The sequence below is a fragment of the Ursus arctos genome, unplaced genomic scaffold (genome assembly GCF_023065955.2).
Source record: "Ursus arctos isolate Adak ecotype North America unplaced genomic scaffold, UrsArc2.0 scaffold_24, whole genome shotgun sequence".
NCBI classification, from domain to species: Eukaryota; Metazoa; Chordata; class Mammalia; order Carnivora; family Ursidae; genus Ursus; species Ursus arctos.
In genome coordinates this window covers 4,380,544-4,659,579 of record NW_026622919.1, presented here as the reverse complement: position 1 = coordinate 4,659,579, position 279,036 = coordinate 4,380,544, and the positions used below count along the sequence as shown (strand labels likewise).

The following is a 279,036-nucleotide window of genomic DNA, read 5'->3' as shown; positions in this document are numbered from 1 at the left end:
GAAAACCGTTAGAGTTAGTACCGGGGAGCAGTGGCTTCCAAAAATCTGGAAACAGTTGACTTGATAAATATCGATTGATGCTTTGGCCATGCACCGTGCTGAATGTTAGTGGGTACAGAGATGGACAAAGACAGCCCAGGCCCTTGTTCTCAGGGAGCTACAGCCCCGCTGGGGAGATGAGATCAAATGCTTGTACTAAAGGAGATGTAATTCCTTTGGCTGAGGCCAAAACTCTGAAGGAGAGTATAATCCTATTAGGAGCTGCATCATTAGGAGTGTGATGGAGGCTTTCCTGAAGATGGGATCCTTGAGCTGGACTCTGAAGGATGAGTGGGAGTTCTCTGGAAAGCCAGGGGGCTGCATGTGCAAAGGCCCAGCGACCTGGCAAACGTGGCCAGTGGAGGAACTGGAAGAAGACCATTGTAACCCAGAAAGCAAGGGGAATGGTTTGGGGTGAAGCTGAAAAGGTGGGGAAGGGCCTGACCACACAGGGCCTGTGGCTCACGTGCACATTTTGCTCTTTCCTCAGAATGCAGGGGTCATTCTGGGTTTTAAACAAGAGGATGATGTGCTAAAATCTGTAATTTCAAGAGAACATTATGTAGAGAACAGTGCCGTCCAGTGGAGCTTCCTGCCATGTTGGAAATGGTCTATATCTGCACTGTCCGGTAGAGCAGCCACAAGCCACGTGTGGCTGTTGAGCACTTGGCAGTGTGGCTGGTGCTGCTGAGGAACTAGATTTTTCATTTTAATTTAAACGTAAATAACGACGGGTGGCCAGTGGCCACCTTGTTGGAGAGCACAGGTCTAGCGTATGTTGGAGGCATGGGAGCACCTTTATTGGTATCACGCCACACAGAGACCCTTACATCTCCTGCACCTCATCCCCTCCTGGGTAGAAGCCAAGAGGGAGTCTGCTTTTTGAGAACCCTGCCACCTACTGAGGAGCTCACACGTAGCAGTGCCTTTGTGCTGTTGGCTGGAGGGCAGGCAGCCTGCTCCTGGTGAAGTGGCTCCCTCCCTTTGCCTGGTTCATCATCCGCACTCAGATGGAAGAGTGCCTGCAGTGGTCAGAGCATGTTGTCTGAGCTGGGGAGGGGAGGGGAGGGGAGAGAGCGGAGGAAAAGCGGTGGCTTGTGTTAAGGGGGTGGCTTAGATCTAGAGAGGTGGCCATCGTAAGTGCTGTGGTGCCACAGGAAGGGACATATTCAGTAGGACCTAATGGAATGTGACCCCGTGAGGACCTAAAGGCTGTTTCCAGCTGATGACACTTGGCAAAGGGCAGGAGGGGTGGACATGCCTGAGGATGTGGGCAGCTCGTGAGTTGGGGCCAAACTGGGGAACCATGTGGCTGGAAGCAGAGAAGAAGATGGAGGAATGCGTAGGCTGGTGTGGGGTTTAGGGGCTTCTGTGCAGGCAGGTTTCTGAGGAAGGCCCAGGCGATGTGCAGATGACAGCCCGGAGAGGGACGGGGTAGGCGATCACTGTGGTGCCAGCCTGCGATGGAGCCCGCAGACCCCGAAGGAGGAGGGGCTGATGGAGGCAGGATCACTGCAGGGCACCCTCCTCGTTGTGTTCTGGGTGGTGGTTATAGATCTGGAGGGTAGCTTCCGCTGCTAACAGGCGTGCTGAGGTAGTGGGAACGCTGATGAAGTGTACTTTCTTTGCAGGTGAGTCCGCTGGAAGATGCGTGTGCGGGATCAGTGCGTGCTTCCGTGTACCTGCCGTGTAATTGTTGGGGGCTTGGAACTTTGCCCGTGCCTTTGGTTTCATTTCCTCAGCTGTGTAACTCTGAATGCTAACCTGCTTAAGGCCCTGTTGTGTATGGATATAAATAAAAGGGGCCTGTCCCCAAGGAGACTTTTCATGCCCTTTATGGTCTTTGTCCCCAGTGACCTTATGTGTGATGTGTCGCCTCTGCCGCCGAGATGCATAGTTGGCACAGAAGAGTGACCGAGCCACTCAGGGTTCTCTGTAGGAAGTGTGAGTGCTGGGGGCACTGCTCAGCCCAGAGGAGCATGAGCTGTCCAGGAGTGGGGGCACCTGGAGGGAGGTGACCATTGTCTCCGTGATCTAAGAGGAAGGGGGTGGCTAGTGTAATTCAGGGTGGCGGTCACCTCGTGTAGACCTCACTCTGACTAGAATTTCCCCAGAAGTGACTGCTGGCCTCAGACCTGGTCGCCGGTGGCTGCCGGGCACTGCCCACCTCTGCTTCCTCACCTGCGTCTCTGGCCCCTTGCGGGGGCCGTCCTCCGTGAAAAATTCTCCCAGCCTTCCTGTCTTTTGACTGTTCGGCACGTCTTGATGTGAGAAAAGGAAGAACCACGGCAGTGGTGGTTCCCCTATGTCGTGCTGCCTTCACGTTCCATGTTAGGGTGACACGTGTGTTTTCACGTGGCCTGGAAAGGTCATCCTGACCTTCAGACCTAGGCGTGCCACACCCAGGGTTCCTGCCGGTCCTTGCTTGTGTCTGTGTGTTCGATGTACTCTCTGACTCTCTTGACTTAACATCCTCTGGCCCAGCACTCCTCTTGTCCAGCTCAACTCCTGGGAGGGTCTGGCCTGCGAGTGCCCAGAGCCAAGAGTGTCACTTCAGACCTTGCCAGGGAAGCCGTCAGTGGGCCTCGTCACAGACCCATAGTCCGAGCAACCGCCGCCGTGGAGGGAGGCACGGCCGCCCCGGGAGACGGCAGCTCGCGTGTTGCACTGAAGGGCAGAAGTACCCATGTTCTCCGCGGCCCGAGGAGTTCGTGGGGGGCTTTCACGTCCCAGCTCCGCCCCTGGCCTGCTGTGTGACCTCAGGCCACTTCCCTGTTTCTTAGTAAGACGGGGACCGTGATGACGGTGACTCCCAAAGGCGGGCGCTTGTGAGGAGTCGGCAGATCACGGGAAGTGCTCAGGAGCGCTTCAGACCCGTGAAGCTGCCCGTTCTCGGATTTTTCAGGACATCTCTCGGCGCGTCCAGCGGCGAGCTTCCAGAGCGCTGCCGTGCGGGCGGGTGCTGGCATGCGGGGTGCTGCCTGCCCCAGGAGCGGCCTGCCTGCTACCGGGCCTGGGAGCTGGGGCGGGTTACAGGCTCTTGGCTTTTTCAGGCCGTTTGTGTTCACTTTTGGGCCACTCACGAGAGCGCGTAACTCTCAATGTGGGTACCTGCCCTCTGCTACGTGCTCATCGTTAGAGAAAGTGTGATAAATGCCCAAATGAACATACCGTGTCAGGTATGCGTACTGGGGGAAATGTACGTATTGGTATTTCTGGAAGCAACGGTTTGGAGTCCGCTCACTGCTTTGTTCGCTGTGGTGTGTCTCATGAGTGTAAACACCCGCTCGGGCACAGCGGCTGTGGGCAGGGCCTCGTCTGGCCTCGGTGTGTGTCGCGGAGCAGCGGTGGGGCTCTGCGGCTGCCGACTCGCTCAGAGAGTTGTTTCAGCCTTTGCTTCGACAGGTTAATCAGAAGCTTTAGCTCCTGGGCCCCCCGAGCAGGAACAGCGCGTTGCCAGCACGGAAAGTGATGACGTGACGTGCTTCGTACTGATAGAGTCACGTGTGATATGCAGGTCCCTCCTTCGCGTTCTCATTTGGCATTGGCGTCGACGGAGGAGGGTGCTTGGGTGTCCCCGGTGTGTGCGCGCAGCTCGGTCTGAAACCTCTCGGGGCGGGAGAGCCTGCCGAGTGCAGGGGAAAGACGGATGGGGAGAGAGCTGCTGGGATACAGCGCGGCGTGGGCGGAGATCCTGCAGGCTTCCGTGGCAGCCCCTCACCCCTCCAGCTGCTCCCCAGTGCGGGTGCTTCACATTGAGCCTCTGCCCGTTTCCTCTGTGGCCGCACCCCGAGACGACAGCCTCTGTCTGTCCTGCACCCCGGTGCGGTGTGCTGGGTGCTGCTGGTGACGGGAGGGAAGCCCGGAACCCCCAGGGGGGACGCTCGGGAGGATGTTGCGTGTGGCCGAGGCCATACCTGAGAATATTCCCCAGCTGTCTCCCGCTCGGTCACTCGGTTCCAGCTGGCCTGGGCGTGGCCGTGGTGTACTTGCTTCCCCCAGAGAGCACGTATCTAAAATAGGCCGCAGTATGATGAGGATGGCTGCAGCAGTTCTGGGTTTTGTTCCTCTGGATTATGTAAGAGGGTTGAGGTAGGCAGGAGTCCAGTCGCTTCAAAGCACCGGGCCTTTTAATAATAGCAGTGGATAATGAAATGCGCAGTCTGTAAGAAGTAATTTTTTTTAACGTTAAAAATGGCCGTGGGACGCAAAAGGCCTGTGGCAGAAAACAGTGAACATCGAACTAAAAAACGGCTACAGCACAGCAGGGTTTTGAACTTCCCTCTTTGTCCACTAGAGGACGCCATCCTGAGGAGCCACCAGTTCTCGTTTGTAACTCGGTCCACTTTTAGCTTTTTAATTTAGCCAAGCCCTTATTTCACCAGAAAGTGCTGCAGAAGGTTGATCGGCAGGGTTGGGCTCCTTGTTAAGGCTCTGCCAGGAGGTCCCCGTTGCACACAGTTCCTGGGAAGTGCCCATCGTGTCATGGATGAGCTGAACCCCACCCGGGCACGGGACACAGCGCTTGGGGAGAAGAGCGCGTTCTAATGCAACTTCCTGTCCAGAATCACTCCCAGGGACGGCAAGTGGTTCTAGGTGGCGTGAGAGATTTTCTTTCGTAAGGACTCCCGTGCAGCACATACCAGTACCTGAGGTCCCAGACGGTCTGTTAGGGTTTAGAAGCGTCTCTTGGGGGACCGTTGCTCATACTTGCAGTAGAAAGGCGCACACTGACACGGAACAGGATCTGTACAGCGCTGGTGTGGTTTGGACTGCTGATCGTTGTCCATTCAAAAGGTGTTGTTGAATTGGGAAAAAAGTACGATCTCCAAGTGTCATGTTGGGTAGGGTACTAAATGTTCCCTGGTTTGTGAACCTCGTTGACCGCTCTCTGATGAATTAAACGTGCTGAATTGAGCACTGACTGCGCTAGGCTGGGCTGGGGAGCCAGGCACGGGCAACTCCCTGCCCTCGGAGAGCTTCCATCCTAGAAGTCACAGGAGAAGTGGAGAAGCGTGGGGTGTGCTCTGGAGGAAAGGAAAACAGGGCCGGGATGGAGTGGGGTGTGGAGTCACAGTTTCAGATAGGGTGCTCAGGAAAGGGCCCACATCCTAAGGGAAGAGAGGAAGTCACTCGAAAGTCTGGAAGCGCATGCGAGGCAGGGGAGGGGCGAAGGTGAGTGAACAAGGCGGCTTTCTGGGGAGGGTTGGAGGCGCCTGGGCGTCGGGTCTTGCAGAACCTCATAGGAACGTCTGACTTTGACTCCCAAGTAGGAGTCGGTAGCTCACATTTTTATCTCCTCTTTTCGGGACCATTTCCCCCTGCCGACAGTATTGGCTTGGAAGTATTTCCTGTTCTTGCGCTAACAGATTTGCCTGTTGAGAGGATCCCTGATCTATGCAGAGGGAGTGTGTCCCTTCCCTTGGCGACTGTGGGAGGCTCCCTCTCGGCTCTGTTGAACCGTAACCGTGGTGTTCCCCAGGGAACCGACCTGGGAACAGATAGTTGGATATAAGTTCCTGGGACAGCCTGGTGCCTTTCACCTTGTGGGTGAAGCCGGAGACTGCCCAGACGTCCTGTCTGAGCGTGGCAAAGACCTTGGCCCCAGGCCTGCGGGCACGCCTCCGTCGTGGAAGTCACCCACGGTCCGTTTTCTAGCCTGGTGCCACCTCATAGGAGCTGTGTATTTCTTGTTTTTGCAACAAAGAGTAGATCTGTGTCACTTAAATTACCACCAAGAAGACAACAAAAGTACATTCTCCTCTTAACTTTCACAGGGTAGAGGCCTGCTTGGTTTTAGGTGGTTACACATCATGACTGTTGAAAATGGTTCTTCGTTCCGATATTTTTTTCAGATCAATTATGCAACTGCAGCAGAAAGCTAGTTCTTTTCTTGCAAGTGTCATTAAAAATGGAGCCGAGTGAGTCAGGGGAAGGTCACGTGTCTCGGGCCTGGCAGCTGTGCGGTTGTGTCCCGGTTACGCAACACTGCTTTCGACCTGCGCCCCCGTCAGCAAAATCTTCAGATTATCCTATGGAATTAAAATAAGACTTTTACTTTCTTTGAACAAGACGTTCTTTGTTAAAACCACACTTAGCGGGGCGCCTGGGTGGCACAGCTGTTAAGCGTCTGCCTTCGGCTCAGGGCGTGATCCCTGCGTTATGGGATCGAGCCCCACATCAGGCTCCTCCGCTATGAGCCTGCTTCTTCCTCTCCCACTCCCCCTGCTTGTGTTCCCTCTCTCGCTGGCTGTCTCTCTCTGTGTCAAATAAATAAATAAAGTCTTAAAAACACACACACACACACACACACACACACACACACACACTTGGGCTTTTCACACTGACTTCCACTAGAGGCTCCGTAAGCCATATTCTGTCTGTGCGGCTGTCCCCATGGAACACATTTTTTAAAGTCAGACTCCCGACTGTCATGCCCCTTTGGAACTTGGACGCGGTTATCATCCGTCACGGAGACTTAACGGGCAAAGCTCCTGTAAACCCCCTTCACTTCTGCGCCGTCTCTGTTCCAAATCGCTGCACCCCTTTGAAAGTTAATGGAGGAGGTAGAAAATATTAAGTCTAAGTGAAATAAAGGGGTTACGTCCTCCAGTCACTTTACATATGTGTAAGCACTGCCTGGTGTTTATTTTCATTTTTAATTTTTTTCCTAGAGTAACAATGCACAAGTTTTTTGTTTGTTTTTAGAGGGGGGGAGGGGCAGAGAGAGACTCTAAGCAGGCTCCATGCCCAGCATGGAGCCCAGTGCGGGGCCCCATCTCACAACCCTGAGGTCATGACCTGAGCTGAAATCAAGAGTCAGATGTTTAACCGACTGCGCCACCGAGGCGCCCCAATAATGCACAAGTTTTAGGGCTCAGAGGATTAAAAGGCTGGCACCAAACAGCAGCTCCCTGCGCCCCTCTTGCCAGGGGCCAGCCCTCGACAACCATTTCACGGTGCTCTGTCTTCAGGTACGCTCGTCTCCCCACTTCCGACTGTCGTGTATGTGCTGCTCCTTTTGACTCACCATCTTAAGCCTTGCCTGTCGACTTCCTTTCTGGTGGATTCAGACTGGGCACTCCTGGACCCCCTGCGCTTCTCCTTCCCCGTCCTCCAGTACAATCACCCTGTGTGATTTCCGTTTGGATCGGCATTCCGTGTTGTCCTGCAGCTAACAATGCTTACCTGCACCCCCCGCCCCGCCTTGCAAGACCCTTGTCGTGTCCTTTTCTCCCCTAGTTTCTGCTGTTTCTTTGGCTGAGTTTTGGTTGCTAACTCTTGTTCCCACCTTCTCCGTAGCTTCTCAGCCTGACTTTACACACGGTCAACCACATTACCTCTAACTTTACACGGGGCCAGCCACATGACGTCATGTATCCATCCTGCTTGTTTCTTAGACGTGTGAAAGGAGACCTCAGACAATGCAGTTAGGAGAACGCTGTTATGGTTTTGTTACAATCACGTGCGAGGGGAGAGGCCCCAGTAGGCCAATTCAGAAGTTCAGTTTTAGTTAGGAATTTTATATTTTACGGGAAAATATGAAGGTTGGATTATTGTCAGGACAAATACAAAAAGAATCCTGGCTGAAGGTCTGACAGTCAGCTGGGTGGGTAGGTCACTGGTTTCCCAGGAAATTCCTTACAAATTATGTCAAGGGATGCCAATTTTCCCAGAAGGAGGCTATGAATTTTAATCAGACAGAAAAAGGCTCTGTACCAAGCCAGGTTTAGACTTTTTTTTTTTTAGATTTGATATTTCAGTAATCTCTACATCCAACGTAGGGCTCAAATTCAGAACCCCAAGGTCAAGAGTCGCACACTCCACCAACCGAGCCAGCCAGGTGCCCCTAGATCAGTTTTTTATACCCTGTCTTTGACCTAAACATCATATCTGACTTGCTTAAGAATGCCTCTTGTTGCACTTTGGCTCTAAGAACATAAACGAAGTATTGCCTAGGTCAGTACTTCCCAAACACCTGCGCACAAATCCCTGGGGGATTTGTCAGATGTGGATTCTGGTGCACTGGGGCTGAGGTGGGGCCTGGGACTGCGTTTCTTACCTGTTCCCTGGTGCTGCTGGTCCGGGGGCCGTATTTTGAAGAGTAAGGGAGGGTGTTTTTGGTTGCTTGGTACATCTCCCATTGATGGTAGACTTGGGTGTAGGTTTAATTTGTCGGACACATGCCCAATTGTGATAACTAGCAGTATCTATAAATATTCATGAGCCGGTTTCCTGTATTAGGGAAGAATTTCCTGACACAGCATGTAGTGGTAATGATTTCTTATAGTCTGTGCACTGAGGCCTCTCTAGTATGTAAGCTGGGTTCAGTGAGGCCTGTTCCATAGATAGGTACAGCAAGAGGCAATGATAAACATCTCCTTACTGTTTGTCCAATAAAACTGAAGTCACATGAAAGATAATTTAAAAACCTCCCAGCTGGATTAAAGTGGTAAAAACAGATTTTATTCAGAACTATTGCAATAAAGGAAAAGAGACCTCAGCATAGAATGGGGTTCAGTTCCAAATGTAGCAGGGACAGGGAGCAAGAGCAGGGCAGCAGATGGAAAATCACTAAGAGGAAACGTCGTGGGTAAGGGGGCTTCTGGCTAAACTGACCTAGCAGGATTCTGGCTGAAGGCAGGCCGGGGTGTCAGGCATCACCCGGGGGCCAGCGGAGGATGAGGAACCTGGTCAGACATCCAGGAAGCCCGGGGGTGGGGGGAAAGTCTGATGAAACTGACTTAGCAGGGTTCTTGCTAAAACTGGATTTTATAAGGAAGTGCACAGACAGGCCTAGGAGACGGTCCAGGAGTCTGACAAAGAATCTTTGTCCTAACCTAACCTTCCTTAGTCCTTTGGAGGTTAATTTGAACATTCTCTAAAATTTGAGAGAAAAGGAAATATTATATAATTGAGAGAAAAAAGTAAGCAGAATTTTATGACCGGTCCAGTAAGTGTCAAGTAATTTGCAAATGTTATACCTCCTTGAACCTCTCCTTTTACATGGGGGGAGTGGGCTCATTGAGGGTCGGTGACTGCCCAGGGTCACAGGCTAGTGTCTACTTTCTCATTCACAAATGTGGGTCACACACTTGGGCACCGCGCTAGGCACTGGGGATGCAGGGGGAACAAGACCCTCACCACATCCCTGGAGCAGGCTTTCTAGTTGAGGGAAGACCCCTCCCCCAAAAAACAAAACAAACCATCACATAGAACACACAAAGAGGCCTTCGGGGGAAGGACCCTGCTGTGAGTGCTGTTGGGGCTCCTACTTTGGCTTGGAGGAGCGGGAAGGCCTCACTGGTGGTATCTGCACTGAAAGCTGAGTCACAAGAAGCAGTGGGCCAGGAACGAGGAGGGAAGGGCATTCCAGGTGGCAGGAACAGCAAGCACAAAGGCCACATGGCAGGATGCAACTAGCGGTGGGCCAGGGACCTGACCTGGTGCTGCCTGACTCCGAAGTCAATGGTCTCCCCACTGAGGCCTCTGCCATTTTGCTGCCCAGTGTCAAATACAAAACAAATCCAGACTAGGAAACAGACCATCTTACTAAGGATGCTTGTAGGGGTGGGGGCCACTCCACCAGGGAGGATACTCTGACCAGGGACCTGCCCTGGAAGAGTTTGGCAAAATGGAAACTTCTTTCACGGGAGGAGTGGTGTGGGGGAAGCGGCAGAAGGGTGGCTGCATGAGGGAGTTGGCCAGAGAAGGTGTTAGCTGAGGTCACCCTGTGGGGCTGTGGGGGCGGAAGAGGTTTCCTTCTGCCCTTTGCGGTTCTTCTCTTACGGCTGGGCTGATAATTAAATTGACATGAGACAGATTAATGGGAGAAAAACAGAAGTTTAATAACATGCATGCCTCCTATATACATTGCAGGAAAAACAGAGTTACTCCCCAAAATGGCCAAAAGCTATCACCTTAAATACCACCTCAGCTAAAGACATAGGAGATGTTGGGGTGGGGGTGGGGGGTCAGTTGTAGGAGGTGATCAGGAAAACACCGAGAACAAGGAGGGTGTTGTGAGGGTTTAAGTCCACACCTCCGCTGATGAGTTTCCAGAGACCTCTGGAGACACCCGCACACATGGAGACTTCCCTCAGAATGAAATGTCTTTACTAAAGGGTAAGAGCTGTGACTGCAATTTCTTAAAAATAACCGGTTTAAAATAATATGCCAGGGGCGCCTGGGTAGCACAGCGGTTAAGCATCTGCCTTCGGCTCAGGGCGTGATCCTGGCGTTATGGGATCGAGCCCCACATCAGGCTCCTCCGCTGTGGGCCTGCTTCTTCCTCTCCCACTCCCCCTGCTTGTGTTCCCTCTCTCGCTGGCTGTCTCTATCTCTGTCGAATAAATAAATAAAATATTTTAAAAAATAAAAATAAAAAAATAAAAAATAAAATAAAATAATATGCAAAGAGGCATATCTGGGGGTCCGATCTCCCCTTCGTAGCCATTTTGACTCGCGTCAACACATGTTCTCAGAGCAGAGGCTGGGCCCACAGTCCACGTGAGGCAGACACGTGCCTGTGGACTGGCGCTTCCTTCCAGTGGAAACGCTTCAAGTTGCGGCTCAGGGAGCGAACACAGCCGAGTGCTTTCACGAGCGCCCCACGCCTTTTGGTGAGCACCACTCGTGTTTGGTTTTATTTAGCTCTCGGTAACAGCAGGAGGCAGACGGGAAGCCCAGCAGTGGATGCCAGGATTCAGCAACTTGTTCAAGGTCTCCCACCTGGTTCTGGAGCAAAAACCAAGATTTGGCCTTCATATATAAGTTGGCAGAGTCCATCACAATTTGCAAAAAATTTGACGTAGCTAGGTAGGCCTTGTCCACAGCCGCCTCCTGGTAGCGATCAACAGCGCCGTGATGCCTCGCAAGGTCCCCCTCCGCCCTTCCCGGCTAAGGAACCAGGGGTGTCGTCGGTGAATTGTCCTCCTTCCTTCCAGGATATGATTAGATATGTCTAATCCAGAGCCGATGCCAGAAGTGTCACATTTGGGAACTCGACTTCCCACGGGAAAAGCGTGAGCCCCGAGCGCCAGCTGTACAGGTAGTTCTGTCACTTCCGGCAGGCCAGGCGCACCAGCGAGGTCTGGGAATCTCAGGCCTAGAGGGGCGGCCGCACACCCAGCTGCTGTCAGTGGTCCTCATTCCCTGGTCTCAGAGAGCATGGGTGATTAAAAGCAGCTGGACAAAAAAGAATTCTAGGACATTCCTGGTGTTCCGGAGTCTGGCTTCAGGAATCCTGTACTGCGTGAAAGGGCAAATACAAACGGAAAGTTGGAGGTCTCGTTCTCCCCGTTGGGTACCAGGGAAGAGTGACGGGTGTGGTGATCATTTCGCAATATATACAAATATTGAATCATGGCGCTGGACACCTGAAACTCATATAATGTTATATGCCAATTATATCTCAATTAAAAAAAAAAAGGATCTGAGACCCTGAAAAAATAAGCCATTGTTTAAAAGTACAGAAGCAAGGAAAGAGCCTCCCCCGCCACCTCCCGCTTTGCTCTCAGCCTTTCTTCCTCTGCCCTCCTCACAGGTATGCTAATCTGTTTCATGACTAAATTAGTCTCTGGGCCGTGGCACAACTCAGGAATGTCTTTCCTAGGACCAGAGAGCCTCCTCTTTGAAATGTGAGGAGGATAATGCTCTCAGTGTCCTGGGAGGGGACAGCCCTGCTCTGCTGTCACCTAACTAATTGCAGACCTACACAGGGACCCATTGTCTTGCTGCAGCAGCTTAGCTCTATCACAGATCGTGTTTTCTGTGTTCTGGTTCCTTCGGTGGGTTGCCTGGGGCGCTCCTCACGTTGCTCTCTTCTGCCTTTATGGGGAGCTTTGTTATCCAGGGCTGTTGAGTAAACCTCAGGCTCCTGGACCGTCTCCTAGGCCTGTCCGTGCACTTCCTTCTAAAATCCAGTTTTAGCAAGAACCCTGCTAAGTCACTTTCACCAGACACCCCCCCCCCCCCGCCGCCGCCTTTCCAGATGTCTGACCAAGTTCCTCATCCTCCACCGGCCCCCGGGTGATGCCTGACACCCCGGCCTGCCTTCAGCCAGAATCCTGCTAGGTCAGTTTAGTCAGAAGCCCCCTTACCCACGATGTTTCCTCTTAGTGATTTTCCATCTGCTGCCCTGCTCCTGCTCCCTGGCTATAACTCCCCGTCTGTCCCCGCTGCACTTGGAGTCGAACCCTATCTCTCTCCCCCACTGTAAATCCCAGCGCATGGACCCTACGCCCCTCAGCCCGTTAAGAGGGTCCTGGATGGAGCTGCCTCACCATCCTTAACAAGTGTCCTTGCACGTTTTTTCTTTACCAGTAATAAAGAGGTGTGAAGTCCTCTACCCTCTTAGGTGCTTTGCTTGGAGGCCTGCAAATTAAACTGACAAAGTTTAACAAGAAAAAGGCAGATTTGTAGTGGAGTTCACAGAAACGTGCCTGGAGGAGGCTTAGAATTGAGGGCTCGTCTGCCATCCCAAGAAGGGGAGGGAAGGGGAGAAGGACACTTGTGAGAAAGCAAGACTTTTAGGAAAGGTGAGTGAGCCTTTAGAATAGGGGGCAGATGTGAGAGTTCTGTGCCAAGGCTGATTCCTCATCTGGGTGTGGACTGCTCTCTGCTGATAGGAGTTGGCCTTCTTGGGTTGTGATCCCAGCCTGGGAAGGGCGTTTATGACACTTGAATTCTTTTTTTTTTTTTTTTTAAAGATTTTATTTATTTATTCGACAGAGACAGCCAGCGAGAGAGGGTACACAAGCAGGGGGAGTGGGAGAGGAAGAAGCAGGCTCATAGCGGAGGAGCCTGATGTGGGGCTCGATCCCATAATGCCGGGATCACGCCCTGAGCCGAAGGCAGACGCTTAACCGCTGTGCCACCCAGGTGCCCCTACACTTGAATTCTTTTTTAAAAGATGCTGTTTATTTATTTGAGAGCGGGAGAGAGAGAATGAGCGGTGGGGAGGGGCAGAGGGAGAAAGAGAGAGAGAAGCAGGCTCCCCGCTGAGCAGGGAGCCCCATGCGGGACTCAGTTCCAGGACCCTGAGATCATGACCTGAGCTGAAGACTGATGCTTGTCCCATTGAGCCACCCAGGCGCCCTGACACTTAAATTCTTTCGGGAGGCTCTGTGTTTAGGCAGATAAGGGAGTTCAGAAAATCAAACAGTACCAAAAAAAAAAAAAAAAAAAAAAAACCCCTCTTATTCTGGGCCTGTTCACTGGCTTTCTTCTTATCTAATTTTGCTGGGAGTCAAGGAAATCCTCCACTTCCCTCCTCCCAAGTAAGGGGAAGTTGAAATGACTCAGGTCCGCTCTAGAGTCAGGCAAGAAGCCGGCCCGGCCTCCAGCCCCCCAGCTTCCCCCTGGCGTGTCCTCACCTCGCCCCGCAGCTAACTTCCCATGAGCACCTGCGCCTGCCCACCGGTCCCTGGCGCTCCGGGAGCAGGCATTTGCCTGTCACCTATGGGCATTCATTTATGCCCCTGGGCTGTGATTTACCAGGAAGGCGTCACTTCTGTCCTGGAGAAAACCAGCTGTTCACGGAGCCTCCATGCCTTCAGACTCTGGGGCAGTGACGAGGAGCCTTATTCACTGGGCCCGCCACCCCGTAGACCCCAGGGGAGAGAACAGGCAGAAAGTAGCTTCCAGCTCAGGACCCCTTACCCCCCAGGGGGCCGGGCCTAGTGCTGCACCTTCATCTTATTTGCTACACCTTCGAACAACAGGTTTCTGAGGCCGAAAGGTTCTTTTCTCCACCTTCTAGATAGGGGGATGGGGGACAGAGGGAGAGAATCAGCAGCAGACCCCTCACTGAGGACAGCCCAACCCGGGGCTCGATCCCATGACCCTGAGACCATGACCTGGGCTGAAACCAAGAGTCAGACGCTCAGTTGACTGAGCCCCCAGGTGCCCCAAGGTTCTAGAAGTTCTAAAGGTTCTACATGAGCGAATGGTCGAGTGGTTTTGGAATTTGACTATATTGGAACATTCGAGCTCTGTCAGTAACCTCTGAACGTCCCTGTGACAAAAGGTCTTTGTCAATGGGTTCCATTCCACAGTGTCTGAAGGGGACAATTTGTGGTTGAGATTTTCAGCCCCTTGCCCCACGCCCTTCCACACGTCCTCCCACTTCTGCAGTTTTCTTCTAGCCCGTCGAGTAAGCATGCAGTGGGATCGGGGGGTGACGTGGCCCGGCACAACCCAGCTGTCCCAGCACCCCCAGCCCGAGTCCCCAGCTGCCCAGTCGAGGCGTCAGCACAGCCCGAGGCCTGCAGCCAGGTCACATGTGCATCTCGGGGACAGGCAGGGAGGGTGGCCTGGTGCCAGGCGGCTCTCACCCTTCCCCATGGGATAGGACGCGGGGCCAGAGGGAGGGGACCCCGATTTTATAGATTATCGTGTGCACACGTGGCATCTCCTACCCCAAATGAGTTTCCATCTCAGTTCTGTTAGGGAAAAAGAAAAAAAATTCTGTGACACAGTAGCAAAGGGTGTGTGATCAGAGTCTTTAACTCCTTCCGTCTGAAGGAGAAAGAACTAAAACTCACTCTTCAAAGCTATATTTGCCTTGACTTTCCGTGGCGTTTATATCCCATGTCCGGCCCTGGAAGTGTATGCAGCTCCACAAACTCTCCAAGGCTCGAAATAATCTGCAAATATTCTGCCACTAGCCGCTTCCAGCGCTCAGTGTCCCCACCGGCTAGCTGATATTATCCGCTACATTCACCGAAAGCATAAAAGGCTAATCTCCGAACAAGCACATTTTTTGAAAGTGGCGTCATACTCCATCGTGACTTGTCGGCTCGCAAACATTTTCCTTGGAGTACGCTGGGCTCCCCTGTGCTTCCCAAGTCCGTACTTTCTGTGCAAACACAATAGTTGGAACCGCCTACAGGCAAACCGCTTCGGTTTTAACTTTTGTCCCATTACCCAGAAGAGAGGTGTGGACTTGTTTACTTGGTTTGTGTTCAGGAACATTCTTTGTCTTCCGAAGCACAAAGGAGAAAAGTCCCCGTCTTAGAACACGAAGCTCTGAACGGAGGTTTACCCGCTGGAGTACTTAGGATGGGCTGACCGAGCTCCGGGAGGAAATGCCCCCTCGGTTGCCCGGCTGCAGGGACAGGCAGTGGCCTGTATCGTGGGGACCGTGAGAAAACAATTGTTTCAGCGGCGGACAGTCTCCTCCCCATCAGTTCCGGGAGTGGAAGTGGCTGGAACGGCCGCTTGCCCGGGGGTGACAACCAAGCGTGAGGACCGGCCCGTGAGTGTGTGTGGATTTTGACCACTGGCGACGCAGGGCAGCCTGATGTCTCTCAGATACTTTGTTCTCAAAATGAACCACAACTTGGAAGCAACCAGAGACAGAAAGGGGCGATCGAGTAAACAGATTGTGGGAGGGCAGTACAGGGGAAAGGGGCTCCTGGTATCGTGGTGAGCGAGGAGGAAGGTTTCTGCGAACTGCGTGATTCCGTTTACGTGTCCCAAATCAGACAAAAGTCACTCCGTGGTGACAGAGTTCAGAAAACCAGTTATTCTGCGGGGGGGGGGGGGGGGGGGGGCGGAGGCGCTTGCGGGACCCGGTCCTTATCCTTACCTTCTCAGGGCGGCAAATCAGTGTGTGCAAATGTGCAAACACGCCTAGGGTTGGTTCCTCGCTGTGTGTGAGTGACAGGTCCGTAAAAGAGGAGCGCGCGCTGCGTGCAGACGGTGCGATTCCATCTGTGAAGGTCGCGGACGGCAACACCAGGCTGCGGTGCAGAAGAAGACGTTCGCTCTGGGATGTGGGTGATGGGAGGAGGGTGAGGGGCTTCTGGCGGGCGGCCATGGCAGAGCTCTTGGCCGGGGCTGTGGTCACCCATGTGCATCTCTTCGTGGTATCCATCCACCTGTTTGCTGAGGGTCTGTGATTCTGCTTGAATGCTACACTTCGATAAAAGATTACTTAAAAGTATTATGTACAGGGCCGCCTGGGGGGCTCAGTCGTTAAGCGTCTGCCTTCGGCTCAGGTCATGATCCCAGGGTCCTGGGATCGAGCCCCGCATCAGGCTCCCTGCTTGTCGGGAAGCCTGCTTCTCCCTCTCACACTCCCCTTGCTTGTGTTCCCTCTCTCACGATCTCTATCAAATAAATAAATTAAAAAGAAAAAAAATATTATGTACAGTATGGTCCTGTCTCCTCAGTTGAAGATACGTGTGCAGGGGCTCCTGGGTAGCTTAGTTGGTTAAGCGTCAGACTTTTGGTTTCGGCTCAGGTCCCGATCTCAGGGTCGTGGCATTGAGCCCTGTGTTGAGCACCTGGTGGGGTACGTTCAAAAAGATGAATTAAAAGCGCTAAAGGGGCATCTGGGTGGCTCAGTTGGTTGGGTTTCTGCCTTCTGCTCGGGTCATGGTCTAGGAGTCCTGGGATCCAGCCCCAGGTCGGGCTCTCTGCTTAGTGGGGAGTCTGCTTCTCCCTCCGTCCCTCCCCCTACTCATGCGCTCTCTCTCTCTTTCTCTCAAATCTTTAAAAAAAAAAAAAAAAAAGCACTTAAGCCTTGAGCAGACCACCACCTGTTGTCCCTCCCCTTGGAAACTCACGTGCTCCTTCCAGGCATGCAGAACAATCTTCTTTTTATCCAGGAAAACAGATTTTTCTGCTTAAAATTTTGATCCAACCGTATTTTTTTTTTAAGATTTTATTTATTTATTTGACAGAGAGAGAGCACAAGCAGGGGGAGCAGCAGGCAGAGGGAGAAGCAGGCTCCCCGTTGAGCTGGGAGCCCGACACGGGGCTCGATCCCAGGATCCTGGGATCATGACCTGAACTGAAGGCAGACGCCCAACCAACTGAGCCACCCAGGCGCCCCAGATGGGACCTTTTTTACAATACCGTGTGGCCCACCTGGATATCTGTGATAAATGGCATTATCGTGGAGGTTGTGGGAGCCGCTCCCTCCACCCCACCTCGGGATTCAGGAGTCAGGCACAAACTTCAAACCAGTGAGTCCCAGCGGGCTCCCAGTTTCTGGAGGCTCATATCCATCAACCGCTGCAGCAAAGCTCTTCTCGGCTCCTAACTTCAGAGCTGTTTTCTTGTTTTGTCTGTAATCATTCACTCCGGAAAACGGTCCCCTTCCGGCTCTTTCCTGGGTCTGACGTCCACCAGCAGCTACCACTAAACTGCTAGACGCGAATGTGGGCTCTTCGCACGGGGAATGTCAGCCGGAGCGTCTCCTCAAGGACCCCACCCGTTTCAGACCCTTTTGGGAACCAGACCCTCGTTCTCGGCTCTGTGTACAGCGTGTGGGTGGGAGTGGCTCTCGGGGCCCTCACCCTCAGTGGCTACAGCCCCTCTGGGATGCTGCCCACCTCCCCAGGAGAGGGACGTTGTGAGCTCGGACTACCCTGGGAGTTGTCACCAAAGCAGCGTGTTCTCTCGCTTTTCAAAACCCAGAAAGCAAGTCACTGTTTCCCAAATGAAAAGGAACAAACTTAGCACTGGGAGAGGTCGTGGGAGATGTTTTCCAAGTATCTGAGAGTGCTTGGCAGAACAAAGCAGGAGCACTTACATGTAAAATCCTCTCCATCAAGGCCTGTTTTGAAGTCGGTTCATTGTGCAGGAAAGAAAACTAAAAGGAAGAAATGAAAGAGTTTGACTCTTACGTCTTTATAAACCCTACAAAAACCCACATAGCTGTAAAGATGCCAAAGAGCCCATGGGGGGGGGTGGTTCTTGCTGCTGGAGGGCCTGAGAGATCACCGCCTGAGGCAGAAGCTTGTGAGAGCTTGAATAACAGTATGAGCAAAACCCGACCCAGAATCCGGAGGAAGGGGGATTAATTCTGACCTTTGCATCTAGGTGTTTCGTGGGGGAACTGAGCCGTGAGGGACGGGGTGGGATTTCATAGAGTAGCTCCTAGGACAAAAGCCCTTCCAGGTGGGAGAGGCTCAAAGTTCTAGAGGGGGTGAGAGGGAAAGAGACACAGGACGGCGCGTCCTCCAGCAGCAGCATGATGGACTCGGCTCTTGGGGCAGAGTTAAACCGAAATCAGGTATTTTTATTGCTGTTTTTGGATCGTGCTTTACAAGTCTGAGAACTAACACGAACATAAATTTGCTACAAGCTTAGGGTTTTTTTGTTTGAAATTCAAAGACATTTTTATCAGCGACAGCACATTCGAACAACCGTGGAACGCCACAGACTTTTCCACGACCTCCCCTCCCGTTCCTCCAAGGAGCTACCAGGCAGGATACTCGGTCTTCCACTGTAGAATTCACCCCTCTTCGTGGACAGTGTGGTTGTGAGAAGGGTTGAGGCTGCGGGTAGGGGGAGTTTTGGGACTGTGATTTCAGGCCAACACCCCGTCTTTACAAAATTAAATACTCAGCATCCTTTTTATGCCATAATTGGTGATCTCGGGGTCTGTTAAGCACCACCTACCCCACTGTTTCCAGCCTCTCTCTCTTCTTTGCAGTAAATGCTGGTGAACTAATCTGTGTGCAAAGACACTTTGTGGGTGTGTGCAGAAGCCCAACCAACATCTTTGCAAGATTGATATTTTTAAAAGCCCTAATAAGCTCTTCTCATCGGCTGAATGAATGTTTTGACAGCCTAATGGCGATCGATGTTTTCTACAGCTTTCAGACAGAGCTGCTGAATTATAGAGTAACTTCACGGATCAAGCCCTAGATGAGAATTTTCTCCATAGAGTTGGCCCGTCCCCAGTGATTGCTCAGGAAAACCCATCCCCCTGTTGGCCCTGGCCATCTCCTGCGGGAAGAAACATCGTAGGGCTGAGGGGTTAGACAGGCCTTCAGTACCATGGAGCTGGAGGCAAAGGGTTAAGTTTGGGGGTGTCAGATCTCTGAGACTCCCTAAGACCCCTGCTCGGCCCCTCCCTCTTATTCCCAACTCTTGAGAATCTACATAGAATGGTGGAATGGGCCTCGCTAGGACCAGAAGACCAGCCGTTGTACCAGCCTGGCGCTGACGTTCTCTGGAACCTACGACCAGAAGGCCTGAGGTTTGGAGGCCAAGGAGCAAGACCAGTCTTCATCTTGGTCAGCCGCAGGGTCAACTGGATGGCAGGGATAATGCGATGTTTCCAATCTGGGCATACTGAGAAGGCCCACAGGTCCACCTGGCGTAGGTAGGGCTCCCCGGTGCCTCGGGAGCTGGGGGTACGTGGCTGCTCAGAGCCATAAAGAGTGGGTGCGGCAGACAGCACTTTGGGAGGGTCTGTAAAGGCTGCTTCTTTCTTCGACCTAATGCCTCTGACCCAGGCATGCTCTCAAGGGGTCCATCCCTACGGAGAGGCCTTGTCTCCCTCTCTCTCCTCAATAATTACAAATTGATTATCTTAAAATTTACCATCCAACCAGGTCACTTCTGCGAGTGACAGGGGGGCATTATGAATAATGACCTTGAGTCAACAGGCGTCCACGGACATCGTCTCCAACCGGGCCGTCTGTCACCCTAATTAGAAGGGAAGAAGAAGGGGCGCCTGGGTGGCACAGCGGTTAAGCGTCTGCCTTTGGCTCAGGGCGTGATCCCGGCGTTATGGGATCGAGCCCCACATCAGGCTCCTCTGCTATGAGCCTGCTTCTTCCTCTCCCACTCCCCCTGCTTGTGTTCCCTCTCTCGTTGGCTGTCTCTATCTCTGTCGAATGAATAAATAAATAAAATCTTAAAAAAAAAAAAAAAGAAGGGAAGAAGAGGGAAGGAATGTGAATGAGGCCCATTCATCTGTACCCATGTCGGGCTGTCCTTTGAGCCCCACACGTTCCAAGTGACAATGGACACTTCTCTGTTATGGAGGACGATCCCCGGCGCCACTGAGTCCAATGGTAACAAAGGACAGGCATTTCCAGCTGCTGTTCCAGAAATGGCATTTACCCAAGGAGAGCCCTGGCCCCAGCCAGAGCAGGTCATCTTTCCTACGTCAAGGTTATGATTGCACAGCCATGCGAACTTCTTCCACCTCATTGTTCTAACGTGCATGTGGGCGGTGTGCCTAGAAGCTGTGGTCCCTGATTCCTGCCATCCGCATCGCCTCTGTCCCAGCACACAAGGAGCACAGGCTTTGATGGACAAGGTAATCCCAGGGGGTTTAGAACAGGAAAGAAATAACTAGTACCTTCCAGTAACCATCCCATCCCCTTCAACAAGAGGAAGCCTGCGCTGGCGGTGCTGTCTTCCCACGCAGATCCCGAGAGCCAGATTAACATCCCGGAGAACGAGCCTGTGCGTGCAGTGATGGCAGAAGGAAAAGAGAGTGTACGAGATCACGTGGCCACCTCTCCTTAGGGGTTCTGGGTGAATTGCAGGCTTCTGTCCCACCCTGAGACAAACAGCTTCCCTTCTTTTTTTTAAGATTATTTATTTATTTGTCAAGAGACAGAGAGAGAGGGAGAGAGAGTGCAAGAGTTGGGGAGGGGCAGAGGGAGAGAGAATCTCAAGCAGACTCTAGCTGAGTGCGGAACCCGACACCCCAAGCTCATGGCCTGAGCCAAAATCAAGAGTCGGTTGCTTAACCGACTGAGCCACGCAGACGCCCCAAACAGCTGCTGCTTTCAGGAGTTGAAATGATGAGGCTCGCATCAGTGCATTAGCTGGAGAAAAAGCTCGCGACGGAGCCTGTACCCTGTGGGAGAGCAGATAGGGCTGTTGCATGGCATGCCAGCTCTCCGGCCGGACCCAAAGCAGGCTTTCTTGCATCCACCTGCAGCATGAAGGGGTATTTGGTGAAATCATTCATGCTGACTGATTGCAAAATAGCATCTACAAGAGCAGGTAATTAACAACCTCGTCTGTAAGGAGAGGGCCAGTCTGGCTTGTGCTGAAGGGCCCTTCCACGGTAACGGTTCGTACTGGACATCAGCCAACTGTGCTCACACCTGCTGGGCCCCCTCGCTCCGCTGCAAAGGCAGGATTATTAGACAGATTCGAGCCCGTGCAGACACGTTCTGATCCCAAGCCAGCGAGGAGGCGACAGCTTTGAAAAACAGGAACAGTGTCAAGAACGTGACTGTGGAGACTTTTCCCAGGCCTCACTGACCCTCGGGCTACATTTGCCCCTTACTGACAATATTTCCTTTTATTGCACCGAAAACAATTTCGGCTCATTTGTTACACTTTCCGAGAGTTCATCAACTGAAGATTAGAGTGGACAAGCACAGGGAGGAGGAAGTTTTTCTGGACTCCCTTAGGGTCCCCGGCTAGGTCTGAAAATGAAACTGACAAAGACAGTCACAGGAGAAAACATACATGATTATTTAATAGCAGTTTTATGGGACATGGGAGCTGTCATAAGGGAGTGAAGACTTGAAGAAGCAGTTAAATCTGAGTTGCTGTTTTTAAGATTTGATTTTTAAGTAATCTCTACCCCCAACGTGGGGCTCGATCTCACAACCCTGAGATCAAGAGTTGCACGTTCCACCCACCTAGCCAGCTGGGCGCCCCAAACCTGAGCATTTTTGTGCGGGCTTTGATGCTAAGTGGATGGTCGTGGAGGAATGTGATAGGTCAAAGAATCTGAGGTAAGGGGCGGTAAACTGGGGTAGGCTCAGCAAGGCCTGTTGGCTGGGATTCCTCCCCGCATCCCCCCGTCATCGGAGGTAAGGAGGCTCCTTTGCCCTGGGTGTATGGAGGGCAGCTCTCATGGCAGGATTTTATGACCTGTGTCAGGGGAGAAGTGGGGAAAGGTCGGAATGAACGTCCTGTTCTGTGTTCTCGAATCCCTTCCGCGTGCAATATTTAATGTGGTAAGGTGCTATATTTGGGGGCAGTATGTCCTGAACCCCATCCTGAGCATACTCTTAAAAGTGTGAATGTGCAGGACCCATCAAAACATGTGCCTCTAGGAATGGCCTGATCGATCTCCTGGCTTTGCCTCAAGCATCTGAGCTCAGCTAGGGTCTAACTGGGTCATGTTGCGATGCCATTTCCGGTGGACCAGGACACAGAGGCATGACTTCCAAGCGTGTATCTTTGATCTACTCCCCACTGTACTCTGAGGCTGCCCCAGGGGTTTTGAACCTTCTCTCCACACTCTGCTTGTACTCAGATTTCCAGATTGTAGGTATCCCCTTTCCAGTGTAGACACGTAAAACCCGCTGGGGCTCCGAGGTGTGATTTAGAGTCAACTAATTGCGTGCTCCTGTAGGAGGCTTTGATTCGGAACTGACTTATGTGGAGGCAGGGGACAGGGCATCGTGTTGTTGGCATGGGTTGTTGGCAGAGCCAGCCCACTTCTGGAGGCGGGAGCCAAGGCAGCAACATCCTGACTTGGCAGCTTCCTAACCCCGGGGAGGTGCAGCCGGGAGCTGGTCCTTCAGTGTGACTCGGGGGTTGGTTGTTCCTGGAAGCCCGCCCAGTGCCTGCCTCTCTGGCGGTCTCGACAGTTCTGCGAGCTCCCTGCCCCTTCAGAAGTCCCTTTGGCTTGAACACCTGAAGCAGATTCTATTGTCGAACCCCCGGCTGATACAAAAGGAGCAAGGACAGCAGAGGGCAGGGAAAACGATGTTCAGCATATGGTAGAAGAGTCAAGAAAGAGGTTTAGGAAATTGACAAATACTTTGAATAATGGTCATACCCCGCGCACCACCTCCAACCCTTATAAAAACTCTGTTAGGTATTACTATTCCTGTTTTACAGACGAGCAATAGTCTCAGAATGGTTAAGGGACCTGCCCCAGGCCACACAGCCTTCAACCTTGACTCAGGAATTTGAACCCAGATCCTTTTGCTCAAAACCCAGGATCTCTCACTCTGTTCTGCCCCGGCCAGCCCTGCGTGCAGAAGGGAGTGGAAACTCCCGTCCCGTTGTTTCCTCCTCTCGACTTCCCCTTCTCCCACCCCCGTCTGAGGCACACGACAGTTCATGTGTGCATGGGCTCCACAGGCTTGCGGGCCTTCATCAGTCAGGAGCAGAACATGCTTCAGAAAACACCGCAAAGGGTCCGCCACTGTGGGGGAGGCGGGGGAGGGGGGAGGCGGGGCGGGGCGGGGAAGGGGGTTCCCAGCAGCTTTTTCCTTTCTGCATAAGGCAGTTGCACTGTTGGAATTTTTTACAGGAAGCAAGTGTATCACTTATGTAATCAGACATCAAAATTAGCACTGCCGAAGAGTGATGGAAAAGCACCAAGACATAAATTGTGCTTCTTATGGCGTGGTGGGATTATAGGTGATTTTTATTTTCTTCTTTATGTATTTCTGCATTTAAACATGTTTCAAAAATGAGGATGTGCTCAGGTTGCTTTTAGCCACAAGGAACAGAAAACCCATCATCAAACCGGATTGCCCAATGAGGACGCGGATGGGTCGCAGGACTCAATGTCTAGCAGACCGAGGAGGGCCCCCGCACGTGACCAGGGCATGTCACCGAAGACTCCCTCTGCTTCTTCCTCCTCTCGTCTCTGTGGCCCCAGCATCCTCCCCAGCAAACGCTGGCTCCCCTCGTGCACACAGCACCCCTGGAGCCATCCCAGGAATGAGAGCAGGCACAACGGTGTCCACACACAGAAATAGGGGACTTCTGTTTAGGTGTCTCCTTTGTCCAAGTGCAGGGACTCTTCCGGAACCCCCCGGCAGACTCCGCTGCAGGTCTCACCGGTCAGAAACGGCTGACGCGCTCACTCCTGAACCAGCCCCTGGCGGAAGGGTTGCTTTAGCCTCGCCTGCTGTACCTGGCTGGAGCTGGGGCAGCACCCCGCTTTCCCGGGAGCCCCGGAATGCGGACGAGGGCAAATGCCTGAATAAAGGCGGGCTTTAGGAGCCAAGACATGGGGACGCGGATGCCGTGTGGAGAGTCTCCTATGGCAGATATTGTTTTATTATTTAAAACACTACACTAATTTTTAAAAATTTAAAATTACCCTTGTGTGGTTGGACCCGCGTTGAGGGCGTTGGTGGGAACTGTGTGGCTGGGTCTACTCTGTTTATGTAACCTGTTGCTCCTAAGAGAAGGTAATCATGGCCTTAGCAGCAACAAAAGCCCTGTGCTGCTTCTGCTCCAGGATATTGTATTCTCTCTGGGGACATCAGGAACTGAACGGGACCCACCTGGCAGTCGTGGGGCCCGCAATTCTGTAGGTCCATCTGTCACTTGGGTCACGTGAGCCAGACCACCAACGGGGGGTCCCCAGGCTCAGCTAAGAAGGTCTCTGACTCAGGGTGTCAAGGCTCAAAATTACGTTTTGTCCTTGGCCATGAAGAGTGCTAAGCTTTGCCGGACATTACTTGCTGCAGCCTTCTTCAGTGTTAAAGGCTTGGCCAAGATGAATGAGGGGTCTTGGATGTGCTCCAGGTCCCAGCGTTGCAAATCTGAGAGTCGAGGTAGCAGAAGCCACTTGGAGGCCCCTTGGGTTTTCCTGAGTCCATAAACTTCCTCAAGGTTGTTTTTTTGTTTTTGTTTTTTTCAACTGAGTCTCAACCAGCTGCCGGGAAATCATTGTTTCCTTTCTACTCGCAGAGTTGCTCAACTGTTTAAGGCAAGAGATGCAGAAGTTAAGACAGTGGGTTCAAAGTCTTCCGTCAGCCAGGAAGCTGTACTCCGCACGGAGATTCGAATTGTCCTCAGTCTTGGCTGCTAGGACATAAGAATAAGTGGGTTTATTTTTTTATTTTTCTGTAAGTTAGAAAAATTTTTTTTAAAGTAATCTCTACACCCAACATGGGGCTGGAACTTACAACCCCGAGATCAAGAGTTGCACGCTCTCCCGACTGAGCCAGCTGGGCACCCCACTTTTCTTTTTCTTTAAATCCACGTATTCTTGGGGTGCCCGGCTGACTCAGTCGGGAGAGCACGCGACTCGATCTCGGGGTTGTGAGTTCGAGCCCCACGCTGGGTAGAGATTACTTAAAAAAAAAAAAAAAAGAATGAAAGGAAAAGAAAGAAAGTTTCCTATTATTTTTGCCAAGTTAAGGGTACCTTTAATTTCACTCAGTATTCTAACGACTGAGCCACCCAGGCGCCCCTCACTCAGCATTTTAAAACTTGAACGTAATCCCTCGCTTGCAAATTGTGAAGTTTTTTCCCTCCATTATGTCACGTGCTAGGCACCCGAGGATCCCCATGATTATAAATCTCAGAACGACAGATGGTTGGAAGAATAGACGGAACCTGAAAAAGTCATACAGGATCCTGCCAGTTGTTATTTGAAGAATTTATAAGTCAAGACCATTCGAACTGCTACTCAGGGCCCATGTGGAAAGGCTTGAAGGCCAGAGATGTTCCTGGTTCGCTCGCTCGGCAGAATGTCCGAGGATGTCCGGGCGCCCACAGCCACCAGGGGTTCGCGCACAGCCAGGTGGACACCACCTGCTGTCTCACACGCCTTATGTGCTTATGGCTGATGGGCTTTTCACCATGACACCTGGGCATACAAATCTCGAAGCTGGGGAACTGGAAGAAAGAACAAAGTGCAAAGAAACTGAGTGAAGCAGAGAGAAGTGAATGCAACGGAAATACCCCTGTGAGCACTGGAGTCAGTGTTGGGTTCAGATTCTCTGCCCTGGAAATTACTTACCCTGGGTGTACCTCGGTGTCCCCATCTGTAAAATGGGCTCTCCTGAGGATCGGTGATGAGGCGTGTTAAGCGCTTAGCACTGGCCCAATATAGTTGGTCGGTGGCAGAGGAGCTGTTTTTGTTGTCCCCCAGAGCTCTTCATTTAACTAAATTAAATAGGGCACCGTATTTAGATGTCATTTGGGGGGAGAGGCACGGTCAGCTGGCTCCAAAGTTCTGAACTCTCTGGAGGGATTCAACAACCTGGCCTCCTTGTGCCTTGATTTCCCTGAGTATGGAATAAACTCAGGTTGCCAGTGTCACGAGGGTTCCCGGAAGACTCTCCGGAGCTGCCAGGAGGCTGGTCCCCAGAGAAGTCCTTGGTGTGACTGCCTGTGACAGGTGCATGTGCCAAACCTCTGAATAAGGCCAGCCCGGATGCAGAGGCCAGCCTTGGTCACCAAGGACAGTGATGTCTTTGTCCTCAGGCTGCGGGGGCTTCCTGAGCCTGGTGGTAAAAAGTCCCCTCTCCCTGCTGTGTAAAGTTCAAAGGTATACCTTGTGTCCCTGGGGGTGTGGAGGAAAGATGCACGGGTCTTGGTTTTGCGTCAGCGTGCTTTCTGGGAAACAGTAGAACACCCCCCCCCCTGCACCCCGCCAATGTCCTGGAGGCAGCTACAGGCCATGCCTTGGCAAGAGCACCGAGGCAGGCCTGGGAGGCACGGTCCCTTTTAGGGATGGTTATGCATTCACACGTTAGCATTTTAGAGTCAAGTGGGCTCTCCGAACTTGGAGGGTGGCAGGGGCTCTCGTGCCCAGCTAAGGAAGACAACTGTCTCTGCGTGCGCTCCCTGACACCTTCAAGTCCTCTGTGGCTTATACTTATGGAAGGTGGTTTACTAAGAAAGAGGTGAGGTCTGTGCTCACAGCCGTTCACGTGAGGACTGGTCTTTTGATCGGCACTCTTCGTATTATTTTTCTGTTTGGGGGAAATTTCAGACGGGGAAGGACTTAGGTAAATAAATAGAGGATGATACTAGTAACCAACCAAAGGGGTAGGCAGGGCGATAATAATCTATGGTTACAGAATGTTTCGGAGGCAGAGATGTGAGATGCCTGGCTATGAAGCGTTTACATGGAGCCTAACCATTTACAGCGATTTCACGAACATTTTCTTATCTAAGCTTTACAACCCAGTGAGATACATTTTCTGACACCAAATTGCATCAACATCCAATTAAAAAAATTTTTTTTTTTTCCTTTGGAGGAGAAAGATCTTAAAAGCAGCTCTGGGCTACAGAGATGGTTCCGTCAGGCACTGCCAAGGTGGAAAGGGCTGAGAAATGGAATTTTCAGCGAGGTGTGAAATGAGCGGATGTGTGGTTCTCAGCGGGAGGTCACAGAACATTCTGGAGGCAGAGCTGTGGGATGCCTGGCTGTGGGTTGCACTCCAAATGAGGAATTGAACAGAAACACCCCGCCCCCCCCCCACACACACCAAAAGCCAAAAGCCTTGGGGGGACAGGAGATTTCGGGGTCTGAGGTGACCCTCTCTTTCACCCATGTCAAAGAGAAAGTGGGAGAGGTCTGGGCCCTCTCTGTCTCTTCTCTGGGAGGTCCTCTCTGCCCACAGGACTGAAAGTGGAGCAAGCTGTTCTCTTCCCTGTGTGGCCTTGGGGAAAATGGACCATTGCTCCAACTTAGGGTGCTCTGCTTCTTATCCTTCACTCGGTGTCGTCTCGTTGTGTGACCTCTGGTCTGTCCTTTGTTGGCATTCTGTTGCTCCCGCCAGGCCAACTCCTCCTCCATCTTGTGTGACCAGCAGAGGAGCTGCCCGGGGAGCATTTGCTGACCTGCTAAGTCCTGATCTAGCCTACCAGAGAAGCGCCACACAGCTGCATCGGGGTCGCAGAAGCGAGGACTCTATTTTGTGAAACAAACAAACCCAAAAGAAGTATAATGGGGTTGGCTATTTTTAGGTCTCTGAGCTGCAAGCCGGAAGGCCTCGGGTCATCCTTTGTTGTCCTAAATCTCATCGGATGAGTGCTGTGCTTCCTTTCACGCTGGGCTGCTTCCCTAGGCTCGGGGTCCTAGCTTGGTGACACAGAGGGCAGAATAGTGTGGGGAGAGTGGGGCGCCTGGGTGGCGCAGTCATTAAACGTCTGCCTTCAGCTCAGGGCGTGATCCCAGGGCTCTGGGATCGAGCCCCACATCAGGCTCCTCCGCTGGGAGCCTGCTTCTTCCTCTCCCACTCCCCCCTGCTGTGTTCCCTCTCTCGCTGGCTGTCTCTCTGTCAAATAAATAAATAAAATCTTAAAAAAAAAAAAAAAAGAATAGTGTGGGGAGAGCACCACCCCCAAGGATGCTTCCGCTCAGTCCACGGGATGGAGGGATGTGTTTAATGCACTCAGAATAAAGATCTCATGTCCGGGTCATGACTTCCACCCATCCGATATTTAATAGGGTTCTGGAAAATGGCGGGTGCCGTGACAAGGAGAAGAAAATGAGTAGATATGGTCCTAGGACCCAAGCAACCTACAATTTGATGACACACAGACCGATTCTTCTGCAATCCCATTGAAGGCAGTAGGCCTTAAACGGAAGTGCCAAGTTCGTAGGCATATAGAAAAAGAAGAGGTGACAGGAAAGGCTTTAGGGAGGGCGACTGAACTTCCAGCTACGTCTTCACTGTTTCCACGTCTTCCTGTGCAGCAGGCTGAGCCCCTGGAAGGCATATCTGCTTCTGTATAGTGTATCTTCCCGCACTCCCGTGCTTGGTGTGGCGTCTGAATACGTTAAGGAGATGAAAAAATGTTTGCCGAGTTAACAAAGGGACGAATAAATGAACAGAGTGGAGGTGGAAAAAAAAATCATTCTGGACAAAGGAAAGCTGGGGGCAAGATTTATAGAAGATCTCAGATGGTAGGCTCTGAGGCTTCAATTTATTTCTGTCGTCAATGTAGTTTTTGAGCCAAGGTGTGAGTCTGTGTTTGTGTTTTTTGGGAAGAGAATTCTGCCAGCGGCATTAAGAGGGCCCGGGCAGAAGGAAGACTTTTTGGCAGCAAAACCAATTAAGGAAAGGGGAGCTTCGCCTCTCCAGATTGAAATGAGGTATTTTAGAAATGTGTAAGGTCAGATGGTAACTTTTGCAGAACTGCCTTCCTGGCCTGAAGTTTTCCCAGGTTGGGAATGAGGCAAGGGTGTGAGCTCAGGCCACTGCATGACCGCCAGAGCTCAATTAGGAAGTGGCCCTGGGAGTAAGCTACATTTTCCATACTTTTCCGGGCTGGAAACTTTGCCAGACGGCCCGTGTCAGGGGAAACTGTCATGTTTTGCAAGGCTGTCTTGCACCATCAAATGAGAAGGTAATCTCTTCCAGGCGTGGAAGAGAGCGGACATGTCCCTGGGACTGACCGACGTGCAAGGGGCAAATGCCGGGGTGGTTCGGGCCACCAGAGAATAAGATTAAGTACCACTGTGCCTCTCACACAGCCTAGATGCTTAATTGACGCTCTTAGTTACATTCGAAGGGATCATTCAGACCTTATTTCCTGTTTCTTTGGTGGTGGGGAAGAGGTTGGGCTCTGCAGGCTGAAGTTTGAGCTAAGACTGTCACTTGCCTCCCAGGGTCTCTCCTGCAGTGACCCTCCCCTGAATCTATACCCACAATCTTCTCGGTGTCACCAACTTCCCATGCTTCCCTTGGGATGACTCCTGAGAGCGCTAAGAGCAATGGAGAAGATGTGGCCGAAGGGACAAGGACGGTGTCCCCAGCTCCGGTTAATCCTGTTGAGGAAGATGTAACCGCCACAGCGTCGGCGGCCAGGCAGGCGTGAGCAGGCCATTGATACCATGTCCTGACCACATCAGCCCGCGGTGGCCCCGTGGAATGGCAGCTTCAGCTGCCAGCTCCTAGTGGTGACTCAGCTGAGCAGCCCAAAGGAGCCAGAGGGTGTCTCCGTGGATGCCAGAACCTGGGAATCTTCGGTCTCCATCCCAGGGCACCCGTCAAGGCTTCCAGCCACCAAAGGAGAGGTGACAACAGATAGGTGAGGAGTTTACGAAGAAAAATGCTCATCGAGCTGGGGCCTCACTCAGGGTGTCTTAGGATACTCTCACAGTACGACTTTCAAGAGAGTCTTGGGGCGCCTGGGTGGCACAGTGGTTAAGCGTCGCCTTCGGCTCAGGGCGTGATCCTGGCATTCTGGGATCGAGCCCCACATCAGGCTCTTCCGCTGTGGGCCTGCTTCTTCCTCTCCCACTCCCCCTGCTTGTGTTCCCTCTCTCGCTGGCTGTCTCTCTCTGTCAAATAAATAAATAAAATCTTTAAAAAAAAAAAGAGAGAGAGTCTGAGGAAGAGAGCAGGGATGCTGTCGCAGACGAGGGAGGCCACATCGTGTCATCCCCACCAGTGTTTCGAGGACCCCAGTCCCGCCCTTTGCTCTGCTTGTTATGCACACACACATCGCATCGACCAAGTGTCGTTCAGGGAGGGGTGTTTGATCCTCTTTGCCCTCTCCTCCTACCTGCTGGCTGGGGGTCGAGCTGACGTTGAGATAAGGGCGTAGCAGCAAGACAGAAGGAACCCATGGCCCTGATGATGAGAAATGAGACGACCTGAATCCTCATAGCTTTACTGTCAGGACTCCCGTGTCAACATGACTGACTATTTATCTAGAGAATTCTTGCCCGGGGACGATAAGACTATAAACCAATAAAAACCTTCACTGTTTGCTTCAGGATACTCATGAAAAATAATGTCTTCTAACAAAAGATGGCTCATCTTGGCAAACAACCCCCTCTCAGGAGGACAGATTGCTCACCTGGCCAAACAGCTTGTTTATCAGACAACTGTTTACTTATCAAGACTAGAATCTTCAAGAACTTCTGCTTGTTGTGTCCACCAGGCCTCAACAACTACAACACAAATTGGCCTGGTCCTTTTTGGGCCTCAGCTTTGAGAGACCTGCCTTGAACACTTAAGCTGAGACCTGTACACCCTGAAATGTCTCCCTGACCTCGCCCAGCTGACGCACCAAGAGTGTCTCCAGGCTGACTCTGGTCCAGGTGGAGCTCTCCCCTGCTGTTGTTGCTTCGACCACCTTAGCCTTGGTTCATCAGCACATTATTCTGATGGTCCTTTGGGGAAGCTGGCAATTGATATTGGTGATGGAGGTGCCATACCAGCCGTCAACCTTGTTCACGGGTGAGGGACATACACTTCAGTTTTGTCATGACACTTTGACTTTGGGGTTCTGGTCACTGGCCGCCAAACCTGATCCCCTTTCTTCTCTGCTTTCCCCTCTACACCGTACTCATCTTTATGCCTCACGCGGGGTCTGCCATATAGTCAGAGCTCCGCATGCGTGTGCTCACAGGACGGAGACTGCTTCTTTTTATTTAACTCTGTAGTATGTCGCTCAGTGGAGTTTCTTGTAGGTGTTGGACACTTGTGCAATAAAACTGATTTAAAACCAATCAAACAGTACCATAATTTATACATCTAAACAAGTGTTGTTTCCTTCAAGTTAGATTCCTTGGGAGTCTGTTCTTGTATCTCAATGATACTACTATTGCTTGAGACGTTTTCAAATACCTCTTTTGTAAGTATGTCTTGATCTGACAGCCTCAGTGGTGACAGACCATCTTTTTTTCTCTGAAAAATGTTTTATTATTGGTAATTACAAACATAGACAAAAGTGGACACAATCATACAATGAACAATTATCAACTTAGGACCAGTCTTATTTCATCTAAGTCCTTACTCCCTCTTCTCCCCACCTGGCTTATTTTGAAGGTAATCCTAGACAGCACAGCATTTCACTCCAAAATATTTCAGTGTGTCCCTAAAAGACAGGGCTTCTTTCAAAAATGTTAGCCATAATACCATATCCCGCTTAAAGAATTAGTAACTTTTTAGTATTATTGTATGTTGAAAGTGTTTAAGCTCCCTGGTTTCATAACACTTTATTTTATTTGCGAAAATCAGGATGGGATAAGTTCGTATACTGCAATTGGTCGATGTCTCAGGTCTGTTTTTCCCGAAAAGTTTCAATTGAAGTGTGCTATATACAGACAAAAGTTCAGGAGTCCTCAGTGTATGGCTCAGTGATTTCCCAACTTCTTTTAGGCCTTCCCCCCTTTTTTTCCTTTGGAATTTATCTGATAAAGAATGTGTTTGTCATGCAGGGTTTCCCACAGCTGATGCTTGGGCAATTGTTTCCCCATGGTATCATTTGCCATGTTCCTCTGTTCTCTGTCCCCTGTAAATGGGTGGTTACACCTACAGGCTTATCAGATCAGGTCAGTTTTCACCAAGACCGTTTCATAGGTGCTGCTGTTTACACCTACCAGGAGGCTCATCATTCCTGGGATGTCTCTTTTTGAAAGCATCTTTCGAAGGTGGGTGTGATTTTTACAAACAGGCAAAAGCCAGTCGGAGCTGAGAGTAGTGAGCAGTGTGGGTGCTCAAGCTGGAAAATGATGGTTTGCGAAGAACAAGGTGTGATCAAGTTATCAATGATGTTCTTGTGTGGCTGCTGAACTGGCCCTGAAGGAAATTCCAAAGCAGTTCCGGAAATGGGCTGTGCGATGGCAGAGCATCCAATGTGCATCCACCCAGGTGACTAATGCAAAGGGCACAGCAGTGACACCGCCGGAGAAATTGCGTGTGGGCTGTAAAGCCAGCCTCGCTGTGTGGGTGGACGTGCGCGATGGCCTTCTCCAGTCCTTCACCCCCCTTAAAGACCCGCGTCTCAGCGTGCATCACACTCGTGCTTCAGAGCTGGCGCTGGAACCGCGCTGTCCCGCTGGAACGCAGCCCTCCTGGTCTCAAGGGGCTGACCTGGCCCCACGTCAGTTGCACCGCGGGGTCCGGACGTGTTGACAAGATGATGCTCAGTTCCACCCAGCCCCTCCCAAGCCCTGGCACTCGCCTCAGCTGCATTACTCGGCGAGAATGTGGTCAGGGCACTGCAGGGGGAGGCCTACCGCTCCTGAGCAGTGCGCAAAAAATGAGGAGGCACTGGACCTCCGGCGCCGGTCAGACCTCGGGGCAGCGCCCTGGCTCCGGCCCCGGGCAGCCACAAAACCAGAAGGCCGGGCCGGGACCCGCCAGCTCCAACTCAGCGAAACTCTCCGCCAGACTCGCGGCGCTCTTTGGCGTCTCGCTCCGCCCCCCACCCTAGCCCCGCCCCGTGACGCAACAGGGCGGAGCCAGCGGCCTCCGTGAGACCAGCCCGTGCGTCAGGGCCGGCGCCAGCGCCGAGCTCCTCCCACGCCTGCCGGCCCCCGAGATGGCGCCTGCGCAGCGCGGCTCCGCCCGGGTTGTGTCCCCCTCCCCCTCCCCTAGCAACGGTCGTCGCGCCCGCCTCCGTCCTTCGGCCGCGCTCGCGCACGCGCGCTCCTTCCGGCCGCCGGGCCCCGCCCTCCCCGTCACCCGTAACAACCACTCGAGCCTTGCCGCGCCCCTCCCGCTCCCGCCCCCCCACCCCGTCCACTCCCCGGAACCGGCGGCGGAGCTGCGGCCGCCGGCAGTGGAACGGCGACGGCACCACGGAGCCGCCGGGATGAGCGCCCCCCCCCGCCCCGCGTCCCGGGCCCGGCCTTTCTGACAAGAGGTAGGCGCGCGTTGTCGCGGCGGGCTCCGAGCGCGCCCCCGGCCCGGCCCCTCCCAGCGCCGCGGGGCTCTTCGCGGCCCCTCGGCTTCCTTGGCCCCGGCGGGAGCGAGCCCCGCCGCCCCTGCCGCCGTCGCTGTCCCGGTAGCCCCCGTAGACCCCTCTTTCGCACTCCGGGAGCCCTCCCTGCGGGTAGTAGAGTTTGGGGTCCAAGCCCGCCCTCGGTTCCCCACCTCCGGGCCGGCCGGGGCGGGGGGCCCGCGGGGGCCGCCGCGCTGGACCCCCCACCCCCGCCGACCGGCCCGAGGGCCCGGCCGCCCCTCCGCCTGCGCGCGGTGGACTCTCTAGGTCTGGCCATTGGCTAATTTTTAAGCACCAATTGTCATGCAATAGAGGCTGCCCTGGTCCAGGATGCCACTTGGCCGTTGTTAACTCCGGATTCCCACTTAGGACGTTTCTCTGGACCTGAGCATCCGAAGCTGGGCAGTGGCAGGAGTTCAGAAGCTCGTGAATTAGCAGGTTCCCAGAGTAGTCACTCTGGGTTCTTCCGGGCAGTGGAATCCTGAATGGGTGTTAGAGTATCTTCACCGAGCATTCTGCTTTTTAAGTCTCCCCCAACCCCCGCATCCCTTTTTATACCCTGTAACCAGCCTCTCCGTCTCTGGGAGATGCTCTAAAGTTAATTTCCCAGTTTTAAAATTGTGCACCAGCATTGTCAGGTTTGCAGAACGAAATAGAACGCGGTCCCCGCGCATCAGGACCTGCCGGTCCCAGAATCAATATTAATGCCGGCTTCCAGGGCAGTGAGGTAGGAGGACTCCGGAGTTTGGCTCTGAGTGTCATGATTTCAGAGTTGGAAGTCCTTCGAGATTATCTCACCCAAAACCTCATTTCACAGAGGTGAAACTGAGTCCGAGGGAAGTCAAATGACTGGTTTGAGGTCACGGGGAGTAATTCTGTAGCAGCTTTCAGACTGCCAGTGCTGTTGTCCAACGTAACCTGTTCTTACAGAGAGATATGCTAAACAAACACACCAGAGAGAGTTCCAGACCTGGTTAAATGTAATAATATAGATAGGAATCTTCTGAAATAAAATATATCTCCATATATATTTTTTTAAATTACAGCTAGACTTTGGGCTCCTTGAGGATATTCCATTTTGTACATTTGGACATCCTCTGACCATATTCAGCATGAAGTAACATTCTTAATGATTATTCTCAGCAGGACAGGTAGGCTCTTTGGATTTATTTTTCTTCCTCACTTTTAAATAGGGAAGTACAGTCAGGCAGAGGACTCCAAAAAAAAAAAATGTGTTTTTCAGAAAAATGCGTGTAGGTTGGCACCGGAGTGGGAGTAGGTACCTTGCAGGAGGATTCCTTCCTCTGGGAAGTAGGGTCCAGCATTTAGTGGATTATTGACAGATATCACAGCTGTTTGAGGCTGGAGGTTCCACCCCGCCAGAGTGTGTGGTGTTGCTGCCATTCGGAAACAGGTCTCTGCAATTGTAGTCTACGCAGTTAGAAAACTAGGATTGACAAGTTTACTTTGAAGCTAGCTTTTGAGGAGTATTCCATAATTTGAGATACAATAGTATTTTTTTTTTCCGTTGTAATTTTTGTGTGTCTCCAGACTTAGGTGCCATCATTTTTATTTGGCTTCTTGTAGAAGTTGTGGAAGAGAAAGTGATTCAAGAACTAATAATTGGATCATAACATTTCAGCGCTGGGAAGAACTGGGATCCTGTACCCAGCCCAGCCCCTGGAGAGGCCCCAGGAGGCAGAGCAGAGCTGTTTCCCTCATGACACTTGGACTTCCTTCACCTTTTCTTACTGTCTTATTTCCTTCTCTTTCATTGTATAGTCCAAATGTCATCTTTGGGTTTTTGTGTGTAGAGAATTACGTGACCTATTGAGGTCCCTTTCTACAGTTAGACTGTGGTATGATGAGTAAATGCAGACTTAATTTTTTCCAGGCTTAATCATGGGTTTTTTCTTTTAATCATATATATTTGTGTTTTGCAGGTGTGAGAGGGTTGCTATTGTGTTACAATCATGGTGCAGAAATACCAGTCACCAGTGAGGGTGTATAAACACCCCTTTGAATTAATTATGGCTGTAAGTACTTTCCATTTTAATTTAGTCTTTGGCTTCTTTTTTTTTTAAGTATTCAAATTTGATGATCTGTAAACGGATGTTTATTTTATAATTTTGTCTCCGTTGCTCCGCTTTTACTTATTCTGTTTTTATGCTTATGATCTGGATCTAGAGTTCGTGAAATGTTTTTAAACCGTAAATCTCTCAAAATCAAAAGGTGCATGTTTGTTTTTTAAAAATGCACCTCAGGTTAATATGTGAGTTTGAGTTAATTCTCTCTTTGAAAACACAGAAGTGGGATTCTGACTAAATACTTCTGGATTTTGCTCTTTTTGTTTGGTGAAGTCGAAAAGGGACGTGGAGAGTGGTTTTCCCCTCTGCTGCTGCTTTGGAAGCGCAGTCCGGTAGCCCGTGGATTCCCTTGCACAGCAGTGAGCACTACGGAATGGAGTTTGATTTAGATTATTCTAAGGCCTCTGCCGAATGAGTTTTTTCCCCCTGACATCAAGTTCATGAGGCATAGTAGAATTCCACAAATGGGGTAACCAAAGTCTTCATTTTCTTTGTTATTTATCTGAAGAGTTTGGCTGAAAATAAGCGTTTCATTAGATTGTAAAACAAATCTTTCCTAATCACTTTCAGAATATTCTTGGGTATTCCTTCTTTTCCTTTCTTTTCTGTGTTACTGTTAAGGTATAATATAAGCTATGTACAGGAAATGCTTTTGCGTGGACATAACGATGAAAATGCCAAACTGGACCAAGGTCAAGATCCAGAACATACCAGCCCAGCCAGAAATCCCACTTGCCCCCTCCCTCCCAGCTCAGAGTTGGCCGCTGCTCTGACTTCGAACACTATTGACGAGTGTTGGCTGTTTCTGTTCTATATTTAACTAGAAACTCAGGTGTTTTTGCATCTGGCTGCTTCTGTGCAGCCTTGTTTGTGAGATTTATCCAGAGCAATATAGTTTTGAAAAATAACCCCCAAAATGCAAGTCCTCTCGAGAAAACGATTTAGATTTAGGGAGATTTTAAAAATTGGGCTCTAATTTACACACAGTGAGCTGGTCCCGTTAGGTGTGCAGTTGGATCAGTGTGGATGACAGAGTTACCCGGATCGCTGTCAGGACGCAGGACCTTTCCACCCAGTACCTCAGGAAGTCCCCTGTGCCTCTTCTCGGTCAGTGTGAGGTGTTGCGGGTTTTCCTTTTGGCATGGGGGTGGTGTTTTTAGTTCTGTGTTTCCCTTTTCTTTTTTTTTTTTTGGAAGATTTTAAGTATTCTGTACACCCTGTGCGGGGCTCGAACTTACAACCCCTAGATCGAGAGTCGCGTGTTTGACCGATGGAGCCAGCCAGGCACCGCCGCGTTTCCCTTAAATACTAAGACTGTTTGTTAATGGTTTATCAGAAAGGCTTGTTTCCTGTTTGCATGTTATGCGCGCTGCCTTGGCTTTTGGTCTCTGCAGCAGAGAGCCACTCCAGAGGGCTTGAGAGGGGGTATTGTCCGCGGGAGCACGTGTGGTGTGCTGGGGCGATGTGCATCGCACAGAAACGCAGGAATGCGAGCTGCCTGGGCTGAGCTCCAAGAACCTGGCATTGGAAGGTGGTTCCCGGCAGCTCTGGGGAACCTCGGCTGCCGTGTCCCTGGAACTTCACCCCGTGGGACTCTGCCTCACTCCGGAGGGGGGAGCCTCTCTTCCCCTTCTCCTGCTGGTCCGCCGCTTTGCTCCCTCCTGGTTTTCCCTCCCCTGTGGCTTCAGCTCTTGTGCGGTTTTAGCTATTCAAAGCCCCTCCAGCCCTAGTTCAACTTTGTGGCGTTTCTTGTTGAATTCTTTCAGTTTCTAAGTGACCGAGTCTTGTCATGTTTCCCGGGTCAGATTCTAGAGAGACTCCATCTGGGCATCTCTCCCCTGGAGTGAGGATGTAGGTTATTGGCCTCTGTGGATTATTTGCCCAGGGTTGGTGGCCCAACCCTTTCAGTTGGCAGAGGCTGGTGGGGTTGGGGGAGAGGTGTGGGGAGCAGTGGCCCCCTGTGAGGCTGAGAAGTGCCCCAGGGGCTGGGCCAGGCTGGGTCGGCTCGGCTCGGGAGCACAGGAGCCGGGAGAGGTGCGTTCTGTTTTCTAAAACATTAAGTTCGATCTTAAAAGCTCAGTGCAACCCTGATTGTGTGAGGCAAAGGTTTTTTGGTCTCTTCTGCGGACACTAGATTAATAAAGAGGAGTTTTAATTGTCTAATGATCAGCTTCCTTATTTTTCTTACTTGACTGTTTTCAAAATGGTGAAGTTTGTCCTGCCCATTTTATGTGTGGATTTCCAGGAGAATTTGAGATTCAAGTTCTGAACACACACACCCCCCCCCCAGGCTTTTAAAATTAACTGTTTTAAATTGCTTTTGTTTTGAGGCAAGTAGTCATTTTCTTTTGGGTTGTGGAAAATATTTTTTAATCTGAAAATGAAATATGTTCTCCTTCCAGAATTAGATAGAAGCTAGAATGTTTTAAGTCCTTAGTGATTTTTGTGTGGTGTCATTGGCCACTTTTCAGACTGAAATTGTACATCATGAAATTCTCTTTATTTACCTTGCTTTATTATTATTTTTTTCATTGAGGAGAAACAGTAGTATAATAGACTTAGGCTGGAAATATTCTTTGCAGTTCTTCAGAGTGAGGAGAGACAGTTAAAGCAGGAACAGAACTATAGCTTCAAGGGTTTTTTTTTTTTTTTAAGATTTTATTTTTAAGTGAGCTCCACACTCAGTTTGGGGCTCAAACCCACATGGATCCAAGAGTCCCATGCCCTATGGACTGAGCCAGCCAGGTGCCCCTCAAGGGCAAGGGTTTTGAGAGAGCACCACAGTGAGGGCTGGGTAGTGGTGGGAGTGCTGGGTGGGTGGTCGGCCTGGGGAATGGGTATGAGGCTCCAAGTCCTGCTTCACGGGAGTCGGGGGGGGGGGTCCTAGGGGGAGGAGACTGTTGGGGGAAATGCCACTCAGTGAACACATGCCCTTGTCTGTCAGCCAGGCGTGTGACTGAGTTTAGTATGGCCAGAAAATGGCTTAGGTGGAGAATGCCTAGTGTAAATAGTGACATCACAGTGGGCATCAAATTTGTTCATTGCACTTGATCGATTTAGTGAAAATTTATCATTTGTTTTGGGATCCGTATACCCGTAGCATGAAGAAATCACGTCGATGTTCTCATTGACTCATTTGAGTTAAATGGCACACGAGCAAGATGGAGGTGGAGTTTTCCAGCAGGCCCTTGTGGCATTTTAAGGGCTTGCTTTTGTGAGACGTTTGCCCAGAAACAGCATGTTGGAGCTTCGGTGAAGTGGAGAAACGGCCTGAAAGCCCCTCTCTCCTCTTGGAGGGTGAGGAGCCCGAGGCACACTTAGTGGCAGAGGTCTGCTTCCCCAGTCCTTCCTCACGCCCTGCAGGGGCTTCCGAAGGTTCTTGTTCCCCAGGATGCCTCTGCCTTGTCCAGTCTCTGCACGTTGGGAGGGGTAGTGAATCCCTGCAGGACACTTAAAAGATCTGGGGTCTTGCCTGGGCGGAGCAAGGGGAATCCCACAAAGCAGGAGCTTGGCATGGGAGGGAGGACTCTGTCGTGCTTGTGGGAGTGTTTCATGTTGACATTTCTGGGAGAAAACACAGTTTTAAAAGACGAAACATTTTTTTTTTTTAAAGATTTTATTTATTTATTCGACAGAGATAGAGACAGCCAGCAAGAGAGGGAACACAAGTAGGGGGAGTGGGAGAGGAAGAAGCAGGCTCATAGCAGAAGAGCCTGATGTGGGGCTCGATCCCAGAACGCCGGGATCACGCCCTGAGCTGAAGGCAGACGCTTAACGGCTGTGCCACCCAGGCGCCCCAAGACGAAGCATTTTTAAGCACAGCTTTCCCCCTTCTGACCTCACAGGCCTCTTAGTACCAGCCCGAGGAGGGGCGAAGGAGCTAGTGAGCGGGTGGTAGAGATGTGCAGCAGGGCGCCCGGGAGAGGGTCTGGTCTGGTACCTCCGGGTGCGGGGAGGGGGCCGCCCGCCGTGCTCTGTGGCCCGGAGAGCTCGGCGCCAGCGCGTACAAGTGGGGCGAGGACTGGCCTCTCCTCCCTTTCGGCCCCAGGACAGCTGTCGTTTTGACCCGCTGGAGCGCGTGATGGGAGAGGCCCTGCCGCGTGCCCTGCTGCCCCCCAGCCGCCCCCCGCGCTAGCACCGTGCGCCTGGGCTCTGCTCTCAGGAGCACCGGCCTCCTTCCAGGGCTCCCGCCTCCCCCGCCATCTGCGGCCCAGCAGGCAGAGATTGTGCCCTCGGGTCCGCATTTCTGATCCTTTCTGTCCTGGCACTCCCCGAGTGAGTTTTCTTGTTTGGTCTTTTACGCCTTCGGGTCATCCCGCGTTCTGCTGCCAGACGCTCTGTCCACTTGGCAGTCCTGTTTGAGTGACCTCTATATCGGTGTCACCCGCTGTGCTCTTCCTCGAGGCTCTTCCTGTCCTCCCCTCTCTGTTTAACCTTACTTCACAAACATGAATTTTTAAATCTATTCCGTGCTGTTCTGCCACGCAGTGTTTTTCCGGCCCTTCTACCCTTTCGACACTTCCTTCCTCACCGTGCCTGCTTGCTTTTCCCCGTCTGTTTCTTTGAGTCTCGGTCCTGCTGACCTAGCCCGCTTCCCCAGGCCTCTGCGGGGCCGCTCGCCTCTCTTTCCCTTGCCTCCGACTCCTTTCCATCAGGGTCGTCAGGGTTAGCTACTTCCGCTGCTGACCGCAGTTCCTTGTATTCTCAGGGCTCCAGACAGTATGGCCAATGTTCCCCGGGGCGGTGACTTTGCGGATTCTTTCCCGTTCCCTCAAGTGTTGCTGCCGAGCGTGGAGTAGCCTCTCGGATTGCACTTGGTCCGCTGACGTCTGTGCGCAGGAGCTTTGCGTGTGAGGACTTGGGAAGTGGGTCTGATGGGAACTCCGATCTAAAATGTAACTCTGTGGTCTGTTTTCAGACAAGAGATTTACGTTTTCTCCATGAAAAAGAAGTAACGCACTGTGATCCTTCAATTAACCAATACTTCCCTTAGGAGCAGAGCCCTTTCGTGATGAATTTGACTTTTTTTTTTTTTTACATCTTCCTAAATCACACGAAGGTCTGTTGACAGGCACCTGCCTGGCGGTTGAGGCAGTGTGCTTTCGGAGGTTGACCAAACGCAGAAGCTACTGGCCACTGCACAGTCGTCGGTTAAATGGCCCACCGCCATGAAATTTGCTTTTGCTCTCCTCTCTCTCTTACTTTTGTTTGTTTCATTCTTTGTGTTTTTAGCCCCTTTTCCCCTTCCTCAGGTGTCTCCCGGCTTCCCGCTAAGACCAGATGATGAAGGCAGGAGGGAGGGATTTGCTGTGAGTTGGGTACACATCTAGTCCCTGCCACAAACTGCTGGGTGACCCAGTGACTAGGCCAGTCACCTAGGAGTAAGGCCGTGGTGAGGAGGTGCTGGAATTAGCCCGCAGATAGGGAAGTAGGGAGGACAGGGCCTAGCGATGTCCGCGCCCTCCCCTCTTCCTTCTTTACCTCCAGCCCTTTGCCTACCTCCAAATACTAGGTGAAATGAATCAGTAAGTAAATGACTTCTCTGCATATGTGTATTTCTTTTATTTTTAAGATTTCTTTTAGGTTAAACAGGCATTTGTACTTCTATTAGGCTTTAGTCCATCCATTCAAATTTCCTCTATCAAAACAGGAGGGGACACCTTTGGGGACCCCAGGTAGACTTGTGTGTATGACTGCAGTGTGAGAAGAGCCCCACGTTGAGTTGAACCGAGCCTGGTCTTTCTGGGGTGAGAGCGAGGTGTGCAGAAATCCGAGAAATAGAGTGCTTTCTGAGGAGGAGGCCTGGCACACAAGCCACCCCACTTCCAGATTTTTCCTCGGGTTGGTTGGGGCGGAAGAGCATAAGTCCTGCTGGAACCCGGACTTGCTTTGTCCTTGTTCACTCTTTCTGGCAACTGGCTGCCTCCTCCCAAAGAAATTTTGAGCCCCTGTCCCACTTTCACCGTTCCCCTCTGACCCAAGTCGCGTGCACGTCCCCCGTCCCACTTTCACCGTTCCCCTCTGACCCAAGTCGCGTGCACGTCCCCCGTCCCACTTTCACTGTCCCCCTCTGACCCAGGTCGCGTGCACGTTGAGTTTTGAGCAGCGTTTTAGTTTGAAGTGTTGTCATCCTGTCTCTCATTGTTCTTCTCGAAGCACGTCTTCTTCCTCTCATCCTAGATTCGTCCCTGGGCCTTTTGGCGTCCCCGACTCTGGTTTCTTTTTTTTTTTTTTTTTAAGATTTTATTTATTTATTCAACAGAGATAGAGACAGCCAGCGAGAGAGGGAACACAAGCAGGGGGAGTGGGAGAGGAAGAAGCAGGCTCATAGCGGAGGAGCCTGACGTGGGGCTCGATCCCATAACACCGGGATCACACCCTGAGCCGAAGGCAGACGCTTAACCGCTGTGCCACCCAGGCGCCCCCCGACTCTGGTTTCTTAGTTTCTCGTGGTGATATTGAAATACATCCTCTTGTTGATCGAGGCGGCATTAGATCTTCAGGCAGCCTAGTAGGCAGTAAGATTTGTTTTTACTCAGAGGGGAATAAGCAGTGTTCCTGTGTTTAAACAATTTATTCAAGTCTAGGAAAGGAGGGAAATGATCCAGTTTCTCTGATGGGGTCTTAAATCCTGGTCAATTTTCAGTGGGGTGACGTTGTAGTCTTCTTCTTTATGGGGTGTTTGACTGCCATAGTGTGAGTCCTATTGCATTTCATACAAGCTGGGGTGTGATTAGTCAGGCTTACTTGGTTTTGGAAATGGACAATTATAGTACACTTTCATTACATGCTGCTTTGTATAGAACTAGGCATTTTCCCTTCTTTTACACCCACTTGCCAACACATTATGCATTCTGAATTATTTTTAATGTGCTAGGGTGAAGACAGTTGTGGTGCAGTAGGAAATATTCAAAGGAGAAATAAAGCAGGATCTGACTCAGCTCCTTGCCTTTTTGATTTACCTGTTTTTGTGTAAACAGAAAATACCAGACAAAAACCCCAAAACCTTGTATTATGGACATTTTCAAGCGTAGAGAGGGTGCAGTGTCCAGTCAATGCCACGGGCCTATCACCCTACTCCGGCAGGAACAGCGCTTACCACTAACTGTTGTGTCATCTGTCACACACACACACACACACTTTTTTCTTTTCCTGCTGTATTTAGAACAGCTTTCAGGCATCTTGTGAACTCATCCATAACCCCTTCAGCACGTCTTTCTAACCAGTAGACACGATTGCCATGTCATCATCACATTTCACGAAAACACTGTGTTCAGACTTCTCTCGACTGTCTAGAACGATGTCTTTTCAGAAGTTGTTTGGTTCCCGCTCTTGGTTTTTGTGTCTTTAGTCTCCACACTTCTCCCGTATTCTGCCTTCCCTTTGTTTCCTTTCATGCCCTCGCTTTGTTAGAGAAACTGGGTCATCGTCCAGTCCCGTCCCCTTAACCTTTGGCTGACTTAATTGTTCACGGTAGCAGATAGGAGCAGGTGCAGCCTCGAATCCGTTCAGCGACTCGGAGCAGCTCTGTTGAAATGCTTGGTGATGGAGACGGGCTTTATTTGTTTAGTGGTGAAAACCTGCTGCTTCTCTCCGGTCCCAGTGACCCTCTTCAAGAATGTTGAATTGCAAATAAGATGCAGAATATTCTTTCCCAAATTAAACTGGGTCTATTTACAGTTACTTTTTAACCCACTTCATTGGTCCTAATGTTTTACACAGAAAGCAGGTGAAAGGAGTTCACGTTTTGGCAGGTCTGATCGAGAGGTTTTGGGTACAGCGCAAGCAGCAGTGCTGCTGGAGGCCGGGCTGGGGGTTAGTGGGGGGGCAGTGGTCTGGGGGGTCTGGCTCTTGGTGCTTCATCCTTTTGAGCCCTGGGTAGGGATATCAGGCTGGTTGGAGAAGCGTCCACAGAAAAGTTCACTGAAGAGAGGACTTGGCTTGCCTGGTGTCGTAACTGATTCTTCTTTCTTGATTTTAACCTATACAAGAGGGAAACAGTTTTGTGTATTTCTAGGGAGTGATTTTACATGAGATCATATACTGCGTTCAAATTTTTTTGCAAGGTACAATTTGATGTTAGAAGAGCTAGCTTTTTTTTTTTTTTGGAGAAGTTTATGTATATATGGTTATCACTCTGTATAAGGTAACCGCTTTGTGTGTCTTGCTGTGTACTGAATCCTTTTTCCATTCAGAAATCTTGCCAACTGTGTCCTGGCTCCCCTGCACATTTTCACACTAGAGTATTGGGAGCGCACTTGGCGTTATTGATAAGCGTCCAGTGTGTGAGTGTCTTGCATATTTGATTAGAGATTAGAGGCTGCATGTGGAACTCTCCAGCCTGCCCTTCTGACCGACCTTGTCTCTCTCTCCCCACTTCCATGCCTTCGGGGGCAGATGGACTCCTCTTTCTCCTCTAACGATACTCGTTTTGCTATTTTGGGACCGCCGGTTGTATACGCTGTGTTTTCTGGTCTCATAAACATCATGGTGTTTTAAGTGGTAGTTAATGCTAGTTTAGAACTATCCAGTTCTCTCTCACCTGACATCTTTTCCTGGGCAGCCTCATTTAAACCCATGGCTTCAACTGTTACTTTATAAACAGAAGATCTCAAAGTTTATCTTCAGCCTAGACCCCCACTCAGGAGCTTCCAGATTCCTAGCCAGCTGCCTGCCAGGACATCTCCACTTGACTACGTACAAATTTAGCATCACTGAAACAGAATCCGCTCCCTCCTCCTGTCCGCGCCAAGAACACAGCCTAACAGAAAACAAATACACAAAAAACAAACCAAAAAAACCCCAATTAAGTGCTGCTCTGAAGCTCTGCCTTTTCCTGTGATCTGCTGCTTCTGACAAGTGCCACCGCCATGTGGCCTGCCCTGCCCTCAGACCAGAGCCCTTGGCGTCCCTGGCTGCCTTCCCTGCTCACCCCTTAGGCTCAGTGATGACCAGACCCTCCCCTGTCCAGAATGTCCCCCGAACCATTCCGTTTTCCTCCCTCCTTTCTTTCTTTCTTTCTTTCTTTCTTTCTTTCTTTCTTTCTTTCTTTCTTTCTTTCTTTCTTTCTTCTTCTTTTTTTAAAGTATTATGTATTTAAGTCATCTCTACACCCCATGCGGGGCTTGAACTCACAACCCTGAGGTCAAGAGTCTCGTACATGCTCCTCCGACCGAGCCAGCCAGGCGCCCCACTCGAGCTGTTTCTGAATCTCCGATTGTGTTGGCTTCTCTCCGATGACAGGTCCTGGCATCCTGTTCCAGGCCTCTGGACTCGGACTCCTGACCCCATCTCACCACCTAGTCTTCTCTGGGCTGCTGCCAGGGGCTCTGATTGTAAATCGGAACGCGTACCGTGTTGGAGTTCTTAGGTGTCTGTCCCGCACCTTCAAAGTGAGGCTCGAGTTGGTACCCAGCTTGGTACCCGGGGCCCTTCCCCATCTCCTCCTGCCTCTCTCCCCAGCCTCGTCTCCCCATGAGCCCCCCAGGTTTGCTGCGCATCCAGTTATATTGGACCAGTTGGAGTTTCATCAGTCTGCTGTTATTTCCCATGGCCTCTGTGCCTTTCTGCAGACTGCCTGGAATGCCTCCCTCCCTCCTTCCCACCTGGCTGACTCTAACTGGTCAGACTCACTTCTTCTAGGTGGGGTTCTCGCTCTGTGCTTCCATGGCCCACTGTCATCTCACTGGTCTCTCCACCTTCAGCTTGTAACCTGAGCGTAGAGTAAGCTCTCAGAAATAGATTTGTCTAAAGAATAAGTCAGTCTTGGAATACATGCTTGTGTTCCTGCGATACTCCTGCTTCTGGTAATGAAAATTTTGACAAAAGGTCACATGGGATCATATTCGGAGGTATTTACTTGGAGGTATTTACTACTTATACTTGAATCTTATTTTGAAGGGATCTGACTCAAATCATCTTTTGTGGTTAAAACAGAGTCCATATTCAGTGAACTGAAGTTTATAATCACTATAGTTGACTAAAAAATGTGTTCTGGTTTATGTGTCATTTGGTGTTTTGGGTGGCTTTTCTCCCATAGTGATGAATACCAGGTATAAAAGAATTTCATTTCCGTGGTTCCCCTATAGAGCATAAAATTCACTTAAAAATTATTGACTCTGATAATATGGCATTCTAATTTTTTTTTTTGAGATATCTTCAGGTTTAAACCTGAAAGGTCAATTATTATATGACTCTTTTTTTTTTCCTTAATGAGTAAGTTATTCTGTAACATTGGGTTGTCCTCATCATAAATGTGTGTTCTCTTTCTTTTTCCTAACTTAATCCCCATATATGTCTTAAAAACCAGGCCCAGAACTAAGAGCTGTAAGGCACAGATTTTAAGAAGTAAATTCATTGACGAGATCATTGGTCGTGTTGCAGGATTTATGCTATTAATATTTAGAACTCTTCCACAAACACCTGTTACCTTCGTTTTACTTTTAACACCAAGTTGGTTTAGAATGCAAATTCTAGCAATTCTAAGTTGTGATTCTCTCCCGACTGGGGCTGTTCTGCGAGTGGGCTCCGCGGCGTGGCGTCACAGCCCTGCAGGTGCTTCTGGTACGGCTCAGGCTTGAGGACCACCGGTGTAGCTCTGCTTCAGTAGCATTTATAGCCAAGGGATGGGAGGAAGGGAGGTTGATTTCAGTTATAACTTTGAAATGTTTTGAAAGGACTAGCTGCTTGAGCAGGCTGTGTCGTAGAGACTCTTACTACATGGTGTGCTCTCTCGAAGGCTCTAGCGTGCCGATGGGGAGACCATCGATTGGCTCTATAGGCTTCTTCAGACCGTGCTGCAGTTTATTTAGTGGTAGCGAAGTTACGAGCGTGTGTTTCTTTGAATGTACCTTAATTTAATTATTTGTATGACTTTGCTCATTTTCAGGTAGAGTTGATTTGTACTATATTTTATTGTGGTGAAATATACAATAATATCGGATCTACCGTTTTAACCCTTTCCAAGTGGACAATTCAGTGTGCTAAGTTGTTCGTGTCGTGGTGCGACCCATCACTGCCGTCCCTTCCCAGAACTTTTTTACCTTCCCACACAGGAACTTTGTACCTATTAAACACCAGCTCCCCATCCCCCATCCCCTGGCAAACACCCTGCCCCTTTTTACTTTCTGTTTCCGACTAGAGCTATGACTGTTCCTTACGTGAGTGGAATCCTACGACATTTGTCCTTTTGTGATTTGTTTATTTTCCTCAGCATCGTGTCTTCACGGGTCGTGCATGTTGCAGCAGGTGTCAGAATTCCTTTCCTTTTTAAGGCGGAATAATCTGTTGGACGTACATACCGCGTTTTGTCTCTCTGTTGATCCAGCAGTGAGCACTCGGGTTGCTTCCACTTTTTGGCTATTGTGTTTACTGTACACTCTGAAGATCTAGTTTTTGACTCTAATATCAACCAAAAAAATGCATATCTCTCTAGGTTTCTTTTTTTGTCCTTTATATTGTTAGATTCTAGATCCAAAAGACAACTTCCTTGAAGAATTCTACCACTGAATTTGGCTCCGTCTGTTCGAAGTGTATCTGTAATTTACATCTCACGGTTGCTGTTGCTGTTGGTTTCTGAGGAAGAACAGCATCTAACAGCAGGTGTAGAGCCACTGAAATACAACGGTGGGCTCCTGCCGTACGGGCAGAGAAGCAGCAGAGAGAATAGGGGAGCAGGCACTGGAAGGTCTAGGAGGTGCGACTTGTAGCACAGACCTCTGATAAATAGTGCACGACAGTTGTGTTCCTGACGGACTGAAACAGCTCCTCCTTTCAGCCTACTGATGATGGAGTTTTTATTCTGGTTCATGAAACCGGATAATATTTCCATAGCTCATTACATTCTTTTATGTGGGCAAACACATGGCATCTTTCAAAGCTGACAGCTGCATTTCCCTGGAACACCAGATGCTTTTCTGAAGTCCACGGATTTATTTTTTACACTCTGGAAAGTAAAACAGTACTCTGCCAAATCCAACTTGATTTGAACAGGAATATGCAAAACTGCTATTTTTGTTGCCACCTATACTCTGTTTGCTGTTTATTAGACCAAACAGTTTATGGATTAGGAATGGTTTTGGTAAGTCATGGTGTGTCCTGGATGCCATTGGATCACGCATGGATCCGTCATGTGATTGCACATGAAAACCTGAGAGAAGAGAAACCTTCATAGCACTCCAGACACTCTTGTTTGCCTGGGGCTTGAGTAATTGCGGCCTGTGAAACATTTGACCTTCAAGATTTATTGACAGAGGTATCTTAAGTATAATACAAAATCTACTTAAAAGATGTGTATACCTCTGTTTTTTCTAACCACAATTGACCCTTGAACACAGGGGTTAGGGGCACAGACCCCCCCCCCCACGATGCAGTTAAAAAGCTGCATATAACTTTTGATTGTCCAAAAACTGAACTACTAATAGCCCACTGCTGACTGAAGCCTTACTGACCACATAAGCAGTTGATTAATGCAGCTTTTGTGTATGTATCATATACCATATTCCTACAATCAAATAAGGTAAAGAAAAAATGTTAAGAAAGTCATAAGAAAAATACATTTACCATACTGTACTGTATTTATTGAAAAAAATCTGTGTACATATGGACCTGCGCAGTTCCAACTTGTGTTCAAGGGTCAACTGTAGTGTCCTTTAATTCTCTAATAGGGATTGGTTAATGTTGTGCTTTTTATTTTGACAGTCAAAAAAAAAATTAAAAAACCACACTGAGATCATCTCGATGCCTGACATAGCTAAGTGCTATCGAACAGAACAGGGTTTGCTTTTACGTTTATTTGGGGGTGCCAGATAATACTGTTTTAATGGTTGAAAGCAAATAGAAACAGAATTGAGATGGAATTAATATGTAGAAGATGTCTTTGAGCCAAGTATAGGCAAAGGTACCTTGCAGACGGGGCCGTACAGATACAGGTTTGACTAAAGAAAGCGGTGGGCCTGGTGGGTCACCTGCAGCCTCTCCCAGCGGGCCTTCAGGTCTGAGAGCGCTGTGCCCTGGCCACCGGTTTGTGTCTTCGCTGAAGGAGAAATGGGCTCCAACAAGTTGTCACCCTTCCTGGTAAACGTATGTCATGGGTTTTATAATTGTATGAGCTTTTACCTAGTTTGTACGTATTTAAGTAACATAATCTGTTACTTAATATACATATAATATATATATGGTATATGTAAATACTATACTAATATATATTATGTGTATGTAGTATTTTAGTGTACATTATATATATACTTAAATATATACTTATATTATAATATATTTAATACGTAACTGGTCAACACCAAAGGTCCAAAGAAACTTCTCTCTCTTATTAAAAGGGGTTTGTACATTATTCAAGCTCTGTACGCAGTTACTAGGAGTTAGATTTTGCTCTACTTGCATGGACCTGTGTCAGCCAAGTCCTTAAGGGGGGTTTTGTTGGAAACCCAAACTGAGGTTGAAAACAACTAGAGGTTGTGGGGAAGGGGTGCTTCACTTGATGGCTCATTGGCCCAATTGTTTTATTTTTTTATTGTTATTTTTTAAAGATTTTATTTATTTATTTGACAGAGAGAGCCAGCCAGGGAGAGAGGGAACACAGGCAGGGGGAGTGGGAGAGGGAGAAGCAGGCTCCCAGCGGAGAAGCCCGATGTGGGGCTCAATATCCCAGAACGCCGGGATCACGCCCTGAGCCAAAGGCAGACGCTTAAGGACTGAGCCACCCAGGCACCCCTGGCCCAATTGTTTTAAATGACAGTTGGCAACCCGTCTACACAATGAACCCATAGTGGTAATTTGTTTGACTGTCCTTTGACTTCTGATTGGTGAGACTGAGAATGGAAAAGATGGACGGTGCTGCTCTCCACTGCTGGGTCTGACTTAGAGCTGTGGAAATTCACACAGTGTACGCATTTTGATTGTGTCACCTTAAGTGGGAAGTGTGTGTGTGTGGATCCTTTTATATTTATGATTCTTAAAATCATGTTTCTTTTTCATGAAAGGAATTTCTGAGTGTTTTGTAAACGGTCCTCAAATACAACTGTATCGTATTTTTAACTTTAAAAGTTTAAAACTTTGGGCCATCTGACCGGCTCAGTTGGAAGGGCATGTGACTCTTGATCTTGGGGTTGTAAGTTCAAGCCCCACAGTGGGTATAGAGATTACTTAAAAATAAAATCTTAAAAAATAATGTATACACTGTGTTAATTTCCACGGATGTAAGTTAAACCCAGAAGAAGTTGAGGATGCTGCCAGTATCTCATATTGCTTACACTTACTTTGTGGGTAGGGCCCCCACCAGCTTTGTTTGGATATAATTGACATTTAACATTTTTTCTTGTGATAATTTTTAAGATGTACTCTTAGTAGCTTTCAAATATGCAGTACAGTATTATTAATTATAATCACTGTGCTGGATATTACATCCCCAGGACTTATCTGTTTTTTTTCTTTTTAAAGATTTATTTATTTATTTGAGAGAGAACGCACGTGCCCTTGAGCAGGGGGTAGGGCAGAGGGGGAGACAGAGAGAGAGAATCCCCAGGCAGACTCCCCACTGAGCAAGGAGCCAGCTTGGGGCTTGATCTCATGACCCTGAGATCCTGACCTGGACACTTAACTGACTGACTGACTGAGCCACCAAGGGGCCCTCCCCCCTTTAAGTAAACTCTATATCCTACGTGGGACTTTAACTCATGGCCCTGAGGTCAGGGGTCACACGTTCCACCAACTGACACCTGAAGTGTGTACTTTTTGGAGTAGGTCTTCTCTTATTCCACTGTACAAATGAGAAAACAGAGGTGGAGATTGCTAGTCCAGTGGTGGTCCTTGACCTGGCCGTCTCGCCCAGTGACCTTGGTGCCGCCTGTAGTTCAGAGCTGGCCAGCAGGCAGCCGGCTCACCTCCAGACGAACCCGGATCTTACCGGCCAGCCGCTGACCCTCGGCCCTTGCCTCTCCTGATTCTGGACAGGGCCGGTTTGTGGTCTTTGCTTTAAAATTCCTCTCCCTTCCTCCTCCTGGTCCTCCCTCTGATCCGTCTGTGTCTGACCCGGTTTCCTGCGGGGCAATAAAACTTCGCCCTCCAGTGCCCTATCTCCCAGTCTTTTCTCTTTTCTTTAACAGAAGCCTCTTGCTCTCATAGGTGGGCGCCGCTGGCTTTCAGATCAAGGCCTGTTGACTCCAGAGCCAAAGCTCCGCATAGGGTCTGTGGTGTGCCTGCCTGGTTTGTGTCTTAGTCGTGAGGGGACAGTGCTGCAAGAGTGGAGGGCAGGGACACCGTGGGGTAGCCGAGTCGAATACCTGGTAGTTGGCGGGGTCGGGTCTCGGGGTGGATCGAAAGTTGCTAGCACTCTGCATTTAAAATAGTCCATTTGAAAAATAAATGTGAATAAAATAAAACCGTCCATCTGAGGCCGTAAGTGCTGGTGTAGCATCGTGTGTTCGGTCAACGGTCGTGCGCGATGAGCCGGGGCAGGCTCTGGCGCCCGGTGGACGGTTCTCGGCTCTCGGAGCCGGAGACGGTGGGAGCAGCAGATTCATGTTTACGTTTCCTCAGGTCACAGTGGGAGCTGAGCGATTCGTTTCCCGACGTGAGTTCTTTCCCTTCCAGGTATATTGTATTTCCTCATTCTGTGGAAAACGTTAATGCCGTTAACATCAGGCCTGATTCAGGGCTGCCAGTAACCGAAACCTTTTCAGAGAACACCTTGTTCCCCGGCACCTCCCCGCCAGCCCCCCGTGCATTTCATGAAAGTTCTCTTCCCAGCTCCGGTTCTGTTTATCTTCAGGGCCATATTTTCTGCTCCCAGTAACTGAGTATTGTATATATAGCTAATAATCAGTTATTTCACCAGCTAAATCCATTGATTTCTTGTATTTATTTCATATTACAGAGGGAATATTTTATCTGCAATGCCTAAAGTGAAGTAAAGATGATTTCTATCTTTATCTTCTGTTTGCCTTTTCTTTTCCTTATAGAAAGAGGGAGACCTGTATGGTAGTATTTACACCAAGTTTTTTGTTTTAATTGACTATTTATAAACTTAACATAGTTTGTTTGTTTTTTAAAGATTTTATTTATTTATTTGAGAGAGATCGCGCGTGCACACAATTGGGGGGATGGGCAAGAGGCAGAGGGAGAAGCAGACTCCCCACTGAGCTGGGAGCCCGCCGTGGGGCTCCATCCCCGGGATCATGACCTGAGCCGAAGGCGGCCGCCCAGCCGACTGAGCTGCCCAGGCGTCCTTGCATTTTTTAATGGTGAATGGTGTCGCATCTTTGCGGAGCCGGGTTTTCGCTGGTAGCTACGCTAAAAAGCCATTGCCACATGAGAATCCGTGAGCCACAGGAAACCAGAGTAGGGGTGTCCACTGTGATTCCAAGCCTCCGTAGTACCCAAGTACACGCTCACAAGTAATCCTGGGTATTTAGGAGGGAAACGAAAACATGTTTTCCCTCAACTTAGATGTGTTATTGTTTCGGATGGTTACCAAGTTATTAGGACACAAATGCTTTTTAGGTTGTTTGGACCTAATAATAAATGGTATTTCTTTTGGCTTTGGGGCACCGTGGAAAAGTTACTGAGTATCAAGGGTGCTGTGAAGGGAAATTTGGAAAAACCTCTCACGTAGGGCCCCCTGTGACCATGCCTAAGGACGAATAGTCAGAAATGTCATCAGTGATTATCTTTAAACAGTAAACAAACTGAAATCATCCCCAGGCTATTGCATGAGATGTCAGTCTTGAGCTCCTTTCAGAAATCGGACGCAGTTGAACCAGTGCAGGCCCTAGCTTTCTAGTCTAGGCGAAAAAGCAGAGGGTGCAGTTAGTCAAGCACGCTAGATCTACTTGGAACTTTATCTGAAAGCTCAAGAGCTCTGTATCAGTCTCTTAAATTGTGTTAACAAAAGTGTCCAGGTAGTCTTTTTTTTTTTTTTTTAAGATTTTATTTATTTATTTGACAGAGAGAGACAGCCAGCGAAAGGGGGAACACAAGCAGGGGGAGTGGGAGAGGAAGAAGCAGGCTCCTAGCAGAGAAGCCTGATGTGGGGCTCGATCTCAGAACACTGGGATCACGCCCCGAGCCGAAGGCAGACGCTTAACGACTGAGCCACCAGGCGCCCCAGAAGTTTCCAGGTAGTCTTGACCGGAAATTCTTAAAAGGAATACGTTACAAGTACTGTAAGAGTATTCTAGAAGACCTTACTAAATCAAGGCTTTAGCTGGCCAGTTGGCTGCATACCTCAAGGAGAGAAGGAAATGGTTTGATGTTTGTCTTTAACCAGGAACAACTGAAACAATCCTGCTGTTCTGAGTTGGTAGCCTTGCACCAGCCAAGTGTAAACATGCTGGGTTTTTTTTTTTAAGATTTTATTTATTTCTTTGAGAGAGAGAGCACGTGCACAAGCTGGGGGAGGGGCAGAGGGACGGGAAAAGCGGACTTCCCACTGAGCAGGTGCCTGCCTGCTTGATCCCAGGACTCCAGGATCATGACCTGAGCCGAAAGCAGTCACTTCACCGACTGAGCCACCCAGAAGCCCCTCTATTTTTTTTTTTTTTTTAATTACGTAAGCTCTACATTGAACGTGGAGCTTAACTCATGACCCTGAGATCAGGAGTCACACGCTCTACCGACTGAGCCAGCCAGGCGCCCCACACAGGCTAAGTTTTTATAGAGTTAGATGATTATTTTTCTTCTAGGGACAGTTCTTTGTTTTCCTGCATATTCTGTTCTTACAGCAATGGTTCAGATACTGAGAAGTCCAGGGACTCTGCTGCCTGTTGTGTAATAGTGACTTACAGTCACTCCTCTGCTGTGAACCAGGAACGGTTTGGTAGGGGGACCGTACTGCCGGATGCGCAGGATAAAATCCAGCCTCGGGCCCGCGGGCCTTTGTGGGGAGGGGGCAGGGCGGGGGCACTTTGGGGGGGTGCCCGGCTCTTTTGCTGGGGTTTGCCTGCTGCTCCTTGTTCCTGCTCCTTGCTCCTTTGCTTTTTTTTTTTTTTTTTTTTTGGTCACGTACTAGAGTTTATTTCTAGGACCCAGAGTGTTAGGAAAATTTGTGGTGGGGAATCTTGAAGCGGGCAGAGCTTCATGTAGCGCTAACTCGTGTCGCGCTTCGGGAGAGACCTTCGCCAGGCACGTGGGCGGAGGGCCCTCCCATCCCCCCTTGCGTTCAGGTCGTGAGAACACTGCCTTTTGGAGCGGAGTCAAGCACAGTTTGGGTCTCACTGGCCCCAATTATTTTAAGACGACAGAAAATACCGTACTATTAGGTGTTTTTTTGGGGACACTATTTAAAATTATCATAGTATGGGTAAATAAGATTAACGATTTCTCTGGAACGAAAACTTCTTACATGTGAAGTCTTTTAATAATGTGGGTAATTCTTACCTGGCCGTGTAGAATTGTGCTGCTGTTGCTGGCTGCTAGTCGTCGGAAGGCCAGTGAAAGGCCAGGCGGCAGAGGAGTCCGGTGTGGGCTGAGGGTAGGGGACACAGATGGCCACTGCGTGCAGTGACCCTGCTGTGATGGAGGCCCGGCACACCAGTGGCCCCAGATCCTGCGTCCGTGTGCTGTTTTCTAACTGCACATATGTGGATTTTAGAAGAAATTCTGAAGGTTTTCTGTCCTTTCACAAGACTGTTCCTGTTGAGAACTCTTGGAGCGCAGGAGTGGACATGTGAGTGAGGGCAGCAGGGACACTCACGTGCACGCCCTCCCAGTATTTGTGCACTCCCTCTCCGAGTGGCGCCTACGTTATCACAGCAAATGTGGCCCATTTCCGTCCCGGTGTGGTGGCTGAGAGGGCGGCTGTTGGAGAGAGGCATGGCACAAAGAAGGTGCTCCTGGTGCACGCTGCCCTCCAGTGTTTGCAGATGGCAGCGTGTCGCCGTGTGGCGTGTGAGCGGGGCGTCCGCCATCCGCTCTTCCACAGCGCGCGCACTCCTACCCCAACGGGGAGGCCCTAGGAGAGACCCCGAGCCCTTTCCCTGGATTACCGTGGCGTCCAGCACCCTGCCCTCCTTGTCCTTAGAGCTCACAGCACCGGAGGCTGAAGTCACACCTTCTCCACACTAGATGGTACCTGGAAAGAGTGTGTGGTCAGAACCAGGGGTTTGAGGTTTTCCAAGATGAAATTCATAATTGAAACTTCAAATGTGTTTGATCTCAGAGGGAGATGGCTTGGGATCGATCAGGTTTTTACAGATTTCTTTTTAGCTTTAGTAGAGCCATTGTATGTTCTTGTTTGAACTTCCCAGTCGGTGTTCCCGTCTGCTGTGGCTTGACACGTGGGTCTCACTGAGGACACTGATGGAGGACGAGGACTTGGCTGTGAACGCAGCACTTCCCTCGCGTGGTGGTGCGCGCCGTGCTCCCCCTGCGCCTTTGCTCATGCTCATGCGCTCCTTTGAAAATCGCTCATCTGATCGGGTTGTCATGAAGTATTTGGATGAAGGAAGTATAACGGAACTAACTGCATTATGACTTGTCTTTAAAAGGGCTCACATTTTCAAGAATTTAAGTTTATAAATATCTTGTTAAGTATGAACGCGTGCATTCCCAAGTAGCCTGTAACTCGGAACCCCTTACCAGTGCACGAAACAGAAGGCACAGCGGAGGTAGGATTCATGTTCTTAACATGAGGCCTTCTCTGGTAGGCCCTCCATATGTCCCTGTCACTTTGATAGTCTGTGAATTATGGAATCCTAACTCGGAGGGACTTTGGTCAGTTTGCCCTATTGTCTTGATCGATTTTATGTTTGCTTCCTGGAGCACTGGCGACTTCTGAGACACACGTAAGCCATGTTTAGTTTTTTCACTGATGGATTCCTTCTGGGGTAAAACCAGATCTGTGTCTAAGTGAGTTTGATGGTCACGTCCAGTGTCACAGAATATCCAAGGCGTTATGCGGAAAGCAGCTGGCCTAGTTCGTTGGCTAAATTGTGTATGAACATAGTTCAATTTAAAGGTAGATTCTTTAAATGGAATTTCTTTTCAATGGTTTTTCCTGGCAGAATGCACTGTTAAGCTCATTAATTCTCAAGTTGAAATATCTTCACTAAAATACGGTTTTCCTTAGCGCAGTACGAGTTTCTGACGTCTCAAAATTGCACTCAAAGGTTGGTTAAAAACTGGAAGTACTGTTGCCAGGCTCCCGAATTGCAGGCTCAGAAATCCCTTTTGAAAGAGGAAGAGTGGGAGTAGGAAGGTAGGAGGAAGCTAAGTTACCCAGAAGGCAGCTTTCTTCCCGGGGCAAATGGATCAGGCCCTGGTTTTGTTTTTATTATTGAAACAATTGCTATGTTAAACAAAAAGAGTGAGCAAATGATTATAATAGTTATTTTTCTTGCGAAAGCAACTTTTCCTTTTAAGAGACATTGAACATTTCTCTCTCTCTGGAGAAGTTCCTCTGGAAGAGTTAATTTTATTCAGCCTTTCTTGATTATTTAACACGGACAGAATGATATTATTTAATGTGTGATGCATGGTCACATTTCCTGAAATATTCTGTATAGCTATTTTTATTCTAATCAAAGTGCCAGTGCATTCGATGGTCCTGTCTCTTTAATTGGCTTTATTCTAGATCGTTCTCTGCTTTTTCTGTTCATTTTTCAAAAGGCACTAGCGTTTTTCATTTATTTTTAAGAGGCCAGGCTGCTAGTTTGGTACAGTGCTCTGTAACTTGGGCCTGTTTCCTCGCCGTGAGCTTCAGGCTCACATTTTCTTGGGAGGATTGTGTGGGTTGTGTTGCTTCCATAGTGTCCCACGAGCTTGTCAGGCTGTCCCGTTGTTGGTCGTGATTGAATCGTTTGGTCCGGGTGATGTCTACTAGATCTTTCCATCGTAAAGGCACCGTTGTCCCCTTGTAACTGGATGATAGCGTGAGACCGTGATGCCTCACCCGACAGCCCCCCCAGCAGTGTCCTTTGGTGGAACCTGTCCGAACCCGTGACAGGATTGCTGCTGGCACGACTGGGATTCTCTAATTGTGTTGGTCGCTCTTGTGGTTATTACGTGACATTTTCCTGTAAGATTTCCTCCCCTGTCCATTTTTCTTGAATATCACTCTATGGCTTACAAAACTTTACCGTCTTTTCTCTTTCTAGTGCTCAAATGACCCCAGAGTTGGGGAGGGGAACCCCTTTGGGCTGGTTTCTGTGTCCTTTTGACATGTCCCCATCAGTCACTGAGCACATCCTTGATTTCTGATAAGTACTTCAAATTCACCTTGACCTTTCCTTCCTCCAGACCTGTCATCAGCCACTTCCTCACGGTGCGTGCATTCCTTTGTGGTAGGGAGTGGTATTTAGAAACCAAGATCTAGACACCAAGTTTCTTGTGACTGCTGAGATGTCATTACTTCTAGGCCCTTCCTGTGGATAAACTAGAACATGTATTAATGTTTTTAATTAAATTGGAATGCCTGAAAGGCTGTAGCAACTTTATAGATTGTCGTTTGTGCTGAAAACCTGGCATCTGGTATCTGTGAGCAATTTCAGAGACTAAGGCTTTCTGCAGTCTTCCTTTTCCACAACCCTCTAGAAAGTTAGGATTTTCTGTGCCAACAGTATGCAGAATTCATTAACCTTACATATCTCTGAAAGATTGGCCCAGGTAAGTGAGCACAGAAACAAAAAGCTGGATTCGTTGGTTTATTTAGTAAGGCTTTATTCCATAATGCAAAAAGTGTTTATCGAACAGTGACATTGTTTTGGGCAATGCAGAAGAAATGGGACTTGGTGTCTGCGCTGTGGCCGGGTAACACGTGTGGGGCAGGGTGACGGATGCGGACCAGTGTGTGGAGGGAGGAAGGTAGATGCTTCCCAGCCTGGGTACCTGAAGTGCCGCCTGGCTGCGGTACGAGTGGATGTCTGTGCACAGGCGTCTGCACAGCTGGATGACTTCACGGGGAGTGGAAAGTTTGTACTGGGTTTTGAATTAAAGGCTAGGCTGTGTGGGAAATGCCCGATGCTGACCATTCTATTTCCAAAGTTTAAAAGATGATGTGGGTATTTTCAAAATGATCTAATAGGTCCTTTGATAGGAGAGGCCCTAGCTTACGTTGTTTCTTGGTGAGTGCTTACTTTACTCTTTATGTAACCTAAAAAGAATTGTTTTGTTTGAAGCCCTAGTGTTCTCAGTTTTTTTGTACGTCATAGTGCTGGAATGTACAAGTTTTGTTTTTTTGGTTTTTTGGTTTTTTTTAATGTATTACAATTTAAAAGTCAGTTTAGATGGTTTTCAGTTTGGAACAAATGATAGCAAATTTTTCCTAGAATTGTTCGTGTGTGTAGTGCTTAATACAAATTTTAGGGCCTCCTTGAGACTTATCTGTGGTATTGTCTGAGCAGTTGGATAAACTTCTTAAGTGTTTATTTAAAACGCATTAAGAGAGAAATATTGTGTGATTTATCAAGATAGTAGCAGTAATGGGATTCAGAATATATTTGAATGGAGGAGGGGAGTAGATAAATATGAAGAATATGTTTTCGATTCCCAAAGTAAAAACATTTAAAAAAGCAAATATAACTGGTGGCCACATAAATTTTGCCTCCTTTCCAGACTGCCCCGTGCAAGACTGTCATTAATTTCTTTTTTTTTTAAAGACTATATTTATTTATTCGACAGAGATAGAGACAGCCAGCGAGAGAGGGAACACAAGCAGGGGGAGTGGGAGAGGAAGAAGCAGGCTCATAGCGGAGGAGCCTGATGTGGGGCTCGATCCCAGAACGCTGGGATCACGCCCTGAGCCGAAGGCAGACGCTTAACCGCTGTGCCACCCAGGCGCCCCAAGACTGTCATTAATTTCTGAAAAGGCAACTCTGGTCACACGGTAGAGTTCCCTCCTTCTCCATCCCCTGTGGAGGAGGTCAGCCCTAGGGCGGCCTGCACCGCGCCCCCAGGGCCTGGTCATGTGGTCAGTGCTCAGTAGAGACCTGCCTTGTCATAGTGCCACTGCAGCCCACCGTTCCCTCCTCTGCCAGCTTTGGGTGCCTGTTTGCACCCTAACGTTCCCTTGAGGCTGCGCTGCTGGGTTCTCTTCCTGGAAATCTCTCCCCTCCTTGCAGACCATAAACAGACCTTCCCACACATTGAGGCCCAGTGTCAGTGCTTCCTCTTCCATGAAGCCTTCCCAAACCACCAACTCTCCAAAGCTGAGGGTGTTCTCTTTCTCCTCAAGCCTTTATATACTTGCTTATTCTTAGGACATGCTTTTATATTCCTGACTCCCTTTCCTGAACTGTCTACTTCGTTTTCCCCTCCCTCCCATTGCCTAGCATGGGATCTTGTAAATATGTAGACGGCAGGGGCACAGCCCGAGGTTTTCCGATCGGCATGACCGGGCGATGTTATGGAGAGGAGGTGAGATGTGTGCGGAGAGTGGGGGATCACTTGGAGTGGGATTGGTGAAAACCAGGTGGAGAGGTTAATAGGTGGCTCTGGTGCTTTAGGGGTTTTCAGTGCAGCTCTTGTGATCTGAGTATTACTTCTGTTCAGACTTCACGCCTGTTCACAGGGAACATCAGGAAACTTCTCCGCGAAAGGCGGCGTTTTTAGTATGGTGGTGCCCCAGAACCCCTAGCACCCTGCCAGAGGTAAAATCAGAGCAGTCTGCACTGCTTTCAGATCTCCGTTAATCTTTTTAACACCATACATTTCTTTTTAAATCTGTGCTTGGTTGTGATTAAGGCAGGAAGTCAGCCCCCCCCCCCCCGTTTTTAGGACAACCTGACAGAGGAATGATGTCCCTCACTTTATTAGGGGCATCAGCCCAGCCCTGGGCTTCTTTTTACCGCCTCCTTACAGCCCAGGACTTGTCATCCCGAGTCCCGTGGTTTCCTGCTCCCGCACCCCTGTGAGCTGCCGGGTAGCTTAGGGTTGTAGTGTGAACGTAGCAAGATCTTCGGCGAAGCTGTCTTCACAGATCACCACACACGACACAGCAGACTCCGTCGGGCGCCTGAGTGCAGTTCTAAAAGTTTGGATGAATTATATAGCAAGTGAAACTTTCTTTTTTTAATTAAGTGTTTTATTTTGAGGTAATTGAAGATTCATGATATATTAGTAAGACATATTCACAAGGAATAATATGGAGAGATGCCATGTGTTCTTTAACCATTTTCCCCCAGTGGTAGCATTTTGGGAAACCGTAGTACGTCATCTGAACCAGGGTATGGGTGTTGATGCGGTAAAGATACAGCACGTTTTCCAGGGATCTTTCTGTGTTACCCTGTTACAGTCACACCCACCTCCCCCTCCCCTACCCCACAGCAGCCGCTCATCTGTCCTGCCTTTCTATAGTGGGGTCCTTTCTTTCTTTCTTTCTTTTTCTTTTTATTTTTTTTATTTTTATTTTTTTTTTTAAAGATTTTATTTATTTATTCGACAGAGATAGAGACAGCCAGCGAGAGAGGGAACACAAGCAGGGGGAGTGGGAGAGGAAGAAGCAGGCTCCTAGCCGAGGAGCCCGATGTGGGACTCGATCCCGGAACGCCGGGATCACGCCCTGAGCCGAAGGCAGACGCTTAACCGCTGTGCCACCCAGGCGCCCCTCTTTCTTTTTAATTAAGAGTTTATTCATTGATTTTAGAGGGGGGAGAAGCAGAGGGGGAGAGAGAAAGAGAATCTCAAGCAGAACCACTGCTGAGCATGGAACCCAACACGGGGCTCAGTCGCATGACCCTGAGATCATGACCTGAGCTGAGACCAAGAGCTGGACGCTCAACCAGCTGAGCCCCCCAGGCGCCCCTATAGTGGTGTCCTTTCAGGAAGGTTACAGAAATGGTTAAGTCCTTGATCCCTGTTAATTTTTATATAAGGCATGTGGTTCAGGTCGAGGTCCTTTTTTTTTTTTTTCCTGTTGGCGTGCAACTTCTCCAGTAATATTTATTGGAAAAAAAGGCTATACTTCTTCCATTGAATTGCTTTTGCACCTTTGTCGAAAATCAGTTGGGCATATATGTGTGGGTCAGTTTACGGCTCTCTACTCTGTCCATTGATCTCTGTGTCTATCCCTCTGCCAGTACCAATAGCCTGGATCACTGTAGCTGTGTAGTCAGCGCTAATACCATACCGTGTAGAGTGATGCCTCCCAATTTAGTCTTCTTTCTCATAATTGTAGCTATTTGAGTTCTTCTGCCTTTCCATATCAATTTTAAACCAATCTTGTCTGTAGCTTAAAAAAAATAAACCTTGCTGGGATTTTGTAGGAGTTATGTTAAACCTCTATATCCATATGGGGAGAGTTGACATCATTACTTCGTTGAGTCTTCCAATCCATGAACATAGGATGTCTTTTTCTTTTTATTGAAAGCTTATGATGTAAAGAGAAAGATGACTGTGATGTAACATGTTGACATGTATTAAGAGATGCTTTTTTCCCAGGGACACTATCAATGACAAACTGTCAGATCGCATCTTTGTTCAATTTCTTTTTTAAAAAATTTTTTGTAGGCCTATGAAAGGAGGTTTCCTACATGTCCTTTGATTCCAATGTTTGTGGACAGTGACACTGTGAGTGAGTTCAAGAGTGAAGACGGGGCTATTCACGTTATAGAAAGGCGCTGTAAGCTGGACATAGACGCCCCGAGGCTGCTGAAAAAGGTACCTGCGGGGACACCTTAGAAAGGCCGTCCCCAAACTAGATGAACGTATGGTCACAGCTTCTGTTGCATTCGGTGTTATTAATAAGCCCTTTTTCTCTTTATTTTGTTTTCTAAAGATTGCAGGAGTTGATTATGTTTATTTTGTCCAGAAAAACTCACTGAATTCTCGGGAACGTACTTTGCACATTGAGGCCCACAATGAAACCTTTTCTAATCGGGTCATCATCAATGAGCACTGCTGCTACACCGTGAGTAACCAGCATTTGGGGGAAGACGCGAGTGGGGGCGCCGTGTTGCGTTGGGGAGTTGCTTGGCCACCGCTTTACGCAGTCCACTGCCTTGTCTCAGAGGGCAGCCCTTCAGAGGTCACTCATTTCTCATTGGTGGGATCGGCACGGTGGCAGGTGTGGTTTACTGCAGAATGGATTACATTGTTGTAGCAGTTAAGGGAGCCTAGTGATGCCTTGATTTGTCTTTAAATGTTACCTTAATATGTCCCTTCCTCTCTGGTGCCACTCTAACACTTTAGAAGTATATATGGAGGGACCCGAGTTACAGTTTTCCTCTGCTATCTGCAAGTAGAGCGTTCCGTGAACTCTTTCGTATGCTGAAATGGGGCAAAGCAAAACAGCAAATTAGTATGAATTTATATGGAAAATTTTTTTAGTGTTCCTAGACTCAAAAAATAACCTCTTTCGGCTTTTCTGAGACCTTAGGACACATCTTGCTAACAGATGCACAGTATAAATGCAGACAAAGCCCAGATGCTCACAGACACAGTTCTAGGCTCCGGAGTCCTGACCCTGAGATGTTGAGTGTGGCTCTCTGGGAGGGGGCTTGGTGCCATTGTCACGGCTTGGGCTTGGGGTACGAGCTGCCTCTGTAATGGCTTTTCCAAAACAAGTGGTGAATGCTGTTTTCCCTTTTTGCCCTTTTTCCTAAAAGCGGAAATCCTCTCTGGATTTCTTTTGGTTATCAAAACCAGGTACAAATGTAGCTCTTTCATGAAAGCAAAGTGGTGGAACGTGGACTTTGGGAAAGGGGGGGATACATGTAACGCATCCCTTTAAGACCAGGCTGAGTGCTTTTATCTGCTGCACAATCTTCAGTAACTTCTGTTACCAGATTCTTAGAAGAATCTAATAGGGTCTGTCTTCTTCTCCCTTACCTTCCTACAACACATCCTCAGTGCTGAATCCGAAATGATCCTTTTAAAGTCTATCAGATTGTGTCATACTTTGCACAGTGTTCCTGCATTTCACTCAGAGGAGGTGCCCAGAGGCCTTCCAGTGGCTTACAAGGCTCTGCATTTTCTCTTAATCACACATCTGCTGTCCTGCCTTCCTTGCGCACAAACCTACGCACCTTCTTGCTGTTCCTGATCACGTAGGCGTGCTTCCCCTTAAGGACCTTTGCTCCAAGCGCGCCCTCTACCGGGAACACTCTGCCCCCATCTCTGCTTGACTCCCGCCCTCACCTCCTTCAGTCTGTGCTCACATCTGCCCTTCGGGATGAAGCCGGTCTGAACACCCTGTTTAATTCTGCTGCCTGCCCCCTCCCCAACACACAGACACACACACACACACACACACACACACACACACTGGTCCTTTTAACCTGCTTCACCATTCCTTTCTCCTTTGGCACTTGTCTTCCAACAACGACAGAATTTCTTACCTCTTATGTTTGTGGCTAATTGCCATTCTCCCCCTCCAGACTGTATGCTCCATGAGGCAGGGGTCTTCCTTTTGTTTATGATGGAGAACACTGCTCAGTAAATATGGCGAATGAATGAACCAAGAATGAAAATGAAGCTCTCCTTTTAACAGTCCTTTTTAGAATTTTTTTTTGGAGTATTTTAGAAATAATATTTAGGTCTTTTCATGATTCTGAACCCCTCTGTGTAATTTCTCCATCTGGTGCTTTCATGATGATAACATTATTACTCAAATAAAACGTTTCCTTTCGGTGATCAGTCGGTCGAGGAGCAGACAAGTGACCTTGTCCGTTGTCAGCATAGTTAATGGAACGATTTCTCATTTATCTGCAGGTTCACCCTGAAAATGAAGATTGGACTTGTTTTGAACAGTCTGCAAGTTTAGATATTAAATCTTTCTTTGGTTTCGAAAGCACAGTGGAAAAAATTGCAATGAAACAATATACCAGCAACATTAAAAAAGTGAGTCCAGCTTGGGAGTTTATGGAAGAGGGGAGGCAGGAGCCTCCGAGCTGCTCCGAGCCGGCGGTGTTTTCAGAAGGCTGGAAATGGCTAGTCAGGGATCCCAGCCATTTCAAGACAAGGCCGTACTTCGGCTTTCCCCAAGCCTTGTGTTCCGGGTGGCATAGGGTTGGATGGGGTTCAGGTGGCCCTGGTGGCCGGTGGAGGGAGGGAGGGGCGCGTAGCCACCGGCCATGGCACCCTCCACTTGAATCACTGGGAGATTGGGGTGGGGGCTGAGGCGGGAGCAGCTGGCTTACAGCACCCCCGCTGCCACCTCAGGGTCTGTGGGCAGGAGATGCTGCATGAGGAGACACTTGCTGGCAGTCTCTCAGGCGTCCCCAGGCTTTGGATTATTAGGTTCATCTTCCGTGGAGAAGCTTTCCTTCTCATTTTTTTTTTTAATTTATTTATTGAGAGGGATGGAGGCGGGGAGAGAGAGAGCAAGCATGGTGGGAAGATGCAGAGGGAGAAGGAGAGAGACTCTTAAGCAGATTCCCTGCTGAGTGTGAAGCCTAATGTGGGGCTCGATCTCACAACGCTGAGATCGTGACTTGAGCTAAAATCAAGAGTCAGACGCTTAACCGACTGAGCCACCCAGGCGTCCCCCCTTTTCCTTCCAATTTTTATGCAGCTGCTCAGTGTTGGTGTAGAATATGGTTGTGAAGTGTATCCGTGCGGGGTTCCGAGTGCTTTCCGAAGGCTTGTTTTCTATTCAGGGTGTTAGAAAGAATTCGGATTGAGGCACAAAGCATATATCGAGTACAAGTGTGGTAAATCGGTGCTTGTAATTAGTCATAAAAAGAAAAATCCGTCTCTTTAGATATTATTTCCTAGACCTTTGGAGAAGAGGAAGTAAAATAATTATGAAAAACAAAAACACAAAGGCATTTCACTTTTGTTTTTACAGATTTATTCTGTAGCAATTCAGGTTTTATTGGTGTTTTAAAAACCTGAGGGAGATGAATCATTTGAATGATGAATATATTCTAACCTTAAAATTGGTTTTGTTTTAAAGGGAAAAGAAATAATTGAATACTATCTTCATCAGCTGGAAGAAGAAGGCATAACGTTCGTGCCCCGCTGGACTCCACCTTCCATCGCTTCCTCCTCAGAGACCTCCTCATCGTGCAAGAAACAGGCCATGTCCTTGGCTGTCGTGGTTCCAGACGCTGCCCAGGCAGAGGGGCTGGGCAGTGAGGCCCTCAGCAGCCCCAGCGGGCCACCCGAGCCCGTGGCGGGGACCCCTGACGGTGGGTCGGAAAGAGGGTTGTCCCGCCAACAAGGCTAGGGGGCTCCGTGGTGTCCTTTCCCTCCGCTTCCTCCATCCATTCTTTTTTCCGGGGACATGTGGAGATAATATTGTTACTGTCCCTTTTCCACATTTTTTTTCTTAGAATGAAGAAACATTTAATTTTTTTAATGGGCAGGAAGGGTTATATCAAGTTATTCTTTTCTGGAAACCAGGAAATGTGTTTCATTTATTTTGATTGAAGGCCTCTTTAGTGAATGAAAGGTAGCAGCTCACCCTTTTTAACCCAGTTGTGTCACCATCAGACCCGTTGTGCTCACTCTGTGCTAGGCCCTGTTACGAGCACTTGATGAATATTTACTCACGTAACAGGGGTTCCTTTTTGGTACGAAGTGCTTGTTACCTGCCCTTTATGTATGAGTGAATTGAGGCCAGAGGAGCTGAGTAACTTGCGTGGAGTCACACAGCCGGCCCGTGGCGGTGCTGGGACTGAGCAGGGGTGGCTGGTTCCAGGGTCTGCAGATGACCGCTATGCTGTGCTGCCTTGCACGTGTGTTAAACACACATGTGCGCACACGTGCACACACACACACACACGCACCTCTTTTTTATTTCTCCGAGTGATGCCCATTGTAAAACCATGCAAGAAAATTCTACCACTTGTAAGTTTTGTTCAAGTATTGCCGTTTCTCTTCCCATGCTTGCTTCTCTGCAGCTAACCTGTGCCATTTGTTTGCCATTCAGTAGGTAGCAGGTGGCAGACACTTTAATTGGTTTGGGGACACGTTTGGTTTTTCCACCTCTTGAGTGTTGGCTGTATTCATGGTCCCCGATCATGGAGACTTCTTGTATTCCTGAGTACAGCGGCTCTGTTCAGAATAGGGTTAAGTCCACGTACTTGTTTCAATTCACTGTTTTATGGCATGTGGGTCCTCTTTATATAAAGTTTGAATTAAAAGAGTCACTCAGTGTCTAACTGTTACAGATTTTCTTCTGTCGTAAATACTATTGAGATTTTGCAAATAGAGCTGACCACAGGGTGATCAGGGAATATCATTGAATCAGTAGCCTGACCTGGGGCTTGGTCAGTGATTTCATCTTACAGACTGTCGCTGAGGGTCTCGAGGGGGCCGGCTTAGCTCTGCTGTCCCTGGGCCGTCTTTGAGTTCTACGACTCGGGGAGCACACTTAACTGAGCAGGATGACTTTGGAAACCGTCATGTTCCAGTGTTCTTTGTGTAAATATTGTCCTGTAACTTCTGTTCCAGACAAACTAGATGCGGACTACATCAAGAGATACCTGGGTGACTTGACCCCGCTGCAGGAGAGCTGCCTGATCCGGCTTCGCCAGTGGCTCCAGGAAACCCACAAGGGCAAAGTGAGAACCCGCGCCCCCTGTCAGTGGTGCTGTCTGTGGCCTCTGAGCCCGGTCCTGCTCGTAGTTACTCAGAGCAGATGTTCCCGATTGCCATAGCTGGGGGTCTCCCTGTCGGTCCCAGCGTCCTTGGATCTGTGTTTCTGGGTGTGGCATCGGAGTCCCTCATGGCGAGTCGTGATCCCCGTCTACGGATGATCAGCTGTGCTTTTCTAGGTTTCCCAGAGGAGGGTCCCTTAAAAACAACTACAGGTCAAGTTACAAAGCAATATTCTATTCCAAGAATTCAGACTTTTTTTTTTTTAAGATATTTTTTTTTAGAGAGCAGGGGGAGGGGTAGAGGGAGAAGAAGAGGGAGAGAATATCCAGCAGACTCCCGCTGAGCGAGGAGCCTGACATGGGGCTCGAACTCATGACCCCAAGATCACAATCTGAGCCAACTGAGCCATCCAGGCGCCCCTAAGTATTCAGACATTTTAATTTTCAGAAGCTTTGGAAAGAGTTCACAGGTTATTCCGAGACCAGAAGTGTTTGAGCTTTCATTTTGAGGTTTTTGGTAGAATTTTAGCCTTGTTAAGGAGTCAGGTTTTTCCGATAAGCCTCATACTAATGGGGGGCTGGTAGTGAGCACAGGCAGCGTCCAGCTGGTTGCTGGCGTCACCTCGTAGAAGGAAGCTGGGATTGTATGGAGTCGGCCCGCTCTCGAATTCCGTCAGCCGGGTTACTGCGACCACATCCTGAGGGCTGTTGCGTGTCCCTTGTCGAGAGCACGACCCCTGTAGTAACGCTGTCGTTTGTTGTGCTCTCACCGCGTACCGGACGCTCTTAGGAGCTTTCTGAGGTCCTCCCAGCGGCCCTCTGAGGTGGTGATGTTTTTATCCTATGAGGAAACTGAGGCACAGAGCAGTGAAGTCACTTGCCTGAGGCCTTCCAGCGAGCGAGCGCTGGGCTGAGGGTTTGAAGCCAGGTTTTGGTTCCAGCACCCACATCCTTTCTCAGCGGCAGCAACGCCATCTCAGTGCCTTGAGTTGCTCTCCCAGCAGGGGGGTCGTTGGCAGGCTCCCCTCCCGCCGCCCTCCTGCCCCCTGTGGACCAGCAGCGCGCATCGGCGAGCGCGTGGCCGCAGATGAAGACGACCGGGCCAGATGAGACTCAGATGTGGTTTTGGTCTTTTTCACTCAGAGAAGTTGACTTACCCTTTTAGAGGAAGTGTGTGTTAGGAACACCACCACCCCTACCCAAGCCAACAAGACTCTGTATTCTAACTTTTGTTCTGGTGTGGTGTAAATACAGAGCAGTGCGCCCAGACCACAGTCCTAAATCAGCCCAGTGAGCTGGAGCAACTGATGTTTAACAGATTAGTTATGCCTTTGCTCTCCTTGGCTGGAGCTGAAATGGAATACTATAAAGGTTATTCAGACTAATGATACCAATTTTCTAAAGCATTGAGGAAGGTTTTTTTTTAGTAATGGCTAATTTTAAATAGTGCAATAATGCAGCTCCCTCTGGATGAGAAGTGCCGGTTTTAGAGCTCTGTTCCCTTAGAACTTTCAACATTGCTTAGAAACATCTTTTTCTCTTAATAGATCCCAAAAGATGAGCATATTCTTCGGTTCTTACGTGCCCGGGACTTCAATATCGACAAAGCCAGAGAGATCATGTGTCAGTCTTTGACTTGGCGAAAGCAGCACCAGGTGGACTACCTTCTTGAGACCTGGAGTCCTCCCCAGGTCCTTCAGGACTACTACGCGGGAGGCTGGCACCATCATGACAAAGGTGGGCTGGGCATCCTGGACGTGCTTCGAGGCCACATTGCTCAGAGTCGAAGGGGGCCGTGAATGCCTGAGCCCTCCTTCTCCCGGCCTGAGCAAAGTGGTGCCCCTTCATCATGGCCAGCCCCGCACCACTCCACCCGCTCAGAAGCCCTCTGATAGCCCCCGTAGAGCAGCAGGGGCGGGCTGTCTGCTCCTTCCCTCGGCTTATGGCCCTTTGGCCGCCAAATTTCTTCACCTCTCTTAGTCACAGAGACTTTGTTTCAAAAAACCCACAAGTTTGAGGGCAGTGTTTTCAGGAGCACAATGCTAGTAAAGGAACTTTTAATAACTTAAATCCCTCCAAGATCTATAAAAATATACAGCCAGGTTTTCTACATCAAAACAGTGAAGAACTTCAGCTCTGTTTTGGGCAGGAAGCAAAACATAAGCCAAGGAAGTGGTACCCCTACAATGAAGGGTGAGTCAGGTGAGCACAGTTCTCTTGGACCGCTTTCCATAGCACGCCTTGCAGGAAAGCCGGCATTGCCAGAGGCGTGCTCACCGTTTCCTGATTCGGAGTTGGACAGTGGACAGAACGGAATCGCAGACGTGGAGCGGCACAGGGATGGCCCTGCAACTCCCTCCCCCTCTAAGCAGATTCCTCCAGAACGGAACAGCTCGGATTTGTCCGTTTTCCAGACTTCATCTTTCGTACTTTTCCAGATTAATTGTAGCTCTGTTCTTTTTTACTAGCAATATACATTTGTTCTGCTTTCCCACCCTTGAAATATTAGAGTTTAGTAGTGAAACATTAACCAATGTATGTTATACATGTTGGGAGACACTTCTTATAAATCTTCTTTCAATAAGATTTGGGAGTACAAAGACCTTTTTGTTTTAAGTAGAACAGATCTAGATCCAGACCGGCTGAGAAGTACAAGGAAAATTGGGACGTCTGTCAAGATGACAGTGCTGACCCTGCATTAACAAAAGCCAAGTCTTAGTTGCTGGTCAGCAGCAGGTCCGTTCCTGTCCTTTCTGCTGCTCCCGTGTGGCACCAGGTGTCAGGAGTCCAGAATCTAGAGAACCTGCTGACTCAAGGGGACACTGTGGCCACCGAGCTCTTTTTCCCCCTATGTAGCTGGCCCGTGACGACAGCATTCGTATAGTGAGTGAGGTTCCTCTCGGGTTCCATCCTTCAGAACTTTGGGCTGTAAACGAGAGCCAGCATGTGCTGGATGGTACGGAAACTTCCTGAAAGTCCTCATTTATCCTGATCTTTGGATGGGAATCAAGGGAAGCTGGCTTTTAAAAAAATCTAGGTATTCACTTTTTAATAACTCATGAAATGAAAGAAAATGTTTTCCCTAAGAAAGAAAATTTTAAAATACTCCGTATTCACGGAAAAAAGTGTCTCTGGATCTTCTGAGGTACCCCCCCCCCCCCGCCCCCGGCTATTGAAAGTCAGTTCTGCTAACCCCCTGGTGGTTTAAGGGAGGGGCCGAGCCTAGCGATGGCCCCGGTCAGTACCCATGGTTGGAGCCAGATGAGAGGTTGAGTGGTGCCTGGGGCCTCTCCTCCTGGGCCAAGGGGCAGCGGCTGGGGGTGTCCTGCAACACACGGCCAGCTGCGGCTTCTAAGTGGGAAAGCACGCTCCTTGTTAAGGTTCCTAGAATTGTACTGTCAGCTGCTCATCAGGGACGGTGCTGACCATACCTTTCCTTCCCCTCCTGCAGACGGGCGGCCGCTGTACGTGCTCAGGCTGGGACAGATGGACACCAAGGGCTTGGTGAGAGCCCTCGGGGAGGAGGCTCTGCTGCGATACGTAAGTGCGTCCTTTGCTAGCAGGAGGTGGCCTTACAGCTGGTACAGCAAGCAGGGAGTGCTTTTGTCATTAGGAAGGCCACTCTAGTAATATATATTTAAAATTTCAAAAGAGGGCACGGAAGTTATAAAAATGTCTTTCACAGGGAAGTGTCAATAAAAAATCTGTATAGCCACTCAAATGACTTCGTGGGGACTGGTTTTGGGTCGTCTTGTTCCATTGGCTTGGTCCCAGCCCCCCTCTCCCTTTGAGCCACGTCTAGGATCAGACCTCTTCCTAGTGTTCTTTGCCCAACACTTGCTTACCTGCAGGTCCTCACAGCTCTTACCTGGACAGTTATAAATGCTCCCTTCCTGCCCCCCGGACTCCAGGCTCCCCATCCACTTCAGCCTCCACAGTGTGGACAGTTAGGAAGAGAAGAGTGTGCATAAATTATAAACCAAACAGGCGTCTGGGGGGCTCAGTCGGTGAAGCATCTGCCTTTGGCTCAGGTCGTGGTCCCGGGGTCCTGGGATCAAGTCCCGCATCAGACTCCCTGCTCAGAGGGCTGTATCATTGTCACTTTGGTTCATAGCTTGACACAGTGGTGTTACTTAGACTAATCATGGGCTTTTTATGGCCATTTTACACATAGGTTCTCTCCATAAACGAAGAAGGGCTGAGACGGTGTGAAGAAAATACAAAAGTCTTCGGTCGACCTATCAGGTAGATGTTGATTTTGTTTTTCCTTCCAGCTTATTGAGAATGTGAGGTAAATATTTCTAGTTGACTTTTAGGACCAAAATCTGGTTTGATTTTTAGGCTTTGAGATTTCGAGAACCAGATCTAAATCTCTTCCCATTTTCTGCAGTGTTCCGGAAGGTGGAAGATAGATAACCGTGTAATTCGGTCAGAAGATAGATAGCCGTGTAATTCGGTCAGTTGGGAGGGATAGGTGCTGGATTTTGGTATTTCTAACCCCGAGTGAGACATTGCTGTCACCTCAGTCTTAGTGGGTCGGCCCGTCTGGTTAGTCCGCATGGTCCTTGGGAGCCCAGGGTCGCAGGTTGGTGTGGTTGGTTTGTTTTAGTTGCAGGGGCACAAGGAAATTGTTCTGTATTTCTCAGCCATACTTGTAGTTATGGTAAACTATTTGGAAAATGTGCTGTGGTTCGGAGGTGGGCACTAGAAAGGCACAGCAGGTTAACGGGGACGGAAGTTCCTCCATGACAGGAAGGGGTTGCGAGGCTTTTCCGTCCCTGCTGTATTGTCGGCTCCTGAGACACTGCTGGCTTCAGTAGGTATTTGTGGAAGAAGAGCTGCTCGCAGTCGGTCACACCGTGCGTTAAAAAGCCAGATTCGTGCCCTGCCGGGTCACAAATGTGTCCAAATGAGGTTGTTATTAATTGTCAATTAGCCATTGAGGTTTTGCTATTTCAGGTATTGGTCCCACCACACTGATCCCGTATGTGTCATACAAGTAGATAGAAATATGGTTCATAACACTTTAATTTTTAGAAACTGGTCTATTTTTGGAAACGGATATAAATGACTGTTTCGTAATATCAAGAAGAAGATAGCTTAGGACCTGGTTTGCACGCATGCCGTCTCTAGTGAGTAGCTCACCCGTCTGCACCCCTGCAGTTCGTGGACCTGCCTGGTGGACCTGGAGGGACTGAACATGCGCCACCTATGGAGACCCGGCGTCAAGGCCCTGCTGCGCATCATAGAGGTGGTGGAGGCCAACTACCCCGAGACGCTCGGCCGCCTCCTCATCCTCCGCGCTCCCCGCGTGTTCCCTGTCCTCTGGACACTGGTGGGTTCGGGGTTCGTGCTGTAGAGACAGTCATGAAGAAGGCAGATATGCGTGCATTCGTATCCCTGTGTCTGTCTTAACTAATCGGGAAATCACAAATGTGGAAAGATACATACTTTCTCAAATTGTTTAAAGGAAGAAAGAATTCGTGAGAATCCTTTTGTCACGAAAATAGACTTTATGGAAAAAGTGTATCAGACTCCCTGCCTCTACCCGCCCCCGCCCACTCATACTGTCACACTGTATTTTAATCTTTGGAAGTCAGACAGCAAAGCAAAATGACTACAGGGTCTTTTCTCATTACTTACAGGTTAGTCCATTCATTGATGACAACACCAGAAGGAAATTCCTGATTTATGCAGGAAATGACTACCAGGGTCCTGGAGGCCTGCTGGACTACATTGATAAAGAGATTATCCCAGATTTCCTGAGCGGGGAGTGCATGGTATGTATTTAGGCAGGCAGCGGTACGCTTGGCTGCTTTACAGGGGTGGCTAGGAAAGGTGGGTGTTGGTTGGTACAAATGATTTTCAGAACTTTTAGTTTGGATTATTGTGTTTTTTAGTTTTTCTTTATTTGGCTGACATCTCTGACCCAGGGTTAAATTACAGAGAACCGTTTAGGTAATTGTTGACAATATGCACATTTCTTCATTGTTAGATACTAATGAGAATTTGTTTCAAGCCTAATATAATTGTAGCTTGCTTTATTCTCTCAGCTTTGTGCAGATCAGATTTCTTATAACTGTTTTGAGGAGCTGTGCATTTTATAGAAATACTTTATTTTTTATTTTTTTTTAAAGATTTTATTTATTTATTTGACAGAGACAGCCAGCGAGAGAGGGAACACAAGCAGGGGGAGTGGGAGGGGAAGAAGCAGGCTCCTAGCGGAGGAGCCTGATGAGGGGCTCGATCCCACAACGCTGGGATCACGCCCTGAGCCGAAGGCAGACGCTTAACCGCTGCGCCACCCAGGCGCCCCTCTAGAAGTACTTTAAAACTCAAAATGATTCTGCAAGATCTCCCCCTTGACAATAAGTAAGGGTGACATTTTGACGGGGACACATTAAGGGAACTACTTCTGCAGTCTGGGGTTTTGGGTACATGGCATTGCTAGGTTATCAGGCAGCCACATCCACTTCTGTGCCCTGAACTGTGATGAGGGGTCCTTGAGGACGTTACAGCCCCTGGGGTGCGCCCGGCTGACGAGCGTGAGGGAGACCGAAGGCTGCAGAGGCCCAGGTGGCTTCCTGAAGTAACAGCTGAAGCCAGAGGGGAGTCTGGTTCTCTTCAGAGAGGATCTGTGTCATCTCACAGAAAGTAAAGTCCCTTCGAGATGTGTACACGCTGGACTTGATGCACGTATTTAGCCAACGAGCTGGGTTTTCAGGGGAGTCGTTGGGGTTGGTTAGAGGAGTTGAACAGCACCCAGATTCAGCTTTCAGGGCCTCGGTCCTACTGTCAGGAATTGCAGGCGTCAGTGCGGTGCGGGGGGCAGGGTGTCCCAGGACCCTCCCTTACCGAGGGCCGTGAGATTAAACTGGGGGGGTGGCCGTGTAGCGGCCCACAGACCACTCATGTCACGAATGGTCCCGAGTGGCTGGTTCTTCTGATGGTGAGCTGGGGCAGAGGGAGACCTGACCCACGGCACACCGGACCGACCACGATACGTCCCCCACGGTGAGAGTCCTCCTTCGTCCACGGGTCCAGGCTCTGGCGCCGAGGCTGTCGTCTCTCCTGCGCTCCCTGCTTCCCTGCGCCGGGTCCGTCGGAGGTCTCCTGACCTGCTGCGCGTGCTCCGGGGTCATCGCTTCCCAGGGCCGCTAGTGCAGGACGTGCTGGGACTCCGTGAGCTTCAGTGTTGGGTCACTAGGTCAAGGTCAACTAGGAAATGCGTGAGGTATATGGATTCTGATTCAACCTCGCCTGTTTCAGGCGGATTCAGAAGGGGCTCTCCTTAATTACTTTTTGTCTGGTGGTGTGGACTGATCTGACTCGGGTTAGATAACGCAGCTTTCATCATTGGTTATTTATATATTAACTGTCACAGCTTATAATAAAACCTGCCTGTAGTTGCTGAGAATAAAACTTTTCTGAACATCGTGTTTTCTCTTTACAGTGCAGCGTAACTGCTTATAATTCTTCCACGAACCGGTGTTAGTCATGGAGTCCGGTACCTCATACGTAGTAGTGTAAATTCTGTGGTAAATTAGCTTCAGCGTGTTCTCATTTAGTTAACAGTAAGACATGTATATTTAGGAGGTTTTAACAATTTACGTTACTAAGTCCTGCAGGAGGTGTTTCGACGTTGCCAGTGTGTTCCATTCCCAGGCGGCCGGGGGCATCGCGCCAGCCGGGGCCTGGCCCTTGACGGAGTCTTGGTTTTCAGAGGGTCCCTTGCGTGGGCACAGCTTTTACTGCCGTGTTTGTGTTTCCAGTGTGAGGTGCCCGAGGGCGGACTGGTCCCCAAGTCCCTGTACAGGACTGCGGAGGAGCTGGAGAACGAAGACCTCCGGCTCTGGACCGAGACCATCTACCAGTCTGCAAGCGTCTTCAAAGGAGCCCCGCACGAGGTGCGCCGTCCGCGCCCAGGGCCCGGGGTGGCGGGGCCCCTTCTCCCCGCAGAGCCCTTCTTCGGCGGGTCTTCCCAATAAGATTTACTTTAGAAGAATCAGATCCTTTTTTTGGTCTTTGTCTTTAGATTTTTTTTTTTAAACCTTTAGTTGAAGTAGAAAGTCTGCGTTGAAGGACAGGCATCTCTCAGGGGTCCGCGCCCGGAAGGAGGTTAGGCCCCCCGACCTCTGCTTTACCAGAGACCCCTGAGCACAGGGAGGAGTGGCATGTGGAAGGGCTTTCCCGTGGGACATTGTTGACTCTCAAGTTTAGTTTATCCAACAATTCTGTAGGGCTGGTTTCATTTTCTGTTTTTTTGTGACCGGGCCTCGGTTATTTATATTTGTTAAGGAATTTGCCCATTTTTGTAAGTCAAGTGGAGTGAGGAGAAAGCAGCACATCTCCGTTTTCCTTTCTCGCCGTCGCATTCGGTGTGGAGGCAAGGGCATTCCTGCGTTTTGCAAACACTGCGCGTCCTGTGACGTGGTGAGCGGCCTGAGCTGTGAGGGCTCACGACCAAGTCACCTTTCCTGGGCTCGCGCAGCTTTGTGCCTCGGGGTGGTTGCTGAGGACGGCGGCACCGGGCACCGAGCCGGCGTTCAGTGCGCGGTCCCCGCCGGCGTGTGTGCTAGCGTGGCCGGCCCGCCGCGTGCGGGGCAGGTGCGGGCTGTCGCCGTGTGAACGCGTAGAGGCGGGCTTGGTCTGCCCCGTTCGGAGATTCCGTAGGGAAGTCAGATTGTCAACGACGGGGCCTTGAGGATTATTTATGTTAATTCCTTATTTGGAGACCAGGCGCGAGGAGGTGGAGTTCCCGTTTCTCATGGGGAGCGCGCTCTTGGCTGTGGTAGAGGATTCCGTGGCATAGGACGTTTCTCGTGCTCCCAGGGTGTCTGTGAAACGTGGGTTTCCTACATCAGGACGCTGACCTCGCTTGGGGGTTCAGTAAAACACAAATCAAGGACATGAGACCCTTGAAATAAAGGCTGAATTCAGTGTCCCCACGGTGAGTGCGGGAAGGAGGGTGCTTGTCAGCGCAGGGGCTGCGTCTCTGCAGAGCTCTGCCCCTGGGGAGCCACTTTGCTGCAGAAGGACTGTCGCCGTTCCCAGACAGGACTCTTGTGCTCTGTGGGATCTGCTCTTTAGGGAGATCCCGAGGCGGTATTTGTGTGGTGAGAAGCCGCAGTGGTGGACCCTGACGACGGGCGCAGCGCTGAAGAGCAAGCAGACGGGTGTCGCAGGGAGGAGGGGGCACGGCTGGCCTCGGCTGACCTCGCACAGCTGGGTTCCATTCTCACATCCCTCCCCCAGTAATGTTTGAAACCCTACAACTTTGATTGTTCCCTGCTGGGAACCTTTCTAGGGCGCCGCTTGGAAGTTGGGGTTTTAGGTTGGCACTCAGTCCCCGCGGTCCCTTCCCCTGCCCCATGCCACGTAGCTCTTTTCTCCCCACCCTGCCCCAGCTGCCTCTGTTCCTTGGGAGTCTCTGTCCCCTCCCCCTGCCTGGATCGCTTCCTTCTGTTCCTCCTTGTGCCCTTTATGTAGCTCCCACCTTCTCTGGGACTGTCCTTGTGCTCACCAGCCTAGAACAATCCATGGAACCACTTCGGTACCATCTTGAGTCACTTCTGCTCTCTGTCGTTAAGGCATTTTTACGGCTAGGAGTCTGTGTGTCAGAGTGCTAAGGCTCGTGCAGTGGGAAATCTGGGCTGCAGGGGTAGCTAAGGGAGAGCCTGGAGCTTGGCACGTGACACGGAGCAGGAAGGTTGGGAGGTGGGAGAGCAGGAAAAGCTGGGTGCGGGTGAAGCGATGGCTGACAGGACATGTCTCCCTCCCTCGCACAACACGCACGGCTGGGCCCAGAAGCTCGCCCAGGGACGAAGCTGCCACGCTGTCAGCACAGGCCCCGGGGGCTCGTGCTTACCTTGGTTGCTTAATGCAGTCTCTTTCTCCAGATCCTCATTCAGATTGTGGACGCCTCTTCAGTGATCACTTGGGATTTTGACGTGTGCAAAGGGGACATCGTCTTCAACATCTACCACTCCAAAAGGTCACCCCAGCCTCCCAAAAAGGACTCCCTGGGGGCACACAGCATCACCTCCCCAGGAGGGAACAACGTGCAGCTAATAGACAGAGTGTGGCAGCTGGGCCGTGACTACAGCATGGTGGAGTCACCGCTGATCTGCAGGGAAGGGGAGAGCGTGCAGGTACAGCCGTCTGTGCCTCGCCACAGCTTGGGTATTTTGTCTTCCAAAGGAAGGTCTTTTGCTTCGTTGCCGTCCTGCGTGGCTGGCACCGTCTGTCTGCGGGGGAGCCCGCAGGCGTGTCCCATGTTAGTTACGGGTCAGACCCACGAAGCCCGTGAGACTCCAAAGAGAAGGAACTCAGACCTGAGCAGGGGTTTTGGAATGAATCCATGACTTTTATCTAAAGTGCGTGAGTTTTCTTCAGAAGTTAGTTCCACAAAAGTGACGTGGAAGGAAGGGAAGGGCATTCTGGGCACGTGGACAGCTGGGATCCAGACTTCCACCGAGAGGACAGTCACCCTGAGTAGCAGGGAGCCAAGCATGTGCTGGGGAACTATTAACCGTCATTACTGAGCATTCTCACTCATTGAAAGATGCTCTGTCAGTTCGTTTTTAAAATTTTGGCCGGTTATTTTGAGTGCTTGTACTCAGAACGGTGGTTCTTGGGTGCTCCTGGCCTGCATAATAGATGCATAATTTTGCTGTCTTTACAGTTTTCAGGGGAGAGTCTGTCAGTGTTTGATGGTCGGAGAAGTAGAATAAACGAGAGTGTTTTATTTAATTTTAAAAGTAATGAATGACTTAAGCTCCAGAATAAATGAAGAAGGTAATTGTCACAGGTTGACATTCTACTTTAGGTTGCCACCCCTTTGACCAGAATGCTCTAGTAGGATCGCTGGAAGCAGGTCCAAGAGGGTACTGCCTGCTCAGATGATCATTTTTGGCCCCCTTAAGGCTGAATGAAGGGCCCCCTGAGCTCTCTCACCCCCCGCCCCACCAGGAGCCTGCTTCTATTGTGGCCTTTCTTCCCCCAAGGCCTGCGCAGCACCTGGGAGGGGCCGTGCTGCGGGGCCGGCGGGCCGGGGAGGCGGCGTGGGCCTGGCCCCGGAGCAGGGAGTCGACTGGTCCTGCAGCCACTGAGATGGCCGGCCGTCGCTGCTGGATCCGAGTGGGCTTGGGGAAGGTGCGGGCGGTGTCCGCCGGGGCCGGGGAAGGGCAGGCACTTGGAAGTCCGTCCTCATCGGCGGTGCCTGACTCGTTCCAGGGCTCCCACGTGACGAGGTGGCCGGGCTTCTACATCCTGCAGTGGCGGTTCCACAGCATGCCTGCGTGCGCCGCCACCAACCTGCCCCGCGTGGACGACGTGCTGGCCTCCCTGCAGGTGTCGTCCCACAAGTGCAAAGTGATGTACTACACCGAAGTGATCGGCTCCGAGGATTTCCGGTACGGGCTCCCTGCCCCCCGGCCCGCAGCACCACGGGCGGTTGGGGGGGGGGCTCTGCAAGTCCACGGGGCTCAGGGGCCGGTGGAACGGCCTCTGGGCCTTTCGTTGTGGCCGGTTGATGACGTCATCCGCGGGCCGGGCCAGCAGGGAGCCGCGGTTCTGGGGGAGCCTGCTTTGTGGGTGTGGTGGGGGCTGAGTGGGCCCTCGGTGGGGTCCTCACGCCTCGCCCCTCCCTGTGCTGTTTGCAGAGGCTCTATGACCAGCCTGGAGTCCAGCCACAGCGGGTTCTCCCAGCTGAGCGCCGCCACCACCTCGTCCAGCCAGTCTCAGTCCAGCTCCATGATTTCCAGGTAGTGCCGCAGCGCCCGTGCCCAGGGCGCGGAGGGGACAGCGCGCCTTCTCGGACAGCCCGCCGCGCTCCGCCGCCCGCCCGGCGGCCACACTGTGCAGACTCCTCACCCTCTAGGTAGCAGATAGCTGTCCAGATGGCAGATGTAGTCCTTGATCCCAGACTATCTCGACAGGTAGTTCTAACTCTAACTCCGTAGCCATAGATTTTGTATACAGCGTGCACAGAATCAACCCAGAGCACAAGGGCTCTCGTGAAAGAAAAGCAGTTTATATACAGTTAAGAGGTTGACTTCGTCTCAGATGTTGATGCAAAAAATGTTTCCAGCAACCTCCACACCCTGTCCATTAGCGGATGAATTCCTCCACCGTCCTTCAGAGGTGACCCACCTTCCTACACGGAGCAGGAACTGCCAGCTCGTCCCCACACCACGTCACAGTGTCACCCTCTGCTGTTAGCCGGCACGGCCCACGGATTGAGGGGCTGCCCTCTAGGCACCTGTCCTCCGGGCAGTGCTGCTTCCGTGGGGAGCATCCCGCTCGGGCCCCCCGGGCAGGTGACCCGCTATCCTGCAGTGGGTGCGATTAGGCCCAGGGGCTCTCGGGGTCCCCCCACGGCAGCAGGAGAGCACCGCCACCATTAAACACAGCTTCTCTTTCCTCCTTTCCACATCTTTTTGGTACTTTCAGAGCAGGGTTTTTCTGTATGTGAACTCGTGCGGAAGGGATTCTTTCCCTTTTCCTTCCGGTGTGGTGTTCTTACCTGCAAATGCTAGTTTTGAACTCACTCTAGACTTACGTCCCCTGTGCCTCCTCTTAGCTTGATAGTGTCAGAGCCCACGTGGTCTTTCCAGTCACTAGAAGGCTATTGTGAAGACTCCGTCACGTTTGCCGTTCTGAAGTTGTGCGCTGCTCCTTTGTGCTGATGAGTGTTCTTGCCGTGTGTCCGCTCCAGGAGCGCGTGTGGCTTACAGGGGCCCCGCTGCTTCATAGCAGGAAATTGCGGATGTGTGGGGCTGTGTTTGCGTGTGCAGACATGCGGGGTGGGTGAGGCAGTGGTGGGGGTGCGCGTGTGAGTGTGGCAGTGGGTTTGTGTGTGTGTGAGTGTGGCAATGTGTGTGGGGTGTGTGCGCGCGAGTGTGGCAGTGGGGTGCACATCTGTGGGGGGTGTGCTTGTGCATGTGAGTGTAGCCGTGGGGGCACATGCATGTGAGCGAGGCAGTGCACGGGGTGGGTGTTTGGAATGGGTGGCGATGTGGGGGGGGGGCACACGTGGGTGGGTGTGGCAATGTGTGTGGGGCGTGTGAGTGTGGCAATGGGCACATGCGCAGAGTGCGGCAGTGTGGGGTACACGTGTGAATGTGGCAGTGCGTGGGGGGCACACGTGGGTGAGTGTGGCAGTGTATGGGGGTGGGGGTGTTGTGGGGTGGGCGTCAGTGTGGCGTTGGTGAGAAACGAGGCAAGTAGAAAGTGACATCAAGTCACAAGGGATTCTTCCTAGAAGCAAATCAGAGTATGAGCTTGGTTTGCCTTTTGTGTTTTGTTTTTGATTCCCGATTACAAAGCGTGGCGTTCTTGTGTTGGCCCATGTTTTTTTCCGCTTTTTATGGGAAAAGCAGATCATTTGCGAATCTGTCTGGATGTTGCACTGGGTTAGCGTTTGTGATAAGGATGTGATGTGTGGTGTCGTGTGTTGGAAGAGGCTGTGTTTTTAAGATTTGTGCCAAAACCCACGTGGCCGTGAGGGGCACGGAAGCCCTGGGCCGCGTTGCTTCCCGTCTGCTCTCGAGGCCCGAGGTGGGTGGCCGCGGAGTGGGCAAGCGTGTGGAGGGCGTGTGTGCTCCGCGGGCGAGCCCTAGCGGACTTGGGGGAACGCCTGGTCAGTGAGGGCCCCGCTTCTCCGCGGTTGCCGGCCTTCCCGGAGTGCGTTCCCTTTGAAGAGATACGTTCACCGTTGGCACCTAAAGCCTTGTTTCCAGAAAGCACCGTAGGGTTAGTTAGTGCACCTGTGCTGCTCTGATCAGTGCTTCCTGCTTCTAAATTATAAGGACCTGAAGGTGGTCCCTTCCTTCTCTTTCTTTCTCTCTTTCTTTGTGTCTCAGATGGCGATTTTGCTGACAGCTGCCAAGAAAACGCTTCCCTCCACAGTCCACCTCAGCCCAGGGATGTTTGTAGAACTGTTTGAGTTGCAGCCATCCCCCCCTCCCCCAGTCCGAAGACGTGTTCCTTTTAAGTTGACTCAGAAGTGGCACTGTCTTGTCCCCAGAGAGCTGAACGGGTCTCTGAGTTCAAAGCACATCACTGCGCAGGCGCCTGCAGGGTTGCTCACGAGCGACACGCGCCTGCTTCTCCCTGGAGGGGCCGCGGGCACGCAGACCGGACTGCGCGCCTGCTTCCAGTGCCCTCACTTTTCACACTCCACCTTTTTCTGTACTAAGGGTTCTTTTGGTTTCCCCTCTATTACTAGTGTCTTAACTCACTTTTTTTCTTAAATTCATTATTTGCATATCAAATTCTGTAAATGTTTTGTAAACATATTACCTCACTCTTGGTAATACAATACTGATAGTCTTTAAAAGATTTTTTTACTGTTACCAATAATAAATGTGAACTGTTTAAAGAAGAGAATGTCTCTTTCTTCCTGTGAGATGTGAAGCGGCAGCCTCCCTTGGAGAGGGTGACATTCTTAGGAGATTTTAGAGGTTGCGGACGGAATCTGAAGCCAGGGCTCTGGGATTCTAGAAGTCCCAGCGCAGAGCGTCTCTTGTGTGGGACCGTTTTGCAGGAGCGCGGGCGATCCTGCAGGCAGATCGCAGCTCTGAGCGGCTGACCCACAGAGGACACCCAGCGCTCACAGTTCGCTCGCTGCCGCAGGAAGTGTTCCTTGGACTCCATGAGGCCAAACACGGCTCGTGGCATATGCTGCCTGAGACACTTTCTTCAGGAATAAAACGGATCCTTGAATCACGTGGCTTCAGAAAAAAAGAAAATGGGCAGGTGTAGACCTTCAGAAACTCGGGCCACCTTGTCGCCGGCTGCCTGCCAGTGGTGTGCAGGGCTGGCAGGGCCCAGGAGGGCAGAGCAGGCCAGGACAGACTCACCGCCTGCGTGCCTCCGGCCAGGAGCTGTTTGCTTTCCTGGTCAGGGTCTGTGGGAGCTGCCTGAGGGGACGGACCAGGATGTGGGGTGGCGGGAAGGTGCGTGAATGTCCGCACTTCCGTAGCCCCGTCTGAGTTTTGAGCTTGTCAGCAGTCAAGGGAGGTAACGCGTCATTCCCACCTCAGCACCAGCTGCGTGCCTTCCTGACGCCTTAGCGTGTTGCTGGAGGAAGGGCAGGGCTTATGCCAGTTCCCTTCCTGCTCTGAGTTCTCTGCCAGCCCTCGAGTCAGGCCTGCTTTTACCAAGCTGTTGGTTTAGCATCAGCTTCTCACCGTGACAACGGGAGAAACAGGCGAGCAGCTGTTGCCCGCAGTCCCTCAGTCGTCTCAGAGCGTGGCAACAACGTGGGATGTCCCAAACCACAGTCACACCGTTCTGTTGGCCCACCAGACCTTGACTGTGTATTTCTCCTTAAACATGTCACTTCATTTCATACCTGAACACAAGCGTAGGGCACCTGTCAGTTCTCTGGTCCAGGCAGAGGTGTTCTCATAAAATGTCATGACAAACCAATGAATCAGTTTTTGTTTTTTAAGATTTTATTTGAGAGACAGCAAGTGAGAGAGCACAAGCAGGGGCAGCAGCAGAGGGAGAGGGAGAAGCAGACCCCCAGCTCAGCAGGGAGCCCGACATGGGACACTATTCCAGGACCCCGGGATCCTGACCTGAGCCGAAGGCAGACGCCCAACTGACTGAGCCACCCAGGCGCCCCCCAGTGAATCAGTTTTGTTTGAAAGGGCTTTGGAAAGCAGGTTAGCAGCATCCTGTGTAAAAATAGCAGCTAGACTGCAGAGCCTTAAACCTGTGGCCATCTGAATTGTGGGCTTGAAAAGAGTTAAAATGGCAACGTTTGTTACTTATTTTCTACCACGATGAAAACCCGCACGGACCACATTCGCAGCCAAACTAGGTGATGCGGTTCTGCACAAAGCCCGAACAGAGGCCCAGACCCGCAACAGTCATAAGCCGCAGGGTCCAACAGTGGTCAGCCTCATGGACAGGAGCAGGGCCCCAGGGAAGCCCTCCTGATGGCCGTGAGGGGTCTGTGGGGCGGTCGGGTCGGCCCTTGGAGCCGCCAGCACGGCCTGACGGGGCTCCCTGCTAGGAGGGGTCCCACGCTGAGGGAAGCCTCCAGGAGTGGAATGAAAGCTAAGCAAGACGGGGCCTGCGGGAAGGAGAGAAGGCTGAGGCAGGGCAGGGGCCGGAAAAGCTCTGGAAGCAAAAGGACGCATTTGTTAAACTTCCCAAAAACAGAAGAGGGAGCTCTGTAGAATTAGAAATGCTTTCTTGAAGCCCCTTTCATCTGAACGTTTTGGACAGCCTTTCACATAAAAATAAGCATCAGAAAAGCACCCAAGTCAAGTCCATATGAAGCTGAGAACGAGGAGAGCATCCTACAGACGAGGAAAGGCAGAAAGATGCGCCTTCAAAGCCGGCAATGTAAACGGTTTCTTTTTTTAATTGAAGTGTCGTGAACGCACAGTGTTGTATTCGTTTCGGGGCACGGCTACGGATTCAATGGTTCTGTGCGTGGCTCCGTGCTCGCCACGACCAGTGTGGCTGCCGCCTGTCGCGGTGCAACGCTGCCATGGTGTCGTTGACATCCCTGCGCCCAGCCTCTCATCTCCGTGGCCGACCGGCTTTATGACTGGAAGCTTGTGCCTCGTCCTCCCCGGCCCCTCGTGACCACCAGCCCTCTGGGGGTGAGAGTCTGTGTTTTGGGTTTTTTCAAGAGAGTAGACATGACATGAACGCATGAGAAAAGTTCAGAAACGAAGTGACAAGAATTAGAAATGAATGAAATCACTTCAGAAATTGCGATGGAGTTAGAAGGACCCAAAGTGAAAAATGCCACAGTTAAGTATCTAAGAGAAGAGCCCGAAAGGGGAAAATCGTACAAATCAGGAAGGACAGGTGAAGAGAAGGGGACACGGCCTGAAGGCGAGCAAAGTGGGAAGCCCAGTACCGAGAAGTACTTTGGTGAGACAGGCATCCGGGGGGAGATCAGGTTTTCCAGAAACTGAGCTTTATGGGGGAAGAAATGGAATCATCGAGATTTTCAAGGAAAGAAAGAGGGAGCCCGGGAATTTCTATCCAGCAACACTGCATGCGGTGTCCACGCAGCACGTCGAGGTCAGGTGGCCGCACGCCCTCCTGCCAAGTCCGGGGAGGCTGAGCCTCAGGGTGCAGGGGGACGCCGAGGACGGGGGGCTTTCGGGCTGTGTCGTCTGTAGGCCCGAGGCCAGCAAGGCCGCAGACGGGGAGAGGCTGGTGCGTTGGCTACTGCTCTGTGTCTGTATCAGGTGACTTTTTAAACATGAGGCAGGGAACAGGGGCAGCGAACGCAAAAGGCTCTGGGTTCTGTAATCGCATGAGTGGCAGCGATCGCCTGGTGAATCTGAGAGGCTTGGTCTGTGATACGGACGCGTCTGTGCGGGACCAGCCCCGTGGTGGTCTTGACATGCCGTCGTCACGAGAAGCCCCGTGGGTGTGGGGGACTGCGGCAGCTCCGAGCGTGAGTCACTGTTTGGACTCGTGCGCTTTTCTGGATCCGTGTTTTATTTTATGACACGCAGGTCTGTGGGGGGTGGTGTCTTTAGTTAGGGCTTCAGACACGTAGTTTGCCTGTGTCACACGACTCTCTTGCTGGGACCTGGCCTGCGCTCCGACCTTGCCTATGGGTTTAGGAACCCAGTCTCCGGGACCCGTGTTGACACGTGTTGACCCACGGAGAGACAGTCACGAGCCCTCGGATATGCAAATACTGAGCCCGTGTGCCCCAGCCCCGCTGCCCTGCGTCCTGTGACCCAGGAAGGAGAGAGCCTTCTGCTGCCTGCCCTCTGGGCTATTTCTGGGAACCAGCGAGGGCCAAGCGGCCGGCCGCAGGGAGGAGGACGCTCCCAGCATCCTCTGTAGAGCAGTGTGGGTGTCGGTGGAGTTGAACCGAGTCCACACCCACAGTCCGACAGTCCTGGCGCTCCAGCCAGAGTGAAACCCAGGCTCAGCCCCCGGGGGAGCCTTGCCGTCCAGCTGAAGCGGAAGGTAGTCTCGGCTCTGGCCCGGGAAGGCCCTCCCCTGGCGCCACCTTGTGGCCACACGGGAGACAAGCATCCCCCGTCCCCAGCTGGGGTGGTGATGCCGTCCTTTCTCCAGCTCCGCCCTGCAAGTCAGAGCCCCGGGTGGACATTCTCCAGCCCCCGTGTCTCCCGAAATCTCTCAGAAGGGGTGCCCTAGTTAATGTGTCCGTTTGGCCGGGCCTCACGGTCCCCAGAGACTTGGTCAAACATTGTCCTGGGTGTTTCTGTGGAGGGGCTTTTTTGGATGAGATGAACAGTCAGATGGGTAGCCTGAGTGAAGCAGATCGGTCTCCCTAATGCAGGTGGGCCTTATCCAATCAGTTGAAGGCCTGAATAGACCAAAAGGCTGCCCTCCCCAAAGGAAGAGAGGAGTCCTCCTGCCTAATGGTCTTCAAACTGGGATACCAGCTTTTTCTTGCCTTTGGACTACAAAGTCGTCTCCTTGTGGGTCTCAAACCTGCTGGCCTTTGGACCAGAAAATACCCTCAAGCCTTCCAGAGTCTGCAGCTTGCCAGCTGCAGATCTTGGGACCTGTCAGCCTCCATAATCCTGCGAGCCTATTCCCTGCATCAGCTCTCCTTCTGTATATGTGTTCCCTTGATTCCAGCTCTCTGGAGAACCCTGACTAATACATAATTCAGAAGTGTGCTCCAGGACCCCGGAATTGCAAAGCCTTTGACTTTTACCAAAAAACCTGGTTAATCTGGAATCATCTTTCTCTGGTTTCTGTGTATGTGTTTTGGTTTGGGTTTTTTTTCCATCAATAGGTTTATTTTTCTGAATGTAGAATAATATTATGGACTGTCAAAGCCGAGTTGGGAAAGTCTAGAATGGTCTAGTTACGGCTCTTATGGCTTGAGGATGGTCAAGCCCGGAGGGGGGAGGGGGCTGTACATGAGCAGGTGGCTGCGAGTCCAGCAGGCTGGGGACGTTGGGCCAGCCACTTCGCCTCCCCGAGCCCTGCTTCTCCCTGTGAAGGCCAAGTCGGGAGACCTCCAAAGTCCCTTCCATCTTGTTGCTGTCGCTGATCATGAAATGGGACGAGGCAGGTCATCTCGTTGGGGTCATTGTCAGGATACAACCCGCAAATGATGATTAGCCAGTGTTCACTTCCAAGTGCTCTGCAAACGTGAGGCATTCCGTGCAGTTGTGGTCTTGCCTAGGCCATGGGAGCAGAGTGCTGTGCCCGGGCCGAGGACACACCAGTGCCTGCCGTGCCTACAGGGCCCCTCTGGGAAGAGAGCACGCTGGACATCGGACGGAGGACACGCCACTAAAGGAGAGGCCAGAAAGAACAGCTCGAAGTTAGAAGCAAAACAAGGAAGCTTAATGGCACACGCTTCTCCCTCTTCCTGAGAGGGAGTGAGATGGCCACAGGGCTGCAGGGGGTCGTGGGGGTAACATGGCACCCGACTGCCCCTCCGCCCCAGTGCCCGCGGAATGGGACAGATAGCTTGTTGGATTGGACACCTGTTGGAGCTGGGGGCCGTGGAGGGGGCCAGCGGGCCCTGGAGAGCTGTACCCAGTCTTTCTGGCACTTTTTCTCTTCCCCACGCATCACCCTCTGGGGGGGGGGGCTTGACCAGCCAGAAGACAAGGGGGGCACAGCTCCGCGGGGTCATGAGGTGGGGTGTTTGCTGTGCTCATGCCTCTGTCCCCATCAGGGCCTCGGACAGTGCCTGACACGGGGCACACCCCCCAGAGCATCTGTGGAGTGAACGTGGGATGAGTTCTTGTAGGTTCTGGTCTTGCGGACACCAGCCCCACAGGCCCTTGCACCTTTGCCCCATTTCACTAAAAAATGTTGACGAGTATACTTCACAAGCGGGTTGGTATAAAGATGGGTGTCATCCAGCCTGAATCCATTATATACTGAGCATTAAGATACTCATTTTTTTCTTTTTGTTTTATTATTATTTTTAAAGACTTTATTTATTTATTATTTGACAGAAAGAGATAGAGAGAGCACAAGCAGGGAGAACAGCAGACAGAAGGAGTGGGAGAAACAGATTCCCCACTAAGCAGGGAGCCTGACACGGGGCTTGATCCCAGGACCCCCGGGTCATGACCAGAGCCAAAGGCAGACGCTTCACCCACTGAGCCACCAGGCGCCCCGGGGGTCACTGTTTCTAAATCATACGCTGTGTGTCCGTAGGAGTGTCTCCATTCTCACGGAAGGATTTCTGCAGGACGATATCACCCCTCGCAAACTACAGACACCGGGTATGTTCAGGGGGCAAGTGGCCCGGCTGGAGACGGGACTTAAAGCCTGGACACGAGAAGGACGCTTGAAGTGACTGAACCTGACGGCCCTGCGGAGGACAGCCTCTGCGATGACAGAGCTGCCTCCAGATAGCCCGTCCTCTGCAGTGGGCCTGGAGAGACACCGGACGACAGCCAGCGGGGTGAGCGCCGCAGGGTTCTCGGCCCATGGAGTCGAAGAACAAAACCTGGGGACACAGGAGGGTGGAGTGATAGTTTATGAAGTGAAGGCAAGAACAGATAGAAAGCTCTAGAGTGAGAGGGGGCCCGAATGGGTTGCCCTTTCTCTTCTTATTTTAAAAGAAACTAAAGCATTTTTATGGACCCCTCAAAGAATCGTGGCCCTGGGCCCTGCTCCCAGAGGCTGGAACGCCTCTGAGAACCCGCCCTGCCCCACTGCGCTAATCCTTGAGCCCTGCCAGGGGCGCCCTGGGAGCCGTGCCCACGAGCTCTTCCTGCAGGGATGTCACTGCCCTCTTGTGCCCCCGGCGTTGGTGTTGGTGTTGGCGTCCGCATGGCGGTGTGCTGGGTCTGTGCTGACCCTCTGCGCACCAGGACAGGTGTAAAGCTCAGCACCCTTCGGTGGTTTGTGGAAGGGATGTCCCTGTCGGGACTCCCTGCTTCATGCCGGGAGCTGCTGCTTCCTTGGGCCTGGGGGCTCTGGCCAGTCTGCGGGGTGCTTGCCCCTCAGATTACACTCGCTGTCTGAGGTGCCAGCCCTCAGCTCAGCCCGAGCTTCAGAGGAGCATGGTACGCTCTGCTTCTAGAAGCCTGCATGGCTATGTGGGGAGAGGCCCCTGGAGGTCTTTAGTGAGTCAGAGTCTGTTCCCAACGCTTCAACGTGCCTGCCTTGGCTTAACTTGCTGAGGCTAGGAGCTGGGGGGTGTCAGGCATTGTGACAGCCCCTGCTTGACCGGCCCACACCCTCTGCCCCGGGGAAGCATCTGGCAGAGGGGTCCCTGTGCTGATGCGAGGGAGGTGCCCAGGGATTGTGCTCAGGCCATACTGTTCCTGAGCTGCCCCGTTGTCCTTTGGGGGGGGGGGTCTTCCTCTCCATACCCTTCTACCTCCAGTGAATCTCTCCTAACCTTACCTTTCTGCCTAAGTAACACTCACCACGTGCCACAGAGTCTCTGGCTTAGCCCTCCCTGTGGCCCCCAGCCTGAGGAGGGCTTGGAGGGAGCGCCTAGAGGCTGGGCGAAAAGACCAGGCTGGCCCAGGGAAAGCAGGCTCATGATGGCGGCAGCCTCCCCACCTGGTCCTGGGGGTGCAGAGGGCAGACCTACGGGCCAGACCCTCACTTGTTCCCTTTACTCATGGCCTCCGACTGGGCCCAGGCGTGTGAGTGTTCTCTGATGGAGTGGATGGATAAATTAATTTATTCTTTGTTGACTCTGAAAGTCAAGTCTAAAGCTCCCCAGCGGAATCCATGCGAATCCCTTTTCCCGGAGGCGTGTTGTTTGTCAAAGGAGCTGAGCTGAGCCTCGACTGGCAGTGGACTTGGGCCTCCTTGGCCCCACACGGCTCCATTCTCCTTCCTGGGCCCCACACTTGCCTGGGCCCCAGGCCTTTGTCCCTGCTGTTCCCGGCACCTGGAACCCTGACTCCCCCAGAAAGGAGACCCCAGAAAGCTCTTCGTGCTCCTATGAACCCTGGACGGACTCTGTGCAACCCCAAGACCTTCGTGGAACTGACTTGTTGCCCTGTTCTAGACTAGAAGCTTCTTCATGGGGTCAGGGTGGGGGTGGCTTGGTGGTGTGACCCTCAGACTGCACCCCCCCCAAGCCCCGCGGCTGCTCATGTGTCCCACTCTGTAGCCCCAGCTTGCAGAAACCCCACTGCTGCCGGCTGAGTGCCTTTCTTCTTCTAAACCTGAGTAGCCCGCTTCCTATATTAAATCCTTTTGTTTGGAACAGCTAAGATGATCTCCGTTCTCCTGACTGTTGTCCCACGTGGTGACGTGCGCCCAGAGGAAAGTAAGTGTGGCGAGGGACAGGGTAATGGGGTGGACATGGGGGGTCGCAGTCTTCAACCGGGTGAGCAGGAAAGGCCTCACTTGAAGGAGGTGAGGGAGCCAGCCTTGTGGATTTCCAGGAGAACATTCTAGAAGGAGGGAGGCACTAACGGAGCGGCCATGGGACAGGCATCTGTTCAGCAGGAGGGCTGTGGTAGAGAAACCAGTTCACCAGGCACCGGGACCGCCTGTACCTCCCAGGGGCCCATGTGCTCTGCTCCGGCCAATGGGTGATGTCACCTCTGGGGGTGCGGGAAGCACTTCCCCAGGGCGGCCTGGGTCGGTGTCACCGCGTGGTGTGGCTGCTGCCTTGGAGAGCTGCATGACCCTCAGGGACCTTGTGCGAGTGGGAAGTAAATGCCTCTGTGACATCAGGGTTTGCTGTCACCTCTGTGGAAAGGAGCTTATCCTGACAGAGGCGTGGAGGCCAGCGGTGGGGGGCGGGGCGGCCAGGCCCCAAAAGGCCTTGTGGCTCCTGCAAGGCCACCAGCTTGCGGCTCCAACTCTGAATGAGATGAGAGCAGCGGTCTTCTCTGTCATGTGGCTTGGGCTCTTTGTTTTTGAGTAGAAAATTTTAATCTTATGACATCAAATTTCTTTTCCTTTCCTTCAGAGCGTCTGGGTTTTACATGTTATTCAGAAGGGACTTCACCATGTGAAATTCTCCTGTTTTCTTCAGGTGCTTTCGTGGTTTTATTTTTTACATGTACGTCTCTGATGCATCTGATGTTGGTGTTTGTGTAAAGAGTGACGTAATGACGTAATGAACCTAAATGGTTCTCCAGGTTTGGTGGCTGTAGGACAAAACCCACTTCCAGCTCTTCAGAACCCTCTTGGGGGCGCCGGGCGGGCTCAGTCAGCGGAACACGTGACTCTTGATCTTGGGGTTGTGGGTTCGAGCCCCCTGTTGGGTGTGGAGATGACTTAAAAATAAGATCTTAAAGCACAAAAACCCGCTTGAGAAATGCGTAGGGACCAGCCGGTCAGGGCAGGAGGGCCGGGGTGGACGGCCGCAGGTAGCCAGGAGAGGCAGGGCCAGCTGGGCAGCCATCTGTGGACAACGAGACAGTTGTAAGTGTTGAACTCGTGCAGGAATAGATTGTAGCGTGAATGCCCGCGAGCCCCGGCCTCCTCCCTGGACACCTTCCACGATGGCCGAGGGCGCCCTCGTGGGGACCGCGTCCGGGGCCGCCTGCCGTCTGTGCATGTGGCGTGCAGCCCTGGGCCTGCCGCCCGCGGTCCCGGTCAGCATTCACTCAGCAGAAACGCGCAGCCTAGGACCCAACAGGCTGTCTTCCGAGAACACTGATTTATTTTATTGCCTCAGTTTTAAACACTTGAGCGTGTCTCCCAAGAAGCTGTTTGGTTCTGTTTGGAGGAGACACAAACTGCAAGCGGGGCCACTTCTCTGCACTTGTCTGGACGCCAGCCTGCTCGGCTGGGGATGGGCGTCGGGACGTCAGGACGTGGCCATCCTTCGCCGGCTCTGGCTCCCAGTACACGTGTGAACGAGGCACCGGGTTGTCGTTAGAGGAAGACGGGTCTCTCTGCCTCTGGGAATACGAAGTGAACACGGATCGCTGTCAAGGGCGTTGCGGTCGTCGCCTGCAGGGGCCCCGTCCTGTCAGGTAGCCTGGCCGGTCGCCACTGTTAAGGAAATGAACAGAGGCAGGATGGACTGGGCCGCGGTCGCCGACACTCTGAGGATCTCCAAATGGGACATGCTGCCCTCTTGGCCGTCAGCCCTCACCTGTTCTCTGCTCTTCCCAGAGCGCAGGAAGCTCCTGAGAGAGGTCACCAGGCTCTCTGGAAGGCCTCAAGGACCGTGGAGGAAGGGCAGCGAACCTTCTCCACTTTCCCAGTTTGCATCCTGCCCAGGAAGGCATGTCCTGTCCCATCGTCCCAAGAGCCCGGTCTTGACTTGGAATGGGCGGGGGTTTGTCTACTCCAGGGCCTCTCGGCCTCAGCACTGTTGACACTGTGGGCTGATAATCCTTTGCTGTGCGAGCTGTCTAGTTCACTGTAGGATGTCCAGTGGTATCCCTGGCCTCTCCCCTCTAGATGCCAGAGGCATCCCCTACTTGTGACACATGTCTCCAGACATTGCTCACTGCCCCCTGGGGGGTAAGCCATCCCTGGTGAGAATCACGGTTCTAATCCAACACTCTTAGGCCTGGGAGGAAGAAACTGAGGCCCAGAGAAGTTAAGGCATTTGCTCAAAGTAACACAGTGAGTCCATGGTGGTGGAACTGGGGCTTGACCTCTTGCCCTGGCTCCCAGATTGGTGCTCGGTCCATTGCACGCGCAGCAGCAGATGTGACGAGCATGATTTTAACAAAAGGTGTAACGACTTCATCTAGGGTCCAGTTCTCCCCTGGAAATCACAGAGATCATGAAAGCGTAGGCAGGACAGAAAGCTAACCTCGTGGGGGTGCAGAAAGCCGAGAGCGTTTGAACGCCAGGCCCCGACCCGGACCCTCTCCCGCCTGCTCCTGCACAGAGAACACAGCCTTCCAGTCGGGGAGCCTGGACATTTGGACGACATCGTGAATAGCTCCCCTCCCAGCGATGCCAGCGTTCATACTGGCTGTTTTGTTTCAGCTTCACGGTGGTGCCTTCGTCATCATTGTCATCGAGAAATACAGCAAACTCCAGGTGCATGACGAGCCCCTCTTGTGACCCCAGTGGCCCACAGTCTGCTCAGTGAGCACCTTCCCAGGATATCGGAGAGTGTGTTCAGCTGCGTTCGGGGAAAGGCTGTTGAAAGGAACCCCCAGTAAGAATCCTTTCGTGATGCCAGATTGTCCTGATTTTGGGTTTAATAAATGAAATTCAGCACGGTGTGGAATTTTCTTAAAGCACCAACACGTTTATCTGGAGGTGGGGATAGAAGCGGGGTGTGTGTGTGTGTGTATGTGGGTGGGTGGGTGGGTGTGTGTGGTGTTTGGCAGGGGGAGGGCCAGCACACCCTAAGGACTGAGTTTGTCTGTATTAGAACAGGACACATAGATTCACTCACGCATTTGATTTTCCAGGCCTCGAGTTAGCGGCGCTGGCCCACGACGTGCGAGTCGGAGGGACGTTACCCTCAAAGGAGCAAACTGGTTCTATTTTCAGCCTGGTTTCCTGCCTCCCCTGGATGCCATCTGGCAGAGCCACGTGGGCGGGGGGTGGTCTTGAATCTGTCCCAGCTCCTCCGGGAGCCCCGGGCTCTGCGGTGTGGGACCCGCCTCCTGACCGCAGGCTGACCGCACGCCGGGCTGCACATCTGGCGACCGAGATGCAGGCGGCCCCGGTGCGGCTGATTTTCCTGCCAGGAGCCAGCGAGCGCCCGGGGTCTCCAGTCCTCAGCTCTGGGGGGGCTCTCAGACCTAAAGCTAAGTCTCAGGAGGGTTATTCTCTGGGTGAATCAAGCTCGCATGCGTCGGGCCTGGCACGTCCATGGAAGAGTTCTAGCACCGTCCGCCGCGGTGAGGACACAGAGCGCGACAGTGATGCCAGGCTGGCTGGGGGCCTTGCAGGCACACCCTCGGAGCTGATCACAGCTGGCTGGAAACTCCAGCGCGCTCGCTGCGGCTGGGACCCCGCGGCCGCTGCCCTGGCCCAGCCCCAGCCCCGCTGGGCACGCTCGCGGGCTCTCTGCAGGGCCGTGCTGCCCGCCAGCATCCTTTCACATCCAGTGGAGACGGGTTTGGTGTCAGGGGAAGACAGAGAGGTGGGGGAGCAAACCCCGGCCTGCCCATGCACCCAGTGAGAGCCGGCGGCCGGGGCTCCTCCCGACAAGGGGCTCAGGCTGCCTCGAGGGTCACCGGATATTTGAGAGACCAGCTAATGAACACAGGCACCGTGGAGAGGTCGGCCCTCCACGATGTCTATCGCTGAATTACGTTAGATCGGTACAAATCAGTGACCCTGGCCCCGTAGACCGGCACTCCCTCCTGAGACACAGCCCTTGACTGGGGATTTCGCGTTATGCCCTGGCCAGCGCCAGGCGTGCTCACTCCCCAGCACCTTTGGGCCTCCAGGTAGATGCACGGCCCCCGTGTTGAGCTTGGGCTAACAGTTGCACCCACGATCCTCCGTCCTTACGTCTGGTTTCAGGGATGGCTGTCACGGGGACAGCTCACTGTGCCTCCTTTTGTGGACAAGGACGCCGTGGTGGCCGAGGAGCACCCACAGACCGAGCAGGCCGCTACGCTGGTCACTGTCACTGGGAACCTCCCAATCCAGTGACTTCTGTCAGAGGCAACAGCTTATCAACACTTCCTGGCAAGGCTCCCACACCTCCAGACCTTTGGGAACCGACTGAGAGGCTCTGCGACAGAAATGGCTCAGGGGGGAGCCCACACTGCATGGCGCTGTGCCCCAGAAGACTCTGCCAGCCTTAAATGACAGCTTCCTTCCAGAAACAGAGAAAATCCTCCCCAGGAGACTGGAGGTGAGTCAGGGCCCAGGCCCGGTCTGCAGGGGCATGTGATTGAAGGAACGCCTTGAACTTGGCCGGAAGCCTCAGCAGGTGGATGGCAGCCTGGCCTTCCAGCAGGTGCAGTAAAGGGACGAAGACAGCTGAGGTCCTGGGGTGGGGCGCTCTTGCCCAGGGACAGTGTCCCCCGGAATCCTCTGGGCCGGTCCAGGGCCTGGGCCCTGTCTGTGTCATCCCAGGTCACCCCAGGAAGGTTCTGCGGTGGGACGCGTGCATCTGAGAAGGTGCCCCCCAGGGTCCTCAAGGGCTCTGTCCTCTGACGAGCACCCACGTGGAATTTCTAAGCCAGCCACTCCCCTTCCCCCTGGGGGAGAGCCACAAATTGCTTTTTATTGTTGCTGTTGTGCATTTATTCTGGGCCCCACGTCCTCTGCGTGATCTGTACTTGGTTTTCATTAAGTTTGAAAGCTATTATGTGAAATTTCAAACACAAGGAAAGGTACAGAGTAACATTATGAATGCCTCCATATTCATCACCTGTTTTTAACAGTCACTAACACTCTGACATACTTGCTTCATTCTGGAAAAATCTAAATCATTTTAAAGTAAATTACTGTCTTTGTGACATTTCCACCTAAAGTATATCTTCAAAACAGGGATGTTTTTCTACTTCATGTAAGGCCATTATCACAACCAACAAAACTGACCATAATTCCCGGATGTCATTTAATGCCCAGTCCATATTCGGGTCCGTCAGTTACCCCCAAATGTCTCTTACAGCTGGCTGTTCAAACCAGGACCTGATGAAGGACAGGGCCTTGCCCTTGATCAAGTGTCTCATGTCACTTGTCGTCTAGAGCAAGAACACCCCCCTTTGGTTTTTATGACATGGACCTTCGAAGAGACTGGGCCGGGTGACTTGGGGAGTGTCCCCCTTTGAGATTTGTCTGATCCTTTCTGCTTGCTGTCCCTTGCTTTGTCACTGTGTGTTGCCAGGAATAGGACGTTAGATCTGAACGAGGTGTGAGTAGACCTTTGGCGGGAGGGTCTGACGGCTGATGCGTCGCACGTTGGGAGGATTCCAGACCTCAGGCCAACCTGTTTACGATGTCCTATCAACTTGGTTCTTTAGGAACCCACTTCAGGCGTTTGTGTCCCTGGGGGTTTGACCTAATCAGAACAGTGAGACTGGACGGTGGCAGGGCAGGGAACCCAGCCAGACCATCAAGATCCAGCGTGGAGTGCTGGGGGCAAGGGGAGAGGCGGCGCCCAGGAGGGACTGTGGAGGGCCCAAGGCCAGAGGGATCTGTGCAAGGGAGGGACGGGCGGCTAAGCTCTGCAGAGTTCAGGGCAGGTGGGGAGGTGGGGGCTGAGACAGCACATCACAGGGAGGAGAACAGGTTTTCCAGTCAGCCCATCCCAGGTCATGATTTTCTAGCTGTGAGGTCTCAGGGAGACAAATTTCTCGGAAGCTCATGCCCCTTCTCTGCAAAATGGAGAGAACAGTACTCCCGGCCCAGCGCTGAGGTGGGAGATCACCCCTGCCAATGCCCAGTCTCTTGTACAGAGCGGGCTTGTGACCACCTACACACACCTGCCCATCGGTTTAATCTCCTTGAACGCCGTCTCTCCTGCCCCCCCCAGAGCAAGTCAGGCTGGTCCCTGCCCCAGGGCCTTTGCACCTGCCACCTCCCCATCTGCGGTATTCTCTCCCAGGTCTTGGCGTTGCTGTCCCTTCTCTGACTACCTGATCTAAATGGCACTGCCCATCCAGGCACTTTGGCGCTCTCCTCCTAAGTGACCCAGGTGTCTGTCCCCACCAAACTCACGCCGCATGAGAGCAGGAGCCTTAGGTGCTGTGTTCAGTGCTATGGCTCCAGAGTCCAGAAGAACGTCCGACAGGTGGGAGCAGCTAAATGAGGGAACGGCTACAGGTAGATGGTCGAGGTCCTTAGGTGCGTGAGAAGGCTGTGGGGGCAGGGGGCTGGGTCTTCAGGCCTTCCGGGGGTCTTGGGGCTGCAGACCGTGTGGTCCAGAGGGCTGGCTTGGGTAGGTGAGGTCAGAGTCCCAGCCCGCCGCCCGGCCGTGGGCCCCGAGTGAGCCTCTCGCGGGCCCGTGAAGCCCTGCAGTGCAGGGCGTCTTGCTCTGAAGGTGAAGCCCGGAAGACACTTCAGCCGCAGGGGTGCACGCAGAGGACAAGGCACGGCAGCCTCTGTGTCCCCGCCCGACCTGCCGCGCGCCAGGATACTGACCGATGCAGCATGTTCCCCATGGTGTTGACGTGCCAGCTCCTGCAATGAGCGGGGGTGCAGATCTGCTTCTGTCTCTGGGACCCCTGACAGAGGGCCGTGCCGGCCACGAGGAGAAGAGGCTTGGGGACCCCCAATCGGCTGGCTGCTCACGCCGGGCCTGGGCCCCGGACCCCCCCACCCCCGCGCTTCTGTCGCCAGCGCTTGGCAAGGCAGGGCGGGAAGGACGTTTGGTGGGGGCAACGGCCAGTCGGGGCTGGGAGGTGACTCACCATGTGACACTGGAGCCTGTAGGACGGGTGGCTGCAGGATGTAGAAACGAAAAGCCCAGAAACAGCATATCTGGGTGGTGTCTGGAGAAAGGATACTTCTTCGAGGCCAGCATCTGGAGTGTGAGGGCTTCCAGCTAAGCCCTGCACACCCTGACCCCCAGGATGGCACGAGACGGTGTGTATGGAAGGGACACACGTGGAACCTCCAGGGGCCGCAGCTTCTCTGCGCCCATTCGAGCCATGAAGTGTAGACTGCGGGCCGCCGGCGCCGGTGGAGCCCTGGTGTGAGGAGCCGGCCTGGTGGCCCCTGGGGGCTAGGCCTCTCCTGGCACCTACTGCGTTTGGGGGCGGCTAAGGATGAATGAATGCCTCTCAGGGTCCAGTGAGATCCTGCAGGCAATGCTGCCCCTTAGGCGTCATCGTCAGGGCTGGGACGCAGGGGGAGGCAGTGGTGAGAGCACCTGTGGTCCCAGGAGCCCCTAGACCGCACTGCCCTGGGCTGGGCAGGGCTGAGAGCCTCCCGACCGCCAGCAAGGCTCTGGTCGGCAGGGCGCAGCGGCTGGCCCACGACCCAGGCAGGACTGGAGGGTGGCAGGGGCAACTCACCTGTGGCTCCCTGTCTGCAGAGGCCAAGATTGCAGCCCCCAAGCCGAACCGGGGTGGAAGGGACCCCCAGGGCGTCTGACTCCGTCCCAAGTTCCCCTCTCCAGCCCTGGTCTCAAGCTGCTCTCAGACGTAGGTACAGCACTCTCCTCCCCGTGTGCACGGCACAGGAGCCAGCCAGCGTGCACTTGCACGCCCAGAGCCCTCGCTTCTCCTCCCCGGCCTTCCCTGCCTCCACCACCAGCCTTCAGGCTGGGGCGCATGTATCTGTACGTGTGCACATGTATGCACGCGTGTGTGCATGTGTCTGTGCATGTGCGTGCATGCATGCGTCTATACGTGTGTGCACATGTGCACGTGTCTGCATGTGTGTGCGTGCATGTGTGTCTCCACCCCGTCCCAGCCGCCTGAGTGTTCCAGCACCACCACCCCCCCCCCCAGCTGCCCGGCCAAGTTCCCATGGACCACAGCGCCACCTGGTGGAATGCAGGCAGTGGGCCGTCCAGACCTGGCCTGACGGAGGGCGAGGGGCAACACCCGGTCCTTCCCCCTGGGCTTGTGACATCCCAGGAATCCCCGAAGGAGGGACTGAGGCCGGGAGACGGGGCAGCATGGGTAGGGGTCTAACACCTGGAGCTGGGCTTGGGATGTTCAGTGGACGCTCCCTCCAGGACCGGTCCTTACTGAGCCTCATTCCATCAGGTGGAGGGTTGCTGCCCTGCAGCCCTCACACAGTCAGGCAGTCAGGGCTGTTCCTTCTCTGGCTTAAAGATGGGAAACAGGCCCAAAGAGTTGCAGCCGGTAGGTGGAGGGCCTGGCATTCTGGCCCAGGCTGGTTGTCTCCAGTCACCTGTGGCTCTCTCTGCTTTAGCTAACCTGAGGAACTTCACTTAGACACCACCTCCTCCAGGAAGCCTTCCCTGACCCCTCCACATTAGGGTGGGTGCTCCTGCTCCGTGCTCAGCTAGCAACCTGTATTCCTCATTTTAGTTCTTGCCAGGTTGGTTACCTGGCTTGGGTTCACCTCCCCCTTCCCCAGTCCGTGAGCTCCTTAAGGGGTCATTTGTGCCTTGTTCACCTGCCTTGTGTAATGACCTAAACCTTTACCTGCACAACTTTTAGTTAGTTATGACGGTCAGAGAAGAAGGGGCGAGGTCAGAGGGTGCACCAAAAGCCCATCTTGGCTCCGCCAGCCTGGATTCGATGCCACCTGTGCTCTCCCGGGACCCTGTCGCCACCCCCGACGTAAGCCCCAAACCGCGCTGTCGTCTTTGTGTCCCTGTTTCTGGGCCCATCCGGGCTGGATGGGGCAGGGAGGCCGTCACCATGGTCACCTCTGCGCCCCGCGCCGTGTCCGCCCGCGTCTCTGCTTGACGTGAGGCCTCCTCCTCCACGTTCGCGGGCGGTGGCGCGCGGTTCCCTCTGGACGCCCCACGCTTCAGCGCGCCGTACATTTATTTTCACTCGGCTCCATGCTTATTCCGTCAAGCCTCCCTCTTTGACCCCAGATTATCTACAAGTGTGTTGTTTAATTTCCGAGTGTTTAGAGATTTCCTCGTCTCTATGTTGGTGATTTTCAGTTCGATACTGTTATGGTCAGAGAACGCGTTCTGCGTGATTTCAGTGGTAAGAAGCGTGTCGAGGTTTATTTGGGCGCCCAGGACAGGTGGATCTTGGTGAGTGTTCCTTGGGCACTTGATAAAAATGTGTCTTGGCTCCGCCGGTGAAGCGTCTGCCTTTGGCTCAGGTCACGATCTCCGGGTCCTGAGATCGAGCCCCGCCTGGGGCTCCCTGCTCAGTGGGGAGCCTGCTTCTCCCTCTCCCTCTGCTCGTGCTCTCTCTGTCTGTCAAATAGACAAATAAAATCTTTAGGGAAAAAATGTGTCTTCTCCTGTCGGTTGGAATCTTCTGGATCTGCAGGTGGGATCCCCAGGGGGATTGGGCCGTCAGACCCAACACAGCCTTGCCGATTTTCGGTCGGGTCCCTCCATCAGTTGCTGGCGGGTGTGTGTTGAGGTCCCCAGATGGACCCGTGGGTCCGTTTCTCCTCTCAGCTCTGCTGTTTTCTGCCTCGTGAATCTTGAGGCCATGCTGCGCGGTGCGCACGCGGACTTGGGATTACCGTGTCCCTGGTGAATTCATCTTTTTATCATCATGTAACGTCCCTCTTGGTGTCTGGTAATTCGCTCTGCTCTGAAGCCGACTTTATTTCATATGAATGTAGCCACTCATGCTTTAAAAAAAATCGTTGGCATGCATGTCTTTTTTCCATTCTTCTTACTTTCAGTCCTCCGGTGTCACTGGGTTTGAGGTGAGGGTTGTAAGCAGCGTCGGGCTGGGTCCAGTTTTTTTCCGCCCTGACAGTCCCTGCCTTTCGCGAGCGGCCCGGGACCGCGCACTTGCAGGTAAGGCTTACGGCGCCGTCTTAGTACGTGAGGGGTTTTTGGTGTCTCAGCCTCTCTTCCTCTGCTTCTCTTTCCTTGTGCACCGGTGGCAATATTTTCGGACCCGCGTCGATGGTTTATGGTGTGTCTGAGAGTTTTGCGTGCGTTCCCGTGCAAACCCGGGGATGGCCACATGCGCCACGTGTCACCAGTGCCCTAGCGTTTCAGGGGGGAACTTACGCACCTCCATCCATGGGGTCCCGCTCCCCTCTCCCCTGTCAAGTGTCCAGAGCGTCAGACCCTATAACTTTGGTGCCACCACACCCGATTCAGAAAACCCACGAGGAGGGAAGTCTGTTGTTCGTAGCGCGTTTCTGCTCTTTGCCTTGTTCCTGATTCCTTCCTGAGGCTCGAGATTCCTTCTTTTATTATTTCCCTTCTGTTTGAAGAACTTCCTCTCACCGTTCTTTAAGGCTATGTCTACTCGCAAACATTCCTTTCGTTTTCCTCCATCAGAGGATGTCTTGGTTTCCCCGTCGTTCCTGACGGTGCTTCCGCCAGGTTGAAGGCTCCGGGTTCGCAGCTCTGTTTCCTTCAGCACCCTTGCGGGCCGCGCTCCCAGGCCCGGGCTGATCCAGAGCCAGGCGTCAGGCCAGGCGCTGCTGAGGGCACCGAAGGCCCGGGTGCCTGGTGCCGCTCGGTGGGAGGGGACCTCTGGCTCGCGGGGCCAGAGAGCACCCCCTGGGCCCATGCGTCCGGTGGGGGGGCCTTCCCTTGGCCCTGGGTGTCTCTGGGTGAGTAAGGGAGCCCTTGCCTGGTCACTTCTTGTCGGGGGACCCCCAGTCCATCCTCCAGCTGGTTCTGCCTGGCAGGCCTGGTGTTTTGTGAGCCTCTTGTTCAGACAAGAAGAGAATGAGCCTATTTGGCGTCCTTCCGTTGCTGGGTCAAGGCTTGGGAAGTGCGTGCCCGGGTCTGGGGGTGCGGGGAGGGGGGAAGGGGGCTCCCACAATGCCTTGCGGCTAATTGTTCCTGACTCGGTCTTGGGGTCCCAACCACCTCACTTTCTCTCTGCTCTTCAGGATCCCCTTTGGGTTACCTCTTGCATCATCCCCAGGGCGTGGAGCTGCTCTTAGCAGAGAGGGGTGGGAAGAGACGCTTCGACACCATCTTTTCCAGACCTGAAGTCCCCGATTATGTGACTGAGTGACTGTCTGTTTGAAGGAAAGCAGTGAACACAGGGCCCTGCGAAAAGCAGGGTAAGTGCCTCACTCTGGAGCCGTGAGGTCCGGGCTGGACGACAGGGCCAGCCAGCTCCCATGACAGCCCCTCAGCCCGACAGCCCCACAGCCAGGGTGGTCAGGAGCGCGGTTGGGAGCGGCTGCCCCGGCCACCCCCCTTCCCACGGCGTCCGGAGGGCCCACCGTGCATCTACCCTCCACTGAAAGGCGTGGGCCGGGGGCCGACAGCCAACCGCTGCCCAGCTACGGGACGCCGTGAGACGGGGAGAGGGGAGAAGCCCCAGCGGAGGCGCCTAGAAAACAGACCCCGCGGGGGGACCGCTGCCACCCCCGCTGCCGGTCACGCCTGGGACTGGAGGGGTTTGTAGGGGTGGACGTGCCAGCCCTTCGGAGTGGCCTCCTGAGACAAAAGGTCCTTCTTCTCTGCCCCAGACAGCCATTCCCTGCTGCCCCGGGGCCGAGCCTGGTGACTTGGCAGCAAACGGGGGCGGGGGCCGCACACCTCCAGAGGGCTCTGTGGGCATCCTGGGCCGCTGTCTTCCGGGCCGTAGGCTGGAGGCCTAGGAAATTCGGAGCTCTGCGTGCTTCTCTGTTCCAGAGGAGAGGGCTGCTATCTTTCCGAATCCGTCAGGCCCCCCTTCCTTCTCTCCCCACCACTGATCCGTGTGTAAGCCCTTCTGTGGGGGCAGCCAGGGAGGCTCGCAGGACAACTTTTGGGGGATGAGGGCAAGACGAAAGGGAGACTGCAAGAGGCCCATTCTTTTCCTTTCTATTCCACCTATTTCCATAGAAAGCGCCTTTCTGCAGTGGCTCTGTGCTTCCAGTAAGGTGGGAGTGGGATGGGGGGCGCACAGGGGAGTCGGACCCGCTCAGCCCTGGAAGAGCTCCCCCGGCCCGGGGCAAGGTGGGCCTGGCTTCCGGTCCTGCCCCAGGCGGCGGCTGTAGGAGGCTGGAAGGTTTCAGACACCGCCCGGGTCTCAGCACAGGGCCAGCCTCTCTCTCTCAGTCGGCACCTGCCCAGGCCAGGAGGGCTGGCCCACCCCCAGGCCTGTCGGCTGCCCCCTCCAGCGTCTTTCCTGCTGGGGCCTGTCTGTGGCTCCCCAGGCAGAGGCCGTGTTCCTGCCCCAGGCCTCTGGCATCGTCGGAGGCTCTGCTCTGCTCCCCTTCTTCAGCATGGGCAGCCTTCCCCGCCAGGCACCCACCGTTCCACGGAAGCCTGTAATTTCCGAGGGCTGAGTCACCGCTGGCTGGCTAGACGGGTCAGCATGCCGCCGGCCCAGGGCACTGAAGTGAGCTACCCGGGCCTGTGCCCTGAGGTTAGGTGCCCAGGGACCGATTTCCAGGAAGCCTTGCCTGTGAATAAGTCTTAAAATGCAAAGGGCAAGGCGGAGAATAACCACACCTTGATTCCCTCACCCCACCTGTGTCAGGAGCCTCTGGGCTCCCTCTGACTAGGTTCCAGCATGTCCAACGGGCTCTCCCTGATGGTCTGGGGTTTTGGAGGAAGCCTACACATTTCAGAGAGGGTGCTGGACGTACCCATGCAGAACAGTGCAGCAGAGGGCTACAAGAGAGCCAGAGAGAGGTGTGCTGCCTGGCATGGAGTTTAGGCTAACCCACTGATCGGCTGTGTGACCTTGAACAGGTGGCTTCACCTCTCTGTGCTTACACGCCTCATCTGTGGATGGGACTGTGATGGGGCTTCAGTGAGTCAGTGCAGGGAAAGCACATGGGGCAGGCTGGAGAGGATGCTAGAATCTGGAAGTGGGGTTGGCGGGGGGCAAGGTTTCAGACCAGAGGTGGGGAGCGGGATGGGGAAGAGTGTGGACGGGAGCTTTGAATGGGGTGTGACACTGAAGTTTTGGTTTAGGTCAGTCCGGTTATTTTATTTTATTTTATTTTTTAAAGATTTTATTTATTTATTTGACAGAGAGAGAGAGCCAGCGAGAGAGGGAACACAAGCAGGGGGAGTGGGAGAGGAAGAAGCAGGCTCCCAGCGGAGGAGCCTGACGTGGGGCTCGATCCCAGGACTCCAGGATCATGCCCTGAGCCGAAGGCAGACACTTAACGACTGAGCCACCCAGGTGCCCCTAGTCTGGTTATTTTAATATGTGACAGTGAGAGCAGACGAGCAAAGATGAGGTGGTTCTCAGGGCTGAGGATGAATGAAGCTGGTGAAGCGCCTGACTTGTTAACGAGGGTGGGGGGGGTGCCAGAGGGGGACAAAAATGACCCACTGAGCTTGGCCCTTGCAGGGAGCTGGTTACACTCCCCATGGCATGAACTCCAGCCTACAGAGGAGGCCGCCATCCCTCCGGTACCCTCCCTCTCCCACTTCCCCATCCCCATCTCCCCACCCCATCCCCTCCTGCCCCCATCCCCTCCCCATCCCACCACCTCCATCCCCTCCCCTCCACCTCCATCCCCTCCGTCCCCTCCCCTCCTCTGTCTCTACCTCCACATCCTGTACCACCGCTGCCCAGTTTCATTTCCTGCAGCAGCCTCCGTTCACCACCCCAGCTGTTTCCTGACCTTGCCGTGCTGCTGCCTGAAAGGCTCCCGTCCCAACCATCTCCTCACTGGAAAAGTCAGAGCAGCCCCAGTGCCTGCCCCGGCCACACCCGCATCCCGGAAAAGGGCCCTCAGCTCCTCTTTGCCCCGCTGGGGGCTCCTGACCCGAGGTGGGGGGTGCGCTGTTGACGAGCAACTGGTTGCGATGCCAGGCGGGAGGGTGTCCCCCAGAAGGCCCACCTTTCCCTGGGAGCCAGGCCCAGTGCTGGGTCCTTTCTCAGTTCTCGAGGCCGCCTTGCTGGGCAGGATTGCCATCCCATTGGACGGATGAAGCTCGGAGACGCAGAGACGTCAGCAGCCCCTCTGAGCTCCGGGGTCCCCTGTGCAGAGGCCCGGACGGGGGCTGTCCTTCACTGGCACTCAGCCTCTGTCCCCGAGCAACCACAGCCCACCAAGCGATCGGCACCCCCGAAGCCGGCGGCCGAGCCACGGGAAGAAGTTGGCCATCCCGGGTCTGGGGCGGTATTGCGCTAACCTGTGCATCGCGTCTGAGTGCTGGGAGCTGAACCTCAGCCCACGCACGCGGGAGGCCCAGAGCAAGCCCACCGCCTCAGGGTCTTCAGAGCTGTCCCCAAGCCCCCAACTTGCTTTCGCCGGAAATCGTCTGTCATTTGGGATTCCTGCCTTTCCCCCGCCCTCCCCTTGCTGCACCGCCACGGTGGGTTGGGCCGAGGTCCCAGGCCTCCCACCTAGGCCCCTGGTCATGGCTGTGCCTTGGTCCCGCCAAGATGCCCACTATGGCAACCTCGGGGTCCTTTCTGACTCTTGGCTCTGCATCTGAGCCTCACTGGGGCACGGGGATCCCCAAGGACCCCAGGACACCTTCCCAGGGTACCCTACAGCTGTTCCCTCCAGGTGCGTCAGGCCAGCCCCTGCTGACCTCCCACCGACCTCCATCCTCTTGGGTGTCCTGTTTCTCTCTCACTCTCTCTCAAGGCACCCCTCCCTCCTGCACTCCCGCCCCCCACCACGCAGCCAGCAGAACTCTTCTTGACGGGCAGGAGGGAGCACCGTCTTCCATCAGCATCTGTTTGACGCCCTGCCCCCAATCCCTGACACCTTAGAATTGGGGTTTGGGGAACTACAGGGAGAAGGTGTGTAAATTAAGGTCTTAGACTATCTTCCCCACGCAGGGGCCCTTCAGCAGCCCTGGTGGTCTCTGGGGGCTGTTGGAATGTTCCCTCTTGGGGGATGGTAAAGCGATTTAGTCCAGTTACAGGATTGCCCAGATTGGTCTGTCTGGGGCCCTTCAGCCTCTGGTGCGTTCGGTATTTGCCCGGGTGCTGGAAGGGGCCGCCCGGGGCTGGGAGGGGAGGCGCGGGGTAGACTTGGGAGTGGAGGGAAAGCAGATCTCAGCTTGTTTACCGTTAAATGGGCGTTTATGGAAACGAACTGCCACCGAGAGGACAGCCTGCATGAGCATCTCTTTTCTTTTTCTTTCTTTTTTTAAAAAAAGATTTTATTTATTTATTTGACAGAGAGAGAGACAGCCAGCGAGAGAGGGAACACAAGCAGGGGGAGTGGGAGAGGAAGAAGCAGGCTCCCAGCAGAGGAGCCTGGAGGAGCCTGATGCAGGACTCCATCCCAGAACGCCGGGATCACGCCCTGAGCCGAAGGCAGACGCTTAACGACTGAGCCCCCCAGGTGCCCCACGAGCATCTCTTTCTATCCAGAAGGAGCATCCCGCCCCGTGCTTGGTCCTGACCCACCATCGGCGAGTTTGCAGGACATCCTGGGAGCCGCGGAAGCTGGTGCGAGATGAGGATGGGGCTACCAGCTCCGAGTGCTCACCGGGTGGATGGTGAATCGGGGTCCTTTTTTTTATTGTGGCAAAATACACATAACACAAAATTTACCGCCTTAACCCCTTCCCAGCGTCCTGTTCCGGGGCAGCGACACTGTGGTGTAGCCCTCACCACCGTCCGTCTCCAGAGCCCTTCCATCTTGCAAAACTGCGACTGTCCCGAAGGAAATCCTCACCCCCCAGCCCCTGGCCCCCACCGCCCCACTGTCTCAAGGAATCCGACTGCTCTAGGGACTTCAGTCTTGCGGGGTCTGTCCTTGTGGTCCTTTTAAAGGTGGGCTTCCTGTGTGTGGTTCCCAAATCCATCTTCCCGACTCTTCACTCACCTGCTCAGAGCCAGGAAGGACTCTGGCTCCTGGGCCCCAGACCAGAGCCTGGCAGGATCACTGAATTGCACAGGTAGGACTTGGGAAGAGGGTGTATTTCGGGGCCCCTGAATGTACACAGGAAGGATGATTTACTTTGGGGCACCTGGGGGGCTCAGTTGGTGAAGCGTCTGACTCTTGATTTCAGCTCAGGTCCTGATCTCAGGGTCATGGGATCGAGCCCTGCATGGGTCTCAGCGCTCAGTGGGGAGCCTGCTTGAGATTCTCTCCCTCTGCCCCTCCCCCTGCGCGCTCTCTCTCTAAAATAAATAAATAAATCTTAAAAACAGATGAAATATTTCAAGCATCAGAAAAATGGAGAGCCGTACAACAAACACCTGTCTACACTGCCCGGCGCTAGCAAAGGTGAGCATCCCGCCGCATGTGATTCCGACCCCCCTTCCCTCTCTCCCAATAGACGCTAACAACACAATGTTACACATAAAATTGAAAGCCCCTCTGTACCCCCGGGACCCCATTCTCCCTCCTTCCCCAGAGCTAACTGCTGTCCTAATGTCTTTGTATTTATAATTTTATACTTTCTTTTTTACTTGTATAAATATCTGTAAGCAACACCTAGAATTGCGTGCGCTAACCTTCCTGTTCACATCATTCTATGTAACTGGCTTTATTTGGACTTTCCTCTGCCATTCGATTTTATGGTTTTATTTACCACGTCTCTCTGTCTCCTCTTCCTCTCTCCTGTTGGACTGAGAAGGGTTTCCGCATCTTTTTCTTTTTTTTTTTTAAGATTTTCTTTAAAAAAAAAAAAGATCTTATTTATTCATTTGACAGAGAGCACAAGCAGGGGGAGCAGCAGGCAGAGGGAGAGGGAGAAGCAGGCTCCCCAGGGATCCCAGGACCTGAGCCGAAGGCAGACGCTTCACTGACTGAGCCACCCAGGCGCCCCTGCCTTCACCCTGGTTTCTTGCAGCCTCTCTTCCCTCCTGGCCTGACTTTCCTTTTTGCTAAAGTTCACCCTGTGGTACATTTTCAGGGATGGTTTGTGGGAAGGGAGCTCTTTCTTAGACTTTGCGTGTTGGGAATGTGCTTTGTTCTCCTGTTGAGCAAGAACTCAGCTGGCTCTAGGATGGTAGGATGGCAGCTGGTTCCCTCAGCCCTTGGACGGGTTGCTCCAGACTACGAGAGACCTGCTCAATTCTCCTTTCTCTGTGGATGATCTTTTTGTCTCTGATAGCATTTCACGCTCGACTCCGTGTCCGCGGCTATGCCACAGCTGTGCCGTGAAGTCTCTGATTGCGAATGGGTGTTTATCTCTCATGGCGCGTCTCGTTTTAGTCTTTGAGAGTTCACAGCGGTTAGGTCTTAGGATATTATTTTTTGTATCATTGCTTCTCTTCTCTTCTTCTGAAGCCCCCGTGAGATACATCCTGGAACTCCTTGATCCGCACTCTGTGTTTCTTACCCGTAACCTCTTGTTCTCATCTGCTTCATTTGTTTATTTCTGGGCCACATCCTCGGTGATATCTGCCACTACCTTGTTCCTCAGCGTGTCCAACAACATATATTCTGTCTGTCGAGCTTCAGTTTCAGTAACCATCCTTCTCACTTCCGGGGTCACCAGCTGATTCCTTATCATGACCGCGTGGCTTTGTTTCATTTAAGCTGGTTTTGCTTTCATAATTTTTTATTTTCTTTGATGTTTCTTTGATGTTCCTAAACTCTTTTATTGGAAAATCATTTTCAGGGGCATCTGGGTGGCTCAGTTGGTTAAGCATCTGACTCTTGCTTTCGGCTCAGGTCATGATTTCGGGGCCTCAGCGTGGAGCCTGCTTGGGATTCTCTCTCTCCCTCTCCCTGTGCCGCCCCCCGCCACATGTGCTCACTATCAATCAATCAATCAATCAATAAGATGTTTGAAGATCATTTTCAGACTCCGCTATTATTTCCACTTCACCGGGAGTGATTTCACATCTACTTGGTTGACCTTCCTGACTGCCTTTATCAGCATTAGCTTTGCCCGTGTTTTGGGGATCAGTTTGCAGGTTCGGTGTTTGTCTCTCTCTGTTGAGTCGATGTTTCTGTCTCTCCAGTCTCTTCCCCTGTGCAGAACGATGAAGCCGTTTGTTGTTGGCTCGGAGTGGCCATCTCCTGGAGGGGTGTTGGGGACCCAGCTGCTGCGTCCCTGGGTGTCATGGCTCAGAAACTACAGTTGCTCCCTTGCACTTCTCCAGGCACATGGCTGGGAGCCCTGCCCCAGGCCCCGCACGGCACAGCCCCAGCCCCCGTCTCCTTTCAGTGTCTGTTACATGGACATGGGGATCTTAGGTTTTCTTCCAGCTGTGACTTTTATGTTTCTCTTTTTATAGTTTGTCTGCCTTTGCTATATGAGATGACTTGGAAAATGAACTTAAAGTGCCATCTATTTTTTTAAGCTTTAAATATTTCCTTTTATTGTAAATCCATTAAAAATAGAAAACCAGTGTAAATTTTCAGTTTCCTGGAATGTAATGGGATTGAAGGTTAACCCCTCATCAAGCTGACCCAACTGTGAGCTCAGCCACACAGTTTTTCCTCCGTAGCGGCGGGCTCCGCCAGCTTTGTGCAGGCCACGGGTAATAAACTGGTGTGCCCCTGTCAAAGCTGGAGGCAGTAATATCGCCTTGCAAGATAAATGGGATAAGCGTCTCTCTATTGGAAGCCTCTTTGCTAATTGAACTTAATTTTTTTAGAAACTATTTTATTGAACTACAGCATGACACGGCAAAGGGCACACATCCTAAGTGAGCCACGTGACGAGTGTCTGCACGTGGATGGACCAGGGTGGCCACCATCCAATCCTGAGCAAGCCTGTGGCCTTGGGGAGGTCATGCTCTCCATTCCATGGGTAAGGAAATGAAAGAGCAGAGAGGGTACGTGCTTTTTCCAAGGTTCCCAGCTAGGAAGAGACAGAACAGGGAGGGCACAGCCAGGCCTCAGGGTCCCACATTCGGGGACAGCTCTGAGAGGCCAACGCCACCGCGCCAGTGACGGGGTTGGGGGCGGGGAGCATTTGCACAGGAAAGGAAAATTTCAGAAGGAAGACCAGTCCTTTGAACATCTTAGACTTTTACAAAAGAGAAAAAAGCGAACAAAAACAAGAAACCCACCTCTTTGCATTCTTCTCATTTGTCTCATTTTTCTTCTGAGTGGAGGCCTGGTATCTGGGCACCCCGACTTGGAGGGGGGCGTCAAAGCTCCTCTCCAGGACTGCCCGCCTGGGTCCGGGGGCTGAGGCCAGAGTTTCCAGATTTAGCAAGTAAAAATATAGGATGCACAGTTACATGCTAATTTCAGATAAACAATAATTTTTTTAAAGTATACCTTCATGTCTTAAATACTACGTGGGACATCGTCATACTACAAAAATTATTTGCTGCTTACCTGGAAGTTCAAGTCTCACCAGGCATTCTGTGTTCGGGCCTGCAACTTTGCCAAGGGACGTTTGCAGAGCATGAGGCTGAGCGGAGTGTGGCCAGAGCGCCAAAGGGTGCCCCCGCCACCTGCTCGGTGACCCGCGGCACCTGCAGCCGCAGCCCCTGGCAGGCCCTGTATTTATTTATGCTTTTGATGAAAGCAAATCCAGACTCACTGACTCTGGAGAACTGTAACATGATGGCTCTTGTGAGAAGTGGACACACCTGGCTTTTCCCAGCCCGCCGGCCCCGCGGGCCGCTTCGCACGCCGCTGTCGGATGTTCATGGAGCCCCCCTCTGCACACGGCACCGAGGGAGGGAAGGCCGCCCCTGCCCCCACTCACTCACCGTCCACCCGGGGGTGTGGGAGCGCCACTGTTCTACCCCAGCCCCACAACAGCCCAGGGGAGGTGCTGTTCTCGCCATGGGACAGGTGAGGAAACTGAGGCATGGAGATTTAGGATCGTGCAGAAGCTCATGAGGCTGATACGTAGCAGCGCTGGGATGGCCACCTGGGGTTTCCCTCCACCAGACGGGTGGTTTGAGCCCAGGGGGCACTTTAGAAAGCTCCACCGCCAGGCCTCCTGAGCGAACAGGACTGGTGCGGGGCCCAGTGGGAGCTCTGAAAACTGCCCGTGGGCAGAGGCGATCTGGCTTCTCCCTGCAGCAAAAGTCAGGGGAAACCACCGCACCCCCACCCCCTGCACAGGAGCAGGAGGGGGAGGGGGAGGGGGGAGAAGGAGGAGGAACAACTTGGGGTCCACAGGCCGCAGGGCGTGCTGGGGGCATGGGGGGGCATGAGCAGAAGTGCAGAGGTGGGATGTGCTCCTGGGTCAATAGAGGGCTGAGCTCCAAATGGGGGCTTGCCTCGGGCTTTCCTATCCACGCTGCTGGGGATACCCCTTCCCCTGAGCCAAAAGCACGGGCGCGATGTCCACGAGGATGCCAGTCCCTTTCCCTCCTCAGCCCGGGGCCTGGCGGTTTTCCCATCAGAAAGCTCCTCCTGGCTCCTCCTCCTGGAGGGCAGTGGAGGGAAGAGAGGAGCGGGCAAGGCCAGCAGGAAGCAACAAGGGCAAAGGGGAGCAGGCCAGGGTCGAGGAGCCTTCATTTGCGGCTGACCTTGGAGCCTGGCGGACTTGCCTTGCTGTTGGATGGGCGCCCCTCCCCGCCCCCACCGAGCTACAAGCATCCTTTCCCAGAGAATGTCTCACGGAACCGCAAGGCACTTGTCACCAAAGAGTCCTGGTTTTCTAAGTTGGGGAAAGTGCTGTGTACTCTAACTCTTGTGGGAGCCTCCCAGCATCTACGAGCACGTTAAAGGCTCTGAGAAGTCCCACAGCAAAATGCTCCCCAGTTAGTTTTGTCTGATGTAAGTGTGGTCGCTTTGTGACCTCAGAGCCCTTCTCCGTATAACGAGGAACCCTGAGATCATCGTGGAACGTGTCCTGGAGACAGACAGTGGCTGCAGAGGGATCGTGGCTGCTCCCTGGTGTCCCGAGAATGTTTCCCGAGAGAGGTGTGGGGAGTGGAAGTGTCACTGGGATCCTCGGTGCTCAGGCTAATCTTCCAGAAGGGCCCCCTCCCTCAGAGCGCCTTCTCTGAGGAAGCGCTCGGCCTGAGTCCAGGACGGATCTCTCCCTCGCCGACGCTCATCCCCTGTTTGAGGCCCGACCTGGAAGAACAGCAGATTCGGACTCAGGATTTTGTGGCCTCGGGAGCAGCTGGGCTTCGTGGGGAGGAAGATCCTAGCGTGCGGGCACTGGGTGACCTCGGACTCCGTGTCCCGTAGTCTGTAGAATGGGCTCACGGGAAAACCACCCACTGAAGCGAAGGTTAAAGTCACTCTGAAAGTCGGCAGTCCGGACTGCCCAACGGGAGAGAAAACCTTGCTCGAGGTCCTGATAACGATGAGTTTGATCGTACAAGAACCGAACACCGGACAAAGAACCTGGGAAACCATACCAGCATCGGCCGCAAAGACAGGTGTCTACGCATGGAGATGAGACTGACCATTGACGCGAGCCCGTCCGAGGAGAGCAACGTACGTTTATCAAGGAAAACACAGAAAAATACAAAGAAGAAACCAACTCACCCATAATCCCATGACAGGTGGGCACTGCTGTTAGCTTCCGGAATAGCATTTCCTATATTTTAATATTTTTCTTTTACTATATGCGTCACGTTTGTTTTCCAGACAAGATCTCTGTGTACACACGGCCCTTGCAGCCTTCTTTTTGTTTTTTTAATAAAGTCTGTGCCCCATGAGGGACTCGAACTCACAACCCTGAAATCAAGAGTCGCACATGCCACTGCACCGACTGAGCCCAGCCCACATCCTTCATTTCTCAAAAAAACTTACTGAGGTGAAAATCACATAAAATAAAATAACCATTTAAGGCGAGCAAGTCGGGGGCATTTAACGCATTCACGGTGTGTAACCAGCACCCCATCTAATTCCAGAACTTTTCCAGAGTCTTCCTTTGGCACCCGCCGAAGCTGGGTGTACTCTTCCACCAAAGAAAGGGGCTGTTACTTTTTGTTAACGGTGTTACTGAATACTGGCTTTAGTTCCCTGCGCTGCTGGCAGGCTGCCGAGAAGGTCCAGGGCACACCTGTTGTCCGTGTGTCTGTCTGTTCCCCTCCCGCCGCCCAGCGGACTCTGGGAGGGATCCTGACAGCAAGATCCGCCCCTGATGCCCAACGCAGACGCCACCGCCCAGCCGATGGCCCCCCGTGGATGCTCGGAAGCCTCCCCCACACGACAACGGCCTGCAGCCCAGCCTGTCCTCTGTCCCTCCTTTGTCTCTCTGAGCCATTCCTGTTGCAGCCAATCCCCAGGCCCAGGTGACTTTACTCCGAGGCTCCTTTCTGTTGCTCTGCAATTCCTTTCTTCGCATCTCACCCCCGCCCCCCACCATCATCCTGGCCTGGAACACTGCCTTAGGCTCCCCCTGGACTCTGGCCCCCTGTCGCTTGCAGTCCATCTAGAGCTGCGGTTTCAGAGTGCCAGTCTGCTCATGCCAGCCCCACTCCTCCCTCTTGCAACCTTTCCATGACCTCCCATTTTTTTTAGGATAAAGTTCTGATGTGCCTGTAAGGCCTGCCTCCTCCACCATCTCTCCAGCTTCTCTGGGCTCAAGCCTCCTGCATCCTCCTCCGGTTCCTTGCAGGGACCACATTTCCTGCCACCACAGGGCCTTTGCACAGGCTGTTCTCTGCCTGTTGTCTCCTTCCCTTCCATTTCTCCTGGCTAATCCTTGCTCATCTTTCTGGCCTCAGCCGAATCTCCCCCTCCGACAAGAAGCCCTCCCTGACCCCAGACCAGATGTGGAGCTCTTAGTGTATACTCTGATCGCACCTTCTTCTATGCTGGTTTGGTTAATGTCTGTTTTCCCAACCCTGCTGGAAGCATTAGAGGGAAGGGGCCGTAATGAGTAATCAAGAAATATATGTTGAATCAGCCCATGGACAACAATGTAATTAAGAGGACAAAGCTCCTGACACATATTTGCTAAAGTGCTTTCTGGACAGGCGGGAACAGCGTACACGCCCACATTGCCTATGCGGGTGTCAGAGTAGCCACACCTTTACCGTAAATTCTGCCCACGCAGCAAGGCCTCCGTCATCTGACAAGTTCAAGCTCAGGGACAGCACAAGCTGGAGAACAGTCAGCAGCGGACATGCTGAGCCCAGCTGAAGAAGCAAAGATAGTCGACCAGTGTGACCAGGCTCTGCTCGGGACGGAGGACAGGAGCAATCCCCCTGGAGCTGAGTCTGACCCCTCGGGCCTGGGAACCTGGGTGGCATGCCCAGGGAAAGGACTAGCAAGATGTTGACAGAAGACAGAGAAGAAAAGGGGAGCAGAGGCGGCAGAGCTCAGAAGCGGAGGCACAGGTGGTGGCTGGAGCCGAGGCCTCAGGCCTGCAGACGACGCGGGAGGCGCAGCGTGGGCAGCACGCGAAGGCTCACCTCGCTGCACCTGGGCTGGGAAGACCCAGAGCCCAGGACTGCCGACCGGATCTCCACCGGTGCCTCCCTGGGCCAGGCTGCGTCTCTGATGGTCCCAAAGACGTCTGCCTCCCAGTGTTCGGGCAGCCACCTCCGTGATCCGGTCGCGAGATCACGGTTTCTGCCTTTCCAGTGGACTGTCTTCCCTTGATGGACACGTTGCCATGTGGGGAGTCCCACGTGTCAGGAAGCTCGGTTCGACCTGGCGCGGAGCTGAGGCCTTCCGTCTAAGAGCCTCCGAGGAGCTAAATTCTGACAACCACACGGACTTGGATGTGGCCCTTCCCTGTTGGACCTTCAGGGGAACCCCCACCCCAGCCGCCCCTTGACGACCAGCTACGGCCCAGAGCCCAGCCGAGCCACGCACATATTCCTGACCCACAGAAGCCACGGGATGTTAAACCCGTGTCATTTTAAGCCACGACGTTTGTGACAATTGGTTACGCTGTTAACCAATACACTCCCGTGTGCCTTGGCTTCGGCACCACACAGAAGTCTGGAGTGGCTCAAGTGGGAGGGTTACAGTTCAACAACAAGCCCTCCCACGTTCAAGGGGAGGGGACGCCGGGAGGAACACCAAGGTCACAGCGTGGAAGGGGGACGGAGACAGCGCCGTGGCCGTTTTTGGGAAATACGCTCAGACACAGCCTGTCCTTGGGCCACAGCCACTCACAGGCTCACACGTGCAAAGTACACTCACCCACCCCCGCGACCCCTGCCATCTGCCCACGTGTGCTGGGCCCAGGCTCCAGGTGCTGGATGCCACCTAGTCATTGAGGCCACCTGGTGTAGATGGGGGAGGGCGCCTCCAGTCCTAGGCCCCCTGCCTGGGGCTGTTCTCTGAGTCATGCTTCCTCTTTCCTAAGAAAACAGAGTTTGCAACTGAATAGCTTTCTCAGCGCGCTTCCTCCTTTAAAGGGCTGAGTCCAAAAGCCTCTTTTTCATGTTGCCGGATCTTTATTCCGTCTGGTCCAAGCCCAATTCCTTTAAAAGCTTGGGGGCTGCCTATGTGTTCATTTAAAATCCACTCCTTGCATTAAAAACCCTACCCCCCAAACTTTTAAAAAGATGCGTAGACTTGGTGTGTGAAGAGTCGTTTTAGGGTTAGAGGAAAGGGGAGCAGAAGGCACAGAGCGTTCCCATGGACCCCACCCCGCCCCCGGCATCCCCTCTTCCTCACATCTTGCGTTAGAGTGCACCTGTGTTACAACGGATGCGCCGATATCGATACGTGATTATTAACTGAAGTCACAGTTCCCGTTAGGGCTCACTCTTGGTGCCCACACCAGGGGTTTGGACAAATTCGCGATGACAAGGATCGGCCACGGCGGTATCCCACGCAACCCTAAAAATCCCCTGTGTTCCACCTGTCCGCCCTCCCTCCCTCCTGTCTACCCCACAGCAGCCCCTGATTACTGTCGCCATAATTCGGCCTCTTCCAGAATGTCCTTTGGCTGGAATCATACCGTGTGGAGCCTTTTCAGATGGCTGCCTTCACTCCGCACCACAGAACTTCTTGAGATAAGCCCATCTCTGCCTCGTGCGAGGATGGGAAAAGCCCCCGGAAGGCCACCCCTTTAACAGAGAGGGTCTGCAAGGCAAGACCCTCAGAGCGCCTGTGTGTCCGAAACAGTTCACGAAGCACCTTCACGTTTTTCCCTGAGGTCTTCCCAAGGATCTCACAGTCACAGTCTGGACTCTTTGTTCTCAGGCCCTTTCTTACTTTGAGAACCCTTTGCTGGCTGCAGAGACGGTTCTGGCTTTTCCCATTTCCTCCCAATTCCATTTGAAACTCAGATTTAGTTCATCTTTCTCCTTGTCCATTTTATGATAGGCAGAGACTTCTGGCTCCGCCGGGAAAGCCCCTTAGCTAGACGTCAGGTTCGGTCTGTTTGCTACGCCACTGCAGGCACCAGCTTTGCTAAGCTTTCTGCCACGGCTCAGTGAAGGCTTCCTGTCCCCAGGGACAATGGCACGCTTTTTTTTTTTTTTTAAGATTTTATTTATGTATTTGAGAGAGATAGAGCATGCCGGAGTGAGAGGGGGAGAGGCAGAGGCAGAGGGAGAAGCAGGCTTCCGCTGGGCAGGGAGCCTGATGTAGGACTTGATCTCAGGACCCTGGGATCACGACCTGAGCCAAAGGCAGACGCTTCATGGACGGAGCCACCCAGGTGCCCCCAATAGCACTTTCTTTACCCCCTGCCCCACCGGGGTCTCACCAACCTCCTGCAAGGCTCTCAGGCTTCTGCCCACTGCCCACTCCCTGCCAGGGCTGCACCTCTCAGGTTTTAGTGACAGAAACAAGTGAGGCACTTAATATACTTTGTTTTTCTTTCTTTTATTTTTTATGGGAGAGGGGCAGAGGAAAAGGGAGAATCTTAAGTGGGTTCCCGCCCGACACGGGGCTCGATCTCAGGACCCTGAGATCATGACCTGAGCCGAAATCAAGAGTCGGTGGCTTAATCCACTTAGCCCCCCAGGCGCCCCTGTATGTTGCTTTTCTAATCCATACATTTGCCTCACAAGCTACATAAGATACTGTCATTACATTTACAGGAGCGGAAACCGAGACTCAGAGACGTCCTATGGCTTGTCACAAGCCACACAATAAGTGAGGGAGCTGAGTGTTGAAAAGGATTTTTAAAAGGTGGCCAGGGGCCTGGGGACATTGTGTGAAGAAGCAACACGGCAGTGTATGAGTCGGGAACCCTTAAAGGTGTCATTTAGGAAGATCTTGAGCCATGAGACAGTTTGGCACATTCTATTAAGGCAGGTGATTTTGTGGTACGTTTTACCAGAGAGCTGTCCGTATAAAGAATGAAAATAAAAGTTTTGTGCTTAGACGATGAACCTTCATGCATCTCGAAAGCCATGCACTTGTACAGAACACCTCACTGCCCCTCCTTCCCTCCCTCCCTCTCTCGCCCTCCCTCCAGAGTCACGAGAATGCTAGATGTCCAACGTCACCACAACACAGGTGTTCCCGGCTCCTGGGTGCTCGGGTACATGTGGATTATGACCCACAGGCAGAAAGGTGAGCGTCGAGCGAGCGGCCGACCAACCGAGAACATCCCGCGGTCCTCCGCGACTCCAGGGTCCATCTGCTGCAGCGTGATCGGCACCGGGGCGTCTCTGACCTGAGCGGGATCAAAGGAACAAAGCCCACAGTTCGACAGGCTCTTGAGAGGTAGTTGGGCTCTGGGAACCGGAGGCCTCGGTGTCAGGACCGTACCGTGCGTACTGGCACAATCCGAGCAAAGCTTGACCAGAGTGGAATCTGCACACGCGGCAATTAGGGGTGTTGTGCTAGTGCAAGTGACGACTGCGGGTGTGTGTAGGGTGCGCGGCCATCCGGGAATCTACCGACAGCTGCTCATGATTCATTTATAGTCCCAGGCCTGGGGCTGCTCCCCTCCTTCACACCCCTGCCCTGCCTCGGCCTCCCATCCCTAGATAAGCAGCGGGAGGCTGGCCGGGGCAGAGTCCAATGTCTCCTCTGGTCCAGCTGACTCTAACTAGGGGTTGGGGAAGGTCACCTGGCCGGGCAGATTTCTTAAGAAGGGGAGCAGGTGGCAAGGACTCAGCCACCGAGCCACACGTACCTCAGTTCTCATTGACACGAGTTTCCCACTCTGGCAGGAAATAAAAATGCTTCTTGGACCCCTATGGAAAGTAAAGGACGAGAGGGAAAGAGAGCGTTGGAGAAGCTAAGCCTACTTTATCCTGTGTGCTGTTTGGGACGGCGGCCAGGAGCAGGCAGCGTTGAGCCCTGGCTGAGAAGCTGCGTGGAGCTCCTCCCCCACAGCCGTCTTCACCTGGGGGCCTGGGCGGGCAAATCTGGCAGGGCTGGCCGGTGCGTCTCTGAGCGCTCGTGATACATCGCGCCTCCGGCTTCACCACGCCCTTCCCTCTGCCTGGAACAGCCTGCCTCCCCCAACCTTGGCTACCTGGTAGATTCCTACTCATTCTTTAAAACCTTGCTTTGGCACCACCTTAATAAAACTCTGGCATCACCCTCTAGACAAAATGCATCACTTTCTCCTCTGTACGTTAAAAAAAAAGTTTTATTACGGAAAATTTCCTTAAGGATACAAAAGCAGAGAGAACTCTGAACTTTTGCCGGGGAATGCACACTCTCATCGCTGCCTGTATTACGCAGGCTGGAAAGGCGCGTGTCCCTGCGTCTGCTCTTCAGAGCCGCGCACAGTACCTGGCACATAGCGGATAAATGTTTCTCAGATGGAACAGAAATGAGCTGATACAACGCGCCCATTTTACAGATGCGGAAACAGAGCCTCCCCCACCCCCGCTCATCAGAGGAGTCGAGGCCGTCTGTTCTTTTGACTACTAGACAGGCAGACAGGTACCCGGCCCACCCAGTCCTGCCCTGGGCAACTAAGCAGGAGTCGGGCTCCGCCCCCCTCCCCCGGGGCTGGCCCGCTGTGCCACCGCCTCCCGCCGTGGCCAGCGCGCGCGGCCGCTCCCCGCGCTCCCTCCTCCCCCGCCGCGGCCACCTGGGCCCTGGCGCCCGGACTCGGACAGGAAAGGGGCTGCGACGCCCCGGGACCAGCCCTTCGCGCTGGGGGTGGGGGGGTGGGGGCGGTGCGGGCCGCGAGGGCGCCCCCTCCCTCGGACGGGGGGGTGCAGAGCCGGGGCCGCGGGGCCGCGCCAGGTGCAGCGCGGGGCGGGGCCGGGCGCGCACCTCCACGGGCGGGGGCGGGGCCGGGGGCGGGCCGGGGCCGCCCCTCCTCCCGCCCCACCCCGCGCACTCCGGGCCCGGGATTAGCGACCCGGGAGCCCGCGCCCCGCGGCCTCGCCGCCACACTTTCCTGGGAGCGGCGGCCGCGGCGGCACCATGAAGAAGTCGTACTCAGGTGGGCGCCGCGGCCGGAGCGGGGAGGGGTCGGTGTCCCGGGACGAGCCCTTCTTACCTGAGCCGAGGTGGTGGTGGGTGGGGACGGCGCGGGCCGTTGCACTCCCGCGCAGGCTCCCGCGCGTGGGCCGTTCGCTCCCGGCCGGCGTTCGCAGCCCCCTCCCCCGGACCGGGATGCAGGGCCCTCCGGGCGGTGAGCCCCTCGACGGACTTGGCGCTGCCCTTTGCTCCCAGGCCGCGGGGCCCGCGCGCCCATCAGGGACCACCCGGGCGGGGGTCGGGGTCGGGGGGGTCGGGGTCGGGGGAGTCCTGGCGCTCGAGGCCTCTGACCCCCGCACTGCTGGCTGGGCTCCCGACCTTGCCCAGGGTCCCCCGCCGCCGTCAGCCACTGCTCGCTCAGGTGCCCGGGGGGGCCGCCGGGGGGGGGGGCGCTGCCCTAGGCTGGCCAAACGTACTTCCTGCTCGCCCTCCTTGCCCCTTGCGTCCTCTCGGGCTCTCCGGCCGCCGCCGGTCCCGGTGTGCGGAGACGTGTGTTTGCAGGGGGTGGTGGGCTGGAGGATTTCCTGGGGCTCGGCCTCCAGGGCTGGTGGTCCAGGCCGCAGCATCCTTTCTTCAGATGAACTGTTCGTTAGCCCTCTAACCCGGTGGGGCACGGGAAGTTCGCCAAATGGGACCATTCAGCAAGGCCCGGGCTTAGTACCACGGGTTTATGCGGTGGGTCTCCGAGTGCGCTCCCCCCCCCCCCCGCCGCCGTGTGGTGACATCCTAACTCCACCGGCAGGTCTGCCCTCACACAGGTGGGGGAGGCCTCACCGCTCCCATCACTCTGAAGTTCCATTTCACAGGTGGGCAAACTGAGGCCACAAGCATAGAAGGGCAGACAAGGGTAACCTAGATCTCTCTGTCCTTTTTCCTTTCTTCTTTTTTTCTTTGTGGTTACCCCCAGGGGATCCTGGCAGGATCTGTTGTCTTCCTCAGTTCTCAAATAAGTGGCATCTCCTCTTTTGCTCACCTTGCAAACTGTGTTCCTCCCCTTAATCTATTTGCACATGAAGTTTTCTGCCAAGGACTCATGAACTGATTTTTACTGATAAGAGGACGGCATCATGGGACTTAGTTGGAGCTGAAGAGGCCATTCAGGCCAACCCCCTGCCTTTGGGCCATTCGCAGTCTCCTGTTTTCCACATTCAGGAACTGAAATGAGTAATAAAGAATAACTTGTCTCAAAGAGGGTTACTCAGAACTTCCTTTAAAATACCCTTCTGGGTCAGTGGCTTAGAATTTCAACCTATACCCCCTTGTTGCAAACAGCACGGCCCTTCAGACACCCCCAGCACAGCCCTATCTTGGGAGCGTGGGCGAGTTGATGTAATGGTGGGGGAGGTGGGGGCTTCCAGGTGGCATATGCTGGGGTTTGGCGCTTGGCCTCCCTTCCTCCCCAGCATGCTCCAAATACTTGAGATGGTTGTGGGCATTGCTGCTGTGTGCGGCCCTCTCCCTGGGATGGCCAGCCCAGTGCAGCCCAGGGAGCTCTGTTGGCTCTCGCCCTACGCTCCTTGCACTTCACCTCCTGCTGGTGGGTCTGGACAGTGGGGGTGATATGGGTCCTGCCAGGTCATAGGTCCTTGGCCTTTTCCCGGAGAGACTTTGAGACCCTCCTCCGTGGATGCCAGAGGGCCCCTGAAGCAGGCTTGGGCTCCTCTCCTCCATGCCTTCTCTCCCTCCCCCCAGGTAAATTAAAAAAAAAAGATGACGCTTTGTGTAATAAATGGAAGTAGGGTTTATGGGGTGAGTGGGAACCAGCTCTTGTAAAGGCAGCCTCCAAGGCTCCTGTGTTTACCTAACGGGGCGGAGCCCTGGAGGATGGGAGCAGGGAGGGTTTGGACCACTTCCCGTTTGTTCCCCTGCTGGCAGAGGTCCAACATGGGCTGGGTCCCTCTGCTGTAGTTGTGTGCGATCGGACTGGAGGGGCCTGGCCCAGGGGCAGGCTGGCCTCTTGGCCTCATTGGGAGCATGCTCCGGTTCCCCTGGTGTGCCCTGTTCCGGAGGGGTGCTCTGCAGAAGTCAGACTGAGCCCTATATAGCACCAATGCTATGACATGAAGGAGAGCCCAAACGGTGTTAAAAATCCACTCCCCCCCCGCCCCTAGCCCCATTGTTTAAAATGCAAGGACAGCCAAGAAGCCTTTTCTTTTCTGCCTGGACTGAGTGGGATCACTGCTCTGGACCTATTTATGGGCTCGGAAAGAGATCGAATGATTATAATGGGGTCCTCTGTAGAGCTGGTTTTGAGCACTCATGAGTCTGTGAAACGGGGAAAGTTTTTAAGCTGTGCCCTGGGGCAGACCCCAAGTATCTCGGGTCTGTGCGCATTCACTGGACACACGCCATGCGCTGGGCACGTCCCGCCAGGGCCGTGAGTGTACAAAGATGCTGAACAGACGGGGGTCCCTGCTGCATGCTTACAGGGGAGACAAGAAGCAGGGGAGACACCAGCTGAATGACACCCACGCTCCCCCGACCTGAGCCACAGGCTGCACGTGCCGAATGCCCTGGAAGGAGGGACCACGGCTGTGACGGGAGGTTTGAGTAGGAGGCAAGATGGAACTGGGCCTTGACAAATGGGAGGTGGGGAGTAGGTGGAGAATAAGAAAGGGCTTTCCAGGTGGGGGCTGCAGGCCGCAGCTCCAGGCTGTTCCCGGATGCACCTGACCTGCTGGTCTGTGGGGTGGGGCTGGCATCGGTCCGCAGGCGGCGTGGGCTCCAGAAGCCCATCCCAGGCTGGTGCCGCGTCACAGGGGCAGGGCACGTGATCTCGCTTCACTTGTTGAACAGGGCTGGTGCTGATTCGTTGTGACAATTGCACGAGCCCCTGCACAGAAAGGCCTAGAAACGCCTGCCCTGCGCCTCTGTGGCCGCCATCATCCCTGTCATTCTTACCAGCAGCGGGAAGGCCGAGAAGGCCGTGGGTTCCTGCCCTTTCCTAGGAAGCCCGGGAGCTGCCCGGTCCTCCCTGCACCCTCTGCTGCTCCGGAGGCCAGGAGTGAGGCCCAGGCTTCTCCCTCAGCCCCTCGGCCTTGGAGCCGGCTGCGGTCTGCGCCCCTCCGATTTTCCGGTGTTCTGAGTTTGGGGCTTCTCACTGCACGCCGGGTCGCGTGGACCTGGCCTTTCAGTGTCCCTAGCTCCCCTGGGAACCCTCATGGGCCTAGGCTCTTACCTGAGGCCCCCAAACCCCAGAAATGGGGAGCAGGGGGGTGGGGGTTGGTCTGTGGGTGCATTTGGGAATTAGTCTGAGATTTTATGTGGCTTTCAGGATATTCACAAAGGGATACCTGGCCTACCAGAGGTTGAAAAGACCTGGGTAGATCCAGAGGCCTGGGTAGGAGGCTGGACCCCAGAGGAAGGGCCTGAGAGAGATTATGTCTGCAGCTGGCCCCTGGAAAACCAGGCCTTCCTCACCCAGTGCCCTAGGAGCTGACTTATGGGAAGGGAGAGGAACCTCCCAGAACACTTCCCCAGTGAGCTAACCCTGGGTTGCCGGGTGAGCGCGGGCAAGGGGCTAAGGCAGGGTTCTTCCTCTTCTCTGTCCCGGCCCCTCGCTCCACCCGGTCCTCACGGACCCTTGTCTCCTCGAGTCCAAGCCTGTTTGCTCCGGCTCCTTCGGGGACCCCTGGCAGAGAGAAAGAGCTACCTTGTGCAGTTAGGCTATGGCTCCGTGGACTTGTGCCCAGGACCGTGGGACTCATGGATCCCGAAGCCCCCCAGTCATGAGCAAGCTGGCCGAGCCGGAGACCTGGGGCCATGGCTCTTGCTGGCCTGTTGCAGAGGTGGGAAGGCACACTCAGGCACGGGTGATCTGCCTGCTCGCCCTTCTGGCCTCACCCCCCCCCCCCCGCCCCGCGCCCCCAGTCATCTGCCCGGCAGCACCTGGCCAGCCAGCCTGGAGGGTTCTTGGTCCTTGGCATGCACCTGAGTCTGAGGCAGCCCACCTTCTTCCTGAAGATCCGCCCCCAGTTCAAGGAGTCAGGACGGGGGCAGAGGGGACATGAGATCGCCCCTCCGGAGCAGAGGCCAAGAGCCCGTGAACCAGGTGGACATGCTCAGAGCTCCCAGGAGGGGGTCAGCCCAAGGCTTCTCACCTGAGGACCTGGGAACCCCGCTAGCGGGAAGAAGGCTCTCCCTGCCCCCCCCAATCCCTTGGGCAGCCCTCTGAGACTCTCCTGCCCATCCCAGGCTGCCCCACGGGGAGGGGGCCTGGCGCTGGGACCTTGTTTCCGCACTGCTGTTTGTCCGTGGGCAGTGTTGTGTGGGCCGTGCAGTTTGTCTAAGATGTGCTCGATAAGGAAGGCCCAGCGCACAGCGGCGCAGGGCCCAGCCCCGGGCGAGGAGCGCCAGTTCCTGGGCGGATCCGGCTGCTGGCCTTGGGGGAGGGAGGGCTGGAGAGAGAGGCCCCAGGCCCCAGGGGTGTGAGCCTCTGTGGGGGGAGGGAGGTGACTGTGCTGGGTTCCTGGCTCTCTGTTGGAGCTATTATCTTGGAAGGCCCAGCTCGAGGCGTGGCCTGCGGATCTGGGGGGATCTGTGGGTGTGAGTGGGGGTGCAGCCCCCCTAGTGACCTGTTCAGAGCACAGGAGGGACGGGGGCTGAGCTGTGGGGTGCCTGTCTCCCCAAGCTTCCTGGCCTGTTTTGACTCTCCCTGTGGGTTCAGTCGCTCATTCCCAGAAGCGTCTGCTGGGCGCTGCCGCGTGCCAGGCTCCAAGCGTCCTTCCTGCTCCCTGGTGGCTCTCATTGCCACTCTGGAAGGGTAGCCTGGCCTTGGGTCTCCAAGGTTGAGTGGGGCATTCTGCTCCCAGCTCGGTTTCGCTGGGCCTTATCTCCCTGTCCCCGCGCGGGGCCCAGGTCCATTGCAGCCCATGTGAAGGGGGGCATTGAGCTGCTTCCCACAGAGGGGGCGTCGGCTCCCAGGCGTCTTGCTGTCAGTGGCCTTCTGGAAGCCCTGCAACAACTGAGCTTTGTCCCCGGCCTAATCTGACCTGGTTCTCTGAAGCGTGACTGCTGGCAGCCTGCAGGCCTCCAGCACAGGAAAAGGGGCAGCGGCAGGGAGAGTAAGAAGATCTGGGTCACGGGGTGGCCCTGGAACCCAGGCTGCCTGCCTTCTCTGGCAGGAATGCACGTCACCCGTCATCCTCCAAAGGCTGCTGGCTGCGGCCCCACGTGGCATGTGTGGGCCCCACAAAGTGCTGGGTGGGGAGAGGAGGGCTGGGAGGACCTCTGTCTTGCTGGCTGACACCCCTTGGGGAGTCGTGTCTTCTGCTGGCCTGGGGTTTCAGAGTGGGACGAGACAGGATGATGGGACAGGGGGGTTGTCCACTGTCTTCTTTCTGGCTTCTGGAAAGGCCTTGCTCGTCCCGGGCAGCTTAGGGGGCGCGCAGTGATGCCTAAGCTGTGGCTGGACCTTCTTGGGCCCTCCGGGCTGCACCTGGGAACCAGGGGCTGGTCACGCAGCTCTGGGAGTCCTTGAGAGCTGAGCCAGGGCCCCTCGTCCTGGCCCCGCCGGGCGTGTTGGGGCAGTGGCTGAAAGGCAGGCGGCAGCGACTGTCTGCCCAGGCTGGAGATCGCTCCTGGGGAGTGTGGTTACCTGGAGGGGCCGGGGAGAGGCAGGCTGGCAGGCTGCCTCATGCCTGGCCCGCACCTCCACTTGACCCGCATCCTGGGGCTTTCACAGACTTGCCAGGGACCGAGCTCCTGACTCCCTGGCCGGAACAGATCCCAGTGGGAGAATAATGCTCCTGTAACCCAAGCCACTTGGAAGTGGGTGAAATCCAACCCTGTTGTCTTCCAGCCTATTAAGGACCGGGCTAATCCGCTCGGAGGGATTTGGGGGTTAGTTCGCAAAATGCGCTAAGAAAACTGTGACTTTGGCTCTGTAACCACAGGTTCGAGCGTGTGGATGGTTGCACGGAGGTGAGCCAGTGTAGACGCTACAGGGGACACCATGGTGGAGTGGTGTCCCGGGGCGCACAGTGGCAGCAGCTGGGGCTGGGGAGGGGGCAGGGGCGGATCCCCCCCCCCCCCACCGGCGCAGCGCGTGGCCGCCTCTGGCACCAGGGGCCCGAGGTGTGACAAGGCTTCTGCCGCCTCGAGGGTCAGTGCACGTGGCAGCGCCTTCCTGCCGGCCCGGGCTTGACGCTCCGGCTGCCAGACCTTTGCGTACATTTTTTGGGTTCGTTTCCTTGAAGAAAAGCTTTCTAAGATACACACTGTGCGTCTCTTCTTTCTCTTTTGTCTCCCCCCGCCCCGCCCCGGCCCCACAGTTCGTTTTGTTCAGGACTTATTGCCGATGTGACTAGGAAATTGTAAGAACAAATTCTTCGGCTCCAGCAGTTGTAACCTTGCTCTCTGTGCGCCCTCGGCCCCAGGCCCGGGCCTGGCATTGATGCGCTATCGAAGGGATATAAGGTATTTTCCCAGAGGCGCACGTTCCCTGGAGACACCATTTTAACTCTGCTGTTTCCACCCGAAAGCAGATCTCATGCACGGACTGCAGAATTCTAACTTTCCTGGCTCTTGGGCGCGCACGTCCCCCGAGTGACTTCATCGTCCTCTCCCTGGCGGCTGACACTGACCCTGTTCTGGGAGGGCGGGGTGGGGGTGGGGGGGTGTGCCTCGACTCCGGGGCTCTGTGCTGAGCTGCAGATGTTACCGCAGCTGTGCTTCCAGGACACGGGCTGGCTGGACACCAGAAATTTTTCCAGGTAATTAGCTTAATGAAACTTTGCACATGATGGTTCCTTTTTTCCATCACTCCTGGGTTGCCCCCGAACCTGACAAGCGTTCTGGCTGCAGCTCTCCATGGGGAGGCTTGAGGGGCAGAGATGCCATTTGCTTGGCTTGTTAACCTGCTTCAAGGGCTGACTCGTCTCAAACATCAGCCCCAGATCTGTACGGTGGAGCCCCGACCCCCGGTGGGATGGCACTTGGAGGTGCGGCCTTTGGGGGTGATTCCGTTTAGACAGTCTTGAGGGTGGGGCTGCCATGGGGGGATTGGTGTCCCTGTAAGAAGAGGAGGCGACTGCAGTAACACCCTACCGGCCATGGAAGGATAAGCACTTTTATTATTATTATTATTAAAAATCAATAAAAGCTCAGACCTCTTGTCTACAGGGCTTGATTCCCTTCTCTTGCTGCTGGGCAAAGCCAGGAGCCCCCCCCCCCAGGGCCCTCCTGCCCTCTGGCCCTTCTTTGCCCCTATAGATGGGCCTGTACCCTAGGAGGTGTCCCTTGGCTGCCTCGGGCCAGCCTGAGTGCCCTAGTCTTGGGGCCAGTCACCCCAGGTGACTGACCACCTCTCCTGGTGACCATTCTTTCTGCTGCCTGGTTCCTTGTGCGGCAACTCCTTCTGGAACTCCAGGCTCCACGGGCCAGGCAACAGTGCTGCCTGCCCAGCTGGTCCTCCCAGGGCCTCGTGCCCCGACCCACGTCTCTCTGCGGTGTGCCCTCCTGCTGTCCTCCCACCACCATCCAAAGCTTGAGAGAAGCACGTGTACCTCTTTGGTGACTCGGGGGGCGCAGTGACAGTGGGGCCCAAAGGCCGGCGAAGCCTTCTGCGTGTTCTGGGGGTGCTTTCCTCCTGCTCCTTGCTGCTGTAGCCAGCAGTTCCTGGTGGCTTCTCCTCGATTTTCCCTCGGGTCCACTGGCCCTTGTTAATCTGCTTATCTTTCTCACGTGTGTAGTTTGCTCGTGGCGTGTGTTTTGGTGTCCAGGGGCGACAGAAATCACTGGAGGACTTCAACGTATGGCCTTTGTTATACAGATGATGGAAAGAGGCAGCCGGGCGAATCTGGCTTGCGTGGGGTCTAGACAAGTCTTGAAAAGTATGAACGTGATTCCTTGTTTAGAATGAGGAAAGAAAGAACACTGCTTGTAAATTTTATTTTATTTTTTTTAAAGATTTTATTTTTTAAGTCATCTCTACCCCCACCGTGGGGCCCAAACTCACAACCTCAGCTTAAGAGTCACACGGTGCCCCAACCGAGCCAGCCAGGTGCCCCCAAATTGTAAATTTTAAACAGCTGGCGAATACTGTAAGCACCAGAAAATCCAGAAAAATAGGAATGCTTTTATCAGTCGACCACTTGCCCTGGCTCCAAAGCCGTGGTTTTTTCCTACTGTTGTTTTGGTTTCGCAAACTCTGATGTCTTCTTGACGTGATGACTTGGTAATAACATCTTCTCATGAGAGAATAGAAAGTTCATTCATCTTCTGGTTAATCAAAGTTTATTTTTTTACTTTTGGTAGTTGGGATGCATTGAAACACGTGACTTCGGGGGCGCCTGGGTGGCTCCGTGGGTTGAGCGTGTTTGACTCTTGGTTTCGGCTCAGGCCGTGATCTCAGGGTGGTGGGATCGAGCCCTGCGTGGGGCTCCAGCCTCGGTTTGGAGTCTGCCTACCCCTCTCCCTCTGGCTTGTGTGCATGCACGGTTTCTCTAAGATGAAAAGAAAAAATCTTTAAAAGAGTACTTGCTACCCTTTAAAAAAAAAAAGAAGTGTGACTTCACACAGGGTTTGTAGGACTGGCACAATTTTTGCCCTGCAAACACAAGAATTCTGATACGTTCTATCTTTAAGACAATTTCTGCTTTTAAGGATGAAATAGACAAGTATGGGGGCATTTGTGACTGTATAGTTCTTTCTTTCTTTCTTTTTTTTTAAAGATTTTATTTATTTATTCGACAGGATAGAGACAGCCAGCGAGAGAGGGAACAAGCAGGGGGAGTGGGAGAGGAAGAAGCAGGCTCATAGCGGAGGAGCCTGATGTGGGGCTCGATCCCATAACGCCGGGATCACGCCCTGAGCCGAAGGCAGACGCTTAACGACTGCGGCACCCAGGCGCCCCTGTATAGTTATTTCTGACCAGAGATACTTTTTGTTTCGACCCAACGTGGAAGAGAATCGAATTCTCTGCTACCGCTTTGTGTCTGGTCGTCGGGATGACTTTCCGTGGCCTTTGCCGTGGCCTAGCTTCTGGCTCCACACCTTCCACATCTTGCTTTCCCCCACTGCCCATATTTTTCTGGCAGGCACTTGGGTTGTGTTCATGTCTCATCCCGGCTGATTCCGCACAGCAGACAGATTGGAACGGTCATTGGCAGGAGCCTTGCCGGACTGCCACCTTGGGATGGCTAGCAGTCCCCCGAGTAAACTCAGACACGCCTGTGAGCTAGGTGAACGTAACCCAGCCGAGTCCAAGCTAGGTATCTTTCCATCCAACCTGTCCTTGGTGGGAGCCCCCGCATGCCAGCCACCCTCCCACCGGTACCTTACACATGAGAACTGTGGTGGGCAGACTCAGAGTGGACATGGACAAGTGATTTCAACTGATGGGATTGAAGATATTTTCTGTTTGGTAAATTTTACAGAAGTGTTTCACCCTGTGAATATGTTGCTGGGGCCCTTCTCGTGCTAGCCAAGGGCCCTGGGGTTCAAGGTTCCTCGGCTTCCTGGAGACAATCTATGGAGGAGCGGTGGGAAGCCACCCCTGCCCCCAACCAGGTCAGAGGGTCAGAGAGAGGAGGTCGTGTCCCCAGTCCAGGGTCACCTGATGGTAGTGGGGAAAGGTGGGCCTGCCCCGGTCAGAGCTGCAGCTTTCACCCCAGACAAGACCTGCTGCGGGAGAAACCTTCCAAGGCAGAGAGGGGGGAAGGATCTATCCCGTTTCTCCCTTGCTCCCACCTGCCAGTCTCCTCCCAAGCCCCCCGCTGGTTGGCAGACCTGGGACCCAGTCGTCCTGTGGACTGCAGTTCTTCTGCCACTCAAAGGAGAGCCCGGGAGGGGTGAGGAATGGAGGGATACACTTATGCTTCAAGATTATCTGTCGTTTACCTGAAATTCAGGTTTAACTGAGTGTATTTTATATGGCAATGTAGTTTATATGGGGGTGGGGAGGTACCCAGAGTCCAGATGCCCGGCTGGTGAAGCTTTGAGGGAAGGGCTCTGTGGGACCTTGGTCAGCCCCGACGTCGTGTGACAGACTGGGCTGCTACTGGGTGATGTTGCTGCCTGCTGTGGGCGGAGCAGAGCCCCCCATGGGCATTAGCTGCTGGCACCTTTCCGACCTGGGAGCCGGACACCCGTGTCAGCTCCCCACGAGGCTGGGAGCGCCACCAGGAGAGCCCAGGTCACTTTTGGCCACTGTTGTATCCCCCAGTCCTGGAACAATGCCTGGTGCACAGGAGATGGTCAGGGATATTTTCACGAGTCTGAGCCTTGTAGATGCAGAAACTCCACTCAGAGAGATTGAACACTTGCCCAGAGATGCAGCCAGAGCTCGGGACGTGACCAGGAGGGCGTCCCCACCTCCCCAGGGCGGCTGTCCAGTGCATGCTTCCGCGGGCGGTGAAGGGCAAGGGTGGAGGCCGGAGAAGAGGGAGGAGCTTATCTCCTTATCTCAGGTTCTTTTCAAGATAAGCCTAGAATTTGACCCTTTGCTCCCACCTGCAACTCTTGACTGAGCGGCAGCCCTTCCCAGGTTCAGTGGGCGCGTGAGCCACGGAGAAAGGGGGGGTGAAGACTGTGCGTCCCGGGGCCCCCATCCTGGGCTTGGAGGTGGAGGGGCAGGTGGCTCCGGGCCACTCCCCATCCTTTCCCGAGAGACTCGAACTCGGGTTCGAAGACAAAAATTGAGAATGGATTCTTTCCTGTTCTTCATTGAAAATGGATGTCTGTACGAGTTCTCATAGCGCCTCTTCCTGCAAAGTGGTGACTTTTTGATTGGAGGAAGGTACTGTCCAGACCTCATTTGTTGTTGGCACAGAGCAGAACGGGGTGCATGTATGTGTGTGGGGGGGCATCACCCTCCCCGGGTCAGGATGTCCAGGCTGTGCGCCACCGCAGAGGGGCTGGGGACAGCGGCCAGGTCCTGGGCGGACACAGTGGCTCCGAGGCTGTGTGAGCTGTTGCAGTCATTAAAACCATAACTAATAGTAACGTATGAGCTCGGAAGTCTAGTGAGACGCCTCGGTGCCTGCTTAGCCCTTTCGGCCTTGGCATTTCCTGGGTGCCGTCATCCGGACTTGGCTGCAAGGAAGAAATACAGGGCCCTCACGCCGAGTACACCCCTGCCTGCGTCCCCTGGGCAGGTGCCCGGGTTGCACGCACAGGGGGATGTGCATGACATGGGGCGCGGGGCTCCCCGGGCCGCACGGCTGCTGTGGCAGGTGGGGCTGCGCCTGGGCCGCGGGGTGGAGGCGTGGTGCCGGTGCCAGGCGGTTTCCCCGGGCCGGTTTTCTCTGCCTGGAGGTGTGCTGCACTGCTGGGCTGCCCCCGTGGCTCTGCGCCCCGACCCTGCACACCAGTTCTACAAGGAAAACGCCTCCCAGGCCATCCCCGTTCGCCCAGCCCTGCCTGGGATCGCCGCCTTTCTCTTGAGGACCGAGGAGCCCCCAGTCCTAGTCTGGCATCTTCTTTCCTGCTCCGGATCGCGGTGCTTTCTCTGGGTTTGAGGCGCCGCCTGGGGGTGAGTTCCGCTTTCTGCCCTCTGCTTCCCTCTGCCTCATCTCCTCTCAAGGGTGTTCCAGCTCGCGGGCTCGGGGCTCCCCACGGTACACTTTATGGGTGGGTGTCACTGCTCTGGAATTCATGACCGTTTATGAAATGGCCTTTGCGCCCAGCCTCGGAGTTTCTGGGGTGCCCGGGTCTGGGAGACCACCTGGATCTTGAGTTCCCCCGAGCATGACTGTTTCCCCTGGATCTTACACTGATTTGCACTTTGTTCAAATGCCTCAGCTCGGGGCAGCCAAGCTTTGTTAATTCCTAATTATAGATCCCTGGGTTCAGGCTGGTGTATGTGGCTGGTGAATAAGCAGCATAAAAATAATTTAAAAATGATTACGATTATGATTAATATGCTACTAATGATAATAATTATATAATTTATCGAGTGCTTACCTCGTGCGAGGCGCTCTGCCGAGAGCCCACAGTATGTGGCCTCGTTTAATCTTGGTCACCTGTGTGCGTGCGCGGCACTCTGTCCGCGGGCTGCAGAGGGACGGGAACCTCGTTTCCCCGGGGGGGTGGGGGTGCAGCTAGCACCTGGTGAACCCCGGATTTGAACCCTGCTGCTGGGACTGCCAGCTTTCCTGCCTCCCGGGCCTCCGGGACTCCAGCAGTTTGGTCGGGGATGACTCCCGATGGCCAAATTTCACATTGCCTCCTCTCCTCCAGAATGTGTTTTATTTTAAAATCACATAAAAATAACTCAATTCTCAATTGGTACAACTGAGCCCTTAGATGGCTTGGAGGCCTTTCCGGCTCCCTCTTCGGTGGACTCCGACTCGGGGCCTGAGGAATGAGGTCCAAGGAGCTGGATTTCAGTAGCTCTTGGCTGTGGGTCCCTTCCAGGCGGAGGCCAGGCCGAGCAGGCGGGCGGGAGGCGCTGCACGGGGAGGTTGTGCGAGGGCGGGAACCTCAGGCCGCCGCCTCCCCGGCTCGGGAACCAGCGTGCCTAGGATCTTCTCCGTGCCAGGGGCTGCCTGGCACCCGCCGCATGTTTTGGGAAATCGGAAAAATAAACAGCATAAATAAAACAAAAACTCCACCCAAGAAATCGGAGACAGATGCTGTTTTCCTCCTAGCCACTGCTCCAGCCCCACCCTGGGTTTGGGGAGCAGCGAGCCCAGAGGGGGCTTGGGGACCAGATGCCCGGGGGGAAGGGGGGCTATGGAACCTGAATGGGACCTCTTCCTTTTTACCTTTGCGGGAAGCAGGGGCAGGGGCACGGGTGGGGGGGGCGTCCAGCTGGCCCAGGGGGAGCCGCAGCCGGAAGTGAGTCAATCCACAGGAATGTTGGGCCCATTCCTTCTCTGTTCCTCACCCCGTACGGTTTCCATATTGGGGACTCGCTGGATTCAGAGGCAGGGCTGTGGCTCACTGATGCCACTCTTAGCCTGATGGTGGGACCTCTGAGTGGCTCGTGTGTGTGTGTTGAGGGGGTGATGATGGGATAATGATTCTCATGGGTTGTTACATGCAGTGTGGCTCCCATTCAGGGGTGTGGAGGGAGGTCACAGCCATCGAGGAAGGGAGGCCGCCAGAGGCCGGGGATGCCCACATTCACACCTCAGCAGCCTTGGGAGCAGGGCCTGTCCCCTCCCTGCGCTGGGCAGCCGGCCAGAGCCATTTCGGGCCCACCCTCTCCTGGTCTTAAGGGAGCTGTCTGTTCCAGAAGTCCAAGGCAGGACCCGCCCACTCGGGCCTGAGGCTGTGGTCCAGGCTCCCGGTCCGGCAGGGCTGGCCTGGAATCCCTGTGCTCTGATTGGATGTCTGAGGATGGACAGTGTCCATGGCTCAGCCGTGAGCAGATGTGCCCCAGAGTAGGTGGGCACCAGGGAGGGATGCTTGCGTGTCTGCCGGGTGAGCTCACTGTACCAGTCGGGGTTCACCGGGTGAGCTCACTGTGGGGGCTGGGCTCATGTCATTATGGAGGCAGAGGAGCGCCACAGGCTGCCGTCTGCAAGCTGGACACCACGGTGTGCATCCCCGTCCGCGGGCTGGAGAAGACCAGTGTCCCGGCCGAGAGCATTCTCCCTTGCTTTGTTCCATTCGTGGCCGCCACACCGGGGGGATAGCTTGCTGCACTCAGTCCACCAATTCAAACGCCAGCCTCGTCCAGAAACACCCTCACTCACACACACCCAGAAATCACGTTCCGCCAAATATCTGGGCGCCTGGGAATGCAGCCAAGTTGACGTGGCGTGGCTGGGGTGGGGCGGGAGGCTCTGCAGGAGATCTTGGCTTCTGGGGGCTTCCAAGCCTTGCTGCCCTGAAACGGCAGTGGTGGCACCTGCCTGGTGGGGGTGAGCGGGGAATGGGCGTGAGCTCCTGACTGGCCCAGAGCCTCGGCGCGTGGAAGTAGTCATGACCGCACGGCATCCCCCTGGCCTCCTGCGGGGGTCAGCTTGGGCCTCCCTGCCTCCTCGAAGCCTCTCTGGTCCCTTCAGGCCCTTGCATCTCATGCCATGTGTATCTCTTGGCATTGTTTCATGGTATGTGGGTTCAACATTTGGGGCACATCTTGGGGTCCCCCCCAGCCCTGGCCAGAGGCCCAGGCTTGGTGGCAGGTGTCTGTTAATACCAGACCCTGCAGGAAGGGCCACACCCATTCTGTTCTTATTGCTGAATACGGTGTCCTCCGGACGTGGAGAGCATGTGTGTCCCCGGGGGCACGAAGCCAGGTCTGCAGGTCGCCCTGCCTGGAGCTCTGGAACCTCCAGGAACAGCGCCGGCTGCATCCACTCTGGGTTGCCCGTAGTTTGGGAGTGGGCTTGTGGGATGAATGCGGGAATGAATGAATGCTCCGAGAGCCTCTCTGGAGGACCGCAGGGGAGGAGTTGGCATCTCTGACCCCAGCGTTCTGGGCAGGTGTCAGATGGTGGAGGCTGCGGGCAGGTTTCTGGGTTAACCCTGGGTCCCTTCTCCGTGCGTCTTGCTGTCTGCGGGGAGGGCCTCGGCTGGCCAGTGTGGAGTGTCCCTACAGCTTCAAGGGACGGCCTCGTTGCCCAGGAGCCTGCTTCCGGAGCAGTGGGATCCGGCAGCAGTCGCGCTCCCCTGCCACCCCCACAGATCCCCTTCCTGGCAGCACCGGCTTTCCTCGGCTTAGCACCTCAGCAAATCCGCTCGAGTCGGGACTTGCCTGCCCTAAGCCTGTGCAGGGAGCGTGCACTGGTCCAAGGGGTGTGCGCGGGGACGGAGCGCGTGCAGCGCGAGGCCGTGTTAATCTGGGGCTCTGTCCTTGTTCCCTCCTGGGGCTGTGGGGGAGAACAGCTCATCCTGCACCCTCCCAAAGCTAGCCCGGCTCTGCCTAGCCCCAGAGCAGAGGGGGGTGGGTCAGGGACCCTTGGTGCAGGGAAATAATTCACAATACAGGTGGGTGTGCAATATCTGGGGGTGGCTGGTGCCTGACCGGGTGCTGGCCCCGCTCCCCATGCTCCAGACACTTGGCCAAGCCCAGATTTTGGAGGTTGATAGGACTTGGGTTCATTCTGGGCTCGACTCCTAGTTTGCTGGGTGGCCTCAGGCAAGTTACTGAACCCCACTGAAATTCAGCTGTGAAATGGAATAGGGAGAGTTAGGTGGGAAATGTGTGCAGAGGGCTTGGCCTGCTGCCCACCAGCAGCTGTGTCCAGAAGGCACTGGCTGTCCTGGCGGGTGGCTGCTGGGTCTGGGTGTCACCTGGGAGGACCCGGGCCTCTGGCCCCACAAGGTGCTGGTTTCTGGTCCTGGAGCCCATTGCAGGAGCAGAGGTGAGCATATACCCAGTGTGAACCACCCCTCCCAGCGGCCTGGTGTGACCTTTGCCCTCTGCCCCTGTCTTTAGGAGTCACGCGGACCTCCAGCAACCGTCTCCGGAAGCTCGGCGAACCCACTGGCCCAGGTAAGTGGCTTGTTCAGCCGTGAACCCCTCTGCTCTTCTGGCCCAGCACTCCGTCCCACCTGGCCTTCTCGGGTGAGCGGGGCCCCTTGCCCACAGCCCGGGGAGGCCCTGTCTTTGCTGGCTCTGATACAGGTGGCTTTCAGGCCCATTGACCACAGCTCTGCCAGAGGGGGGTCTTGTGGGGGCGGCGCCGCTGCGGCCTCTCTGTGGGGAGGCAGCCCTGGCCCAGGGAGGAGGCCGTGCGTGCGGGACAGAGGACAGGGTACAGAGGGGAGAGGCGAATGTGGACGCCGTAGGGCGACCCCCGCTGAGGCGCTGAGGGACGAGCGGCCCACGGGCGGGTGGCTTTGACCTGAGCAGCTCTGGGTCAGTCGGACTGCTGCTCCCCGACCCTGCAAAGGGGCTCCCACGACAGAGCGGACACGCGATGTGGACCAGTGTGTCCGTGTGGGCGGCCTCTTTCCAAAGAGGACACTGGGACCCAGAGATGAGGGATGAAGGGACTCACCTCCTGAGCCCACATCCTATCTCCCAGACCAGCCCTGCCCAGCAGAGCTTCCTGATGGTGGGAATGTTCCACAGCGAGCCATCGTGGCCACGTGACTGTCGACCGCGGGCAGAATACATGAAGTTTATTTTATTCCTTCAGTCACTTGCGTAGAATGACTTCATTAACTTATTTGGAATTAATTGCCACGTAGTGTCTACACGGAGCTAGCAGCTGGGAAATTAGACAGCCTGGATCATTCTGGCTGCCCCAGAATTCCTTCACCCAGATGTTCCTGAGCCTGCTTCTGGGGCCCTTGCAAACGTCTCCAAGGGCTGCCTGTTAGAGGGGCCACCTGCCTGTGGGCGGGGCACCCCCGGGCTCGTGGGGTGGCCGAGGGGCAGCGCCTGGCAGGGAACGGGGGGATGGTGGTGTCGGGGGCGTGTGTATGCACAGGCTGGGATGTCCCCACGGCTGTGTCTGAGGCCCCTTGTGGTGCAGGACCCGCCGGGTGTGGGAAGGGAAGGGTGACGCCCGGCTGGAGGTCTCCAGGGCGGCTGGATGATTCACATCCGTGGTTAAGCAAGAGCTCCGCCCCCCGCAGCCGCGTCGGGCCCCTAACCACTGGACTGCCCGGCTGCCGCTGTCTTTCTGGGGCACTTTTCTCTGGGGCCCTTTGCCTCTGCAGCTGGTCGGCTTCTCTGCCTCCCTCCCTTCCAGCAGCCGGGCTGGTCCAGGGGCCTTGCCTTGTTCTGGGGCTGGGGACAGGCTGCTGGGCTTTGGGGTTGAGGTCTCGGGAGACTGGTGCCCTGGGCTGTGTGGACACAGTCTCCTCTGGCCATTGCTTCCCTGTGCTCAGACTGGCCAGTTCTGTGCCGTCAGCACTTGGCAGCCGCTCCCACGGCTCTGCTTGGAAGCCTAAGGCATAATTTGCCGAAGCCCAGAGCTGCAAGCCAGTGATCTGGGTTTCGCTTGGGACTGCCTGCTGACACACGAAATCCTCTCTGCGGGGGCCTGTGGGGGCTCTGGCCCGGGATACCCTTTCCTTGTCTTCTCGGCTCCTTCTCTAATCCCTGCCATCCTGCAGCGAAGACCAGGGTCCAGGCAGGGTTCTTCCCTGGACCCCCAACCCCTCAGCCCCTGGTCCCTCTGACCCTTGCTGGGTCCCCATTTGGAGCCACCACCCTCCCTCCCCTCCCCCCCAGCCTGACCTCTTGGCGCACCCTCGGCCTGGTCTCCCATTTTGGGGACCCCGGACCCCCAGTCCTTGCAGAGGGCAAGGGGCGGTGTCACAGCGCACCTTCCGTGAGCTTAGGTTCCTCACGAGCCTGTGTTCAGTGCCAGGCAGGGGACGGCCGATTCTGGCGCAGGCCACAGTCCTTCAGCTCAATCCACACCCACGGTCAAGCTTTCGACGAGCTCACTCACTTTCTGCCCTTTTTTAAAAAAATGGAATTGGTGGACATATTAAAAAAAAAAACAACTGTAAAGAATAAAATAAACCAGCTACGCACCCACCATCCCTGAGAAATAAGGTGTTCCAGGTGCGGCGTGGGCCCCCGGGGGAGCCTCCCCGTGCCCGTTCCTGCCACGGTGGTCCCCTGTTTGAATTCAGAACTGGTCGCTGCCAGGCATGTGTGTGCTGCGCATCTGGGGGCGACACACATCTCGTCCTGCGGACCCACATCGGGGGTCCAAGGGGAGGCGGCTGGCAGTTGCTCTTTGCTGTTTCACGCGACGGGATGACTTTGAGATTTATCCACGTGGGGTGCGTGTGGCTTCGTTCGTTTATTTGACCGCAGGCGAGGGCTCCTCCGTGAGGACGGGCAGGCTTATCTACCCGTTGGCCCGTCGCTGGAGGTCCACGGAAGGTTTCCTCTGTTACGGACGCTGCTGGAGACTTTCATGGGTCGCCGTGCACACGTGTGTGTCCCCAGGCGGATCGTCTGGGCTGCGGGGATGCCCACACACAGACCTCCCAAGTGGCCTTTCCAGCGTGTGCTCCCACACTCACCCGCTTTCGGAGCCTCGAGCCGCCTCTCCGGGCCGCTGCCTCCAGGCCACTGTCTCTGGCCAACCTTTGCCCTGGTTCCCACAGCGCAGACAGCGTTTCCCCTCAGCCAGCTTGCTCACATCCCGCGGCCGGCCCGCCAGCCTGCCCCACCGCCCCGCTGGGCCTCCTCAGAGCCTCTCCTTCTGCCCTAACATCCGGTGGTTCTGGGTCCTGCTCTGCCTCCTTCAAATCCCTCCGAGGTGGGTGGCCTCATCCCTGCTCTAGGGGGTTGGCTAACGTCCGCCCGGACTTCACGTTCACCCAGAACCTCAGAAAGTGGCCTGACTTGGAATTAGGTCTCGGATAGGCCTGATTAGTTAAGGGTCTGGAGAGGAGAGCCTGCTGGAGTTAGGGTGGCCCTAAGAACAACGGCGGGGGTCCTTACAGGAAGGGGAGAGGTACGGGGGGCAGGGGAGCAGGCCACGTGAGGACACAGGGAGAGGTGGAGGGAGGTGGCCACAAGCCCGGGGATGCCGGGACCCAGAGCTAGGAGACGCAGGAAGGGTTTCCCCCGTAGCCGCTGGAGGAAGCTCGGCCCTGCTGATACCATGATTTTGGACTTCTGCCTCCTGAACTGGGGGGCCATCAGCTTCTGTTGTTTAAGCCTCTTCGTTTGTGTCGGTCTGTCACAGCAGCCCCAGGAGGCGCGTGCGCCCTGCCCCTGGGCTCGTGTGGGCGGACGACACCCTCCCCACCGAAGGTTCTCCCTGAAACGCTGCTGTCTGGGCCGTGTCTCTGCCCTTACGCCTCACAAGCAGGTGCCCCACGGGGAGCCCCACAGCTCTTGCTGCCCCCCCCACCCGCCCCGTGTTTCTGTCCAAGCTCGCACACCCCTTCCTTGGCGCAGGCCCGGTGAGCTCTAGCTTCCCGCTCAGGGCGCCCAGCTGCATGCGTGGCCCAGCCACCATCATCACGGGCGTGTGGGCAAAGGGACAGAGTGTGCCTCTGTGGTGGGGAGCTGGTCGAGGAAGACGCTGCCCGAGTCTGGCTGCCCGGGGGCCTTGCCCGGGACCCCCACAGGCACCCGTCGCTGGTGCCGCCCTCCCACCCACGGACACCTGCTGTTCCTTCGTTTCTCTCCATCTCAGCCTGGCCATCCACTCAGGTCCTCAAGCAAGAAATCTCAGCGTCGTCCTTGACCTCTGCTCCCCCCCCGCCCAGCCCCCTCAGGTCAGCAGGTCACCAAGATCGTATCAGCTCCCCCTCTCTCCGAATGACCCTTGCGTGAGCTGCCTTGTGGCCTGGGCCTGGTCGGGCCTCAGTGTCGCTCCTCATCCACAGCCCTTCCCCCCACGGAGGCTGCTGTGTTCCCATCAGCATTCAGTGGCACTTACTAAGACCCGCTTGCCCGCCCGGGACTGGGCCATAGGCTCCATCCGTGTGATTATTCAGAACAGACCTGGTCATGGGCTCTTCAAGAACCCTTCGTTCCCTTCCCCACAGGATTAAACCGCAGTACGGTGTTCATGATGCTTCCTGGCCTGACCCGTCCCCCCTTCCGGGCTCTCACTCCCGTGTCCTCCCTCCTTGCTCTGGGTGTCCTGGCCTTGCCACGGCCACAGCTCCAGGATGGGCCCTGCGCCTTCTTACCTCTGAAGGCATTGTCTCTCTGGGCTAACTTTGGCCGTCTTTGTCCATCTCCAAGGTTGGCCTTCGGGGTTTCTTTGTCCTCCTGCCCACAGGGCTGGATGCTCCTGGCACGTGGCTAGCAGGCCGTGAATACTGTTGAGTTCAACCTGATAGGACGAGCTTGGGATGATCGGCCAAAGAGCGAGTTTAAAATAGAAATGTCAGCCTTCTTTTGAGTTGGCTGAGAAGTGGCTTTTCTCTTTGTCTTCTGGTGAAGAAATTCATGGAGAATGCAGTGTCTCTGGGGAGGAGGGGGTGGGGAGAAGCACACCCAGTCCGCAGTAGGCACACGTGGCTGCCATATTGAAGCCTGTAGATAGAGAAGGTTTACGTCATCACAGAAAGTTCTGTTGGGCAGTGCTGGGTGGGAGAGTCTGCACGTGGGATCTTCAAGTTCGTTGTTCTTCCAGCGAGCACTTCTTGGGCACCTAGTGGCAAGGCAGAATGTTGGGCTCCCAGCAGGAAGTGGAAGACGCCAGCTCTTTGGGGGAGTTCTCAGTCTTCTGGGGAGAAGTTTCAACTCGGGGGCCCTGGGGCAGCTGCCCCCGAGGACCTGGCCTTCATTTTCCCGATTCCCTTGCGCCGCTTGGGCAACTGGGGCCTCCTGGAGGCACGAAGTGCCGGCCCCAGCCGGGCTGCAGCCCGGGGTGGATGGCTGAGCGTGAGGCCCGTTAGCGGCGGAATTTAGCCCCCTGTGGGCCGCCTCTCTCCATTGTCTTGGTTCCCTTCCACACTGCCCTGGAAGAACTCCCAAAGCAACAGGCCGGCTGGCCAGGCTCTTAGCACCAGTAAACCCCGCAGCTGTCCCCAGGGCAGAGAGTAGCTGGGTTGTATTTACTTAGGAACAGCCAAAACTTGCTGCACGATGAAAAGTGGAGAGAAGGTTCCTGAGAGGAATGCAGCCGGCTCCAGCCCAGGGTCCGCCTTGCTCGGGGAGGCTGCAGGCGGCCAGGCTGGGGCCAGCTGCCCGCTCTGCTGGCAGGTACGGTAGCAGCGGCTGCGGGAGGGTCAGTGGGAGGGGGCCGGGAGGGAGCGCCTTTATTTTTAACTCAGGGGATGAGCAGGAAATGAACGGAAAAGTCATTTTTTAGAGGGAGAGTTCCCCGTAGCTTGGAGCCGACTGTGGAAGATTCCCGAGTATCTGCCAGGGAGGTGGCCAGAGGGGGCCCAAAGCCTGAGCCCAGAGCCTCAGAAAGCCTCCTTTCAGCCAGGCTCCTCTGCCCCCACCTCCTCACAGCCCTCCTAGAATGCACACTGGGAATGGGAGCGAGGCCACGCTGGGCCTGGCCAGCCCTCCCTGGGTCCCTGCTGCCCATGTGATCGGAGTCATCCTCCTGGCCTGGTGGTGGGAGTTGAGGGCACCCTGGGGATGCCTCTCAGCTGCGTGTCCCTCCTCATGGGGTGCGGGGGCCTGTAGCTGTGCTTCACGAAGGGGCCTGAGCCGTGGCTTTAACAATAAAGCCGTCCTCCGACTCTTCCTCCTCCCCCGTACTGCGCCCCTGGCTGGGGCAAGGGTTGTCTGATGGCTGTTGGGAGTATGCAGATGGCGGGTGCAGATCTGTTGGGGGATGAAGGACAGAGACACCATCTTGAGAACTGTCTGGAAGGGGCTGTTGGGCAACGGTGCCCACCCCAAGCTGTGGGCTGGCTGGGATGCCCGGGAATGGGGGCGGTTTCCCAAAGCTGTGGCCGCGGGGGGTCCTGCCTCCCGCAGATGGCAGGTGTTGGTTCAGTTTGGGAAGGGCTGGGTTGAAGGAAGCCGGCCCCCTCACAGGGACTACTCACTGCATTTACTATGCTAATGGGCTGGAGGAATCCAAGGCAGGCGTCTAGCAATCTAGTTTTATGTAACCACAGATCGTCGTCTGTGGAGGATGGAGCCACGTGGGGAACCCACTTTGGGGATGCAGGTCCGGCCTGGCCTGGCTGCTTGCTCCCCTCCCCGCTGGCATGGACAGTGCCGGTGCCTAGACCGGGCCTTGGTGAGCACTGGGGGGTTGGCCGCCCCCTTCTCCCACGGCCTGGCCTCACCCCACCTCTGCGCCTGGCCTCTGAGCTGGCTCGTGACTAACACGGGCCTCATTGGAGCCAATTGGTGCTGCCAGGTTTTCGGTTTCAAATGATCCCCTGCTTGGGCCAGAATGCTTGGATTTTTCGGCATGGTGGGGGAATGGACATTGAGCCGAACGCTGCCGGGGAAGAACCGAGGGTCAGAGCCGTGCTCCGCAGCTGCCCGGCTACAGCAGTGAAATCACAGCCTATGTATGTGCTCGGCACCCGGAGGAGGCGGCCGGGAGGGACGGGGCCCCCACGGCCAGCCCGGGACCTGGCCTACCCCGAATTTCCACCAGCGGGCCTGTCTGTGGGGCCTTCCTGGGCCCGCTTGCCCTGCTGGGAACTGGTGCCTGAGAGTCCCATGTGGTGTTAAAGGGGTTTCTTCTTTATATGTTTTCTGTCATTTCTAAATTCAGTACAATGAACAAATACTGCATTTATAATCAGAAGAACCAGGAAGGAATGTTTTTTCAGAATCGGGGAAGAGATTGAATGAATATACCTAAAAAAATCTCCATATTGCCCATTGTTCGAACTCAAGGATTGTTAGTGGTTGGTGGGACAGTTCTAGAATGAATCTAAAGCCCGGACAGTGTCAGACGGGGACACTGGCTCGTTGGTTCATGGTGTCTGTATGTGCTCCCTGGGGGTCCAGAACAAGTGGCCACAGATTTGGTGGCTTGCGACAGCAGAAGCGGGTTCTCTCGAGGTTCCGGAGCTGGGAGTCTGAGATCGAGGTGTGCGGGGCCGGGACTCGTCAGCACCCTCCCGGAGAGAATGCTCTCCTGGCCTCTTGTTGCTTCTGGGGGCTGCACCCAGCCTTCGAAGCCGGACTCACCGAGTTTCTCTCCACTCTGCCTTTACTTCCCTTCCCCTGTGCCTGCGCGGGAGGCCTCATATGAGGCTCGCGATGGCATTTACGGCCGGCCCTGATAATCCTGGCTAATCTCCCCGTCTCAGGATCCTTCACTCAATCCCATCTGCAAAGACTCCAAACAAGACCCCATTTACAGGGATTAGGAAGCGATATCTTTGGGGGCCGTTATGGAGCCTGTGGGACCTCCCTGGGCTGAGACACTGCCCCCACCTTCCCTCAGCAGGCAGGCCACTTTGGGGCTGCCCTCCAGGCTCTGCTGGGGGCTGGGGGTAGGGAGATGGTTGCTATTTGGTGTCCCCTGCCCCCAAGGAGACACCCTTGCTACATAGGAGACTGCGTTTGGGGTCCTGTCCCAGGCAGGAGGGGACAGGGACTTTGCGCCATCCCATAGATGCACATGGACACCCCCTGACTCTGACCAGGTGCTGGTGGGGCCCCAAGGTTGCCAGGTGAGCAGCCCCCTCCCCCCGGGACCCCAGGGGAAAAGCAGGAAACAGCTGAGCCCCAGCTAGGCCTTGGGGGGGGCCCTCCCAGAGAAGTGCTGAGTATGGGGAACCATGCTGAGGAACCAGGCTCCCTCCGCGGGGACAGCTGGGGACGCACTGACTCATGAGTAAGTGGGACCTTCCAGGAAGTCTCCCTTGCGCCGCCTCCCACCCCCCACTGGCTTGGGCGGGACGGCCAGTGGCCTGTGTCACTGCTGCAGCTGACGGGACACCGGGCAGCCACAGGGGCAACTCCGTTGGGCTCATCGGGGGGCAGGTGCTCTGGAGCCCTCCCTGGCCGCCTTCCTCCTTGGGGCCGAGTCGGGCTCGGGGTGTGCTGCTGGGCCCCCGCGGTGCAGGGAAGGCGAGGCGGGCACGAAGGAACTAGGCTTTTCGGACGCTTCAGCCGGAGGAAACGTAGCATCGCGGGACGGGGAAAATGAAAGACTTTGGAAGTCGCCAGGAATTTGACTGTGAGCTGGTTTCCAAGAGGCTAAGTTAAGCTTCTCCAAGTGGATATTAAAAAGGAGCAGCAGGCCTGGCGGAGGGGCTGGAGGGGGTGGAGAGAAGGCCGCCGGAAGCTGCACGCTGCACCGGGAGCCACTGCGTACAAAGCCCAGACGGAGGTCCGGCCGGGACCCTGGGGCTGCGGGAGGCTCGCGGCCCACGTCCGCCCCGCCCCGCCTCCTCTCCTTTAGGTCTCTGCCTCGGTCCCTTCTCCCTCCCGAGCCCGAGGGACAATGCTCCTTCAGTTTGGGGCACAAACATATGATCAGCACATGGAAATGTGGTAATTTGGATGCATTCGTGATTGCAACAGATTGAAGAAATTAGACCAGACAAAGAGTGTTTTTGGAGGAGGAGGAGGAGGCAGAAGGAGGGAGGGCGTCGGGGGTGAGAAGGGGAGGACGCCTCTGGAAAGGGGGACGCCGGGACTCCCGCCTGCTGCTAAATATATCCGTAGTAATGGAGAGAGACCGGATCACAGGTAGGCCACTCGCTGCCCCCTCCCCTAACTCAGAGCTGCGTCTGTGCTTCGGGAAAGAAGCACCCAGGGGTCACTTTTATTCATTTTTGTGGACATATTTCTTTTCCTTTTGGCTGTTCTGAGGTCGCGGGACGCAGTGTTCCCAGAGCTGAGCTTCACGAAGTCGAGCTTTTATTGAAACGCTGCTCTCCTTCCCCTCGCTGTTCTCGCTCATTCCCCAGTGGGCCACCTCTGCATCTCGAGGCGCCGCGAGTGCCCAGACCGTTGGCGCCGAGCTCCGGGAAAGGGTGGGGGGACCGGCAGCGGCGCTCGGGTCTGGGGCGGCGGCATTTGGGCCGCTGGTTGGTTGGTTTGTCCACCGTGTGGTTTGCGTGTTTGCTGCCAGCCAAGTCCGTCTGCAAGGCCGCCTCGGTCTCCTCCCAGAAATAGCATTTTGTGCCTTCCCAGGAGTTGACTGCAGGGGTGGAGCTCCTGGTGCTCAGAGAAGACGTGCAAACGTGTGTGCACGCGTGTGTGTGCGCACGCACGGCAGACAGAGCTGGTCTGCTCGCCTGGAGGCTTAGGGCATGGACCAAGGCGAATCCCTCTTGGGGCCAGGGGTGTCACTCGGGTCCTCACTCACCTGGGAGCCCTGCAGTGGGGAGGGGGAGTGACGATCTTCCAGGGTCACCGAGGGACGCCCTGGGTCAGGAAGATGAGCAGATGTGGGCTCTGCTCAGACTCTGGAGCAGAGTCACTGTTTAAAACATCTCGGTGTCACATCAGGGCATGGAGTGAGGGCAGAGGGCTGGTCCTTGGGCCAGAAGGGCCTCGCGGATCTAGACCCATCCCTGCTCTCCCTGGGGGTCCAGCCTTTCATAGCTGGGGCTGTTCTCACGGGCAGCCCCCACGGAGCGGGCACGGGGCCATCGGGGCGGTGCGAGAGCCGACCCTGAAGAGCAAGGAGGCAGCCCTGGCTTGAGTCATCCCGGTCAGATGGCCCCCGTCCCAGGTCAGTTTCCCCAGCCCCTCAGGCAGCCGTGGCACTCTCACTCGGTCAACGTCTGACATCATGAGTAAGTCCCCTTCATTACGGTGCCTGCTGCCTACCGCGTGCCCCTCAGGCGTACTGGGCCCACCGGGCAGGTCTGGGGCATCCTCGGGCTTCAGCTGCTCTGCGCGGACCCCTGGGTCCTGGTGAGGCTCAGAACGTCACCCCACAGGTGCCGTGGCCCCTCGTCTGTTGCTTGCCACTGTGAGTGTTGGGGGGCTCTCCAAGAGGCCGGGGGAAAGGGTGGCCCGTCCCGAGGCTCCTCCTCGTCTGCTGCTCCAGGGACCGATCAGATTCGGATGGGATGTCAGGACTGATGGGGCAGCCACCGGGAGGAGAGCTGCTGACTGGCCGTGTGCGTGTGCACGTGTGTGTGTGCGTGTGTGCCACTGGGACCGCCGCAGGAGGAGGGGCAGCCGTGGAGGCCCGCGGAAGGCAAGGTGTGAGCTCAGTGACCTGGGCCAGCTGGGGTAGACGGGTGTGGAGCGGAGGTCCACGGCACTTGCCTGGCGGGGGCGTTGACAGGGTCCCTGAGGACTTGGGAGGATGGTCACTTCACAGCTTGGCTTACGGGGCCTCAGGGGCCGCGGATCCAACCTTCATTTCACAGATGACCAAGCCACAGCCCCGAAGGGTGACACAGGGGAGCAGAGAGCCAGGAACAAAGTGGGGGAGGAGACCTTGGGAGTGATAGCACTCTTGGAACCTTGTGGACTAGCCAGACCCCAGCAGCTCTCCATGAACTGAACCAAACTGCCTTTGAAAAGGGTCAGCTCTGTATCTTCACGGCCACGCTGGGTACCACCGCCCTCGGCTGGGACCGCCTGTGAGGGACAGAATGGGGACTTTCTCTCAGGATGTGCCTGAGGATAAATTGGTACTATCGATGAAATTCTCCGAGGGATGCGTTGTCACTGAAAATTACTTATTTCTTGCAAAGCTCAGTTAGAAACTGGTAACAGATGTGAATGACAATGGAAATCCTCAGGCCCTTTCCTAACACATTCCTCAGACCCGCTCAGATCTTGACCTTGGTGTTTAATTGTATCCTGGCCTGTCACGTGAAGGAGTTGGACCGGCATGGCCCAAGGCAGCACCCCACTGCCGGTGGGCCTCCGAGCCTGTTCTGTGGGGCCCCCGAAGGTTCCTTCCTTCTCCCTTTGTCTTGTGGTAAGACGGTTGTGACAGCTGCCTCAGTCCCCACCCGCGCGCCAGGCAGAGGTGGGGCTGGGGGCCAGGATGTCCTGCCCAGCCCAGTGCCCCACCTGACCTCTTCCAGGCAGGGCTGCCACTGCCCGTGCCCCACTGCGCTGGCGTTTGAGGTGTGTCTGGCTGGCTCTCGGCCACCAGTGCTGTCCAGGCAGAGCTGGTGGGGAGGGGAAAGGGGCTTGGGGCAGGTGCAGGCAGCCTCAGGACCCTTCCATCTGCTCAGTCCTTCTTTTTGCAGCACTGGGTTCCTGCCCTGTTTGTGAGTCTGGGGCCTGGGGTTCTCCTGGGCGGTGGGGTAGCCCCGGCCCTCTTGGAGGCTCCCCCTCCCCCCTGCCCCGGGGAAGATGCCGGAGGGCTTGTCAGCAGGGCAGGGATGAGTCATGGAGCAGTGACTGGCCTCTGAGACACAGAAGGCCGCTCCTTCCAGCCAAGGGTCGGGTTTTTTCCCTTGTTCTGGACTGCCTCTGTGGCTTTTACAAATTAAGCAGTTTTATCTTGTTCCAAGCGCTTGTATTTCAGCAGGGAGAGAATCTCCAAGAAGGGAACTTTCCACTGGGGAGCTGTTACTTAGCTCAGCTGGGCCTCGGGGAGGGTGGGAACGGGCTTCTCTGCTCTGTCCTGGACTTCGGCATGGGGTCCTGGGAGGGCCGGCTGCTCCGTCACAGGACGTCTGCCCGACATGGTGAGGCACAGAGTGCTCACCCGGGGCGGGGGGAGAGCTGGTGGTCTGCTCTTCTCAGGGTGTCCGCTGTCACGGGGCGGGCAGGGAGCTGGACACCCCTCACCTGTCCCTGCTTGTCTCTGAGTCCCCGGGCACTTCTCACCCTGGTCCTGGACAGACACTGGGGTCACAAGCTGCCTGGACCTGCTTTGTCCTCTCTGGCTTTAGTTCCCTTGTCTCCAAGAGGAGAGAAGTGGCCCGAAGCCTTCCTGGCCCCCTTCCTCTTCTGGCTCTGACCGGCGAGGGACTTGGTCCCTGGAGGAGTTTCTTAGGGCAGGTGAAACCTAGTGCCACAGACTGCATGGCTTGAAACAGCAGCAGCAGCTGACTCTGTCACAGTTCTCGAGGCTGGAAGTTCAAATTCAAAGTGTCAGCAGGGCTGGTTCCTTCTGGAAGCCGTGAGGGAGCTGCTGTTCTGTACCCCTCTCCTGGCTTCTGGGGGTGGCCTGTGATCCCTGGTGGTCCTTGGCCAGTAGGAGCATCACCCAGTCTCTGCCTGTTGTCACAGAGCCTTCCGTGTCCCCAGGTCTGCTGCTTCTCTCTTATGAGGACACTCATCACTGGACATCCCCCCCGCCCCCGCCGCTGCCCTGGAGAATCCAGGATGACTGAATGTCAAGATCCGTAACTTAATTACACCTGCAAGGCCCTATTTCCAAATAGGACCACGTTCAAGGGTTCCAGGTGAACATGCGTTTCCGGCAGGTGGGGGGGGGTGTCGCCATTCAACCCACTCCAGGCCTGATGTGTCCTGGACGCACTGGATGATTCCATGTCCCAGATTCCTCGTTGCCCCACTCTGGAACCTCCTGGTGTGGCCACTGGCCCTTTCCAATGCGTCACGTGCGCCTGGTGGGGGACTGCCCTGCTTCCTCCCTGGACCCCCCCTGTCCTGGCCCACAGGCGAGGGGTCCCTGCAGCCTGTCTGTACTGCAGGCGCCCGGGGTGCCCGGAGCTCTGTGCTGGACTCTGAATTCTTTTTAAACATTGTGGTAAAATACGCATAACGTACAAATTGCTGTTTTAACAATTTCAGGGATGTATGGCTCCGTGGCGCTTATTTAATAAGTACGTTCCCATAGTTGGGCCACCGTCCAGCTCATCTGCAGAACTGCTTCACCTTCCAGAATGACACTGCGTCCCCACGGAACAGCCGCTTTCCTTTCTCCTTCCCCTCTGCCCGTGGCAGCCGCCATCCAGCTTTCCGTGTCCGTGACCTTGTTCCAGGCACCTCACAGACGCGGAGCCATGCGCTAGTTGTCTGTCTGTCTGTGCCTGGCTTATTTCACTTGGGGTAATCTCTTCGAGTCCATCCGTGTCGCAGCAGGTGTCCGTTTCCTTCCCAGTGTAGGACAGAGTGATGCTCCGCTCTGTGGAGAGACCACATTGTGTTCTGGGGACATACGCAGAAGCAGGGTTGCTGGATCGTGTGGGAATTCTCTGTTTAATTTGGTGGGCAGCTGCGTACTGCTTGCCCAGGGGCTGCACCATTTCACGTTCCCACCGGCAGGGCACGAGGGTTCCAGTCTCCCCGCCCCCTCACCGACACTGCTGTTTTATTTACTCGTTCCTTTGGATAATAACCATCCCAGTCAGTGCGTGCAGTGGCGTCTCACTGTGGTTTTGAGGGGCATTTCTCTAAATGCTTAAGCTGGTGAGCGCCTCTGCCCGGGCTCCTTGGCATCTGTGTGTCTTTGGAGAAATGTTTCTTCGGGTCTTGTGCTAAGATTTTAATTGGGTTGTTTGTTGTTGTTGTTGTAGGCCTTCTTTATATATCCTGCATATCAGTCCCTTACCTGATGTCTGATTCGCAAATATTTCCTCCCATTCTGCCAATAACCTTCTCACGCTGTTGGGGGTATACTTTGATGCATAGAAATTTTTAAGTTTGATGAAATCCCATTTTACTAATCATTCTTTGCCTGTGCTTTTGGTGTCGTACCCATTGTCCCGAAGCTTTTCCCCGGTGATTTTTCCTAAGAGTTGTATAGTTTTGGCTCTGGCGTTGAGACCTTTGATCCATTCTGAGTGAATTTCTGTATATGGTATGAGGTAGGGTTCCTGATTCACTCTTTCTCTTTCCTCACACCCAGGCCGGCTCCTGTGGGTGGCAGGGAATGGGGAAATCCTGGGCTGGGCCAGGCCTTGAGTCGCTTCCCGCCCCAGGCTCGCCACAGAGCCTCAGCTCTGGCCCGGAACACAGCTGGACGTGTGCTGTGCCCGGGGCAGCCCAAGCCGGGCTCTTCTGGGCTGACAGCGGAGGCCAGCCTGGGGTGTTCTGGGTTCCACCGTGGGGATGTACCTCTAATTCTCTGTGGTCCCTCTGTCCAGCCTGTGTGTGGCACTGGCTGTCTGTGTGGCAGGGTGTGGGGCTCAGCGTCCATTGGTCTGTCCCCATGCCCCTTCTTAGGAAGCCTGTCCACCCACACCCTCCCGCGTGGCTTCTGCCATCCCGGCTTCTGCCTTCTGCTCAGAGCTGGTCATCCGTCTTGTCTTTCCATCCGACAGAAACTTCTGTCCTCAAACCTCTTTGCCTGAAGGCCCTCCAGCACTGGGCATGCCATCATCAGCCCTGGGCCGATTCCGCTGACAGGGCCGGCTGTGGATTCAGCTTCTTTGGGGCTGGGCGTGTGACCGGGCAAAGGGTAGGGTGGGACCTGACAGAGAAAGGAGGGAGATTTCCTCCTACTGAGTGGCCTCAGCTTGGAGAAGTGTCTTGGCCACAGCTTGAACTCTGGACAGATAGCAATGCGGATCTCAGCTCGCGGCGGAGGACACTTCTGCCTTGAGACCTTCAGATCCTCCTTCCTTTCTTTTCTTTTTTCCCTTTTCTTTAAACGAATGGGGAAACTCTGACTTGAGCAAAGCTGAATAAACAAAGCAACACGCCCCTAGAAAATCAGGGAAGAGGCACCAGCTCCGAAACTTTGCTCTGAAAGCTGCGTGCTTTGGGGCTGGGTGGGTCCTCGGGAGCAGATGGGTGTGGCGGGGCCGCGGGGCTCGGGTGGCAGGAACGCACACGCCAGTGCCCCCTCCCACCAGAGGGTCGACAGTCTGTGTGGTATCTTCTGCTTGGAGTTCACCTCCTGTCGCGCCATAGCGGGGGCGGGGGTCCTGTTGGCAGCACCAGTAGGCTCAGGCCATTCCAGTTCACTCTTTGAATATTTCTTGAGGTCCTGCAATGTGCAGGTGCTCGCCTGGGTTCTCAGCCTACACGAGGGAGGGGGATATAGCCCTTGCTCCTGCGGGACCCCACCCGAACTAGATGTCAAGGAGCTAGCCAATAAGTGCATTGATAGATGATTCTAGGCGAAGGCTATGAAGAAGCCTAGAACAGGTGATGTGGTCATTACCTGGAGTGCATGTCCTCTGTGTGTGTGTGTGTGCGCGCGCGGGCACGTGTGTGTGTGTGTGTGTGTGTGTGTGTGTGTGTGTTGGGGAATTAGTGGATGCCCTCCCCGAGGGGGTGACACTGAGCTGAAACTTGCGTGACCAGTAGGACCCAACCAGGCCAGCGTCCAAAGGAAGAGCTTCCAGGCAAAGAGAACAGAAAATGCAAAGGCCCGGAGGTTGGATCATCAAGGCGAGGGGTAGGGCCAGGCCAGGTTGTGCTGGGGAAGCCTGCCGGGTGCCCCGTGGAGGGAGCCATGGGCCCTGAACGCCCGATGGCTGCTGAGTCACCCGTGGCGGGCAGGGAGGGGATGCAGGGAAGCCTGGAGGGGAGGGGCGCTGCAGTTGGTCTTTGCAGTGGGAGAGGGAGGGCCTCTGATTGCTGGGGGACCCGGGTGGTTGTCCAGCCCTGCCCCGGAGGCTTGCGCCGACTCAACTGGGAGGATGCTGGCTGTGGCTTGGTGTCTGCTTGGCCAACCGTGGGGTGAGGCTGAGGCCGCCTGAGTCCTGGGAAGGTGACCCGAGCCCATAGCCTCAAGAGGAAGTACAGCGTGGGAGAGGCGGCCCGCTCCTTCGTGTCCCACAAGGCCCTGCGTCTCCAGGCAGTTATTGTGAGCTCCGGTGTGAGGCCACGTGCCCGCCAGGGACTAACACCCACCCTGCTGGCGTGGATTGAGCTGCTGTCTCTCCAGCGCCTGTGCGTCTGCTCACCGGGCAGGGGCTGCGGCGGCGGACAGCAGGGGCCTGTGCGTCCCCGGCCCACACGGGGGACAGTTCCGGCAAGCCCTGCGTGCTGCTTAGTGCGCTCCTTGACCATCCACGGGCCACCCTGCGGGGGCGGCACAACTGAGACGGGTGAGCGTGAGCGCAGAAGCCTCGCCCAGGCCCAAGGCCTCACCTTTCCAGGGCTTAGCTTCAGGCCCGGGCGCCTCTCTGGCCCTGCTGCCCCTGGTGTGCACGTGGGTGGCCCCCCACCATCCGCCCGGCCACCCCACCAGGGGCCAGGAGGCCTTTCCAGGTGGCATTTCACTTCAAGGCTGCAGGGCTCTGGGCCATGGTGCTGGGTGAGGTGTCACAGGAGATCGTTATCTGATAACAAGCAGAGAAGTTCGGCTTTGGGATGGTTGACGTCAGCATGTTTCCAAGCTCCGGGACCTTCCTTGTGTCCTGATCCAAGTGCAGGGGAGAGGGATGGGGCTCGGGTGAAGGTGGGCGGGGGGCTTGTGAGCCACCCAGAGGGGGTGGGCTTGGGCAGTGCCTCTGTGCTGTGTGTCTAAGGGGGGGTACTCCAGGGAATGCTTTGCAATGCCCCCCCACCCCTGCCCCAGCTCCCACCTCTCTGGGGAGGAGTGAACAGAGGGGCCTGGGTTCGGGAAACCTGCATCGTCCACGCATGGGTGCCCCCCATTACCGCAGAGAGGGGCCGGCGGGGCCTGGGGAGGGAGGAGGCCGCAAACCCGAGAAGGGAGAGGGATTGGGCTGCAGAAAGCCTTTCCCCCAGAAGGTGGCACTGCAGGCCCTTGAGAGCCGGCCCCCGTGTCCACGCCACCGAATTTGCGGAAAGCGGCTGCCCAGGCGTTATTTCACTTCCCGTGGCTGCTCTTCTCCCCCTTCCCCGGCGCGGGAAGTGGCGGGTGGGGAGCGTGGGAATCCCGGCGAGGATGGGAAGGCCCCGGCGCGGGAGCCAGGACTCGCTCCGAACCCGGCTCAGGCCGCGGAGGTGTGGAAGCTTCCTGCTTCGCGGGAGGGGGGGGGGGTCTCCACTGCATCCTCCTCCTTCCCTGTTCGTGGATGGCATGTCTCAGTCTCTTTAAAAATTTTCCAGCTTTTTACTGTGAAAAATCTCAAACACACAAGAAAGATAAAAGAATTCTAGGGCCACCGCGAGATTCTGCCATGCCCGGGGGGCTCTGCCGGCTTCACCCGTGTCCCTCCCTCCGTCTGCCCACAGTCCCCGGGATTCGGGGATCCATTTCGGAATAAGTGGCTGATATCCGTACACATCACCCTTCGAACACTTCAGCCTGCGTCTCCCTAGCTAGAGTCCGGTATCTGTTTACGGTTCTTTTTCTTTCTTTGAGGTAAAATTACTGTGCCACGGACTCCCAGACCGTAAGCGCAGGCTCCGAGTCTGGGCGCAGACTTCACCGGGCCTCACTCCCATCAGCGAGCAGAGCATCGCCATTCCTGCGCCTGGGCAGCCTCTGCCTCCCGCCGAGGGGCTGCCAGAATCGGGTTCCTTCCTCTATCGATTACTTTTGCCGGTTTGTGTGTTTTTTAGAACTATCTGCTGGCACAGTACTTTGTCCCATGATGGCTCAGCGGTGTTCGTTTCATGTTTCCAGTGGAAGGTTCTTATGAATAAAGCTGCTATGAGCATTCTTTTCTTTCTTTCTTTCTTTTTTAAGATTTTAAATTTTACCTCATCTCTACACCCAACGTGGGGCTCGAACTCACGACCCGGAGATCAGGAGTCGGGTGTGTCCACCCACGGAGCCAGCTGGGCACCCCCGCTGTGAGCATTCTTATGCAATCTGTGTGTGTGTGTACTTCCATTTGTCTTGTGTAAATACCGAGTGGAATTATTGGACCAGAGGGTAGGTAGCTATGAGTTTAGTTTTACAGGAAACTGCCAGATCTTCTCCTAAAGTGGCTGGACCACTTTACACACCCACCAGCCATGGCGGAGAGTTCCCGTTGCTCCACGTCCTCGTCAACATTTGGTGTCGTCACTCTCTAGGATTCTGTCCTTCTGGCACGCGGGTAGCTGTATCTCATTAGGGTTTCAATTTGCATTTTCCTGATGACTAACGCTGTTGAGAACATTTCATGTGCTTACTGGGGACTCATCTATTTTTCCTTTGTGAAGGGTCTTTTCAAATCTGTTGCCCATTTTAAAAGTGGGTTGCTTGGGGACGCCTGGGTGGCTCAGTCGGTGAAGCATCTGCTTTCGGCTCAGGTCATGATACCAGGGTCCTGGGATCGAGTTCTGCATCGGGCTCTTTGCTCAGCGGGGGAGCCTGCTTCTCCCTCTGCCTGCTGCTGTCTCTCTCTTTCTCTCCCCCTCCCCCCCCCCGCAGTTAAATACATAAAATCTTTAGAAAAATTAAAAAAATAAAAGTGGGTTGCTTGACTTTTATTCTTTCTGGATACCGATCTTTGTATCGTAAATATTTTTTTCCTGCTCTGTGGCTTGCATATTCATTTCTTAACAATACCTTTCGATGAGCAAAAGTTTGTAATTTTAATTTTGATGAAATCTAATGTAACAAGTTTCTTTCTTTGTGGTTACTGCTTTCTGTGTTCTTTATAAGAAAGCTTTGCCTGCTCCCAGGAGGTGAAGATATTTTCAGTGCTTTCTTCTGGAAGCTTTATGGTTACAGCGTTTATATTAGGTTTAGAAATTATCTTTTGTGTATGGTATGAGCTAGGGGGTTTAAGGTTTGCTGGTTTGTTTTTTTAGTATGGATACCCAGTTGTTGTAGCACCATTTGTTGAAAAGACATTGGCGTACCTTGGCACCTTTCTTGAAAATCAATTGGCTTTGTGTACATGGTTCTATTTCTGGAGTCTATCATATTGTATTGATGACCACCCTGTCTTGATTAATGTGGCTTGAAATAAGCTCCCTCAATATATCCAAGCCATTGCTTTAGATGTTCTTTTTAATTTTTTTAAAGATTTTATTTTTAAGTAATCTCTACCCCCAACGTGGGGCTTGAACTCACAACCCAGAGATTAAGAGTCACACGTTCTACCAACTGAGTCTGCCAGGTGCCCCTAGGTGTTCTTGCTCTTTTAAGTTTCCTTATAAATTTTAGAAGTAGAGAGTCAACGTCTATAAAAATGCTGTGTGAATTCTGAGCTCGCATTGAATCTATAGGTCAATTTAGAGAGAATTGACATCTTAATGACACTGACTCTTCTGATCTTACAAACGTGGTATGTCTCCATTTTTAAAGGCCTTTTTCTTCAATCTCTGTCGAATTCCACTGTTCTGTAGTTGTCAGTGAAAAGGTCTTCATGTCAGTTGCTAAATTTACTTCTAACTATTCTATTTTTTGGTGCTGCTGTACATTGAGTATATATTTTCAATTTCATTTCAAATTGTTTATTGCTGGTATATAAAACGCACTTGACTTTTGCATATAAATCTTATATCCTGTGACCTTGTTGAAGTCATTTTTTATCCTAGGACTTGTTTTACTTATTTCTTCCCGATCTTGGTTCCTTTAATTATTTGTTCTTGTCTTATTACACTAGCTAGCACTGCCAGTACAATATTGAATAGAAGTGAGTAGGCATCCTTGTCTTGTGCCAGAACTTAAGGATCTTAACTATAGATTTTCCAAATATGCTCTTCATCAGACTGAGGAGATTCCCTTCTCTCCCTAATTTGATGGAGTTTTTAACATGAGTGGGTGTTGGCTTTGGTAAATACTCTTTTTTTTTTTTTTTTAAGATTTTATTTACTTACTTGACAGAGATAGAGACAGCCAGCGAGAGAGGGAACACAAGCAGGGGGAGTGGGAGAGGAAGAAGCAGGCTCATAGCGGAGGAGCCTGATGTGGGGCTCGATCCCATAACGCTGGGATCACGCCCTGAGCCGAAGGCAGACGCTTAACCGCTGTGCCACCCAGGCGCCCCTTCTCTTTCTGTATCTATTGAAATGATTATTTTCTCCTTTGTTCTACTAATAGGGTGAGTTAACAATGATTGATTTTTGAGTATTAAACCAAGTTTGGGTTCCTGGATAAGTCCCACTTGGTGATGATTTGTAATCCTTTCCATACACTGCTGGGTTTGATTTGTCTCGTTTTTCGTAAAGGATTTCTTATGTAGATCCACGAGGAATATTATTAGTGCGGTATTTTTTTGGTTAGTTTAATTCGGTAATGTCTTTGTTCGTGTTCTTTCGGCCTCATGAAATGAGTTCAGAAGTGTACCCTCCTCTCCATTTTTCATAAAAGTTTGCATAAAATTGGTGTTATTTCTTTCTTAAGGGTTTGATAGAAGTCAACAAGGAAGCCATGTGTCCCTAGAGTTTTCTTCTTGGAAAGTTGTTTTTTTTAATGACAAATTAAGTGCTTGTATTAAATACATTAAATGAATTTAGTATTAATTTGAATACATTAAAAGTGTTTGATAGAGCTATTCAAGGTTTTTACTTCCACTTGTGTCAATTTGGTAAGTTATATTTGAAGGAATCTGTCCATTTCATGTAAGTTGTTGAACTCATTCGTATAAAGTTGTTCATAATTTTCCTTTATTATCATTTTAATGTCTATAGGATCTTAGGGATAACTCTTCATTCCTAATATCAGTAATTTATGTTCTCATCTCTCTTTCTCTCTCTCATCAGTCTAGCTATGAGTTTATTGATCCGTAGATCTTTTTAAAGAACGGACTTTTGGCTTTATTTTATTTTATTTTATTTTGTTTTTTAATTTCCTTTATTTCTATCCTTATCTTCATGACTTCCTTCCTTTTACTTACTTTGATGTAAGTCAGGTCCCAGGCAGGAAACAGAAACCACACCACACCAGTAATTTGAACAGCAAAATGTAATACAAAGAATTATTAACAGGTAAAAGCTGGCTGGCTACTAAAAGGGTAAAACAAGACTCGGAGGAACATAGAGCAGCAAATAAAGAAGGAGCTACTTTAGAAGGAAACACAGGGGAAAGCTTTGTGACACTGGGTTTGGCAAGTTTCTTCGCTAGGCCGCCAAAAGCCCAGGCAACAAAAGAAAAAAAGATAAGTTGTATTTCATCAAAATTAAACACTTTTGTGCCTCAGAGGACACCTCAGCGGAGTGCAAAGGCCGTCCGCAGGGTGGGGGGTACTGTGTGCAAACCATATATCCATAAGGGATTAATATTTAGAATATATAAAGAACTCCTATAATACACCAACAAAAACCCAAACAGCCCGATTAAAAAAAACGGACAAGGGACTGGAATAGCCCTTTCTCGAGAGAAGACACACAGATGCCAACACGCCCAAGAAAAGATGCTCAGTGTTACTAATCATTAGAGACAAGCACATCAAAACAGCAGTGAGCCAGCACTTTATACTCATGAGGACAGCTGCTATCCAAAGAAGCAGAGAACAGCACGTGCTGGCCAGGTGTGGGGACACTGGAGCCTTCATTGGCTGCTGGGAAGGCAGTACGGCAGGTCCTCAAAACATTAAAGCTAGAGTTCTCACCCACTCCAGCAAATCCACTTCTAGCTGGATTCCCCAAAGAGTTGGAAGCAGACCCATGTGCAGAGTCGTCAAAGGCGGTGGCTGGCGGGCTGGGGTGAGGGGAATGGGAAGTTAGTGTCTGAGGGGTACAGAGCTTCGGTTTGATAAGACGGAAAGTTCTAAAGATGGGCAGTGTTGATAGTTGCACAGCGATGTACGAAATGCTACAGAAATGTATGCCTGCATATTGTTCAAACGGCAAATTTTGTGTTCTGGGGGTTTCACTACGCACACGCAAGAGAGGCAGCGGTAGCTCTGGGGCTGAGAGCACCTGAGCAACCGGGAGCACCCGCAGCCCTGTCTCCCTCGGTCTGGGGCTCGGGCCTTGCTGGAGAAGGTGTGGCTGCCACGGAAACCTGTGGTCTCCTGGTGGCAAAACGTTCTCCCCAGAGGGTGTCGACGGAGCTGGTCTGTACAAGCAGCTTACGGGGTGGCAGGGAAACTTCTGGAGGGTGTGGGCAGGTGGCAGCTGGTCCACAGGAAATTTTCGGGTCTGGGCTGGGGGCTACAGCTGGTGCACAGCAAGGGGCCTTCTGGGTGCTGGAAAACCTCTGGGAAGGGCGAGCACCAGCTGCTCAGGCCCCGGGGGAGCCGGGAAGAGAAGCCCCTTCCTCTCTGCTGCCCAAGGAGCCCTCCCTGCCTCTCCTCCCGTGCTGTGTGTCTGCGTGCGTGCGGAGGAAATGATTCACACCCAAGTGCAACCGGAGGGGGGGGTGTCAGAGCAGGCAGCCCGAGGGTTCGAGGAGCCCAGAGGAGGAAACGGGGGTGGGGGTGGGGACAGGAGATGAGACAGATACTGGCAGAAACGCCTTCCACACCTAGAAGGCCTGGTGGAGATTTCCGCAACGCCCAGGACTGGGTTTCAGTCGCATTTCTGAAGTTCAGTCTTGTTTCATGAGGCCCGGGATCCTTCGGGGTGAAAGGAAAGGAAGGAAAAGGACTTCCCCTGTGGGGTGTGTGAGAGTGTGTGTGAGAGTGTGAGTGTGTGTGCACATGTGTGCAAGGCTCTCATTTCCATTTTACTGTCTTCCTGACCACCAGGAAGAATGTCCGAGAACCTCCCCACCCTGCCCTGTGCTGCATGGGGTGGGAGGTGTGGACGCGGGCACGCGGGTGCGCACACGTGTGCGCACACACACACACACACACAAACGCGCAGAGGCAGGGGCGAGCAGTCCTACAGATTGTACCTAGGCCTGGCAGGAAACCGGACTCTGGGAAACTTCAGGCCCCACCTTTGGCACAAAACTATGCTTTTTGTTGCTGTACGTTCAAGGGAACAGAGAGTGGGGGTGGGGTGGGGTGGGGTGGGGACAGTTCATGTGCAGAGGAGCCAAGCCTGCCCCGGCATCCTGCTCGGGGGGCTCCTGTGCCAAGTTCTGGGGGGCTCGTGGGTCGGGGGTGGTCCCACTCCAGGTGGGGCCTTCTCCTGGAGTTCTGGGCCAGGATCATGGGGTCCCCATGGAAAGGAACCCCGCCCAGTGGCTCCCCACATTGGCTGAGGGCAAGTAACTGATTCAGTTGTCCGGGTAGCCTGTGAAAATATAGGGTCCGGGCCTACCCCCCAAGCCCCAGCGTCTGATGAGGTGCTGACGTGAGCGGGACGGGGGCCCACCGCCACAGGTGCTCTGGGGGCGCGGGGCTGCCCTGCCTGTGGGGCGTGGGAAGATCTGCACGTACTTGCGGACCGGCGAAGCTCGGGGTGAACAGCCGCGTGACCTGGCGGATGGGAAAAAATAGCGGATGCAGACTCTGGCTGCTGGAGGGAGGGGACACCGGCCTCTGGGCCATCCTTGCTCAGTCCCTGGACGGGTCTTGTGGCTGTCATAACAAATGACCTGAAACGCGGGGCTCACACAACAGGCAGTCCTCCTCGCGTGGTCCAGAGGCCAGGAGTCTGCAGGCCGGGCCCGTTCCTTCTGGAGGCCCCGAGGTAGAACCCTCTCCGAGCTCCGAGCTGGTCTCCGGTGGCCGCCGGCCTTCCACGGCTGGCAGGTACCTCACTGCGGTCTCTGCCTCCCGCTCCCTAGGGCTGTCTTTCCTGGGCATCTGTTCACAGAGCCATTCCTTTCTCTTACAGAGACCCCCAGCTGGTGGATTAGGGCCCCCCCAATCCAATCCTCTTAACTCCTTCATATCTGCAAAGACCCCATTTACAAATAAGGTCGCTTTCACAGTTCTGGGCATTAGGGTTTCAATATACCTTTTTGGCGAACACAGCTCAGCCTGCAACAGGCTCTCTCTGCAGAGGGGCCCCCTCCAGGACTCAGTTGCAAGGGAGGATGTGGGTGGACGAGAGAGGGCCCCCGTGGTGGGGGGGTACCCGCATGCTGGGGCAGGGCTTGGAGCGAATCAGGGCAGGGGATGGGAGGGCGCTGCGGGGTTGTCTGGGCAGGAGGCGCAGAAAGAGAAGAGCTGCAGGGATGCCCGGCTGGCTCAGTAGAGCGTGCGGCTCTTGATCCTGGGGTCAGGAGTTCGAGCCCCACCTTGGGTGTAGAGATGACTTGGAAAACAAAAAGCTACAGTTACTGTGTCTGAATAGTTGGAGGGTCATCACATAGAATGAGGGTTCCTCCAAAAAGCACCCCTAGGACCAGACGCCTGGCAGGTCCCAGGAAGTGCGGTTTGACTCATTACATAAAGAGATTTTGCCCACAAGTTGGATTTTCTGACAGTGGAGCAGGCCAGTTCACAAAGTAGTGAGTTCCCCATGCCTAGAAGTATTCAAGCAGGGGCTGTGTGGAGACTGTTCAGGAAAGCTGTAGAAGGGACCTCTGAGGTTCCTGCCAAGACCAGGTGTTTGTTATTTGGCGAGAACTGAAATTTTGAGGTGTAACGATGTGGGGAACCTGCCTTGGGGGGGAGGACTCCTGCTCAGGCCCCACACGTTCTGCTTTGTCTTTACGACTGGGGATCAGGCCGGGCTTGATCCTACAGCGCTCCCCCTCCTTTGTCTTTGGCTGCCTCTGGTTCCTATGGAAACGGAGCCTCCACCCTGTGGCCCACCTGCCTGAGCCCAGACGTGGTAATTCAGCTCGGTGTCAGATGTGCAGATAGTCACACGTGTGGATGAACACATGCTTCTGTGTTGCACGTGGGAGCACATCCCCCTGCCGAGGGTCCCTGGTGTGGGGCCCCCGCATCTGCTGCTCTCCTGGGTCTGAGGCGGCGTTCAGGAACACTACTGATGCTTGCCATATGCCAAGCTCTGTTTGAAGCACGGACTAACACGTGTCGTACTTTTTTACCTATTTAGCAAACCTGGAACACTTGTCTTGTGCCAGGCACTGTTCTAAGCGCTTTACAAATATGAACACATTTTCATTTCAAGATAACCCTTTGAAGTAGGTAATGTTATCCCCATTGTATAGATAAAGAAACTGAGGCATAGGGGGGTACGGAGACTTGCCCAAGACCTCCTCTCCCTTGTGCACACACATGCACACACACACACATGCGCATTTAGACACACTCTCACACCTGTGCTTGATGGTGGCTGTTCTCCTCGGAGGTGAAGCGGGCCTTGGAGCGGCCAGGGTCCTGGTCAGGGTCTGGGTCTCACTCTGCCCGTGCTCTGCTGCAGACACTGGGGGGCATTCCTGTATCCTCACCCCTCTGGTCTGGCTCCTCTCCCAGGAACTGGATTTCCCCCAGAGCCCCTGCCCAGCCCAGAGGGAGGGCTGAATGCCCCATTCCTCCCTGCGGTGAGTGGTCAGGCTCAGACCCCCTCCTGCCAGCCCTTCTGGTCACCGCTCTGCTGGCTGTGGGGGCCACCAGGCTTGCCCCTGGATCCGGGCACCCGGCAGCTGTCCGGGAAGGAAATGACACTTGAGCCTCCGGGAAGCTTTGGAAGAAGCAGCTGTGGGGACGTGCGGCCTCCTGCTGCCATTTCTCTGCCCCCCGGGGACGGGCACGGAGAGATCACTGCTTGGACATTCCTACCCGGAGCGCAGGGAAGCACAGGCATAATGCCTGCTCGTCACACGTGCCAGCGAGGACTCGCCCTCGTCCCATGTGCTGGCCACCCACCCACCCAGCCCAGGCCAGTGCTGCCCACAGACACCATGTCATCGTCTCGCTGAGACCTGCCATTTCGCAAGGAGACCAAGGCCCAGAGATGCCAAGAAATTTGTCCCGATTCCCCCAGCTGATAACTTAGCTGAGCCAGGATTTCTGTTGAGGGGCCTGCGACTCCAAAAGCCCAAGTTCTTCCTACGACATCAGGCTCAGGACTGGATCAGGATGTTTTTCCACGAGCCGATTGTTTGGATGGTCTGTGCAGCTTGGCTCATTATAGTTGCTCAATAAAATGCTGAATGAATGGGCGGGTCCTCCCCCATTGACCGGCGTGACTGAGAGCCCATGGCTTTGGCCCAAATGCCGGTCTCCGTTCCCTGGCCCAGCGTCTCCCTTTGGGGTATGTGACCTTGAAAACAGTGACCCTCTCCGTCCTGCCTTGGACAGCGTTTCTGAGTGGCGTCAGGAGAGCAGCTGGGGATTACCAGCGCCCTGTGGCTGGCGGGCTGCACGCCAGATTCCTGGCACGGATGCGTGGGTGATTGTCAGCCACATGTGTGTGCAGAGCTGCACATGTAAGGGTTGTGCAAACGCCCCGCCCCCGCCCTCCGGCCCGAGCCCCCTGGGTGGCTGCCAAGACGCCGTTCTGGAACGTTGGCCAACGGGGGGTCTTGCCTTGTGTCCCGGCTGTAGTGGCTATTTATTTGTGTCACGGGGCCGTGTGCAAAGAGCCTGACCCTGGACTGTGGGTCACACGTGCGTCCCGTGCCCCTTCTTCCTGCGACGTCCTGGATGGAGACCCCCGCCCCTCGCACAGTGGCTGTGGCATCTGAAGGGCCTTCCGCGGTGAAGGGTGGATGTGGGCTGTGCAAACACTGGGGGCAGGGGGGGTCTAGAAGCACGTGGGCCTCTTCCTCCCGTGGCAGGGTTCTGTGTGTCCATCCTCAAGGGAAAACCAGCCTCTGAATCTTTGAGCGATGCAGGGTGGGTGGTGACTCCCTGCTGGTGAGGGCGTTCCTGGACCTAGATGTGATGCCGCGGCACGCAGGACTCTCCGCTGCGCTGAGCAAGCGCGGGCTGCCCGCAAGCCTCTGCTCCGCAGAAGCGCGTAGCATCCCGGCCCCGTTAGCTCCGCAGGGATCAGTGAACGCCCACCACGTGCCACACAGCTTCTCCCGAGCATCATAGGTACTGCACACCTGGCCTGGCCTCCAGCCTGGTCTTCCTAGCTTCTAGAGCCTTCTGCAAGGACTCAAAGCCACAGCCCCTGCTGCCTTTGGTTCTGTTCAGGGCCATATGGATGGACATGGGGGTTGGACAGGCTGAGTTCACATCCCAGCGACTCCACTGATCTCTGGGCCCCAGGCAGGCTCCTGCCTTCTTTGCACCTCTGACTCCATGGAGAAGTTAGGGGGATGGAGAGGCTACCACTCCTCCCCCTCCTCTCCCCTTCCCCTCCCCCCTCCCCCATGCACTACCACCAGCACTATAGTTCGGTGCCCCCAGCGGCCCCCTCTATTCCTGTCCTCTCTTTGTTCTCTAAGTAGGGACCAGAGGATGGAGAGGGGCTGCCCCACCTAGGGGGGGGCTCCCACTGGCCAGGCACTGAGCAGGCCCCTCAGTCTGCTTCTCTGTCCGCCTTTGGCCTGCTGGGGGCTGGGGGCAGCCTCAGGAGACACAACCCCGGAAAGGGGCTCTTGGACCAAGGGTCGGCCGTCAGGACAGAACCCTGGGGGGAGAGGGTAGGCGCCATGGGAGGGGAAGCTATTGAGACATTCGCTAGTGCTTTATTTATGACTTAGCATGTTTGCGGGGTGACCAGAGCATAGCTGAAGAAATTGTTGGCCAGAAGTCCAGAAGTGTCCGCTGGGTGGCTGGATCAGGCTGCGGGGGGAGCTCTCTGGCCAGGCAGACAACGCATGGGGGCAGGGGCTGACGTTCACTTAGCATTTGACATATGCCAAGCACTGTGCCCAGAAGGGCGGAAGGAGAGCTGGCATCTGGGCCAGCCCACACACCCCTGCAGAACCTTCCAGGTGCACGTGGGGAGAGGATAGGCAGGACTGAGAAGCAAGGGCCTGTGGACCCCTAATGCACGTGGTCAACGAGCATCCGTCTGATGGTCTTCAGAAGGAGAGAGAAGGTGCGTCCACACTTGCAGGGCTGCATTCTGACACGGGCTCCGTTTGGGGGTCTGCCCCTGCTCCGATAGCTGGTGCGGCTCCCTGTACCTCTGTCCCCCCTCCGTGGACCGTGAGAGTGGTCAAACACGCAGCAGAGTTGGGAGCATTTTACGGTGCACACGTGCGCGCCCAGCACTCCGATTCCAGCACTGACGACGCATTATGCTTGCTTCATCACCTCTCTGTCCGCCTATCCGTCCTTCCATCCATCCGTAGGTCCACCTTATTGTTCCTTCCGGGGCATTTCAAAGTAAGTCGCAAACATCCTGATTACCTCCAGAATCATCGCCAGATGTTCCAGACTCACTTTCAGAATTACTCACCAACTGCCACTCTGGGTACTCGGCCGGGGCCGCTCCTTCCCCAGCAGGAGCGCTGTGGAGGGGCTTGGAGCCTGGGTTCCAATCCTGACTCTGTCGTTAACAGCTGCGTGGCCCTCGGCAAACCATTTTGCTTCTCTAGGTCCAGCTATAAACGGGCTTCCCCTGTGTGTTATAGGTAACGAGAGCTACCGATGACCAAGTTCCTATTTTATGCCAGACACTTACTGTCACTGATCCCTTCAATCTAGGGATTGTCCTTCCTAACATACGGGGGAATCCGTGACAGCTTGGAAAGGTGAAGTAACTCACCGGCCATCCTGCTGCCTGGTGACTGACCACCCTGGGTCTGCACCCAGCAGTCCGACCCGGAGCCCAGGCCTCAGCTCCTCCTGGTGTTCTGAGATCATGCTTTGTCCCTGAAGTGGCCAATTCTGTTCTGTCCGACACACAGCTGTTCGTGTTGGTGACCTCCTTCTCAACACAGAACTTTCCAGAACAGTCCCAGCCTACTCTGGGCATGTGTTTATTTGGTGTCCCCTTTGCCTTATGTTAGTGTTTGTCCTCTGTTAAGCTCAGATCTTTATTTTCCAATTTCAGGTACCCAAACAAGCAAACAAACCAAACCTTGGGTGAACTAGACTGTTCGTTTTGCTGAGACCACATTTACTGTATCAGACTCTGCCAGGCGCTCCTTGCCTTCAAGGAGCTCCCAGACCGGCGAGCTGATGAGCACACACCCTATCAGTCGGGGGGCTGTGTGGCTGTGTAACAAAGACTGAAACAACAGAGGCTTACACGAGAGAGAAATTCATTTCTTGTCTGCTTCCCCATCCAAGTGTAAGCGGTCGTGGTGGCCCAGCACCACAGGGACACAGTGTGCGGCTTCTTCGCTGCTCTACCATCCTCAATGGGTTGCTGCAGCTCCTGCCATCACGTCTGATTTCCACTGGGGGAGGGGGAAGAACAGGAGTGCTCTGAAAGTTTAACAGTTCAGCTCCCCTCTCACTGGCCAGAACCTAGTCACATGGCCACTCCTAGTAGCCAGGGCAGCTGGGAAATGAATTCTTCAGATGGGCAACGATATGCCCAGCTGAAACTTTTGTCACTGTGGAAGAAAGTAGGTATCATGGAGGGCACCTAGGGTCTGTGCCACACACACCATACATCCCTTTGTATGTGCAGAGTGGTGGCCAGCCGTGTGGCAGGGACCACTCCCGGGAAAGGTGAGGCTGGGAACAGTCCCTCGAGGAGGTGACACCTGCACCGAGCTGGAGGGCAAGACAGATGTCTCAGGTCAGGAGCGGCAAGTGTGTGGGCACGCGTGCCGCCAGGCGCCTGTGCTGAGGCTGGGGCAGACCAGGTCAGTCGATCATCATAGCTGTCTTCTCGCTGAGCTCTGAGCAGCCCCGGAAACCTGCCCCGCATCCCCCCGGCGGGCAGGCGATTGGCTAGGCCTGCCCGTTGAACCCCGTCGGCCCCCGCTGTTTTGTGAGGCAAGGGGGCGGCGTGGGCGTCTCACCGGCCCCCAGAATGAATCAGCTGTGGCTGTCCAATGGCATCAGCTAGCGGTGGGCGCACCCGGTGCCCGCTCCGCGTGCGGTCACGTCCTCTTGGTAGCTTGAACTCGGCCGCGGTGGGGCCGTTTCCATCATGGCAGTTGGCAAATGTGATAAATCAGGCATTTCCCCGCCGCCGGGCAGGTCGTAAACATTCCCCAGCGCGGGCCACTGCGCCAGCCCTGTCTTTCATCCTTTCTTAACCAAAGTCTCCCGTGAGGTTTGAGCGCTGATCTCTGTTTCAGTAGGGGTTCCCACTGCACAGCACTTCCCTCCTTTTAAAGATCTTGCTCTGCCTAGGGGTCACCATTCTGAATGTCAGCTCCTCCCGCTCAGAACTAAGGTCGCGGCGATGAGTGGGAAGATTAGGGAGGCCCTCGGGATCCACAGCACTTGTGTGTCCCAGGCACCTGGGCTTGGCTGGATGGGATGGGCGCGAGGGAAGCCGCTTGGTTCTGCAGAAAGGGACCCGTGTTCGGAGGTCAGAGGTCCCCGACTGGACAGTGCTGGATTTCTCCTAGATGGATGATCGTCATCATTCGTCATCCAGCGGGAACCTCTCAGTCCTGGGCCTTGCACACCCTGCTGGCCCAGAAGACCACATGCGCCACGTAGGCTCCGTCTGTTTCCCTCTCTCCAGCCGTGGGGTGGGCCACCGGCCTGTCAAGATGTGCTGACATCTGGTGATTCACTGGCCTGGAATGTCCACGTTTACCTCCTTGAAAATGATGCCCCTGGTACCAGAGGCTCCGCTTGGATTCATGTGCGGGTCTGCTCTCCACGGGTGCTGCGGCTTCAGCTAACCAGGCGGATGCCGCGCCCCGCCCCGCCGCTCCAGATGTGTGCTCACTCGGGCAGGCACTGCAGGCCCGGGGCCAGGTCTGCGGCCCTGTGGATGGAACAAGCCGCAGAGATCCAGACTCCGTGGTCTCCGAGACCACTGTAGACGTGGCGCCCTCTGGCACATGTCCACCCTGTCCCCGAGGTGGGAGATTTCTCTCTGCTGGAGAACAGCTGTGATGACAAGGTAGCCCAGCTGGCTGGCAGGATGGCTGGGGACAGACCAGGGGAGACTCGTGCCTCCTTCTTCCTCTGGCTGTGTCCTTGCCTGTGGTGGGAGAGGACTGTCACTCCCCCAAGCTGATTCCTGGCTTCCCTCTCCAGCGAATGGTCTGGGTCAGAGGCTGCCCCGATTGCTGGGAAAACCCACAGAAGGGTCCCGGAGAGGGTTCCTCCACCCAGGGGGTCCTGGGAGGCTTCTTAGAAGTGGCATCTGAGCCAGGTACCTGAAGGCTCGAGAATGAGCCGGCCAAGGGATGCCTGGGTGGCTCAGTCGGTTAAGCATCTGACTCTTGATTTCTGCTCAGGTCATGATCTCGGGGCTGTGAGTTCAAGCATCACATTGGGCTCCATGCTGGTCATGGAGCCTACTTAAAAAAATTAAAAAAATAAAAAAGAATGAGCCAGCCAAGGAAGGTGGGGGGCTACCAGGCAGAGGGAACAGAAGAGGACAGGCTCAGAGGTGTGGCACTGGCTTGTCCAGGAACTAGGAGCAGCTGGGCAGGAGTGGAGGGCTTGGAGAAGCGCAGGGAGAGGAAGCCCGAGCGGCTGGCAGAGACGGAGAGCCTGGGACAGCCTTGGGGGCACTGCTGGGCTCTCACCATCTTCAGCAGGTGAAGATCAGATGTGCGTTCTAGAAAGGGTGTCCCACCAGCAGCTCTGAGTTAGGCTGGGAGGAGTGGACGCCGTGGGCGGGGAGGCCAGCTTGGGGCCTGCACACTTCCTCCTAGAGCCTGCGGCCAAGCGTGTGAGAGAGCCTGAGTGTTTAGTAGTAATGAAAGACAGTGACACCCCAAACCTGTCTCTGACTTGGGGCCATCCCAGAGGTGCTAGGGGGGCCTCTGGCCCTCAGAGGCCTTGGGCTGTCTTGTTCCTCTTCTCTCTGGCCAGTTTCCATGTTGGTTCACCCCCTCAGCTCCCCATCTGCTGGAGTCTCCTGGAAGACTGTGTGTCCCCACATGGACAGGGGCACAGCTGCCCAGGTACCCAAGGAACCAAAGAGACACACAGGGGCCTTCCATGTGCCTGAGGGCCTGGGGTATAGACAGTCTAGGGGAAGCCTCTGGGGGGGCCCCCCGGGCCTCTGCACTGGGCAGCCTTTGTCCCTGAGACTGGCCTATCTCCTCACAGCCTGGCCAGAGCTGGCATCCCCCTAGTCAGGGCCCTCAGCCCAGCCTTGTCATCTTGGCGGGTGACTCATGCTGGGGGTGGGGGGAGCAGAGCACCAGGCCGGGTGTGTTAATAGCAAACCCATTACGTCCCTGTCCCTGAGGTCACTTCACACGAGGGACAAATGGTTCATTGAGGTTGATTTGGCTGCCGGCTGGCCCCAGCAGCACTGGCAGTGGGGAGATTTCATTATCCAGGAAAGCAGTGCCCGATTGCTGGGAGGGGGCCCAGCCAGCCTCCCTCCCACGCGGAGTGTTCTGTTCCCAAGGCTCCGGGCCAAGACCCAGAGGCCGCATCTCAGGTACAGTGTGGCACCGTGGCCGCCCTCCCCTGGGGTCACGCCGGCCCAGGGCACGCATCCGGTGGTGCACACCCTCCTCTCCGTTCGTGGTGGGTGGGAACGGGCAGAAGAATCCAGCCCACAGGGAGCCCCCCACGCATTTTGGCCGCTGATGGCGGGCCCTTCGTCTCCGGGCGTCAGGCTCTCGGGCGTCTTCTGAGCGAGCTGGCTGGCCCCTCTTTCTTCTCCATCCTTCCGTGGAGGTGTAGAGAAGGCGGAGCATGGGCCAAGATGCGCAGCCGAAGCCAGGAGGAGGAGGAGGAGGAGGAGGAGAGGCTGGGGGCTGGGGACCTGCCGGCTCAAGACTGTCCCAAAATACGCGTGGCTTCCAGCTGAGCCCACAGAGGCCTGGCGTAGACAGTGGCAGGGGCACCCAGCCTTCTCCCCTCCCCCCACCCCACCCTGGGTCTGCCCCCTGGGTGGAGTTCCGGAGCACCCGGGCTCCTGCGTTGTGGGCTGAGGAGGGGCCCAGGGCCCAGGTATGCCTTGACACTTGCTCCTTCCCCTGGCTCCCGTGTCTAGGGGCCGTCTCCGGCTCTGCAGCCCCGGACTCGTGGGCTGGTTTCTGGGGACATTTCCCCACAGTAGCCAGCTGATGGGAAACTCGTTCTCCGCCAGGCCCCAGAGCAAGCCCTGCTCTTTCCCCTGCAAGCTTCTGTAGTCAGCTTTCCACCGTTGCCAGGGACGCCTGGGAGCTGATGTCCCCCTGGGGGCCCATCCTCCAACACTTCCCTGGGGGCCCGCATCTCAGCCCCTCCCTCAAAATGGAGGGGCACATGCCCCAAACGCCAGGCTCCTAGAAAAGCTGCCGGCAGTCCATACGTCTGCATCTTCTTTCCACTTTTCTGGGTTTTGTTTTTTTCACTTTTCTATTCTTTCTTTCTTCCTTTCTTCCTTTCTTTCTTTCTTTCTTTCTTTCTTTCTTTCCCTTTCTTTCTTTCTTTCTTTCTTTCTTTCTTTCTTTCTTTCTTTCTTTCTTTCTTTCTTTCTTTTTTAAGATTTTTATTTATTTATGTGAGAGAGAGAGAAAAAGCATGAGCAGGGGAGGTGCAGAGGCAGAAGCAGGCTCCACGCTGAGCAGGGAGCCCGATGCAGAACTCGATCCCAGGACCCTGGGATCATGACCCGAGCCGAAGGCAGATGCCTCACCCACTGAGCCCCCCAGGCGCCCCTACTTTTCTGTTCTCAGAAAGAGTGAAGTCGATGCCTTCTTCCGTGGGCAGAAGCTGTAGTCAGGCAGACTTTAATTCCCTCCCTCTCTCCCTCCCCCGCTCTGTTTCTAGTGCTGTCTCTATCACTCTGTCTTTTTTAAACAGCCCGAACTGGATGAAGATAGAGTAAGCAGCATTGATAGGCACTGAGCTTCCTGTCACTGGAGGTGTTCAAGGGTAGAGCAGATGGGCGTTTTGCGGGCGGGCATTGAAGGGGGATCCCAGCAAGGGCTATGCATGTCCTATAAGCCCCAAAGACCCTTGTGAGAGGTACAGAAGAGCGAGGGGGTGCCCCCTTTCCTGCCCTTCCTGTGTTGACAGCTGCCACTCCGAGCCTCAGCCGGTTTTCCTCCCACCTGCTGGGGGGCTGTCTCCTGGGCGGGGGACGGGAGCACTGTTAGGGCATGTGGCCGGAGTCGAAGGATGCAGGCGGACAGGCAGCTCCCTGGGGACAACGTCACCTCGGTCACTGCGGCGACTTTAAAAATAAGTTCGGCCACAGAGAGCCTGTTGCCCTTTCTTCTCTGCTCGGATCCCGCTCAGATCCTGTTGTTCCTGCTGACGTGGAGCTGGGGGAAGGCTGGTGACTCAGCTCTTGTCCCCACACTGCAGCCTTGGTGAGCTGCCTCCTGCCTCGGAGCAGGGTGCCTGCTTGGGAAAAGTGGCGAGGAGGTCAGGACCCCGAGGGGACAGCCTGTCCTCTGGGTATGTGGCCTGGCCAGGTGTCCTGGCAGCCCCAGCAGTGAGGCACAGCCACTTGCTGCTTTGAGGCTGGGGTGGGTACCAGGCCAGCCCCTCCTTCGAGGCCCCTGTGTGACTCTGGAGCTCCTGGGAGGGCAAGAGGGCTTTTCTCCCCCCCCCCCCCAGTCAGCTGGGGTGCAGGGGATGCTGCGTGCCCCCAGCCCATCTCTGTACCTCTAGCCTCCGGTGGCTGCCAGCAGGCTGGGGACTCAAGTCCCTTCCAAAGCCCTGTGCTGGGGGCAGGAGTAGGAGCGGATTGTGTGAAGAGGGAAGAATCAGGAATACAGCATGAGCCATTGTCTTCCTCCTCCCCCTTCCTAGCTGGTGATAACCCACCAAGCCCATGGTGGGGAACCAGGCTTCTGAATCTGCTAACCAAAAGCCCACGGGACGTGCCGATAAAAGATGCCCCGCAGCCCCGAGTTCAGCTGATGAGGCATCAGCTGGGAGGGTCCCGGCTCCGAGCAGTCTTCTGTCCCTGCGGGCGAGCAGCCGCTGCCCCTGTCTTGGCTCAAGTGGTCCCAGTGGCTTTCATGTCCCTGCAGTAAAATTCACAAGTGAAATGGAAAATGGGAGGGCCAGGCAGGGCTGCAGGCCCCCTCGGAGCCAGGCCACGGGAGCTGCAAAGCTGCTGGGGTCCCGTGCAGCTGTCTGCGGCGGGGCTGGGGGGCTTGGGCGGGGGCAGGGGCGGGAGGCCTGCAGCCGGGGGTGGGGAGCTTGCCTGGGTCCTGCCGGCCAGCAGCTTCCTTCTGTGACTCCAAAGCTTGAATTTAGAAGAGTAATACTTTGTTTAAAAAGCTCCCTGCCTCAGAGATAAGGCCCGGGCTGCCGTGGTCAGAGTTTGCTGTAAATTTTCTGAACAAAGCAGGCTGGGGCGATAGCTGGGGAGTCTGGGGAACAGATTAATCGTGAGCTAAGAAAACGGCATTCCCCTTTGAAGTGAAACCTTATGGCTGCGTTTAAGCAGCTGGGCAGATGGCGTAAGGGTTCTCTGTAGCCTACACACTGCTGAAATGTCAGCTGTGCCCACAGACCGGCTTCGCGGGGACACTCAAAATCCGGCAGCCCGAGAGACTCTGTGGTGGGACTTGGACGGTGTCACAGGGCCATATAAAGGGAGGTGGGGCCCCGGCGCCTTGGTCTGGGTGCAGACGGCGCCCTGCCTGTCATCCTGAATGCTGGGGCTGGGGCAGGTCTGTGTGGCGGCTGGCGGGCATGCAGGGTGTCCCCGGCCCCCTTGCACCGATTCCCTGTCAGGAGTCACCATGACCCAGCCACCCTGCAAGGGCAACTGACCTTTGTCATTCCACAGGCATTTGACAGGTTCTTGGGGGAGTCCCCCTCGCATGCCTGGAGGAGACGAAGCCACTGTCTTAAGGGGTCTCCTGGGGGACCCTGGGATGGTCGCTCTGATTGTTAAGACAGAAATGACAGACAGAGGGCCAGCAGGGGGGACACCTTGGGGACGCTGCCCAGGCAGAGGGAACGGCTGAGGCAAATGTCAGGAGGCAGAAGGCAGTGTGAAGAAGCAGGCCAGTGAGTAGACCAGGTGGACCGAGGCGATGGCAAGTGGGACCCTGGCAACCAAGGTAAGGAGTTTGCACTCGATTCTCAGTGTGAACGAGGCCACGGGAGGTGATGTAATCTGATCTTCAAGCCTCCCTGAGATGGGGATGGAGGCAAGCCGGAGTAGAAGCAAGCACGCCAGTTAGGAGGCTCTGCAGGAGTGCGGGAGGGAGAGCGTGGCCATGCAGCCATAGCCAGTTGTTCCATTTTGACATATTTTGTGAGCCGGTTGTTAAACACAACCATTATTAGAAATCTAATTACGTAGTATCTAAAAAAAATGTAATTAATATTTTACGGAATGTATATAAAATACAGAATAAATTCTGTATAAATTATTGCTTGAAATTAAGTGGCATGGAATGACCCTATGATCGGCAGTTTCACCTCTGGGTAAGGGCCCGAAAGCGTGAGCGCAGGACTCGAAGGGACGTGGGCACACCCATTCACAGCAGCCAAAAATGGAAGCAACCCAAGTGTCCATCGACGGATGAACGGATAAACAAAATGTGGTGTGTACGTACAACGGAATATCAGCCGTGAAAAGGAAGGAAATCCTGCCCCGCTGGACGGCGTGAATGAACCTCGAGGACATCAAGCCAGACCCACAGGACAAACACTGGATGATTTCGCTTGTGTGTGGTTCCCTCCAACAGCCCCGTTCACAGAGAGAGAGCAGAACGGTGACTGCCGTGGCCGGCGGGAGCCGAGGGGCACACGGGATTCCTGTTCGATGGAAGTAGGAGTTTCCGTTTGGGAGCACGGCGACGGCCTGGGAACGGTCGGGATCAATGGGTGCCTAACAGCCTGAACGCGCTGTGTGCCTCGCCACGGTACACTAGAAGTGGTTCAAGTGACAGATTTTGTGTTATGTGTGTTTTGGCATAACAACAACAAAAATCCATCGCCCTATGAGAAACAAATCATATTATAAAACCAAGGTATCTGTTCGGTTTATATAATACAAATTACTTACAAGTAATGACGTTACGACCCAAGGTAATAAATACACAGAACTCACGTTTCCTAAGTATTTCAGTACATTTTACCATATCCTCCGCGTTCGGGAGCTCGGCGTCGCTTGTCCTATCTGTACGGTAGAAATGCTACATGGGGACGGTTCCTTCCCAGAGCTTCCCAGCTCTGGCGTCGCACTGGTGGCTTGAAATTGGCCAGGGTGGGGGTATTTACACCCACAAATAGACAAATGCTACATAACAATCAGGTGGTTTTTTTTTTTAACCCCCAAAGCGCCGGTTGTTAAACATTAGGCAGCATGTACCACTGGAGGGGGGCTTGCACCTGAGTTGGGGGCACTTGAGGTCGGAAGCAGGCCAACCTGCAGATATTTTGGAGATGGAAACTCACTGATGGCCTGGCTGTGGGGGTGAGGGAAACGGGACCCCAGGGTGATGCCTAGACACTTGGCCTGAGCTGTTAGGTGGATGGAGGGACCATTTACAAAGGTGGACCGAGGGAGCTTGGGGGCTGTGGAAGGTCGGGCAGCCGACGAATCCAAGGCTCTGGAGCTCCGGGAGGCCCTACTGTGCGCCAGGCCCGGGCAGGGCTGAGACCATGGTCCTTGTCCTGGTCTTTGAGGAAACAGATGGTCCACTTAACAGGGTGTCCTGTCCAAAGGCCCAGGGCAGCCGGGCAAGGAGCCACCATCCTCCCTCTGCTCCCCAATCCCCAGATGGAGCCCCAGGTCATGGATACCGAGGTTGAGCCAAACGGCTGTTTCCGCCCATCGACTTCCTCCCTCCCTCTCTTTCCCAAGGCTCATCCCACCAGGGCCTGACCTGTGGGGTTGCTCTCCAGGCCTGCTCCTTCCCATTTCCAGAAAGACTTAGAACTGGACTTCATATTAGACCTTTCTTACCCATCCCTGGCCCCTTAGGTGTTATTAAAACTTGGGGCTTGCTGTTGGGGTGGCTCCAGTCCCCCAATCCCGTCAGGATGGCCACCTGCCGGACAGTGGTCCTGATCTACGGCAGGCTTTGTGGCTCACAGACGGCTCTGGGAGGTCTGTAGAGTGTCCGGGGGTCACCATTACAAAGGACCACACCCGAGGGGCTTAACACAGCGGAAATGTCTTCTTTCAGGATTCTAGGGGCCAGAAGCCCAACATCAAGGTGTCAGCAGGGCCTCACTCCGTCTGAAGGCTCTTGGGAAGAATCCTTCCCTGCCTCTTCCAGCCTCTGGGGTCCCAAGTGTCCCTGGCTTGTGGCCACGTCCCTCTGCTCTCTGCCTCTGACTTCACATGGCTTCTCCGTGTCTCTTCCTTTTTGGCCTCTTACAGGGACACTTGGATTTAGGGGCCGCCCTCATCCAGAGCGATCTTACCTCGAGATCCTCGCCTTAATTACATCTGCAGAGATCCTCATACCGAATCGGGTCCCCTCCTGAGGTTCGGGTGGACGTGTGTTTTTGGAGCACCCACCACAGGTCTCATGGGGGAACCTGGGAGGTGGGCGGCCCCTCCGGTGGCCCCTCTAATCTCACTTTCCCCTACAGCCCTGCCTTCTCCGTGGCCGTGGGAGAGAGCACCATTGAGGAATGCATGTGCCTTACAGTTCTCCTTTTCTTGCCAAATGTAAGCTCGTTTTCCTCTCTCTGCTGCTGCTCACTTTATCTGCCCAGCGCCCCTGCCAGGACTGCCTGTCCCCCCCCCCCCCCCAGCCCTGACTGTTCTGCCCTGAGAAGGGGGCTAGGGACCCCTCACCTCCCCGTAAGGATCAGGCCTACTCTGCGAACTGGACAAAGCCATCAGAGGTGATCAAAGGCTGGGCTGAGACAGGGCTGGGGTGGGTGATTTCGGCTGTGAAAAAGAAGGCCGAGGAGCGGCCGGATTGTCTTCGAGTTTGGAGAAGGTGATTATTATGTGAAGGGTGGTGCCCAGCTGTTTCCCATCTCCTCTGAAGACAGAAAAAAAAAAAGAGGAAATAGATGATGTACAATTAGAGCAGTTGGTTAGATACAAGGGTGAACTTCCTGGCTGGGAGTGTGGCCAAGTGCCGGGTCGGCTTTCCGGAGGGAGCGCGGGGAATCTCCTTACCTGGAGGTGTCGAGGCCTGGCAGCGGCGGCCGCGGTGGTTGGACTGAAGGCGGGGGTATGGACCGGGTGGGATCCAGAGCACAGTCATGCCAGCATGGGGCACTTTCTGGCCATGGAGGTCGGTTCCCTCCTGCCATTGTCCTTTGGGTTCCCACAGGGGAGCATTTTGGTGAGGCGTGCACCCTGGCGGGGCTCCGCGAGGAGATAAGCACACGTCTGTGCAGCGCTGCTGTGAATGGCCGTGAAGAATGCACAATAAGCCGACTGCTAATCTGTGGAACTCCATGCCCGCTCTCTGGGAGAACAATCCCCCGGGTGTGTCTGCACTCACCAGGTGCTTTTTCTAAAAACACTGCAGAATAAGGCTGTCTACCAGCATCTTCCCAGAGGCCTGTGTAGTTCGGCTGCTTCTTAGCGGCCGTGGACCACCAAACTCCCAGTACTGGGTGCACAGGTGGCCCAAAGGCCTGGGCTGTCAGGCAGGCCCAGGTGCTGGCTTTCCAACATGACAGGCCAGGGCCCCTGGGAAGGCCATCGGGGTGCCGTCCATGCCCGCGGTGACTCCCCTGTTGAAACCCCGGGCTCCCAGGCAAGGGAGGGTGTGTGCGCATCTGAAATGTCTGTGGTTTTGCAGTTTGGTGTCCACAAACTCACTTGGTTGAAAATAGTTCAAAATATCCAAAGCACGAGGGAGGGAGTGACTGCTTTTCTTAAAAAGAAAGGACCTGATTTCTTCTACTCGATAAAGCTACCAACCCAGTGGATTCTCAGAAAGAGGTGCGGAATGACTGGGATGCAGTGGGGCCTCAGCATCCCTTGCACATCCGGAATCTTTCCAGACTGGGGGGTGTGGGGGCTGGGAGGGGAGTGGCAGTGGTGAACCTGAGACCCAGGAGGACGGCCACCAGAAGGGAGGGTATATTCCCTTCCCTGCTGTGGACTCTCACCCGGCCTGACTTGGGGCAGAGGTTCTGGGTCTGTAATGACGGGGAGAGTAGACCCGATCGCCTAACTAACTAGCCTGGGCAGTGGAAGGGAGACCCCCTCTGCTGTGGAGGCCAGCCCTGGAGGGCCCTTCCTGGGGGCTCCTCCATCCTTTTGCTTCGCAAGTTCCAACCGGTCCTGTTGTCCCCAGCCTGGGGGACCTGCCTGCCTTCCTTGTAGGTGATAGAATTTAATCAGTGTTCGCGAGTAGAAATGGTTGTCTTGGAGGGCAAGACCAGGCCTGAGGTACAGCGGAGATGGGGAGCCCCCTTTTTCCCCATTCCGGAACTCCTTCCTTCAGATCCTATCAAATATCTTCGCCTTACCAGGGGGAGGACTGACGTTTGTGCTCTGCCACCAAGCAGCCCCCCTTATTGGAAGCTGGGGCTGGCACATTTCCCTGGCTGTTCTGGAAGGGGCGCTTCTTCCCTGCCCCACGCCCCCCCCCCACGCCCCCCGTAGACGGGCGCCTTTTCTGTCACCTGGCTCGGAGGGTGCAGCAAGCGACCCCGGGGGTGCACGGGTAGGGGTGGGGAGTCGCTGGAGGAGCGCCCCCCCCCCCGGGCCACGTGACTCCTGCGTTCGCCCCTCGCTCCGCGGCTCCGGGCCCGCAGGCGGGGGTTCCCGCGGCCCGCCAGCTCGGGCGCTTAACCCTTGCAGGCGCTGAGCGCGGGAAGGCGGCGGCGGCGGCGGCGGTGAACTTTGTTTGGCTGCGTAAATAAAACCTCCCGCAGGAGGAACCCTGCGCCCCAGGGAAGGGGAGGAATCTCTTCCCCCCTCGGCGCCGCCCCCGCGCCGCCGCCCGGCCCCCACATCCGCCCACATCTGGCCGCGGCTGGGCGTCCGGGGGGGAGGGGCCGAGCCGCATCGGTCGCTGTCCCGGGGGCGCGGGCCAGGCGGGGAGGAGCGGGGCGCCGCGTCGGGCGCCCAGGACTCGGCCTGTCCCCGCGGCGGCCGCTCGGGCCCCAGCCCCCCAGGCCCCGGCCTTGACGGGCGGGCGGAGCAGCCAGTGCGAGCCGGGGAGGCCGGGCCGGGTGCGGGAACCTGATCCGCCCGGGCGGCGGGGGCGGGGCGGGGCGGGGGCGCGGGGAGCCGAGGCCCGGCGCCCGCCCGCCTCCCCCATTCATTCAGCCGAGCCCGGGGGCCGAGGGGCTCGGGCGGCCAGCTCTGCTCGGCGGGAGTGCGGGCGCAGGGCCCGGGCCGCCAGGGCGCTTCCTCGCCGCCGCCCTCCGCGCGCCGCGCCGCCCTCCAGCCACCATGTCCGACCCCGCGGTCAACGCGCAGCTGGACGGGATCATTTCGGACTTCGAAGGTGGGTGTCGGGCGCGCCGCGGGCGCGCGGAAGAGGGGGCGGGACCCCCCGAAGGGGCGCCCCGCCCGCCACGCGCCCCCCGTCCCGCGCCCGCGTCGCCTACGTGGAGGACTCGGTTCGGGGGCCCGCGCGCCTCGGCGGCCCCCGCGCTGCCTCCCGGCTTCCTTCCTTTTATTGTATTTGCCGAGCGGCGACAGCCCCCTCGAGGACTCGCGGGGCGGCCCCGGAACTGGCCGGGGCGCGCGGCTCCCTCGCGGCCGTCACAGGGTCCCAGTCCCCGTCGGCCCTCGGGCCCCCGCGGCCCTGCGGCGGGGCGGGGAGCCGGTCACCCGCCTCTGCGTCCAGCCCAAAGCGCGGCCGCCCTCCCCCACACCAGTTTCGGGGCCGGACCGAGCCGAATTCCGACCGGAGAGGCCGCCGAGCGGACATGTCTCGGGCCGGCGGGGTCTAGCGGGGGGCGCCCCTTGGGCTCCGGTCCAGGCCCGGGGACACCCCCTTCCGCCTCCTGCAGTAGGGAGGCGCGCGGGCGGAGGGGCCTGCGGGCCGGTAGGGAGCGCATTTTGGTCCCCTCCCCCGGCTTCGGGGTTTACAGTGTGTGCAGAGACTTGGGGGGGCTCTTATTCCGAGTGCTCGGGTCTTCCCAGCCCTGAGCCTCATGTGTGTGTGTGTGTGTGTGTGTGTGTGTGTGTGTGTGTGTGTGTGCGCGCCCGCGCGCGCCTTCATGCGTCCTCGTGACTGCCTGTGGCTCTGCGTCCCGGCGTCCCGGGGAGTAAATAAAGCGGTCGGGAGGGAAGCTCACACAATAGTCCGCAGCACTTCTGGGGCCGGAATTCTGAGGGGCGGTCCTGCCTCTGCTGGAACCTGGAGCCCCCGCCCCTCCAAGGGGCTCCCAAGCAGCCTTGGGCAGAGCCCTCTGGTGGGCCCGGCCTTGGGGCGGCTAGGCTGGAAGGACTTAGACGTCCAGGTGCCAGGCCGAGCCAGGAGGTCCTCTATCCCCGGGGGCAGTGCCAGGGCCGGGATCCGTGTGTCCCGAGCTCTGCAGTACGCATGGGGTCAGCCGCGCTGTGGGGCACTTCTCGGGACCAGAGCCTGGCTGGATCCCAAGCAGAGCTGCAGCGGCTGTGATTCTGGGCTGGGCCTAGGCTGGCTTGGGCAGGGGTGTGAAGAGACAGGAGTGTTTGGGGTCTAGTGGCTGGCACAACCAGGCAGAGGAGAAGCCGGCTGGTGGCTGGCTGGGTAGCGGGAGCACTTTTGTGACTCTGGGTCTTCAGGGCTGCGATGGGACGCCCTGCTCTTTGGACGCTTTGGGTAGCGTGCTCCTACTGGGGTCTCCCTACATCTCCTTCGTTCTGTTTCACCTTCTGCGGGCCCAGACCGTGGCTCTCCTGCAGCTGGTGCTTTGAGACTCTCCCTGCTGCTCCCGGGGCCTTTCATCTTCTAAGTGTCCAAGTGCGGGAACCAGCCGGTCTGGAGACGGCTGCCCCCTTCAGGTTCCGAGCTGTCTGCGCATCCTCCCTGGGGCCTGTGGGGCTGAGGTTGGCTTGCAGTCCCTGACCCGAAAGCGTGGGGCTGGCGGAGGGATTTGTGGGCTCCACGTAGCCCCGAGGCAGGAGGGGGAGGCGGAGATTTGGGGGTGGTGTGGTCCTGCAGCTGTTCCAGTTCAGGCCGTGCCGGCTGTTAGCAGCTCTGTCTCCACATCCCCGTGGGTGACTGCATCCTGACCGCGACAGGCCCCATCTGGAGATGCTGGCAGCCTCTGCCCGGCCTCCCAGGTGGCTTCTTGACCCTCTCTTTTGGTCGGAGACAATGGCCTCATTGAGACCATCCTGGTGCAACAGTGGGCAGCCATGTGACTCCAGGGGGAGATTTCTCACTCTTAGGGACCCTCTGGTTCCCTGTGTGCTTCGGTCGCCCTGTCGTGTGCTCTGACAAGCTGAGAGTGCTCTGAAGGCAGAGAGGTCGGGCGCTAGAGCCTCTGGGCTTCTGGGTGGAGGGGTGTGTGAGGGCCCTACTCGGCCAGCTCGGGACCGGAATGGCCTCCCTAAGTGCCCCAGTAGCTCGGAGTGGAGTTGGGTGTTGGGTGTGGTGGGGAAGGAGCCCACCTTCGTGGGCAACGAAGGAGGACAGTGTGTGGCCCCGGGCAGCAGTGACGGAGACGGTGCGGCGGAGCCCAGGCAGGGAAAGGTCACCGTGGAGGAGGCAGACCTTGGGCGAAAGTCGGGATTCAGTTGCAGGAGGGAGGAGGAGAGCACTCAGGTCCCGGGCAGCAGGCAGAAGCGGGGGAGGCCGGAATGAGCTGGTCCATTGGAGAATGGGGCACAAGGAGGGGCCAGTGGGAGCGGATCAGAGGGCCAGGCCAGGCGTGCCCGCAGGGAGTTGGGACTGTCCTGGGGAGGCAGCCGGAGTGGCGAGAGCAGAGCTGGAGGAGCTCTGGTCTGGGTCTGTGTGGCTGCCGACGTGGTGTCTTGGGGTTTCTGCAAGGTAGGACCAAAGGGGGAGTGGAGGAGACTGCCAGCCCCTCAGCCGCTGCTGCACCCCCATAGTTCTGGGGTCGGCGGACACGGCCTGTCACCCTGCACGTGCTGGTTGCTGAGGATCAGAAGCCCCAGGGGCCACCACCAAAGCCCAGCAAGTTCTGAGCCATGGCGTTGCTGGGGATGGTTTGCAATCCTCGCACACTGGAATCCTGCAGGGGGGCCAGAGGGCCGTTGTCGGGTGTCTTTGGGAGGTTTGGAGCTAGTGAGAGTATCGGGGCCAGGGTGGCGTGCCCCGCGGGGCAGAGGGAAAGGCACCTGGGGTGGGGTGCAGGGCGGGTGTCCAGGCCGGAGCAGCCGCCCCTGCAGGGCCGACAGGAAGCCGCCCCAGGTGGGTGTGTGTGGGCTGTGTAGATCTGATGCCCCACGTCCCGGGCGCCCTTCCCGTTTTGGCTCTGTCACGTTGTCGAGGAGGCGTGGGGATTCAGCCCGTCCTCTGTCATGGACGTGTCTGTCGGGTTCACGTCTGCCCCGGGCACTGAGGGGGTGGCAGTGTCCTTCATGGGCGTGAACGTCCCAGAATGGCCTTGGCCTTCCCTTGAAGGACAACCTTGGAGTTCCGTGGACAACCCCATGTAGGGCGGGAAGAGGGTTTTCTATTTTGCTCATGTGACTTTTTTAGAGCGTTTTGACCCCCCGCCCCACCCCAGGAAGATGGGCCTGGGAGGGGGTGGCAGGAGGGATGACTCGTTCCCCGATCTCGCTCCGGGTCGGTGGAGGCATGGAGCCGTGTTCTTGGGTGAGGGCGGGCCAAATCTGTTAAGGCTAACGCTATTACAACTCTGGTCTTTGTGTAACAAAGCCCTTCCAAGTGCCAGCTGCTGGCCGGCCTGCCCCCGCGCTGTTTGCTGTAACCATGTCTGCATGCGCTGAAAGAATCCTGCAAGTCCTGGGTGTTTGTGGAAATGCAGTCTGGCCCAGAATCCTGGGCACTCCGGTCCCGCAGCTGTGTTCTGTCGTGTACAGGTCGTGCCTGCCCTTCTGCAGCCTCTGCTGTCTCTTTGGAGGACCCTCCTGGAAGGGTCCTGGAGGCTCTGGGCCCCGGAGAGCAGGCCGGTGGGGGGCGGGGGGCAGGGAGCAGGTCTCCTGGGGGGATGGGAGCAGACAGATACCTGGGACACGGGCTCCCTCGCCTGCTGGATGCAGGTGCCCCTTTCATCCCAGAAGGACAAGGCCTGTTGCTTGGTGATGGGTACAGACCTGTCCCTAATTAATGCCAGCGGCCTCTCGAGTGATGCCTCCTGCTTTCCAGCCAGACGCAAGGCCCCTTGTGAGTACCAGCTCCTCATAGTCCCCGCCTTGGTGGCGGGAGGTGGGGACCAGGGGGCCATGAGGTCACTGGGCGGGACTGGAGGAGCCGGGCCTGAGGGGTTCGGCTGGTGCCTGTTCTGCAGCGACGAGGGGACAGCATTCTTAGGGACCGGCTGCCAGCGCAGCAGTGGCTGGGTACTGTCCGTGTCCAGAGCACGGGACTGGGCTCGGCGTGGGGAGGAGAGCAGACATGCATGCACGGGGTAGCAGGAGCACTCTGTCATGGGCTTCTGAGCCAGGCTAAGTGCCAGACCTGGGCTGGGGAGGTGGGGGCACGTCTCATGCTGCGGGGCATCCCTCTAGAAAGGCTTTCTGGAGGACACGGATCTCCGGGAAGGTTTGAAACGGGGCAGGTGGGCAGAGCTTACATCCAGAGGGGGAGGGCCTTCCAGAGAGGTGATGGATGGGGCAAGTGAGAGCCCACGGGGTGCAGTGCTCAGGAGGGCGAGCCCACTGCCAGTGAAAGCTGTGTGGCGCACGGGAAGTGTCTGAACTGGAGCCTTAGTTTCCCCTCTCTGCGAGGGTGGTCCTGGGATTCAGGTCGATGTGGCTGGAGGCCCCGAGCACAGGTCCTGCTCCCGGGAGCGTGGGGGGTGCTGCTGCCGCTCTTGGAGCTGGGGGGGCTGGGGGCGGATCTGGGTGATGGAAGGTGTTCCAAGGCCGCAGGCAAGGGCCTGTCTGGTCCCCCTGGGGTAAGGCTTGCGGTGTGGTCGGTACTGCGGGTTAGTAGCAGCTGTGGAGCCCACCCGGACTCCCCCTGAGTCCAGCAGACGCTCTGGCTCCTGGCCAAGCCGGGGGAGCCCCTCCTCTGGCCTGGCAGGGCTCCCTGGGGGTGCCTCAGCTCTCTTCCTGTCAGAGTGGAGGCTGGGCTCACGTGGGCTGCGGGGTTGCTTCCCTGGAGAGGTCATCCGCCTTCTCTGCCGTTCCCCACCCCGGAGCCTCACAGATGGGGGGGTCATGGGCTGGTGCTGGACAGCCTGACTGAAAGGGGAGCGAGGCAGGGAGCCCCTGGCAGGGAGGGCACGTGCTGGTGGGGCGTTCTCCTGTCCAGCAGCCCTTTTGCAAGTCCTGCTCGTGTGTGGGCTTTAAGCAAGGAAACAGTCTCGTCTGGGGCCGAGGGGGAGGGTAGGGGCAAGCCAGGTGCCTTGCCTGTGCCCAGGGAGCCTGGGAGCTCTGCACCCCTGCCCGCCGAGGCCACGGGGAGCCTGGGCACGGAGTGGGGGCTCCAAGAGCTTCCCTGCCTGGAGAGACAAACCTAGAGCTGAAGCTCCCAGGGCCCGTGGTGGGCACAGCTGGCACGGCCCCCGGCACGTGGGGGGCACCCGCTCAGGTCACATTTACAGAGGGTGCTGTCTTGCCGGTGGGGGCAGTGACATGGTGGCCTGCATGTGACGCAGTGGCACCAAGGGCCACACGGAGGTGCAGATGGTGCACCTATCCCGCGGGAGCCGGGGACCTGTCCGCCCAGTGCCCGTGGCCTCAGCCTGCTCCTCGGTACTCTAGCCCGCAGACCCTGGCGCTGGCCGAGCAGAGCAGGGCTTCGTCCTCCTCTTCCTCCTCGCGTGTCCAGGGGTCAGGGGAGGTCACATTCAGAGACCCGGACTCCACCACGGTTCAGCCCGGCTGGCACTATCAGCAAGGACCCGGGGGCCAGACTCGGGGGATCCGTGGTGGCCCCCAAACCCAGGAAGGAGTCCTACCCGCCTCCCTGGCTGGACCAGGGGCTTCCCACTGGGCTCGGAGCCCCCCGAGGGCAGGGCTGTGTGTCTTTGCTCACAGTTGTGTGGCCGGAACAGTGGGCTACGTGCTGTATACCCTCAAAGACCTAGTGGGGTGTGCAGAATGGTCGTGGGGGGGTGAGGAGCAGGGGCGGCCAGGGGCTCCGGTGGGAGATTGATCCGAGGGTTGAGGCCCTGGGAGATTTCATTTTCATCCCCGACACTCAGCCAGGAAAGGAGCTCTTGTGCTTTCTTTTGACAAAGCCACTGAGGAAAAATGGCCCAACACTGCTTTTCTTTCCAAAGCCCTCTTGGTTTTCCCCAAATTTGGAGGCTCTCTGAGTTGCTTATGAGACCGAATGGTCTGGAACTCTCTGGAGCACGGTCCCAGGAGCCTGAGGATTTGTAATATGCAGCCAAAGAGATCCAGCCGTCTGCCCCTAGACACTCCCGGCGCCTGGGGCAGTTCTGAGTTGGGGCTGTTTAATTTGGTCGGGACAGAGCCCGGAGGCTCCATGCAGCCTGGACCAGGAGACATTCTGGAAGCTCCTAAGCTTGTTGTCATTTTTAAAAGTGCTGCCGGTGCCCAGAAATTTAGGCGGAGGGACAAGAGGACAATGCCCGTTTTCTGATGTCCTTGGAGTCCCCACGCCCAGCCCAGGGCTCTGTTAGGAGCCGGGGCTGCAGAGAAGGTGGGGAGCCAGGAATGAAGCTGCAGCCTACTTCTATTCTTTCTTGTGTTTGGTGTTTTTCCTTGTCTGCTCTCTTCCCCATGCTCCTGAGTTTTTAATAGCCCCTCCCGGGAGGGTGAGCCTCTATGGACTCTGGCCTTTTCCCTCTACTGGGCTGAGTTGCAAAATCCAGAAAAATCCAGGGCCCTGGCCTTAAATGCATAAGTGTGTCCTCTCCACCCATGGCTTAGAGCTTCCTGTGTCCCTGGCCCCAAGGCCGGGAGCCTTTGCCTTCAGACACTTGGAATGGACTCCTGGGAAAGCCAGGGGAGATGGGGAAGGGGAAGAGGAGAGGTGACTTGCCCACCTCCTGTCCATTCTTCTACTCCTCTGGTCTCCGAGGGCCCATCTGTCTGTCTGGGGGGTTCCATGGTTGTTCCCTGGGTACAAATGGGTGGCCATGGGGAGGTGGGGGGGGGGTCTTGCGGCCTGTTGCTTATTCGGATCAAGTGGGAGAATTCCAGAGTTCCTTACCCCTCTGTGTCCTGCTTCCTCAGTTTTCCAAGGAGGGACTGGAATGCTCTTTTGCAGGCCTTGTCAGGTCTTTTTCGATGATTCTGTATCTGGTCTCCTAACCAAAGCCACAGCCTTCCCTGACCCTTCGAGGAGTGCTGGCCAGTGACTGGCTGTCTTTGCTGATGGGCTTCTGGCTGTCCCCTGGGGTAGGGTCTGGGGGTCCTGGGCACCTCCCTGCGGGAGGCTACAGCTGAGGGTCCCCTGGAATTGAGGAAGGGAGCCACCCGGGCCACAGACAACCTCCTCTCTGCTCGTGGGAGGTTAGGTGACAGACAGCATCATCTTTCTTTTCGGTGGGAAGAGACAGATGTCCCCAGTATGTGCCACCTTGCCGTCTCCCCTCCCCCAGGCACTGACCTGGAAGATGGACATGTTTCTGGTTCTAAGCATCGTGGCCAGCAGCCCGGTGGATTACTGTACTGTCCCGGGCAGGATCTCATTCTGTGTCCGGGCTGGCCCCATCCCTGGGTCCAGGCAGCCGGCTCCGAGCTGGGATATTTGGCCCTCTGGGATATTTGGCCCTCCTCTCCATGTGGGTGGGCAGTTTCCCTGTGAGTGGTAGGCCAGGCCCCTGCCCCGTGTCCCCCGGAGACCGAGATTATCTACAATAAAAGCATACAAGTTTTCCTGGCTTCCAACCAGGCCTGGAGGGGCGATCTTCTTTGCTGTCCCCTGCCTCCTGTTCCTCATAAAAAGTCAGGGAAGGCACGCTCTGGAAAGTGGATTTTGGCTTTTTGTTCGGATCGAGAAGTGCTGGCGTTCGTTTGTTCCCTGTCGGGCCAGGAGGAGGGTCCGTGGGGTGGGGGGGGCCGTGGGCTCATTCCTTGTAGTCAACGGCTGTCTGTGGGCACCAGCTAAATGCCAGCTCTGTTCTAGGTTCTGGGGGTCCAAGCATGAATCCTAGAGAGGGGTGGGTTCAGGAGGGCTTCCTGGAGGAAGGAGCACCTAACCAGAGTCCCTGGTGGGAGTTTACCAGGCAGGGTCTCCAGGCACCTGGTGCTGGCTGGCTTCTCTCGTGATTTCTCCCAACTCCTAGTTGTTTGGGGGGTCCCGTTGTGCCCACACCCGGCAGAGGGGCCTGCACCTGATGGGATACCCTTGGGGCTGTGCTCACAAGGAGGACCCGGGCTCCATCTTTGCTCCTGGTCAGGAGGCTAGGTGAGCCGGGAGGGACTTGGGTGGTGAATGATGCGGGGGGAGAGAGGCGCCTGATGTGTTCACCTAGCAGGGGTGGAGCTGGTGGCAGGTTGGAGCGGCAAGCTTGAAGTCCTGGGCCTTCTCCACAAACCCGCAGGAAGGGCTGCTTTGCTTTTTTGCTGAGCTGCTAAAGAAACCCTTGGCAGGCCTGGGGCCCCTTGGGGGTGATACGGGGAAGGCCGTCATCCGTTCACACCTTTGTAGGAGGGAGGTGGAGTTGTGTTCTCTCTCTCCTGGGTGGCTGTCCCCACCCCAGGCCCTGGGGGACACCGAGTCTTAGGGCAGCTGGGAGAATGGGGATACTGGTGAGGAATGAAATCATCCCCCTGCCTTGTGCACTCAAATATTTACATCTCTCCTAATATTTAAATGATGAACCAGGCTCTCGCAAACAGCTGCCCCGGAGCCAGCTGTCAGGCTCTGGCCTCCCTCCCGCCCTCCTTCCCTCCCTCCTGCATTCTTTGTTTCTGATCCGAGTCCCGGCCCTTCCAGCTGTTCCCCCTTTGCTCACAGGCTTCCTCTGACCGAGCTGGTGGTGAGTTTCCATAACCGGCTCCTTTGGTGAGCGCCTGCTGTGTGCCAGGCGCTGGCTTGGGCACTTGCTCAGTCTTTCGGTCTTCCCACAGTCTGGCAAGGTGGACGGGCTGCTGAGGCGCACTTAGGGCCACCCTGGGCCCCCAGCCACGCTGGCAGGCAGACCCAGGTCATCCTGACCCACACCTGCATCAGCCCGTCCCTCCCTACTGCTGAATCCTGCCCTCTGGCCCCGCCTGGTGCCACCTGCCACAGGCTGACCCTGCCGGGCTGTGATGGATAGCTCAGGCTCCTCGTGAGCGGTGGGTGGGAAACGGCTGGGCATCTAGAGCCTGCGGTCTGGTGGCCGCTGCCCCTCCTCCAGTCCTGGCCTCACTGTCTTCCAGCTCTGTGACCGCTTTTTGCGAGACGGGAAGCATAGCGTCCACATTGCAGGGTGGCGGGGAGCTTGTGAGAGGTGGTGAGGGTTCAGGGCTCCGTGCAGCGCTGGGGGGGTAGCGGGCCCTCTCCCCGTGAGGGTGTAGCTCTCGGCGTGGGGGGCCTGGTGGGGTTTGGAGCCAGAGTGGTGTGCCAGTTAGCGTGCTGGTTGGGACCTGGCTTCACCGGCGCCCAGGCTGTGATGCTGGGCCAGTCACTTGCCTCTCCGGGCCTTGGCTTCCCCTCTGGGAGGTGGGGAGGGCGTCAAGTCGCCGTGTCTTGGGGTGGCCATGAGAACTGAATGGGCGTGAGAGCCGTGCCTGGCATGGAGTAAGCACCCTGCAACGTCAGCTGTTAGAAATTCAAAGCAACGGACTTGTGGGTTCGTAGGATGCCCGAGGCCCTGGTGCAGAAGGGGCGGTGCTGGTGGTCTGTGCGCGCCGTGGTCACGAAAACCCGACGGTGGGGCTTAAACCCTGCATTCATCCCTCAACTGTCCTGGAGGCTGGGGATCCAGGATCACCTTGCTGCCAGGTCCTGCTTGCAGATGGCCGTCTTCCCTGTGTCCTCACCGGCCGGAGGGGTCTCTTTTACAGGGACACTGATCTGTTCCCGAGGGCTCCACGCTCATGTCCTGAGCACCTCCAAAGGCCTCGTACCATCACACTGGGGATGGGGTTCAACAGGAATTTGGTGTTAGGCACAGCAGACACGCGGTCTACAGCAGGGACAAGCATCAGCAGGCTTTGCTCTTGTCCCTGGGAGGATGACAGTCTGTGGGGAGGCGCGGGCAGATTCACGGAGGCGGGGGCGGGTGGGGGCCCCGGGTGGGGGCCCTGCAAGCTGGACTGCACCTCTCTCCTCTCTGTGTTTCCCGTAGCAGGTGAGTTAAACCGTGTGTTGTTGTGGGGGCCCCAGGCTGCCTGGACCTTCTCTGTCCAAGGTCAACATGGTGTGGGCTGTGGGCAGGTTTTGAGGCCTCATGACCGACATGCTCCCCCCCCCCCCCAGTCACATGTGCCTCTGCCCCTAGCAGTGCCCAATGCGTCCTCCCGTCATGACCAATCTGGGAGCTGAGCGGTGGTGGCTGAGGCTAGACTGATCTTGGGTGACTTTTGGGGTCGGGTGGGGGGCGGGCTGGGCTGCTGAGCTGCTATCTCCAAGGTCTCTAGTCAGGGCGGCCCCCATGATGGTTGGTGCTTAGGATTTTCTTTTTGTAGGATTCTCAGCAAGGGGTGGTGGTGGAGAGGAGGCTTGTAAGGACCTCCCCCGCCTTCCCCTGTGATGCACCTTGGGGTGCCAGGCCCACCCAGCCGTCCTGACCCAGAAACTCCAGGAGGCCGGGACCAGCTATCGATTTTTTAACAAGCTCCAGAAATGATTGTGACCAGTGGTCAGCGCTGAGAGTGATCGGGAGCCAGGACCTTATACCTACAGAGGAATTCAGAGAGCTGGTGCTCGAACAGTAGAGATTTGGCCCACGCGATGCTACCCGAGGGCAGCTCAGAGCGCGTCCCTGCACGTACACGCGCAGCAGAAGGATTGGAAGGACCTTGGCCAAGATACTGACAGTGGTTCTCTGGGTCATGGGTTTATCGATGTTTTTTCTTCTATTTTCTTTGTGTCTAGCACATTTTCTGCATCGTACCTAGACTGCTTTTAGAGTCAGGAAAAGAGCAATAGATGTTATCTTTGCAAGTTTATTGTCAAACAGAAGAATCACTCTGTCAGCCCAGGCTCCCACGCTGCTGGAGAGGTGCTCCTGCGCTGCTGGAGAGGTGCTCCTGCTGGCTGCTCGAGCTCCAGGTTGGGCTGCTGGCTGAGGGAAGGCCCCTTGGCCCAGAGGTGCGCGTGGCCAGGAGCCCCCTTCACACACGCCGCTCCCAGCTGTGGTTTTGGCCCCAGAGGAATGTGGCCAGAGCTGTGGTCCTCGACCTCAGCCCCGGGGTGGAGGTGGGCTGGCCCTCCCTGTCCACCCCGCAGTCGCTGAGAGTTCGGGAGCAGTAAGAGTGGCTGGAGCTGCCGGCCGACTTCAGAATGGCCTTCGGGTCGGAGGGTGTGAGAGCTGGAAGGGGCTCTTCAGCCCTGCCCTTCTTTCTGGTCTATCTGTCACAGGACACTGAGGCCAGAGGGGTCATCTGTCCGGCGCAGGCAGCCTCCCCAGCCCTGGGCTCAGCAGAGCTGCCCCTGACCATCCCACACGGAGCAGTTACATCGAGAGCTGAGCTACAGTTCTCTTCTTTTAGTTAAGAAAAGTATCATTCCTGCAGGCAGCTCTGTTTCCTGCCCCTGAAGGGGGTGTCCAGGTGGGGTGGGGTGGGTCCCTGTTTGGGTGGTGGACCCTGAGCGGTTCCTGGGCAGGTGGTGGCCCCTGCAGCTGGTGGCCTGGGAGGGAGGGCCTGGTTGCCCGGAGGCTGCAGAGGCGGGAATGAGGACTGGCAGTTGGCAGCCTGGGCCCTGCGTGGGTGGGTCAGGGCTTCTGGGGCGGCGTTGGCAGTCCTGGGCGGTGCAGGGCGGTGGCGGGGGGTCTGCCAGGAGCTCTCGCACGGATTTAGAGCTCACCATAAACCGCGCTTCCGTTTTCCTTCTTAGGCAGGCCAGAAGCAGAACGGAGGGTTGTCTCTTTATGGGGTGGGCCCTGGAGGGGGTCATTTATTGTCCACCTGCAGCCCAGCAGACAGGTAACTTAAGAGTCACACACTGCCTGTCCCAGAGGCCCATTGTGCAGCAAAGGGAGGATGCCCCGCAGGGTCCCGTGCCAGCTGCTGGGGCGCACTGCCTGCTCTGCCTGGAGGAGGGGTCTTCCCTAAAGCCATGCAGGGCAGGTGAATGCTCGGAGCTTTTCTGAACATAAAATGTGAAAAGAGTAAGTTCACCACTGCCTGGAAGCTGCGGTTGGGGGGGGGGCACTGGAAAAGTGAGACCGGGACCTGACAAGTGTGTGTGATCAGCTCTGGCAGGGGTGGGGGGGATGACTCAGGGCACAGGTGGGTCAGGGGCACAGGTGGGAGAGAAGGCTTAGTAGGCCGGGAGGCAGCGGGAGTGTGAGTTTGCCGCAGGAAAGTTCCACAGGCTAGGGGGGTGTGAAGCCCGGGGCAGGAGGCCCCAGGTCCCAAATCCAGGCATCAGCCAGGCTGATTCCTTCTGGAGGCCCCAAGGGAGAACATGTCCCAGGCCTCAGTCCTAGCTCCTGGGGTTGTCTGCGGTCCTTGGCATTCATGGCTTGTGGACCCGTCGCCTGCTTGTCTCATCTTCATGTGGTCCCCTCCTCTGCATGGCCTTGTCTTTCCTATCTTTTAGGAGCACGCTCAGTATCGACTTGAGCTCTCACCTTAAATCCACAATGATCATGTTTTGAGATTTTTTTTTTTTAAAGATTTTATTTATTTATTTGACAGAGATAGAGACAGCCAGCGAGAGAGGGAACACAAGCAGGGGGAGTGGGAGAGGAAGAAGCAGGCTCACAGCGGAGGAGCCTGATGTGGGGCTCGATCCCATAACGCCGGGATCACGCCCTGAGCCGAAGGCAGACGCTTAACCGCTGTGCCACCCAGGCGCCCCACGTTTTGAGATTTTTAATCACATCTGCAAAGACCTTATTTCCAAGATCCCATTTATGGGCTCTGGGGGCTAGGACACGGACATGCCTTCAACCCGCCCTTCAGCCTGCTCTGGTGGCCCATGTGAGGGGCCCATGCGAGGGGCAGCAGAGTGTTCTAGGCTTGGGGCGGGATGGGTAGGTGGGGAGCGGGAGGCCAGGCTCTGAGGGATGTTGGCCTGTCCGGGCCCCGGCCTCCACGTCCGTGCGCCAGGAGTGTGGTGTGTCCCGTCTGCTGTCCTCTGAGCAGCTGCCCATGGCCCACCTGCTGGACCTGTCCAGGGGTCTCTCATGCTCTAGATGCCTGTGTAGAGTTGACCAAGAGCTTGCCGTCCCTGGTGAGAGCCCGGTAAGGCCCTGACCAGGAGGGACCCTGGAGGCTGCCTCACTCAGTGCCCCCCTCCCCGGGCTCTTTGGAAGAGCCAGGCAGCCTCCCCCGTTGGAGGTGCTATTGCTCCCTGGGAGCCCCTTCCAGAATCTTCTCAGCGTCCAGCTGTGGTCTCTTCCACACAACAAACTCACCTCCTCCTTTTAGTTTTCTGTGTCCCCTCCCCTGCCAGACCCTTCCTGTCCTTGAGGATAGAGACCAAGGCCACTCCACCCTCTCTGGGTTGGCAGAAGCTGAACCCACAAGTCCATGTCGGTGCAGGTAGGGCTTTGTGGTCACTGAGTCCCTTCCTCCCCCACCGCCCACCCCCACCATTCCTCGGGAGGCCTGAGCAGCAGCTGGACTCCTGGGTGCTGCTCTGACCAGCACCTGACCCCTGCTCCCTGGGGTCACCGTCCCCTGTAATTAGGCCGAAGCTCCCGTTGGCTGGGCACGACCCGCTTGCTGCTGCCCCGAGGCCACAACACAGGCAGCTCCATCTGTCCCCCTGGTGTCCCTCGGCAGGCTGCGTGATTAATGGAGGGCTCCACCTGGGCCGAGGGGCCCCTGGTTGTAGGCTGGTTTGTTTTTTTTCCCCTCCCCCCCCCTAAGTGCATTCACCGTCTCCCCGGTAGTCAGTGAGGAAGGCGGGGTGGTTCCTCCGCCTGGCCGGTCAGGAGCAGCTGGCCCCCCACCCTGACCGCAGCCCGGCAGCTCGGCCTGCGCCATGGAGCCCAGCCGTCCTAGGTGCCGAGGTCCTGGTCTGCCGCGAGCGTGGTTGGGGAGAGAAGCCCCCGGGGACATGGCCAGGCAGGTGCGGGAGGGCTTATTCACAGGGACTATCCTTGCTCCGAGGTTGGGGTGGGGGCCGGGAGTAGCGCTTATGGGCCTGCGGGTTTGGGGGAAGGTGGGCGGTTGGAGGGTGTGGGTAGAAAGGAGGGAGAGGACTGAGGAGGTGGTGGGGACCTTCTGGTGGGGGGGACGGGCTGTGCTCCAACCTGGAACCGGCAGCTCTGTTCTCTTTCTGGGACAGGACCCCCTGGAGACCCCCGCAGGGTGTCTGGGGTGCCCGGGAAGGGGGCTGCAGGCTGAAGGGCTCTGGGCTGTATGACCTCTGAGGCCCTTGAAGCTTCGGCCTGTGGTTTCGGGTTTTGAAGTCAGTGCCCTCCCAGGGGCTCCCTCTTGCCCTCCCTGACTGCCATTTATCTGGGAACCTTTGACCCGAGGAAGCCGGAGAGGTCCTGTGTCCGCTCCTCTCGCTCCAGGCTGGGCCCCCTCCCCCGTCCAGGGAGAGTTCTACCCGCCCAGCAGCCCCACCCTGGGGCAAGACATTCTTGGCCTATCTCATCCCTATCTCTGCTGGCTGCTCAGCGTGTGGTGTCCCACGCTCTGCTCTCTCCTTGGTTTGAGAGAGGGGAGGACAAGACCCTTCCATCTGCAAGACAGTTCTCCGTGTGCACGTGTTCCCTTAACTTTAGTCAAGGAAAAAGGGTGGTCCAGCGTCTAAGGGAACTTTTCAACCTGCCTGGAATGACGCTGTGTCACCGGACCCAGGGGGACTGGGCCGACGGCAGGAGCAAGCACAGAGAGGCCTTCACCTGGGAGAAGAGTCCCCATGCCCGTGTGTCGTCTCTACTCCGTGTAGAGACTTCTTGTAGCAGGAGTCGTTACCAGGCTGTCCCAGGCTGCCTGCCGGGTCTCCCAGACTAGACTGCTGTCACTCCAAGGCCCTAGACCCTTCTCTGGTGGGGGAGGGGTAAACACCAGTAATGAACCCTCTGAAGGGAGGCCGACCAGAGAACTTTCTGCCCCAAGGCAGACAGTGTTGGGAGCAAACAGGGTGCCCTGTCAGGTGACACTGGGACAACAGGTGTGAGCTGGGGCATCCTAGGTGGGCGGGATGCATGGGCCCTGGCCTGGGTGGACGTGGGGGAGGCTCTGAGGCCGGGGAGGGAGAGCAAGCAGCAAGAGGGGGCCGGGGTGAGCTCATGGCCTGATGCCGGCCAAGGGGGAGAGGCTCCTTCTTGCCAGGCCAGTCCGATTCCAGGGTACCCGTGTTCCCCTTCTCAGAGCTGGGGAGTCATGGCGGGAAGTGGCTTCAGCACCCACAGAAGGTGGCCACGGTGGCTGCCAGACCTCCCCTCTCTCTTCTGTGTTCTGTTGGCGTGTTCATTTCCTGGGGCTGCTGTAACGAAGTGCCACACTGGATGGCTTAAAACATTAGACATTAGCCTGTCCCCGTCCTGGAGCCCACAGCCCGAAGTCAAGGTGTGGGCAGGGGTTGGTTCCTGCTGGGTGCTCCGAGGGAGTGTCTGTTCCAGGCATCTGTCCCCGCAGTCTTCAGTGACAGTCCTTGGCTTGTGGACATTCCTCCAGTCTCTGCCCCTGGTCATGTGGCCTTCTCCTTTTCTGTATCTTAGGAGGACACCTGCCATTGGATGTGGGGCCCACCCTTATCCAGGGTGATCTCCTCTCGAGATCCTTAATACTTCTGCAAAGACCCTTTCCCCATGCAGGGTCCCTTTCAAAGGTTTTGGGAACTGGGACTCGGACCTATCCTGTTGGGGGCCACCGTTCGACCAGTGTCTTCTGTGGGCTGCATAGCAGAGTCTGGGAGCCGTCGTACAGGAAGCCTGTGGGACCTCTGGTCCCATGCTGGGGGGACTGGACTGTGTCGCGAGGGTGGGGAGGGCTGGTTACACCTGTGCCCTTGCTCGCCTGCCAGGCTGCCAGAGAACCAGTTTCAGGGAGAAGTTGACACAGTAAATTTGGGGAATAAGAGAAGGTGGCTTTTGACCCTAGCTGCCACTGGGCTCCCGCTCATAGCCGAGAGGGTCGCGTGTGCGCGTGTGTATGGGTTGGGGGTCGCTGGTGCTCCGCTCCTGGCTTTTGTATTCTTTTTGTGCCCGGAAATGTCGTGGCCGGGGAAGGGTGCCACGTAGGCTGTCGGGGCCGGGGGGGAGCCCGTGAGTGGTGGGCCGAGCTCCTCCTGCAACCCTGGGAAGGGAGGGAGGGGGCTTGTTTGTTGCTCTTGGCCCCGTCTGGGAAACCCAGCCTGTGCTCTCTCACATTGCCGTCCCAGAGTAGAGGGCCAGGCCTCGTGGGTGGAAGCTGTGAGGAGCAGGAAGGACCCCGGGATGTCCCCCAGATCTAAAGCAAAAGACAGTCATCCAAATCAATCAAGGCGGGGGCAGGGCCAGCTCACATGCTTTGCCTGGGGCTGCATGGCCTCCCTTGGGCGCAGAGACCCCCTGGTCAATCCACAGTTCTCAGCCATACTGTTGGCTGTCCTTGCACATCCTCCCAGGGCTCATGGGGGTCAGCCGGTTCCTCCTTGTCCAGGGGGCCTAGGCCGGACCCTTGGTAAGACGGGGCCTGGTGTTGAAATGCAGGCCTGCTGGTGATCCCAGGGCCAGGGAGAGGGGCCGAGTGCATGCTGCCTGGCTCCCCAGGCCGCCTTCAGCCGCCCGCATGCGCACACGAGCCCAGGGCAGCCCGTAGCCCTGAACCCGAGACCCGAGCCAGGGCGGGAGCAGCGCAAGGCTGGCATGGGACGTGGCTCTCAGGCTGCATCTGGCCCTGCAGCCCGGCCAGGCCTCACCCTGGGGAGGCAGAGGGAGAGGGGCCGGGTAGAGGGTTTGGACCCATGGGTGCTGTGCTCTCTATCCGCTCTTCCTTTGTTTGGACGTGGCCTCTTGCTTGTTGTTAAACGTGTTTCTCTGTGTGAACTCTAAGGCCCCCGCTGGCTGATGGTGCCCGAGCTGTTTGCAGCCTTCGGCTCCCCGGTGCAGGCCCCACTCAGCCAGTGTCTGTTTTCAAGCTTTTCCTTTTGGACTGTTTTGTTTCCTGAGGACACATCCCCCTCCCCTTCCCCACCTGCCTCCTTAGCCATCTCCCCTCCACGGAGCCCCTGGGGGCAGTTTCTGAGACAGGGATCCTAGTGGGCTTGGGCGGGTGATCCAGGTACTCCCCAGCAGAGGAGGCTGGAAGGGCTTGGCCTGGAGGGTGCAGAACTGAGCATGTCAGGCCGGTGGACAGCTGGGGTCCATTGGGGGTATTGGGGAACCCTGCACCGTGTCCCAAGGGGGGACATCTGGGGTCTTTACCCTCCATTTACTGCCTAAAGGCTGCTGGCCTGGGGAGCAGTGTTAACCCCTTCCTGCCTTCTGGGTTTGGCACCTGGGGGCCACCAGGACAGGCCCTCGGGCTGAGGAGCAGAGGCTGGCCGTGGCTGTGAGGGACATCGGTAAGGCCCGTGCCACCTTGCCGCGCGTGGGGGTGACCACACACGCCTGCATGCACACCCACCCACAGGGGCAGACGTGAACAGTAGTGATCATTAGGTCACGGGCACCATTGTGTTATCCTGTCGGCCACGGTAGGACAGCTGAGGAAGCAGAGACTCAGTGACGATGACTGAGGTTGAGTCATTGCCTGTTCGAGCTTCTCCCCACGACGCTGACGTGAGGAGCACAGTCTGCGAGAGCGCCGTCGGCCCCCATGGTCCAGTGACTGTCAGCGCCTCCAGGGCACCCCGGCCCTCTGCTCAGCCCTCCTCTGCCTGCCGTGCCCCTTTCCTTCCGTAGGTAATTCATTCTTTAGTTGCGATGAGTCCCTTCGTGGCCTCAGGTTCTTTTCCTTTGGAGGAGTTGTTGCTTCCAGGACTGACCGCTGTCCTGTCTGCCGTCTCCCTGCCGTACCCGGAGCGTCTCGGGGCTCCAGCCGCAGCCCCCAGCTCCAGTCCGCCACAGCGAGACCGCGCTCTGTCAAGGCCCTGCCGGAGTCCTTGACCTGGAGCCAGGGGCCTGTGCCCGGGCGCGGCCCCCACGGAAGGAGACCCAGGGCCTCACGGCTGGCCCTGAGCACAGGCTGGCCCTGAGCGCTCTGACGGCCGGGCAGGCGCCTCCCTGCGGCCTTGCCTTGCAGGCTCAGGATGGGGAGGAGGGCAGTACTCCCTGCCTGGTTCCCTGGGCTGCGACCCTGGCTTCTGGGTGGCCACGCTGTTATTAAGGGATCACCTGCTCCCCTGGTACCTGGAAGAGGCTCCGTTTGGCCGGGGTCGGCGCTCCTGGGGCCTGAGCCCAGAACGGGGCCCCACGATCGGCAGCGTCCCCGCTGCTCCCGTCTCCCAGGAGTTGTGCTTGGGTTTGTTTTGACCTTGGTCTCTAACATTCTTTGCATGACATTCGCCCTCCCCCCTCCGCCCCCGGAGCAGAGCTTTGTGGCTGCCCCCCCGTGCCCCCTTCCCCAGGCCGGCTGCTCTGTGCTCCAGGAAGCGGGAGAGGCTCGCTGCAGCCTGTGGTCGGAGCAGGGACCTTCACAATGGCCCCTTGTGCACCACGCATTCCTTCTTAAACAGGCCCAGATCCGGGCTGCTCCTGCTTCGACCCCCACGGGCACGGATGGACGAGCATCTGGAGAGGCGCCCTGGCCTGCGCACCGGCCGGGCCTGGAGGTGGTTAGTGGGCTGGAGAGGGCCGGGCTTGGGGCAGAAGTGGGGCTGGGCCCGCGTGTGATTATCCACAGCCTCCCCTGTTCGCAGCAAGGGCTGTTTTTAAAAACAGCGTTGATGGTTTTATTCCCTGAAAGTGGTAAGCGGCCCACACTTGGTGCAGGCATGCTGGGAAAAGGCCGGAGAGTGTAATGGAGAAAAGCACCCACCTGAACTCCATCCAGAAGCCACGTCCTCCGCGAGCGTGCGTGTGCTCCGCACATGTGCATGTGAGATGTAGTCAGATCTTTGCACACATCTTGTATCCTGCTATTTTTACTCAATATTCTCAACATTTCTCATCTTCAAAACCGTGATTTTGATGACTGCGCAGGACTTCGGCATATGGGTTTGGAAAATCTATGTAAACCCGGATCGTTTCCAGCATTTGCTGTTTTAATGCTGATGCAAACGTCCCCATACATAAATTCTCTGCTTCGGATTATTTCCCGAGGGTAAATTCCCAGCAGCAGGCCCAGGTGCAAGGACTACCGTCTCCAGGCTGCCGGTGCCCGTTAGGGAGGGCGGGGCTCTGGAGGGTCTCTGGGAGCAGGTGAGGGTTGAGCCTGGCTTTGGGGGGACTTGAATGCAGAGGAGGGAGAAAGGGGGCAGTCTTGTTTTGGGAACCTTGTAAGCAGAGCGGGGGCACCTCCTGTCCCATGGGGATGGATGGCAGGATCTCTCCCTCCCAGACGATGGCCCCGTACTCGTCGGAGGCTCCGAGGCCGTTGGTTTGTCCTCTCCAGCTGGGGCTGTCTTTCGTGCCCTCTGACCGCAATGACATCTTGTGGACAGAAGAGGAGGCAGCCCCGTGCTGCTCCCCAGGGCTCCCCAAGGGTCCAGTGGCAGGTCGCTTTTCTGCCCAGACATCAGATCTGACATGCGGTCACACAGGGTCTCAGACGTGCAGGGTGACCGGCTCGTGAGCACTCTTGCTGGCTTCTGTGGCCGCTTGTGCACATCCGTTGCCTGCCTTCTAGGCTTGCAGGGAAGGGGAGGGGTCCCTGCCGCAGGGGAGGTCACGTCCATCCCCCCTCGAAGCTGGTGGAGGGGGCTCCCAAGGACGGGGGCTGTGTCTGTGCCTGGGACCCAGGGTGTGTTTTTAGGACTCTAAGGGGGAAGCTTCAGGACAATCTGCTAATTTCTCCCAGCTGGGTGCTGCTCGTGTCACCACATCCTCCGTGGTACAGGCCGTCCCTTGCGAAGCTTGCCTTAAAAAATGACCTTGTTTCGTCACCAGATTTCCTGGTGTGAATCAAGAGCGGTGTCATTCCCAACGACTACTTCTACCATCTAGGGTTTTGTGGGATTCCAGGAGAGGGAAAAGGAGGTGGCTTTTCCTCCTGGGTCCCTGGAGAGGGGCTGGGGTGCAGGGCAGGGTGGCAGCACCACGGGGAGAGCCCAGACAGGCCTGCTGTGCTGACGTCTTACCCTCCAGCGGGCCCTGTGGTAACTTCTTGGGGCTGTAAGAAATTACCACAGGCTGGGGGACTCAAGCCCCGGAAGTGTATTCTCACGGTTCTGGAGGCCTGAAGTGCAAAGTCGAGGTGTCACCAGGGTCATCCTCTTTCCAAAAGTAGGAGGGAAGAATGCTTCCTGCTTCTCCCAGCTTCTGGTGGCCCCGGGCTCCCTTGGCTTGGGGCTGCATCCCTGTGGTCTCCGGTCTCGCACGGCCTCTCCGAGTCTGGGCCTTAGATCCCCCTCTTCTCTCCTGTGTAAGAACGCTTAGAGGACTTAGAGCCCCTTCTAAGTTCAGGATGGCGTCATCCGGAATCCTTACCTTATCTTCCCAAGTAAGGTCACCTTCACTGGTTCTGGGGGTCAGGACTGGGACACAGCTTTTGGGGGGCACGAGTCATCCCACTACAGAACTGTAGAGGGAAGTGGAGCTTCTCAGGCTGAACAGGTGGTGAAGACCCAGTGCCTCTGCTTCCAGCCCCTGCTCTGGGGTTCCCCGGGGCTCTGTGGCCGCAGATACAAACCTGCGACCTGCTCCCATCTTCAGGTCACGTAGAAGCAGCATGTGAGGCCCGTGAAGGGATCGAGAGGTGGCTCGTGGAGGTACGAGGGTGAGGATGTTTCCGGGGACCCCAAACACCCCCCCCCAAAGCCAGTCACCATCGTCATGACATGGCCTGGATGACATGGGAGGGAGGGGTGTGAACCGCGTTGGGCCGGGGCAGGAGGCGACAGCAAGCCTGGCTTTGGGGGGACCTGAAATCAGGGGAGGCGGCAGTGCTGGTGTGCTCGTTTCGGGGGGATGGCATAAATCCTCAAGAACAACCCAGACGCTTGTCGACAGTCACCACCCTGTGGTCGGGCGCAGCTCCTGTTCTCTGGGAGCCTAGGACTCACCCGGATGGATGGGGTGGGACCGAGCCTGAAGCTGGAGGGGGAGCCTCGGTCGATGGTGTAGGGGGACGATGAGCACACAGGTCACGTAGGGCCAGGGGTGACGAGTGCCGCAATGGGGCACAGAGCAGTGAGAGGAGAGGGCGGCGGGTGGGGACGGTGCGTGCGTCTGTGGAGATGGCCGTGGTGGTGACCTGCCCAGGGAGGAGGGTTGCCGACTCGGCTCAGCGGTGATCTGTGTGTTGGGTTCGAATGCATCCCCACCCGGCGAGCGTCCGTGCCTGAGTTGGGGGGGCTTTGCTTCGGTGCGTGAGTTGCTGGTTGAGGGCCCCTCCAAATGGGGTCACAGACCTCATGGGTACTCCCGGAGAGGCGGTCGTCTCGTTCTGGGGCACACCTGGGCAAAGGCCCACCCCCCTGACTCTGTTCTCTAGCTCGGCCCCGGATGAACCCCAGGGACTCGCAGACAGACAGGGGCCACCATTCGGGGCCAGTTTGGACGGTGCTCTTGAGGCTGGGGGTAGACCAGATGCCTCGAGGCCCCGGGGCACCCCATGAGGTCACGGTTCCAGGTGTTCAGCTCTGGACTTTCTGGCCAGTTTAACACACCCTGGTCCTGTCCTTTGTCACCTCAGCCTTCTTTGGAACGAGCAGTTTGCCCTCTGTGGTTCTCTTAGGGCCTAGCCCCCAGGGGAGAGGTGCCGGCATCCCTGCTTGGGCACATCCCTGCCACTCGGCCCAGGACCCCACCGCCCCTGGCCACGTTATCAACCGGAGGTCACATGCGGGGCCCCAGGCCAGTTGCAGCCTGTGGATGGGATTCCGTGTGACTGCTGCGTGTTTTAAGAGGGGATGTTTTCTCTGCCAGCATATACAGATCAGGAGATGGCACATAAAAAAATGCAGGTTTCCGGATTCTCCTGCCGAGTCCGAACCTCTGGCCAGCAGCACACCTCAGACAGGGGCTCAGTGACACGCTGGGTCCCTCTGACCGGGGACACTTCTGTCCCTGTGGGGCCTCTGGGATGGCTGAGCTTTGCAGCTCAGGATTTTGTGCCCTTTGTGCCCTGAGAAGGAGGCGTGCAGGGCTGGGAGGGGTGCCGCTGGGGTGCCGCGTTTGGGGAACAGGTAGATCAGGCAGCCAGATGTCGGGGATGAGGGCCTCCTTCGCTTCCTCGCTCTCCGGGTGCTTACGAGCACGTGCTTCCCCGGCCACCCACCCGCTCAGCCGCCCGCGAGGCTCTGGGCTCCTGGAGGAAGTCCTGTCCACTGGGAAGAGACAAGACTGAGCTGGAGTTTGGAGGAGGGAAGACTCAGGGTTGGGGGTGGCACTGAGAATGGCCCCAGGTGGCTGTTGTTGGTTCCCAGGCCAGCTGGGGGCCCAGGGAGGCCCTGGTGGGGTCATGGGAAATCCTGGGCTCGGGGGGGGAGAGGGGGTGGGTCGGTGAGGTGAGGCGAGGTGTGGGAGAGACACTCCGGGCTGCTGGGAGCCTGCTTGGGGCCCGGCCGGGAAGGAGCTGGTGCGTGTTCCTGTCGCTGGGCCGTTCCTGCTCTGGTCTTTATAACGGGAGCGGCTGGTTCTTGTTAGGAGCGTGGCTGCAGGGACCGAGGGGATGGCGGGCCACTTCCCAGGCGCTGTCCCCTAGCTATGGAGGTAGCGGGCAGCCGGGTGGAAGCACTGGGCTGTGGGGTGGGAGTCAGATGGCCAGCGGCCCATGGGGGCCCTGGTCTGGCTGGGGCAGCTAGCACAGCACGCAGGCAGAGGCAGCCGAGGGTGAGGACCGAGGGAGTTGGGCGTTGCGGACCACGCCAGGGCTCCGTTATGCCGCCTACAACAGGACAGCCAAGCAGTTAGAACCTTGGGTCTTGCAGCTGGACGGAGGCATCTTCTGGCCCCACCACTCCGTCTCCACGCATCGGGCACGTTGCTTAAGTACAAGGGCCTCAGTTTCCCCATCCGTACCAGGGGTTAACAGTATTTACAGCAAAGGTCGCGTGGGGAGTAAGCGTACACGGTAAACCCAGCACCTGTGTTAGAAGTTCAGTGCCGGGGGCGCCTGGGTAGCGCAGTCGTTAAGCGTTTGCCTTCGGCTCAGGGCGTGATCCTGGCGTTCCGGGATCGAGTCCCACATCGGGCTCCTCCGCTGGGAACCTGCTTCTTCCTCTCTCACTCCCCTGCTGTGTTCCCTCTCTCGCTGGCTGTCTCTCTGTCGCATAAATAAATAAAAATCTTTAAAAAAAAAAAAAAAGAAGTTCAGTGCCGGCTGTTGGTGCCATTGTCATGATGGTGTCATTGCTGTCGTGATTCTGCCAGGCTATGGCTGTGGCTGGTGTGACTCAGGACCCCCCCTCCCCCGCTGCTGCTGTGGCTGGTGTGTGTTTGTGTCTGGTGGTGTCTGCGCTGGGTGGGGGTGAGGAGGGATAAAGGAAGGCCAACAAGGAAGAAATCAGAGCTCCCCTTGAGCCAGAAAATCTTTATAGAAAACGTGGCTGGCACGTCCACGCCGTGGCTATGGGGGACAGAGAGGCTGGTGTCCTCCAGGCTCCAGCCTTCTCGCGCTCTCTCCCAGTGTGCACAGTTGCTGGTGCTGGAGTCCCCTAGGAGAGTGGGGCTGTCCCCTTTCTTCCCAAGAGGTGGAGGGTGCAGGAGTCTCCCGGGCCCCTCGCGGCAGTGCGTTCCCCAACTGTCCACTCCTCACATCCCCCTCTCTGTGTTTTCCAGCCTTGAAAAGATCTTTTGAGGTCGAGGAGGCCGAGACGCCCAACTCTACCCCACACCGGAGGGTCCAGACCCCCGTGCTCCGGGCCACTGTGGCCAGCTCCACCCAGAAGTTCCAGGACCTGGGTGTGAAGAACTCCGAGCCCGCAGCCCGCCATGTAGACTCCCTGAGCCAGCGATCCCCCAAGGCTGCGCTGCGGAGGGTCGAGCTCTCGGGGCCCAAGGCCGAGCCCATGTCCCGGCGCACGGAGATCTCCATCGACATCTCATCCAAGCAGGTGGAGAACGTGAGCGCCCCCGGGCCATCTCGCTTTGGGCTCAAGCGAGCCGAGGCGCTGGGCCACAAGACGCCGGAGCCCGCCCCTCGGAGGACGGAGATCACCATAGTCAAGCCCCAGGAGTCAGCCCACCGGAGGATGGAGACCCCTGCCTCCAAGATCCCCGAGGTGCCCGCAGCCCCCACTGCGGACGTAGCCCCCAAGAGGGTCGAGATCCAGGTGCCCAAGCCAGCTGAGGTGCCCGCCTCCCCCATCCCACCCCAGACCCTGGAGAATTCAGAACATGCCCTGATGTCTCAGCTGCAGAGCAGGCTGGAGCCCAAGCCCCAGCCCCCCGTGGTCGAGGCCCCACCCAAGAGCCAAGAGAGTGAGTAGCAAAAGCGTGCCTTCTGTGCTTCGGTGCTCGGGGATAGGGAGCTGGCTTTGCCCTGGAGTCTGAATATGGGGGGGAGGGGTGGGTAGCAGGTGGGTGGAGACATGATTCCGGGGAGGCCAAGAATACACCGGGGCAGGGTTCCCAAGCCTGGTGGGGGGGACTGGCGGCCCTCTCTGTCCATGCGGGGTGGACCAGGATGCAGCAGCAAGTTTGGCTTGCGTTGGGCTTTGGACGGAATCTTTGGGATTCGAGGGGCCCCCTTTACTGGTCAGAATACGCCGTGGCATAGAGCTTCTGCTGTCAGAGGGGGTCTGGAAGTCTCGGAAATGAGGAGGCGGCAGGCTCGTGTTGGGACATGGGGGTAGGATGGGTTTGGGACCCTGGGACGGGCTCCCACGTGCCGCTGGTCACTGGGCCACGGGGAGGCAGGCTGCTGCTCAAGAGGGATTGCAGGCTGCCCTGTAAGCACCCAGTGGAGGCAGAGGCCTCGGGTGGGAGGAGGGGGTTCGTGCCTCCTGAGGTTTTGTCTTGGAGGGTCTTCCTGCAGCTCTTCCTCAGGGAGGGAGGGTCGTGGCCGGAGGCAAGGGAAACAAGAATGTCTACTCTCTGTGTGCCCCCCTTCTCAGGGCCGCTAGGAAGGGGTCCATGGGCTGGGGAGTCCCGCGATACCAGCACACAGCTCTGTTTGAGGTGCTCTTCTGGTGAGGGAGGGAAGCCAGGGGCTTGGGTGCTGTGCCCCGAGGGCCCAGACCCGGAGTTGTGCTCCCGTGGGGAGCTCACCTGGGGCCTGCTTGGGAACATCGGGGCTCAGGGGCCGGCAGGGCTGTAAACCCTTTCCAAGTGTGGGACTTGGATGCAGTAAACGTTCAGTAAGTATTCTTTGGGTCATAGAAACAAAACATTCTAGGTTTTGATTTACCTTTTAAATTATTATTTTTAATTTTGGTGAAATACACGTACCGTGAATCAAGCACTTGAACCGTCATGAACACACTCGCACCGTTGTGCAGCCAGCTCCACCCTCTGTGTCCAGAACATTCCCAGACCGAAACTCTGTCCCCACCAAGCACTAACTCCCCGTCCCTCTCTGCCAGCCCCTGGCGCCCCCCACCTACCCTCTGTCCCTGTGAACCTCCCAGAAGTGGGATCTGACAGAGTTCGTCCTTCTGTGTCTGGCCGACTTCGCCGAGCGCCGCGTCCTCACGGTCCATCGGTCCACTGGGGGTGTAGCGCGTGTCGGCATTCCCTTACTTTTTATGGCTGAGTAATACCCCGTTGTGCAGATGGACCCCAGTTTGCTCGCCCCCCGCCCCACGACTTCTTCCTTCGGCACAGACACGGCTCACGCCCACCTACGCCAGGGTCCACGGACGGACCTCGGGCTCCTGCGCCTCGGCTGTTGGGAATCGCGCTGCTGTGAATGGGGGTGCACCGATAGCCCTTCCACACCCGGCTTTCAGTTCTCTTTGGTTTTCGTGTTTGAACGCAAGTTTTCCAGTGGTCCGAGGGCTTAGGGACTGGGACGGCGTTCGGCGTCAGACGGGGTTGGGCGTTGGATGGGGGACCAGTGCTCCTCATGCTTCGGTGGGAGCGGCCCCCTTCGTCTGACTGAGCAGGTGGGATGGGGGTGGGGATGGGGCCGAGACTCTGCGTTTGCTGCGGTGCTGGGCCTCAGCCCCCTCTCCCGTCTCCCAAACCTGACCCTGCGGAGCCGTGCCCACCCGCTCAGAACTGCGGCGTTGGCACGAAGGCGTGCCTGGTGTGTGGGGAGTGGTCTTCTGTTGGTCCAGGGCCTGGTCCAGATCCAGCCCCCTCCCGTGGGTGAGGTGTTCACGCCTAGCTGAGTCAAGCAGGATGCGGTTGGGGATGTGCTCATCGCCAGGCCCGTCCACGTCCAGGTCTTGATGGCAGCTGGTGCTGCACGTGTGAGGAGGTGGTCCTGGCTCTGGGGGCTGGGCAGGGGGTGGTGTGCCCAGGGTGGTACTGCGCCGGGTCATCGGGGCAGGCAGGGCACAGCCTCAGGGGTGCAAGAATGTCTTCCTCCAGCGCGGACGGTGCTTGGGCCCCATGTCGCCCAGAGGCTGTGCTGGGAGCCGGGGCCGCTGGGGCCGGTCAGGCTGGCTCTGCGTCGGGAGCAGGACAGTCAGTAAGGAGCCGCCAGGAGCCTTCGAGGGGGCTGTGCGGGTCTTCCCAGAGCCCAAGCCTTTTGAGCCAGCCTTGGAGAAAGTTGGATTTAACCAGGCCAAGGAGGGTTGCCGAGGCAGCCATCCCGAGGTGCCCGGGACCCTGGAGCTCAGAGGGAACTGCAGACTTCCTCCGTGGAAGAGAGTTTAAATGTCCAGGCCCAGCGCCAGAGCTCTGCGGTCAGCGCACAGACCCCAGTGGCCCTCAGAGAGCGGCCAGTGGGTCCAGCAGATAGGGTCTGTTCCCCTGCCCTGGAGCATAAGCTGGGGGTGGGGTGTGTGCCACACACGTGTGGACATGCGTGTGTCCTGACCCCCTGCGTCTCCTCGGCTGGGTGGGGAGGGGGCTGGCTGAGACCAGTGCTCACAGGTTGAGAACCTTCAGGCTGGCCAGATCCAGTTAGACGGCTGTAAAGGGGATGCATGCTGAGGGGGTGGGGGCTGGAGGAAGTAGGGGCTCAGATGGCTCAGTTGGGGAGGAGTCTGTTCCCATCAGGCAGCACTACAGAAGTCACTGTGGGTGACCCTGGTCCTTGGGCCCGGGAGTAATGCAGGGTGAGAGGTTGGGTGAGGAGGAGGAAGCAGGGCCCACTCTGGGCTGGAGAACTTGGCCCTGACCGGCTAGGCCTTGGATGTCCAGTCTTAAAGTCCTAGGCAAGCCCAGTGGTGGGCAGGGCCTTCCCAGTGGAGGTGTGGTCCTGGAATCCATTGCAGTAGCTTCTGGGGGTCGCCTGCTCCGAGGCTCCTCCCGCTCCTCTGCCCCTCCCCCTCCATCCAGACACAGATCCCGTTGTCCCTCAACCTGGCTTCCCATCCTTCCCACAGGACTGGCACTCCCATCCCCTTCCGCCCCCTCCTAGAAGCCCCCCACCCTGCGGGCCCTGCTCTGACTGCCCCCTGTGGGCACGCCATCCCTGGCACCTGGGGCCAGCTGGCACCACAGGGGCGAAGGATCAGGGAGGGAGGGAGTCCCGTCCCTCTGCCTTCTGGACTGTGGCTTCAGGTGCAGGACATGGTCTCCGGGGGCCACAGCCGAGTTGCTCCCACATGGAGCCCCCTACAGCACAGCACTGATGGAATCCCCACCAGCCCCAAGCCTTCCCCGGCCCGCTGTCCGTGGGGCCCTCCCCAGCTGGTTCACTGTCATGTCCAGCTCAGACCTTCCTGCTCCCCGGGCTCGTCCTGCTCTGGTCCTATCATGGCCTCCACAGGCCACCTTTCCTCGCCTCCTGTCCTGACCTCCTGACCCCTGGCCCCTGACCTTCTTCCTCTCCAGATTGCTGCTTTTTGAACTCCTATGCATCCTTCAAAGCCCAGCTCAAATGGCGCCTCTTCCATGAAGCCCTCCCACTAACCAGAAGTAGCCTCGCTTCCTTTGACTCCTGTGCCTTTTTGCATTTTTTCTGGTGTGTGATGCCTTGTGATTGGCTTGGAATGTTATTTGTGTTGCACGAAAATTTTTTCTCTGCTAGGCTTCTAATGTAAAAAGAGCTTCTCCATGTACCTTTTCTTTCAAATTCAGAAAATCTAGAAGTTCGAATCTAAAAGTTCACCTGTAATCCAGTGATATCCACTCCCAGCATTTGCTCTGTATTTTTCAGAATTTCCTCCATGCCCCTGACTAGGTTCTGGGTTATTTTGAGGGTAACGCTGTTGTCTGTTTATTTCAAGGTTGGTTTGGTTTGGTTTTCTTACTGGCTGAATGACACAGGCGTAGTAAGTGCTCAATAAAACAACGTCGGAGGCGTGAGATGGCCCCTGCGGGCAGACACAGGGACCCCGGGGACCCCAGGGGACCTTGCAGGGACCAAGCAGACACTTTCCTGGTCACCCAAGAACCCACGGGTCTAGCCTGTTCCATTCTGGGGTGTTGGGCTCTGTGTTTCTGAGGCTGCTGGCCCCAGGCCCTGGCCCCGACCCTCCTTGTCACCCTTCAGTCACCCCTGCTTCTCTCAGGCTCTGGGTGAGTACGGCCCTGTCCCCTTACCAGGTCCCTGCTTTTCCCCTGCCGCTGCAGGGGTGGCTTTGGGTGGGGCTGGTCCGCGGGACCCAGAACCGTGTCTGTGCGGTGAGCTCCTGGCTCTGCCCCCCTGGGAAACAGCCTCCTCTGGCTCCAGGGCCGACACCGGCCAAGTTTCCCTGAGGCTGCCTTATAAGGCGGGCGCAGGCTGCTCAGTCCCCGGGCTGCTGCGTTGCTGTCTCGGGCTGCTAATTGGGAGCCCTGGGGGAGGGTGGGGATGGAAGCGCCCTGGACGGGATCCCGCTGAGTTCTTGCCCGAGTCCTGGTTCCGCCCCTCAGGCCCGCTGGTTCTGAGCCATCACTTTGCCCACCCCCAGCCTCAGTTTCTTCCTCTGTCCCGTGAGGGAGTGGTTGGGGCGCCTGTCCTGAGGCGGTGGGGTCGGAACCCTGTTCCACCGCGTACCAGGCGTGGCTGGTGGTGGGGGGTGCGAAATTGGGGTGGGGCAGACTCACTAACTGTCTCAGTAGAGTTTCCCTCTGACTAAAAACATCTAGAAATGTTCTTGGCTATGGGGGGAGCATTGAGGCAGGTGGCCATCAGGTTCCCAAGCTTCTGGCGGTGGGCATGGTGTCTTTGCGCACCGGGGGTGCCTGCCTGCCTTCCGGGGGGACCCGGGTCCCTGCTGCACCAAGCCTGCGTTTGGGGCTGGGACCGAATGGAGAAGGTCTCAGCTCTGCAGGGGACCGTGGGGGCTAGAAGCACGGGGCTCCTGGGGGCCCCAGCAGGGACCTGGGGTTGGAGGAGGCTGGGCAGAAGACGCTTCAGGGAAAGACGGGTGTGTACTGAGTGTGAAGGGGGAGGGGGGTCAGCCAGTGACGGGTAGGAATGTGCCCGGCCCGGAGCGGGAAGGTAGGGGAGAGGGTGACCCCCGTGCAATTAGGGAGGGAAGGCCCAGGTTCTGCAAAGCCTCCCTAGGCTCCCCACCCCTGCCCTGTTTACAGGACACCCCACTAACTAGGGTCCACCCTGGGCCTGACCCTGGGCTGTGAACTCCCTGGTGACGTTTCATCTGACACCTGGCAGACGGCAGGAGCATGGTAACGTGGAGGGAGTCATTTGTGTGTGAAAAAGCGAGCAGAGCAGCGGTCTTGCACCTCACCGTGCCTTGTGCCCTTGGCCTGCAGAATTTCATTCTGTGTGGGGCTGTTTGGTTTGTTTTGTTTTCAAGGTTTATTTATATATTAGAGCGCACGCGTGCGTGTGTGCACGCAGGGGGTGGGGGACAGAGGGAGAGGGAGAAGCAGACTCCCCGCTGAGCAGGGAGCCCAATGTGGGGCTCAATCCTAGGACCCTGAGATCACGACCTGAGCTGAAATCAAGAGTCAGCTGTTTAATGGACTGAGCCAGGCAGGTGCCTTACTGTTTGTCTTGGGGCAGGACAAGGCCATTCCTCCAGCGGGGGTGTTCCCACCCAGCTGTCTTACCTGGAAGACCTTTCTGCTCCGAGCTCCTCCCCTGTTCCTGACCCAGCCCTAGACAGCGTCCAGACACCCACTTACTTTTTGGGATTGGGTCTCTTTCTCGTTCCCTCTGGTGAAAACGAGCACGCTTCCCCTCTGCGTGCCCGTGCATGGGGGTGCAGGAGGACAGTGGCCAGGACCAGGGGTCTGTCCTTCGAGGTGAGGCAGAGTAGGGGGCAGCAAGGACAGAACTTGGCTCCGGGGCCCGGTAAATGGACCCGCCTCCCCTGGCCAGCCCGCCCGGCTGTCTGCCAGGCCCAGCCCAGGGGTGAGGAGGACCGAGAGCCAGTGCAGGGAATGTGGCCCAGCAGCTGCCGAATGCCTTACATAGAGCCAGGCACAGCTGCGGGGAGGGCAGGGCAGGGCGGCGGGCGCTGCAGGCGGGTCTCAGCACTTCCCTGCTTTGGGGGCTGTGGCCCTGACCACCCAGCCTGGCCCCAGGATGGAACCCGGGCTCCCAGACACATGGCGCTGAGTGAGGCCTCCTGGATGCTCGTTCCAGGAAGCTGGAGCAGCTGCCCGAAGAGGAGCTGTGTCTGTATCCACAGCCTCCCGGGCCCAGGACAGCTGCTGGGAGCCAGGGTCCACACAATAGGGCTGCTGTCTGGGGGATGTGCCCGTGCCAGACAGCCACGCTCTGTGCGGCACGGACAGAGGACGCATTCAGTGTTGGAGGAGTGCACGCGGACCCCCACCTGGTGCCCTGAAGGGTGGGCAGTCCCGGCCAGACTCCGGGTTCTGACGGTTGGCTTGGAGGATGCCACTTGGTTCACACTGGCCTGGTGTGGCCAAACGTGGACCTGTGGTGGCCTGCCCGAGAGCCGTGTGTGGGGGATCAGGCCCGGAGGCTCTTCGCTGGGCAGGGTGTGACTTGCTCTCCCTGTGTCTTCTCTAGGTCAGCTTTCCCTGACCTGGGGCTTTCTGTGGGCGTCACAGGTCCCCTCCCTGGAATTCCAGGGGTACCTGGAGCTCTGGGGTGTAGCCGATGGGCAGAGGCAGCTTGTGCCCAGGACTGAGCTTCCAGTTCCCCAAGCAGTGGGATAGGGATGAAAGGGGACGTGCTTTTTTAAAGAGGGGCGCACGGAGCTCCCATGCTTGATCTCCCCTCCCTGTTCCCTCCGCTGCCATCTCCCTCCTTCCAGAATGACCCTCAGAGGTTTCGATGTCGAAGCATAGAATGTTAAGAGGCGGGAGTCCCCTGGGAGGCCTTGCCCACTCGTGTGTGGGGGCACGGCTGACGGGGATGGGCTTCATTCGCCGGCCGCCCGGGCCCCTGTGCCTGCCCCGTGCACACCCGGTCACTTCTGCCTTGGCGGCCGTTTTCTCATTGGCACGGTGGGCACGATTCCTCCCGCGCCGTGTCGTTAGAATAAAAGTGGTATCGGGCGAAGCTGGCCAGTGCGGGCCTGGCCCCGGAAGGCTTCAGTGGAACAAGCATGTGAGCGAAAACCGAAGGCAGCCCTTACCCCATGGATGGGCACGGGTGCCCCTCGCACAGTGCCCCTCCTTCTGCAGGCTTGTCCGCTCTGGGCCCCCAGGTACCTCCTCTCGTCTCCTTCCCTAGAGAGCAGTGCGTGGCCAGTGTTCGAAGAGAAGAAATAATGATCACAGGAACCTTGGAAAGGAACTCTGTCTTTTCGGACCCCCCTTCCCCGGGGCAGCCCGTGTTAACAGCGGGGTGCGTTGTGTGTCCTTCTGGGATTTGCGCGTGTGGACCGTCCTTCGGTGCCCGTGGAGAGAAGTCTGTGTGTAAATACTAAGTGAAATCAGACGCCTGCAACTGGCTTTTTAGTTCTCCATTATCCTGGTGCTGTCTTCGCGCCCAGTGGCCCCTCTGGTCCGACCGTCCCCACCCCGCTTTTCACTGGGATGCGCGAGGCTTCCACGAGCACGCTCACATTTGTATTCGTGTGCATGGGACTGCCCGACTCCAGGAGGGAATTTCTGCACCACGGGACGAGTGCATTTAACATGCCGATCCGTGTTGCCAGACCGGCCTCTGAGCGGTCACACCAGATGGTGCCTGCAGCACAGCGGTCCTGGCCCCTGGCCCCGGGCTGTGGGGCTGGAAAGCTGTGGGACTGGGGCTTTATTTCCGCTGCCTTTCTGGGTGTGAAGGGGAGTGTCTTCTCCCAAGTTCACAGGCAAGGGCCCTGGGTTCTCCGTGAGCGGCTCCTTCCTGCCCTGCTTTGCCCGGGTTGGGCTCTTCGTCCTTGTGGTGACATTTTCTTCTTAAGAGTCCCCTGTGCACCTTTGCTGTGGCTGCTGCAAGTGCTGCTTCCCCGCCGTTGACTCCGATTCGATCGCGCTCTTCCAAACAGAGGTTTCTCACCCGAAGGTTGTCAAGTGCGTTCTTTGTTTTTCTTCCTCTGTTTGGGATCGTGCCCTGCTTGGAGGCCTCCTGCGTTCCAGGATTGTAGGAAACGTGCCCTCCAGGTTTTCTTCTAGCACTTCGGTGGTTTTGTGCTTTATGTGCTGCTGTCATTAATTTATTGGAATTTATTGGGGTTTAAACAGTGAGGTGGGGACATACAGTTTTGTACCGGTAGACACATGCGAGCCTGGTCCGCCATGTGTGGGGTGCGCCCATACGTGCTGTTTTGTGTTTTTTTAAAGGTTTTCTTTTTTTGAGAGAGAGAGCGAGTGAGAGAGAGCATGAATGGGGGAGGGAGAGGGAGAAGCAGACTCCCCACTGGACAGGGAGCCCGATGCGGGGCTCGATCCCAAGACCCCGGGATCATGACCTGAGCCTAAGGCAGATGCTTAACTGGCAGAGCCACCCATGGGCCCCATGGACGTGCTTTTTTTTTTTTTTTTTTTTTTTTTTTTTTTTTTTATCAGTTTTGGTGTCAGCATCCCACTGCTTCGCAAAAATAATTTGGATGTGTTTCTTTCTTCCTCTGTGTCCTGGAACATCGTAAACAGCAGCACAGTCTTCTTCGTGTTACAACTTCCAGAGAATTCACTAGCGAAAGCATCTGAGCCTGATAGTTTCGTAGGGGCCCTCGTACTTTAAAAACCTTAACAAGGTTTTTTCCAGAAGATCATCCTTTAAGCCATTTAAAACCCCCTGGACGGTTCAGAGGTGGCGTGTGGCACCATCGTTCCGTGCACCTTGGCCACTGCCCTGGGCCAGGCGCCATCCGCAGGGGCCACGTGCAGAGATGCACTGGATGGGGCCGCTGTCTGGGGGTGCTCCCTCCGACACGCGAGCGGTGCAGCGCGACAAGGGTTCTGAGAGGGACCCGTCCGGAGGGCCACAGCGCCCCGGGGAGAGAGCTGCCTACCCTGCTGGCCGAGCCGTCTTGGTGGCGGTGTCGGGGGACCTGGGTGTCGGAGGGGACAGAGCAGTCCAGGCAGGAGAAGGGCCTGCGTTCCAGGAATCGTGAGTTTGGTGTTGCCCAGAGAGCGCCTTTCAGGCCTCGCGGGGCCGCAGCTCCTGTTAAGAACACATTGCACACCACAAACCAGGACACGCGATTGTGTAGATCGAGGCGTGTGTGTGTGTGTGTGTGTGTGTGTGTGTGTTGGGGGTGTGTGGGGGGGGTATGCAAATGCCACATTCCCGTAATCCGTACCTTTCCTGTGCCTGCTGCCCTCTGCTGGTCTCTGTTCTTTTCTCTTTCTGGGCGGGGGAGCTTTGTTTATTTCTTTCAGACACACACTTCGCGGATGGGGCCATGCGCTCGTCGGAAGGGCACCCCGCAGAGCGGTTTGAGATTATTTCCACTGCCTCAGACAGACTCCCCATGCCCTTTAGCCGTCGCCCCCCCTTGTCCCCACTGTTTCCTCCAGCCCTAAGCAGTGACGGGTCTTTCTAGACCTGCCTGTTCTGAACCTTGCTTAGAAATAGGACCAGGGGCGCCTGGGTGGCTCAGCTGGTTAAGCGTCTGACTCTCGATCTCAGCACAGTCTTGATCTCAGGGTGGTGAGTTCGAGCCCTGCATTGGGCTCCACACCCTGCATGGGGCCTCCTTAGAAAAGAAGAGAAAAGCAGTAGGACCATACAGTAGGTAGTCTCCGCCGACGGGTTTCTTTCACTCCGCTGGTGTCTGCAAGGCTCCTCCACGCCGTGGCCCCCACGGGAGCTTCGTCACTTGTACAGCTGAGTGTGACCAGGACACATTTAGGGTATCCACTCCTCCGTTCATGGCCACGGGGGCTGTTTCCACCTCTTGCCTGTTACGAATGTGGTTCTCTAAAACGTGCGTATATATTACTTTTCATTTGGGGGGCTTTCTTAGGTATGCCCCCAGGCTTTATTCTCCACTCCAAAATATCTCACGCTCAGTCTCAAATCCTCTGATGCCCGGGTCCCAGAAGCCCAGCCGTCCTGGTGGAGTTTGGGTGCCCCCCCCCCCCCCATGAGAGCATCTGCTGCCCGGGTGTTCAGGGGTTGGCCGTGAAGGTTACGGAAGGTAATACGCTGTACTGGCGAGACCATAGGTGTTGGAGCCCCCACGACACCTCGGAGGCCTTTTGGTTGGGTTCACGGGCCAGACTGAGTTCCTGGAGAGGATGGCCTGCCCAGGGGTAGACAGCGGTGGTGACGGAATGACCTTCCCTCCTCTGGAGGTTCTGCTGCAGGTGCAGAGCTCGGGCCTGGGCTGGCCCCTCTTCTGCTGACAGTGGGGAGGCAGTGGCCCTGCCCACTAGGGCCTCCCGACCTGGCTTCCTTTGCCCGCTGGCCTCGGCTCTGCTCTGCTACCCAAGGCCTCACGGATGCAGCCGAGCCCCCCCTTACCTCACTGCCCCAGCGAAGTCTCTAGATGCTCTGCCAGAAGCACCTCCTTCCGTGGGGGGTGGGGGGAGGCATCTTGAGCTGGCAAAACAGCACATTCGCTTTCCGGGCAGCCCTGGCGCAGCCAGGCTCTGCCATCATTGAGACCTGTGGGCCCTGCGTCCCGTGCTGGCCCTCCCTGGGGCGTGTGTGGTCCCAGGCAAGGCCCCCTCTGGAGGGGCTGACAGTTACCCCTAGAGACCACGGCTAGGAGGCGGGAAGGGCGGGCTGTCTGGTCCCTGGTGGGGCAGCCCCTCCCTGCTTCTGAGCCCCCGCAGTCGCCTATTCCCTGGGCTCCGGGGTCCAGCCCGGAAGCTGCTCTCGGTCACTCTCCAGAACCACTTCCACTGTTTGTCTGTCCGCACGGGGAGTTCAGGCCTTGCCTCCTTTCCGGTCAGGCAGAAACAGGAGACCCCATGGGACCCCCAGAGGGCGTGAGGAGGCTGCTGTTTCACAAAAGGGCTTGGGGTACAGTGGGTTTTTCCCTCTGTTCGCCCCTGTGGTGGGTCCAGCAGAATTTGGGGTGTCGGCTCCCTCTTGTGCGTGGGAATGGGGGGCTGGTGGGGAGCCTGAGCTAGAGGGGAGGTGACAGCCACGGTCACCACTAGTCACTGGTGACCCCAGAGCATCCCTGAGTCATGGTGTGATCCCTGCCTGCTCCCCCATCCGGGGGGCAGTGTCTGCTACTCTGCACGGTCCGGTAGCCCAGCCCAAGAGGGAGAAGAGGGGGCTCTGTTTTCATCCTCAGGGTGATCCCTGCCCCCGCCTTAATTCTGGTCAAACCGCAGGCCTTCCTTAGGTCTGCGGCTGCCTGCCCGCCCTCCTGCTGACTAATGCGTCTCTGGTACCTGATAGGAAGGGCTCGGTGAGGCAGCAGGCCCCTGTCACAGGGGCTCAGGTTACTGAGGGTGGAGGCACCTCCTAAAGGCCCCAAAGCTGCTGACCCTCCAGTGCCAGGCCCGACACCCGCACCCGGTGAGTTCAGGCTGGGCGTGGCAGGGCGAGGTGCGGTGGGTTTCTGGGCTGGGGCGTGGCTGGGGAGGCAGGGGTGCAGGAGGAGGGCTGATCCTCATCTGTGCCCTGGGCAGGAGACTAGCCTGGTACCTGGGCCCCACCTTCTTCTGTGGCTTCCTTTGTCTCTGGGGAGGACTAAGCAGTCCGTTAGGCTGCAGGGCAAGCTTGGGAACCAGGCTGGTGTACACAGGGGGGGCACACCTCGAATCCAGACCCGTTGCCTGTGCTTTACCAGGCTTGCTCTGGAAGTGGATGTTCTTCCGGGGAGGCGGCCCAGCTCAGCCAGTTAGAAGCCGCGTTCCCTGAGATTTAATTTAGCGGCACGTTTGCCTCTGCCCAAACCCTTGCTTATTAGGCGTTCCTGTTCTTGGCAGGTCCTGGCGCTCTGCTCTCTGGGCGGTGTGGGCCCCCAGCTGCCCTGGCTTGGGGCCTGCCCCCATGTTAAACAGAAGCGTGGGCTGTACCCCCCACCCCAGGGCCTGCAAGCCCATGAGACACTTGGCTCCAATGATGGGTGATTCTGTTCAGACCCAGAAGGTCTGGGCACATTCGGCCTCAGTATCCAGAGGAGTCTTTGGGGGCAGGGGAGCGGGGTGGGGGACAATCCGAGCAGTCTTCCTGTCACATGGTCACATGTGTGGTCCTGGAAGGGTCCTCCCCTCCCCCCTCCCTCCGGCACATCCCTGCCCCTCCTCCCTCCCTTTTCCTTCCCTCTTCCCCTCCCCGGAGGCACTTCATCTGACACAAGCACCTCCCTTTCCGGATGGGACTGGATGAGGCTCGGAATTGGAAGACTGTCCTGGTCCTTCCAGGTCTAGATCCCTGTCACAGGAATTAGAGAAATCCTTATCTCAGCCGGGAGCCGCTGACGCTAACCTCACAATTCCTGCACGATAAGGCTAGCTTCCAGCCACCGTTACTCTCATTACCCCATTTTCTAGATTAGGAAGTCAAGTCCGAGAGCGCCAGCCTCTTGCCCGAGTCCCCACAGCTGCTAACAGTCTGGATTTGAATCCTGGGGGAGCCTGGCTGCCCAGCTGGCCTGGGAGGCCAGCAGCAGTGGTGGGGGTGGGGCTGCCTGGGGCCCCAGGCCAGTGCGTGAAGCTGGGTCCCTGCCCCAAAGTTTTGGCTGGGATGCCGAGGAGCCCGGGCTGGCACCCTCCTTTTGCTTCTTTCTTTCACAAGGCGCCACGAGATGATGAAAGAAAACCCCATTTAGAAAGGAAAAACTCTGGTATTCCCCCTCTTCCTACAGCCCCTTAGCTGCCCTGGGTTTTGAAATAAGATACTACTTGTCAGGGGCTTGAGTGGGAACAGATTGTAAGTCCAACTTCTCTTCCTTGGATCACAGCTGCAGGGAGCCCCATGTGGCTGCTCGCCACCACTCCGGCCTAGGCCCCCCCCCCCCCAGCTCAGTGCAGCCCGCCCCTCCCCTCCCTACCCTTGCCCCTCCCCACTGCTCCCATTCTGTCTTTCTGCTCCCCGCTCCTCCTCAGGAGCCCAGCTCGAGGGCTGCTGGAAGGGCCGGCTGCCCAGGGAGATGTTTTGGCTGGGCGCAGGTTGGGGTGTGCCTTCTTGGTTGGGGGGGCTGAGTTAAAACCCCACCCAACCCGGCACCGGCAGGAGACGGTTTGCTGGCGCACGCCTGCCAGCTTTGCTCCCGGGCCTTGGAGCAGGTCCCTGCAGGTCCCAGAGCACGCCGTCCTGTGCCGTGAAGGCCTCCACAGGCCCGCCCGAGTTACTGATTTTCCTGGAGCTTGGAGTAGTTCTCCACCCTCCTGATTGGGCCGACATGGGTGAGGATGGAGCTTTCCTGACCCCCCCGCAGGGCGAAGGCTGGGGGTGAGGGGTCTCACTCTCCGGATGGGCGGCTGCCGTGCCTCTTTCAGAGGCCCAGCTGAGCCCCAGAGCGCTTCCTGCATGCGGGCTCGGGGCTCGGCTCTTGACGGGGGTTACCTGCCCCAGCACAAGGCCCCTGTCCCTGTTCCCTGCACAGGGTGGCCGAGCCCCTCGGGATGTCAGGTGGGGAAGCCTGCAGAAAGGCCAATCTGCACTCCTGTCAGCGCCCCGCCTCGGGACCAGCGGGGCGGCCAGGACAGTAGTGAGGCCACATGGCTTTCTGGGAGGCCAGAAGGTCAGCATGGCCCCGGGGATGAGGAGGGGAGCTTCCGTCCTTGGGTCCCCTCATTTCTGGTCTCTGGGCTTTGGGAGCAGGCCCCCAGAGTTTTCCCTGGGGATGCGAAGTGGGGGGGAAGGTGGGGTGAGAGCAGGGGACTGGGGGTGCTGGGGAATCGTGGAAAACCATCTGTCCTCACCCCCCAGGGAGCAGGCTCCTGGCTGCACGTGGCCACGGGGAGGCTGATGTGTGTGAGGAGTCCCCGTGGCAGGAGGCTACTCGTGGTCAGTGCGCTGTACCCTTACCTCCTGGGCCCTAGTTCTCTCTTGCAGGCTCTGGATAGTTCCGAATCCAGCTTCTTAGGCCCAAACCTAGCCCTTTGGAACTGGGGCCCCTGGGGAGGGAGGGGAGCTTACTGAACGCTGCCGTGAACCGCCTTCCATTTCTTCCCCCGTTGCCCCTGGGGTCTTGGTCAGGACTCGGCTCCGGGGTCGGCCCCAGGTAAGAGCCGTGGGCTCTGAGATCGCACCTGCCTCTGGACCAGAATGTGGGTGAATGTGAGGAGCTGTAGCCCCTCTGAGCGTGTCGTCCACACAGTGCTCGGGGTGGGGGAGAGGGGTCCAGCGGGGGAACCCCTGGATGCAGTGTCTGTGACCATGTGACTGTGTAGGGGTAAAGGCTCTTGCCCAGGAGCCTGGAGAGCTGCAGCCCCTGGCTAGTTCCTCATTGGGGGGTGGGGGGCCAGGCTGGCCTGGGTCGTTGCCCAGTGACCCCACGCCCCGAGAGATCGTGGCTCTGCGGTGAGTAATCCTTCCCAGCGCCACTCCCCCCTGCAGCGGCCACATGTTCCCGATGCAGAGAAACGTTTCCAGGGAGCCAGCTGACACACTTGGCCTGGATCGTTTGTTTGTGAACAGGCCTGAAAGGAGAGAGTGAGTAAGAAACGGGGGAGGGGGGCTAACTGAGTAGGGGAAGGTCAGAGAGAGGGGAGGAAAGATCTGGAAAGTCCCGACATGTGCTTTGGAAGCAGGTGCCAGCCATGAGATACTCTGGAGGGTGGGGCCTGCCCACGATCAAGCGGGGGCTGGGGCGGGGGGGGGGGTTCGGCAAGGGGATCACGGCTGGAAGCCAGACCTGGGAGCCTGCCCTTCCTGGCTCTTTGCTGTCCGGAGAGCAGAGTTGTTTCCATTTTAGGGACACAGTGGGGAGGCTGCTATGCTCCTCCTCGCCTTTATCAAGATTCCGTTAATCATGGTGACCACTCCGAGTGCTGGACCCCAAGTTCCAGCTGCTTCGTGGGATTATTTGCGCAGCCACCTCAGCAAACCCTTCCCGGCTGTTACTGCTGTGCTGTGGGGAAGGTATCAGGGCACAGAGAGGTTGAAAACTTACCCTAGGTCACACAGCTGGAAGTGGCTATGCTGGCTTTGAGTTTGAACACGGGGCTGTTGGAGTCCAGAGCCCCAGCGGGTTTGTAACTCGGTGCCTGGTTTCTCTGCCACTTTGACAGCCTCTTGTGGGCTGGCTGTGCCGAGGTCGCTCCCGTGTATGGGCAGTGTCCCCAGCGCAGTGTCCCCACGGCTAAACCGGGGCCAGGAGAGGAAGGGGCTGCAGCCAGAGTCTCACCCCCGGTGGGCAGCCACCCTGGGCACGAGGCCACATCTCCCCTCCTGGACCTCTGGACCCCGCAGGTACGGGTTGGGGCTGTCCACCCCCGGCAGGAGAGGGTTCCACAGCAGCAGACCCTGGGAGTCCGGCCTGCGAAGCCTGGAAGCTTCCGGAGGCCACTGGCCCAGCTTCCTGTGCAGCTGGTCCTCCCGCACTCTCAGTCCTCAGTCCCCAGTCGTCATGACCTCCCACATCTGGGACCGTCTTCCCAGGCTGAGTCACGTGGTGCGGGTCGGCGCTGCTCTGGGGGAGGGCAGGGTGCCAGGAGCAGCCTGCGGGGAGGGGGCCCCACTCTCCGGGAATGGAGTCAGAGCTCACTTTGGCCCAGCGCCCACTCTGCACAGGGGCGGGCTCGACTCCCAACGGGGGTCATTCAGTGTCACCCAGATCTGCACAGGCCCTGTCGGTGACCCACCTGTCCATCCATCCACCACTGCCCCGACCCCCCCCCCCCCCCGTAGACATTTATACGTGCACTTGTGGTCTGCGTGCGGAGCAAGGCTGTCTGTCTGGCTTGGAGCCAGAAGTTGTGGGGTGAGCCCAGCTCTGCTGGCCACTGGCCACGTGATCCAGGACAGATCCAGGCCTTCCTGCACGTGGGTCCTAATCCGTAGTAGGAGGGGGTGTGACGTGATGGTTTTGTGGCGTGCCGGGGTGTTCACTTCTGTGAGAAGTTAAGGTCTGCGTTCACGCAGGTGACCCAGCACAGTGAACTAGGCTGAGCGGAGGGTTCGGGGTGGGGAGGGTACACCTCCCAGCCCAGTGCTTTCCAGCACAATCGGCCATTTCCTTTCGAGCCCACGCCCCAGGCCTCCCGGTCAGGAAACAGTACCCTGTTCACCCACTGAGTTGCCTGGGCCTGAGAAGTTGGGAATCACCTGCCACACTCAGCTGTCTCCAGAACAGATCCCAGGCAGAGGCTGGGCGTGACTGTCCGCCCCGTGGTGGACTGTCCACCCCCTGCCGTCCCCCTCCTGCAAGGCTCCTATGTCTTCCCACGTGTAACGTGCGTGAGGCTCGATACCACGATCCTGGCGGTCCTTGGTGATTTTTCTGAACGGTTCAGGTCATTTTGCGTCTCAAACCTCCCAGTGGGCGCCCCTTGTCCTTGGGACACTCACCTCCCTCCCCGCACCCAGTCATTGGCATCCTGCCCCTTGGCCTGGCCCTGGCCGCCCCTGGGACACAAAGGCTTGTCCCCACTGAGAGCCTTCACCCTGCCTGTTCCTTCCTGGGCCATCTTTTTCTGATTCTTCTCCTGGCTGCCTCATTTGGGTCCCTGCCTAACTGCCACCACCTGAGAGGTGTGCCCCTGTCACCCCAGCTAAAGCGGCTCTCTTGTGGCCGTGGGTCACTTGCTGCGAGCGTGAATGGGTGTGCACACGCGTTATCACTTACTGTCCACACATGGAGTGCAAACTCCACGAGGTCAAGGAGAAAGCGGCTTGTATCCCCAGAACTGGCATGTCATCTATGCTCAGTTGAGCACTGAGCCTGAGGGGAGCACAGGAGAGGAGATTGCCTCCAGTTGGAGCAATTGTGGAAGACTTCCTGGAGGAAGTGATGTGTGGTGGGCCTTGGAAAGTGAAAAGTGTGTCTGGTGCAGCTGTTAGGCTAGAAGGCTAAGGGGCATCGTCAAACCTCAGCAGGCAGCCCCGAGCAGCGAAGACAGTGCTGTGAAGTGGGTTGAGGATGGCTGGTGCCGAGTAGGGGTCAGGAATACCCGTGTGCAGGAGTCCCCAGGGAGGCTGAGCAGAGTGTAGCCCAGTGTCCGGTGCGCCTGTCTGGCTGGACCACTGGAGCTGAATCAGGGGATAGGCGGCCCTAAGCCCACCAAGCAGTTCAGGTGCCCCAGGAAGGACGAGTGGAGGTGTTTCTAGGGGACCAGTCCAGCGTGGGTGGACGGACGGACGGGAGGAGAAGGGACAGAAGGGCCTGGGGCTCTGAGCGGCTGAGTCAGGGGCTGCCCCACCTCCCCGCCGGGCTTGACTGTATAGCTCTTGGCCCGGCACCGTGAATGCGCTTCGGTTGTACGTCTGTCTCCAGCCCCACGGCTGTGGCTGCTTGAAGCACTGTGTTGAGGAGTCTGAGGCCACGACGGAAAATGTCTGCCCGATTCGTGGCATCTGCCTTGGGTGGGGGGGTCCCCATTCTGTGCCTGCCTGCCTCTGCCGCGGTCCTGGCAGGAGACCCGTGAGAGCCCATCGCACCCCATGGGGCAGTCAGCACCAGAACACGGGGAGGTCAGGGGCACAGGGTGGACAGGGGGCCTGGACAGTGCCCAGGCCCCGCGCCGGTTGCTGTCAGAGCTCTGTTCATCATGCCGGAGCGTCCTGAGCAACGTGGGTTAGTCTGACCAGCACCCCATCCCTGGGCTCATTCGCCGTTTTGGTTTGATCTGTTCATTGTCACTGCTGTCATCACTACCCCACGGCTGGCTGCCAGATACCCAGCCTTTCTGGCAGGCGATCACCGGGCTCAGAGCTCTCCACGCATCTCCTGTAGCCTTCACAGCAACCCGGGAGGCACAGAGAGGCTGAGTCCCTGGTCTGTAGTCACACAGGAGGCACCAGGGATTAAGCTAGACCTCTGACCCCAGGGCCTTTGCCTGGCCAGGGTGGGACATTGGCAAGGAAACAAGATATGAGGGCTGACCTTGCCTTGGAGCTGGGGCAGGGTGGCCCAGCAGGCCCAGCTGACCCAAGGACCTGTGGGGGCTGGGCCGCTGACACAGCGTAACCGTCATACGTGCCGTCTCTCTTGGGGAGAGATGGGCACAGTAGGCAAAAGTGTGGGCTCTGAGCTGTGTGCTCCCACTTGCAAACCAGGTGACCTCGGGTGCTTTCCAGAACCTTTTGGTTTCCTTATCCGGGGAAAGGAGAACTAATAGTCCCTACCCCTAAGGCAGGTGGGGGCAGCACGCACAGGATTCCGGGAAAGCTGTCCTGTGTCACAGGCTTGGTTGACCTTAGCTGTGCAGGCAACCCCTCAGAGACCATTTGGAGCAGGCCAGTGTTGCTGTGTCTTCGTTTTGAAGATGCAGCCCAGAGAGGTTAGAGCACTGACCCAGGTCACACAGCAAGAGCTCAGACTACAAACAGCAGTGCTGGAGGGGAGAATGCCGGAAGCCGCAGCACCGGAGGGAGGACCCTGGGGGTCAGCCGAGGGAGGGCGTGCTTTCCAGCTGGGAGGGTTCACTCACTCAGGCACCTACTTTGTGCCGGTGCCTGGTGGGCAGGGAAGTCATCCTGGGGCACCTGGGAGCTGATGGAACTCAGATGGGGCAGCCTTGGGGGCCAGGCTTCAGGCACCCACTCTGTTGGCGTCTGCCTCGAGCTGTGGATGGTCTTGGTAGTGCCGGCTGCTGGTGGAGCCAACCACGTACCTGGGAGCTGGGCTTTGCCCCGTGGCATAAATGCTGGTCGCCCATTCTGCAGGAGGAGAGCGAGCCTTCGACGTCCCGGCACCTGCTCAGGGTCGACCCGGCGCCACGCATATGGCAGGTCTGAGTGTGCCGGCCCTCCTTCCCACCATGCCTTGCAGCTTGCCTCCCCAGGTTTGCCCCTCAGACAGTGGCTGGGCCTTGCTGGGGCTAGCCCATCAGGTGGTCCCGTGCTGGCCAGTGGATGGGGGCTCTCCTGCTGTGAACTGTGACACGCCCCCCCGCACTGCCCGCTGTCCCGCAACACACGGTCATCAGATCCCAAGAATGGGCTTGAGGGCGGGTGCTTCTGAGTTTTGTTGGTGGCCACAGTCTCCTCTGCGTGGGACAGACCTGGGGTCTGTGGGGTGTGCTGTGCAGGCAGAGTCCCTCGCTCACCTGGGAAGTGGGTGTCCAGTCCTGGGCAGCCTCATTTTGTCACAGAGGAATGGGGGACAGTGAGGTTTTTGGAGATGGGAGCTGCCCCGGGTAAGAGGCTCCCCTCGGGGCCCCACATGCCCCCAGCCCCACTCCCCGCCTCGGTGTGCCCGCAGCCTCCCTGGGCACACGGCCTCCCTGGGCACGCCACCCCATCCTCCTCCCTGAGTCGCAGCTGGTCAGTAGGGGGCAGTGGAGGTCTCGGGTCCTTGGAGAGGAGCGGACGCAGCAGTTTTTATAAATCTCTCCCTGGATAGTCTCTCCGATCTGGCCCTCAGTGGCTTCCCTCCCTGCTAACATTTTTCCTGGGGTTATCATGCTGGGTGAGGTGGGGGGGTCCCCACCAGGCTGGGAATGAAGCAGAGCTGTGTTGATACAAACTCCAGTTGAACCCACATCCTCCCTGCAGCCCAGCGGGAAGGGACTCGTGGCCGGGCCTGTGGCGCGCCCACCACGCGTTCCATCGGTGGGTCCTGGACCCAGCTCTGCACGTGGAGGCGAGGGGACCCGGCCCCTCGGAGCCATCTGGGGAAGCCCCAGCCCGGGGCCTGGCTGACAGCTCTTTGGAACGTTCTGTCTGCTCGGCCGGTGGTGCCAGCGTGCCGACGAAGGGGCTGCCGAGAAGCTAAGAAGCATCTGTCTTCCCGATTGAAAACAACCGTTATTTTTTGTGATTTAAAAATTATGCCAACTCATGGCAAAGAAAATTAAATTAGGAAACTACAGAGAATACGATCAGTAATAATTGCGTCCTGCAGAAATAAGCACCGTTGGCGTTTTCTTCCAAGCTGTTTTTCTACACAAACACGTGACACAAATGACTTTAAAAAAAACAAAACCAAACCAAAACGAGATCAGATACTTCTTTCTGCCACATATAAGAGTGCTGCCTCCCAGGGGAGTTGTCCTCATTCTGCCCACATCTGGCCTTCTAAAGACTGGGCCCACTTGCTCTAGGAGGGCATGGCAAGTCAAAGGACCATCTTGGAGCCAGGGGGACTTGGAAACAGGCTGGGGGGCTTTCAGCAGAGGGGGCCCCCTGGCTGGGGGCGGTGGACCAGGGCTGGGCCCCCTTGGATGCTTCCTGTTTTTATTCCGTGGGATTATCTGTGAGTCGCATGGGAGGAGTGTGGCCTCAGTGCTGGTCTGCACGACCTTCCTGGCAGCATGACCTTGGCCAAGGTACTTTGTTCCGTCTGTAAAATGGGCTTTTAGAAACACTCACCGAAGAGACCTCGGTGAGAAACGGATGTGTGCATCCGAGCAGAGGGCTTAGAGTAGCTCGGCCATCGTGGTCTGTGGTGTCTGGTCCACTCTCAGGCTCTCATTCATTCACGCACCTTTTGAGGTGCCAGGCCTGGAGCTGAGGGCTGGGGGTCGATCCTGGGGTTTCCGAGGAGAACGTGAGGATCTCAGGGACTGGCCCTGGCTGCCCCATCACCCCCTCCTCAGGTGGTCCCTGCAAGGCTAGCAGGGAACAGGGCTGGCTCCTCCCTCTTTTCGCTGTGTGACCTGGGACAAGTTGCTGAGCCCCTCTGTGCCCCGTTTCCTAATCTGTTACAGGAGGAGAGCCACAGGAAGGCTCCAGTCGGGTTGCTGTGAGGACCCGAGGGGGATGCGTGTAAAGCTCTGGGAACAGTGCCTGTAATTCATAAGCTCTTACTCAGTCTCTGCTCTTCTCATAGTTGCCATCCTGAGAATGTTCTTGGATCTCAGGACACTGACGACCGTAGATGGAATGCTTTTTCTGGGAGCCATCAAGGAGGGACTGTAGTGACTGCAGGAATAGTGACTGACTGGGAGCCCCCGCCCGGAGCACAGTCACTGTTCTCCAGGGTTGGTGGCCTGCCCTGGAGTCCCTGTCCCGGGATCTTGTGTCCTAGCTCTGAGAAGGGGCGGGGGTGGGTGGGGGTGTGTCAGATGGCCCTTTGCCGGGGATCTGGTTCTCCAACTTTAGACGGTCCCTGCTCTCACGTGGAGGGGCCTCCCTCCCTCACCTCGTGGGCCCAGTGTGTTCTCAGCTACACCAGCAGAGTGCTTTTGGGGCCATGTAACAGGAACGCCAACTCCGAATCGCCCAGAATGCCCTTGAGCACCAAGTGGGAAGTCCAGAAACCGGCAGCTCCGGGATGCTCGGGGGAAGCTGCGTTCAGCCGTCCTCGGGTGTCCCCGTGCTCACCGATGCTGCAGGATTCAGAGGAAGGAGAGCCCCTCCTGTGAGCCCTGCCACCCGCTGGCAGCTGGGGACCTGTCTTTGTCTTCGAAGCCCCTCTGTGTGCTCCCTCGTGCCTTCTTCATCCCACAGCTTTGCCTCCCAGCCCCTGGCCTTCGGCTGAGTCCCCGTGGCTCCTGCCCTGTAGCACGAGGGGTTTCGGGGCTGAACAGAGAGGAGGGTGAGCCCCTGAACAAAATTAGGGCTGGCTGAGGAAGGTGGGGTTGAATGAGAGACCCTCGTTCAGCAGAGGGAGCCCGGAAGAGGCCCCTTGACTCTGGCTGGTGTCCGCGTAGAGACGGGCCACCTCGGGGCCAGTCCTTCCTGACCAGGCGAGCAGGGCAGTCGTTGTGAGCCAGGGAGGCAGGACCCGGTTCTGCCAGCCCACGCGGACCTTGCTGCGGCCCCCACCCCCTGTCCACACTGGAAAAAGCAGCAGCTGTGGCCCGAGGCACGGACCCGGCTGGCTTTCTTGGGGCCGGTGAGGGTTGGCTGAGCTGGAGCCTGACCTCCAAGCCGGATCCAGCTGTCCAGGGACCGGCCGTAGATACAAACGCTGGGGGAAAATCTGCAGTGGGGGCCAGGGGAGGCCTGGCCGCTCCGCTGCAGGTCTGGCTGGGAGTGCACCCCTCTTTCCTGGTCCCCCGCCGCCCTTCATGTTCCGTGTCGGTTGGTTTCCTTTCCTGCCCCCTCCCTCCGGCTCTCGGCTCGCGCTCGGCACGGCGCGTATGGTACTAATTAAGTCCTTCCGCCCGCAGCTCCGTGGACGAAAGCAGAGCTTGTGTGGGGCCTCCCCTGACCCCGGGTTGGGGGGGGTCCCCTCGTCTTCAGAAACCATTTTGCCTGTGTGTGTAGGTTAGGGGGCTCCAGAGCACCAAGTTGATGCTGTTCTGTGTGTCTGAGTTTCTGCCTTTTCCACTGGGGGAAGGCCCCTCAGCTTGGGGTTCCCAGGCCCGGTCCCCAGCACTCGCTGGGACAGGCAGGGCTCCTTCCGCCTGTCTGGGCAGCTCCTCTTTGGTTCCCTAGAACAGGGCCACACGGGGGTGGCGAGACCAGCCCAGGCCTGGGCTTCGGCACCAGCTGCTGCCTCTGCTGGCTGTGTGGCCGGGGTGCTGCCCTTCCCCGGCCTGGGCGCGGTGTGAGGGGCGGGGGTGCGGGCTGCCCCAGGCAGTGCTGGGGTGCCCTAGTAGCGCCGGAAGCCCCGCGAAGCCCCTGGTTCCTTGAAGCCTTGAGTCCAGGATCTTCCTGGACTCCCCACCCCGGCCTGGAGGGTTGGTGTCCTCTCTTGCATGTGAAGCTAAGGCTTGCTTGGAGGAGGGAGGAAGAAGCGTGGTTTTGAAGAAGAGGAGCTGATAGTTCACCTTTCTCGAATGCAGACTAAGGGTGGTGGCCTGGGGCCTCTGTGGTTACCAACTCAGGAGGATGGCTGGTCCCTGGGAACGCGGGCTGGGCTCTAGCATCTCGGCTATTGTCACCAGAGGGGAGAGAAGTAAGGGGGGTAGCACCTTCTGTCGACTGGGGCCTCGAGCTGCCAAGGCTGAACAGGGCCCCCAAAGGTCGTGACAGTGGTGTTGGTGTCCATTCATGGTAGCTAGGGCTTCCTTGGACTCTGTGTGGCCTTAGGGCACTTGACCCAGTGTGTCTCCTTTCATCGATCAACCACACTGGGAAGTCAGTTCTGTGATTCCCATTTCACAGATGAGGAACTCAAGGCACAGAGAGGTTAAGTAACCTTCCCAAGGGCACACAGCTGGTTCGAATTCAGGAAGCCTGACTCCAGAGCCCCTGTCCCTACCCCACTGATTTAGCTCCTTGGACATCTGATTTAGCTCTCTTGTTACGCTGGAGAACCCGAGGCCAAGAGAGGGGCAGTGACTTGGCCAGGGTCACACAGCAGCTTTGTGGCAGAGCTGGGATCCTCTCTCTCAGGCCCTGTTCTGTGACCTTCCATTGACCGGGTGCCTGTCTGGAGGTGGAATGGCCTATCCTCCGAGTGGGGCTGGAGGTGCCAGGGGTCACTGGTCAGTGCAGCCCAGTCTCCCACACGTCGTTCCAGAAAGACGTCCGTCCAAGATGGGGCGTCTGAGGGATAAAGACACCCTTTGGGCTAATGACCAGTTATTCGCCATTGGCTCCTCTGTAGTAGCGAGGGTGCCTTTGGGTCCTGCCTCCCTGCGCTGTGCACCTGTCCTGCCTCTGGGCCGCAGCTTGCCTTTGGTACAGGTATGTTGTGTGTGTGACGAGCACAGGGGTTTGTGGGTATCTGCACACTTGGCATCGGAGCCCTGCCTTTCTGTCATGGGCGAGGCGGGAACCCCTTGAGGCTTCCCATCTTCCTGCGGAATCCAATCCGCAGGCAGCTTTCCCCAGGGCCGAGAGCCTGGAGGCCTGGCTGCGGGAGCAGCGGGGGGCGTGTTCTCTCGGCCGTGACCGTGCGTGTTCATGCACGAGGGTGTGGGGACTGGACGCCTGCCTCCAAGGCCTCTGCTGTCCGGCCCTGGTTCCCCGCGCGGTGGGAGGGGGCGGGTGCCTGCAGGAAGTTGGCGGGCAGGAAGGAGTTAATGATGGATCCTGCTGCAGGCTCCTTCTCCAGCTTTTCCCAGGGAAAGGGCAGGAACGCGAGGCCTCCTCAGAGGAAGGGGTGGGTGGGGGACGCAGTGAGAGCAGGCTCTTCCGAGCAGGCACCCGAGCCACCCTGCATATTGAGTTCCACCGACTTCTGCAGCCCAGCTGTTCAGAGCGAGCCCAGAAGGTGGAGGGAGAGCTTCCAATAAGCAAAGAGGATGGAATGAATGTGGGATTCATTACTGGAATTTGGCAACGCAAGGAGCCTCACTTTCTCCCCTGAGATGGAACGGGGGCGGGGAGGTCCTGGGCCAGAGCCATGGTGGGGAGGGGGGGCTGTCGGGCAAAAGCCCCTGCCCATCCCCCATGGCTGAGCTCCTGGGGCCCCTGCTTCCCTGTGCCTGGGCTCGCCCTTCCCCTGAGAACCGCAGGCTGGAGTCACGTGCCCAGCTTTCCTCTGCTCCCCCGGCCTCTGCTGGAGAGAATGGCCTGGCTTCTTTGGCCCCTGCCACCTACGGCCTCCTGTTTTGCTGCCCAGGCCTCTCTCACGGAGGCTGGGGCGGGCGTGGGCAAAAGCTGCTTCCCGGCCGCCGCCCTGGTCTTGGAAGCTGCTGGGTGGGATCTGCTGACGGCCCTGCGGGGTGGGCTGACTGGCCGGGCTTTGGGAGGACACCAGGGAGAAGGCCAGGGTGCCACCATGTGGGACAGAGCATAAAGAATGTCCCCAAGCGTTTCTTAGGCAGGTGCTGCCACTGGGTTCCAGAACCGTCCTCTGTGGGTGTGATTTGTAGAATCCTGTGGCCCCACTCCCTCAGTGGACGGAGGAGAAAGGGAGAGGCCCAGAGAGGCAGAGGGTTGGATTCCAACCTCCAGAATGTTGTAAGGTGACAGATTCATGTTTAAGTCACTAAGTTTGCGGCAGGTTTGTTACAGCAGCAACGGGAAGCTGATAGTCAGGAAGTGGTGATCTTCTGGAAAATTCTCTATGTGCCCAGAGCCCTGGAAGACGCTGGGCTCCCCCAGCCTCTCCCTGCTCCAGAGTCCGCAGGAAGGCTCCCCCAGGCAGGGCAGGAGGAAAACCAGGGAGACTGACTCCCCTTTTCACCAGTGAAGACAAGGGTGTGAGCGGGCACGCCCGCCTCATTCTTGTGGCTTTTTTTCCTGAGAATTCTGTAGCTGAAAGAGACTCTGGAGTTCATGTGGCGGGTTCACAAGCAAGGAAAGGGAGGCCCAGGGAAGTTCAGTGCCAGGGTCAGGGGCACACAGGAAGTTGAAGCCAGGTTTTCAGCTCGTCTCCTCAAGCACTTTTGTCCGTGGTGGATGGTTAGTGGACTTGAGGGAGCAAACTGGATGGGCCCGGGGAGCTGAAGAGCAGCCCCTACAGCGTCTGCTCCCTTCCCCGCAACCCCCAGCTGACCCTAGAGGCCGGCATCGGCCTCCTGCATCGGCCTCTTGCCTCGGCCTTGTGGCCGTGGGAACCCCGGGGACCAGAGGATGCCCTGGCTTGAGGGCTGGGGCCGGCCTGAGGGGGGGAGGTTCCGGTGCCCTGCATGGGCGTGGGGGCCTCCTCGGCAGACTGCTGCTGCCCTCCGCCTCCTGTAGGTGCCTCCAGGCTGCGCAGGGCTCCCGGAGACCTTGGTGAGTGGGTTCGCCACCCCCGCCTTTCCCCACCGGCACTCCAAGGCCAGCAGCTTGCAGGAGTTAGGCTCTTCCTTATGGCCACGAAACCGTCACTCTCTGAGCTAAGTGGGGACCCGATGAGCAAATCCCTATGATCATTCTATCCTGGGGCCTGGGAAAAACAGCTGGGAATGACACTTTAGGACAGCGGGGACCTCTGGCCTCGTGCTTGCCCCTCGGCCTCTCCCGAGCCCGGAGCTGCTTCTCTGTGTGCAGATACTCCTGCCTGGAACGCCTGCTCTCTCACAGGGCTTGGGCCTCATTCAGTATTCACTGGGCACAGCCTTGGGGGACTGTTTTCGGGTGCCAGGGGCCCTTGCGAAGCGTTGCCAGGTCCTCCGCCTGGCGTCTGCCTACCTCTGCATCTTGGCTCTGTGTCTCCTGACTCTGAGACCTGAGCCACCAGGGTCCCCGCCCCTGGAACAGAGCCTGCGCTCCGAACACCACGCAGAGGCACTGCATAAGGAGACGGAGGAGAAAAGCGTCCTGTCCCCGATTCTAACTTGTATATCGTGGTCAATGTTCGTGGCATGTTACATTTTTGATGAACTTTTTAAAGGCTTAATGTTGAAATAGTCTCAAGACTCACAAGATGTTGCAAAAGTCACATGAGAGAGTTCCCGTGCCCTTTGCCCAGCATCTTCCGTCCTGACCGGTTCCAGGATTCGGTTCCTTATCAGAGCCAGGAAGCGACGGGGGTACCGTGTGAACTCAGCTGCCGGCCTCACTCAGCTCGCACCAGCTTTACGGGCGCCTCGTTGTTTCGGCCTGTGGTTCCACCAACTTTTATCATGTACGCGGATTCTTGTACTCCTGCCGTAGTCAGGGGACAGAAATGTTCCGTCCCCACAAAGAATTTTGCCTGGTTTTGAACTTACCCAATGGTACTAGACGGCATACTTTTATTTTTTTAGTTTGTCTTATTTTGCCTTCTCTCACTGAATATCGTGTATTTGTTCCTTTTTCTTTTCTTTTATAAATCTACTTTCGAAAGAGGAATTCCCTAGAAGGTCCTGTGGGTGCGCCCTTAGGGTTGTAAAGCGCAGGTGCCTGCAGCCTCTCTGTCCACCAGCAGTTTCTGCACGTTCCTGTTTTCGTTTCCAGCTCGGAGCTTCGGGCATCTGGAGGCTGGCAGCCGCTCCCTTGCTGCGGGCTGTTCCCGGCCCTGCGCCCCCACTGGTGCTGGGAGGAGGGGGGCGGGCGTCGCCCTGGAGCACCTGCTTGGGTGAGGGCACAGCGCTGGTCTGCGCACGTTTCGCCTCTTTCCTTCTCGTTCTCCGGTTCTGGGGAGGGGAGAACCCCTGTCCCCTTTTGGTGGATGGGAAAACCACTTCCAAGAGGTTGAGAAATTTGCCCAGAGTCCCTCGGCAGCTAAGTGGTGGGGGATGGAATGCAAAGTGGGGTGGCTGCCTGGGACCACAGGCTCCTCCGTGGTGGGATCCCTGCCTTTGCCCCCCCCCTCCCCCAGCAGGGAGGGTCCAGCACTAGGGGTGCTGGGGCTCCTGGAGTGAGCCCGGGAGGGTCAGCGTCCCCTCTCTGAACAAACAGCCGGAGATGATGTGCCAGTAGCTTCACAACCTCGAATTTCCTGAGCTCCTGGCTCGGGGGGGCGGGAGGGGGAGAGGAAAGAGCGGGGCTGGCTTGGGCCCAGTTCAGACAAGCTTCTCTGTTGACACGAATGGTGGTTTCACCTGCACCAGTGTCTGTGTTAAAGGGGTGAGGGGCTTCAGGGGCCCCCCACTAAAAGTGGGTCTGGGGCTGACAGAAGCCTCATGTCAGATATCCTAAGCAGCCGGCAGACCTCAGGCCTGAGACCGAGGCGTCTGCCCCGGAGGAAAAAGCAAAGCTTCCTTTGGCTGGGGTGTTTTCTGCCAGGTCACCAAAACAGGCCTGGGGTTGCTGGCTCCCCCCTCCCGGTTAGGAGCTTCGTGTGGTTTTCGAAGCCCTTTGAGGTTGTAAGCTCGTTATCATCCTGCCCGGAACCCCGTACGGGAGGGCAGGAAGTTTGAGCGGGCTCCTTGCGAGCAGCCAACGAGCAGATGGGTTTGCTGCCTCGGTTTACAGGTGAGTAGAGGCTCGGGGCAGTTAGGCCTTTAGCCAGTTAGTCACAGAAAAGCTCACGCCTTGTCATTCCCGGGGCCTCCGAGGATTTCTGTCGTTGGTCGGGAACCTGCGCCGTCCCGGACGTGAACACCTGCGTGCCTCTGTCCAGCCCGAGCGGCCGCGCTAACCAGCCCCGTTTCCTTCCTCCCACCAGACGCGCCCGCATCCTGCGCTCGCGCCTCCTTCCCACGTGGGCCTTCGAACGTCGGCTGCGTCGCTGCGTTTCTGTGTCGTGCCCAGTGTCGTTTTGCACGTCGCATAACTGGGCACGTTCTGTGTACCTGTCCTTTTGCAGGGTTTTACGTTTGGAAATGGAGGTCATCTCCCCTCGTGCCCGTAGTCGTGGTCTGTGCGTTTCCATTGCCGAAGGGTCATCGGGGGGTGGATACGTCAGGGTTTTCTGTTCTCTCCTTGATGGACGTGGGGTTGTTTTCAGTTTCTGCCTTTATACACAATGCTGCCATGACATATTCTCGTGTTCTCTGGTAACTTCGGAATTTGGATTTAAAAGTACTATTCCAAGATCTGTGGCGGCCTCAGGTGAGCCTTCCTACCTGCGGGGTTCGTGATCTCTGCTCCCACCCCAGCTCGTGTCCAGAGACTCTGGACCGATCTCATGTCTGGCCTGGAACCAGAGCAGGGTGCTGACAGGCCGCGAGGTCTAAACCAGGGTTTCCCAAACGGTGTTCTCTCTGGGACCATTAATAGGTGTTAAAAGAGGCAAAGTGGTTCCCCGGTCCAACAAGTTTAGGAAATAAAGAGTTTAAACTTAAAAAAACAAAACTCTATAGAATAGAATATTTAGTATGCTGATAAATACTCGTCAACCTCAAAAGAGGGCCTGTGGAGGGAGCAGTTGCTAGATGCATTTGTGGAAACCTTGTAGGAGGGGAGCGTCCTGAAGGACAAATTTTGTCGCTTTAACAGACTTTGAGAAACAGGGGTCTGACTTGCTGGCGTGGGTGGGGGAAGGGTGCATCTGCAGTGAAGAGAGGCGTTGTTTCTGTTTGTGTTTTGTGGGTGCTGGTCAGGAAAAAGCTTTTCCTCTATCCTCTTAGGTTCAGTGCTTGGGGGTCTGCAAATTAAACTGGCAGGACCCCCCTCCCCCCTCCAAATTAAACGGACGAGCCATAGTAGTGAGAGAAAAGACAGCTTTAATCACGTACATATGGGAGTTCACAGAAAAATGTGACTCAAAGGGGCAGTTAGAATTTGAATCTTATATGCTGTCATAAGAGGGGAAAGGGAGGGGGAGAAGAACACTTACTGGAAAACAAATGACTTTTTGGAAAGATAAGTGGCCATTAGGAGAAGAGATGGGAGGTAGTTTTGAGAATGTCTGTTTAGGTGTGGTGGGAAGACTTCTCATCTTCTGTGACAAAGTCAGTCTTGCCTGGTTGCTCAGAGCAGGGGATTGATGACAACTGAGTCCTTCTGGGAAGTTTTGCTTTTAGACAGATAACAGGAGCTCAGATGGCTTCTCAAAATCACTTTCATGCCACAGTGGTATACTCTGGAGCCCTTTCTAGGTCTCCTTTGTTCTTGTTCTTTTCCAAGTCCCAGCCGGGCAGCGTGGAGACACTTAAAGAAAAGCCCGAGCCTTGCCCCTTGAATGGCTGGGGCCCCTCCAGCCTGGCCCCCTTGCTGCCCTTCAGGCCGTGAGAGCTGCGCGGACCTTCTGGGTTTCAACCAGGTTTCCGTGGGGTTCGTTTGGTCCTAGGGCAGGACGACACTTCTGGAGAATGGATGCTTCTCTGGAAAGTTGAAGGAGCTGTTGACACCCCCCCTCCAGCACCCCACTCATCCTCTGTGTGCCTCTTGGGTACAGTCGGCTCAGAATGCTCTCGTCCGAGATCCCAGGGTTCCAGGATCTCGGCAGATCCCAGGCATGTGTATGTATCTATCAGTCCCACACGGTGCCTTTTTTTTTTTTTTTTTAAGATTTTATTTACTTATTTGAGAGAGAGCACAAGCAGGGGGAGCGGCAGAGGCAGAGGGAGAAGCAGGCTCCCTGCCGATCAGGGAGCCCGATGCGGGACCGATCCCAGAACCCTGAGATCATGATCTGAGCTGGAGGCAGACGCTTCACCGACGACGGAGCGCCCCAGGCACCCCCACATCGTGCTTTTCACGGTAGAGTCCCCTGAGAAGTTTTCAAAAAACACCAACCGCTGGATTAGTGAAATCGGAATGGCGGGGGTGGGGCCCAGGCCTCTGTATTTTTTGGAAGTTCCCCTTTAGAAGAGTGATGTGCTGCTAGGATTGAGAGCCTGTTTCCAGAAGCCAAACACTCCGGGGTCTCAGAGCCTTGGCGCCCCGCCTCCCAGCTACCAAGCCTTGTGTTGTGTGACTCAGAATCCCACCATTTTAGCTGCTGGGCTTTTGGTTTTGGCCCTTGTTTCCGAGGAGGGAGGGCGAGGAGGGAGGGCGAGGAGGCCGCCCTACCGCACCTAAAGCCAACCTGGAGCGCCCCCACCTGGCGGCCCTCCCTCCTGACACCCCGGAGACACCCTGGTTTTTGTTTTCTTTGAAATCGTGCAGGGGTCCGGTTCTGCTGTGGGTCTGCAGGGAGGTCACAGCCCCGGGGCTCACGGTTCCGGAGGGAGGGCGGGGTGGGCGGGGTGGGCGCGGTTGGCAGTGTGCCTGGGGCTTCTCTGATTCTGCGTGGCCGTCACGCCTGCAGGGAGAACAGAGCTGGCTGCAGAAAAGGAGCTGATTTTCTTAAGTTAAGATATCATCACGTAATTTCTAAGACACGCTGTTGACATGATAGCTCTTCAAGAGGAGAAAGAAATGTGTATTAAGGTGCCCTGGAGGGGAAGAGGCAACCTGACAGTGGAGGTGGGAGGCGCACACTTCTTAGAAAAGAGGAAATGGGGCCTTCCTGCCTCCATGCTCCACAAGCACGTATCTGCTACCTAGGAGACCAGGAGGGGGTGAGTAAGCCCGTCTGGCAAGTGCTCCAGATCAGGGTGTGACTCGGGAAACACGGAAGGGTGGTCTTGTCTGAGGGAGGGCGTCTGGAGGGCTCCCTGGAGGTGGTGACTTTTAAGGGGTGGGGATTTTCAGAGGGGTTTGGGAGACTGCAGGGCCTGGAGAAAACAGTGTGCTGTGAGAGGTGGCCGAGCTGGGAAGGCCATCTCTGGGGTGACTCTGGGGATGGAGAGGAGACCCCCGTGTGCTGTGGAAAGCCCTGCCTTGGGGGATGAGAAGAGGATAGCGCCCTGGGCAGCTCCTTTCCAGAAGGAGGGGCGGTTCATCTGTGTCACGTGCTGGCCCAGGTCAGCCTGGTGGAGCTGGATGTTGGCACTGAGCTTTTTCTCGAGAGGGTGGTTTTAACGGTGAGATGGGCAGATGCCAGACAGCAGAGGTTAACATGCGAGCAGGTGACGGGAAGATAGAACCACAACGCAGACCAACTGTTAAGAGGTGGGGGAAGGTCAATGGTTGGAGGAGGTTGCTGGGCCCAAGGAAGAGGCTTGTTCTTGAGATCGGGGACAGCCTGACCGTTGTCCTCGGTCAAGTTGCAAAAGAAGCCGAGGAAAGATATCAACCAGATATGACTAAACCACCAGCCTGCTAAGCGGTGCTCTGTGGCAAGAGACTCTGCAGGCCCCCGCCCCCCAGGCTGGCCTGAGCCCTCCCGCTGGGGCTGTTGGGAACCCCGGCAGGGACAGTAGGGCCATGTGCAGGCTCCCCTCTGCCCAGGGGAGTGTGGCTGCACCTGCTGGCTGCCCACATCAGCGGGGGCCCCACACTGCTAACCTGCCAGCCCTTCGTCTGCCCTTGTGTGTGGGGCCGCCCAGCGACCCGCCTGCAGAGGAAGGGGAAGGGTATTTTTTTCTTGGCCTCTGATGGCAAGTATTTGCTGCATCCCGTGGGGGTTTGCCCAGGGTGGGTTAGAAAAGAGGTCGTGGGAGGGCTGAGGGTCATGTTTACAACTAGGCTTCGGGCTTGGCAGGAGAAAATGGGGGGCCTGGGCACTGGGGCACGCATGCACGGATGCGTGTGCTTGTACGTGTGTATTGGGGGGGAGGGAAGGAGGATGCCATGTGACCACTTCCTTTCCCTTCTGTTGCTGCTGTGGGCTAGAGGGTGGGTCTCGGGCATCACGTAGGTGTCCCTGCACAGCGGGGTGGGTGACACCCCCAGACTGTGCTTTCTCTCAGTTGGCCCATTTGGAGGTGAGAGCCTATCCCAACTGTCCCCCTGCAGCTTTCAGAGTAGGACCCTGCTACAGGACATCTGGCCGGCGATGCCACCTCCCTGATGACCGTTCTGGTGGGGGTCCCCAGGAAGGGCATTGGGTGCTGCTCATGAGCAGGTGGAAATGGCCTATGGCAGGGATCCTCATCAGGGACACCATGGGACCCCCTCCCCTGCCCCGCATGGCTGCCTGGTGTTCAGCGAGGGGGCCACAGTATCCCCGAAGTGATAGCCTTGGAAAATCTGACGGAGACCCCCCTCAAAGGGGCTGGGAGGGGTCCTATTCCTGCTTCTGGACTGCCTTGGCCTGGAGCAAGTTTCCTTCTAGCTCTGAGTGTTCCCACATTGTCGGAGGAAGCTCTTACCTTACTCTGGGTCAGGTCGGGACCGCAGGGCTGTGTGAGGGTCCTGGGGCCACTGTGACAGATTACCACAAATTACCGTGGCCTCACGCAACAGAAAAACCTACTGTCCTGCAGCTCTGAAGGCCCCGGGTCTGGGGTCAGGGTCACTGGGCTACGCCAAGGTGTGGGCAGGGCTGGTCCCTCCCGGAGGGCCCCGGGGACAATTGTCCTTGTGCTTCCTGCAGCTCCTGGTGGCTGAGGATGGGCCTTGGCTTGTGGCCACAGCACCAGTCCCTGCCCCCATCATCACGTGGTCACCTTCTCTGTAGTCTTCAGCTTTCCCACAGGACACCTGTGACGAGACTGGGACCCCCGGACACTGCAGGGTAGTCTCTGCGTCTCGAGTCCCTCCTGGTGGATCAGAGGATCTTCCCAGGCTCCAGGCAGGGGGCACATTGCTCCATCTCCCCCAGCGCCCACACTTTGTCTTGGGGCCCTTGTGGGCTCCACGTAGAAAGCAACATGAAAAACCAGCTCAAGAGAAGAAAGGGTGCATCAGACTTTTTCCTTTACATATATTTTTTACGGTATCAAATACCCAGAACGTGACATTTACCGTTAACAACACTTAGCACACTCACAGGCCTGGGCAGCGTCCCCATGATCTAGTTCCAGAACATTCCCATCCTCTCAAAAGGAAACCCCATGTCCATTAAGCGGTCGGTTCCCACTGCCCCCCCCCCCCGGTTTTGGCAACCCCCAGTCTGCCTTTTGTCTTCATAGATTCTTTTCCAGTCAGTGTGGCTGTATGTGACTTTGAAGTCAGTAAACAGGCAGGACGAGTTGGTGATTGGAAGGACATGACATGCAAGGAAGTCGGAGTGCGGAATGCTCGGGCTCAGAAGGGGCAGGGTTTGCAGTAGCCCGGCCGGCCACGCTCTGCTCCCCCTTGCTCCTTTCTTGGGGTCTCCGCCTGCGCGTCCCCCCATGCTGCCCTCTCTCCCTTTGCAAATGGCCCCAGACAACTTCCCAGCCCTGAAGTCTGCATGACCTCAAGCTTCTGGACGCTCGACCACAAAGGTTCCTCGGTCTGGGCTGCGGGGGGGGGACGGCGGCGGCCCAGCTCGTGGCTTGTTTGAGCCAGGCGTGCGGTGGGGCTGCTGCTCAGCCTGTGGCTGGCTGCCTTTGAGTCGGGAGCTCACCCCGGCCTGAGCACCTGTGAGCAGATAGGATAGAGAACCCCAGAAACGGGTGGTGGTCTCGTTGGTGCTTAGCACAACCATCTAGCAAAGTATCTTCTTTGGAGAAGTACTGCTCTTTCTGGTAGTAGAATCTGGGAGAAATGTCTCCAATATATCCCGAGAAGGGGGACGCTGTGATGTGGGGATCAGCGCCCTCCGCAATATAGCAGATGCCGCTGTGGGTTCCATGAGGCTGTGTCCCGTAGCACCCCCAAATGTGCACATCCACGGCTGAGAAGGAACTGTAGCGCTGAAATAACGGGGGCTACACAAACCGCTCCCCTAGGATCTGGTGTCACCCCAGGGTACGGTCGAGAATATCCAGACAGCTGCTCTGAGCGCTAGCCACAGCAGCCGCTGACCACTTGAAGTGTGCCTCGGCCAGCAGCGGTGCCAGCGGGCTCCGTCGGGAGAGCACACGACTCTTGATCTCGGGGTAGAAATTACTTAAATAAATAAAACCTTAAAAAGAAAAAAAAAAACGTGCCTAGTCTAAATCGAGAGGTGCCGTGAATGTACGAGGCACACTGAATTTCAGAGATTTAACTACAGAAAGAAAAAGAATGTAAAATATCTAAAAAGTTTTGGGGCGCCTGGGTGGCTCAGTCGGTAAAGCATCTGCCTTTGGCTCAGGTCATGATCCTGGGTCCTGGGATCGAGTCCCGCATCGGGCTCCCTGCTCAGCGGGGAGTCTGCTTCTGCCTCTGCTGCTCCCTCTGCTTGTGCTCTCTTTCTCTCTCTTTCAAATAGATTCTTTTTTAAAAAATTAAAAATAAAAAAATAAAAAGTTTTTATATGGATGACATGTTGATTGATAACATTTTGGCTGTATGAAGTAAAATATATTAAATGTCACCTGTTTCTTACATTTTTAAATGTGGCTGTTGGAAACTTTAAAATGACAGATGTGGCGTGCTTAGGGTTGCCTTGCCTTCTGTTTCTGGGGGATTCGGTGGGCGGCTGTGCAGGCTTCAGGCTGTTCTAGATACCGTGTCTGCTGAGCGGCCAAAAACTCTGAGCGGGTGGGGGGGGGGTAGGCAGGGTTTCTGCGTTGGAAAAGCACCCCCAGGCGGGGGGTCTTGTCAGGCGCAGGGATTCCCTCTTCTGTGCTCTGGAGACCTCCATCCGGTGGTGGGCGATGAGCGAGGGAATGTGTGGAAAGCACCCAGACCACCTCCTAGGCCAGCTGTCTGCAGGGGGAGTAGGGAGAGGAGGAGGTAGGGCAGGGAGTGGCCTCAGTGGCTGGTGGGTTGCCCGTGCACATGGTGCCCAGGAAGGGGTGGTGGGCCCTGGGGGACAAGGCTGGGTGAGAGGCAGGCAAGGAGGTTCCAAGGGGAGTGCCGAGAAGGAAGGCCCCTGCCCACAGGACAGGTGTAGAGTGCAGGCGGTATCTCCAAGGTTCCGAGTCAGCCTTGACACCAGGTGTGGCAGGGGTCCTTCCCAGTGTCGTTTGGTGATGGTTCTTGGAGCTGTCCTTCAGAGCCCAGACAAGGGCCCAGCTGGGCAGGCAGGGGGTGGCGGGAGGGGCTAGGCCCTCCCTATTCCCTGTCCTAGGAAACCCCCTTCTTGGAGGAAAGAGAAGTGTAGATTTCGAGTGGCCAGTCTTCCTAGTTCTGGACGTCATATCTTGCTTTAATTCTTGCCTCTAGAGGTGATCATGCCCATTTCACAGATGGGGAAGGTCAGGTCCCACAGGGTTGGGTAATGAGCCTGAGCTGATTGGAGTGAGGGGGCCTTGATTCCGGTGTGTGTCTCTGAGGCTTTCATCTCCGGTCCACCACTGTCCTCCCTTCCACTGAGATGAGAACATGCGGTCCCTCCCCTGGACGCTCCCTGTCTTTGGCCAGGGGCCCAGAGACCCACGGCAGCAGCTCTGCTCTCTGTGAGGGGTGGGGAAGGGAGCCCCCTGAAGCCATGATGTCAAACGCAGAGACTTGGGAGGCCCCGGGGAAGAAATTGGGCATCTGGAGTGGGGAGTGGCCAGGTGGGACTGGCCAGTGGCCGCTGCAAGGGAGAGCTGGCTTCTGAGGCACTGGAGGGGGGACCAGTTGGACTGGTCCTCCTGCTAGTGTGGCCAGTGGAGTGGGTGCTTGGGGGGCCTCCCCCACCAGCCCTGTGGGGGAGTGTGGGCCTGGGGAAGGAGAACATGCCTCTGGGGCTGGGGCTGGGGCTGGGCCAGAGTTCCTCCTCCAGGGGGTGGGAGGATGGACGTGCCTAGAATGGCCGGCTCAGGTGTCACTCAAGGCTCCTTTGCAATCGAACTTCCTCGCTCCGGGCCCCTGCAAATTCCCCAAACCAGCGGGATCGCTCTCCCAGTGGGGAGTAGGCCTGGGGCTACCTTGGCCACGCCTGTGCCTGGGAGTGACTCACTTGGGGTCAGAGGTCGTGGCACAGGATGGGTCTGGCAGATCCCAGCGCCCAGGCCCAGCCCCAAACAGGGTGGCTCCCAAGCTCCTCCCTCTGGGGACCACCTAGCCCATCCCCTTCAGGGTCCCAGTGCGTCGCAGGGGTCTGCTGGGAGGGTGACTCATTGCCTGGGCCCTTAGGGCTGTGGAAGCCTCGGCCGGAATCTGAGTCCTGAGGCTCCAGGAAGAAGAAAGAGCTCAGGGTGAGCTGGCACCTCCCCTACCTCCCTGGCCCCTGCCCTAGTTCCCCTTCTGCTGCTTCTCCCTTGGGGGTGTTTCCACCACGGTAGCCTTAGGCAGTGGACGGCAAACGGGGCTGGCTGTGCTCTGGCCCCGGCCCCTGGAACAACTCTGGCTTTGCTTCTTCTTCTTTTTTTTTTTTTTTTTAATTTTATTTATTTATGTGACAGAGAGACAGCCAGCGAGAGAGGGAACACAGCAGGGGAGTGGGAAAGGAAGAAGCAGGCTCCCAGCGGAGGAGCCCGATGTAGGACTCGATCCCGGAACTGCGGGATCACGCCCTGAGCCGAAGGCAGACGCTTAACGACTGCGCTACCCAGGCGCCCCTGGCTTTGCTTCTTGACTGCTTTCCTGGGGAGATCTGCAGGCCCCGGGGGAGGCCCGCGCGATAGCCTGGGCATGTCATCTGAGCTGGCCGGGGTCAGGGCCCATTTGGGGCTCACCTGGCAAAGGGGAGTGCTGGGCGGGGCAGCAGGGAGAGAGGGCGCCCCTGGGCCGTGTCAGATTCCCGGCACCACCCTGCACTCCCGTCCCGCCTCACCCAGGCCGGAGGATAGTCTGGGAGGAGGGGACTGGAGGCTTGGCCGGCGTACTGACTTCTGGCAAAGGCAGTTGGACTGGGTGTCCAGGTGAGAGCCTCCTTCCTTCTCTCCTTCCCCGAGCTCTTTCCTGGGGACCATGGCACTTTCCTTTCGGGGGTGACTCGGAAGCCGACTGGGGAGCTCAGGCACAGAATGCACCCTGCACACCCTGATTGGTTTCAGGCCTGTAGCTGGGCGCCCCTTGTCTCCTCCTGCCCCCCCCCACCCAACTCCCCTCGCCCTGCCCCCGAGCCTCCGTTCTCAGGCGGTCCCTCCTACCTCTGCCCGCGCTCTGGGAGGCTCCTTGTTCCGCGGCCACAAAGCCCCTTTGATCCTCTGCTCGGCTCGGAGCCATGTGACCCGGTGGGCGGGCCGTGCTCTCAGGCGGCCAGCGCAGCCCGACTCCGCTGCTGGGGTGAGTCCTCCGCTCCCTTTGTTCCTTGCGGCCTCACACCGGTGGCGGGGGGCCCTCAGGTGGTGTGGCCGTCCGGCGGCCCTCCGAGGGCGCGGCGGCGGGGCGAGAGCGGCGCCTCCCGGGGGGGGGGGCAGGCCCTGCTCCCCGGCCGGCGGGACAGCTCCGGGTCCCTGGGAGAGGGGCGGCGGGAGCTCGGTCTCCACGCGGGGCCCAGATTTTCGGCCGCGGAGCAGAAGAAAAGGGCTTTGTGCGGCCACAGCTATCTCTTTGTAAATATTTGGCCAGCTAGGCTGAGTGGTTAGGTCGTCCTCCGGCGGGGAGTTTCTTGGAGCCTGTTTCCCGTTCGCAAGGGGCTTCCCTGACTTCTAGGAGGCCCGGGGTGGGGGGGGGGGGACGACTTGGATTGGCCGCCACCGCCTCTTAAAATCTCTTAAAATCGTTCTGCACCGATTGTCAGCCGTTGGGGCCGGCGGCCCGGAGGCTGACCCGGAGATTGGCTTCAGCAGACACTAGAAATGCGGGATCAGACGTGGTATTGTGCGCGGGGGCGTCTGCTGCAGCCCGTCTCCGGGTCCGGGGAGGTGTGCGGCTGTGCGGCTCGCTCCCGGAGCCGGCGGGGCCGGAACGCGGGCGCCCTGCTGGAGGAGGAGTGGGACGGTCCGCCACTCGTTGTCAAGGAGCAGGGGTGAGGAAGCAGCTCCGTGGGGACCTGCCATCGAAACGGCCTTCCAGCTGCGATGCTGGGAAAACCCCCAGACTCAAATCCCACGGCCGGCGCAGCCCGTCCCGTGCGCCGATGCTGGGAGGGCTGAGGTGCTTTGGAGCCAATGCCATCTGCTCCTGAAACTTCATCCCACATGTCCCCGGGGACCCCGCGGCCTCCAGGCTGCCTCGCTGCATCCTGGTCCCCCTCCGTTTCCTCTCTGCCTCTCTGCCGGGAAATCTGCCGGCTTTTGTCAGAGGTTTGGGAGAGCATCTCTGCTCAGCAAAGAGAAGTTTGAAATTCCTTTCCTGGAGAAAAATGTGCCGTCCAGGCAGTGGGTTTCTGGCTGTAGGGACAGCACCCCAGAAGGAATTTGGTTTGGATTCCTCATGGAAAATCCTGTGAGGGGACAAGGGAGAAAAAGCCCCCATTCCCTTATAATTACATGTGGGTTTCCCACTTCATTCATTGTTGCTTTGCCTTCATGGGTGTTTACATAAATGTCATTTCTCTTTGGCTGGCTCCCCGTGGCAACCCAGGGGGCCCCTGTTCAGGAAATAGGAAGAAGAATGAGTTTGTTTAACCATTTGGGGCTGGAGGGCCAGTGTCTGCGTGAGACCTCTTTGATAGGGTGGGATCCTTGCTTCTCTCCCTTTGGGTCTCCTTTGGGCTAAGGTGTGACTACGGAAGGAGACCTCTTCCGTGGCTGACCCTTCCCAGGCATCCCCACGGCCCCGATCATTTCCGTGTTGTGGCACCTGCAACACTATTGTGTCTGCTGGTTTGTGTGTGTGTTTCCGCCAGACTGTTCCATGTGGCTGGCGCAGCGTCAGGGATGATGGCCAGGTTGGCTGGTGTGTGGGGAGGGGCCTACTCTGTGTGGGGCACTGGGTACTCCAGGACCGAGGAGACAGCACTGTTCTTGATGGGTAGGGGGCAGTCACAAGATCCCACCCACCCAAGTCAAAGACAGCCCCGGTTGGGCCCGTGGGGTCATTCCCTGAGTGCCTGGCCTACTCCCCCAAGCGTGGAGGACAGGGTTCACAGGGGCTTTCACCCCAGAAGCCCCGTACCCATTTGGGTGACTGGAGTGTTTGGGCTGACTCCCCACCCCGCCCCACCTCCCCGGCCACATACCCTCCCTACTTCCTGTTATGTCACTGTCTGAGCTGCCCTTGTCATTGTCAGATAGGACAGAAGCATTCCCTAGGGGCATTCACAGAAGGGGAAGACCCCATCCTTAAGAGAGCGCCCCCACCAGCCTCCAGCCGTGCCCAGCTTCCTGTGTTGTCAAAGATCTCAGTGCTTTTTTCGGAAGCTGTTGGTTGACTGGCGGAAGCTCTTCCGTTACCCCATGCCCCGTGCACGTTGAAGTCTTGGGTCAGCTTTCCCATACCACCCGAGGGTTCTGGGCGCCCTCCTGTTCTCCTTGGCCAAGTGCACGGGAAGAATGACTGTATTTCAGGACTGGTGATCTCGGGAGAGCCCTGCTTCCAGCACAAATCACAGCCCTTGGCCGAGACTCCATTCCCTGACTCCTGCCTCCAGCGGCAAGCTTTGATTTGTTTATTGAGCCCCGATCTGGTTCCTTGGACAGGTAGGGGCCTGTTCTCAGGAGCTCCGTGGAGCCGCAGGAGGCCTGCCCGGGACCGCTCCTGGGGGTGTGGGCCGTGCAGGTAACTGTCAGGCGAGCCTGTTCTGGAGCAGCAGGCGGGGAAGCCAGGGGAGGCCCCTGTCTAATTACAGGCCCTTCAGGCTGCCCATCTCCCAGCGGGCTCATTGGGAGCCTTGTCCACGTTTGGTGGAGGGGCGGGTGGCAACATCTCTCCCGCCGTGGCTCGTCCCTGGGCCGTGGGTGCGTGAGCGGGGTCCAGATGCTCCCCTCATCTCTTTCTCTGTTACCACCTCTGGGAACCAGACCCGAGGGTGCAGAAGAGCAGCCCTGCCAAGTCCAGGGGTTCCGAGTTCTCATTGGGACTTTGCGTGGGGCCCTGAGCTGCCGCTTGCCCCCTGGGCGGGCCGTTCCCCCTATGAGAGCAGAGTTAGTGCTCGGCCCGTGGGAGGTGGTTTCCAGGAGGAGGGCCCGGGCCTTGGTTTGAGGGCGGCAGCATCGGGCAAAGGGTCTGCCAGGTGGAGGCCACCCTGTCCGCTTACTCCGCTCGCCCTGGCTGTTCCAACCTCAACTGAGTTTTCAACGTTTTGGTTTGGGTTCCGTAGCTGGATCATGGCAGAAGCACCCCCAAATTTCTTGTCCCTCTCCTGAAGCTGGGGGCAGGGGACAACTTCTGAGATGTTGGCTCCAGAGCCGCCAAGGCTGCACTTGGAACCCCAGCTCTGGGTTGGGGGTGAGTCACCAACACTGACCCGCACTTGGCCTTGGGGAAGGAGGGTCCCGTGGAAATGCTGTGGTGCTCCCCGCTGTGCTCCATTGCGCCTGGCTTAGGGCCTCCCCCTCTGTGCCCCCAGAGTCCTGCCAGCCCCTGCCCTGCCCTGCGAGTGCCAGGCCCTGAGTGCCCAGTTATCTGACGGTCATCGGAAGCGTGTCCTTGCTGGTGTCCCCAGCGGAATGCGCACGGACCTCCCCCTGCCTCCCTGGCCCGCGTCTCGGTGCCTGTCACCAGGCCTCTGACAGCAGATAAGATTTTCCTTGCCCAGAACAGGACGGTGAATTCACCTTCCTGCGTGGAGGACCCCCCCCATATTGGGTGGGGACCTTTGTGTCCTGTCTGTTGCTAGACCATGGACTTGTGTAGAGATGGCGTTCTATCAATCTCGGTCTCCGGGTGCCAGACCTCACAGGAGCTCTGCTTAGTTCATGTTGGAATGAATGCACTCTGGTCAGCGCGGCGTGACTGCAGCTTCTCATCTCCTGTCCAAATACTCTGTGGTTTCTGTCCGGCCAGCTCGGGAGAGCCTTCCACGAGCAGCCACGGTCCTGCTGTCCTTACACGTGCTCTTCTTGGGGCGTTTTCTTCAGGATCTGAATGCATTCTTCCCGGGGCAGGGGACTGGACCAGATGACCCTGGCCCTGCTCCGTGCCTGGTTCCAGGGAAGTAGGGGACCAAGGAAAGGATCCTTGTCGTCACCCCCCCCACCACCCCCGTGGCTGGCTGTCAGCTGTGGGCTCCAAACACTAAAGACGGTGACAGCAAACCCACCGAGTCAGAGAATGGCTGTTGGCTGTGGCTGGTGGGCGCAGGTGGGCAGCGCAGCGCAGAGCGCTGTGGAGAGAGGTGGCACTTCCGTGGCAGGGCCACGTGTCCTGCAGGAGCTCTCTGCCTCTGGGCCTCATGCACCTGTGCCGGCCTTGCCCTGCGGACAACGACCACAGAGCGGAGGGAGGCTGTGGTGGGGGTGCAGACGCTGTGCTGACCATCGCTCTGCAGCGTGGCTGTGGGTCTGCCGGGGCAGCCCCTGTGACCGGCGCCGTCCTGCTGCCCGGGGCCCTCGGTCTTCATCTTGGGGAGTTTATTTAAGTAACGAGGCTGCCCGGTTCTCTACTTGGAAACTGAGGCAAAACGGTAAGGTCATCGCCGAAGCATTTTTAGGTGGGTGAGAAAGCTTCTTCCAAGACAATAAGTAAGGTCACTTAATCGGAATAAGTTTGTTTATTACAGAAGGAATGAGCTTTAAGCTGACCCCAGAGCCACCTCGCCCCAAGGCCGGCTTGCCCTGTGTGGACCTGAGAGCCTCCCCGCGGGCCTCCTGCAGCCTCTGCTCCCCGCAGCCCCCCTGGCGGGCTCCGGGGCTGCTGCGCGTGGGTCAGGACCGCGCATCTGAACGGTGCCCAGCAAGGGCTGTGCTGGCCTCTCCCGTTCGGTCTGCCTCCGCTTCGGGGAGGTTACAGCTCATGGCACAAACCCATTCTCCTCTCCTGGGTTCCTCCCCCTTGCAGGCGGACACCAGGGCGCGGGCCCAGGAAGCAGGTCGCTCAGCCCCATGGGCTCAGTGACTTGCCCGCTGAGGCCAGATTGGCGGCAGTGGAGCTGGGACCCCCCTCCTGTGCGTCCCCTACTCAGGTTTAGTTGAGCCCCTCCTAGCCCCCTGGGTGAGGCCTGCCGTCCCAGCGAGGGAGGTGGTGGCTCCGGGTGGAAGGCGGGAAGTTGGGGGCAGTGGGGAGCCCGGTTTGGCTCCAGTGGGCGTTCCTGTGGCAGACGAGGGGAGGGTAGGATGGGGTGGGGTGGCCGGAAGACCCCCGTCTTTGGTGGAGACCGGGGCCCCGGTGCCAGCCGCTCCTCCGCTGACTTGGTATAGGCCGGCTCCCTAAGGACCGGGTCTGCGTGTCTGCGGCTCCTGACTGCCCCCCTCGTCTGCAGTCAGTGCTCACTGCTGGGACGGCCTGGCTGCCCACTCCCCAAGTTCAGCGAGGCGATGGGTGTTTCAGGCACGCAGTTTCTCACGTGGGGCCAGTGCCCTGCCCCCCCCCCCCCCCGGCGGCTCTGGATGACCCTGTGGCCTTACACACGTGACCCGCCCCCTCTGAGCCACAGTCCAGCGTCCAGAGGGCATGATAGCAGTTAACACTTCATGGGTTGGCGTGAGGATGAATGGACATAAAACAGAAAATGTGTGGCCTAGGACCTGGACAGGGAAAGCACCAAGTGGAGGTTACCTCGCGGCTGCTGTTGTCATGCGTTCCAACCACGTGGCAGCCCTGGGCTGAACAGGGTAGGGGTGCACATGAGGCAGACCTTCTGGAAGCTTCCAGTCCAGTTAGGCGGTAGGTACACACCAGCTCTAGGACCTACCACGGGTGTCCCCAGGAAGGCTGCTCATTTACGATGGGGACTCAGCAAAGGCTTCAGGGCCTGGGAGTGTGGAAGTGCTCCCCCTGGGCTCCCTGGAATTTCCCCCTAGACACACAGGAGAGCAGCTGAGAATCGGGGCAGCAGGAGAGGCAGGACAGGAGGGGCAGAGGAGGGGCTCGGGGCGGTGTGGTGGCCGCCTGTCCAGTGCAGATAGCAGCTTCCACAGGGGGGCCAGTCCCCCGTGCTGCTCCTGGGCGTGGTGAGCTCCTCAGGCCGCCCACCTCCGGGAGCACTGTCCACACAGCACCCTCACAGAAGCCTGCTTCCTGCTTCCTGCTCGCCTGGCACAGGTTGCTCAGCTGACCTTTGCCATCCTTCCAACAGTCTTGGCTGCCTCCCCAGCCTCCTGCAGGGCTCACAGTGGAACCAGAGCACCTGGTCTGTCTCCCCAAGGCTGCTGGGACCTTGCGTGTGCGCACCAGTTGCCGCTTCTGTCTTTGTCACTTCCTCACACGCTCAGCCAGCAGCGCGTCTTGGACACGAGCAGTAGGGTGCAGAGATCCTCCTGGGCCTGAGACCCAGGCCTGGCCTGCTGGAGCCGCGTGCCGCCGGCTCCTGGGGTGCGGCTGGGCCGGGCCCGTTGCGGGCCGTGGGGGATGAGCCAGTGGCCTCTGTCTGCACCTCACTTTCTGCCTCCGGTGCGGGAGCAGGAACTCCCATCTGCTGCTAGTTCATGGGACTGTGGGGGAGACTGAGTCAGGGCTGGGAGGCTGGTTGTCTGAGGGTCCCAGGGTTTGCTGGCTGGGTTGGGGGTGAGGGAAGCCCCTCTGTGTGTGCGGCTCCGGGCTGTCTCCTCACTGCGGGGCTTTCCAAGGACAGCTGGGGAGCAAAGAGCTAATGACCACCATGGGGCACTGGGAGATGCTGTACTAAAATTAAAATTAAACCTCGAGCCACCAGAGGCCCCGCTCCCACTGGGGCCTGTGCTGCCTTATAAAAGTGGGGCTTCAGTGAATTCTGGCTTGTTGCCTTGTTTTCATGGTTGCCCCTCCAGCAGCATTCTCAGGGTTTGGGATGGGGGAGGGAGCAGCCTAGGGCCTCTAACAGATTTGGGTGGGTGCTGCCAGAGATGGCTCAGGAAATCCGGGGGCCACCCCCAGAGGCTGCTGGCTCCTGCCATCACTTCCTCCACCGGACCCAGCCTGTGCAGAAGACTGAGCACCTGCCTGGGTGTGTGTGTGTGTGTGTGTGCAGAAGACTGAGCACCTGCCCGGGTGTGTGTGTGTGTGTGGCGGGGGTGCTGGTTCTGGTAGCAGTGTCCCCACATCCCGGAGGGGATGCTGAGCGGGTTTTCCCTTGTCCCTCCCGCCTAGAGACCTGGGATGAGCCGAGTTCACCCTTTGTGGTTGCTGAATGTGGCATGTTCATTCCCACTGTCCCCTCTCTTCAGGGTGAGGCTTGGGGCTTCCTTCTGTATTAAAGGGGCCTGCTTCTAGTTCACTCTGACCTGCAGGTTCCGGCCTGGGGCCCTGTGGGCCCTTTTTTCTGAGATGGACGGTGAGTCCTCATGAGCACTTGCTAGTGCCAGGAGCAGGGAGGGTGAGTAGGACATCACAGGGCGAGGAGCCCACCGGCCGCCCACTGCCTGGGCTGCAGAGCTGGCTTAGTGCTGGGAGCTGGCCGTGGATGTGGACACAGTCCCCGCTCTCCTTTATTGGGGAGCCCTCAATAAAGCCTTCATAGCTTTGTCAAGATATCATTCACACGCCATAAAGTGCACTCTTCTGAAGTGTACAATTCAGCTGTTTTTAATGCATTTGGAAAGTCATGCAGTTGCCACCACCAATTCCAGAACACTCTCGTCCTCTCAGAAGAGACTGTATCCATTAGAGCCACGTGCTCTGCAGCTCCCTGCCACATTCTGTCTGTGAATTCGCCTGTTCTGGATGTTTCACTAAGTGGAACCCAATGCGCCTGGTTTTTTTCACGCGCTGCGATGTCCTCGAGGTTCACACTGTGGCAGGTGCCGAAGCTTCGTTCCTTTTCGTGGCTGAATAGTACTCCACGCGGCGGCCTCGCTGCGGCTGCGTTCTGTTTACCGGTCCGTCCGTAGCCGGGTGTCAGGGATGTTCCTGTGTTTTCAGTGCCGTGGATCCTGCCGCTGGGAGCGCGGGTGTCCGGGTCTTGGGGCGGGCATGTGCTTTCACTTCTCTTGGGGACCTGCCCGTCGCGTGGCCGGTAGTTGGCAGTTGGTTTGCCAGCAGTGGGTGCATCATGCTCGGCCCCCACCCAGCTCTGTGTTTCTTGCGCTCCCCCCTCCCCCACGGGTCTTGAATCTGTGTCTGGACAATTCCCCAGGGCTCCAGGGCCGGCTCAATGGCACATGGTGACTGGGTGGGTTTGGGGGTCGGTGTGGGGGTGCGGAGGAGCCATTTGGGTCTGCAGCTGAGCGCTGGCTTCTGGTTCCCTTCTGCCCGTGCCCAGAACTAGGCAGAGGGGGAAATGGAAGGTCTGCACGTCCTCCCTCCCGGGCGATAGGGAAGCTGCGGCCGCACTCCTGCTTGTGAGAGAGGAAGTGGGTGGAGGGAGTGGCTGGGTCCCGTACCCCCTCCCCTCCATAGGAAGGGGGGGATGGACTGGGGTGTGGGAGCGGCCTTTTTTTTTTTTCCTGAGAGAACCCGCTCCTCCTGCCCTCACTCGCCAGGGCTCCAGGGATGCGCTTCCTGCGGGGGAGGGTGGAATTGCGGTGGGGGGGGTGCTGCCTCTGGGATCCCAGGAGGGGGCGAGGGCGGCGGCGGTGGGAGTATCTGCCCGGGCGTCACACACACAGAAAAGTTAGGCTCAAACGGACACGTGTCCATTGTCATCTGAAACCACCACGTGAGCCCAGAAATCGAAGACCCCTCCTGCCCAGCACCCGCTCCCCTGCAGCCCGAGTTGAGCGCACCGGGAAGGGCCAGGTTGGCGGGGCTGGGAAGCGGTGAGCGGGCGGGCGGGCGGTGAGCGAGCAGGCGGTCAGGCCCGGGCCAGGCTCTCCCCCTCCCCCCCTTCTCCTCCTCCTCCGGCCGCAGCTGGAGGGGCCTCTGCTGCTTGCCAGATCACAGGCAGAAATTACCATATGAATGTGGCTCCTTCCCGGAGCCGGGGGCTGAGGGACCTGGGAGGGGACGGGCTCCCAGCCCCAGGGCCTCCCGGTTCTGCGCTGGCGGCGGCGATCCGGCGAGGACGCCGACTTTTCTGATCCGCCGGCAGGTAACCCCAGGGTGCAGAGGATGCGGGGCAGGCTGGGGTCTGCCTGTGGGCCAGGTCCCGTGAGGGGGGACCCCACAGACGGACACGTTACTGTGGTGGTGGTTTCTTTGGTCTCATTTCTAGAGTGGCGGCTAATTAGGGCAGGAAACGTGGAAGCCAAGGAGGAACAGGAGACTGGGACTGCGGGCAGTAAAGCAGGTTTGAGCGCCTTGTAGATGGTGAAGTGCCCATGCATAGCCCGGCCCTGGGGTCCGCGCTGCTCTGGTGGCCCAGCGGCCCCTTGTGTCTGAGCCTGTGGCCGAGCCCCTGGTTGCGTCTCAGTTAATAAATTCCCTTTGCCATTTGTTCCAACTGCTTTTAAGCTTGGGCTGGAGGTGTGTCACATGGAACAGCTGGGCCACAGGTTCAGGGAGGGCAGGAAAAGTCACCCTGGGGCTCTGCAGCTTACTGGCAGACCCCGGCTCCCAGGCACGTGTCTTTGGGGTTGTGCAGTGACCGATGGCCTGGTCCCTCCACATACAGGATCTACTTGTCACTGGGGCACTGGCCAGGCTGGCTGTAGCTGGGGGAGAGGCTCGGGGCAGTGCCCGGGGTGGCCCTAAGTGTTCTGCTCTGAGCCCCTGCCCACCGGCCTGGCCTGCCTGCCTGCCTGCCTGCCCGCCCGCCCCAGGCTCTGCCTCTACTGTGCCCCGAGGAGAGCCCCGCCGGTCGGCGGGTGAGGACGGGGCTAGGGATCCGGTCCTGCCACAGGCCACCAGGCTGCCCAGTGTCCACCCGCCTCTCCTCAGCGGGCGCCCTTCCCCCCACCATTTCCTGAGCAAAGTTTCCTGAATGGGCAGGAGCCGTCCCTGGAAGTGCATCCATCCATCCTTCCTCTCGGGTGCTCCGTGGCTGCAGAGGATGACGAAGGCTGGAAATGGTTAACGTCCAGCTCACAGGCTACCGCACTGAGAGCCGCGGGGAAGCCCGTGGGAAAGGATGCCGGCCAGCACTTTGGGGGCCAGGGCGGGAGAGGCGCCACCTGGGTTGGCAGGGGAGCAGTGGCCGGCCCCCCACGATGTTCTGGGAAGAGAGGAGGGCTGGAGGAAGGGCAGCGAGCTCCTTATTCATTCAGTGAACAACCTGGGGAAACAAGGGGGGTTTCTCCAGGAGCAGGGGGCAGGGGAACCTCTCTGAGGAGCCTTGTTTGCGGAGCTGATAGGAGCCAGGGAGACTGGCAATGGACCCAAGCTGGAGAGCTGGGTATGGGCCTGTATCTTACGAACAACGACTTAGCGCACTGACTGTGCCACGCGTGGTTCTGCGTGCCTCGTGAAGAATCTTGTTTGATTCTCATAACGCTCTTGGGAGACGAGTGTTACTATTCCATTTACACATAAGAAAATGGAGGCACAGAGAGGTTAAGTTCCTTGCTCAGGGTCTCACAGCGAGTGCGGTGGGGGGTACCACTCAGCACCGGTATCCGAGGTGGACAGAGGTCGCCATTTAATGCACAGAGGGTGGGCGGTCTCCTGGGGAGAGCATCCGCCGGGGACCAGGACTGATTCTGCTGGTGGAGGAGGGGCTTGCAAAGAGTCTCAGCCCCAGTAGCCTCAGACGGAGGAGGCAAAGCCGAAGAGGCTGGCACGGAAGCCCAGAGAAGCGAGCGTGTCGGGAGAGGAAAGGCTGGGGCGGTCAGGGCCTGTTCCCTGCACCTTGGGGTGATGGGTGACCCCTAAGCACTTGGCTCTGAGAGGCTTGGTGGCTGTGTCTACTCAAAACCCCAAGCCCATAGGTGCACCCAGACTTCATGGCACAGCGCAGAGGGGTAGATGGACTGTACCTGCTTCTTTTCTCTGCCGTGTGACCTACTAGGCGCAGCGCTGTCTGGATCCTGCCCACAGCCAGCATCCCACCCCGGGCCTGGGTGAAACACAGTAGTGTTTCAGGGCTGATGGAAGTGTCTGTCCCCAGGGCTGGCTAGGCAGCCATCCACGCACACGGCTTTTTCCTGGGAAGGGCCTGGGGTAGAGGGGTGGGTGTGTTTCCGAGACGACTCGGAGGGGCAGGCAGTCCATCCCATGTTCCCTTCAGAGAGCATGTGACCTTCGGGTGGGTCCTCCGATTTCACAGGGTCCTCCTTGGGTTTATTCACTGGGTGAGTGGCTCCTGTGGGGGACCAGGGGCTGGAGGGGGCAGGGGCGGGGAGCATTGGGGTCTTGAGGACGTGGGGGGCCTGAGCAGCCCTGCTGGCAGGTGGGCACAGTGGGGGAAGATGAGGGAGCCGTGGAAGGGTCCTTGCTGATCCCCAGGCCCTGAGCCCACTGCTTCCAGACCCTCTGCCCTCCTGAGCAGGAGGGACCCAGAGGTGGGAGAGCAAATGACAGCAGCTCTCTCCACTCCCCTCCGTGCAGAGCTAGGGCTGCAGATGCATGGGTGACCTGAGTCAAGATGATCCAGAGCTGCTAACCCCGCCCCTGCTGTCCCCCACCCTTCCTGGACCCTCAGCCCCTGGGCGGTGGTATTCGATGTCCATCTCCCTGCTCCGGGGGTCATCTGGCCAGCCTTCTCTTCTGGCCCAGGAATGTGCCCCTCCCTGTTCAGCCCCCTCCCAGTCTCTGCCTCCGCCCTCCTGAACGGTGCTCTGGGCACGCGGTCCCTTTAGGTAGGACCCCCACCACCCCACCCCACCCCAGGCCTGCCCAGAGCTGCACAGATGCGAATTGTTTCATAACTTTGGGGGGGGGTGAATTTTTGGTATCTTTGTCTAGTAGCCCCTGCGGGGCGAGGCTGCCCTCTTGCACCCGGGAGCCCTGTCTGCTTTTTGTTTTCTCAGATGACTTCATCAGCTGGGGGAGGAGGAACCCCCAGCACCCCCAGCCTCTGTCCGGTCTTACCCCCAGCTCTGGGGAGCATCTGCTGACAGGCCTGCTGATAGGAGACGGGGCAGGGGGAGGGGAGGCCTCACCCCCCTCCTTAGGGGACATCCCTGATAAGAGGAAATTCCACGCTGTGACACATGGCTCACATGGCTCGCTTCCACCCATCCACAGGGGAGGGTCTTCTCTTTCTCTTTTTAACTTGGCAAATATTTGCCAAGAACTAACGGAATCTCTGTGGTCAGCTGGCCCCTTCGGACCTGGTGGGCGGGCTGGCCGGGGCTGGATTCTGGGTTTGCTTTGGGGTGGGGGCCCATCATGCTGGAAGTTTCTCTGGGGTGGGAGGAGGCTCCGGGGGGTGGGAGAGCACAGCCCCTGATCCTGCAAGGGCGGTGGGTGGTGGAAAACGGAATAATAAATAAATCCTTGACACAGGAAGTCGGAGGGCTCATCCCGGCCCCGGCTGCGAGTCAGTTCTGCAGGCTGCTTTTCAGGAAGCGAACATGGGCGGCTGGCAGGTTGGAGCCTGCTCTGAGCGAAGACTGATGTCTCAGTGGGCTGCTGAGCCTGGCCGAGAGTCACTGGAAGGAGGAGGCCAGGCTGCAAATACAGAGCAGAAGAGGGCCTCTTCCAGAAGGGGGTGGGGTGTTCTGGTGAGAGGTGGCCGCTGTCCAAATCTGACTCTGCCGACTCTCGGGCCAACTGAAACGAAGACCTTCTCGAGATTCCTTCCTGCACGATAGAGGAGAAGCTTGCTTTCACGCGTTTGGCGGGAGCAATGCCCAGGAACCTTGGCGGGCAGTAGGAGCGGGGAACTCCCCGCCCCCCCCCCCCGCCTTTGGGGCGCCTCCGGCCCCTGAAGGAATGAATGAATGAGTCGGACTGGGATGGCACTGTCACTACTGTCCCTTTCCAGGTCAGCAAAGGGCACGGGGTCCTGGGAGACCCTGCTCAATTGATGCACACTCCCACGGGGGCTCCTCACACACAGACCACTACCACCTCCTCCTCCTCCTGGGAAAGGAAAGGAGCTTGGAGCCTGAGAAAACTGCAGGCCTTTGCATTTGCAAATCCCTCCTTTCTCCGGAGAGGCTAGAGGCTTGAGCCTTTGTGCTCCGTTTCTAAGCCGAGTTTCAGACCAGAGGGCAAAGGCTCAGATTTCTGGCATCCCGGTTCCTGACCAGGCGCTTCCTGCCTCGTACAAAGTGTGAAGTGTAATTTGATTTGGAATTACTTATCGAATTAGATGAGGCATGTGTGCTTTTGAAATTCAGTCCTCAATGGCCGCCTGCACAAATTTGCAAAATTTGGTCATTTATATTCAGTGTTTCCATCTTTAGAAGGGAACAGGAAGTTCCCCTGCGATGTTTATAGGGAGCGTGTAGCCGCTTGGGTAGGTGAAGGGGGGACTTGGAGAAAGGAGCAGGGAGTGGAGTAAGTGAGAGGAGGTCCTGTTTTCAAAGCCCTGCAGGGAGAGGGCCCCTCCCACTGCACCCTCCCTGCCCACCCCCAGTAGTGCATGTTGCTAGTTCTCACTGGTCCTCCCTGCTGCAACTCAGGGAGGGGGACGCCCTGGCTGTGAAATATTTGCTGAATGAATCTGTATTGTGGTCCTGGTCCCCTAGGACCCTATGATCTTTTTTCCCCCAAAGATTTTATTTATTTATTTGAGAGCGTGAGCACAAGTAGGGGGAGCGGCAGGCAGAGGGAGAAGTAGGCTCGATGTGGGGCTCGATCCCAGGACCCTGGGATCATGACCTGAGCCGAAGGCAGATGGTTCACCAACTGAGCCACCCAGGTGCCCCAGGACCCTGGGATCGTCGTCCACAGTTACTGTTTATAGCCATTTCTTCAGTGGCTCCGTAGCCTCCGTGTGTGTGTGTGTGTGTGTGTGTGTGTGTGTGTGTGTGTGTTTGTGTCTGGTCCCCAGCCCCACTGACTTCCCCAAGTTGACCAACAATAGCATCTTCCTCTCCTGCCACTTCGAGGAGAAGTGGGCAGTCATCTCTGCGGCCCCTGTGAGTCGGTCAGCTCATCTGGGGCGAACTCCAGCAGGTGGGGTTTTAGGGCGCAAACGGGCATTCTGCGCTCTGCTGGTGGATCCTTCTGGGAGCTTCGGCAAGGCAGCAGGTGTGCCAGGCCTCTGGCATACCAGGGTTTGCGTACTTGGGCCCCCTGCCCTGGGAGTTCTGCAGCCTCGAGCAGGCCCTGGAATCTCGGATCCCCAAACTGGGCCCTGTGGCTGCTGTCGAGGAGCTTGGCCAGCCAGGCTTGGCCTTCAGGTGATTTCCTCCCCAGTTATGGGGGCTAAAATGCTAATGCCCCTTGATAGGCTCAGGGCTTCCCTGAACAGGAATCCCTTTCCAGTTGGAGGAGCATCCCCTGGCAGCTCCTGGGGAGAGAGGGGCGAGAGCTCTGGGCCTCCCGTCCCTGCCCCCCCCCCCCCCCCCCCCCCGCAGCAGACACCGCCTGGGTCTTGGCTAGAGGACCTGGCCCATGGAGTCACCCTGCCCGACTTCAAATCCCGGCTCTGCCATGCTCCAGCTCTGGATCCCTGTCAAAGACCAAAGCGCTGTGGGCCTGTTTCCTCGTCCGTGACGTGGGGGTAGTAACAGTATCTGGCTGAGCAGGTAGTCACGCCGGGCCGTGAGTTAGCGCACGCGTGACGTCTAGAATGGCACCTGGTGCACCGCGAGCCCCCAGTAGACGCTGGCTGTTGTGATCAGCGTCAGGCCTGCATTTGTTCTTTTATTCATTCAACAACCATCGAGTGTGGGCTCTGGCTTTGCGACTGTCCATGGAGGGAGGGAGACGTGGGAGAGAACCGCGCGCATCATAACGCAGGCCTTGTGGAGACTGCTTGAACGCAGGTACAGGCTCCTCCAGGGAGCCACAGGGCCGAGCCAGTGTGGCGTCCGGGTCAGGGCCTGCAGGACTGTGCGGGCCCGTGGGGAGCTTAGACGGGAGGGCAGGAGCGGCTCTGGTCACTGTCCCCCTGGGACTCCCTGCATTGGGGCCTCACCCGCCTTGAAGAAGCTTCTTGGTGAGGGGGGGGTGGGCGACGACACAAGGAGCGTCAGCCGCCTGCTCCGGGCCATGGACTCAGGTGCTCTGGTGGGGTCTGCAGATGTCCCAGAAGGTGGACTCCAGGCCCCGGGGGTGGGGGAGCAGCCCCAGAGCCCTCTCCTGTGGGCATCGTTACACAGTGAGCTCAGACTGACCGCTGGCACCACTTGGGCTAGGGTACGCTGGGAGATGGCTCTGCTGAGCCTGGAGGATGGTGGCTGGAAGGCAGTTTTCTCCAGTTGAGGCCTTGCGGTGGGGGGGGGGGGGGGGAGAAGAGGCCCTGGTGCCCCCAGGAACCTCATCATCTGGCCCCCGAGTGGGTCTACCTGGATCTGCTTGGTGACTCTGGTTCCCTTCGTGGGCCCGTCGGGTAGCCTTCTAGGCGTCTGCGGACCGGTTGGCCTTGCTTTCTGCCCAGGCACTGCGAGTGGGTAGTTATTGAGCACGGCATGTTCAGACCACGGTGTCAGTGTCCCCAGGCTCTGAGAGCCAGGCATGGAGAGGATTGGGGTGAGCTAGGGGAACGGCATTGGCTTGACTCCAAGAGCACTGTCCTGGGGCCTGCTGTGACGCCGGTGCCCCATGGCAGCAGCTCTCCTGCTCGGAGCAGTCAGGCATCGGCCCAGGGGCCGTGGCCCTGACAGAGCCACATCTGCGTTTGGCAGATGAGACTGATGCTCGGGGAGGATGGGACTTGTGGGGACAGTGCTGGGGTGCAGAACAAGGCAGCAAGACACACAGGGAAGCGGCAGGCCGATAGGAGGGACCCCTGGGTGTTGGTTTCCAAGTCAGGCCTTGCAAGCCTGCGGTGGAGAGCTGTCTCCTGCAGCTGCCCTGGAGCCGGGATGGCGCGTGAGTGGCTCCAGAGGCATCCCAGCCAACAGCTGGCTCGTTTCCGGCGGCCGCCTCCCAGCCAGGGGAGCCTCCCCCAGCCCCTGGCCCAGGGAGCTACAGCGGCAGTCTGATCCCATCATCCGTGGCAGGCCCTGGGTCAGGGGAGAATTGGTCACCTGGGGCAGAAGGCCACAGAGGGGGTTGGCTTGGGGCTGTCAATTACAGCCCCTGCTGTGGGCACACAGAGGAGCCAGGTGGCCAGGTGGGGCTGGGTGGAGCCCTGCACTTCCTTTCTGCTTTAGGACCCTGCCGCTCAACTCCTGAGAAAAGGCCAGCCCAGCAGGTGCATGTGCTGAAGGGGTGCGGGGGGGCAGGCCCCATCAGGCCAGCTGCCACCTGCCTGTGGGGGGTGGGGGCTCTCTCACAGGGCGTGGTAAATGGGCCAGGGCTCGAAATAGGGACCTGCAGAGAGAAATTGTCCACCACCCCCAGAATTGCCCTTTCTGGAAGCTGCAGGGCTGCTGACCCCAGGGCACCACCTGGCTGCATGGGGCTCCCGACCTCAGGCCTGAGTGTGGCGTCTGGGCCTCAGCCGTCTTCTGAGCCATAGAGCCGGCTGGTGGGCACTTGTGGGCACAGTTGGGTTCTTTTCAGTCCAGCGCCACTGGCAGCTTCCACTTTTCTTTCTGAATGTGACAGCTTTATTGAGATGACAGCTCCCGCACCAGACGATCCAGCCATTTAGGAAGTGCAGTGCAGTGGCATTTATTCCTGGTGGCGTTCAGCCGTCCCCTCTGTCACATTTTCATCACCCCGAAAGGAAATCCCCTACACTTGAAGCCACCGCTCTCCCCTCCGCCAGCCCCGGCACCGCTCGTCTACTTCTGTCTCCGTGGGTTTGCTGATTCCGGACGGTCACAGCGGTGGGATCACACCTAGGTGACCTTCTGCGGCGGGCTGAGCGGAACTCTGCATCGTGTTGGCAAAGGTTCGTCCCTGTTGGAGCAGGTGGCGGGATGGCACTGCTTTTGATGGCTGACGTTCCATTGTGTGGGTCCACCCACTGTCGTTCATCCGTTCTGTCAGTGCAGGTTTAGAGACTTCTTGAGTGCCGCTGTCCCGGCCTGGAGTTAGGGACGCCACGGCGTCAGGTTCAAGGGACCCGCAGAGTAGAGAGCAGCGCTGGGGGGCTGTGGTCAGGAACCATGGGGCCCAGGTTCCGCCCAGGTGGGCAGTGCCGGTGTGGTGGGGTGGGGGCCCTGCTAAGGGCCACGGGGAGCCACGGCCGGCCCCCCGAGGCCCCTGGCACCCACTGTGCAGTCCACGGAGAAGCAGTGAACCTGATAGGCTGGATACTCACAAGAACGCAGAGCAGGGACTCAGAGCCCTGCACAGCCGTGTTCACAGCAGCATTATTTGCAAAAGGGGCAAACGACGCGAGTGTCCGTTGGCGGATAAACAGTGGAACGTGATTCAGACGTGAGGAGGAAGGACATTCCGGCACCTACAGCAACACGGATGTGCCGTGAGGCCGTCCGGCTCAGCAAGAGGAGCCGGCACAGGACGGGGCTGCGTGAGGTCCATAGACCGGTCAGATCCACAGTCAGGAGCTAGACTAGAGGCCACTGGGGGGGGAGGGGGGGTGGCACAGGAAGTTAGAGTCCCGTGGGCGCGGTTTCTGTGAGGGTGATGGAAACATTCTGGAGGGGGCTGGTGGTGATGGCACACCATCGCGGATGGGCTGCAGGCCGCAGAGGCAGACACGAAGCATGGTCGAAACTTTATGTTCTGTAAATGTTACCACAACTGAGAGGATAATTAGGCTGGAGGAAGGGATGAGGCAGTGTGTAGGGTCACCCCAGCCTGGGTGGTCTCCGGCCTTCCTTCCATGGGAGAGGTTGGTGGCCTGGGGGGCAGTGACGTCACCCTGGGCTTGAGAGCCTCGGGGGGGGGGGGAAATTGTTGAGCCGGGGCTGCTGGGGGAGGGAGTGAGGCTACACGGGGGCCCACACCCCGAGATAAAACCGGCATCCCCTCGGAGGAGGAGGGGGAAGGAAGGGCATGGGAGTTTGCCCTCTCTCCACAGTGCCTTGCCCAAGAGGCAGGCAGGTGGTGCTGTGTGACCATGAGTAAGTTACTTAACCTCTCTGAACCTGAGTTTTCCATTTTTAAAAAATGGGGCTCCCCTGGGGTACCTGGCTGGCTTAGTCGATAGAGTGTGTGACTCTCAATCTTGGCGTTGTGAGTTCAGGCCCCAAGTTGAATGTAGAGATTACTTAAAAATAGAATCTTTTTTTAAAAATGGTGCTTGGGGTGCCTGGATGGTATAGTCCATTGGGCGTCTGACTCTTGGTTTCCGCTCAGGTCGTGATTTCAGGGTCATGGGATTGAGCCCTGCGTCGGGCTCCATGCTCAGTGTGGAGTCTGCTTGGGATTCTCTCTCTCTCCCTCTTCCTCTGCCCTTCCCGCTCAGGCTCGCTTGCTCTCAAATAAATAAATCTTTTTAAAAACGGGGGGCTCCCTCTTGTTCTCTTTCACTGATGAGGATGCAGAGAGAGTCATCTGGGACATAAATGTGAAATTTTCTTTTCTGTGAAGGACATCCCTTTCCTATTAATAGCATCTTGTGAAGTTCGGGTATGAGACAAATTCAGGGGCCAGGGCTGTGGGCAAGAGGATGAGGCCCCAGCCGCGGGGAGAGGTCACTGGGGGAGGTGGATTGGATGCAGGTCTGACCATCGTGGCGGCGGGGCTGTGGGCCAGGGGACACGCCCAAGATCTCGGTCATTCCATGACTATTGGGTGTCCCCCCCCATGCAGCTCTGGAGGTATGGGGGAGGGGAGGAGGCCAGCTGCCACCCTCCCTGGGGCCCACGGTGTGTGTCGGGGGCACACGGACGGTAATCACACGGCCCAGCAGTGAACGTGAGGCTTCGGGGTTGAGTAAATGCAGTGAAGGTCGTTGCATGTTGGCCTGGCTGCATCTGACTGCGTTTCAGGGGGAAAAATAAATCACTCTGTGGACCTCAGTTTCCCTGTTTGCAAAGGAGGTAGGTTGAACTAGAATTCTGTGCTGTCCAATAACTTTACCGTTTGCCCTGGGTAGCTTTTTAAACGTAAATGAATTAAAATTAAATAAAATGAAATACACACTTCCTCGGTTGGATCGGCTGCGTTTCCAATGCTCAGAAGTCACGTGTGAAAACAGGTGGCAGTTCCTCAAAAAATTAAAAATACAATGCCATACGACCCAACGATCCCACCGCTGGGGAGGTGCCCGGTGGAACTGGAAGCAGCGTCTGCAGATACTCGCACACCTGTGCTCACAGCAGCGTTACTCACAAGAGCGAAAACTCAGAAGTAAGTCGGCGTCCGTCCAGGGACGAATGGATACCCTCTGGCCACGCCAGGGACTCTTAGCCTTAAAAAGGAAGGACATTCTGACAGCTGCTGTAACGTGCGTGAACCTAGGGACATGCTGTTAAGTGAAATAAGCCAGCCCCCAAAGGACAAATGCTGTAAGAGTTCTCTTTATATGGGGGTCCCCAGAGCAGCCAGATTCGCCGATGGCAGAATGGAGGCTGCAAGGGGGCGGGGGGATGGGGAGTTAGTGTTTAATGGGGAGAGAGTTTCAGTTTTGCAGGACAGAAGGTGTTCTGGAGGTTGGGTGCACGACAGCGTGAATGTACTTAACACCACCGGACTGTGCACTCAGAATGGTTGTCGGTAAATTTCGTGTGACATGTATTTTACCACCATTGACAAGATTGTCCCGTGTGGCCCCATATTCGACAGAGCAGCATAGGGTCTTCCCATCCTAGAAGCCCTTTGGGACGGTGTTGGAGGTGGTCTCTGCTGTCGCTCCCGCCTGGCCGGAGCCCCCGGGTCCCTGGTGGCTCTCCGTGGAAAGCAGGCGTTCAGAGAAAGTGTCTCTGGGCAAGTTCGCCTGGTGGGGCCTCTGCTTTTCCCGCATGGACGTCCTGCCGGCGGACTCCACAGCCTGCCTCGTGGCCGGGCCGAGCACGGTCTCTGGCATCACCCCTGGTACCTGCGCCTGCGGCCGTTCGGGGAGGGAGAGGAGGGGCTCGCAGGAAGGGACCCTCACCTGTGCAAAGGCCAGGCCCTTCCTTCAGTTGGTGGGAAGGATGGGGCTTGTCGCGTTTTTGTTATTATTTCTCAAGCGGGGCGCTGGTGGGCAGGATGTTGGCTTTGTGGTTTGAGTTTCTGCAGTGGGTGTTGGTGCCTGGGGTGGGGGGAGCAGCTGGAGTGAAGGGGGGGTTCCAGGGGCTGCACCTCCCCCCATTGGGCTCGGAGGGGATGCGGGATGAATGTGGGAGTGGGTGGGGGGCCGGCCCAGGCCCGGACCGAATGGCTCTCAGACCCACCGGCAGATGGAAGCAATTTTTGGTCACGTGGGGCCGGGCTGAGCTGCCGGCCTGCGAGACAAGGCCCCAAGCCTGTGCCCAGGAAGCCGCCCGCAGCCACATGTTCAAGGCCAGATGCCGTGTTTGTCTTTGTTTATTTAAAGATGCTGGAGCTCGGGGACAGCCTTTCTGAAGACGGAGCAGAGGCAGATGCCTTCGGGGCGCTGCTGGGAGAGGCCCATCATTGCGCCTCCTGTGCCCCTTGCCTTTCCCTGGCGTGGGGGTGGGGGTGGGCAGCGGGGCCCCGGGGCAGTCCCTGCCCTCGCTTAGGAGCTCGACCCCAATTCTGCGAGTCTGCGAAGTAGGAATGCCGGCACTTTGTCAGGTTGAGAAAATGGGGAAGTCGAGCGTTGTTGTGCGGAGAAACCACCCACACTCCGATTTCTGGAATTTGTCAGTTGCTCATCCTTGTTGCGGAAGGAGAGGGTGCTGGCCCCCGGGGTCCGCTCCCTCTGACACTCCTGCAGAGCAGAGGTGTGGCCGCCGAGGTGCGAGCCGGCTGGGCCCACTGGGGTTTGGCACTGGGGTTTGGTTGCGGAGAGAGTCTGTCACTTCCCCAGGAAGTGGGAACAGTTTACCTGAAGTCCCCGCGGTGGTCTTCTGGCCTGGCAGCCCGTGTCCTGTGTCCTGTTGCTTGACCCTGCTTCCCCCCCCCCCCCGGCGGACACCTGGGAGCGGGGGTTCTGGGGCTGATGCCCAGGGAGGTGTCAAGATGCACCGTGTGCGTTCTTGGGAGGTGGGAGGGAGCTGACGGGTCAGCCCAGTGGTCGAGGGGTGGGAAGAGCCTGCGGTACAGGGAAGGCCTCCAGGGGAACCGAGAGGCTGGCTGACGAGAGGTGTGGTCAGGCGTGTGTGGCGTGTCCAGGGGTGCACCGGGTCATGGCCGATGTGCTCCTGCCAGGCCCTGGTGGGGACCCACCCTGTCCTGAGCACCCTGACCAGCTCCACTGGGGGAGTGCCCCTCATGTCCCCACTGGGTGCCTGTGGCCCTCCCTCCTCTAGGCCTCTGACCTGGGCGTGTGGTGAGGGCAGCCAGGGGAGGAAGGGAGGAAGGTTCTGACCTGCAAACTGCAGGAGCTTGAGTTCTTTCTAGAAGCTCAGTCCTGTCTGCCCGTCCACAGACCTGAAAGCAAAAGCTGTGGGTGTGGGCGCGCAGGTGCCGGGCAGAGAGAAGACAGCCCCTGGGCGCAGTGCAGGGTGGGGAGGGGAGCTGCCCCAGCGCCCTGTCTGCCTGCCATCGCTGGGGACAGCTGGGCCCGGGAGGAGCTTGCTCGGCGTCCAGGGCTGTCGGTGGGTACCTGGGACTGAACACACCTCACCCAGCGGCTGCAGGACCACAGAGACCGGGTCCTCCCGCCCTTCTGCAGAAGGCCGTCCTCTCCTTGGTCCTGGCTCACAGGCTGGCCCGCACACTCAGCTGTTTGGCCCCGAGGGTCCGGAGACCTTGGGGCTGCAGCAGGTGTGGGGGCCTGTTTGAGTCAGATGTAGGAGGTGGACAGGGCCCACCTGGGTGCCCTGGGGCAGGATGGAGGCTGGGAAGAGGAGGGCTGGGGTCAGTTCTGCCTTGGAGCCAAGGGAAGGACACCACGTAGCCGGCCGCAGGTGGAGAGGGTGGGGCTCTGCGGGCAGGGGGGCCTGTAGGTCTGGGGTGTTCCGCAGGGGTCTCTTGGGCAACTGAGCCTCAGTTTCCCTGTTCGAGAAATGGGGGTGGTGGTGAGAGGCCCTGAGGATGCAGGTGCTTTGCAGATGCGTGTGTCGGACCCCCTGACGCCCCCCCCCCCGTTTTCCCCGCAGCCCCCGAGGCAGCTCCTGGCTGCACTGGCGACATGGCCGACACCCCCAGAGACGCCGGGCTGAAGCAGGCGCCCGCGCCCCGGAACGAGAAGGCCCCCGCGGACTTCGGCTATGTGGGGATCGACTCCATCCTGGAGCAGATGCGCAGGAAGGCCATGAAGCAGGGCTTCGAGTTCAACATCATGGTGGTCGGTGAGTGCGTACCCCACCCCGCAGGCGCTGGGGCTCCGTCTGCTCTCCTGCAAACGGGGGCGGGGGGGACGGGGATGGACACACCCGGCCTGCAGGGTGGATGGCGCGTGGCCGCGTGTGTGCCTGCCAGGAGGGCCCCGGTTTCCATCGTGCCTCAGACGGGCCTCAGCTCCTCAGCACAGGAACCGGGGACAGCCCGGCAGGTGCTCGGCGTGGCCGCTCGCTGACCAGCATCCTCCGCCTTCTGCCGTCGGCTTCTGCGGCAGCTTCACCCCGCCGTGGCTCAGCCCTGGACTTCCACGGCCAGCAGGCCTGGCTGGAGGCATCCTGGTGGCCCCAGGGGAGGTCATTGATGAGCCCGGCCTGGTCAGGGCTAGGGGCCAGACTTGGGGGAGCACCGGGCAGCCTCTTGTTCCCGAAGCTCTTTGGGCCCCATTCGGTCCTCACAGAAGCCCTGTCAAGAGGGTGCCCCACTTTGTAGGCAACAGTGAGGCCCAGAGAGGGCATGCCAAGGACTCTGCTCACAGGGCAGAGAGCCGGAGCAGAGCTCTGGAGGGAGGCAGCTGGGCTGGGAGGGCGTCTGTTGGGGGTCTGCAGACCCAGGGTGGAATCCGAGCTTCACCCCCATTGAGCGGTGTGGTGCTTGTTCTCTCTTCCCTGGGCCTTCTCCCAGTCTTGGTTTGCTCATCCATAAAATGGGACTGCTGGGAGGGCAAATCAGACACGGTGCGGCTCCCACGTGGCCGCAGTCACTGGAGAAGTGGGGGAAGTCGCAGAAGCAGCAGCGGGGGTGGTGAGGATGACAGTCCTTGAAAGTTCCCGTCGGCATCTCCCAGATGTCGGGCGCCGTGGCCAGGACGTGTGACGTAGCCCCGGCCTGACCTGGCAGGGGGGACACAAGCAGGTGGGCTGAGGGGGACGTGGACAGCTTGGCCCAGGGATTCCCAATGTCCGCCTACGGTGTCCTGGGAGCCCACGCTTTTCCTTGCAGGGTTATCAAAGTTGGAAAATGGGTGTAATTTAATTTTTAAAAATATGTTGGCTAGCACGGCGTTCAGCAGCTCAGGGAAGGGGTGAGGTGCTGGGGCTCCACGGGTGGGCTCGTGCCTGTGAGGCGTGTAAGCACGAGCGGCTGCTCCCTGTGTGGACCCCGAGGTGCAGGGTCATGGCGGGGCCCCCACCCCCACGCTGGGCTCTGTGCCTGTTTCCTCATCCATCGGAGGGGATGGCGACGGTTCCTGGGCGCACGCGGGGGTGAAACAGCCTCGCTTAGGAGAGTGTCCAGAGCCTAGGGGTCTGCGGCAGCAACAAGGCCAGCCCGAGATCCAAGACCGTTGTGAGCAGGAGGGTCCTCCCCACCCCCCTGCCCCGGTCTGCCCTCTGCCCTCTGCTGTAGGAGGGGACCCGGCTGAGGTGAGGTTTGGGCACAGCAAGGCCAGGGGCACTGATGGGGCCCAGGTGCCTGGGAGCCACGTGGGGGTGGCCTGGTGCCCTGGGGGCCCACTGGCCAGTCAGCCTCTCAGCAGCAGGGTGTGCGGATGTGGGGACTGGCCCGTGGCTGTTCCTATTTCTGGCAGCGAGACGCAGCTGCCCACCCCAGGAGGAACTGACCCAGTGGCTTTTCCCCAAGCCGCGTGGTCACTCGGCTGAACGTGCCAGCACTTCCAACCCAGATGACCCCCAGAAACTGGGAGCCCAGCCCCGGGGTCTTTGCACCAGAACCCCGCAGCATGGGTGGCCTAGCTGTGGGTTAGACCGTGGCAGGTTTGCAGAGCCTCCCTCCTGTGGTCCTGGGACTCAGTAGAGCTTTTTCTTCAAACCTTATGACCCCGGCATGTCCAGCTGTGAAGAGGGGAGCTGCACCGGCGGGCTGAGCCCCCCACTCGGCCTCGCCTGTGCTGCTGTGCATGTCAGCCCCTCCTCGGGCCCCTGGGTCCTGCCCTGCTACAAGGCGCCACGAGAGTCGGGCCACTGCCTGGGCATCCCAGCCCTTCCTGCCTCCTGACCTCCCCTGACCCCGGGCCCCCACTGAGGGGTGCTGGGGGGCAGCACCCAGGTATTGCTGAACCACAGGGGCCGCTGACCGGCTCCCATCCTCTCCTCAGGGCAGAGTGGCTTGGGGAAGTCCACCTTGATCAACACCCTCTTCAAATCCAAAATCAGCCGGAAGTCGGTGCAGCCCACCTCAGAGGAACGCATCCCCAAGACCATTGAGATCAAGTCCATCACGCACGGTGAGCGTCGGGGTGGGGCTGGCGGTGTCGACGTGGGGTGTGGGGGTGCCGAGTCGGGTCCCCTGAGCTGGGCAGGTTGAAACTCTGGGTCAGGGATGCTCTCCAGGACCCTTGCAGGCCTTGGTCAGATGGAGCCCCTGGAGGCAGCGGGGTTCCACCGAAACCCACAGCTGTCCCCAGCGCCTCCTGGGCTTCACTGCTACCGGCGGTCCTCTCCCTCGCATCACCTGCGGGCTCATTGCTGGTCACCCACGGACACCCCATGTGGGCCTCGGGATAGGGCTGGCCAGGTTCCTACCAGGCAGGACCCAGGCCACGCCGGGTGTCCGTGAGGATCCGGGGTCCCCCCCCGAGCTCCCGGGCTCTGCGATTCTGTGCAGATATCGAGGAGAAGGGTGTCCGCATGAAGCTGACGGTCATCGACACGCCGGGCTTCGGGGACCACATCAACAATGAGAACTGGTAAGGACCCGTGGGGCTGCCTCTCCGGGCCTGCTCTGCTGCTAAACCATCAGAGGCCCCCAAATCCTCGACGAACGTACAGTTACCCTGAGAATCTGGCCCTCCTCCTCCCTGGGGTCAAAGGTCAGCATGGGAGGCTGGTGTGGAGGCGCTCGGGGAAGGCTGCGGTCTCTGCTCAGAACGCCCCACACCCCTGGCACTTGTACTGGAAGGCTGGGCCTCGGGGGATTGGGGGCCGCCCCCCGGGGGAGACCGGGCTGGAGCCGTCCCCCGCCGCGGCTGACGGGGCCTCGCCCTGCAGCTGGCAGCCGATCATGAAGTTCATCAACGACCAGTACGAGAAGTACCTGCAGGAGGAGGTCAACATCAACCGGAAGAAGCGCATCCCGGACACGCGCGTCCACTGCTGCCTGTACTTCATCCCTGCCACCGGCCACTCGTGAGTCCCCCGTGGGCCGCTTGACCGGGGTGGCCCTCTGCCGTCAGGTGCAGACCCCGCGCCGTGCCTGCGGCTGCTTCTCGCACCGAGCAGGAAGAGCGGACGCAGCGCCACTGCCGGGCGGAGGATGGTGGCCGCCGTTCGGGGCCCTGCGATGCCGCGCCCACGCCCGCTCAGGACGGGCTTCCAGTTGGGGGCGGGTGGCACGCCAGGGCCGGTGGGTGAGGTCTGGGGACGCCCGGACAGCAGCCGGTCCCGGAGGCTTGGCTGGGTGGGCCCAGAGCTGCTGGGTGCTTCCTCCCACTTCTCCCCCAGCTGCCCCCTCTGGGAGGACGCCTCGCCCAGGACGGTGCTCGGAGCCAGCCGCATCCCCAGCCTGCTCCTGCCCAGCTCGGTGGCTCTCTGTCTGGGGAAGGCCCTCGTCCTCTTTTCCGCCCTTGCTCGGGGCCTGGCCGGCACTCAACCCACGGCCTTGGCCTTGGCCTTGGCCTTGCTGGCGTGTCCCCACCTGGGAGCCCCCACGGGCACCCTGAGGGCCCTTTCTCAGCTCCAGCCGGCCAGAGGCAGGCAGCCCCGCCTCTCTCGTTCCGTCCCCATCGCTCCGTGCCCCTCAGCCAGACGCTCACCCGCGCCGCTCTGTTGCAGCCTCAGGCCCCTGGACATCGAGTTTATGAAGCGTCTCAGCAAAGTAGTGAACATTGTTCCCGTCATCGCCAAGGCCGACACGCTGACCCTGGAGGAGAGGGTCTACTTCAAACAGCGGGTAGGGCTTGCCACCTCCAGCCAACCCCCCCCCCCCCCCCCGCGGGAGCGAGGCTGGTGAGGGGCCATTAGACGCAACATGCCGGGTTTTCCCCAGGTGGAAGAGGAAGCCCAGAGGGGGTGGTCCCCACCGAGGGGACAGGGGGCCTCATCTTCCTTCCCTACTGCGGTCCCACGTCAGGCCGCCGTCCACGCAGGAGGGTGCGCCCGGGGCCGCTGCTTCCTAACAGGCCACACATCAGAGCTACCTGGGGGAGCAGGGAGAATGAGGCATCTGGGCCCCGCAGGGCCTCCAACCTGGTGGGCATGAGCCAGGAGACCCTTCAGTCTAATCCCTGGAGCTCCACACGCCCCCCTTGGGCCTCGGCCTACGGGCCCGGGTGCAGGGGATTTTCCCAGCATGCTCGGGGAGGGCTGTGCCCTTGGCGCGGGTGCGTCTGCTGGAGGGAACAGGCACAGTGGCGGGTCCGTGCTTGGGGCAGGAAGGACGGCTGTACGCGGCCCTATCTGTGGGTGGTGCCGTGTTGCAAACGGAGGCAGGTGCATGCTGGGCTGCAGAGGGCCCGTGCAGCTCTCGGGGCCCGCCGTGGCAGGGGGTTTCCAGGTGGAGCTCGAGGGACGACTCGACAACCCGGAGCTGCTGTCGTCTCCGGGTGTGACGGGCCAGGGAGGCAGGACGGGTAGACGCTCGGGACTCCGGTGGACTTGGGTGGACTCAGGTGGCTACACGTGTCTCCGGGCAGGCAGGTGCCTCTGCCTCTGCAGCTGCCTCTCCTCCCCTCAGGAGGCACCAAAACGAGAGAATCAGGGTCACCAGCCCTATGGAGCCTGCCCTTGACCCCAGGCTGGGCGCCCTCACTTTCTGGAGGTCACAGCGCAGTCAGATCCTGGGGGGCCAGTCCAGCTTGCTGTGTGGACGGCGCCCACATCTTTCCCCTCTGGATCCCCAGATCACTGCAGACCTGCTGTCCAACGGCATCGACGTGTACCCCCAGAAGGAGTTTGACGAGGACTCGGAGGACCGGCTGGTGAACGAGAAGTTCCGAGTGAGTAGACTGGCCAGATGCTGTTCCCAGAGGCCCCTCTGTTCCTGCTAGAGGACACGGGCGGGATCTTCCTGCCCTCTCCAGTGGGACTGGGGAAATGGGTGGGATGGCCTTGAGCCATGAGAACGTATTCTCTGGGCCAGAAGGGGTCAGAGCCCAAGTGTTCACATGTGGCTCTCTCAGGCCAAGGGTCTCCGTTCTGGGGGGCCCCGGGCTCAGGACAGCTCCTCCCCGGGGCCCAGGGAGTGGACTGGCGTTTGCACACACGTGACTAGTGCTGCTTGTCCCTCCCCCAGGAGATGATCCCGTTCGCCGTGGTGGGCAGTGACCATGAGTACCAAGTGAATGGGAAGAGGATCCTTGGAAGGAAAACCAAATGGGGGACCATCGAAGGTAATCGTCAAGCTGCTGGGGCCTCCATACAGATCGGAAGACTCAAGCTTGGGCACCGAGGCCCCGGCTGGGTGCTCCTGGGCTCATCCATTGCATTGCCCCACTCAGCCACTGGGAGGGGGGCAGGTGACGTGTCCAGGGCCCACAGCTGTTAGCTGATGGAGCTGTGCCTTCCCCCCGTTCTCCCAGGGGGCAGGGAAATATCCAGAGAGGAAAGGAAGGAGCCATGAGGGGTCCTGCCAAGTTCTGGGTTCTGGTGCTGGTGTTTCATGGCCATGCTGTGTGACCCTGGACAAATCGCTCCACATCTCTGGGCCTAGGACAGGGCTGGGTTATAGCTCTGTCCAGCTCTGAGAACCAGACGGCCCGCCCGCTGCAGAAGTTCCCGGGACCCCCACATCTTGGTGTCCTGGGGCTGCTGTCACAAACGAGCACAGGCTGGGTGGCTTGAAACAGAAATTTCTTCTCATAGTTCCAGAGGCCGGAAGTCAAGGTGCCAGCGGGGTTGGTTCCTTTCGGGGGCCCTGAGGGAGAATGTGTTCCAGGCCTCTCTCCTGGTGGCTGTCGGCCATCCTCCGCATCCCTTGGCTTGTCCCCAGTCCCCGCTCTGCCTTCAGCTTTCTGACCGTGTCTGTCTTCTCAGGACTTTTGTCATTGGCTTAGCGTCCACTCGAAATCCCTCTTAGTTTCTCTGCCTTAGTTACATCTTGAAAAACTCTTTCCAAATAAGCTCCCGTTCACAAGTCCCGAGGGAGTAGGCAGTTGGACGTGGTTTGGGGGACACAGTTGAACCCCCTCGGGTGGTTCTTCACCCCCGCTCTCTTCCGTCCTCCCTCTTCAGAACAGAGGAGGGAGAAAGGACAGACTGAAACAGGCCACTTGGTCTTCGATCCCGTGGCTGAGGGCCTAGTACAGCCACTGCCCCCTCGCCCCCCATGAAATTGGGCAGATCCCTTAATCCCCCAGGGCCTCAGTTTTCACCATCCTTAAAATGGGTACTATGTGCCAAGATTTTAGTAAAATGACAGAATGTCTCAAAGACTTTTGAAGTTTTGGCAGCAGCAAAAGCTCTAAGAAAGTGACCACTGGGGAAATCCATTGGTTGGCGACCTCCCTGCCTCCCTCCCTCCCTCGCTCCCTCCCTCCCTCCATGCAGGCTCATTTACATGCATTATCTTGCTGCATGTTTAACCCCCTGCCCCCTGCGGCTGTCCCTGCACCCTCCTGCAGAGAGGCCCAGGCTGTGGTACCCCAGGGTCCACCCCTTTGAAAGCCTGGGGGAGGCATGGAGAGGCACACAGACCCGCCCCGGGTGCCCACGTAGGTGCTGGCCGGTTGGTGCAGGATGGTGTTTTCTGAACCAGTGTCTGCTGGCTCTGTCCTGCCACAGCTGTCCCCTCCTCTAGGGGTATCTCTGTGGGAGCCGCACAGCTCCCCGTCCACCTCCCTGTCCACGCAGGCAGTCTCTGAGCCAGGCTTCACTGGGGCTCATCCCGCCTGGCTCCACCTTGTCCTGAAATGTTGGTGTTAGGAACTGTTCCATGGGCGCACGTTCCGGGGGGTGGAGAAGTGTGGGATAAGAAAGGCCCATGGGGTCGCAGGGACAAGGGAAGAGGCTTGGGGGCAGCCCAGGGATGGACGCGCCTCTGCTGCCCCCTGGTGGCCGGCTTCAACCCGCAGGCTCACCTTGGGGTGGTGAGAAACAGCCCCGCAACACCTGTAGGGACAGTGGCGAGGTGGCGGGCCTCCCATTCCTGCAGCCTTCACGAGCACCCTGGAGGAAATTTCTGCCCCCTGTCAGCATAGCTGAACAGCCCCCCAACACTGGCGGCTCTTTATCTCCGGGGCCTTGTGCACTCATAACCGACCAGAGGATGGGCCGCTCCGTGCTGGCCCCTGGTGAGCCTGTGTAACAAGCGCTGTTCCCTCATTCTTGTCCCCCCATCCCCGGTCCGGTTTCTTTGACCTCCCCCCTCCCCCACTGGGTGTGCGCCATCCCGAGGTGGTTCACTCATCCTTGGCAGCTGCCTGGTGCACACAGTTAACTCATCGAATCCCGTTGTGTCCCTGAGAGGTGGGTGACATTTGAGCCCCGCTTTACAGACGAGGAAACTGAGGGTCAGAGAGACCAGGATAAGTCACCACAGGCCAGGAGAAGCAGCAGCCACGTGCCCGGACTCCCGGCCTGGGGCTCTGTTCTTCCCGCCAGCTCTCACTGCTTCTCCGCGTTCGGTAGTAATGCTGTGTGAGAGTCCGTGGGCAGAAGGTTCCAGTGTGGGCACAGCCCCGTGCTGGTGGGGCCGTGGGGGGAGGGCTGGGGTGTGGAGGGCGGAACCCAGGCCCACCGCAGCTGGAGTAAGGTGGAGGCACCAGGGCTCTCTCTCCCCAGCCCTGCCTGCCAGCTGGTGGGGAGTGGAGGGGGCAGGCCCCTTTCCTGCGTTCTGAACCCCGATTCCCTGAGACCACAGAAGCGGGGCCATAGTGGTACCTTGGGTGCGTGAAGATTGGGTTAAACGTGCAGGCGCCCTGCACCGGCCGCCTTTCCGTTTGACCTCCGTGCCCCTCAGCGCAGACGGCGCCACTCCGCGCGGTCAGAGGGCCTGCACGGGCGTGGTAATCACACGCGCGAGTTACACAGCAGAGCCGTGAAGTGAACAGGGAGGCTGCCACCAGCTTCGGCCCCAAGCCGCCACCAGGGTGCCGCTCGAGGGGACCTGTGGGCACCTGGGGGTCCCTCCCCGCCCCAGCTTCCCACGTCCCCAGAGCGAACCCTTGCCCTGCAGCTCGTGCTTCGGGCGTGTGTGTGTCGCCGGGAAATGCAGGGCTCCTGCGCTCCGTGTAAATGGTAACATGTGCGGGAGAAGGCCCACCTTTAGTCCCTGCCTTGATCCGTTGCCGCCTGCCCCCCATTTTCAGGGTGTCCTGGGACATGCTGCTCTGGTTCCCAGTGAGGAGCAGTGGTGGCCTGCCGTCCTGTGGCCCACCCCCCGCTGCAGCGTGGCCAGGCTCCTGTACCACGTCCCCACTAGACTGGAACCCTCTGGAGGGCGGGCGCCCGGTCAGGCCTGCCCTGGTGGTGTCCGCAGAGCCGGGTGCCTGTGGAGCAGTGACTCCCCCCCCTTCCCCCCCCACTTGCCCGGGCTCCTCTGGGCACCAGAACTGCTGGCGGGAGGGGAGAGGCAGGGCGGGGGAGGGGCTTCGAGTGACCTTAAAGCTCCTTCTGTCTCCTCAGTTGAGAACACCACCCACTGTGAGTTTGCCTACCTTCGGGACCTCCTTATCAGGTGAGAGAGGGCTGTGGGGTGTTGGCCTTGGCCCCCTGAGGGCCCCGAGAGGGCCTTGAGTCAGGAGTGTGAGCAGTGGGGGGGTAGGCAGAGGTCCTGGATGGCAGCTGGTCAGTCCTCCCCCAGGAGGACCTTGGAAGCCCGTTGTCTAAAACACCTCGTGGAAGTGAAGCCGGAAGTGAAAATCCTTCATCTGTGTGGGAGCACCCGGATGGGAGGGGCCAGGTTCTGATCACTGCAGCCTGAGTCCCGTCGATTCAGGGCCCCAGGGGGTCTACTGTGGGATGGTGTGTGTCTCCCAGTCCCATCCCAGTGTCTTCTGACCCCACCGCTCTGACCTAGCTCAGGCTCCTTGGTTTTCCTTGAGCCTAGGCAAGGAGTAGCCATCCTTAGGCCGTGCCAGCTCGCTGGGCGTGGGCATTTAACTGGAGATAGTGGGGGCTCCAGCCACGGCGCCAGGGGCCCCAGCTTCTCAGTCAGCAGGTGGGTGCATTCAGGGGATGAAGTCCAGTGGAGGGTCAAGGCTGCCTCTTGGGGCCTCTAGGTTGGGGCATGGAATGTGGCTTCCAGAAGTCACCCCACTGTGTTGGAGAGCCTGAAGACCATAAGCCCTTCCGAGCCCCCTTTCCAGTCTGTCCTGTCGGGCTGGGAGGGAGGGAGAACCTGAGCACAGGACTGGTAGGGTCGACCAGCACTCCAGCTCAGGCTGTAGGCCCAGGACCGGCGGTCTCCCACTGGCCACTGGCCCGGTGCTTCTTGATGGCAGCAAGGACATTCCAGCGCTCGCCCTCTGAGTGTGCACCCAGCCCCTGTCCGTGGACTGGCCACAGGCTTGACACAGATGGGGGCATGTGCATTAGAACCTAGGTGTTCTGAGAGGGTCTGGGTCGCCGTGGAGACTGCCTGCAGACGCCCGCCGTGCGCAGGCCTGGGCCGCCTTGCTGGGCCTTCTGAGCCCTCCTGGGCTGAAGGCCTGTCGGGGGGCTGGGGTGGGGGGGGCAGGATCAGCACCTGCGACCTCCTGTCCCCGCAGGACACACATGCAGAACATCAAGGACATCACCAGCAGCATCCACTTCGAAGCTTACCGCGTGAAGCGGCTGCACGAGGGCAATGCCGTGTCCAACGGCGTCGAGGAGAAGGGGCCGGAGGCCCAGGAGATGTAGACCCGCCCTGCCCATGGGACCCTGCCCCCAGTCCTTCCCAGCACCGCCCCCAGGCCCGCCCACATGCCCCATTTTATTTTATTTTATATAATTTTCTCCACCTGTCATCATTCCGCCCCTTTACACGCCGCCAAGTAACAAGGTCACATGTGCCCTCCTGAGTCTCTGCGTTCTCAGCCGCTGACTGTGGGGCGCAGGTGCGGTCTCGGACAGGAGGCCGTCCCTCTGACCGTCCCCGAGGTCTGGGAGAGGCTGGGCCGTGGTCGGGAGGGGCAGGAGAGGACCCGCGGGTTCCGCGACAGCCCCCAGTGCCAGGTGCAGCTCCCGGTCGCCCTCAGCCCCAGCCTCTGAGCAAGGCAGGCTGGTCGGGGGAGCCGGCCTGGTGGACCTGGAGCCCCTTCCTGCCCCCTCCTTCCTGCACAGCCCAGGCCATAACTCGGACCCCTAACTCAGAGCCCCCGCCCTTGCCCCGATCAAGGGAATCGTTAATTCCATGAGATGCGAGTTGCCAATTGCTTAGACACAGGGAGGCCCATTGCCTGCTGCCCGCCCGCCCGCGAGCCCGTCCCGGAGCAGAAAGTGCCTTTATCTCAGCCGTCCACGAGCCAGCCTTCTCTCCCCCGCTGTCCCTGCCACCAGAACTGGGGACAAGTCGGAGAGAGGGAGGTGTGTCTTCATTTCTCCATCGCCCCCACCCCCAGATTTGATTGAGCATGCAAAGGGAGGAAAAAGATGCACCCCACTCCAGCCCACCCCCGTGATTTTGGGGAAGGTCCAAGCAGGTGAATCTGGTGGAGGAACTGAGGGAGGGAGAGGGGACCATGCGGGAAGGAGGGGGCTGTGTGGGCCGGGGCTTTGCCTGTTCAGAGCAGCCCACGTGACCCCAGCGCTTGCCCTGCCCCTTGTGATTGGGAGAGTGTGTTTCTGTCCGTCTGTCTGTCTGTTCAGACATGTCTGTTTAGACATCTCTTTGGCCTAAGAGGCTCTGGTTAAATTACGCCCAGGCGGTACACATTCAGCCGTCCTGGCCCAGGCCTTGCTGACACCTTAACCCCAGGAACTTTCCGTTGCTCTAAAGCTGCCTGGGCTCCTGCACCCCAGAGCCCATCGTAAAGACCCCCCAAAGAGGGAGAGGTCAGGAGGCAGGTGTGCGTGGCCCCTCACGGGGCTGCAGCCCAGCATTTGACAAGCATGGCTCAGCCGGTCCCTCCTGCTCCCTCACCCTCTGTCTCCACGGGGAGACCAGCAGGGAGCCTCCGAGCCGCGCACGGCAGACGGCAGCCTGCCTTCTGGAGAGCGAGGGGCCTGGCGCAGGTCATGAGATGAGACGCAGGGGAGGTACACGCGTTTCTGCTCACCCCAGGCTGGCTTCTTGCAGCCCGTGAGAAAAGCAGCGGGAGGAAGGGGGTGCGGACAGGCCTGTGCCGTGTGTGTGTGTGTGTGTGTGTGTGTGTGTGTGTGTGTGTGTGTACACGTACGTGTCCTTGCATTGTGTGTTCACTCCCCACCTAAGACAGGAAGGACCCCTTAGCGAACCCATTTACTTGCCGACTTGCCCCGTTTTTGCCAAAACTAAGATTGCGAGGAAACGCCCAGCCCCAGCGGCGGGGTGAGGGTGTGGGGCAGCCCCCCGGGCGGGACGGGCTCGCTTTCCTTATCTGTAGCCAGACCCTGACAGGTCGTGAGTTCCACTGGCATCAGTTCCACAGTGGCCTTCTGCTATGTGCCTCCTGAGAAATTCGTCTTTTTGTATAAATAACAAAGTGTTGAAAATGTATTTCCTGAAATAAATGTCCAAACGCAAACCTGGCGGGGGATGTGTTCTCTGCCTGTCCCCAAGGCATGGTTCTGCTTCGAGAAGAAGCCATCGCACTGGTTGCTGAGGACTGTTTCATCTCATGATAGGGAAGCTGGTTTCGGGGAGCTCAGAGGCCCGCGTTTTTGCGGAAAGCCAAGGGCAAAGTTTTCCTGATTTCTTCACTTAAGGAAGCTGGGAAGGGTTTCCCGCAGGGCGACACCGCAAGCCCCTTCTGTTCCTGTAGGGTTGGAAATAAAGTTTCTCTTAAAATTTGCCCTATTAGATCGAACCCTAGGAACTGGTCAGTAGTGGGCGGTAGGTCCCTACCAGTGAGCTTGGTCCCAGAGAGCGCGGCCCTGGGTCGAGGGGTTCGGGAGGCTGCCATGGGTGCGCGTCTCTGCACACCGCCGTGGGCATTCGCCGTGCATAACACACCACCACAAACCGGGCCGCCCCAAACAACAGAAACCTGTTCTCTCCCGGCTCCAGAGGCCAGAAGTCCAAGGCGGAGGTGTCAGCGGACCGTGCTTCCCCTGGCCTTCTACTCCGTGCCCCCTTTTTTCCTTGCAGACAAGAAACAGATCTCTTGTAAGGCGCTCCCGCTGGACTGGGGCCCACCTTCAAATGGCCTCATCTCGTCCTTAATTACATCTGTTAGGACCCTGTTTCCAAATAAGGCCACGTTCTGAGGTTCTGTCTGAGGACACGAATTTGTGGGGGGGGGGGTGCTGTCCAACCCATGGCATCCCCTTCCCCCTCCATCGCTGGGCCTTGGGGACGGGACGGTGGCCCAGGGCCCTGCAGCGGGACTCAGTGATGCGGGTTCGAGGTTTGCTCTGCCACTGACCGGCTGGGTGAGGATTACCTCAGCCCCTAGGCCTCCCCAGCCCTTCCGTCGGGCAGGTTGGCTGGTTCTGCAGAAGGTAAGATGGGTTTCGTGTCCAAATGAGTCAATGGACAGTGGCCACATGGACCATCTGCTTCCTGGATTCTGGGGTGTCACCGGCTGCTGATGTCTGCTGGGGGCACAGGAGGAGGACAGGGTCAGCCTGGGGGTGGGGGCTGCGAGGCCATCATCTCAAGGCACTTCCGCTCTGACAGCATCTGCTCTTACACTTCTTGACCCTGAAACTCCCCCCTCTCTCCGCCAGACTGAAACCCGTACCCATTCCCATTTTCGCCCCCGCTGCCCTCTCTGGGCCTGGCCTTCTCCAAGCCTTGATCTCGGTTCCAGAATTTGGCTCCTGCCCCTTGTGCCGCTGGTCCCTCACTCGCCAGCCTGACGGGGACCGGGCCACTGGCTCTGCCCCCCCACCTGCACTTCCCATCCAAGGGCAGCCCGGGAATGCCTGCGGTGATGGGGGCCCCTCCCACTCAAGCAGATCCCCTGTGGATCCGGGTGACCAACAGTCCCAGTCTGCCAGGACGTGGGGTTTCCAGGAATGTGGGACTAGCAGTGCTAAAACCGGGATGGTCCTGGGTGAGTCAGGCCAGTCACCCTGTGTAGACCGCACACCACCCTGACCCTTCCCACTGTTCGGGGTCCTGGTCTTGGACTCCTTGGTCCAAGGGGCTCCAGGGGAGCTGGGCTGTTGCCAAGACATCCTGGAGGTGAGTGGGTGGCCCCAAGGACCAGCCACTATGTCCTACTGGCTCTGAGCACCTGTGTGGGGGTGGGATGTCCCGAGGGGGCTGTGGTGACCAGGTGTCCTGTGCTCATGCCTTCCCTGCTCTGGGCTGCAGGATTTGAACCAAGAAAATGATCAAATCAACAGGCAGGTTTTTTTGGGGGGGAGGCTTTTCCAGACCCTGCCTTGTGTGTGTCCTTGCGTCTGGCAAGGATCCATGGCAGGTGGCCTCCACCTGGGGGAGAAGCCAGATGGAAATCAGCTAAGGGGTCCCCTTTCGGATCTATATTTATGGATGTGCCCCCTCTCATTTTTAAACATTACTTTCTGACTACAAAAGTAACAAAGTAGACAATGTGGGATGTGGAAAATGCCACGAAAAAAACCCCACACCGCAAGGAAATGAAAAGCCCGCCATCCTCCCTAGTGTCAACTCTGGTGGGGGCTGGAGTCCTTAGCCTCATGGTTCCTGTGCTTTGCTTTGTCTCCTGCTTGATTTGGTTTTAGGGGTGCTGGGGAGAGGAAGTTGGGGGGCAGGAGGGAGGGTGAGAGCCATGCAGACTTCTGGGCATCCTGTCTCAGGTACCACCCTGCAGGGGTCCCCAGCCCCCACGCCCGCCTCGCAAGTGGCTGTAACCTTTAGCCCGGGTGAGGTTGCCTTGTCCAGGCAGGAGCCCTCTGTCCCCAGCCCTCCCCTCCCCCCTCTCCCTGCTCTCCCCCACCCCTCCCCCTGAGGAAGGAGAAGGAGGACAGGCTTCCAAGTAGGTTGGGCCCAGCTCGGGTGTCCGGACAGTGGAAATTGGGACTCACTGAGCAGACCAGATGCATTTCCTGCCTTGGCGCCTAGAACGCTTTCCAGATGTGCGCACTGCCCCAAGGCACAGTCAGCCCGGAGAACCGGCCCCAGCTGTGTCAGGGACGCTGGCCTCACGCCAGCCCATGGGTCAATCACCCATGAAACTGTCACTGTGAGGAGCCCACAGCTGAGGACCTGTCCTTGGAGACAGGCTCTGTCCTTGGACAGCCCCAGGGAGGCCGTGGTTCCCTCTGCTGACCCAGGCTGGCTGCAGACCCCAGCCCTGCCCCCACTCCGAGTGTGCTGGCCTTCCCAGAAAGTAAGATGTCCTGGCTTTTCTCTGATAATATGAGCCATACCTGCTTCCTGCAGAAAGTGCGAAAAGTAGAGAAGAGCCAGAAAACAACAACCCGAACAGCGAACACAAACCCACCGTTGCCAACCAGCTAGTGCGTAGGACGTGAAGACGTGCTTCTAAACGCATCTGCAGACTTTGTTGTGTTCGTCTTTCCAAAACTGAGCTCTGGTGGAGCACGTCCTTTTGTAACCGCGTTTTCACTTCCCTATCAGGGTTTTCCCACTTCATTATGTTTGGAAAACAGGATTTCGATGGCGGTACGTTAGTCCATCCCGTACACCTGTCTTATTGAGTGAGGATTGCTACGTTTTTACCCCTGTCCATGGGCTGCGCCCGGAGGGCCGGAGGGGTGCAAGCCATCCCTGTCCTCACAGATGAGAGAGGTGCCTGCTTGCAGGAAGCTACCGGAAATGGTTCAGAAGCCCACGCTGAAAGGGTCTGTGTAGACCCAGAGACAGGAGGGGCTCCCGGACTGTGCTCACCCGCCCTCCCCCTCCTGCCCGTTTCCGTCGAGGCTCTCATTCCTGCGGTTTGGCGTGTGGATGGACAAAGCATCCTCGTGAAGTTGTGAACCCAACCAGCAGAGTCCCACACACGTGACGGCCTCGCGGAGTTCAGGGGTTACAGCGCACAACACCTCTTTGACTCTATTTCCGAAATGCTCATTTCGGAGCTCCTTTTCCACAGAGTCAAGTAGGCAGCTGGGCACCTCTCGAGTGGGAAGACCCCAGCAGGTCACCCCTCGTCGATCACATATTGAGGACGCCCAGAGGCCAGAGGGGGTGGGTTGGGGAGGGGGGGTGGACACAATGGCCCCTGGGCCCTACCCTGCGTCACTCGTGGGCCGAGGTGACCCTGACCGGTCCCTCAGCTTCAGGAGAGACAGGAGGCCCAAATAGCCTTGTGGTTGTCTATCGCGGTCAGTGCCAGAGGGAGAAGCTCCCGGCCTGAAGGCCGTATCGTGGGGGACCTGGCCCACGATGGGGGAGGCATCAGACTGGGCTTCCTTCGTGTGAAAGCCTGAGTCGGGGAAGCATGGACTTGGAGGGCACCGGGAGGCCGAGAGGCTGGAGGCACAGAGGGCGTGGGGAAGCTGGAGGGGCTGATTCTACCGCAAGTCAAGCCTCTCCCTGCACCCCTGCAAGGCTGCCCTCACCACCCTCCTTTTTCCCACCCATGTGAGCCCCAGCCACTCTCTTGCTGTGCCCCTGCCTGTCCCCCCCCCCCCCCCCAGGGCAGCAGGGTAGCTCCAGGGACACCTGATGCCCAAAGTCCTCCACGCGGGGGCCCTCTAGCCAGCCCTCCTCGGTTCTGTGCAACGTCCTGGGCCGCTGCTCAGCCGCTGGTTCCCGCGGATCCCCATAGAAGAGTGCTGCTGAATGAATGCGCAGAGCCCAGGGAGAAAGCCTTTTTCTTCCAGTCAGAGAGGACGGCTGTAAATAATGGGACTAAAGAGGGAGGATGAATAATGAAAGCTGCCCAGAGTGAGTGGGTCTTGAACCATCTGCCTGATTTAAAAACTAATTACTTGCAGAGAGTCACTGCCGGGGGAACCGCTACCCGTTTCCCACAATGCCCTCCTCCCTCCTCCCCCTCCTCCTCCTCCTCCTCCTCCTCCTCTCTCTTCCCCCTCCTTCCTCCTCTCCCTCCCCGCTCTCCGCCCCTCTGATCTCCTCCCCCTCCTCCCCCTCTTCCCTCCTCCCCCTCCTCCTCCTTTCCCCTCTCCCCCTCCTCGGAGGCCGGGTTCACCAGCAGCAGGCTGATCAGCCAGTCCCGGCACGCGGAGAACTCCCATGGCCCCTCCATCTCCCTGATGAGTGACTTCGTTGGAGCCTGTCCCACGAAGAAATAGAAGTCCCCTGAAGGAAACAGCCACATGGAGGGACCGCGTGGGGGAGGCGCCGAGGACCCACGCAGGTGGAAAGCAGCCTCTGCATTGTGCCTGGTGCCCCACGAGAGGGCTGGGGATGCCCCGGCCCCAAGCGGTGCCCCTGGCTGGGCGGCTCCGGGACATCTCACCCCCAGAACGTGCCGGGAGTTGGGGCAGGGGACGGGAGTGAGTGTTTATGGGGACGGAGCTTCAGGTTGGGAAAAGAGCCTCAGGTTGGGAAGAGAGAACGTTCTGGAGGTGGATGGGGCGGGGGCTGCGCAACACTGTGAGTGTGCTTAACGCCTCCGAACTGCACATTTAAAAACGGCTAAAACGGTCAATTTTATGTTATATGTCTATTTTACCACAACTTCAAAAATAAAGATTTTTAAAAAGGCTGTGTGTGTCTCAGGCTCACTGGGTCTGGGACAGGCTGGTCTCATGGTGGAGGATGTGGTTCCAGCATGTTCTAGCAAGGCAAAGTGACAAGGGTGCGTACCTGCGTCTCCCACGGGAGAAGGGGGCCTTGGGGCTGCCGGGGAGAGGGGGAGGGCGGGGGGCTCTGCCAAGCGGAGGGAAAACTGCCCTCCAGACAGCGGCAAGTGGGGCTTTGAATGCTGGGTGGGGGTAGGACCAGCAGTGCCTCCCAGTCGGTGAGCTGTGGGGGTGTGGACTTGTCCTGGGAGGGGGGGTTGCTTGGGATTTGCAACCAGATTAACCCAAGGGGGCCACTCATTACAGGGGCTCAGTAGCATCTTTGGGTCTTCACTGCCTATTTGGCGGCCCAGGCCCAGCCCCCCACCTGCCCCTGCCCCTGTGGGAGGTTATCGGACCCCTGCTCTGGCTCTGGGGCCAGTCAGCATCCTGCTGGTTGGTGAGTGAAGTTCCTGCAGGGAGTTCCCTCCCCCCTGCTCCCCAGCCTCTGCGTTTCCCCACCCCTCCTCCTCAGGGTCCCATCCAGAGCTCCAGCTCCCCAGGGGCTTGCTGGGGGAGAGAAAAGTCCTTTCCTATAACAGAGGGCCCTGAGGCTTCCCAGCATGTCAAGGTTTACAGAGATTCCCGCTCACATGGTGCCTTTGGAGAAGGCCCATCAGGGGCTGCGGATTCCAGGGCCCAGATGAGGAAACGGGTCGTGCAGCAGGGGCGTGGTGGAGGCCTGGCTCCCGGGGTTCCACCTCTGGGTGCCTGGAGCTCTGGGAGCTGCTCTGGGCAGCTCTTCCTCTGCCGCCAGCCTCCCCGGGAAGAGCAGGGCTGGAGCACAGCCATATTCAATCTCATTGCACAGAGCCGCCTGTGGTCTCACAGTAGAGAGCATGTGTCCGCGTGCACACACGTAAGCACGCCAGCAAACACGCGTGCCCCCGTAGCACATAATACAGGGAAACGCATATGGTCGAGAGAGCCCACTAGTTTGGGACTGCAATCAGTGTCCCCCCCAAATTCATATGTCGGAGCCTACCTCCAGGGTGATGGAAGTTGGAGGTGGGGCCCTAGGCAGGTGATTAGGTTTCTTCAGGATGTGATTCATGCTTTCTAAGAAGAAGAGACCAGATAGCTCTCTCTCTGTCTGTGCACGCACTGAGGGGGGGCCATTTGAGCACAGTGAGAAGGCAGCTATCTACAAGCCACAGGACAAGCTCTCACCAGGAGCAGAATCCGTCTGTCAGCACCTTGATCTTAGACTCCCTGGTCTCCAGAAGTGTAAGGAATGAATTTCTGTTGTTTAAGCCACCCGGTCTACGGTATTTTGTTATATCTGCCCAAGCAGATGAAGACATCTACCATCATCACCATCACCATCACCACCATAATCACCATCACCACCACCACCACCATCACCCTCACCATTGTCACCACCACCATCACCACCATCATCATCACCCTCACCATTGTCACCACCATCACCATCACCATCACCACCATAATCACCATCATCACCACCACCATTACCATCATCACCATCACCACCATCATCACCATCATCATCACCATCATCACCACCATCATCACCACCACCACCACCACCATCACCCTCACTATTGTCACCACTACCACCACCACCACCATCATCACCCTCACCATTGTCACCACCATCATCACCATCACCATCACCACCATCATCACCATCATCATCATCACCATCATCACCACCACCATTACCATCACCACCACCACCACCACCACCATCACCCTCACCATTGTCACCACCATCATCACCATAACCAGCACCATCACCACCTTTATCACGAACATGCTGAAACTCACAGGATGGCCTCAACTTGCTTCTCTGCCCTGGAGTCAAAAGGAATGAAAACCAGGGGCACCTCCTGGCTCAGTCAGTGGAGCATGTGACCCTTGATCTCAGGATTGTGAATTTGAGCCCCACCTTGGGCACAGAGATTACCTAAAAATAAAATCTTAAAAAAAAAAAATGAAGAATGAAAACCAGCCAGAAGGTGGAGGGCAGAGCTGACAGCAGAGGAGAAGGTGAGCTGTTTGCAACCCCTTCTGGTGCCCTTTCTGCTGCCCAGGCCTGTTCACACATGCTGCCTACCTTCCCCACTAGATCTTTTAACATCTTTATCATAAAGTCCTCTGCCAGTAATTCTAACATCTCAGCCATCTCTGGGTCTACTTGTACCGACAATTTTTCTCCTGATTATGGGTCACATTTTCCTGCTTCTTTACATGTAACTTTTTATTTACTCCAAATGTTATGTGTAAGACCCAGGAGTGTGCAAAATAAATATATTTCTCCTGGAAAAAGAACATGACCCTTCTTCTTTCAGGCCATGAGTGTAAGGGGCTGAGCCCGTCTAGTATGCGGTGAACCGGGTCTGGGCTTGGATGCCACATTCATTAGATTCATTTTGCCACTTGCTTCCAGAGTTTTGAAGGTAAGATGGGGTCTTTCCTTTAGGAGAGAAGACGACAATATGATAAAGTTAATGTGTGTCTCTACGTAAAAGGTAGGTGGAACGTGCTTATACGTGGCTGGCGTGGTAGGAGGCAGGTGTATGGAGGGGGAGTGCTGTTGAACGGAAGGCCATTGGTGTGCAGAGATGGGTGGTAATTCCCAAAGATGGCAGAACGTATCTTTGAAGCGCAGATGTTATGGCTGTGAATGTAGAAAATGATGAATATTAGGTTGGTGAAAGGCCTTCTTCGCTGAATCCAGTCCCCTCACAGACCCTGGGAGACATCTCAGGACTTCCAAATCAACTGGCCACAGGCCACGGCTGCTTCCATGGAGTAGGAAAATGTGGACACCCCAGTTCTACCTCCAAACCCCAGCGCATGGGGCATCATCCCCCCAAGAGGAATCCACCACTAGAAAACAGAAACTGTCCTGGTCCTGGACCAGATCTCTGCGTCCCAGCCTCGCCCACAAGAGGGGCTCCCATGAGCTCCACTCAGCTCTCTGCCAGACTTCCCACAGAGCTTTCTGGCTTTTGTCAGCTCGAGACAGCCCTAGAAATCTGTGGAAGCCGAGGGGGTGTGTGTCTTAATAAAGCTGGAGCTCTGTAATTTAGCAATTACTGTAACCCACACTTGTAATTTCGGGGGCTTCTCGTAATTCTTCTTTGTACTCTCTCTCTCTCTTAAAAAATACGCAGCTTTAATAGCTTTCTCTTTAATGCTCCAAAGGCTGGCGCCCCCCCCCACCCCAGGCAGCTGCAGAGCACACAAAGTGTGCAGACTGTGTTCGTGCTGCTTTTCGAGGATTAAAAAGGTTAATTTAATGTTCGGCAGCTCCCAAAGGAAATTGAACTTGCTCTTTGCAATTGTGCACGCCTTCAAAGTCCAGAATCCATCTAGTTTGATCATCAGTGTGAACTGAAAACCGCCGTAAGGTGCAATCTGCCCACCTCCCAGGCTCTGTTATTAACCAGTCCCTTTAGTGCTCCCTGATCGCACGAGCGCCACTCTTGCTCCTTGGCCTCCATTCATGTGATTACCTGTTTGTTCATTTAAGGAAGGCTTGTTTTGAGAACCTCCGTGTGCCAGTAATATGCTTCTTATGGGGAATCTAAGTCATAAAAGGCAGGACCTCTTCTCGGGTGTTTGTAGCATGGTGGGGAAGACAGATGACCGTCTCCTAACTGAAGTTCAGAGTGGAGTTGGCACAGGGGCTGTGGGAGCCAGGGTGGGAAGGACGGAAGGACTGGAGAGACAAAGCCCGGGAAGGGGCAGCACTTGGTTGAGGGAGTGGCGAGTGTCAGGCGTGAAAGAGAAGCAGTGCACGGTGGTAAAAGACACATAATTCTGTGGACCTGGGAGGAAATCTGGAAATGGGCAGGAGAGGAGTCAGAAGACAGGCAGGGGCCAGGTTGTGAAGAGCCTTGAGGGCTATGGGGAGGAATTTGAGCTGTGTTTTGCAAGCCGTCGGAGCTACTGCAGACTTTCCTGAAGGGGAATGACGTGGTTAGATCTGCATTTGTGACAGTGCTGTGCAAAGGACCTTTCTGCAGCCCCGTCAGTGTTCTGTGATGGAGCTCTCCGGGGCAGCAGCCACGAGACCCATGTGGCTATTAAAAAGTTGAAATGTGGCTGGAGCATTCGAAGAGTTGCATTTTTAATTTTACGTAAACTTGCCTGCCGTGTTGGACGGTGCAGTTTTAGACGGCGACCACGATCAGCTGCACAAAGACTGTGTTGATGCGGGATGAGGGCCGGTGACGAGCCAGTTAGGATGATATGTGATGACCAGGAGAGAAGCAGTAAGAATCTGGCATAGGGCGGGCCGCCTGCGTGGCTCAGGTCATGATCCAGGGTTCTGGGATTGAGCTCTGTGTCGTCGGGCTCCTTGCTCAGTGGGGAGCCTGCTTCTCCCTCTCCCGCTGCCAACCCCCATGCTTGTGCTCTCATTCTCTGTCAAATAAATAAATAAAATCGTTAAAAAAAATAAAAAGAATCTGACATAAGGAAGAGATGGAAGAGGAGAAGACAGATTTGAGAGATATGTGGAAGAGCCAGGCACTGGCTATTGCTTGGATGGAAGGGGGACCTTAGATGACTTATGAATTTGTTACTGTGTGCCTGGGTGGCCAGTGGTACTCGTATCACAGAGAAAACCAGACACATACTACACACACACACAAATATATTTTATATGTTATTAATACTATTATGATTTATTATATAATAAAATATATTTTATATATTATATAAAATATGCATAGGTGTATTTTATATGTACATAAAATGTACACTTAGTATATAAATAGATGATACCCACGCACAGTATATACACATACACAATAACAGACCTAGAGTAAGAGAAAACAAAACCATTGAATGATTTTTTTTTTTAAGATTTTATTTATTTATTCGACAGAGACAGAGACAGCCAGCGAGAGAGGGAACACAGGCAGGGGGAGTGGGAGAGGAAGAAGCAGGCTCACAGCGGAGGAGCCTGATGTGGGGCTCGATCCCATAACGCCGGGATCACACCCTGAGCCAAAGGCAGACGCTTAACCGCTGCGCCACCCAGGTGCCCCTGAATGATATTTAATAATATAGTTAGGACTGCCTATTTCATTTATATCAATTAATGTAAACGGCATAAATCATCTGTTAAAAGGAAATGACTCTAGAATCGGGTCAGAAAACAAACTCAGTTATATAGTATTTATAAAGAACATATATTAAATAAAGCAATTCAGTCAAGTTAAACACAGAAGAAGGAAAAAACATAACACATCAACCAAACTAAAACAGAAGTATCGGGGTCATAATATTGACACCGGCTCGTTCAGCTCAAGGGCAGAAGTGCTGAGCGGAACAAAGGGGCCACCATAGTGGAGCACACCGCCACCCAAACACCGTGGCATGAGATCTAGAGGGCCGAGCGGAGGAGCCAGGAGGGCAAGCAGGTCAGCGTACTGTGGCTTGCCTCTCTCCACACAACAGGAAGAGCAGACTAGAAGTAAGTAAGGCTGCAGAGAGGCCGAATACCAGCTCTAGACGGAGCCGACAGGTGTATGTTAACAACACCCTGGAGGTAGTGTTCTCTGTCCGAGCGACCGTGGACATTTACGAAAGCTGATTCGAGGCTGTGCCGCAAAGAAACCTCAACAAAATCCCCCAAGAAGAAACATTACTGACTGCATCTGACTTCAGTGTAATAAGACGGGGAATTAATAACAAAAATTAACATTAAAAAATTAACTATGAAAATGGTTGCATTAACTACTTAACTAATAAAATTTTAAGCCTTCTATTCTTACTATGGAGGCCAGCAATGTAATGGTCCAAAATTCATAGAGACAGTATTTCTTGAATTGTACTATAAGCTTGGCTATGTGCTGTATTCCTGGATTTAGCTTTATCTAGCCCACATGAACAGAGTAGAACTTCCTGTTTGTTGGGAAATAGTTTGGTGTCTAGATCACACGCAGCCTGAAAAATATATTGCTCGCTTCAGCTAGCAATCAATACTGGCAGAGTAGGGTAAAATAACCATCTCTCGGTTGTGTCCTTGGACGGAAAACTTGAATGTAGCAAGAATGGAAAGAGTTAAAGAATTTTATGCATTCAAAATATTTAAGCTACGTCAGCAGTAATGTGAAGTCAAGCCACATATCTTTTTAAAAAAATAAGTATCCTTAATGAGAGGATAAATCCGTACAACCGCTATCAGATATTAGAGCCAGATGTTATCGGCTTGACCTTTGGGCGACCATAATGCCTCATCGCAGGGTCTGGCAATAGTTTTCATTCTTTAAAATCCGAGTATAGACATTCCTTATCAGATGTGACCTGCACGTGGGTAGAAAAGAAAGCAGTTGGAAAAGATCCACTTTGTGACCCAATGTATAAGCAACTTTGTAACCTCTCCCTGATGTTTGAAAAGAGGGAATATTATGAAAAACCTATTTTTTTAAAGATTTTATTTATTTATTTGACAGAGACAGACAGCCAGCGAGAGAGGGAACACAAGCAGGGAGAGTGGGAGAGGAAGAAGCAGGCTCATAGCGGAGGAGCCCGATGTGGGGCTCGATCCCAGAACGCCGGGATCACGCCCTGAGCTGAAGGCAGGCGCTTAACGACTGCGCCACCCAGGCGCCCCTGAAAAACCTATTTTTCTACCCATCTATCTGTCTACTGCTTCATAACAAATGACCCCTGAACAGTAGCTTCCAACAACAGGCATTCACTCCCAGTCTCCGTGGCTCAGGAATTGAGGACCATCAAAGGGGGAAGGTCCAGCCCAGGGTCTCTCGAGAAGTGATACTCGGGCCAGAGGATGTGGTTCCCAGACGGCTCTATTTCTGTGGCTGTTGGCAGAAGCCACATGGGTT

General features: G+C 56.6%; 2 protein-coding genes across 13 annotated transcripts; both read left to right on the top strand.

Moving 5' to 3' along the window:
* The first annotated feature begins 33,012 nt into the window (after positions 1-33,012).
* Positions 33,013-80,180, top strand: SEC14L1 (SEC14 like lipid binding 1). Of its 3 annotated transcripts, XM_026484056.4 has the most exons (18): positions 33,013-33,141; positions 34,266-34,370; positions 35,163-35,255; positions 60,759-60,908; positions 61,027-61,158; positions 62,961-63,089; positions 64,147-64,381; positions 65,649-65,758; positions 67,342-67,531; positions 69,246-69,334; positions 69,969-70,039; positions 70,958-71,129; positions 71,440-71,574; positions 73,567-73,701; positions 75,694-75,945; positions 77,030-77,208; positions 77,458-77,559; positions 79,660-80,180. In XM_026484056.4, the coding sequence occupies exons 3-18, from the start codon at positions 35,193-35,195 to the stop codon at positions 79,673-79,675; spliced, it is 2,160 nt and encodes a 719-aa protein (XP_026339841.1). In that variant the 5' UTR covers positions 33,013-33,141; positions 34,266-34,370; positions 35,163-35,192; the 3' UTR covers positions 79,676-80,180. The 3 variants fall into 3 exon arrangements, with proteins under 3 accessions (XP_026339841.1, XP_048082483.1, XP_044234607.1); XM_048226526.2 differs by lacking the exon at positions 34,266-34,370 and having other exon boundaries at positions 61,060-61,158; XM_044378672.3 differs by lacking the exon at positions 34,266-34,370.
* A 35,999-nt stretch (positions 80,181-116,179) lies between these two features.
* Positions 116,180-267,087, top strand: SEPTIN9 (septin 9). 10 transcript variants are annotated; one of them, XM_057317849.1, is made up of 12 exons: positions 116,180-116,276; positions 131,646-131,702; positions 195,881-196,522; positions 255,305-255,496; positions 257,602-257,730; positions 258,111-258,192; positions 258,494-258,631; positions 259,277-259,394; positions 260,344-260,439; positions 260,736-260,832; positions 264,065-264,116; positions 265,150-267,087. In XM_057317849.1, the coding sequence occupies exons 1-12, from the start codon at positions 116,258-116,260 to the stop codon at positions 265,280-265,282; spliced, it is 1,755 nt and encodes a 584-aa protein (XP_057173832.1). In that variant the 5' UTR covers positions 116,180-116,257; the 3' UTR covers positions 265,283-267,087. The 10 variants fall into 10 exon arrangements, with proteins under 10 accessions (XP_057173832.1, XP_026339838.2, XP_057173833.1 ...); XM_026484053.4 differs by lacking the exons at positions 116,180-116,276; positions 131,646-131,702 and adding an exon at positions 139,483-140,276; XM_057317850.1 differs by lacking the exons at positions 116,180-116,276; positions 131,646-131,702 and adding an exon at positions 141,131-141,267.
* Positions 267,088-279,036: the final 11,949 nt, after the last annotated feature.

Bases quoted from the DNA above. Each gene is read 5' to 3' on its own strand.
- SEC14L1 (XM_044378672.3), top strand. From the start codon at position 35,193: ATGGTGCAGAAATACCAGTCACCAGTGAGGGTGTATAAACACCCCTTT. The intron at 60,909-61,026 runs GTACCTGCGGGG...TGTTTTCTAAAG, and splicing joins CCCCGAGGCTGCTGAAAAAG to ATTGCAGGAGTTGATTATGT. The intron at 67,532-69,245 runs GTGGGCTGGGCA...CCCCTCCTGCAG, and splicing joins CTGGCACCATCATGACAAAG to ACGGGCGGCCGCTGTACGTG.
- SEPTIN9 (XM_026484049.4), top strand. From the start codon at position 174,684: ATGAGCTGGTCCATTGGAGAATGGGGCACAAGGAGGGGCCAGTGGGAG. The intron at 257,731-258,110 runs GTGAGCGTCGGG...GATTCTGTGCAG, and splicing joins GATCAAGTCCATCACGCACG to ATATCGAGGAGAAGGGTGTC. The intron at 258,193-258,493 runs GTAAGGACCCGT...CTCGCCCTGCAG, and splicing joins CACATCAACAATGAGAACTG to CTGGCAGCCGATCATGAAGT.